The following is a 286,063-nucleotide window of genomic DNA, read 5'->3' as shown; positions in this document are numbered from 1 at the left end:
AAAAAAAGAAAATGACCAATATCCCTCATCAATATGGATGCAAAATATATAAAGAGACAGATACAAAGACATATAAAGAGAATTATATACCATGATCAAATGGTGTTTATTCCACTAATCCAAGGCTGCTTGAATAATCAAAACTCAATCAATACAATCCACGACATTAGCATTAAATCGTCTACATTAAAGAATACAAATCGGCCGGGTGTGGTGGCTCATGTCTGTAATCCCAGAACTTTGGGAGGGTGAGGTGGGCAGATCACCTGAGGTTGGGAGTTCTAGACCAGCCTAGCCAATATGGTGAAACCCCCACCTCTACTAAAAGTACAAAAATTAGCCGGGCGTGGTGGTGCACACTGGTAGCCCCCTGCTACTTGGGAGGCTGAGGTGGGAGAATTGCTTGAACCTGGGAGGTGGAGGTTGCAGTGAGCTGAGATTGCACCACTGCACTCCAGACTGGGTGACAGAGCAAGAATCAGTCTCAAAAAATAATAATAATAATAAATCACAAGATCATATCAATGCAGGAAAAACATTTGACAAAATTCAATATACATTCATAATTAAAACTATCAGAAAAAATATGAATACAGAGGAACTTCCTCAGCTTGATAAAGAGCATTTACAAAAAATCTACAGTTAACATTATACTTAATGATGAAAGACTAAGTGCTTCTACCCTTAGATCAGGAACAGGGCATAAGGCTATCCACTCTTACTTCTCTTATTCAATACGGTGTTAAAAGTTGTAGCTACTGTAATAAGGCAAGAAAAGGAAATAAAAGGCACACAGATTGGGAAGGATGAAATAACTTCCTATTTTCAGATGACATGACTGTCTATATAGAAAATCCTAAGGCATCTACAAAAAAAAAAAAAAAAAAAAAAATCCCTAGAATGAGTTCATCGGGATCTCAGAATGCAACATAAACACTAAAATCAATTATATTTCTATATACTACCAATGAATATGTGGACACCAACGTTAAAAAAGAAAATAATAGTTAAGTGTAAATATAACAAAACATATACACAATGTATATGCTGAAAACCATAAAAAGCTGATTAAAAAAATCAGTGATCCAAATAAATGAGGAGACATACTATGTGCATGGATTGGAAGACAACATGGTAAAAATGTATTTTCTCCCTAAATGGATCTATAGGTTTAAGCCAATTCCTATCAAAATGGCAGTAAGGTATATGTAGACATAGATATGCTTATCCTCAAATTTATATGGAGAAGGAAAAGGCCCTTGAATAGTTAAAACGATTTTGTAAATGAAAAATAAAGTTTAGTAGCTACAGTAATCAAGACACTGTGGTATCGATGGAAAAACAGACACACAAAGGAAAATAACTGAAAATCCAGATATAGACCCACACCAATAAGTCCAATTGATTTTTGGCAAAAGTACAAAAGCAATTCAATGAAGGAAAGACAGAGTTTTCAGCTAATGGCACCAGAACAACTGGACATCTACACACAAAAATATAAAATGAACAATAAAAGAATCTTGATCTAAATGTCTTATACAGAAATTTACTCAAAATGGATCATAGGTTTATATGTAAAACACAAAACTATAAAACCTTTAGAAAAATGCATAGGAGAACATTTTGGGGATCTAGGGCTAAGGAAAGAGTTCTTAGACTTCATACCAAAAGCACAATCCATAAAAGGAAAATTAATAAACTGGATGTCATCAAGCTTAAAAACTTAGGGCATAGAAGCTGAGGTAGGAAACGAGGGGGGAAAAAAGATTAAAAACTTCTGCTCTGCAAAAGATCCTATTAGCCAAAGAATGGAAACAATCCATTCCAATGAAGAGGTCCTTCAACAGGTGAATGGTTAAAAACAATCATAGTACATCCACACCATGGAATACTACTCAGCAATAAAAAGGAACAAACTATTGATTCACACCAACAACCTGCATGAATCTCTAAGAAAATTATGCTGATTGAAAAATGCCAATCCCCAAAGGTTACATACCGTGATTCTACATTTATAACATTCCTGAAATGACAATTTCAGAAATGGAGAACAAAATAGTGGTTGCCAGGGAATACAAGTAGTGGCTGGGATGGGAGGGAAGTAGATATGGTCATAAAAGGGCAACAGGAGGAATCCTCGTGGTGATGGATGTCTAGAGTCTTACTTTATCAATTTAGTGTAGTGGTGTGATGTTGTACTATAGCTTTTCAAGATGTTACCACTGGGGAAGCTGGCCAAAGGGCACAGAACTGTTATTTGTCACAAGTGCATATGAATCTATAATAATCTCAAAATTAAAAGTGTAATTAAAAAGTAGAGTTTCACAGATATTAGAAGAAGGAGAAAAAAGATAACTGCTTAGAGAAGCCAGAGTGTAAAGAAGAGACTGGCCACCAGGGTGGATGACAACAGGCTGATGATCCCCCAGCATTTCGACTCTGGATTCCTCAAATGTGTTTTGCCCAACCGAGGGTCACTAAGAGTTCTCAGTAAGTTTTTATTAATACTTCAGTTCGCCTTCAAACATAAAACATTTTGGAAATCTTGCCCAAAATGCCCAGGAAGCAGAATCTGGAAGAATCCAGAGTCCAGTCAAAGCCTCAGCACAGAATGTGGAGGACAGGACAAGCCACCATGCAGAGCTGAACATGGCTTCATGTGCCCAGCTGGCTATGGCAGCAGCTAAAGGTGAATTATGCTGAAGATGGAAGCTCACAGTGAAGCGATGAAGCACACGTGAAGATGAAAAGTGCTCTTTGAAACACAAATGAACAGAAACAAAACAATACCATATAAGTAGCTCTACTTATTGGTTAATAACTAAAGGAAGGGAAAAACACATTTCAGAACAATTAACAAACTTAAAAACACGTGACAGAAGTTGTGTCAACTTTCCCCATATAGCATGCTAGGAAAAGTTGCACATCCTATTCAAATGAAGTCCTCAACTCTGAAAAGGTGAAAGGCTCATTATTTTCATACCTCCTACTGTTAGCATTCGAAGTCGTTCCTTGAAAACTGCAAGATCTGAGAGGCAGAGTGGGGTATCATGGGTGAGCGCAGAAGGAAAAAGACAGGTGAGAGTTAGTTTAAAAAAGACCCAAACACCAAAACCCTACACCATTACCACAGTAACAGGTAGCACAGACACCATCACAGGGACACACACACACATCAAGGGAGAAGTGGGTGGGTTACATGGTCAGGGGGTCAATTTTGTTAAACATGGAAATGATTCATAGAACAGCTGGAATAAGGTGAATCAGAAGGAGGGGAGGTTAGCACCCTGACGATGGAAAGCCATCAGGCAGCGTCGTTTGAGAGCTCCTCATCTCCTTAGCTTCAAGAAGTGGCGGATAACAGCACTTTCCTGGGAAGTCACTACTTTGAGATGAAAATTGAGGAAAAGAAAATGAAAAAGCCTAATTTTTAGAGCAGATATTTCTCAGCACTAGATTCAGGTGGCAGACTACTCTAAACCATAAGATTTTGAAGAATTCTAAAGAATGGAAGGATTCCTTGATCTCCCATTTCAAGAAGGCAAACTAGGAAAGAAGTGCTTGCTAGCTGAAAACAACCCAAGAGCCACAGCTGCATCTCCACAGCTGTACACTTCCTTCTACCTGTAAACTTTTCATCGGATTTCTACTATACATAACAGCTTTCTGAGCCACTGGTGAAATCAAGGCATTTATTTGGATACACAAAACATGCTCCTGACCCTTACTGTCTGGGCTTGTGGGCCTGGGGGATGGGGTCAGGAAGGTAGGCAGTAACACAGGCACACAGAGAAGCTGATGGTTGAACACTCAGAGTGCTGTCACTGGGTATGCTCCCTGTACTGGGAGTGCAGAGAAAGGCCAGCAAGTGCTTCCTTTGAAGTCAGACTCAGACCCCAAGAAACAAGGGCTGGTCTCCAGTCCTGGGCAAGCCACACTGTCTCCTTCCCCCAGGGAACAACGACCACGGAAGAACTCAGAGCCAAGTGGCTCTTAAGACAACAGAATATCTAAATGTCGATATTTTGCTTAAGGCAAGGATGAAGAATCTTAAATTTTCTCCTTCAATCTTCAAAACCAAGACATGAGACCATGTCAAGATGCCATAAGTGAGGTGTATGTTAGCTACCCTGGAGACTCCAGGTAAGGATCTACACAGGGGAGGGCCTCAAAAGGAACCTTAAATACTCATACCCATTTTAAAAAATCTAAAGGCAATGTGGTAAAATGTTTACATTCTTAGTACTGAGTATGTGAATGCTCTTTTATCTGTACTTTTTTATATTTTTAAAATAAAAGGCAAACAAAAGACACAAACCAAAGAAGAGGAGAGTGAAGAGAACAATAGAAGATATTCTGGTTGTCACAATTTACAGAAAGCACACAGATTTTCCAACATCTGAGTGCTTTGAAGCATTGTAAATTACTTCTTGAAGAGTGCAGGTGCTGTGAGGGAGGAGAGAGGGAGCGGATGGAGATTTGGCCACAGTACTTGCAAGTGAAGCACAGAAGCAGGAATGTGACGCTGGGAACTAGGGGACTTGGTTTACCAGTTTCTGGGTATCTCCAGTCAAAGAATCTTCTCAAATGTCAGATGTCTGCTTGGCCAGCTTCATTCTCCTTGAGGGTGACCATATCGCCCATGGCTTCAACCACCCTGGTTATGTTCTTAGCTTGGCCCTGCCCTCCCGAGTCACTTAGGAAACCTCATCTCCAGCTCCTCGGTTATCTGTGGCACACAGCACGCTGCACATAGCAATCAATGCTTACTAAATGAACTGCTCTATATCACTCTGAAATTACAAAAGCTAATTAAACGTCAACTCTATTTTTAGCTTATTTTTCTCAGCCATCAAAGGAACAAACCGGAGAGCCCTGGAAGGTCAGGAGGACATGTGGAAACTTTGTCATGACTCGCTGTGCTGTTAATGACAGCAGGTTGTCAGAGAAAGGCAAGAGCTAAGTAGTTGACATTTTGCCACATTTTTCAACTTTTAAATTGACTTTTTAACTATTTAACTCAAATTCATTTCCTAAAATGGTATTAGCAATTTGTAAACATCAATGGTAAATGGGAGAGAAGTTTCACACTTTCTTCCCATTTATTTATACAATTGGTTTTTAATTCTCTTTTAATTATGTTTAAATCTCACATTAAAGTACATCTCACGGAGCACGGTGGCTCATGCCTATAATCCCAGCACTTTGGGAGACCAAAGCAGGTGGATCACTTGAGCTCAGGAGTTTGAGACCAGGCTGGACAACATGGTAAAACACCGTCTCTACTAAAAATACAAAAATTAACCGGGCATAGTGGCACATGCTTGTAATCCCAGTTATGTGGGAGGCTGAAGCAGGAGGATTGCTTGAACCTGGGAGGCAGAGGTTGCAGTGAGCTGAGATCCTGCCACTGCACTCCAGCCTGGGCAACAGAGCGAGACTCCGTCTCAAAAAAAAATAAAATAAAAATAAAAATTAAAAAAAACAAATTTAATTAGGCCAGGCACAGTGGCTCACGCCTGTAATCCCAGCACTTTGTGAGGCCTAGGCAGGTGGATTACATGAGGTCAGGAGTTCGAGACCAGCCTGGCCAACATGGTGAAACCCTGTCTCTACTAAAAATACAAAAATTAGCCTGGTGTGGTGGCGCACGCCTGTAGTCTCAGCTACTCAGGAGGCTGAGGCAGGAGAATTGGTTGAATCTGGAAGGAGAGGTTGCAGTGAGTCGAGATCGTGCCACTGCATTCCAGCCTGGGCTACAGAAAGAGACTGTCTCAAAAAACAAAACAACAACAACAAAAAACCCAGTAAAGTACATCTCAATCATTTTTGTCACTGTGAAAAGTTATACTCAGAATTTATACCGAAACCACAGACAGTGGCATTTTTAAGTGGGAAACTAATTCAAATGCTACACTTGAAAGATAAAATTGGGCCAGGCGCAGTGGCTCACCTCTGTAATCCCAACACTTTGTGAGTCCGAGACGGGCGACTCACTTGAGGCCAGGAGTTCAAGGCCAGCCTGACCAACACAGTGAAACCCCTTCTCTACTAAAAATACAAAAATTAGCCGGGCATGGTGGTGCACATCTGTAATCCTGGCTACTTGAGAGGCTGAGGCACGAGAATCACTTGAACCTGGGAGGCGGAGGTTGCAGTGAGCTGACATTGCACCACTGCACTCCAGCCTGGGCGACAGAGTAAGACCCTGTCTCAAAAAACAAAAATAATAATTAAAAAAAACCAAACAACAGCAAGAAAAAACTGAGGGCAAGAATTTCTAATTAAGCAGGAGTTTCTAACTGTTTCTAATTAGGCAAATGAGTGGGCCTCACTGTCTAGACCTTTCCATTGATAATACTCTGGTTCTAGTGTTTTGCAATATACACCCATATCTACCGTGGTACCCCAACTGATGACCCTTCTTCAAGAGCCAGTGGAAAAAGCCTCCCTAGGAGCCCTCCTACCAGAAGACGTTGGGCTGCCACTACCTCCCACTCTGACTGGATCCACTCAGGGATATTATAACATGAGGTTGGTGCCTCATTCTCCAGATCTGCAAATTTGCTGTCAAGGAACCTCACTATGGAATGTGAGTGAAGAGAAATGTGTATTTAATACATGTCAGCTGGGCGCGGTGGCTCACTGCTGTAATTCTAGCACTCTGAAAGGCCAAGGCAGGAGGGTTGCTTGAGCCCAGGAGTCTGAGACGAGCCTGGGCAACATAATAAGACCCTGTCTCTATTTTAAAAATAAAATAAAATAAAAAAATAAAGTATCTCATGTTGGAACTCTCAACCCTCTTTCCCCAGGGAAATGAGGTTTATAGTATAGCCTGGCACAAATTAAGATGGGCATCTGGAGATTTACCTGGAAACTGGCCCCTAACTTTAACACTTCATTAAAAAGTTATCTCTGGCCAGGTGCTGTAGCTCACACATGTAATCCCAGCACTTTGGGAGGCTGAGGCGAGTGGATCACCTGAGGTCGGGAGTTCAAGACCAGCCTGGCCAATATGGTGAAACCCGGTCTCTACTAAAAATACAAAAAATTAGCTGGGCATGGTGGTGGGCGCCTGTAATCCCAGCTACTTGGGAGGCTGAGGCAGGAGAATTGCTTGAACCCGGGAGGCGGAGATTGCAGTGAAATGAGGTTGTGCCATTGCACTCCAGCCTGGGCAACAAGAGCGAAACTCCATCACAAAAAAAAAAAACTTATCTCTGTTCCAGCCATCACCTGCACAATTACGGAACATAATCCACACATAATTGAGAAACTGTTCTAAAATTAATTTTAAAAATTGTTAATGAAAATAATTACTAGGCTGGGCACGGTGGCTCACTCCTGTAATCCCAGCACTTTGGGAGGCGGAGGCAGGTGGACTGCTTGAGCTCAGAGGAGTCTGATAACAGCCTGGGCAACGTGGTGAAACCCTGTCTCTACTTAAATTTTAGAAATTTAATTAGGCTGGGTGTGGTGGCTCATGCCTGTAATCCCAGCACTTTGGGAGGCCAAGGCAGGTGGATCACCTGAGGTCAGGCATACGAGATCAGCCTGGCCAACATGGTGAAACATGGTCCCTACTAAAAATACAAAAATTAGCTGGACATGATGATGGGTGCCTGTAATCCCAGCTACTCGGGAGGTTGAGGCAGGAGAATCACTTGAACCTGGGAGGCGGAGGGTGCAGTGAGCCGAGATGGTGCCATTGCACTCCAGCCTGGGCAAAAGAGCAAAATTCCATCTCAAATAATAATAATAATAAACCACTGGCCCTACCATCTCAACAATATTTTTTACTGTATTCATAACAAGTTCTGTCATGCTACACTTGAAAGATAAAACTGAGGGCAAGAGTGTGTCCATAACATCTGATGGTAAATCCTGACACTCTGGTGCTACTGAGGAGTTCTGTGTCTGTACAGTCTCTCCTAACTGGTAAGAGTCTACTTGTTAATTATCTTTCCTTATTACTTCAGGGACCAGGAGAATTTCTGAGAAGTGAAGACAGGTGCCCTAAGCCAGGATTTCCCAAACTTTTCAAAAATGGTCATCAAAGGTCAACTCAGTGGAAACTATAGCATATATTCCACTTTATTAAAAAACTCAGAGTGGACAGAATTCCCTGCTTGCACTGCAGACCAAACTGGCCAACCACCCAGGTGCTCAGCTGGCAGAGTGTTTTCAGGGCAGCATCATCAGTGCCCTTTGAGAATGAATGGCTTTGCCAACGGCTCCTGCCCTCCATCACTGCCCCCTACCTGGAGCTTTTCCAACAAAAGACAGAACAAGCTCTGACGGAAGCACCAAAAGCTATGTTCCAACATGGGTATGATCACTGCTGTGAGCCTGTTTCCCCAAGGAGAGGGAGAAACTGTGCCTGCATCCACAGGGAGGTGGGAAGGGCGGCTAAGCGGAGGCATGGCAAGAATCCTAGCTCTGGGGAAATAGTCATGTGACACAGGACACCACTACACAACAGTCCCTGACTCGTCTACACACTGGTCAGGTCACCAGGTTGCCATTCAGCCTATCCCCTTCTACTGCCTCATTCCTAAGCTGGCAAACAGTTCTCCTGGGCCCCAAACATCCCCCATACAGAGTCCTCACTTCTTAGTTTGCAAACTCCTGCACTAGATGCTACGCTGCTTCCTTATAATTTGGCTACAGGGCAGTCTTCACCACTAACTCCTGTGTGTTCCTGGTCTTTTTGCTTGACCTCTCAGTTTCTGAATTTATCTTATTATCAGAGAGTTTGGCAGCTACTCATCTCAAAAGATTGCTAGTAAGCCCACTTGGAGCATAGTTAAGGTCAAGGCACTACTTTAAGGAGTTTATTCAATTTTGAAACCACCTGAGGAGGTAGGTACCATCACCCCTGCCTTACAGATGAGGTGATGAGGCACAGAGAGGTTAAGCAACTAGCCCAAGGTCACACAGCTAGTAATAGTGGGCTGGGATTCCAATGCAGGGAGTGTGGCTCCAGAGTCCCGGCTCTCTGAGGTTCAAATGAGATGACGGGTCTTGAAGTGTTCTACAAACTGTCTAGCGGTCACATCTGACCTGCTGTTTTCTTGAAGACCTGCATACATCAAGGGTGAGAGTTCGAGACCAATTTTCCTACAGATACAAATGTTTTAACAAGTTTACGCGGTTTCCATTTTTTGTACCTGAAGACTAGTGGGATTTTTAGGTCACACTATTTCAAATCCACAGGATTAAAATGCACCTTCCTCTTGAAACGTGGAGACTACTCCCTGACTCTCTCTCTCAGTGGTTCCAAAGGGCTCCTGGCCAGAGATGTCAGAAGTTTTCCTCCTCAAAGGATTTCAGGAAGCTTTAGGGCCACTTCTGTATGTTTTAGTTTCTTGGTTTATAAAGTCCTCTTGTCCTCTCACCCTCACCATGATGTTGTTGCTGAATCTGGAACCACAAACCTCACAGAAATACTGAGGACACTATTCCAGAGTGAAATATACGGTAAGACCTTGTGATGGCCTGGGAAGAGATTCCCAGATTCTGGCCCTGCCTCGGCCACTAATGAGATGGGAAATTAGTGCGTATGTTGACAGTGCTTAGGGTTTCTCACCCTTAAAAGACTATGCTGGGTTGGGTTTACCTAGGTGTGGCCCCTCTTGATATTAGTCTGAAGGGGAAGAGAGGAGAGCTTTAGAGCTCCCCTGGTTATACTAACGTGCACAGTTGGGACAAAGAGCTGGGACAATGCAGGTTCTGGAAGGAGAGGGAGAAGTCAGTCACTTCATCTGCTCCTCTCCTGTTCGAATGTTTTGCTGCTTGTAAAAAATGAGCATTCCAGCCGGGCGCGGTGGCTCACACCAGTAATCTCAGCACTTTGGGAGGCTGAGGTGGGCGACATGGTGAAACCCCGTTTCTACTAAAAATACAAAAATTAGCTGGGTGTGGTGGTGCGCACCTGTAGTCCCAGCTACTCAGGAGGCTGAGGCAGGAGAACTGCTTGAACCTGGGAGGCAGAGGTTGCAGTGAGCCGAGATTATGCTGCTGCACTCCAGCCTGGGTGACAGAGCAAGACCCCATCTCAAAAAAAAAAAAAAAAAAAAAAAAAAACAACAGAAAATGAGCATTCCGCAGCTCTCCTACCCTGCCTAAATGCAGAGGGAGGTATTCCTCTGAAGAGGTGGCTTCCAGATGCAAGTCCCTGTGCTCTTCATCAGGGAGCAGCAAGTCTACCAGCTGGGGAGTTTGGCCTGCTCTGAGCACCTGAAGAGGATCCCAGAGGTCTAGAAGTCTCTGGGGGCTGGAGAGGCACAGGGCAGACAGGCTGTGATGGGACTGGGGGTGCCAGCAGGGAGGTTCGCTATACTAAGGGGTGAGCAGTAGGGAAGAGGCTCCAAGACCTCCTGGGACACTGCAAAGAGAGGCCCTCTTCTTGGGAGCACAAAGTTGTCACCACGGAATGAAAAAACAGGGTTCAACTCATGCCCAGTCTACCATCTGAACTGGCCTTAATCAATAAAATTCAAGAGGATTTCTCTAAACTCCCTTCCTAAATCCGCTAAAGGGCTGGTATTAAAAAAAAATTACAAACCATCAATGCCAATTCCAAAGTCAATGATGTTTGATGATTAATGCCTCATCCCCTAGACGTAACTTAGTAATGCCTATAAAGATATCCGGGCACTACAGAGCCTTAGAGACTGTCTGTACCATTCCCCAAAAGTGCCTGTGAGGAGGCTAATTTCGTACCCATCCCAAGAGCAGTATTAGGCAGGTAAGTGATCATCAATTTCATCAGCATGCACAGTGTCTATTGTGAACACCCTGGCCATTTAAAAATTAGTCACATCATCATTTCTTTAGTACAGGTTAGCAGCACAGTGACGTAAAGCAGACTAACTCTGCAAAGCAACTGCAGGTGAGAGCCCAGCCACAACACCCACCTCACTTCATGAGGAGGAGGGGGTGTAGGTGGGACTATCTTCTGGCAACCGTGACAAAACCCCAGTGTGCTCCATACATGCACCTCCCAAAGGCCCTGACCTCCTGACGCTGTGGGAATGCCTTCCAAAGTTTCCTCAGTGTGATCACCAGCAATTACAAATCAGGAGACCCAACTGCACAACTTGCTCTAGAATTCGTCCCCTAAGGGACATGGCCTCCAGTCAAGGGCAGGCCACACTGGGCTTCAGAAAAGGATGGCTGTGTCAGCAGTTCCTGAGCAAGGCCTCATGGACATGCCTCACTGAAGGCAGTGCTGCACTGACATTTGAAAACCTGAAGCCAAAAGAGCTATACTCTGAAGTGCTTCTGATCCACCTGCCCCAGGTGGACAAGCTTTTTCCCTGTGCCACAAACCTTTCTGTCCAAAATTTTATTTTCAAATTTTGAGACTTAAGACAATCTGGCTGAAAAAGTAAGATAAAAATAACTTGCCCAAAACACACTAAGGCTACAATACCGATAAATTTCAAGTGATCAGAATGAAAGGAAACTTAAGAGCCTTTCCCTCCTGCCTGGACATCCTGGCTACCACAGGTCGTGGCACAGCGAGAGGAGCTCAAGCAACGCAGCTGACTGCTCTCAGACCCTCACCAAGTTTGTCTGTGGATGAGATAATGTCAGCGGGCACGGAGGAGTCCAGATCAGCATCCAAAATCCCCAGGGGGTCCAGCTGTGCTACATGGTGCCCTCGTATCTATGAGTGGCCAACGATGAGAGGGAAGGACACACACAAAAGGACAGAAGAAAAAAAAAGAGGGAAGGGGTAAAAAAAAAGTAAAATTACATTAAAATTAGCATTTACAGCTTAATTCTCACCCACGTTTGAAGAAACAGTTACTGGAGCATCATCAAAATTTACACAACTAATTCCGAGAGGATCAAGTTTTGCAATGTGGTGACCCCTGACCTGGAAGCAATAACACAAGCAAGTCATTAAGCAGATCCAGTGAGCTGTGGGGAGGGTTAAAAGAGTCACAGGTTATGCAAACCTTTTCCAAAGAGGAACACAGCACCAATAAACCCATACGACAAAATTAGTTTTTAAGTCTTGGAATAACTTATTTTAAAAGCACTATTGTGCATAAATGTACTTTTATAAAAAAGAGATAAACTCAGGTTATGATAAACTTAGGAGTCTGAAAGGATCCATTTCTTGTGATCTTTATACGGTTTCCATGGATAAACAGAAATGAGATATGCTGGGCAATTCTTACTCCAATGTGAAGCCTGCCTCAGCTCAGAACATAAACATTTCCCTAAGGTGCTGGGTACAGTGGCACATGCCTGTAGTTCCAGCTACTTGGGAGGCTGAGGTAGGAGGATCTCTTGAGCCTAGGAGTTTGAGGCCAACCTGGGCAACACAGTGAGATCCCATCTCAATTTAAAATAAATCAAATTTAAAGAAAAATTTTTCTAAGTAGGAAAATGAAGGCTTAAGTGTTGGCCTTAATTGGGGAGGAGTGCAGATAAGAGGTCATCTTACTAAGAGAAGGTTTGCCTTTATTATATATCCCCGTGAGGAGTGAGGGCTCTGGTCCTTTGCTCCTGCTGAGTAGGTCAGCACACAGTAGTCAGAACAAAAAAACCCTGCTACACCACAGACTTAAAGCATCTGATTTGAACTATTTAAAAACCAAAAGGAGAAAGAAAATCCCTTCCAATTTAAGATTCTTTCACAATTTCTTGCTAGCAATTTGAGAAGGGAGCAGCTGCTGGTAAGTCACTGCAAGATCAGGCTGAAGTTGTTACTGAGGCCAACTGCGTGCAGGCAGTGATAAACACCACTGGGCTTCCTCCTTATGCAAATATCCACATGGATAGCACTTTAAAGCATATAGCATTTACAAAACTCCATGCATCTCCTTTCTAAGGCAGAATACACTTGCCCCAGGGAGAGAGCCTTACTTGCCAGGCCATGGCATGAAGGGCCAGAGACCCAGGACCTCCCCTATGTTGCCCCATTACAACACCTGCACTACTGCCCTGCTGGCACAGGAAATGGCCCATGCCACCAGAAACCAAAGCATGAGAGAAAAGACAGCCCAGGGACATGAGTCCCCTTGTTGCCACCAAAGCAGTTACACAAGAACAGGTGGCAGGGTCCTGGATGCCCATGGGAGCTTCCAGAAGGGAAGCACCAGGCTCACTTGTCTCTACCTGTCGTCCTTAGAACTATCACAGATGAAGTCTTAAGATCTGAACTCTAGGCTCTCCCCATGTATCAGGTGGACATCCTAGAAAAACTTTGGTTGTTGTGCTCTGGGAAAGGATGGGGGGAAAACCTTGTCCTGCTCAACACTTGCCTAATGAGACTGGCCACTAACTGCAATACTTTTGGAGAGTTCCCCTGCCCCTCATCACTCTCTGTAGGCTCAGCTGTACCCTCAGCTGCCTCTCCCTGCCTCCACATCCCCAAACTCTATAGTATGGTTTTCTTCTCTTATAGTATTCAGTTGTTAGCAACTGAGAAGGGGGCATCAACCACCCAAAAGCACCACCCCTCCCAGCCACTGCTCACTGGCAGATGGGCAGCACTTCTCCTTGATGCCCGGGTACTGACTTGTTTTCCCTGCCCACAAATATTTCTTGCCAAGTAAGGAAAAGAAATAAGGAGCCCTTGTATAAGGCAGGCATTAGTGGTGCTGGGAGATTTGCTCAAATAGGGCTAGCCTGGTTCTTTTTCTTGTGTATTTGTTTTTTAGCCTCCCAAAGCAGGGAGAAAGCACCTAGTATTTGAGGAGGTATAAGTAAAGTGACAACATACACTCAGAAAGGCCAATAGGGCCCATGAGGCATGACCTAAGGAACACTGCACCCTTTCCCGTGTGCGGGTAAAGCACCCGCCTTACCTGATATGCCCTGATGAGCGACTGCACTGCCAGGTGGTCCTCCACGAGCTTGTCCACGTTGGGCTGTGCTTCTACCAGGGACTGTGCATGGGCCACAGCAGCCAGGGAGCCTCGGCTCAGGGGAAGGGGACTCTGGTAGGCAGTGCCCGGTGGGGCTCCGGCATTCGTGTTGCGAAAAAAAATGTCCCATGACTAAAGACAAAGAAGGTACAGGGTTACCTCACTGCTCCCCTAAGTCCAGGATGCATCTGTGGCCACAGAGAACTGCTCTCTGCAGGCAAGGCAAGTCTACCATAGGCTGGCTGAGCCTGCTTCCTCCTGGACAGTGGGGTCTCTGTCTGTTCCCAAACGGTGGGTTTCTCTCAGCATTCAGGCTCCCTGCTTTCCACAACTTTTGTCTTCGGGATGCACTTTCTGACCCCCACAGCTATAACACAGATGCCCTGTGGCCGCCTTCCATCAACACACATAACCCAAAGGCCCAATGCCAACAGCTCTCCTCAGTTCCTATTCACTGGGCCTGGGGACAGACTCAGGATGTAGGTCAACAGAGACACTTACTGTCTCAGCCTTCTCCCCAGGCCCCAGCACCTGGGAGGTGATCTCTTGACCTTCTGTCTATAGGTCTGCAAACTCTACCAGTTTTTCTGTGGGATACCAGATGCTCACACCCCAACAAACACCTCCCTCAAGGCCCCAAGGGCTCAGCACAACCTGTGAAGAGCCCAGGGTCACCTTGCTCATGTCCTTTCACTTCCCTGGGAACAAAGTGGAACCTGATCCTTTGTAAGAGGCAGCACTAACCCCACAGAGAAATAATATCACTGCTACCTCAGGAGAAACTCAGGAGCTAAGAGCTCAAAGTGTGGGGTCAGAGATGGAAATTCAAATCTGATCTCTGTGTCAGGGATCAAAATTCAAATTCAAGAGGTAGGCTCTTAGTGAGTTACCTTTCTGTGCTGTTTTCTCGTCTATGAGGAGAGAAATATATACATTCTTCATAGGTATGCTGTAAAGACTACCCTAGTTAAAGGCATTAGCACACAGTCTAATACTTCACAAAGTCAGGTGTTAGTTATCAGTTTGAATTTCCTTAGAAAAACTATAAACTAATTTACTTATATTCCTACTATTTATTTTTGGCTATTCCATGTCTGAATTATTTGATTTACAATTTGCAGATACTGTGAACTGTAATGGTTTATTCATCTCATACAAAGATGCAAGTTTTTAAAATATTTAAGAGATCAGACATACTAAGACTTCACAAAAGTTCATTGTAAAAAGAAAAGAAAAGCACAATTAAACATCAGTTTATTTTAATTTTTTTGAGATGAAGTCTCGCTCTGTTGCCCAGGCAGTGTGGTGGCATGATCTTGGCTCACTGCAACCTCCACCTCCCGGGTTCAAGTGATTCTCCTGCCTCAGCCTCCTGAGCAGCTGGGATTACAGGAGCATGCCACCAGGCTTGTAATTTTTGTATTTTTAGTAGAGATGGGGTTTTATCATGTTGGCCAGGCTGGTCTCAAACTCTTGACCTCAAGTGATCCACTTGCTTTGGCCTCCCAAAGTGTTGGGATTACAGGCGTAAGCCATCGCGCCTGGCAAAACATCAGTTTAAAAAAAAAATAGAAACATTGTTTTTCTTTTCTGCAATACATTTTGCAGCCTCTAAAATTCTTCCATCAATAAACTCTGATAAGACTGTCTTGAAAAACTTGGAGAGGCAAGGCAAAACTTTATGAGATCTTTGCATTCTCCTTCTAACAAGATGCCACCCAGATGTGCTCCTTGTCTGGGACATGGCTGGATATCAAATGGGTCTGTCTGAGTCTGGAGACCAGAAGGTAGAGATGGCTACAGAATCCAGTATGCTGGTCCTTAAGGTCTTCTGTTTTTTTCAGACAGGTTCTTTTATAATGCTGGCTAGGGCACAGATGTACGTCACTCAGATGGTCCCACTACCAAGAGCACTGCTATATACTGCTGCTAGACACAAACTAGAAAAGACACAATGATAATGCACAGGCCTGGACCATCTGCCTCATGCAGGGGAGTCTGATCTCTCAGTGAAATCTGTTTTTGAGGGGAGTTTTGTGGAATACTTTTTTTTTCCTTCCCTTTTTCTTTTTTGTAGAATATTTAAAACATTCTATAATAAGCATGTATTTTTTGGTATTCAGAAAAAATAATTTAAAGAAAACAACCACCAGAGATGTGACTGCACAGTATTGTGAACATACTAAAAACCACTGTAGCTGGGTGTAGTAGCATGTGCCTGTAGTCCCAGTCACTTGGGAAGCAGAGGCAGGAGGATCACTTAAGCCTAGGAATTCAAGGCTGGCCTGGGCAATACAGCAAGATCCCATCTGTTAAAAACAAAACTCCACTGAATGGTACACTTAAAAATGACCTTTTTTTTTTTTTTTTTTTTAAAGAAACAGGGTCTTGCTCTGTTGCCCAAACTGGTCTCAAACTCCCAGCCTCAAGCAATCCTCCTGCCTCAGTCTCCCAAAGTGATGGGAATCCAGTTGTGAGTCACCAGGACCAGGCCAAATAATTACATTTATGTTATGTGAATTATATTTAAAAAAAATTTTTTTTTTTTTTTGAGACAGAGTCTAGCTCTCTTGCCCAGGCTGGAGTGCAGTAGTGCAATCTCGGCTCATTGCAACCTCTGCCTCCTGGGTTCAAGCGATTCTCCTGCCTCAGCCTCCCGAGTAGCTGGGATTACAGGCGCCTGCCACCACGCCCAGCTAATTTTTGTATTTTTAGTAGAGACAGGGTTTCACTGTGTTGGCCAGGCTGGTCTCGAACTCCTGACCTTGTGATCCACCCGCCTTGGCCTCCCAAAGTGCTGGGATTACATGCGTAAGCCACTGCACCTGGCCTTTAAAATGTTTTTACACATCAAACTATTTGAGGTTTTATGGTTTTTACCTTTCTGGTTAATTTCTGGTGTATTGTCTGATGTAGAAGACAGATTTGGGGTTCTCTTCTGGCACCTCCCACAAAACCTATTACAGAAGCATCTTATACAAATGTAACCCAACAATCAGGAACATGAAAAAAGGCTGCAAACTTTCCTTTTCTTTCTTTTTTATTTTTTGAGACAGGGTCTGGCTCTGCTGCCCAGGCTGGAGTAGACTGGCACGATCTTGGCTCAATGTAACCCCCACCTCCGGGGCTCAAGTGATTCTCCTGCTTCAGCCTCCTGAGTAGCTGGGACCACAGGCACGCACCACCACGCATGGCTAATTTTTTTACTAAATATTTTTTTGTGGAGATGAGGTTTCACCATGTTGCCCAAGTTGTTCTTGAACTTCTGAGCTCAACTGATCTGCCCGTCTCAGCCTCCCAAAGTGCTAGGATTATAGGCATGAGCCACCATGCTGGGCCTAAACTTTCCTTTTCAACAGATGCTATCAAAATGTTTGCTAAAGAAACCCAGGGTTTGGAATCTCCAAAGAGATTCTCACCTTCCTCCATTAAATCGGTTCTCATGAAAACTCAGTGTTCTCCTCCAACATGAGAAAAGGCAGTATTTCCACCAGAGGAAAAAACTGACTTACTCTTAGGAGAGAAAACAGAGGATGTCTCAGCATCAACTCCCTAGGCAAAGTAAAGGCTGCCTCCCACTCAGTCCATGACTGGTTCTGTCAAGGACACAGGGATCTAAAAGGTGGCTGTGCACAAATACACTGGACACCCTCAGGTACTTCTGACTTCATGGAGCTTTTCCAGCAGGACTGAGAGCTCCATACATTCTAGAAGCAGAGATGACTGGGGACCACATGCATTGGACATCCATCTTCATTGTGAAAGCAGGGATGACCAATGACTGCACTTCTTGGCCTCTACCCAGGCCTCCAATAACTGAGGATCTGACCTAAAAGGAGAAACCCCTTGAATACAGCAGGAAACTGAGCAGGAGTCAGTCTGGCTGTATCCCACCCCTGCACAGCAAGAACCAACAGCAAGCTACCACTGTCACGTAAAACCTAATCAGGCCGGGCGCAGTGGCTCATGCCTGTAATCCCAGCACTTTGGGAGGCCAAGGTGGGTGGGTCACCTGAGATCAGGAGTTCGAGACCAGCCTGGCCAACATAGTGAAACCCCGTCTCTACTAAAAATACAAAAATTAGCTGGGTGTGGTGGTGCAGGCCTGTAGTCCCAGCTACTTGGGAGGCTGGGGCATGAGAATCGCTTGAACCTGGGAGGCAGAGGTTGCAGTGAGCTGAGATCGCACCATTGTATTCCAGCCTGGGCGACAGAGTGAGACCCTGTTTCCAAAAAAAAAAAAAAAAAAAAAGAAAAAAAAAAAAAGAAGAAAAAGGCTGGGCTTGGTGGCTCATGCTTGTAATCCCAGCACTTTGGGAGGCTGAGGCGGGCGGATCACGAGGTTAGGAGATCGAGACCATCCTGGCTAACATGGTGAAACCCTGTCTCTACTAAAAAAAAAAAATACAAAAACTAGCTGGGGGTGGTGGTGTGTGCCTATAATCCCAGCTACTCAGGAGGCTGAGGCAGGACAATCACTTGAACCAGGGAGTCGGAGGTTGCAGTGAGCTGAGATCATGCCATTGCACTCCAGCTTGGCGACAGAGCGAGACTCTGTCTCAAAGAAAAGAAAAAAAACCCACAAAAAACCTAATCAAAATTTTTCTTTACCCCAAACTTGCTCCAGTGCTAGAATGTCTACCCTCACACCATGTGACCCGCACCCCAAGTCTAGCTGTAGACACTTACTTAGTTCCCTGGGGCCACAACAGGTTCATGGATAGGGCATGACCCTCAAACCCAGTAAGTACTGGAGAACAGCACAACCCAAACTTTATTAAACCCCTAAAACATATTTTCTTCTATTTCGTAAAACCCATTAAGTGTCCAGAAACACAGGGCAAAGTCACCCAAGAGCAAGACCTTAGATCAAGAGTCTCTCCAGCTGTACAGACAGCCTCCTTTATCCTAGGGGACAATATCCACTTTTGGATCCAGAGCCAAAAGTCATAGCAAAATCACAAGTTTACTTCTTTTCAATAAAATTAGCTTTGAATAACAATTAAAATAGTAAAACAAAACAAAACAAAAAAAACCCACCAATAGCAGCAGGGATAGGTATAGCTAACTTTTACTGAGGCTCTCTGTGGGCTTTTCCAACTTACTTAGAGCACCTGGAATGTCAATCATATTCCCACTGGAGAGATGTGGGCTCAGGCAGAATTTACACACAGCAGTCACCAGGCAGGGTATTAATAAGGTTAACTGAGTAATAGCAGAGCGACACTTAAAGAACTCTGGTCACTCTAGTAACAGTGCCTCTTACCCTAGCTTAACCTTGCCAAAGAGAGCTGGGAGCTTCTGGGCTCAACAATAAAATGAAAGGAATTTCCAGCCACTGATGCCTGGGATCACAAGGTCAGGGTCAAGGTCAGCTCTCTGGTCCTGAGCCACAAAGGCTGCAGGACTCCTTCCAGCCTAGGCCCTGGAGACAGGGCGATCATGATCATCGGGCCTCCACTCTCTGACCTTCTTTTGTGCTTGGAATACAACTCCAGGTGATTTTCAATTGGCTGAGGATAACTGCACAGACGGAAATTCAGCTCATGCTGGAGGCAGTCAGAAAAAAACTGGTTCATACCGGTACTGCTGAGCTGCTGGGAATCCCCGGGAAAGAAAATGCTGGGAATGCAACTTCTGCAGCCTTTCCCTTATTCATCTTACACCATGCATCCCACTTCACTCTCCAGTCGGCTCAGTTCCCACACCACTGGGGGAGCACCCTGCCCCACCTTCAGACAAAGAGCCCATTCTGTCTCCAGGACTGGGTGAGCCCCCACACCCAACAACAGCAAGCCCTCTTTGCGCCAAGACCTGGAGGTATACTAAAAGGTTTTTGAATTGAGTGATAGAATGTTTTGTATCGAGTGTAGTGACTGCACACATTTGGCAAAACCTACTGCACTAAACACTTAAAACAAGTGAATTTTAATATATGTAAGTTAAACCTCAAAAAAGTTTATTTATTCAAAAAGGCTTTGAAAATGAAGGTCATTATTTGGCCTGCAGGCTTCACCTCCCAACAGATGTGGCAGCAGGAAGCCAGACCTGCCCAAGTACCAGAGCTCCCAGCCACGCACTGGCCCCACCCCTCCCTGTATGAGTCACCAATGGGGCCACTTCCTTCCTGGTGGGGCCCAGATGCCACAGTCCATCCCCCACTCTCTTTCCACCTCCCTGTTGTCCTGCAACCCTGTATCTCTCTAACATCTTCCACTCCCCAAGGAGATACCTCTTCTCCAGCTCCTTAAACTACCCACCCCTGCCTCATCCTCTGAACACCTGAATCTGGATCTGCCTTCCATAACCCCTGGCTTTAGGTTCCAGGGGACCTGAAGAGCCCTCCCTGTCCACTTGCTCCCATGCCCCAGCATCATGCTCCTTCCTTCCCGCAGGCCTAGCAGCTACCCTTCTTTCCATGGGATGTTTGTCCTCTCCCTTCACATGGTCGCTTAGCTTTGTCACTATCTGGGAGAGGGTTTCCCCTTCTGATACTCCCAGCCCTTACTGTACACTCATCTCAACCTGAGATCTCTCACCTGCTGTCTGTCCCCATCCTGGGGGATAAATCAAGACTAGGCTGAGTCATTGACCACCCAGCGCAAACAGAAGCCCCTTCAAAAAGAAGAGAAAGCTTCTGGAAGAGAGAGTCAAAGCATGTCCCATCTAATTCCCATGGAGCACGAAGAGACACCTGGAAGGGATAGAAGCCCACTCACTGAAAGGTGGCACCTGGTGGCTGATGGCTCACTGAGAACCTGAGCTGAGTCAGGCAACCTCAGCTCTCTTACTGAGTGAGAAAAATAAGCCTGTTGGTTTAAGCTGCCTAAGCTGCATTTTCCCTTTCTTCCAGCCAAATTTATTCCTAATTATCCCTTGCTGTTGCCTGGATGTCCCGGAATTGCAGTCTGATGTAGGCAGGGGCAGTGACTTCTACTTCTAGAAACATTCCAAGTGACAAAGCAGAAGTGAAAAGGAGAAAGCACAGTAATGGGGAAAATCAGACTTGAGAATACACAATCTAATAGCATGCTACCATCAAACACACTGAAGACCTAAGTTTCCTATAATAGAAATAGTTTTTCACTCATGAGAAATGGAGGCAGTCAGACTTTGGCTTCTTTATGAAGTAAGTGTGGTATTTGGGCCTTACTTTAGTACTTGGCTCAGGGCGGTGACATGGACTTCTGAGTCACAATGACGTACACGGGTGTGCCCAGCTCCACACCCAAGTTGCAACCCATCACTAGGGTTATTCATCTCTCTAATCTCTTAATTGGCTTCTGCACAACTAATAATGTAAGGAAAATATCTGTCCCCTTGCCTTGCCTCAAATATACAGTTACACACAGTTAATTCTCTGACCACCAATGACAATGTCACTGATAAGGGGAAAAAGGTTAAAATGTTAAGGTAAGTGGGCAAGGTTGTAAATGACATTCAAGGGGCAGGAAGCTGCCAGAAGGAGTGAGGGGTCCTGGGCCAGGGGAGGGGTGCGGGAAAGCACTCACTCCCAGAAGGCCAACTTCTGAGCCCTGCAAGGGGCTATGGGATTCTGATGAAGTTCTTACCACACATAAACATTTTCCTAAGAGTGTCAGATGTGTGCAGGATGTACCATGTCAAAAAATGAATACCATTTTTTTTTTTTTGAGACAGAGTCTGGCTCTATCGCCCGGGCTGGAGTGCAGTGGCGTGATCTTGGCTCACTGCAACCACCCCCCAACCCCCATCCCAGTTTCAAGTGATTCTCCTGCCTCAGCCTCCCCAGTAGCTGGGATTACAGGCACCGCCATCGTGTCTGGTTAATTTTTGTATTTTTAGTAGAGACGGGATTTCACCATGGTGGCCAGGCTGGTCTCAAACTCCTGAACTCAGGTGATCCACCCACCTCAGCCTCCCAAAAGGGCTGGGATTACAGGTGTGAGGCACGATGCTGAGCCAATGAATACCATTATTTCTAAAAATCCAATAATTCTCATTCAATTCAACAAATATCTATTAACTATATGTGGCATACTGTAAGGTTTGTGAACAGGAAGATGACTAAAATGAGCTTCTTACTCTTAACAAGAATAAGAAAAACCAGTAAACGTGTAAATTCACAGAATGGATCCAAGTGCTGAGAAACGAAGAGTAAGACAAGTGGGATGGGAGAGGAAAGCAAGGATGCTCTGAGGAGGGGCCCACGGTCTGAGCCCTAAAGGCAAGGTAAGGCCTGCAGAGCCTGAGGAGGAGAGAGAAGACATTTGGCCAAAGAGAATAGACAACGGGAGCACCTGGCCAGTGCCTGTCCACCATGTGCTGAGACTCATGGTACTGCCACATGCAGGGTGTACAGATGGTTAAGAAACCAGGCTGGGCAGGTGAGCTGGGACCAGGCTGCAGGTGAGTGAAAAAGAATATGGGAGATTAAGGAGAAAACCACTAACCACCCCCAAGAGGAACAAGCACCTGACCAGGGTAATGGCTGACTTTTGCCACCAAATGGCATCAGAGGGAGGGGTGGTTCGCAGGCAGGGAGCTTGTGTGCCCCCCCACCCCACTCACAGCCAACTTCCCATGAGTGGGTTTTTAAGATCATCAACTTGTTGCTGAGATGACTTAAACATGATAGATTTCAGCGGTAAATAATTTTTACATTCTGGATGAAATGAAACCAGACCTCCTATTTAATTTTAGGTAACTAAAAGCACTTAGCTGTAATAAATGAAGCTCTGTTTTCCAAGTCAAAAGTCATTGCTCCCCAAGCTCCCACAAACTCAGAATTCTATGCAACCATAATGCACTTTCCTCACAGTGACCAGTGCTCTTTCTTCAAAGGAAGCTCTTGAAAGGCTGGAAACAGTATCCTCAGTGCTCTCTGCATGTGGCAGCTGCTCACCTAACCTTTACTGAATTAAATTCAGATGATATTCAGCCTCCTTTCTGAGGGAGCAGCCTGACAGGTATGGGGTTCCACCCTGGGAGAGTCTGAGTCCAGGGCTGCCCCTTACTGCAGCAGAGGCGTTGACCTTAGCAGGTGCCACTCCTAACCAAGGAGCACTTGTCTGTTCCCACATATCGGCAGCTACAGGCAGCAGACTCTGCCCTTCCTGAGTCAGCAGTTGGGAGTCTTGAGGGCCAAGCTCCCTGCCAGTCCTTGGTTGTGAGGTTTCCAATAGGTAGGGCTTCCTATTTCTGAGGGTGGCAAATATATCATCTGACATCCCTTCCCCCAGCAGTAGCTGACACCCATCGTCATGCAGGATGGTGCTCTACAGCCCCCCAGTGCCCACTCACAGACCAGTAGGACTGACTGTGGCCACCTCCTGGGTCCCCAGGTCCTAGGTCTGCCTCCCATGAACTGCATGAGGATTCGGGAAGTTGCTTCAGCTCTCTGGCCTGTTTTCTTGTCTGTAAAAGTCCCAAACACAGGCTATTTAAGATGATGGCCCTGCATCTGCAGCTTTTTAAAATTTATAAAGTCCGGCCAGGTGTAGTGGCTCACGCCTGCAATCCCAGCATTCTGGGAGGCTGAGGCGGGCGGATCATGAGGTCAGGAGATTGAGACCATCCTGGCCAACATGGTGAAACCCCATCTCTACTAAAAATACAAAAATTCGCTGGGCGTGGTGGTGCGTGCCCGTAATCCCCATTACTCAGGAGGCTGAGGCAGGAGAATAGCTTGAATCAGGGAGTCGGAGGTTGCAGTGGGCCGAGATCGTGCCACTGCACTCCAGCCTGGAGACAGAGCGAGACTCCATCTCGAAAAAAAAAAAAAAATTATAAAGTCCTTACACATATACTTGCATTTGTTCAAGAAGTTGATGAGGAACATGAGGAGAGTGTTACAACTTAGCCCAAGCTCTATGACTACGGGTGGCTCTGGACTGATGAGCCCACTTCCTCTCATCTATCCATAGCCCCTACGGACGCCACTCCAGCTGCCCTCCCTACTCCACCTCAGCCACAGAACAAGCCCAGCCCACCCACGTAGCTACCCTTGGTCACCACATTACTGCCACCTTGTCTAAATAATCCGGGGCGCGGGTGGGGCAGGCTCCGGTCTCCTTGCTGCATGGAGCCACACCCATGCTCAAAGGCCGTCGCACAGCTGATAAGTTGATGAGGCCCAGCACTATCCACACAACCTCACTTACTAAGTTCTGACACTGACAATGCTTTTTAATTGCTATAAATATGAACTACAGGGCACCATGTAACCAAGGAACACCGGCATATGGCTCTTCTTTCAGCTCATTCTAATCCAGCCAAGCTGATAAAAAGTCAGCTGCTGGGCACCATGTGACCAGCCAGCCTGGAGTTCAGCCGGCGCTGCTGTAAGGGGCAGGCCTCCCATCCCGGCCTCAGTGTAGACCAACAACTCATTCTTTTCCTGCACACAAGACAGGGCAGGCCTGCATGACCTCTACCACTCCTTCCAATGCTGCCCAGGAAATGGCCCTAAACGTGTGGGCCAGAGCTTTTCCTGAAAATATCCCAAGAACAAGATTTAAAACCCATATGTGTGACTACCCTGAATGTCCAAACAGGGTACTCCCTATTGGGGAGACTTGTGGATGGAATGCCCACCTCCAGAGCCTTCAGCAAATGATTCATGCTGTTGGGCTAAGCACAAGTCTCCAAAGAAAATGTGCAGATGGTAGAGCTGGACTCTGGACCCTCCATCAATGCAGGCCTTGCTCAGACCTTGCCCAGGCCAGAGTACCACCTACCACCATTCTGCCTATGAAGCAAAAACAAGGTAGGGCACTGTGATCCAGGCCTGGTGACCTGCCACTACAAACTGTTTATACTGAGGCCAGTTAAGAATGGGCTTCTATTTAGGTATTCTTCAATTAAGGAAACCACATGCTCCATTATAGCAATGCTTAGTCATTATAGGTGACAGAATATTTCTAAACAATCTCTATTATCTTCTCTCTGTACAGGTGTGTAAATAAAACATCAATAAACTTCCAAGATTAGCAAAGAACAGCTGCTTCAGCTCTGCCCTATGGAATCTACTGATATCAGAATGATATTTGCTGGGACTCTGCACTAGACTAAAGGTGGCTGCTCTATCAGGTCATTATGAAAAGGGCTGTGGAGGGCTGTCCAGTGGCCATGCCTTTTCCTCTCCCCAAATGGATGTCCCTAAGGGTTGTCTGTGACTTGCTCTAACCAAGGTAATGGGGTGGGGAGTAGCAGTGTACGGTCTGGACCTAGGCCTCAAAAGCCCCACAGCCTTTCTTTTCCCTGTCTGGAGCTACTCTGGGACTTTGTGCAGGAATCGCTCTGGCCTACTGGAGGATGGCAGGGCCCAGTGAACAGCCAGCACAAACTGCCAGACACATCAGAGGCCTTCACGGCTTCTAGCCTGGTGTGAGCCTCAGCTCCAAGGGAGCTGGCAGTGGGAGGAGTGGGGAAACCTAGCCAACCCACAGAGTCATGAGACATGCTACACTGGTGCCAAGTTTTGAGGTGGTTTGTTATACAAACATTCATGGAAACCAGACTTTTTACTGCATGAAAAGATGACATCCAAGATACTGTGACCCCTTTCTCACGCAGTCTTTCTGACATCCCTCAGGAAATGAGAACGCTTGAAACTACCCAGATCTGCACACAATGGCACATTTTATCAGCTCTCAGAATTGCAACTCTCAAGGAGGTGAGGAAGACCCACAGTCTGGGGTCACCTGTGGTCATCTGGTTGAGGCCTCATCTGTCCTCAATCATTATGCAACCCTATTTGGGGGAACCCCAGCCCAGCTACACAAAGCATCTGCTCCAGGGTTTCAGACGGAATACCACGTGACTGACCACTCAAAGAGAGGGTTCTAAAGGCTATCTCCTCACCTCACGATCCAATCATGGATGCGAAGAGATATGAGAATCCCAAAGTCCTCAAACCTCCCTCCAAGGGAGTCTTGGATGGGGAGGGGAGCCAGAGAACAGTAACCTAGAGACTAAACAGACTATTTTTTAATAACATGATGACTTCATCTAAAAAACTGGCACTAACCTTTTAGTAATTTCTCACCGCCACCCAGCTTCAGACTGTGCGGGGAAGCTGAGCCTGCCTCTGACTTACAAAGCATGGCTCTTTCATTTCCTCAAAGGCAAGCACCTGTGGCCACCTGTGCTACAGAATGGAACTCACTGGAACAATTTGCTCCTTTTTACTCTTGGAGTCTACTTTCCCATTGAGGTTTTTTTTTTTTTTTTTTTTTTTGACACAGAGTCTCGCTCTGTTGCCCAGGCTAGAGTGCAGTGGCTCAATCTTGGCTCACTACAAGCTCCGCCTCCCAGGTTCACGCCACTCTCCTGCCTCAGCTTCCCAAGTAGCTGGGACTACAGGGGTGCGCCACCATGCCCGGCTAATTTTTTGTATTTTTAGTACAGACAGGGTTTCACCATGTTAGCCAGGATGGTCTCGATCTCCTGACCTCGTGATCTGCCCACCTCAGCCTCCCAAAGTGCTGGGATTACAGGCGTGAGCCACTGTGCCTGGCCCCATTAAGGTATTTTTGATCTCTCTCCCCTTTCAATTTCTGACATTAAACAAAATTTTTTTTTTCTTAAAGTACAGTACAAAAGGATAATCATTAAAAACATCCACCAGGCGGATCATGAGGTCAGGAGATTGAGACCATCCTGGCTAACATGGCGAAACCCCGTCTCTACTAAAAATACAAAAAATTAGCCAGGCGTGGTGGCACGCGCCTATGGTCCCAGCTACTTGGGAGACTGAGGCAGGTGAATCACTTGAACCCGGGGAGGCGGAGGTTGCAGTGAGCCGAGATCGTGCCATTGCACTCTAGCCTGCGTGACAGAGCGAAAGTCCATCTCAAAACAACAATAACAACAACAAAAAAAACATCCACCAGGCACAGTGGCTCACGCCTGTAATCCCACCACTTTAGGAGGCAAGGCAGGAGGACGGCTTGAAGCCAGGAGTTTGAGACCAGCCTGGGCAAAAAAACAAGACCCTGTCTCTATAAAAAATATAAAATATTAGTCAGGCATGGTGGTGTGCACCTGTACTCCCAGCTACTCAGGAAGCTGAGGTGTGGGGGAGTGGCGGGGGAGTGGATTACTTGAGCCCAGAAGTTTGAGGCTACTATCATGGTGCCACTGCACTCCAGTATGGGTAATGGAGACCCTGTCTCAAAAAGAAGAGCTCCAAAAGATGCAGTGATCCTCATTTAGAGTAAGCCTCTCTCCTCCCACCAGCCTCAGTGACCTCATATGCCTGCTGTCCTGGCCTCAGTCCCTCCTGCTCCTGGGGATCCCAACTCCTCCTGCACCACATCCTCAAACTTGCTCTCCTTCTACCTGCTGAGGGGTCCATGCTCCCACAGCACGTAACAAAATCAACAAACACCTCTTGGTTTGATCTTGGAACCTCTCCATTTACTTCATAATCCAAATTTTTGGTTTTTTCTTGCTGCGTCTGGCTCCTGGCCCTGAAGCTTGCATCCATCATCCTGCTGAGTGACCGTGAGCCCCTGTTGGGCTCCTTCACAGCACAGCATAATGCACTTCCCTTCAGAAGCTCAGTGGGTTCTATTAGAATTCCAAATGTTTTTATTTATTTATTTTTCTTTTTAAGGGCCGGGGGAGAGAGGAGACAGAAAGGAAAGAGGGAAGGGGGCGGAGAGGGGGAGAGAGAGAGAGAAAAGAGAGCTAGAATTTTAACTGTTGTTTAAACTTATTTAATCATCCTGCTAGGATAACAGGGCAAGACTGCTTTTCCTCTTGCAGCCGCCACTCAGCACAAGCTTCGAACACAGCTGTCATGAGCTGCAAACTACCACACAAGTGAGGGTGTTGCTTCATGTTTCCTGTTGTTTCAAAGAGGTTATAATTTTATCACCCTAAATAAACCATAAATGCAAACTGCTTAAGAGTGAAATACTGTGCTAAAATTGGAGAAGGCGCACTCAGTCAGTTTAGCTGATTTAACACAAAAAGCCACAAGTGCTGAGATTACTCTTAACATGTGAAGTTAAAGATTATCAAGTGGCGGGGGGGAGGGTGGTAGGAGAGTGAGGGTTGAAAAATTACCTATTGGGTACAATGTTCATTATCTGGGTGATGGGTACACTAGAAACCCAATTCCCACCATTACTTAATGTACCCATGTTACAAACCCACACATGTACCTCCTGAATCTTCAAAAACAAAAAATCATCAAGGGGTAACTTCAAAGCTCATCGCTGAAACCCCATTTACGTAGACCATGCAGTTTATGTATACAGTCAGCCCTCCGTATCTGTGGGTTCTGCATCCATGGATTCAACCAAACGTGGATTGAAAATAGTTGGTTAAAAAACTGCCTGTACTGAACATGTACACTTTTTTTTTCCTGTTATTATTCTCTAAACCAGGGATCCCCAACCCCCGGGCCACAGACCAGTACTGGTCAGTGGCCTGTTTGGAACTGGGTTGCATAGCAGGAAGTGAGCGGCAAGCGAGCATTACCACCTGAGCTCCACCTCCTGTCACATCAGCGGGGGCATTAGATTCTCATGGGAGAGCCAACTGGATTGTGAGCTGTGCATGCAAGGGATCTAAGTTCACTCCTTATGAGAATCTAACTAATGCCTGATGTGAGGTGGAACAGTTTTACTGCAAAGCCATCCTCCCCTGATCCCTCAGTCCATGGAAAAATTGTCTTCCATGAAACTGGTCCCTGGTGCCAAAGGAGTTGGGGACTGCTGCCACAAACAATGAAGTATAACAACTATCTGCATAGCATTTACCTTGTATTAGGTATTACAAGTAATCTAGAGATGATTTAAAGTATATGGGAGAACGTACATAGTTTATATTTCATTTTATACAAGGGACATGAGCATCCTTGGATTTTAGTATCCTCAGTGTGCCCTGGAACCAATCCCCCACAGATACCAAGGAATGACTACATGTATTTCTGATAAGTCATTCATAAATCAAACATAAAAGATTAAAATACTCAAAATGCATTCCAACCACCCAACTGGCATTGCCTAAAGTGCCTTGTGAATTATTCCCAGAAATAAATAACTTGAGTGGCACCAAAGTGTTCTGCAGATTTTTCAACACAGCTGTTCCTTGTCACGTGAACATATCAGATCTTATGAGCACATCAGACTTCCACATACCCACTGTGGGAAGCCCCTTCACCGCACATGCAGCGGCTAGGAGGGTAACTTGGAGCAGGGCTCCTGCCATGGGAGGAGCCCCAGGCCAGGACACAACCATGGGTACCATAGTCCTATTTTTCAAAGTGAGGCCAAGGCAGTTTCAACACTGCAGAGTGAAAAGGCCCATAACACTACATAATGGGACAGTGTGTGTATCTGTGCTTTTCCTCCACTTAGTTTCACTCATAGAAAATACCAGTACTGTGTTTCATAAGCATGAAAGGAGGAAGCAGAACGGTGTTGACAGATGAGCAGCGATGCCAGACTTAGCAGCAGGCCAACAGCCTGCACCTGTAATCTGAACGCATAGAGACCCTCCCTCCTGCAGCGACCACATGTACACACTTTAGGAGCTGACACGTGAAAAGTGCAAGAAGAAAAAACCATCAAGAAACAGGCATCAGGCCGGGCATGATGGCTCACGCCCATAATCCCAGAACTTTGGGAGGCCGAGGCGGGCGGATCACCTGAGGTCGGGAGTTCAAGACCAGCCTGGCCAACATGGTGAAACCCCGTCTTTATTAAAAATACAAAAATTAATACATATGTAACTAACCTGCACAATGTGCACATGTACCCTAAAACTTAAAGTATAATAAAAAATAAAAATAAAAAAAAAAAAAAAAAAAATACAAAAATTAGCCAGGCATGATGGGGCACGTCTGTAATCCTAGCTAGCTGGGAGACTGAGGTACGAGAATTGCTTGAACCCAGGAAGCGGAAGTTGCAGAGAGCCGAAACTGCGCCACTGCACTCCAGACTTGGTGACAGAGCGAGACTCGTCTCAAAAAAAAAAAAAAAAAGAAAAAGAAAAAGAAAAGAAAAGAAATGGGCATCAGTTAACAAGAACAGGGAGGCAGGCTTTAGGCAGGTGGGCAAGGCAGAGGAAGGCACAGAGCAGAGGAAGAGCCCTGAGGTACAAAGCAAGCTGTGAGAAAGCCAAATGGCCAGGAGGGCCTAGAAGAAAAGCAGGGCCAATGATGGCACCCTCAAGGCAGCTGCTGAAGGCACTGTTGGGAGAAGAACAGGCCCCAGCTCCTTCCACTCCCTCAGGACCTAATCCTGGCTCTTCCTCAGCAGGGCCAGAACCTGGCAGATGCATCACAAGGAACTCAACACCATGCTACAGCTGTAGGTGGGCACCTGTCCCTACAAAACAAAATGAGATCAACACCCAGACTCATGGGGGCTTAGCAGTTCTCAATTACCTGTTTGTCTTAAACATTAACAAGGATAACTTAGCTCTGACTGTGTCTTAAAGACATAAATAAAGATGTCATCATTTGATGTGACCTCAAATATGGTGAGACCCTAATGAGGAGGGTTTCATAGGCTGACAGCCCAGGCCACCACTGAAGGCTCTTAAGAGGGGTCAGTGAGGAGCACAAATGCCAGACTAGAACAGAGACGAAAGTCTAGGACAGGACCAAAGGTAGGAACAAAAGGGAGATGGCAGATGGGCCCACCACAGAGACAGACCCAGGTCAGCTAGTTAACCGGATTCTGTTCTGGGGAGCGGACTTACAGTAAAAAAGGTACTTGCAGCTCTGATTTGCTAAAATATTTTACCACAAATATAATTTTCACATCAGTTAAGCATTTTAAGAATAGAAGTTTTTTTTAAGAGGCTGGGTGTGGTGGCTCACAACTGTAATCCCAGCACTTTGGGAGGCCAAGCTGGGAGGATTGCTTGAGCCCAGGAGTTCAAGACCAGTCTGGACAACATAAAGAGACTCCATCTCTATTTACATTTTTTTATTTTTTTAAAAAGCTTTCTATTTTATTTTTAATAGAGACAAGGTCTCGCCTTGTCCAGGCTGGTCCCAAACTCCTGGACTCAAGTAATCCTCCTGCCTCAGCCTCCCAAAGTATCAGGATTACAGGCATGGCTCCTACTTATATTAAAAAAAGTTTTTAATTAAAAAATAAATAAAATTAAAAATAAGGAATACAACAACCAATTATAAAGTGTAAAACCAAATGTAAAAAAAAGTAAAATAAAAATTAAAAAACAAAACAAAATGTAAAAGGGCAGCTTTAAGAGAAGAGTAAATATTTAAACATGGACTGAGAAAAAATTCTATTAGAGAATTAGCCTGTTAATTTTATTGGGTGTGGTTATGAAAACAATTACTTAACAGTTAGTTACACTGATGCATTTATGCCAGAAATGACACAGGTCTGGAATTTGCCTTAAAATACTCCAGTGTCTACTCCTCAAACCCCAAATAAACCAACAAATAAAAAAGTCACTGGGGTAGGGAATAGATTTTTAAGACAGCTGTTGAAGCTGCGTGACCAGTCTCCTCATTAGGTTTATCATCTACTCTTCTCTCTACTGTTATGTATGCTTGGAAACACTATAAAACACAGATTTAAAAATAACAATGGAGCTGGGTGCAGTGGCTCACACCTGTAATCCCAGCACTTTGGGAGGCTGAGGTGGGCAGACTGATTGAGGTCAGGAGTTTGAGACCAGCCTGGCCAACATGGTGAAACCCCGTCTCTACTAAAAATACAAAAATTAGCCGGGTGTGGTGGCGCGTATCCGTAATCCTGGCTACTCGGGAGGCTGAGGCACGAGAATCACTTGAACCAGGAGGTGGAGGTTGCAGTGAGCTGAGATCACCTCACTGCACTGCAGCCTGGGTGACAGAGTGAGACTCCATTTCAAAAAAATAAATAAAATAAATAAAAATAAAAACAACAATGGGAAAGTAGTGCCAAAGGGCAGGAGAGGAAGACGTTGAGTTTGTTCCTTTTCTGCTGTATGAGTTTAGTCCTTGCAGCCCCCCATAAGCTCTCTGAAAATAAGTACGGAATCTGACCTCAGGACATTTCTGATATTTAAACAGAAGATGAGATAGATGATCTATCTAAATCCTACAGCACTTCTAATTTTATTATCTCTATTTAAACTATTATTATCTCTATTTAAACTATGTGATCTAAAATAAGAGCACAAATAAAGTGAAATACCTCTAAGGCTATGGATCCTAAACTTTCATGGGTGACAGATGCTTTGAAATTTGGACAGAAGTTATGGATTATCTCCCTTGAAAAACATGCACATGGCCAGGCGCCATGGCTCACGCCTGTAATCCCAGCACTCTGGGAGGCCAAGGCAGGCGGATCACGAGGCCAGGAGTTCAAGATCAGCCCGACTAACATGGTGAAACCCCGTCTCTACTAAAAATACAAAAATTAGCCGGGCGTGTGGCACAGGCCTGTAATCCCAGCTACTCAGGAGGCTGAGGCAGGAGAATCGCTTGAGCCTCGGAGGTGGAGGTTGCAGTGAGCTGAGATCGCACCACTGCACTCCAGTCTGAGCGACAGAGTGAGACTCTGTCTCAAAAACAAAACAAAAAAACAAACAAACAAAAAAACATGCACACACCACATACTGGGCCCAATTCAACTTAAAGAGGACCCACCTTGCCATCTGGGATGGCAGAGGAGTGATGAAGTCCGTGCTGGATGACAACCGGGATTGCTGGAGGGCACGCCCACTTTTAACCATCCTGTCCCCTCCCCTCTACAAGCAGGGAGGGGCAGAGCATGCATGTGATTCCCACACTGTGCCCCCTGGAGACTCCCAGCAACAGAAGCAGGCATAAAGACATAAAGCCACCATGCCCCCACAAAAACCATCTTCAAAAGCTTCCAGCAGGAGCAGCTATGATGGCAACAGGCCCAGTGTCCACAGCACTGTGGCCACACTGCTCACAGAGTGCACCTTTTACCCATGAATCACTGAGGACCAAACCTTCACAAGGACATGCAGTCTCAGCCAGGTGCTCTTTACCTTTCAGACACTAGGCACTGTCATTTAGGAGCTACTGACTCCAAATCCTAACATCACTGAAAACAACTTGGTTGGTTCCAAGAAAAGGTTATGTTTGAGAAAAGGAAGGCAAAAGAATAGGCCTGGGCACATAATAGTCCTTGATTCTGAAACCTCAGGGCTCAGTTTTATTCTAGATATAATCTGCAGGTGTAGGGGTGTGTGTGTGTGTGTGTGTGTAGGGGTGTGTGTAGGGGTGTGTGTGTGTGTGTGTGTGTGTGTGTGTGTGTGTGTGTGTGTGTGTGTAGGGGTGTGTGTGTGTGAAATCTGCCACAATCTGCAACCACAGTCTTCAGTAACATCCATGACATCACATCAAAAGCAGGGGCCAGTTTCACAGAGCACTTCTTCTGGGCAATTTGTTTACAGACTAGGGAAATAAACTACAGATTTCTTACAGAAAACCAGGTCTCACCTTGCCCAGTAAGCAAGGCTGCTCCCAGGTTGCCATGGAAACAGGGAAGGACTGGGCTAGATCTGGGCAATAAGGCTGAGACAAAGTGGCATTCCTGAAAAAATGGGACCTGGTGGCCCAGCAGTCATGGGAATATACCCGCCCCCCACCTTCTTTTAAATTTTAGAGACAGGGTCTCCCTCTGTTGCCCAGGATGGAGTGCAGTGGCACCATCACAGCGCACTGTAACCTCGAATTCCTGGGCTTCAGCAATCCTCCCACTTCAGCCTGTGGAGTAGCTAGAACTGCAGGCATGTGCCACCACACCTAGCTAAATTAAAAAAAAAAATTCGTAAGTGTCACTAATACTTAAAGGGAAAGCTTGTTTACAGGAGCCCAGTGGAAGCAGACTTCCTTTTGGTGATAAGCCCCCAAGATTCAAGAGTAGGAAAAAAGCCAAATTCACAGTGAAGATAAGCAATGTTGGCTAGGCACTGCCTCCGAGCTGAGTGCCTTGCTCATGCTACCTCCTTTCATTCTCCCAACCACCTACAGATGAGGCACAGGAGCTTAGAAACGCTGGGACCTACCCTCTTATTACTATACTACACTGTCTTCCCAATTCCTTCAGGAGGCTGGCTGCTTTCCCTGAAAATCAAGGAATGGTTATCAAAACCTATAAATATTTATTGGCTCAAAACAGAATAAAGGAATTCTGTCACAAGGCATGACATGGCCAGGCGTGGTGGATCATACCTGTAATCCCAGCACTTTGGGAGGCCAAGGTGGGTGGATCACTTGAGGCCAGGGGTTCAAGACCAGCCTGGCCAACAAAGTAAAATCCCATCTCTACTAAAAATACAAAAACTAGTCAGGCGTGGTGACGTGCACCTGTAGTCCCAGTTACTCGGGAGGCTGAGGCATAAGAATCACTTGAACCCAGGAGTCGGAGGTTGCAGCAAGCCGAGATCCCGCCACTGCACTCCAGCCTGGACAACAGTGGGACTCTGTCTGAAACAAAACAAAACAAACAAAAACAAAAACAAACCAAAAAAAACAAGACATGACTTACATCAGTAATCATGTGGTGAAAAGTTTAGAAAATGCCCTTATATGTAATACAGAGAAGTTAGAAACAAACAGGAAAAAAATACGAACATAATGAGCTAAAAGGCCATTCATACAGAAATTACATGAGGTGACTAAGGCATGTTACAAATGAAAGTATCCTCTCCAGACAGTTAGAATTGAGGAGCTTCCTGAGGTTCTGCTCTTTTCCACACACTTTCTTTCTTTCTTCTTTCTTCAGCGGCTTCATCCTGAAGCAGCCCTTGCGGAGATGCTGGAGGGTCACACACATGCTTCTTCACATCCTCGCAGAGTTAAGCACAGTGTCTACTGCTGGACGCCAATCCAGGGACCATGGCTTCTGCTGGGGCTATGCTGGGTCCGATACAGATACGGTGGTTGGTATGGCGCTCCAGCTGCCTGTCTGCCCGCTGACTCCTCAGGACGCACACACTTACCTGGTGACCAGTCAGGAACAGGCCAACACACCAACATGAGGCAGACCCACAGCCCTGCGAGCCTTACCTTATGTACACTTTTGGGGTTTTCCAGCCAAGCACAGTACATCTCCTCCACATAGTTCGAACTAGTCCCACTGAGAAAGGGCTCAGCAGCAACAGGTGCAGAATAGCACCGAATCTGTTGAAATGTCCTAGCTGCTGCTGGTCTGTTTTGTGAAAATGTCTTAACAGTCTGGGAAGCCGTCAATGGCCTCAACTTAGCAGCACAAGTCCTTAAATGAAACATTTTTGTCCTGAAGGTTTTCACAACTGCCTGTACAAAAAAAAAAAAAAAAAACAAGAAAGAAACGTTTTAAAAATGAGTATTTAGGAGACAAGGCTACTAGATCCTGATGCTCTAGAGAAAGGATAATTTTTTTTAAAAGCTACTAGAAAAAAAACAAAAACAAAACATGTTCAACTCTAATTGTTGAGGAGAAAGACCCTGGCCTATAAATGTATTCACAAGAGTGCTACCTGCTCAGTGCCACCAGTTCATGTGCCTGAGAGCACAACAGAGCTGTGACTGTGTGAAACTGAAACACACTCTTGCACCTACTAACACAGGATGCCTGTGCGAGCCCAAGGAAGGTGAGTGCACAGTTGCAGATATTACCATCTTCACTTAAAAATTTAAATCTAGGCCAGACTCGGTGGCTCACACCTGTAATCTCAGCACTTTGGGAGGCCGAGGCGGGTGGATCACGAGGTCAGGAGATCGAGACCATCCTGGCCAACATGGTCTACTAAACCACATCTCTACCAAAAATACAAAAATTAGCTGGGTGTGGTGGTGCACGCCTGTAGACCCAGATACTTGGGAGGCTGAGGCAGGAGAATTGCTTGAACCTGGTAGGTGGAGGCTGCACTGAGCCGAGATTGCACCACTGCACTCCAGCCTAGCAACAGAGTGAGACTCTGTCTCAAAACAAAACAAAACAAAACAAAACAAAAAAACCATTAAATCTAGTTTAAGGGCTAAGATGATAAACATACGATGTTCTTTAAATTTACATATTACATATATATAAAACAATTAGAAGAAAGGCAACAAGGATTAATTAATTTAGAATTAGGATTAGGATTAATTGGAGAATAAGTAAAACATTTTCTAATCTGTCCAGAAACTACTGAGTACCTGCTGTACTTACAATATTATGGAAAATACAAAGAAATTAGAAAAATACTTTCCTTACTCTCAATTTACCCTTGAGCAGAGGAAAAACAACATAGAAAATATTGCAGAGGAAATATGAGTACTTGAGAGGTGCAGAATATGCCAGCAGACCCTGTGAGAGGATGGGCTCCTTCCAAGTGGGTGTGCCTCAAGACAAAAGGACATGGATGGGAAGGAGGGAAGACGAGGCACTGCATGTGGAAGGACCCATAGGCAGAAACACAGAGACAGGAAGAGCCAGAATCTCATGGTACTACGAAGGGTAAGGAAAAGCCACAGAGGGTTGTCCAGTGTCCTGCCTGCCACCTTCTGCACTCAGCCCCCTTTCATAAGCCATGGGGAGCCAGGTCTGAGCAAGGGAGATGTGGGTGGGGTCTGCAAAGATTGAAAAGAGCACATGGAGCAGTTGTTCAATAATGCCTGCCTACCCTGGGCCCTCCATGGTGAGCAACTCTACGCATCTGACTCATGCATAAACCCAGAGGCTCCCAATAAGGCAGGCGCCAGCTCTTTCACTTTACAGATAGCTTCAGTTTCCATTCCCTTACATTTCATCCAAGGTTATAGGCTACTAACAGCAGAGTCAGGATCCAAGCGGAAAGTTCACAAGGATGCTGCCTGTGGAAAAAAAGGTGCTTGCTGGCCTACATGGTTGCTCATGAATTTGTCTCAAAGCAGGTGCTCTGGTTGTAAAGTTGGAACTACACTCCATGTCCACACCTACCCGAAGAAAATCCAAGCTCTGAAACATAGTGTGAATTACCCAGAAATAACTGTTACATAAAAATATCTTCTATATTATTTATCAGAAACTTCCTCTTGGCCCAAATATGCTCAGAATACACTTAAGGGACACCAAGAGAGAGGGCTTAGAGTGTCCTGCATTCACCTCTGGCCTGCTCCACTGAGAAGAGATAGGTCAGCAAAAGTAAACAGCAGAACATATTCTTTAAAAACAAACTGAACAACAAACAAAAACTTGCTCCTTACAAATTAAAGGTAAACAAGCAATATATTCTGGATATAATTAGGGAATGCAATCTTTACCCCTGGGTTTTCACTTTAGAAATCAAAAGTTTTAAGTTAATTCGGTAGTTCTTCCTACCTCCAACTACACTCCAAGTTTTTCCACTGATATATTTAAGGAAGACAAACAGCCCTAACATTGACAGCAAAAATACTACTGTTGCTTCATTTTATGCTATTTTTTTTTAAATTTCTCAGGCTCAAAGGAAAATGTTCATTTTTTTTCCTTTAATGTCATTATTAAGGCAATATTAAATACCCAATTGCCTCTGAGTTGGGTTTTCTCCCAGAAAACAATAGCATCACCTCATTAACTATCAGTATTCAGTTGCTGCAATAGCTCAATTAACAGGCACTGAACTGACAATCGTAAAACACCAATTTCATCTGTTCTTCCCAAAGTGGCCCCTTCCACATGATCCTGTTTAAGTAAATCATGACATTTTGCTATCCGCAGTCACTGAATCTGACACATAGTTAAGTGCTGCCCAGCAGAGCTGCCACGACAGCTGGAGATTTTTTTTTTTGATACGGAGTCTTGCTCTGTAGTCCAGGCTGGAGTGCAGTGGTTTGATCTCGGCTCAGTGCAACCTCCCATCCCGGGTTCAAGCAATTCCCCTGCCTCAGCCTCCCGAGTAGCTAGGACTACAGGTGTGTGCCATCCCACCTGGCTAATTTTTGTATTTTTAGTAGAGACAGGGTTTCATTATGTTGGCCAGGTTGGTCTCAAACTCCTGACCTCGTGATCTGCCCGCCTCGGCCTCCCAAAGTGCTGGTATTACAGGCGTGAGCCACCACACCCAGCTGAGATTTTTAAACTTCCCTTAAGATGACTCATGGGAAGAGCTGCCCTTCAGCAGATGGCTCAACATCCCCAACTCCACCCAGGAATGGCCAGGACAGCTATTTGCTGTCCACACTTTGACAGAACGACAGAGCCAACACTAACGCACATTTCTAATTCTGGTAAATACCCATTCTTCACCTTTCTCTCTTACACAAAACGGCATAAGAAGATATTAAAAGCCAAGCACGGTGGCTCATGCCTATAATCCTAGCACTTTGGGGTGCCAAGGCTTAAGGATTGTTTGAGGCCAGGAGTTTGAGACCAGCCCGGGCAACATAGTGAAACCACATCTCCACAAAAAATTTAAAAGCTATCAGGGTGTGGTGGCACATGTCTGTAGTTCCAGCTACCCCGGAGGCTGAGGTGGAAGGATAGCCTGAGCCCAGGAGGTCAAGGCTTCAGTAAGCTATGATCGTGCCACTCCACTCCAGCCTGGGTGACAGAGCGAGACCCTATCTCTAAAAACAAACAAACAAACAAAATATATTAAATACAAAAAGAAGGAAAACTGCCAGCCAGTCAACATTAGGTCTTGAAATTCAACTTAGAATTCTGTAACTGACACTAAGTCAACTTTAAGAATAGTACGTTATTTGGTAGAGACATTCAATTGTTTAAACAATTTTTGTGAAAGCTCCTCTGAGCTGTCCAAAATATCCAAGTGTTTTGATTTTTGGTTTAAAACAGGGATGTCCAATATTTTGGCTTCCCTGGGCCACACTGGAAGAATTGTCTAGGGCCACACATAAAATACACTAACATTAACGACAGCTGATGAGCTTTAAAAAAAAAAAATCACAAAAACATCTCATAATGTTTTAACAAAGTTTACAAACTTGTGTTGGGCCACATTCAAAGCTGTCCTGGGCCACATGTGGCCCACGGGCTGGGAGTTGGACAAGCTTGGTTTAAAAGAATATTTCTATTTAAATGGGTGCCAACTCCATTCAGCAGGGAAAAGAACAGTCTTTTCAACTGAAGGTGCTGGGACAACTAGAGTTCCACGTCTAAAGAGGAATGAAGTTGCATAGTCATATACAAACAAAATGCAAAATGGATCAAAGACCTGAATGTAAGAGACAAAACTATAAGATAGTTAGAAGTTTTATAACTTCCATGAAGTAAATCTTTGTGACCCTGATTCAAGCAATGTATTCTTAGTTATGACACCACAACAAAATAAAAACCACAAATTGGATTTCATCAAAATAAAAAATCTGGCCAGGAGCGGTATCTCACGCCTGTAATCTCAGTGCTTTAGGAGGCTGAGGCAGGCGGATCACTTGAGGTCAGGAGTTCGAGACCAGCCTAGCTAACATGGCGAAACGCCGTTTCTACTAAAAATACAAAAATTATCTGGGCATGGTCATGCATGCCTGTAGTCCCAGCTGCTTGGGAGGCTGAGGCAGGAGAATCCCTTGAACCCAGGAGACAGAGGTTGCAGTGAGCTGAGATCGCACCACCGCACTCCAGCCTGAGTGACAGAGCGAGACTCTGTCTCAAAACAAAACAAAACAAAAAAATTTTTGTGCTTCAAAGAACTTATTAAGAAAGAAATGATATAGATGGGAGAAAATATTTGCAATTATCTGATAAGGAACTTATATACAGAATATATAAAGAACTCTCATAATGCAACAGTAAAAAGACAACCCAATCAAAAAATAGGCAAAGGATTTGAATAGATATTTGTCCAAAGAAGATATACTAACAGCCAATAAACACATAAAGTCACCATATAACACAGCAATTACACTCCTAGATATATAATCAAGAGAAATGAAAATGTATGTCCACAAAAAAACTTGTACACAAATGCTCATAGCAGCATTATTGTTGCTATGAGCAACAACAGTTGAAACAGTAGAAACAACAGTAGAAACAACTCAAATGTCCATCACTGACGAATGAATAAGCAAAACGTGTTATATCTATAGAATATAACAGCATTCTGCAATGAAACTAAGGAAGTGCTGGTGCATGCTCCAACCTGGAGGAACCTTGAAAACATTATGCTCAGTAAAAAGCAGCAGACGCAAAAGACATATTATGAGTCTATTCCTCTGCTCTCACACAACAACCAACACAGAAGATTTCTGTGACTAAATGTGTGGGGAATTCTCCCTACCAATAAACAATTCAATTCTGCTGCTACCTACCTGGAGACAGCATCAGATACCACAGGTCAAGGGCTCAATCCCACAAGGCTGCCTCCTACTTCAGATGTCAATCGCAAGCCCCCAGTTGTCTTACTTGTACTTCTGGCCAACCAGCTAGAAACTGGAGATCCCATGACCCCCTCCTTTGGTTCAATAAATTTCAGGAAACACTTACTTACATCTACTGTTTTTTTCAAAGAATATAACATAGGATGTGGATTAAGAGTTGCACAGGTCAAGGTGTAGGATGGGGTAAGGAGGCTTCCATACCCTCCCCAGGCATGCCACCCTCCAGGAATCTCCACATGTTCAGCTATCCAGAAGCTCTCCGTACCCCATCCTCTTGGGCCTTTTATGGAGACTTCATTGGATATGCATGACTGAAGCATAGATAACCATGTAGATAGGTGATCAGACAAAAAGGGTATGATCTAATACCAACAGACCGAGTGGGGAAACCCAGCCAGGCCTGTTTGTTCAGATTCTTCTTGGCCTCTCTGTGCAGGATTCCTTCCTGTGGGTGTGAGGCAGGACTCCTGAAGTGGGTGTCTTGTGACCTACAATCAGACAAGGTAGGTCAGAGAATTTCTTTATTGCTGGCTCCAAGACAGAACAGTGGAGGAATATTAGAGTATATTTTTAGTTTCTATGGCCTCCCTTGGGGAGAAAAAGCAGCAGGTGAAAGGAGTGCCACAGGCCTGTTTCTGGGGCCTAAAGCACCCCAACATTGTAACGAAAGACTTTCACCTTTATCATTCTGAAGCTGTTTGGAAGCTACTTCAGGAACCAAGGAGAAATACTTTAACAAAATACATGCTTATTTTAGTTACTTAGGAAATAACAAGAACTATGGAACCAGGAATCATGGACAAAAACCCATATATGATAATAATATCACATTCCAGAATAGGCAAATCTATACAGAGAGAAAGTAGATTAGTGGTTGCCTGGGGCTGGGGCAGAGAAATGAGGGAAGGATGAGGAGTAACTCAATGGACATAGGGCTTTCTTTTTGGGAGGAGAGGATGAAAATGCTCTAAAACTAGATTGTGCTGATGGTGTCACAACCCTCTAATATACTGAAAAACATTCACCTTACAATTTAAATGAGTGAATTGTATGGTATGTGAATTATGTCTCAATAAAGTTATTTTTTTAATGTGTAAGAAAAAATGTAACTGAACTTATCACTGTACACAAAAATGATACAAGTTGTAATCCATTAATTTCAAGATGCAAGAATAAACACATACATTTGGGAAAAATAAGTTGTACAAAGAAAAAAAGTAAAAACCAAAGGAAAATTAGTTTTTAGGTGTTAAACGCCCTGCCCTTAGGAAACGATATACTTAAATAGGGTTCTGTCTGAAATATGAAGCCTTCGAGGTCTATGCCTCGAATTTCCCCAGTTGGGTAGGAGGTACCCAAAGGGCACAAAGAATGAGGGAAATAAACCAACTACTGACGCCTATCAATATGACATTGGCTAGGTAGGGGGGTAATTAAAAAGGCAAGACCTAGCAAAAACAGTCTGCTGTTTCTCAGTAAATGAGTCTTTGAGGGAAAAAAACCCACACATCATTACATGATCCTTAAACCCTATGAGTGTTAGCTGGCAACCATTTTAAAGGACAACTCATCCACTTTCTTTTTTTCAGTTTCAGACTCAATTCTTCTGATGAATCATGAACACATTTGCTACAGACCTATGGCTGTTGTCTCATGCCTGCAATTATTTTTGTTTTAGTAGTAATACAAAGAACTCATGTACAGAGTACAGATATCAATTCTCCCTTATTGGCTGAGAATCTCAAAGAATTTATTATCTTTCACTAGTGACACCTCATTACACACAAGCTGAGGGAAGTAGTGAGGATTACTTTTAAACTGTAAAGTTTTTTTTCATTGCTAGATGGAAACAATTGTTGAGCCTGCAGGTACAGAGACCGTGTGACACCAAGTCACTGTGTGAGCTTTCCTGGGCCAACAGAGACCACGTGACACCAAGTCACTGTGTGAGCTTTCCTGGGCCATAAAGTGGAGACAGTAATTACTCCTAACCCCCTCATAATGTCTTTTTGTAATTGTAACACAAATATGAAAGCACTTTGAAAACTTGAAGGTATATCTATGACTAAAGAAATGGCTGGGTATGGTGGTTCATGCCTGTAATCCCAGCACTTTGGGAGGTCGAGGTGGGTGGATCACCTGAGATCAGGAGTTTGAGACCAGCCTGGCCAACATGCTGAGACCTCGCCTCTACTAAAACTACAAAAAAATTAGCTGTGCACTGTGGCGGGTGCCTGTAGTCCCAGCTACTTGGGAGGCTGAGGCAGGAGAATTGCTTGAACCCAGGAGGTGGTTACTGTGAGCCGAGATCGCGCCACTGCATTCCAGCCTGGACGACAGAGTGAGACTCCAGAGCTCCGAACGGAGTCTCGCTCTGTCGTCCAGGATGGAGTGCAGTGGCGCGATCTTGGCTCACATATATACACACATATATACGTATATATATACGTGTATATATATACGTATATATGTATATATGTGTGTATATATACACGTATATGTGTGTATATATACACGTATATGTGTGTATATATACACGTATATATACGTATATATGTATACATACATATATACGTATATATACACATATATACGTATATATGTGTATATACACATATATACGTATATATGTGTATATACACATATATACGTATGTATGTGTATATACACATAAACATATGTGTATATATATACATATATACACATACATACGTATATACGTATATCTGTATATACGTATATACATATATACACATATATACGTATATACGTATACATATACACATATACGTATGTATGTGTATATATACATAAACGTGTGTATATATGTATACATGTGTATATATACATATATGTGTATATATGTATACATGTGTATATATGTACGTATATACACATATATGTATATATGTGTATATGTACGTATATACACATATATGTGTATATATACATATGTACGTATATATATGTGTGTATATATACATAAACATATGTGTATATATATACATATATATGTAGCCTAGGAAAAAAGGCAAACTAGTGATATAAAAAGTTCAAGTTTCCAAGATATTTAAACCTAAACATTAGCTAATTTGGAGTGGCGGTCAACTGGTAATTTCCAAAACATTAGTAGGCTGTCTCCATCATTTAGCACAGAAGCCTATTTAGCTCACCAATCATGGGTGGTCACCACTGGTAGGGACTGACACCTCCCTGATCAGATCCCTGAGTATGCTTCAGTATATAGGTCTGAAGACTGTTCTGCCCTTTCCCTGAGACGTGGCCCCACAGCATCTGAGGTGCCCATGACTGATGTGGTATAAACAGGTTGACTGGGGAGGGTGTAGATAAATAGGCACTTTTAAAAGGTATTGATAGAGTGTAAATTATTAAATCTTTATGGAAAGCAGGACAATTTTTCAACATCTCATTAAAGCATATATAAAACGTGTTTCCTGCTAAATATAGCTAAAAACATGAGGCGTTACATTTAAGACAAAACAAGACTGTGAAAGGTGGAGAGAAGGAAGCAGACTGGCTAGGAACCAGAGGACCCAAAGAAAGAGCATTGAGGTTTTTTTTTTTTTTTCTTTCTTTCAGGGTCTTGCTCTGTTGCCCAGGCTGGAGTGCAGTGGTGTGATCTCGGCTCACTGCAGCCTGGACCTCCCAGGCTCAAGTGATTCTCCCACCTCAGTCCCCCAAGTAGCTGAGACTACTACAGGCGCACATCACCATGCCTGGCTAATTTTTGTATTTTTTATAGAGACAGTTTTGCCATGTTGGCCAGGGTGGCCTCGAACTCCTAACCTCAAGTGATCTGCCTGTCTCGGACTCCCAAAGTGCTAGGATTACAGGTATGAGCCACCACACCCAGCCGAGCACTGAGTTCTTGATTTTCTTTATGCTTCATGTGTTTCAGACCTAGGTACTCGAGAAGCCTACAATCCAGAAATGCCAACAGGTGTAGACAAAGAAAACTACAAACAGAAACCTGTTCTCTCTAGCCAAAGGACCAGGAAAAGAGCAGCAAGATGGAAAACTTTTAAAGTTTTAAACAACAATTGCTCTACTGCGGCCAAATTCCACAGGAAACATCCTCACTCCACTCAGCTGGTGTCAGAATAGGGACCAGGGACTTTCATCCCCACCTGGTGAATAATGAGCCCTTCCAACTCACTCCCTGATAAGTTAGTGGAGACCAGGTAGGGAGTCTGGATTTCAATCCCATCCAGCAGCAATGAAGCAGCACCCCTCCCTTCCCAGGCAGGGTGATATCACCAAGGCCTAACGGGGAACTCTTACAGTCATACAGCAATAACAAGGAATCCCTCCCCCCAGACACCCCACCAGCAACAATGAGGAAGCAGCCCCTCCCTGCCCCAGCAGAGGAAGCCTGCATTGCTTAGAGATTTAAACAAGATCAAGAGTCCATAACATAACACCCAGAATGTCCAGGTTGCAAGTCAAAGATCACTCTTTACACCAAGGGCCAGGATAATCTTGGCCGGGCATGGTGGCTCATACCTGTAATCCCAGCACTTTGGGAGGCTGAGGTGGGTGTTATCACTTGAGGTCAGGAATTCAAGACCAGCCTGGCCAACATGGTGAAGCCCTATCTTTACAAAAATACAAAAATTAGCCTGGCATGGTGGCACATGCCTGTAATCCCAGCTACTTGGGAGGCTGAGGCAGGAGAATCGCTTGAACCCAGGAGGTTGCAGTGAGCTGAGATCGCGCCACTGCACTCCAGCCTGGGCGACAGAGCGAGACTTCATCTCAAAAAAAAAAAAAAAAAAAAACCCAAAAGAACCGGGATAATTTCAAACAAAAAAAGACAATCTATAGACACCAATACCAAGATGACGTAGACTTACAATTATCTGAAAAAGATTCTAAAAGAGGCATCCTCAAAATGCTTCCACGAGCAACTATGAACATGCTTGAAACAAATGAAAAATAAAGTTTCAGCAAAGAGAAGATGTAGAGAACAAAACAGACATTTCAGAACTGAAAAACATACTAAGCAAAAGAAAAAAGCTTTAGCATGGGTTAAAGGGCAGAATAAAGACAGAGGAAATCAGTGAACTTGAAGAGAGAACAAGGCCTCAGGGAAATAACAAAAGATCTAATATTGATGTCATTGGAGTCCCTGATGAAGGCAGAAGGAGGGGCTGGAAAAGCATTCAAAAAAATAATGGCTACAAATCTCCCAAATCTGGCAAAAGGCATAAAGAACCCCATGAAGAATAAACCCAAATAAATGCACACCAAGACACATCATAAACAAATTCAGAAAACTCAATACAAAAAACAAAAACAAAAAACAAAAAAAAACAAAACCTTGAAGGCAGCCAGAGAGAAATGGTGCATTATACACAAGAAAAAAAAAAAAAAAAGGCCTGTAATCCCAGCACTTTGGGAGGCTGAGGTGAAAGGATAGCTTGCCTAGGGGTTTGAGACCAGCCTTGGCAACAGAGCAAGACCCTATATCTACAAAAAATAAAAATTTTAAAAAGACAGCTTGGCCAGGTGCCGTGGCTCATGCCTGTAATCCCAGCACTTTGGGAGGGCGAGGCGAGCGGATGGCCCGAGTTTGGGAGTTTCAGACCAGCCTGACCAACATGGAGAAACCCCGTCTCAACTAAAAATACAAAATTAGCTGGGAGTGGCAGCACATACCTGTAATCCCAGCTACTCGGGAGGCTGAGGCAGGAGAATCACTTGAACCTGGGAGGTGGAGGTTGCAGTGAGCTGAGATCACGCCATGGCACTCCAGCCTGCGCAACAACAGCAAAATGCCGTCTCCAAAAAAAAAAAAAAAAAAAAAAGCCAGGTGGCTGGGCCCAGTGGCTCACACCTGTTATCCCAGCACTTTGGGAGGCCGATGTGGGCAGATGACTTGAGGTCAGGAGTTTGAGAACGGCCTGGCCAACATGGTGAAACCCCATCTCGACTAAAAATATAAAAATTATAGCCGGGCGTGGTGGCTCACGCCAGTAATCCCAGCACTTTGGGAGGCTGAGACGGGCGGATCACGAGGCCAGATCGAGACCATCCTGGCTAACACGGTGAAACCCCATCTCTACTAAAAATACAAAAAATTAGCCAGGCATGGTGGTGGGCGCCTGTAGTCCCAGCTACTCGGGAGACTGAGCAGAAGAATGGCGTGAACCTGGGTGGCAGAGCTTGCGGTGAGCCGAGATCGCATCACTGCACTCCAGCCTGGGTGACAGAGCGAGACTCCATCTCAAAACAAACAAACAAACAAACAAACAAACAAAACAGCCAGGTGTGGTGGCGGGTGCTTATAGTCCCAGTTACTCAGGAGGCCGAGGTGAGAGAATAACATGAATCTGGGAGGCAGAGGTTGCAGTGAGCCGAGATCACAACACTGCATTCCAGCCTGGGCGACAAAGTGAGACTGTCACAAAAAACAAAAACAAAAACAAGCCAGGCGCAGTGGCTCATGCCTGTAATCTCAGCACTTTGGGAGGCTGAGGCAAGTGGATCACGAGGTCAGGAGATCGAGACCATCCTGGCTAACATGGTGAAACCCTGTCTCTACTAAAAATACAAAAAAATTAGCCAGGCGTTGGTGGCACGTGCCTGTAGTCCCAGCTACTCAGGAGGCTGAGGCAGGAGAATTGCTTGAACCCAGGAGGCGGAGGTTGCAGTGAGCCGAGATCGCGCCACTGCACTCCAGCCTGGGCGACAGAGTGACACTCCGTCTCAAAAAAAAAAAAAAGAAAAGAAAAGAAAAGAAAAAAACCAGCCAGGCGTGGTGGTATGTGCCTGCAGTCCCAGCTACTCAGGAGGCTGAAGTAGCAAAATTGCTGGAGCCTGGAAGGTAGAGGCTGCACTGAGCTGTGATAATGCCACTCTACTCCAGCCTGGGTGACAGGGTAAGACCCTGCCTCAAAAATAATAAATAAGTATAATGAAGAAAGGTGGCCAGGCGTGGTGGCTCACACCTGTAATCCTAGCACTTTGGGAGGCCGAGGCGAGTGGATCATGAGGTCAGGAGTTCAAGACCAGCCTGGCCAACATGGTGAAACCCCATCTCTACTAAAAATAAAAAAAATTAGCAGGGTGTGGTGGTACATGCCTGTAGTCCCACCTACTTGGGGGTCTGAGGCAGGAGAATCGCTTGAACCCAGGACGCAGAGGATGCAGTGAGCCGAGATCATGCCCATTGCACTCCAGCCTGGGCAACAGAGTAAGACTCCGTCTCAAGAAAAAAAAAAAGAAAGGCAAAAGAACTAGATTAGCTGAAACAATTTTGAAAAAGAAGTGAGAGAAATCAATCTATCCGATTTTGAGACTTCTTATGAGCTACAATAATAAAAACTCTCGGTATTGGTGATGGGATAGACACAAAGATCAATGGAATGCAACAGAGAATCAGAAACAGAGTCACACAAGTACAGCCAAGTGATTTCTGACGAAAGTGCAAAAGCAATTCAATGGAAGAAAAACAGTCTTCTCAAACAAATGGTGCTGGTTAGATATTCATAAGCAAAAAACCCCCACAAAAACCAAAAAACACTCAAACTTTAAACCACATACAGAAATTAACTCCAAATGGATATACCTAATGTAAATGACGAGTTAATGGGTGCAGCACACCAATATGGCACATGTATACATATGTAACAAACCTGCATGTTGTGCACAGGTACCCTAGAACTTAAAGCATAATAATAAAAAAAAACATTAAAACTTTTAGAATATCTATTTGATCTTGAGTCTTTAGGACTCAAAAAAAGCTGGCCACAAGACTAAATTTATATCAATTACATTAAAATTAAAAACTGTTCATCAAAAAGTACCATAAAGTGAAAACATAAAAAAAAAAGAAAAAAGAAATTAAGTCCAAATGAATCATAGATTTAAATGTAAAATTTAAAAGTTTTATAAAACTGGCCAGGCACAGTGGCTCACGCCTGTAATCCTGGCACTTCGGGAAGCCAAGGTGGGAGGATTGCTTGACCCCAGGAGTTTGAGACCAGTCTGGGCAACATGGCAAAACCCGTCCCTACAAAAAATACAAAAATTAGGCCAGGCACGGTGGCTCACGCCTGTAATCCCAGCACTTTGGGAGGCCGAGGCGGGGGGGATCACGAGGTCAGGAGATCGAGACCATCCTGGGTAACACAGTGAAACCCCGTCTCTACTAAAAAATACAAAAAAAAAAAAAATTAGCCGGGCATGGTGGCGGGCACCTGTAGTCCCAGCTACTTGGGAGGATGAGGTGGGAGAATGGCATGAACCCTGAAGGCGGAGGTTGCAGTGAGCCGAGATCGTGCCACTGCACTCCAGCACTCCAGCCTGGGCGACAGAGCAAGACTCCGTCTCGAAAAAACCAAAAAACAAAAAATACAAAAATTAGCCAGGCATGGTGCAGACTCCGGTAGTCTTAGCTACTGAGAAGGCTGAGGTGTGAGGATCACCGGATCACCTGAGCCCAGGAGGTTGAGGCTGCGGTGAGCTGTGATCATGCCACTGCACTCCAGCCTGGGGTGACAGAGTAAGACTGTGTCCCCCCCCAAAAAAAAAAATTTAGAAAAATACATATGATAAAATCTTCAGGAATTTGGGCTAGGCAAAGAGTTCTTCGACTCAACACCAAAAGTAATCTAACAAAAGATAAAATTGGTAAACCAGACCTCATCAAAAGTATAAACTTTTGCTTTGCAAAAGACCCTGTTAAGAAGATGAAAAGGGGCTAAGCGCGGTGGCTCACGCCTGTAATCCCAGCACTTTGGGAGGCCAAGGGGGTGTCGATCACGAGGTCAGGAGATCCAGACCATCCTGGCTAACACAGTAAAAGCCCGTCTCTACTAAAAATACAAAAGAATTAGCCAGGCGTGGTGGCACGCGGCTGTAGTCCCAGCTACTTGGGAGGCTGAGAAAGGCTTGAACCGGGGAGGCGGAGGTTGCAGTGAGCCAAGATTGCACCACTGCACTCCAGCCTGGGCAACAGAGCAAGACTCCGTCTCAAACAAACAAACAAACAAAAAGATGAAAAGGGCTAGGAGCAGTGGCTCACACCTGTAATCCCAGCACTCTGGGAGGCTGAGGTGGACGGATCGCAAGGTCAGGAGTTCGAGACCAGCCTGACCAACATGGTGAAACCCCGTCTCTACTAAAAATACAAAAATTAGCCAGGTGTGGTGGCAAGTGCCTGTAATCCCAGCTACTCAGGAGGCTGAGGCGGAAGAATCGCTTGAACCTGGGAGGCAGAGGTTGTAGAGATTATGCCACTGCACTCCAGCCTGGGGGACAGAACGAGACTCCATCTCAAAAACAAAAAACCAAAAAAAAAAAAAAAACCAAGATGAAAAGACATGCTGCTGACTAGGAGAAAATACCTGCAAACTACATATCCAACAAAGCAGTGGTATCTAGAATACATTAGGAATTCTCAAAGCTCAACAGTTAACAAAAACCGAACAATCTAATTACGAAATGAACAAAAGATATGAACAGACATTTCACCCGAGAGTATACAGGGGCCAGGCATGGTGGCTCATGCCTGAAATCCTAGCACTTTGGGAGGCTAAGACAGGAGGATCACTTGATCCCAGGAGTTCAAGACCAGCCTGGGCAACATAGCAAGATCCCATCTCTTCCAAAAAAAGAGAGAATAGACAGATGGCAAATAAGCACATGAAAAGATGTTCAACATCATTAGCCATCAGAAAAATGCAAATTACAACCACAAAGAGACATTACTACACATTTATTGGAATGGCTATAATAAAAAAAGTAACATCACCAAATGCTGGCAAGTATGTGGAGAAACAAGACCACACAGTGCCGGTGGGAATGTAAAATAGTACAATCACTCTGGAAAACAGTTTGGCTATTTGTTTAATAACTAAGCGCGCACTACGACTTAGTGATTGTATTCCTGGGCATTTATCTTGGAGAAATGTCAATTTATGTTCAAATAAAAATCTGTACATGAAGGTTTGTAGCAGCTTTATTTGTAATAGCCAAAGAATGGAAACAGTAAAGATGTCTTTTAATGGATGAATAAACCAACTGTGGTACATCCATAGCCCAATAGCCCGGCTTCAATAAAAAGGAATGAAGTACCTTTTTTTTTTTTTTTTTTGGAGACAGGGTCTCACTCTGTCACTCATGCTGGAGTGCAGTGGCGCGATCTCGGCTCACCGCAGCCACCACAGCCCAGGCTCAAGAGATCCTCCCACCTCAGCTTCCTGAGTAGCTGGGATTACAGGAACGCACCACTGCGCCTGGCTAATTTTTTTTTTTTTTTTTTTTGTAGAGACGAGGTCTCACTATGTTCCTCAGACTCGAACTCCTGGGGCTCAAGCGATCTGCCTGCCTCAGCCTCCAAAGTTGCTAGGATTACAGGCGTAAGCCACTGCGCCTGGCCAAGGAATGAACTACCGATAACACGCAACAACCTGGATGATTCTCCAGGGAATTAAGCTGACTGGAAAAAACCAATCCCAAAAGGCTCTATGAATCCTTTTATTTGGCATTCTTGACATGCCAAAATTAGGGAAATGAAGAACAGATTAGTGGTTGCCAGGAGTTGAAGGACTGGGAATGGGAGGAATGTGGGTGTGGCTATAAAAAAGCAATGGAAGGGATCCTTGTGATGACGGGAATATTCTGTATCTTGAATTTTATTAATGTCAATATCTGGCTGTGATATTTACTATAGTTTTGCACAATGTTAGAGAAGTGGGAAAGGAACACAGGATCTCTCTGTACTATTTATTATGACTGCATAGAATAAATTTTTATGTACAATTTCTTAAAATTTTACTGTTTTCAAAATGAATTTCTCAATAATTTGTACAATGATCTCAAAAATTACCTAAAAATCTAAAAAGCAGATGATACTGTAGTTTTTTCTTTCCTTTTTTTTTTTTTGAGATGGAGTCTTGCTCTGTCGCTCAGGCTGTAGTGCCGTGGCGCCATCTCGACTCGCTGCAACCTCTGCCTCCTGCGTTCAAGCGATTCTCCTGCCTCAGCCTCCTGCTGAGGCTGGAGGAGCTCAGCCTGTAGCTGAGACTACAGGCCCACGCCACCATGCCCTGCTAACTTTTGTATTTTTAGTAGAGACAGGGTTTCACCATGTTGGCCAGGCTGGTCTCAAACTCCCAACCTCAGGGGATCCACCTACCTCAGCCTCCCAAAGTGCTAGGATTACAGGCGTGAGCCACCGCGCCCGGCCTTTTTTTTTGAGACAGGATCTCACTGTGTCACCCAGGCTAGAGTGCAGTGGAGCAATAATGGCTCACTGCAGCTTGGACCTCCCCTGGCTCATGCCATCCTCCCGCCTCAGCCTCCTGAGTAGTTGCGACTACAAGTATATGTGGTATATGCCACCATATCCGGATAATTTTATTTTTTGTAGACGCCGGGTATCACTTTGGTTGCTCAGGCTGGTCTCCTTGAACTGAGCTCAAGGGATCTTCCTTTCACACTCCCAAAGTGCGGGGATTACAAACGTGAGCCACCACGACTGGCCGAAATTGTGCACGTCAAGTGGGTGAATCGTATGGTATGTGAATTTTATCTCAATAAAGATGTTATTTAAAGGGAAAAAGTAACTGAAATGTGAAAAGTGCGCTTAAAAAAAATAATGAGGGGCCGGGCGCAGTGGCTCACGCCTGTAATCCCAGCACTTTGGGAGGCCGAGGCGGGCGGATCACCTGAGGTCAGGAGTTCGAGAATAGCCTGGCCAAGGTGGTGAAAACCCGTCTCTACTAAAAATACAAAAATTAGCCGGGCGTGGTGGCGCGTGCCTGTAATATCAGCTACTTGGGAGGCTGAGGCAGGAGAATCACTTGAACCCAGGAAGGCAGAGGTTGCAGTGAGCCGAGATCGCGCCACAGCACTCCAGCCTGGGCGACAGAGACTCCATCTCAAACAAGACAACAACAACAAAAAATGAGCATACAGTGATCTTTATTCAACTTTCCAAGATCCAGTCCTCAGCTAATTTACAAAACTACAATAGTGTTACATACTATCCTAGGTCTACACGGCAAAGTACAGTTTGACTGTTGCAACTAGTGCTGCCTTACAAAAAAAGGCTTTATCCCATGCCACCCATCCTAAACCCAGCTGTTCAGAGCAGTGTACCTGGAAATCAGCCTCAAAGTACGGACTGCAAGACAAGGCACAAGGAAACCCTAACACGAAGTCCTATGTTCTGGGCAAAGGGATGGTGATGGCAGGTGGGACGCACCCAGGTCAGGGCGAGGGCGCGGCAAGTTTTCTATTAAATCTCAGTAGATTACAACTCATATCCAATGTCTGATACATTTTTGAGGGAAAATGGTGCTTGAAAGATGTTTCTACGAGAAATAAGCTTCATCTCGGTCAATCTGTTCGACCCAACTTCTGGCAGCAGGTGTGGGGGCGGCGCCAAGGTCTGCGCGGTAATCCCAACAGGCAGTCCCACCCAGGGCCACCCCAAGGCTAGATGCTCCGACGCAACTCGAGCAGGCCACACTGTCTTTCGGACAAAGCGACGCGGTCCTCACAGGCGGGAAGGAGAGTGCGTCCCGGTCGGGAAGGACGCCGTCGGAGAGCGGCCTAACCACGTGACGCCCGCGGCGACCTTGGGGGTCACCCTTGCGGACGCACCGCCCTCTCCCTCACATCCGCCGCCGCGCCCGCCCCCCGCTCGCCCACCGCCAATGGCGCGTCGCTCCGCGCCCCGCGCGACCTCGGAGCGCGCCCGTACCCGCCAATCTCCGCCCGCCGGGCAGGCCCCGCGGCTCCATTGGCTGCCACGGCCATCCATCAGGTCCCGTCCCTCCTACCACCCTCCGTGAGCCCCACTCCATCCAGCTCCACTCCCCTGTCACCGCGGCGCCCGCAGCACCAAGGGCGCGGCGGCCTCCCCCTTTACCGCGATCTCCAACCCCGGGCCGCCAAGCGCCGCGACACCCGGCACTGGGACGGGCGCGGCGACAGCGCACGGTTACCTGTCTCCGGCTCAGCTCCACCCGAATGAGGCGCCGACACCCCACTCCGGGGCTCCAAACTCTCGGCCCCGCCCCGGCGTATGGCGTCAACACGTAGCCCTCCCTGGAGAAGAATGCCCTCCCCTCTTACAGAGGACCGATTCGTGACGTCACAGAGCCGCGCCGGGCGTCACAGCGCCGACTGCGCAGTTGCAGAAGCCAGGGCCAGCTGGAGCCCAGCTGTTTGCTCCGCTAGAGAGATGAGGTTGTCTATGGACTTCCAGCGGCTTCTGCTATCATAAGTAATTTCTGAAAGTAAGATATCTCTAGCGCCTGGTAGGAACCTATCAACAGATAGTTGGGTTGATGTGAAACTTAGCGCACAAAAATAAACAATTTGAATAACAGAATCTCCGTTTTTGAGATTGTCCTGGGTCAGGCTTTGTGACAAGCGCTTCACCGGCGCTATTGTGTAACAATCTGTGAGACAGGTGTTCCTATCCCCGGTCTACAAATGACAGTTGGCAGTGCTGGGATCTTGCCCGGGATCTTGCCTGGGTTTTCTTGACTTTAGAGCTACCTATCAAAGATAAAACGCGGCTAATTAACCTGTCACAACCTGTTGATTGTAAGATGTTCCCTATTTTAAAGTATTAAAATTTGGGGAAAGGCCGGGCGCGGTGGCTCACGCCTGTAATCCCAGTACTTTGGGAGGCCGAAGCGGGCGGATCACTTGAGGTCAGGAGTTCGAGACCAGCTTGACCAACATGGGGAAACCCTGTCTCTACTAAAAATAAAAAAATTAGCTGGGCGTGGTGGCGATCCCAGCTACTCGGGAGGCTGAGGCAGGAGAGTCGCTAGAACCCGGGAGACGGAGGTTGCGGTGTGCCGAGAACGTGCCATTGCACTCCAGCCTGGGCAACAAGAGCGAAAATCCGTCTCAAAAAACAAACAAAAAAAGGGGGCGTATAAGTGCTTATTACAGAACAAAGTTAGGGTAATGTATGTGACAAGGATCTAGAGACTGGAAGAGGTGAAGAGACCAAGGAACAAACTTCTGTATTCTTTTTTCCTTTTTTTTTTTTTAAATAAATTACGGTAAAAATGTATGTACTAAACATTTGCAGCTGGGTGCAGTGGCTCACACTTGTAATCCCAGCACTTCGGGAGGTGGAGGCGGGAGGATCGCTTGAGCTCAGGAGTTCCAGATCAGCCTGGGGAACAGAGCAAGATCTCATTTCTACTAAAAAAATCAAGAAAATTAGCCAGGTGTAGTGGCACTCACCTGTAGTCTCAGCTAATTGGGAGGCTGAGGCAGGAGGATCTCTTGAGCCTGAGAGATTGAGGCTGCAGTGAGCTATGATTGTACCACTGCACTCCAGCCTGGGCCAGAGAGCAAGATACTGTCTTTTTTTTTTAATGCCATTTTAACCATTTTTAGGTGTATAACTCAGTGGCATTAATTACATTCACAATATTATGCAACCATCACCACTCAATTTCCAAAACTTTTTCATCACCTGAAACAGCAACTCTGTAACCATTAAGCAATAACTTCCTATTTCCCCTTCTCCTCCTGTCCTTCTCTCCTTTGGTAACCTCTATTATACGGTCTCTATACATTTGATTACTCAATTACTTTATGTGGGTGAAATCATACTGTATATGTCCTTTTGTGTCCACCTTATTTCATTGAGCATCAGGTTGTCAAGGTTTATCTGTGTTGTAGCATGGGTCAGAACTTCATTTCTTTTTTTTTTTTTGAGACAGGATCTCCCTCGGTTTCAGGCTGGAGGGCAGTGGTGCCATCTCAGCTCACTGCAATCTCTGCCACCCAGGTTCAAGTGATTCTGATGCCTCAGCCTCCCAAGTAGCTGGGACTACTGGCACGCTCCACCATGCCTGGCTAATATTTTTTTCTTTTTCTTTCTTTCTTTTTTTATTTTTGAAATGGTGTTTCGTTCTTGTTGCCCAGGCTGGAGTGCAGTGGTGTCATCTCGGCTCACTGCAACCTCTGCCTTGTAGATTCAAGCAATTCTCCTGCCTCAGCCTCTCAAGTAGCTGGGATTATAGGCACCCGCCACTACGCCCAGCTTATTTTTTGTATTTTTAGTAGCGATGGGGTTTCACCATGTTGGCCAGGCTGGTCTTGAACTCTTGACCTCAAGTGATCCACCCACCTCGACCTCCCAAAGTGCTGGGATTACAGGCATGAGCCCCCATGCCTGGCCAGAACTTCATTTCTTTTTATGGCTGAATAATATTCCATTGTATGTATATACCACATTTTGTTTATTCATTCATCTATTGATGGACACTTGGTTATTTCTGCTTTTTTGCTGTTTTGAATAATGTTGCAATGAACATTGGCTTATAAATGTTTGAGCCCATTGTGGTACCAAGCAGTGGGCTCACTGCTAGATGCACATAGAAGCCAATACTATGTCATCACCTTTTGAGAAAAGGCTTTATTGTAAGGTCGACCAGCAGGGAAACCAGAGGCAATACTCAAATTTGTCTCCCCAAGATGGAATCTGGGGGCAGGTTTTATAGGCAGAAAGCAACTATGAGGGAGATGGGAAAATACAACAAGGTGTGATCTGTTTGGGTCATGCAAAGGGGCAATGCTGGATCTTTGGCTTTTAAGTTCATATTGCAGCAAAACAGGGCGCCCCATGCTTCCTAATTTGGTGTCCATTCCTCCATTTGAGTGCTTAAGTCCTGCCTGTGGTTGACTTTTGTGTTCCCACTGACACCAGGGTCAGCTATCAGGCACACTTTGTTCATCTGGGCATACTTAGGTTACATGACTTGCAGCCTGGGGATCTATTGTAACTGAAAAACAACTCATCATTTTGTTACTGATAAAAGTTGAACCAGGCTGGGCACAATGGCTCACACCTGTAATCCCAGCACTGTGGGAGACTGAGGTGGGTGGATCACCCGAGGTCAGGAGTTCAAGACCAGTCTGGCCAGCAGGGCGAAACCCCCATCTCTACTAAAAATACAAACAAATTAGCCAGGCTGGTGGTGGGTGCCTGTAATCCCAGCTACTTGGGAGGCTGAGGCAGGAGAATCGTTTGAACTCGGGAGCCGGAGGTTGCAGTGAGCCAAAACCGCTCCTTTGCACTCCAACCTGGGCAAGAAGAACAAAACTGCATCTCAAAAAAAAAAAAACTGAACCAGATTCAACTGGTCCTGTGGTTACACCTGTTTATAATTCTTTTGCCTGTATACCTGGGAGTGTAATTTCAGAGTTATATGGGAATTCTGTCTAGCTTTTTCAGGAAGTGATAAATTCCCACAGTGACCGCACCTTTTTTGTTTGTTTGTTTTTGAGACAAGGTGTCAGGTTGGAGTGCAGTAGTGCGATCACAGCTCACTGCAGCCTCAACCTCCAGGGCTCAAGTGATCCTCTCAGCTCACGCTCCTGAGTAGCTGGGACAATGGGCATGCACAACCAGGCTAGGCTAATTTTTTCTATTTTTTGTAGAGACAGGATCTTGCTGTGTTGCCCAGGCTGGTCTCGAAGTCCTGGCCTCAAGCAATCCTGCTGCCTCAGCCTACCATAGTGTTGAGATTACAGGTCTGTCTCTATTTTTTTTTTTACTGTCTCTATTTTTAAAAAAATTACTTTCGGTCAGTCATGATGCCTCACTCCTGTAATCCCAGCACTTTCAGAGGCCAAAGTAGGAGGATTATCAGCCTGAGCAACATAGTGAGACTTTGTCTCTCCAGAAAAAAAAAAAAAAAAAAAAAAATAGGAGTGGTGATACATGCCTGTAGTCCTACCTATTTGGAACGCTGGGACAGTAGGATTGCTTGAGCCCAGGAGCTTGAGGTTGCAGTGAGCTGTGATCATGCCACAGAACTCTAGCCTGGGCACAGAGCAAGACCCTGTTCCCCCACCTCCCCACTCCCCCACCAAAAAAATTTGGTGAGGTGTAGTGGCTTATGCCTGTAATCCCACCACTTTGGGAGGCTGAGTCAGGAGGATTGCTTGAGGCTAGGAGTTCAAGATCAGCTAGGCAACATAGCAAGACCCCATATCTAAAAAAAATTTATTACAGCCAACTATAATAAATAGGTATGAGGTGGCATCTCATTGTGGTTTAGAAAGTATTATTATTTTTTAGAGGTAGAGTCTCACTCTGCCACCTAGTCTGGAGTGCATGAGCACAATCAGAGATCACTGCAGCCTTGAACTCCTGGGCTGGGACTGCAAGTGTGGGCCACCACGGCTCATTGTGGTTTTGATTTGCATTTCCCTAGTGGCTAATGATGTTGAGCATATTTTCATGTGGTGCTTGTCCATTTGTATATTTTCTTCAGAGAGCTGTCCATTTGAGTCATTTGCCCATTTTTAAATTGGGTTTTCTTGTTGTTATAGGAGTTCTTTATATATTCTGGATATTAAATCTAATCAGATATATGATTTGCAGGTATTTTCTCCCATTTTGTCGGTTTTCATTTCTTTTTTTTGTTTGTTTGCTTGTTTTGAGACAGGGTCTTACTCTGTTACCTAGGCTGGAGTGCAGTGGTGTGTGATCATGGCTCACCGCAGGCTTGATCTCCTAGGCTCAAGTGATCCTCTTGCCTCAGCCTCCTGAGTAGCTGGAACCATACCACAGGTGCACACCACCACGCCCAGCTAATATTGTTATTTTATTTATTTATGTTTTTTTGAGACAGAGTCTCGTTCTGTCACCAGGCTGGAGTGCAGTGGTGCGATCTTGGCTCACTGCAACCTCCGCCTCCTGGGTTAAAGCGATTCTCCTGCCTCAGGCTCCTGAGTAGCTGGGACTACAGGCATGTGCCACCACACCCAGCTAATTTTTGTATTTTTAGTAGAGACGGTGTTTCACCATGTTGGCCAGGATGGTCTCGATCTCTTCACCTCGTGATCAGCCCTCCTCGGCCTCCCAAAGTGTTGGGATTACAGGCGTGAGCCACCGCACCCGGCCAATATTGTTATTTTTTGTAGAGACAGGGTCTTGCTTTGTTGCCCTGGCTGGTCTTGCACTCCTGGCCTCAAGAGATCCTCCCACCTCAGCCTCTCAAATGTGCCGGGCCTCTCTTTATCTCTTGACAATGTCCTTTGATGAACAAAAGTTTTTAATTTTGTTGTTGTTGTTGTTCCTAAGGAGTTTATCTGGGCTGTCTTGGGGGTGGAGAGGACTCTGCACCTAGAGAAGGTATTGGGTCTCTTGTTAACAAAGTGTGGCTCATGCTGGCATGGCAGGACTGGTGGGGCAGAAAGAACTTGATAGTGAAGTGGTGGAATTGATCGCTGACTGGCAGCACTTTCTGATGCAGTCTCCTTCATCTTCCTCATCTGGATGGAATGCGCCTGGCACTCTGTCACCAGGTGGTGGTGTCCACCAGGTCAGGGCCCATGTTCCCAGTGCAGGTTTTGGGTGCCACTTGGAGGATAGTGCAGCCAGATGCCCAAACTCTTCACCTGAAGAGGGCAGGTTCTCCAACACCTGCCCAGTGGAGACAGTTTCCACTGAAGGCTTCTTCAGCTGAGATACAAAGTGCCAGAGGCTCAAAGATTCGCATGGGGTAGAGGGTTGGTGTGCAGCTTTTGGGGGTGGTCAGGCAACACCCCCACCACCTCGTGTTCTTGATGTGTGCCCCAGGCCTTCCTGGCTTCTCTTAGTGCTAGCCACCACTCACAAAAGGTTGAAAGTTTTTAATTTTGATGTTGCTTATGTCATATCTAAGAATCCATTGCCAAATCTAAGGTTATGAAGATTTACCCTTATGTTTCTTCTATGAGGTAATGATTTTAGCTCATATTTAGATTGTTTACCCATTTTGAGTTAATTTTTATAAGTGACTGTGCAGTAGGGATCTAACTTCATTTTTTTTTTTTTTTCTAAGACAGGGTCTCTCCCTGTCACCCAGGCTGGAGTACAGTGGCATGATCATAACTCACTGCAGCCTTGAACTGGGCTCAGGTGATCCTCCTACCTCAGCCTCCCAAGTAGCTAGTAATACAGATGCATGCCACCACACCTGGCTATTTTATTTTAGTCTATATTTTATTATTTTATTTTAAGTTTATTTTGAGACAAGAGTCTCATTATGTTGCCCAGGCTGGTCTCAAACTTCTGGGCTCAAGCAGTCCTCCTGCCTTAGCCTCCCAAAGCACTGGAATTACAGATGTGAACCACCGCATCCAGACCAACTTCATTCTTTTACACGTAGAACTCCAATTGTTCCAGCACCATTTGTTTAAAAGACTATTCTTTTTCCATTGAATGGACTTGCACCCTTTTTGAAAATCAGTTGACCATAGATGTTGGGTTTACTTCTGTATCATTCCACTTTTAGTATATGTGCTGCTGAAGCAAGCACTGGGTTTATTTCTGGACTCTCACTTCGATTCCATTGGTCTGTATGTCTGTCCTTATGCCAGTACCACACTGTTTGTTTTTAGGAAAACCTGTTCATTTTGAGTACCACACTGTTTTGATTACTGTACCTTTGTAGTAAGTTTTGAAATTGGGAAATGTCAGTTCTTCAGCTTGGTTCTTTTCCAAGATTGTTTCGTCTACTTAAGGCCCCTTACAATTTCATATGATTTTAATAATTTGCTTTTCCATTTCTGCAAAAAAGGCTGTTGGGTTTTTTGTTTGTTTTTAGAGACTAGGTTTCTCTCTGTCACCCAGGCTGGAGTACAGTAGCATGATCATAGGATCATAGCTCATTGCAGCCTTGAACTCCTGGGCTCAAGTGATCCTCCTGCCTCAGCCTCCCGAGTAGCTGGGACTACAGATATGTACCACCACACCCAGCTACTTTTAAATTTTTATATAGAGACAAGGTTTCAGTATGTTGCTTAGGCTGGTTTCAACCTCCTGTTAAGCAATACTGTTGCCTCAGCATTCTAGTGATGGGATTACAGGCGCGAGCTACCATGCCTGGCCAGCTGTTGAGACCTTTATAGGTAGGCATTGTATTGAATCTGTAGATCACTGGGTAGTACTGACATCTTAACAATACTAAATCTTCCAGTCCATGAATACAGGATGTCTTTCCATTTATTTAGATTGTCTTTAATTTCTTTCAGCAATGTTTCATAGTTATCAATGTATATGTCTTTCACCTCTTTGGTTAAATTGATTCCTAGATACTTTATATTTTCCAATGCATATGTAAGTGGAATTGTTGTCTTAATTTCCTTTTCTTTTTTTTTTTTTTTTTTTGAGACAGTGTCTTGTTCTGTGGCCCAGGCTGGAGTGCAATGGCCTGATGCAATCTCAGCTCACTGCAACCTCTGCATTCCGGGGTCAGGTGATCCTCCCACCTCAACCTCCTGAGTAGCTGGGATTATAGGTGCACACCACCACGACCAGCTATATTTTCTATTTTTAGTAGAGATGGGGTTTCTCCATGTTGCCCAGACTGTTCTTGAACTTCTGGGTTCAACCAATCCGTCTGCCTTGGCCTCCCAAAGTGCTGGGATTACAGGTGTGAGCCACCATGCCTGGCCTTAATTTCCTTTTCTGATTGTTCATTACTGATGTATAGATTTTTGGGTGTTGATATTGTGTCCTGTGACTTTGCTGATATTGTTAATTAGCTCTCGTAACCTTCTTGTGGATTCTTTGAGATTTTCTATATGTAGGATTTAGTCATCTGTCAATAGAAATAGTTTTCCTTCTTCCTTTCCTGTTAGGATGCCTTTGGTTTCTGTTTCTCATCTAATTGCCCTGGCCAGAGCAGCCAGTACAATTTGAATAGCAGTGGTGAAAGTGGGAGTCCTTGTCTTGTTCCTAATTGGTGGAACAATCAGGGGAAAGCTTTCAGTCTTTCACTGTTGAGTGTGATGTTTGCTCTGGGATTTTCATAGATGCTCTTTAACATGTTAAGGAAGTTTCCTCCTATTCCTAGTTTTCTGAATGTTTTCTTTGTGTCATGAAAGGGCATTGGATTTTGTCAAATGCTTTTTCTTTATCACTTGAGATAATCGTGTTTTTTCTCCCTTCTATTACTGTGATATATCACATTAATTGATTTTCTTTACAAAAATTTTTAAACATTTTATGTTTCTTTTTTTGAGATGGAGTCTCGCTCTGTCACCCAGGCTGGAATGCAGTGGCACAATCTCAGCTCACTGCCACCTCCACTTCCCAGGTTCAAGCAATTCTCCTGCCTCAGCTTCCTGAGTAGCTGGGATTACAGGCACCTGCCACCACAGCTGGTTAATTTTTTTTGTACTTGTAGTAGAGACAGGGTTTCACCGTGTTGGCCAGGCTGGTCTGGAACTCCTGACCTCAGGTGATCCACCTGTCTCGGCTTCCCAAAGTGCTGAGATTACAGGCGTGAGTCACCACGCCCAGCCTTAATTTATTTTAAGTTCCAGGATACATGTGCAGGACATGCAGGTTAGTTATATAGGTAAATGTGTGCCATGGTGGTTTGCTGCACCTATCAACCCATCACCTAGTTATTAAGCCCCACATGCATTGGCTATTTATCCTAATGCTGTGCCCTTCCCGGATTTTTTTTTTTTTTTTTGAGATGGAGTTTTGTTCTTGTCTCCCAGGCTGGAGTGCAATGGCATGGTCTTGGCTCACTGCAACCTCCGCGTCCCGGGTTCAAGCGATTCTTCTGCCTCAGCCTCCTGAGTTGCTGGGATTACAGGTGCCCACCACTATACCTGGCTAATTTTTGCATTTTTAGGAGAGGAGTTTCACCATGTTGGCCAGGCTGGTCTGGGACTCCTGACCTCAGGTGATCCACTCGCCTCAGCCTCCCAAAGTGCTGGGATTACAGGCATAAGCCACCGTGCCTGGCCTCTTTTTTTTTTTTTTTTTTTTTTTTTAATTTTAGGCTGGGCACGGTGGCTGATGCCTATAATTCTAACACTCTGGGTGACTGAGGTAGGTGGATCTCTTGAGCTCAGGAGTTTGAGATCAGCTTAGGCAACATGGTGAAACCCCATCTTTCCAAAAAAATACAAAAATTAGCCAGGCCTGGTAGCACGACCTGTAGTCCCAGCTGTTTGGGGTGCTGAAATGGGAGGATCACCAGAGCCTGGGGGTCGAGGCTGCAGTGAGCCGTGATCATGCCACTACACTCCATCCTGGAGGATGACACAGTGAGACACTGTCTCAAATTTTTTTTTTTTTTTTTTTTTTTTTTTTAGTAAACACAATATCTTGCTGTGTTGTCCAGGCTGGTTTTGAACTCCTGACTTGAAGTGATCCCCCCACTCCCTGCCTTGGCCTCCCAAAGTGCTGGAATCACAGGCATGCACCACCGCACCTGGCCAGCATGAATTGATTTTTTTTTTCTTTCTGAGACAGAGTCTTGCTCTGTTGCCCAGGCTGGAGTGCAATGGCATGATCTCGGCTCACTGCAACCTCTGCCTCCTAGGTTCAAGCGTTTTTCCTGCCTCAGCCTCCGTAGCTGGGATTACAGGCGCGTGCCACCACGTCCAGCTAATTTTTGTATTTCTATTAGAGACAGGGTTCCACCATGTTGGTCAGGTTGGCCTCAAACTCCTGACCTCAGGTGATCCCCCTGCCTCCCCTCCCCTCCCCCATTCCCTTCCCTCCCCTCCCCCTTCCCCTTCCCTCCCCTCCCCCTTCCCCTTTCCTCTCCCTCCTCTCCTTTTCCCTCCCCCTCCCCTCCCCTCTCCCCCCTCCTCCCTTCCCTCCCTCTCCTCTCCTTTTCCCTCCCCCTCCCCCTCCCCCTCTCCTCCCTTCCCTCCCTCTCCTCCCCTCCCTTCCCCTCCCCCCTCCTTTCCCCTCCTCTCTTCTCTCCCCTCCCGTCTGCTCCCCTTCCCCCTTCCCTTCCCCTTCCCTCCCTCCCCTCCCTTTCCCTCCCTCCCCTCTTTTCTTTCTCTCTCTCTCTTTCTCACCTCCCTCCCTCCCTTCTTTCTCTCTCTCTCTCTCTCTCTATTTTTGGACAGGGGTCTCACTGTGTCCTCCAGACTGGAGTGCAGTAGCATGATCATGGCTCACTGCAGCCTCCACCTCCCAGGCTCAGGTGATTCTCCCATCTCAGTCTCCTGAGTAGCTGAGACTATAGGCACACCCCACCACACCCGGCTAATTTTTAAAATATTTTTTGTAGAGATGGGGTCTTGCCATGTTGCCCAGGCTGGCCTCAAACTCCTGAGCTCAAGTGATCTGCCCGCCTTGGCCTCCCAAAATGTTGGGGTTATAGGCGTGAGCCACCATGCCTGGCCATGAATTGATTTTCTTACATTGAACCTGCAGGACAGTTCTCTGGGTGGCCTTGAACTGATCCAGTTCTCCCCCACTTTCTCACTTATAGTTTTCAAGAATAACTGTAGAATGGGCTGGTATTGCAACATCCTGAGATGGGGGGAATTGGCTGGAACAGCCTGGGCTCTATTCCAGTTTCTCCTTGAAACAGGGTGTCTTTCAGTGCTTTAGCCCAGTGTTTCATGTGGTCCCTGGGATAGAAAACCCTTGGCCGACTACTTTCTGTGGTCTCTCAACTGTGGTGCAAGTGGGGCAGGTACAGATGAGACTTCACTGCCTCAAGCAGCCTTCCTGAGCCTTGGGGTACTGGCTCAATCTGAATCCTAGGCTGCTGTTGTCCCTTGCTGCCTATCTATAAATAGTAAACCTGTTTCATGTGACTTATTGTGTATGTGAGGCAGTGTTCTGCCTCGCTGGATTCAGGAAAGTAGTAAAAGTGCAGCCCAAGAGGCAGTAGGCTGAAGTGGTAACCAGTGCACAGAGGACCTGCTTCACAGAGCCACTTGTGCATTCATGGCTAAAATCCACTGGGTCATGGTGTATAATCCTCTTGTTTTTTTTCTTGAGACAGGGCCTCGCTTTTGTCACCCAGGCTGGAGTGCAGTGGCACAATCTCGGCTGACTGCAACCTCTGCTTCCCAGCTCAAGCGATCCTCCAGTCTCAGCTTCCCAAGTAGCTGAGACCACAGGCACAAGCCAGCATGCCTGGCTCATTTTTGTATTTTCTGTAGAGATGTGGTTTCGCCATGTTGCCCAGGCCGGTTTTGAACTCCTGAGCTCAAAGAGATCTGCCTATTTTGGCATCCCAAAGTTCTAGGAATGCAGGCATGAGCCACCATGCCCCCGGCTATATATAATCCTCTTAATATGCTGTTGGATTTGGTTTGCTACTATTTTGTTAAGGACTTTTACATCTAGAATCATAACAGATATTGGTTTGTTTTCTTGTGATGTCTTTAAATGGCTTTAGTATTAGGTTAATGCTGGCTTCATAGAATGAGTTAGGAAATGTTCTCGCTCTTCAATTTGTTGGAGGAGTTTAAGAAGGATTGGTGTTGGCTGGGCAAGGTGATTCATGCCTGTAATCCCAGCACTTTGGGAGGCCAAGGAGGGTGGATCACCTGAGATCACGAGTTGGAGACCAGCCTGTAAATATGGTGAAACCCCATCGCTACCAAAAATACAAAAATAGCCAGGTGTGGTGGCGGGCACCTGTAATCCCAGCTATCGGGAGGCTGAGACAGGAGAATTGTTTGAACCCGGGAGGTGGAGGTCGCAGTGAGCTGAGATCGTGCCACTGCACTCCAGCCTGGGTGACAGAGCGAGACTTCGTCTCAAAAAAAAAAAAAAAAAAAAAGGATTGGGGATTGGTGTTAATTATTCTTTAGGTGTTTGATAGAATTTACCAGGGAAACTATTCCTGGACTTTATTTTGTCACTTTAGTAATTTGTGTGTTTCTAGGAATTTGTCCAGTTCATGTAAATTAATCAAACTTGTTGGTATGTAATTTTTTTTTTTTTTGAGATGGAGTCTTTCTCTGTTGCCCAGGCTGCAGCGCAGTGGCATGACCTTGGCTCACTGCAACCTCTGCTTGCCGGGTTCAAGAGATTCTCCTGGCTCAGCCTCCCAAGTAGCTGGGATTACGGGTGCCTGCCACCACACCCAGCTAATTTTTTAATTTTTATTTATTTATTTATTTTGAGATGGAGTCTCTGGCATCCAGGCTGGAGTGCAATGTCGCAGTCTTGGCTCACTGCCACCTCTACTTCCCAGGTTCAAGCTATCTTCCTGCCTCACCCTCCCAAGTAGCTGGGATTACAGGTACGTTCCACCACACTCAGCTAATTTTTGTATTTTTATTTATTTATTTATTTTTATTTTTACTTTGGAGACAGAGTCTCGCTCTGTCACCCAGGCTGGAGTACAGTGGCACGATCTCCTCTCACTGCAACATCTGCCTCCCAGGTTCAAGCAATTCTCCTGCCTCAGCCTCCCAAGTACCTGGGATTACAGGCGCCCGCCACCACGCCCGACTAGTTTTTGTATTTTTAGTAGAGATGTGATTTCACCATGTTGGCCAGGCTGGTCTCCGACACCTGACCTCTGGTGATCTGCCCACCTTGGCCTCCCAAAGTGCTGGGATTATAGGCGTGAGCCACCACACCCTGTGGTATGTAATTTTGTATAATATTCTCTTATCTTTTTTATTTCTATACGGTCGGTAATGCCTCCACTTTCATTTCTGATTTTAATTATTTGTGTCTTCTTTTTTCTGTGTTAGTGTAGGGAAAGGTTTGTTCATTTTGTTGATCTTTTCAAAGAACCAAGTTTTGCTATCATTGACTCTATTGTTTTTCTATCCTCTATTTTATTTATCCCTACTTTAATCTTTATTGTGTCCTTCCTTTTGCTAGTTTGGGGTTTAGTTGGCTCTTTTTCAAGTTCATCAAGGTATAAATTTGGTTATTGATTTGATATCTTTCTTCATTTCCACTATCACAAATTTTACACATGATCTTCTTTAAATGTAGACATTTACAACTATATTTCCCTTTGAACACTGCCTTTAACTACATCCCATAACTTTTGCTCAGTATGATTTTTCATTAAAGTATACATTCCATATTCATTCAACAAATATTTGTTTATTTGTTTGCTTTTAGAGACAGAGTTTCACTCTGTTGCCCAGGCTGGAGTGAAGTGGCACAATCTTGGCTCACTGCAACCTCCACCTCCTAGGTTCAAGCGATTCTTGCACCTCAGCCTCCCAAGTAGCTGGGATTACAGGCGCCCGCCACCATGCCCAGCTAATTTTTTGTATTTTTAGTAGAGATGGGGTTTCGCCATGTTGCCCAGGCTGGTCTCAAACTCCTGAGCTCAGGCAATCCACCGCTCCAGCCTCCCAAAGTGCCAGGATTACAGGCATGAGCCACCACAACCAGCCTCATTCAACAAATATTTATACTGGTTTGCTTCTAGGTGCTGGGGATACAGAGGTGAACACAACAGACAGGCGGGATCTATGTTATTACAGAGCTGACATTTTCAGGATGTACAAACAAGGTAGTAATTGATGGTTTGAAATCCATAGATAAAATGGTACCGTGATAGAGAGTGGCAATAGCACTTCTTTCCTTCTTTCTTTCTCTCTCTTTCTGCTCTCTCTCTCTTTCTTTCTTTCTTTTTTTGTTTTTTGACCAAGTTTCACTCAGAGTGGCAATAGCACTTCTTTCCTTCTTTCTTTCTTTCTTTCTTTCTTTTCTCTCTCTTTCTTTTTTTTTGTTTTTTGTTTTTTGACGGAGTTTCGCTCTTGTCGCCCAGGCTGGAGTGCAGTGGCATGATCTCTGCTCACTGCAACCTGCACCTCCTGGGTTCAAGCAATTCTCCTGCCTCAGTCTCCCGAGTAGCTTGGATTACAGGCTCCTGCCACCACACCTGGCTAATTTTTTGAATTTTTAGTAGAGATGAAGTTTCGCCATGTTGGGCAGGCTGGTCTTGAACTCCTCACCTCAGGTGATCTGCCCACCTGGGCCTCCCAAAGTGCTGGGATTACAGGTGTGAGACACCGCGCCCAGCCTCTTTCTTAATTTTTGAGACAGGGTCTCATTCTGTCACCCAGTCTGGAGTACAGTGGTGTGATCTCGGCTAACTGCAGCCTCTGCCTCCCAGGCTCAAACCATCCTCCCATTTCAGCCTCCTGAGTAGCTGGGACCACAGGCATGTGCTACCATACACAGGTAAGTTTTGTATTTTTGGTAGAGGCAGGGTTTCACCATGTTGCCCAGGCTGGTCTCAAACTCTTGAGCTCAGGTGATCCACCTTCCTCGGCCTCCCAAAGTGCTGGGATCACAGGCATGAGGCACTGCGCCTGGTCTCTAGCACTTAATTTTTAATTTTTATTTTATTAAATAAGCAACACATTATTTTCTGTTTTTTACTCTCAAACTCCTTTTGACTTTGATTTTTAATTTTTTATTTATTTATTTTTTTAGAGACAGGGTCTCACTTTGTCATCCAGGTTGGAGTGCAGTGGCATGATCATAGCTCATTACAGCCTCAAACTCCTGGCTTCAAGCATTCTCCTGCCTCAGCCTCCCAAAGTGCTGGGGTTATAGGCATAGGTCACTATACCTCGCCTCAAATTCCTTTTTACCAAGTGACATATTCATATGGCTCAGAAATAAAAAGTATATTTAAAAGTTTTGTTTGTAAAGTCTCCTACCCCATGACCATCTACCTCATTCTTTGTTGGCTTGCCAGACCCCTTCCCTGCTGGGGTTAACTCTTGTTGGATCATGGGGCAGTCATTTATCCTGGGGTGAGAGCAGAGGTGGAGGGAATTCAGGGGTTTGGTAGTGGCCATTTACCGACCAGGACAAGAATATTTCTATATTTTAACCAGTATAACCCTACTGGTGTATATGAGCTAAATCTTAGGTTACCTAATAACCACTTACATTAGTTTCTTAAATATTCTTCCAGTGTTTTTTCATGAAGGTACAAATACCAAAGAGAGTTTACTATGTATTCTCTTCCGCATCTGCTTTTCAAATTGATGGCCAGGTGCAGTGGCTCACACTTGTAATCCCAGCACTTTGGGAGGCCAAGGTGGGTGATCACCTGAGGTTGGGAGTTCGAGACCAGCCTGGCCAACATGGTGAAACCCCATGTCTACTAAAAATACAAAAATTAGCCAGGTGTGATGGTGCACATCTGTAATCCCAGCTACTTGGGAGGTTGAGGCATGAGAATCAGTTGAACCCAGGAGGCAGAAGTTGCAGTGAGCTGAGATGGCGCCACTGCACTCGGGCCTGGGCTGCAGAGTGAGACTCTGTCTCAAAAAAAAAAAAAAAAAAAAAAAAAAAAAGGCCGGGCGCGGTGGCTCACACCTGTAATCCCAGCACTTTGGGAGGCTGAGGCGGGCGGATCACAAGGTCAGGAGTCGAGACCATCCTGGCTAACACGGTGAAACCCCATCTCTACTAAAAATACAAAAAACTAGCCGGTCGTGGTGGCAGGTGCCTGTAGTCCCAGCTACTCGGGAGTTTGAGGCAGAAGAATGGTGCAAACCTGGGAGGCGGAGCTTGCAGTGAGCCGAGATTGCGCCACTGCACTCCAGCCTGGGTGACAGAGCAAGACTCCGTCTCAAAAAAAAAAAAAAAGAAAGAAAGAAAAACAAATTGAACAGTATATCCTGGAAATCTTTCTATTCGTATAAAGCTTTTCAGTTCATAGAGAGCTTCCTAACTTTTTCCAGTTGCATAACTGCATTGTGTGGTTTCAGTAGGGATAGCTCATCAGCGTTCCATTTGGTATTGGCTGGGGCAGCTCCACTGGGACTGCAGGATCCAAGATGGCTTCATTCCAATGACTGGTCCAATTGGGTGGGCTGGACCTCCTGTCAGCTGGGTTCCAAGGGAATGAAAATGGAAGCTGCAAGGTCTCTTATGGCCTAAGCCCCAGAAGTCATATAGCTTCTCTTCCACTGCATTGAATTGGTCAGAACAAACCACAGGGCCAGTTCAAATTCTAGTTGAGGGAAAATAGACTCCACCCCTCAATGGGAGGAACAGTATGTGTTTATAGGGATTGGAGGAATTGTCAGCAGTGGTCTTTGCAGACAGTAACACACGGAAGCCCGATCAAGGTTCACGTCTTTTTTGGTATTATGCATCTTTTTATTTATTTTTTTGAGATAGGGTCTCACTCTGTCACCCTGGCTGGGTGCAATGGCGCGATTTTGGTTCACTGCAACCTCCACCTCTTGGACTCAAGCAATCCTCCCACCTCAGCTTCTTGAGTAGCTGGGACTATAGTCACACAACACCACTCCTGGCTTAACTTTTGTATTTTTTGTAGAGGTGGGATTTAGCCATGTTGCCCAGGTTGGTCTTGAACTTCTGGGCTCAAGCGATCCACCCACCTGGGCCTCCCAAAGTGCTGGAATTATAGGTGTGAGCCACTGCGCCCAGCCTTGGTCTCTTTTAAACTAGTACATTTCCCCCACTTTCTTTATCTTCTCTCTCTTCTTGACTTTAGTTTTTGAAGGGCTGAGGCAAACTTTCCCATACTCTGGATGTGCCTTATTGTTTCCTCTAACTTTGCCCTCTGTCTCCCAAATTTCCTGTAAACTGCAAGATGGGATAAAAGACCTGCTTAGATCAGGTTAAATGCTATTAAGGACAGGTGCTCGCGCCTGTAATCCCAGCACTTTGGGAGGCCAAGGTGGGTGGATCACTTGAGCCCAGGAGTTTGAGACCAGTCTGGGCAACATAGTGAAATCGCATCTTTACAAAAAAAATACAAAAATTAGCTGGGCATGGTGGCACGTGCCTGTAGCCCTAGCTACTGGGGAGGCTAAGGTGGGAGGATTGCTTGAGAGGCCGAGTCTGCAGTGAGTGAAGATCACACTACTGCATTGCAGCCTGGGCAACTGAGTGAGACTCCGCCTCAAAAAAAACCCAAACCGGGCTGGTGCGGTGGCTCACACCTGTAATCCCAGCAGTTTGGGAGGGCAAGGCGGACAGATCACTTGAGGTCAGGAGTTTGAGACCAACCTGGCCAACATGTTGAAACACCATCTCTACTAAAAATACAAAATTTAATGGGGCATGGTGGTGCGCGCCTACTCTGGAGGCTGAAGCAGGAGAATTGCTTGAACCTTGGAGGCAGAGGTTTCACTGAACCGAGATCGTGCCACTGCACTTCAGCCTGGGCAACAGAGCGAGACTCTGTCTCAAAAAACAAAACAAAACAAAACAACAAAAACCAACCAAACAAAAAGATTTAATGCTATTTGCAAAAATTCTCTATACCCACTAATAATCCTTACATTAGGATGATTGTCTCTTGCCTGGACAGGATAATTCTGAAACCTACTTCAGATTGTCATTCCTCACTCAAAACCCCCTAAAGAGTTCTTGCTCAGGGTAAGAGCCAAAGTCCTTCAGATGTTCTAAAAGGCCAGCCCATCTGTGACTCTTTTCCTCTGACGTTCTCGCATGCTGTCCTCCTGCCCCGCTGGCTTCCTTGCCCTCCTAATTCACCAGACATGCATTAGCCTCCAGCCTTCACTCTCTTCCCAGGCATACACACGACTGCCCCTCCTGAGGGGCCTTTCATCTGGCACCTTCTTGGGGAGCCTTACTGCCACTCTGTCTAAAATTGTACCCACCCACACCTCCAACTAAACACTCCTTACATTTTAGTTTCCTGTGGCTGCCATAACAAATTACCAGAAACATGATAGATTAAAACAACAAGGCCACCTGCGGTGGCTCATGCCTGTAATCCCAGCACTTTGGGAGGCTGAGGTGGGCGGATCACGAGGTTAGGAGTTCGAGACCAGCCTGGCTGATATGGTGAAATGCCGTCTCTACTAAAAATACAAAAATCAGCTGGGCGTTATGGCAGGTGCCTGTAATCCTAGCTACTTGGGAGGCTGAGGCAGGAGAATTGTTTGAACCCAGGAGGCGGAGGTTACAGTGAGCCGAGATCACGCCATTGTACTCCAGCCTGGGCGACAAGAGTGAAACTCCCATCTCAAAAAAGAAAAAAAAAAAAAAGACATGTATTCTCTCTCTCAGTCACGGACGGCAGAAGTCCGAAGTGAGGAGTGGGCAGGGCTGCACTTCCTAGGCTCTCGGGGAGATTTTTTTTCCTGTCCCTTCCAGTTTCTGGTGGCTCCAGGCATGCCTTGGCTTATGGCAGCATTATTATTCCAGTGTCTGCCTCTGTGATCATAGTGCCTCCTTTTCTTTTTTTTTTTACTTTTTTTTTTTTTTTGTATTTAGAGAAAAAAACACTTAACATAAAATTTACCATCTTAACCTTTTTTTTTGAGACTCTGTTGCCCAGGCTGGAATGCAGTGTTATGATCACAGCTCACTGCAGCCTCAACCTCCTGGGCTCATGACATCCTCCCATCTGACTCTCCCAAGTAACTGGGGACCACTGGCACGTGCCACCACACTTGGCTAATTTTTACATTTTTTGTAGAGACAGGGTTTCTCTATGTTGCCTAGGCTGGTCTCAAACTCCTCAGCTCAAGCAATCCTCCTGCCTTGGCCTCCCAAAGTGCTGGGATTATAGGCGTGAGCCACCACGCCTGGCCATGTTAACCATTTTTAGGTGTGCAGTTCAGTATGTTAAATATATTCACATTGTTATGAAACAGATCTCCAGAACTTTTTCATTTTGCTAATCTGAAACTCTGTACCCATTAGACAACAGCTCCCCCCGCAGGTAACCATTCTACTTTTTGCTTCTATGATTTTGACTACTTTAGACACTTTATCTAAATGGAATCATATGGCAATTGTCTTTCTGTGATTGACTTATACTACTTAGCATAATGTTAAGTTTCATCCATGTTGTAGCATGAATCAGAATTTCATCCCTTTTTATGGCTTGATAATACTGCATTGTATGTATATACCACATTTTGCGGTAGGTACAATGTATATTTACATTGCTTCCACCTCTTGGCTATTGTGAATAATGCTGCTATGAAAATGGGCGTGTAGGTATCTTTTCCAGATCCTGACTTTACTTCCTTTGGATAAATACTTACAGGTGGGACTGCTGGAGTATATGATTGTTCTACTTTTAATTATTTAACACTCTTTTACAATTTATTTTCTGTTTTTGTTGTTCTAATAGTAGCTATTATTAGGTGAGGTATTTCTTATCTCTTATAAGGACACCTGTCATTGGATTTAGGGTCCACCTGGTTAATCCAGGATTATCAAGTCTCAAAGTCCTGAATTACATCTGCAAAGACTCTTTTTCCACATAAGGTCACATTCACAGGTTCCAGTGATTCAAACATGGACATGTCTTCTGGTCCCCCATTAAGTCCACTATACTCTTTTTTTTTTTTTTTTTTTTTTTTTTTGAGATGGAGTCTCGCTGTGTCACCCAGGCTGGAGCGCAGTGGCGCGATCTTGGCTTCCTGCAAGCCCACCTCCCAGGTTCACGCCATTCTCCTGCCTCAGCCTCCCGAGTAGCTGGGACTACAGACACCCACCACCACGCCCAGCTAATTTTTTTGTATTTTTTTAGTAGAGACGGGGTTTCACCATGTTATCTAGGATGGTCTCGATCTCCTGACCTCGTGATCCCCCTGCCTCAGCCTCCCAAAGTGTCGGGATTACAGGCGTTAGCCACTGCGCCTGGCCTAAGCCCACTATACTTTCTTCTTCCCTGCCTTATTTTTATTCTTGATACTTATCTCCATCTGACATGCTCTATATTTCTTTCTTTATCTTGTTTGGCAGACAACAATCAAGATAAAGCCATGGAGACAAGGATTTTTGTTGCTGTTGTTCTTGTTTTTTGAGACAGAGCCTCACTCTCACCCAGGCCTAGAGTGCAGTGGCACAATCTCGGTTCACTGCAACCTCTGCCTCCCAGGCTCAAGTGATCCTCCCACCTCAGCCTCCAGAGAAGCTGGGACTACAGGTGCTTGCCACCATGCCTGGCTAATTTTTTGTATTTTTGGTAGAGACGGGGTTTTGCCATGTTGTCCAGGCTAGTCTTGAACTTCTGAGTTCAGATGATCCACCCAAAGTGCTGGGATTACATGCGTGAGCCACTGCGCCTGGCCTAGACAAGGATTTTTGTTTTGGTCACCTGTGTTTTCCCATTAGAACAGTGGCTGGCACAAATGGCTGCACAGCACATACTGGTTGAACAAATGAAGGACGGGGTGGCTGGTCTAGACAAAGAGCCTAGACAAACATCGGCAGAAATTGCTTCATGGCTTCTGAGCAGAAAAATCTCTCATCTGGGGAATTAGACTCCCTAAGTTAAATTTTCTTTCTTTTTTGGAGATGGGGTCTCACTCTGTTGCCCAGGCTGGAGTGCAGCAGCACCATCACAGCTCACTGCAGCCTCAACCTCCTGGGGGTCAAGCAATCCTCCCACCTCAGCCTCCCGAGTAGTTGGGACTACAGGCCCATGCCACCATGCCCAGCTAATTTTTTTTTTGGTAGAGACAGGGTGTCACCATGTAGCCCAGACTGGTCTTGAACTTCTGGACTCAAGCGATCTTCCTGCCTCGGCCTCCCAAATGCTGGGATTACAGGCATGAGCCACAGTGCCTCACTTCCTAAGTTAAATTTTCTGCAGTGGAGAATACAATCTTTTTAATATTATCTCTCAGTTAAGACAAATTTCAGGATCCTTCTTAAAAAAAAAAAGAAAGAAAATAAGTTTGCCAATACAAATACCATTTCTCACTAAAGTGAATTAGGGTTCCTTGGAGAAATGGTTGGTTTTGTTTCTGCGCAGTAAATGTATAAAACGGAAAGCAAGGAAGTCCAGGGTGTCCAATCTTTTGGCTTTCCTGGGCCACACTGGAAGAAGAAGAATTGTCTTGGGCCACACATAAAATACACTAACAATAGCTGATGAGCTAAAAAAAAAAAAAATCTCATAATGTTTTTAGAAAGTTTACGAATTTGTGTTGGGCTGCATGGGCCACAGGTTGGACAAGCTTGACCTAAAGACTACTAGGATTGTGGATTACTAGGATTGTGCCAGAAGGACACAGCAGCAACTAAATATTTGATGAGACAATCTGAACATTTAAAAAAGGACAATGACTGTAATGGATTAAAGCACATCAAATATCTAAACATCCATCAATTCATGATAGCACTGCCCCTTCTCCCCAAAGAACCCAAAGTGGTCACAGTTAGAGGTTGCTGGGGCATCCATCCATCCATCTTTATTATTATTACTATTATTTGAGACAAGGTCTCACTCAGTCACCCATGCTAGAGTGCTGTGGTCCCATCACGGCTCACTGTATCCTCAACCTCCTGGGCTCCAACCATTTCCCTGCCTCAGCCTCCTAAGTAGCGGGAATTACAGGCATGCATCACCATGCCTGTCTAATTTTTACATATTTTGTAAAGATCTTGCCATTTCCTGGGCTCAAGCAGTCCTCCTGTCTTGGCCCCCCAAAGTGCTGGGATTATAGGCAGAGCCACTGTGCGTGGGAAGCATCAAGCATACATCCTGGCTATCCCGAATGGATTGTATTTCAAAGTAACCAGAGAGATGAGGGAATGCTCACCTTTGTAGAAGAATCTCATCGTATAAATGCAGGAGAAATGAGAGCATTTGAAATTACCACTTTGCACACCTAAGGAACATCATAAAACTACACTAGGGTTTCTCAACCTGGGTACTACTGACATTTTGAGCTGGATAATTCTTCGCTGTGGGGGGGAGGTGTGCTCTGTGAATTATACAATGTTTAGCAGTATTCCTTGCATTCATTTTCTAGATAACAGCAGTACCACCCGCCACCCCCCACCCAGTTGCAACAATCCAAAATATCTCCAGACATTGCCAAATTTCCCCTTGGTAGGACAGGGCAGAATCAACCCTCGTTGAGAACCAATGGTCTAATGATCATCAACGTTTGCTAGACTATTAGAAGAAAGGCTGATGGTAAACTTCATGGATAATCAGGATGACAACCCCCAAACTGAGAGATGAATTACAATATTACTAAGAGACAAACCCGCCTTGTGCCTCAGTAGAAGTACATAGTGCCAGCCATGAAGTGTTATTGCAAACAAAGCAAAACAAAAAAACCCGAACCTCAACATTACACCTAAACCTAATGAAGCCTCTAGCCAGGGGCAAATCCAAGCTTTGTGGGGCCTTAAACTATACAAATTTCACAGTCCTCTTTAAGAAAAAGACACAAAATTATAAATGTGAAATTAGGTACAGGGGTCTATGCAAGGGAGGGCCTGAAGATTAAGCTTCATTAGTTTCACTGTAAACCTCCCCTGACTCTAGAATTAACTGTGATTACAGGACATACCAGGGACAAAAAACGTTAAATGACACCTGAAGATACAATCAGCAAAACCCAGAAAGTGGAAAATTCTGTTGGTCAAATGACCCAGTTTCTTCAATAAGTAAATGCCATGAAAAACAACAAAAAGAGGGGAAATTTATATATATAATATATAATATATAATATATAATATATAATATATAAAATATATACTATATAATATATATAATATATACTATATAATATATATAATATATACTATATAATATATATAATATATAATATATACTATATACAATATATAATATATAATATAATATATAATATAATATATAATATAGTATATATAATATAATATATATAATATTATATATAATATATATGTTGTTATATGGTTTGTTTTTTTTTTTTGGACACGGAGTCTCTCTCTCACCCAGGCTGGAGTGCAGTGGCATGATCTCGGCTCACTGCAACCTCTGCCTCCTGGGTTCAAGCGATTCTTCTGCCTCAGTCTCCCAAGTAGCTGGGACTACAGGTGAGCACCATCACACCCGGCTAATTTTTGTATTTTTGGTAGAGGTAGGGTTTCACCATATTGGCCAGGCTGGTCTCGAACTCCTGACCTCGTGATCTGCCCACCTTGGCCTCCCAAAGTGCTGGGATTACAGGTGTGAGCCACTGCACCCGGCCCTGTTTTTGTTTGTTTTGAGATAGACTCTCACTCTGTTGCCTAGGCTGGAGTGCAGTGGCATCATCTCAGCCCACTGCAACCTCCACCTCCCTGATTCTAGCAATTCTCCTGCCTCAGCCTCCCAAGTAGCTGAGATTACAGGTGTGCACCACCACACCTGGCTAATTTTTGTATTTTTAGTAGAAACAGGGTTTCACCATGTTGGCCAGGCTGGTCTCAAACTCCTGACCTCAAGTGATCCTTCCACCTCAGCCTCCCAAAGTGCTGGGATTACAGGCATGAGCCACTGTGCCCAGCCAGAATTGTTACATATTAAGAGACATATATTTGTATGAAATGCAGTAAGTAAACCTTGTTTGGACCCTAAATATCTAATGTACAAAATTTTTTAAGGCAATGGGGAAAATTAAACACATACTAGGCATTAAGTGATGTTAAATAATTTTTAAAATTTTGGTGGGTGTGATAATAGTATAAAGTCCTTATCTGTTCGAGACACACACTGACGTATTTATAGGTGAAATGACATGATGTCCAGGATTTGCTTTAATATACAGCACTTCAAAAAAATGCAGAAAGGGATACATGAAATGAGAAAGGCAGCAAACTGTTGTTGAAGTTGGATGATGAGTACAGTCCTCCGTTATTATCCAAGGGGGATAATTCCTGGACCCCTACGGATACCAAAATCCAGGTATGCTCAAGTTCTTTATGAAAGTTCATTGTAATTATTCTACTTATATAAAATTTCGAAATTCTGTTGATAAAATGTATTTTTAGTAGAGACGGGGGTTTCACCTTGTTGGCCCAACTGGTCTCGAATTTCTAACCTCAGATGATCCACCAGCCTTGGCCGCCCAAAGTGCTGGCATTACAGGCGTGAGCCACCGCGCCCGCCTGGCCTTGATAAAAACAGTTTTAACCTTCCGTTGCTTCGATTCCATGCCCACTAAGTAACATTCCAGTTTGTTTTTCACTTTCAAAAGGATGTGCTGTAACTAGGGGATGTAAACAAGCTTCATGACCCTACTTATTCCAAGTTTTCGTTCCACTCTCCCACCTTTTTTTTAAGACAAGGTATCACCCTCGGTCGCCCAGGCTGGAGCGCGATCACTGCTTAATGCATCCTCGACCTCCTGGGTTCAAGCGATTCTCCTGCCTCAGCCTCCCAAGTAGCTGGGACTACATGCGCACACCACCACACCGGTTAATTTTTTGTAGAGACGGGGGTTTCACCATGTTGCCCAGGCTGGTCTCGAACTCCTCGGCTCAAGGGATCCGCCCGCCTCAGCCTCCCAGAGTGCTGGGATTACAGGTGCCAGCCACCGCGCCCGGCCTCAGCTTCTTAAAAGAATGATCCGAAACTATGGCAGCACTGGGCTTTTGGTCCCCACCCAAGAAATGCCTGCTCGCAGAGGCTCGCCGCGGCAGGCTCTCCCGACGTGACAGAGTGTGGGTCTGGATTCAGCCTCGGTTCTTACGAGTCAGATAGGTGGACACGCAAAGCAAAACATCACAGGGCTTTTTGTATTTAGCACAGAAAACACTTGTGAGCCCGAGCTGAGAACCCAAAAGGCACGCTTCAGGCCATCGTAGCCACCAAGCCTGGTCAGATTCCGTCCACTGTCTCCTTGGTGCTCCGAGACCCAAATCGCTAACTGGGGCCGAGGGCGGGCGTGACTGCGCAGGCGCGCCTCCCCTGCGAGATGCCGGAGGTAAGCTGTGGTGTAAGGGGCGAGAAATTAAGGGAGAACGTCATTGCGCATGCGCCGTCTACCCTCGTTGCGGGGGTAGGCGGGCGCCGGGCTGTGTGAGGGGGCGGGGCGCGGCAGTGTTCGGTACGGATGGAGTTGCAGGAGACGGCGAGTACATATCACTGCGCAGGCGTCCTCTTCCCCTAACTCTCAGGGTCGCTAGGGTGGCGCGCAGGCGCAGAGCGATGCGCAAATGTGCGCAGGCGCCTAGGGGCTGAGGCGCGATGGCAGGTGTCGGGGCTCGGCCTCTGCGGGCGATGGGGCGGCAGGCCCTGCTGCTTCTCGCGCTGTGCGCCACAGGCGCCCAGGGGCTCTACTTCCACATCGGCGAGACCGAGAAGCGCTGTTTCATCGAGGAAATCCCCGACGAGACCATGGTCATCGGTCAGGCGGGCTGAGGGTGGGGAGGCCCTTTGTACCCAGCTCAACCCTCGGCGGCGCTCCCTCCTCCCGAGCCCAGCCGGGTCGCTGGCTCCCCCAGTACCTAGCCTGAGGGTGCCCCGAGGATGCCAGGCCCCCTGCCTAGAGCTCCGGGCCGCACGTCGGAGGGGGCCGGGCGGAGAGGCGGCCCACTAGGGCCGGTCGTGACTATGTGTGTGCCCCGCAGGCAACTATCGTACCCAGATGTGGGATAAGCAGAAGGAGGTCTTCCTGCCCTCGACCCCTGGCCTGGGCATGCACGTGGAAGTGAAGGACCCCGACGGCAAGGTAAGGCTGGCGTTGGCCCACGCAGCCGTTCTTCAGTGGAGCTCCCGTGGGGTGTAAAGCACTGCCTGGAGGAGGCCTCAAGGGACAGGAGCTTGCACTTGGAGAGCCTGCGGTATAAAGGTGGGGCCTTCACTCACATATGTTGCAGGTGGTGCTGTCCCGGCAGTACGGCTCGGAGGGCCGCTTCACGTTCACCTCCCACACGCCCGGTGACCATCAAATCTGTCTGCACTCCAATTCTACCAGGATGGCTCTCTTCGCTGGTGGCAAACTGGTAAGAGGATTTTCTCTTTGGCTTCAGCTTAGAATCTCTCACTTGTTTCCAAATTTTGATTTATCAAGATTGTGAAACTTTGTAGCACAGTCAGAATTGGGGAGACAGATGTTGCCTTCTGCTCCACAGCCAGGGACAATAGTGGGTTCCATACCCTGGAACAGACAACTGGAGGCCCCACCACTCATACATTCCGTGTTTCCTTGTAGCGTGTGCATCTCGACATCCAGGTTGGGGAGCATGCCAACAACTACCCTGAGATTGCTGCAAAAGATAAGCTGACGGAGCTACAGCTCCGCGCCCGCCAGTTGCTTGATCAGGTGGAACAGATTCAGAAGGAGCAGGATTACCAAAGGGTAAGTGCATATCTCCTTGTAATTTGAGAGGGCAGTTGACCTTTATACCCACTATACCTACTCAAGTTTCTGCTTGGGAGATCAGCTCTGCAGAGAATGGAATGAGAGGTATTGGTTTAGATAGGTTGTTTGTTTGTTGTTTTTGAGACGGAGTTTCACTCTTGTTGCCCATGCTGGAGTGCAATGCCATGATCTTGGCTCACTGCAACCTCCGCCTCCCCAGGTTCAAGCGATTCTCCTGCTTCAGCCTCCTGAGTAGCTGGGATTACAGGCATGCGCCACCATGCCTGGCTAATTTTGTACTTTTAGTAGAGACGGGGTTTCTCCATGTTGGTCAGGCTGGTCTCGAACTCCCGACATCAAGTGATCCGCCCGCCTCAGCCTCCCAAAGTGCTGGGATTACAGGTGTGAGCTACCGCACCCTGCCTGTATTGCTTTTTTATCAAAACATTTTATTGTGGTAAAATATAACACCAAATGTGTCATTTTAACTGTCTATATAGTTCAGTGGTATTAAGTGCCTTCATAATGTTGTGCTACCAACACCATCATCCAGCTCCAGAACTTTTTCATCTTCTCAAACTAAAAATCTATACTTATTTTGTTTTGTTTTTGAGATGGAGTCTCGCTTTGTTGCCCAGGCTGGAGCGCAGTGGCGCCATCTCAGCTCACTGCACCCTCCGCCTCCCAGGTTCAAGCGATTCTCCTGCCTCAGCCTCCCAAGTAGCTGGGATTACAGGCAAGTGCCACCATGCCTGGCTCATTTTTGTGTTTTTAATAGAGACTGGGTTTCACCATGTTGGCCAGGCTGGTCTTGAACTCCTGGCCTCAGGCAATCCACTGCCGCAGCCTCCCAAAGTGTTGGGATTACAGGCGTGAGCCACTGCACCCAGCAAATCTGTACTTATTATAAACAATAACTTCCCGTTTCCTATTGTCCTGACACCCACCATTCTACTTTCTGTCTCTATGATCCTGACTACCCTACCTCATATAAGTGGAATCATTCAGTATTTGTCCTTTTGTGACTGGCTTATTTCACTGAGTATAATGTTCTCACAGTTCATCCATGTTATAGCATGTGTCAGAATTTCTTTCCTTAAGGCTAATATTCCATTGTATGCATGTGCCACATTTCGCTTTCAGTAGTCATTTTTAAGCTCTATAAAATAAAGTGAAGAAAGGACAGTTCACAATCTAGTAATAGCCATTGCCTACCTGTTTTTCTTGGACTCTTGTTGGAAATGGTAGGATCATGATTTCAGTCCCAACAGAGATGCTTGTGGAGGGACAGCCCGTCCCTTTCTTGGGGCAGCCTCACTGGGGAGACCATATCACTCCTAATGGAGTCACAGATAGTATTCCAAAAGGAGTTTGGTCCTGGAGTTGAGTAGTTACACGCAGGGAGGGACCTCACAACAGCCAGACTGTTTCTCCTGCTCACTTAACCCTGTGTTGCCCCACACAGTATCGTGAAGAGCGCTTCCGACTGACGAGCGAGAGCACCAACCAGAGGGTCCTATGGTGGTCCATTGCTCAGACTGTCATCCTCATCCTCACTGGCATCTGGCAGATGCGTCACCTCAAGAGCTTCTTTGAGGCCAAGAAGCTGGTGTAGTGCCCTCTTTGTATGACCCTTCCTTTTTACCTCATTTATTTGGTACTTTCCCCACACAGTCCTTTATCCACCTGGATTTTTAGGGAAAAAAATGAAAAAGAATAAGTCACATTGGTTCCATGGCCACAAACCATTCAGATCAGCCACTTGCTGACCCTGGTTCTTAAGGACACATGACATTAGTCCAATCTTTCAAAATCTTGTCTTAGGGCTTGTGAGGAATCAGAACTAACCCAGGACTCAGTCCTGCTTCTTTTGCCTCAAGTGATTTTCCTGTTTTTCACTAAATAAGCAAATGAAAACTCTCTTCATTACCTTCTGCTTTCTCTTTGTCCACTTACGCAGTAGGTGACTGGCATGTGCCACAGAGCAGGCCCTGCCTCACTGTCTGCTGGTCAGTTCTGGGTTCACTTAATGGCTTTGTGAATGTAAATAAGGGGCAGGTCTTGGCCCTAGAGGATTGAGATGTTTTTCTATATCTTAGAACTATTTTTGGATAAATTATATATTTTCCTTCCTAGTAGAAGTGTTACTGCCTGTAACTAGCTCAAAATACCAATGCAGTTTCTGCATTTTGGGTTTTGTTTTTCCTTTTTTTTTTTGAGTTTTGCTCTTGTCGCCCAGGCTGGAGTGCAATGGCGTGATCTCAGCTCACTGGCAACATCTGCCTCCCGGGTTCAAATGATTCTCCTGCCTCAGTCTCCTGAGTAGCTGGGATTACAGGTGCCCGCCACCACGCTCAGCTAATTTTTGTATTTTTAGTAGAGATGGGGTTTTACCATGTTGGCCAGGCTGGTCTTAGACTCCTGACCTCAGTTGATCCACCTGCCTCAGCCTCTGCATTCAGTTTATTCACATATTTTTGGTAACTCCCATGGCAGCTCCTAGGATTTCAGCGGTCTGTGGGCCAGAAAGCAGGCACCGGGGCTGACCTCAAGGCCGTATCAGAGGGCCAAGCAGAGTTCTTTTGGATACCTGCTTTTCATCCCACAGGGCCTTAGAGTCAGAGGTAAGGTAGCAACAGAGCTAGAATGGGGCAATGCACTCTTACCCTCCTTCTCAACTTTTATTTAAGCTGTGCTAAATGTTTTCTTCAAGGGAACCAGATTTAGTTCTTTACAGAATTTTCCAGTGAAATAAAACATGTTGTAATAGCTGTGTTTGAGATGAAATAAGAGGTTGTGGGCAGAGGGGAGGCACCTAAAGGAAAAGAGGAAAGGTGCCTGGGCTACCTATGCAGATAACCTGGAGTGGACTTCACTGTGGACTCGTGGTACTAAGGCTTGGCCTGGACAGGCAGTCTAGGGGGTATGGGAATACACGGTGTGGTTGTTCAACTGTTTGCAAAGGTCAACCAAATAGACCACATGTTCGCAAAGTATCATCTGAGGAAATTAAGTACCTTCTTAGCCCTCTCAGTCATAAATTTGAACAAATTTTAATACACTTTCCTCATGCCCTTCTATATAAAACTTAATACCATTAGTTCCCCATTCTTGACATTTTATTTCAGTTTTTATTATATATTTATTTGAAATATTTATTAAATTATCTGACCTACGGAACTAAATTCTTCTCCTTTTGTTATTTCTTATGTCCTATACCATATATATACCTATTTATATATATATTTATATATTTTTTAAATTTTTATTTATTTTTTGAGACAGTCTTGCTCTGTCGCCCAGGCTGGAGTGCAGTGGCATGATCTTGGCTCACTGCAACCTCTGCCTCCCGGGTTCAAGCAGTTCTGCCTCAGCTTCCTGAGTAGCTGGGATTACAGACACCCACCACTACACCCGGCTAATTTTTGTATTTTTATCTTATTCATTTATTTATTTTTGAGATGGAGTCTCACTCTGTCGCCCAGGCTGGAGTGCAGTGGTGCAATCTTGGCTCGCTGCAACCTCCACCTCCTGAGTTCAAGAGATTCTCTTGCCTCAGACTCCCGAGTAGCTGGGATTATAGGCGCCCGCCACCATGCCCAGCTAATTTTTGTATTTTTAGTAGAGACAGGGTTTCACCATGTTGACCAGGCTGGTCTTGAACTCCTGACCGCAGGTGACCCGTCTCGCCTCCCAAAGTGCTGGGATTACAGGTGTGAGCTGGCCGGGCACAGGTGATGGGGTCTTGCTCTGTCCCCAAGGCTGGAGTGCAGTGGTGCCATCACAGCTCAAAGCAACCTTGAGCTCCCAGGTTCAAGTGATCCTCCTACCTTACCCTCCCAAGTAGCTGGTACTACCGGTATACCCCACTGTGCCTGGCTATTTTTACTCTTAAAAATACATGTGGGCTGGGCACGGTGGCTCACGCCTGTAATCCTAGCACTTTGGGAAGCCAAGGTGGGTGGATCCCTATAGCCCAGGAGTTCGAGACCAGCCTGGGCAACATGGCGAAATCTTGTCTCTGCAAAAAATACAAAAAATTTAGCTAGTGGCACACGCCTATAGTCCCAGCTACTTGAGAGGCTGAGGTGGAAAGATCACTTGAGCCCGGGAGGTCAAGGCTGCGGTGAGCCATGATCGTGCCACTGCACTCCAGTCTGGGCAACAGAGTGATCCCATCTGAAAAAAAAAAAAAAACGCAATTTAGGGCCAGGTGGGGTGGCTCACGCCTATAATCCCAGCACTTTGGGAGGCCAAGGCAGGGGGATCGCCTGAGGTCAGCAGTTTGAGACCAGGCTGGCCAACATGGTGAAAACCCCTCTCTACTAAAAGTATAGAAATTAGCCAGGCATGGTAGTGTGTGCCTGTAATCCCAGCTATTCAGGAAGCTAAGGCAGGAGAATCGCTTGAACCCGGGAGGAGGTTGCAGTGAGCAGAAATCGAGCCACTGCACTTCAGCCTGGGGGGCAGAGGGAGACTCTGTCTCAGAAAAAAAAAAAAAAAAAAAAAGGCAATTTAGTTCTCTAGGCTTTTCCATTTAATAGTTTTATATCCTCCTATTTCTAAATCTGGATGACAGTGTAACACTCCAGTAAGGTGAATTGTGAATTGCTGAAATTCTTCAGATGTTTAAAAGAGTTTTCAGTATTCCTCATGTTAGAATTAATGCAGAGAAAAATTATGTCCTTTGAACTAGTTACATGTTGTGGACTTCTGGCCTGAGGCTCTTGGGGATTATGTGACATATTGGGAAGGGACACATTTCTGCTCTGTGGCTGTTACTAGAAATCAAGCCAGCAAATCAGACTACGTTTGTGAGAAGACAGGAAGGCACAGATTAGGGTTGAGCCGGCCTTCAACAGGTTTGGCTGGCAGTAGACACAGTGGAGCACATCTTAACTATTTTGGTAGGTCCTGGGTTTCTCTTGGTAGTTTTTGATAGAAAGGGGAATGGTGTGAGGAAAAAGTGGGCATACATTTCACCTTTCCACTGATAAGGCAGGTGGAATTGGGATAGTCAGTGGATGGGCCAATAGCTGGTGGCTGTGAGAAGAATAAGGATTTCCATACTGGTGTGTCATATTTACAGATAGGTTGTGACCTAAAAAGTTTTTTAAAAAACAGCAGTTAGGGGCTGGGCGCGGTGGCTCACGCCTGTAATCCCAGCACTTTGGGAGGCCGAGGCGGGCGGATCACAAGGTCAGGAGATCGAGACCATCCTGTCTAACAACAGTGAAACCCTGTCTCTACTAGAAATACAAAAAATTAGCCGGGCGTGGTGGCAGGTGCCTGTAGTCCCAGCTACTCGGGAGGCTGAGGCAAGAGAATGGCGTGAACTCGGGAGGTGGAGCTTGCAGTGAGCTGAGATCATGCCACTGCACTCCAGCCTGGGCGACAGTGTGAGACTCCTTCTAAAAAACAAAAACAAAACCAAAACAGTAGTTAGGGTACACACACACAAATTCTAGTGATTTTCCCCCCAATACTACCCTTGACTTTTGGAATTCTTGCTTTCTCAGAGTTTACAACATCCTTACCAAACAGCCTTCTCCCTCCTTACCACAAAAAAAGAAAAAAAAGTTCTGGGGTTGAGGGGACACTCCATTCTTAACATCCTCTATTATCCCAGCCCAATTCCCCAGCTCTCACTGGGACTAGTTGTACCTATCTTCATCATTTGGTCCCAGCATGACTACCTGTTGGTGCATGAGCTGATCTCTCCTAACCTAACAGCCAGATGCTAGTCTCTGGTACTCAGATGCTGGGCTGCATCAGATAGGATGCACAGGATCATCCTGGAAGCTTGTTGACATAGATTCCTGTGCAACACTCAGATATAGTCTTAATGTAGATTTGGGTTGGGTGGTATGGTAGGCAGAATAATGGCCTACCACTCTGAAACATATGAATATGTTACCTAACATGACAGAAGAGAATTAAATTGCTAATCAGATGACTGTAAAATAAATTATCCTGGATCATCTGGATAGGCCTAATGTAATCACAAAGGTTGTTTCCTTGCCTTTTCCAGCTTGGCTCTGGCTCCCTTCCTCCAGCAAGGGTGGGTTGAGCTCTCACATGGCACCACTTTGACCTCTTCTGCTTCCCTCTTCTACACTGAAAGACTTACGGGCCAGGAGCAGTGGCTCGCACCTGCAATCCCAGCACTTTGGGAGGCCGAGGAAGGCAGATCGCTTGGCCCCAGGAGTTCAAAACCGTCCTGGGCAACGTGGCGAAACCCCATCTAGAAAGAAAAGAAGAGAAGGGGAGGGGGGAGGGGAGAAGGAGATACAGATATACACATACACACACACACACACACACGTACGTACATACATACATACACGCTAACTGGACGTGGTGGTGCGTGCCTGTAGTCTTAGCTTTCCAGGAGACAGGTGGGAGGACCACTTGAGCCTGAGATCGCGCCAGCCTGGGTGACAGTCAAGACCATGTCTCAAAAAAAAAAAAAAAAAAAAAAAAAGATTTGTGATTAGGATTCTTAGTCCTCACCTGTATTATTTTCCTATTGCTACTGTAACAAATTACCACAAATTTACTGGCTTAAAACGACGCAAGTCTGTAGGTCAGAAGTCTGACACGGGTCTTAACTGGTGACCCGAGTCAGATTTGGGACACAAAGAACAGAAACCAAGCTGTGCAGGTGACTGACAGGCAGTCCGGTTAGGGAGCCCTACAGCAACCCGCCGGTCCTCTCTCTCAGGCAGTTGCTGCCATGGCTCATTATTCCAACCGGTTCTCCTCAGCCCAGTCTATCTCAGTGGCTCCATTCATAGGGTGATGTGCCCGGCGGGACACTAACCCTAACCAAGCAGAGAGACGGTCATGCCCGTCACGACCTCGGCCCTCGGCCCCGGCCGAGGCTTCTCCTGCAGGTCGCGAGAATCAGGTGTGTCAGCGGCGTCCGGGAACGCCGGAAGAGCCAGTGGAGCGGCTCTGTAGTCCAAAGTACCCCGTCGACCCCAGTACGGCCGCTCCACCGCCTCCTACTAGACCCAGTCCCAGGGACTGCGCAGTCGCAGAGCTCCGTCCGAGTACCGGAAGCCTAGGTGCCAGCACTTCCGGGAAGTGACTTCGTCTCCGAAGCCGATTGGTTGTTGCTTTGCTCCCCCTCGCGTCGGTGGCGTTTTTCCTGCAGTGCGTGCGTGCTGCGCTACTGAGCAGCGCCATGGAGGACTCTGAAGCACTGGGCTTCGAACACATGGGCCTCGATCCCCGGCTCCTTCAGGTACACGCGAGGGCTGGGAAGCCGGCTTACGGGCTCTGCGGGGCGCGCCATCACTCTTCACGCCGCTTAAACCGCACTCCTGGTCTCCTAGGCTGTCACCGATCTGGGCTGGTCGCGACCTACGCTGATCCAGGAGAAGGCCATCCCACTGGCCCTAGAAGGGAAGGACCTCCTGGCTCGGGCCCGCACGGGCTCCGGGAAGACGGCCGCTTATGCTATTCCGATGCTGCAGCTGTTGCTCCATAGGAAGGCGGTGGGTAACGAGAGAGCTGAGGGGAGGAAGGAGGCAAGCTCCAAAAGCCTGGGAAGGGCGGTTCCCGTTTGTCTGAGGTTTTCTCTTGGCCCTGTACCCGTGCAGGCCGGCCTGAGAACCTGGTGCTGTTGTGGCAAACACTCTGGGCTGGAGTTCAGGTTACCTGGATCCTTGTCCGGCCCTGCTACCACCAACCTTTGCGTAATCTTCGACACAGCACTTTCTTTTCTTTCTTACATAAAAAGGGAGCACATCTATCTTTTCTACTTACAGAATTATTGTGAGAATTTAGCTTCATAACTAGTATATTTAAAGTAGCTTCATAAACATCAGAGTACGTTATTCTTTTTGAGGGTCAGTGCCTGGGGAAAGAACTCTCCACTCTGCATTCTGAGGCGGGCAGAGTGATAGATGATCAAAGTACTGCTGAGTAGTGTTGCAGCAGATGGGTCAGGTAGGCTGGAAGGGGTAGAGACACGTGGACACAGTGATGTGCACTGCTGGCTAAAGTCTTTAATTCATATTTTTACAGACAGGTCCGGTGGTAGAACAGGCAGTGAGAGGCCTTGTTCTTGTTCCTACCAAGGAGCTGGCACGGCAAGCACAGTCCATGATTCAGCAGCTGGCTACCTACTGTGCTCGGGATGTCCGAGTGGCCAATGTCTCAGCTGCTGAAGACTCAGTCTCTCAGAGGTGGGTAAAAGCAGCAAAGCTGTACCTGAATGAAGCTACACAGTGTTGTGGGGTTGGGTTTGTGTGTGGCAAAAAAGAGAGCAAATCCAGGGTGAGATCCCAGCTGCTACATTCTGCCTCATACTGATGTCTTGTCCACCTGCAGAGCTGTGCTGATGGAGAAGCCAGATGTGGTAGTGGGGACCCCATCTCGCATATTAAGCCACTTGCAGCAAGACAGCCTGAAACTTCGTGACTCCCTGGAGCTTTTGGTGGTGGACGAAGCTGATCTTCTTTTTTCCTTTGGCTTTGAAGAAGAGCTCAAGAGTCTCCTCTGGTAAGGCAGAGGTGGGTGTGATTCCTAGTGGAAACATCTGTGAGTAGGAGTTGGGACGAGAGCGGGGTGGCTGGAAGCCAGTTACTACAATTAGCGGCCCTTAGAGCTGGAATCTGATTGGATTCTTTCATTTCAGTCACTTGCCCCGGATTTACCAGGCTTTTCTCATGTCAGCTACTTTTAACGAGGACGTACAAGCACTCAAGGAGCTGATATTACATAACCCGGTAAGAGGCACCATGGAAGTGTCTGGAGCTGCAGGCATGGGGGCACTCAAAGATCTTGATGCTCCTTCTTAGGGGATCCTTTGGTGTTTTGGGTGGGACAGTTGTCACTTAGTGTCTCATCCCTGGTCCTGAGGCACTAAAAGCCAGTGGTCTAAAATCACTATATATTTCCAAGTGTCCACAAGGGATGTCTCCCATTTCAGGCCATGCTTTGCCTAAAATCCTGAGCAAGGACCTCCCCTAAGGGGCAGCTTTGAGCAGCAGAGCCAAAATTCTAAGGCCAAGGTTCTCATCTTAAGTAAACTTTACCTTTCAGAAGGCCTGTTGCTGTAGGCCTTCCCTTCTCAATGTAGTCCTTTATTGATGTGTTTCTCTTTGTTCTGTGCTTGGAAGTATTTTATATATGGTTTATATGGTATACTCTGTATACCACAACAATAAGGGCATTTTGGGGTTTTAGGTTACAAAACTGGAGGAGACTTAGGGTGCCAGGAATCCTTAAATGCATCTCTGCCCTGCACTAAAATGTTGATGCTTTGGTTGGTGAGTAAGTGGCCATGCATCTCTGTGTTCTTTTCCTTTCTGACCACAGGCCTGTTTTCTCCCCAGGTTACCCTTAAGTTACAGGAGTCCCAGCTGCCTGGGCCAGACCAGTTACAGCAGTTTCAGGTGATCTGTGAGACTGAGGAAGACAAATTCCTCCTGCTGTATGCCCTGCTCAAGCTGTCATTGATTCGGGGCAAGTCTCTGCTCTTTGTCAACACTCTAGAACGGAGTTACCGGCTACGCCTGTTCTTGGAACAGTTCAGCATCCCCACCTGTGTGCTCAATGGAGAGCTTCCACTGCGCTCCAGGTCTGCCACAGCCAACATCTTGGTTGAAATAAGTTGAAGATAGAGATGGAAAGGGGGCCCAGTTAATGTTCTGTTTCTTAAGCACTTACTAGGGGCCAGGTTCTAGATGTGACTGATACTGACTTCTCCCAACTCCAAAATACCTATCATGGCCGGGCGCCGTGGCTTATGCCTGCTGTAATCCCAGCACTTTGGGAGGCCGAGGTGGGCGGATCGCCTGAGGTCAGGAGTTCGAGACCAGCCTGGCCAGCGTGGTGAAACCCCGTCTCTACTAAAAATACAAAAATTAGCTGGACATGGTGGCAGGCACCTGTAATCCCAGCTACTCAGGAAGCTGAGATAGGAGAATTGCTTGAACCCGGGAGGTGGAGGTTGCAGTGAGCCGAGATCGTGCCATTGCACTCCAGCCTGGGCAACATGAGTGAAACTCTGTCTCAAAAAAACAAAACCCTATAATTATTTCCAGCTGAGGAAACTGAGGCACAGTGATTAAGTAGCGAAAGAGATTAAGAAGAGGAAAAAGGAAAGGGTGATGGTTATTGTGATACTAGGGATGACAGAAGGGCCTTGAGCTTGCTCTGCTGAGCTGATTCTCTGTCCGCTCTTGGCTGCAGGTGCCACATCATCTCACAGTTCAACCAAGGCTTCTACGACTGTGTCATAGCAACTGATGCTGAAGTCCTGGGGGCCCCAGTCAAGGGCAAGCGTCGGGGCCGAGGGCCCAAAGGGGACAAGTGAGTCCATGCCTCTTTTTCCATCCCTCCCCAGAAATGCCTGTGTTTTTAGCTTTTTGGAAGACTAAAACCAGAGTGCACAGAGCAGGGAGCCAAACCTTCCAGGCCTGGCTGGTAGTGTAGCCCAGAGAGCCCCGCAGGTTCTTGCTCAGCTGCCTGGATATAGAGAAGGGAGTGGATGGTGCACATTGCACATGCACCACGAAGGGCAAAACTGCCGGGGTTGTTGGCATGCAGAGCCCTGCAGGGGAGATGGCCCATCCTGCATTGGTGGTATGGCTGTGACTTGCAGGGAGCATATTTCTGAAGGGAAAAGGAACCCCCCAACTCTCCAGTCTCTGTCCAGCTGAAGGCTTGACTAGCTCAGAGTTGGTTTTCAGATCACCATGTAGGGCAATGAGTTCTGCTGTCGTCCCAGAACAGAGGTCAGGCCGAGATTTGGCTACATGTCAAAGCTCCAGGCTGCCCCAGGAAACCCTGACTCCTGGAACGGTTCCATTGTTGAAGAGTCCTCTGTATGTCAGGGTCTTATGATCTACAGGCATTGTTTAGAGGAAGTTTTGCTGATTCAGCGTGTGAATACATGCCCAGAGGAGAGGAAGGGTCTGGCTGACATTGAGTTATCTCTGCAGGGCCTCCGATCTGGAGGCAGGTGTGGCCCGGGGCATAGACTTCCACCATGTGTCTGCTGTGCTCAACTTTGATCTTCCCCCAACCCCTGAGGCCTACATCCATCGAGCTGGCAGGTAGTAGTGTGACGGCCCAGGCATCTGCATGGTAGGCACGCTGAGGGACTTGGGGTGTGCTGGACAGAGCCTGCGGGTTGGAGATGCAAGCTGCACTGTCTTCCCTTGCAGGACAGCACGCGCTAACAACCCAGGCATAGTCTTAACCTTTGTGCTGCCCACGGAGCAGTTCCACTTAGGCAAGATTGAGGAGCTTCTCAGTGGAGGTAAGAGCCTGGCTCTTGTGGTCCTGGGCCAGGGTCAGGCTTCTCCCACAATGCTTTAAAACTCCATGATAATGATGACAGAGGTCACAACATAGTGTGACAGGCCACTTCCACCATCCATCCTTGTTCTGCCCTGAGTGGCAGGCACTGTCACCCTTGAGAGATAAACAAATTGAGGTAATTTGTCCAAAGTTGTGTTTACTGTCTGCCTCATGAGCGTTGAGTGACCTGACAGGCTGCTGTGACAGCTCAGGACAGCACCTGACCCCAGGGTGCTGGGTGGTCCTAGACTGCTCTCTGTGGCCATCGTCATGGGGTACCTTGACTCCCAAGGAATACCATGGGGTACTCCTTGGGAGAGGAGAAGAGAGTGGGTGACGGGTTCTTGGGCTTGGGGCCACACAGGCCACCCCCATCCACACACGGGGACAGATGGGTCATCACTGTAAGAGGCCCAGGTGCAGCTAAGCTGCATGTTCGGCATCCCAGGAAGGCGGTGGGTCCCCTGCTGCTTTCCCCCAAGGGGGAGGTGCAGGAGGCCTCCAATGAAGACCCTGTCCTAAGGCCTCAGCCTGTGGGACCCTCGCTGCTTTCTTCTCCACAGAGAACAGGGGCCCCATTCTGCTCCCCTACCAGTTCCGGATGGAGGAGATCGAGGGCTTCCGCTATCGCTGCAGGGTGAGCTGCTGTGGTGGGGAGGGGAATGAGAGGGAAGGGGCTGTGGCCCAGGGATTGCACCATCTTGCTGAGCATCCAGGTGTGAAGGGAGGATTTGGGGCAGCCTCACTGTCTTGACCTTCAGTGTCCACCCCCAGGATGCCATGCGCTCAGTGACTAAGCAGGCCATTCGGGAGGCAAGATTGAAGGAGATCAAGGAAGAGCTTCTGCATTCTGAGAAGCTTAAGGTGAGGGGATGGGAGGTGAGAAGGGGATAGATCTTAGACGGCTGCCCTTTTTGGAGACTGGCTGAGCTCCGAGTGGTGAGAAGCAGAGAACTGGGCAGTTTTCTGGCCTTTGGCACGGAAGGGGAGGAAATGGACCCAGAATCATGGAAGGAAGCCAGTCTGTTCTGCTTGGTGGTAAATTGGCACAACCTTATGGTGGACACTGTCCAGCAGAATTATGAGCTCATGTGTCCTTTCATCTGAAATTCCACTTCTGGAACTTAATCCTGGTCACACTTGTGAATGTGCACAGTCAAGCATGTGCCTGCATTCATCCATCCATGGCATTATCATGGAACCTAAAGATGGAAACAGCCTGGGGCCACCATAGGGGGCTTGCTAGGTAAACTCAGGTGCATCCAGAGCCGAAGGTTACATGGGAAGGAATGAGGTTGGTTGCGTGTCCATATGGAACAGTCTGTAAGATGATGCCCAGCAAAAAGGGGTACAGGGTACTGCCATGTGTGTCTGGAGAAGGGAAAATGGAAACATCCACTCCCGGGAGGTTCTGAGAAATGCACAGAAGCAGCTGCCTCATGCCTTTTGAAACACATGACTGTGTTATCCTTTGAAAAGCTAGGTCTGTGAAGTCACACAAGAAAGATGCTCACTCTGTGGCGCTCACTCTGTGGCTCTCCCTCTTGCCCCGGCAGACATACTTTGAAGACAACCCTAGGGACCTCCAGCTGCTGCGGCATGACCTACCTTTGCACCCCGCAGTGGTGAAGCCCCACCTGGGCCATGTTCCTGACTACCTGGGTGAGTGTGGCCTGACAGGGCAGGAGGCAGCAGTCTAGGGAAGTGGCATTAATTTCTCCGCTGCTGGGTCAGCCCCTGTGCTTGGTGCTGGGGATGCTCAGGCAGAATAGAACCTGGAGACCCTGGCAGCACGCAGGCATGTAAACAGGCACACCCCTGTGTTTCTAAACTTGTTTGCTTGGTCCCACGGGCTAGCTGTTGCTGACTCCATTTTAGAGATGAGGAAATTGAGGTAGTGCAGGGTGGGTGGCAGACCCAGCATTTCAGGCCAGGTCGTCTCCAGAGCTGGGCCAAATGGCCGTCCATGGGTCGAAGGGAGTGAATAGGTTTGGGAGAGAGTCACGGGCAGGAGGCAGAGAGAGCCACCTGTGCTGCAAAAGACTCAAGATTAGCAGCTGCTGAAGAGGCATCTGTGGAGTCTCTGGGTAAGAACAGTCAGCAGGGAGACAGACTCTGTAAGGCCTAAACCGACAAGGTAGCAAGAGAAGAGCCAGTGGTGGTGCGAGGGATGCAGGGGTTGGCAGGCATGAGGTCAGGACCCTGGGATTGGTTTCTGTAGTGCAGCCCAGGCTAGAGCTTTATGTGACCATTAAAACTGGGCACTTCTCCTCATCTTTGGCAGGCGCTGGGTAATGACTTCTTTCAGTGTCTCATAGGAGGTGTTTTTGGTAATGAGTATGTGTGACTTTTATGCCTAAAATGGATTGAAGGAGGAGAGTGGTGGAGAGGAGGCTGTGGGCAGCAAGTGCAGGACCCTTCCCAATGCCACAGGGTCTGCTCAGCCTGGACCTGCAGCCACCCAGCGGGTGTGGTGTTGCTGCTATGGAGGTGACAAAGGGTGGAGATGGAATGTTCCAGGGCAGGAAAAGCCTGGGCACTGGGAAAGGAAGGATCCAGAAGAGATGGGAACATGAAAATGCCAGAGAGAGAGCGGTGGGGGCCGGGTTCCCACGGGACAGTGAGCTGGAGGAGACCCCAGTCCAGGTCCTGGCCTGAGATGTGAGGAGGGGAGTTGGGAGGGTGGGTAGGGAGGGAGAAGGTAAGGCTAGAACTTTGGCCTCAGGAACCCAGTCTGCTCCTATAGCGGAGTCATTTGCCAAGGTGTGGCCAGGAGGTTTAGAAGGGCCAGGAGAAGGTGGAAAGGTGTCAGGATGTGGGATGTTTGACATTTGAAGGGGAGGGCCCAGGTGTGGTTGGCCTGGGGGAGTCCATGGGGTGGGCGAGGTGAAGATAGAGCCAAGATCAGGTGCAGCTGGGATGCGGGGCCCCCTGTATCTGTAGTAATGGGCCACAGGTGAAGAAACTACCTGTTGACTTTTATTTCAGCTGCATTTTCTTTCTTTAAGGATGTCTGTCTTTTTCTTTCTTGTTACATGTTTATTGTAACAAATCTAAACAATATAGGAGAGTGATTTAAATAGTGGAAGTCTAAGGTGCTCACATTCTCCTGGCCCTGTGCAGATGTGATAGTGAATAGATGTATGTCATAGGCTGCCAGTTGGGTCAGAATTGGAGAATTTGCTGCAGAATCAGTGGGAGGGCAGGGATGGGAGCAGTAGCGGTGAGCCCACTGCTCAGGCAAGCATCTCTTCCAGTTCCTCCTGCTCTCCGTGGCCTGGTGCGCCCTCACAAGAAGCGGAAGAAGCTGTCTTCCTCTTGTAGGAAGGCCAAGGTACGGCTCCTGGGGACTGCGGACAGCCCCAGGACTCCTCCCCACCTGCTCTTTTGTCATCACCAGAATGTGGAGGCGCCTTGCCCTAGGGAGGGGAAGAGAGGGTGCCCTAGGGAGGGGAAGAGGGGGCACCCTAGAACCGGGCCCCAAAAATCTGGTGTGGGATAGGGGTACTTTTGCAGCCGCCTGCAGGCCCTGCTTTTCTTTCCCCTGCTGCCTTTCCCCATTTCCTTATCTGCAGCACCTTCTGGTCGTGTTGGCCAGTTGCCGGCACGGCTCCCTTTGTGTCTTTCTCAGTTGGGTGGCTGGGTGGGTGGATTGTCTGTCGGCCTGATTCCCCCAACTAACCTGTGACTTTGCCTCCTTAGAGAGCGAAGTCCCAGAACCCACTGCGCAGCTTCAAGCACAAAGGAAAGAAATTCAGACCCACAGCCAAGCCCTCCTGAGGTTGTTGGGCCTCTCTGGAGCTGAGCACATTGTGGAGCACAGGCTTACACCCTTCGTGGACAGGCGAGGCTCTGGTGCTTACTGCACAGCCTGAACAGACAGTTCTGGGGCCGGCAGTGCTGGGCCCTTTAGCTCCTTGGCACTTCCAAGCTGGCATCTTGCCCCTTGACAACAGAATAAAAATTTTAGCTGCCCCAGTTTGTGCCTCCAGCATATGAAAAGGACTATTTGAATCCCCAAAACATCAGGAGTCAGGAAACTTCGGAAAACAGCTGTGCCTGGCTCTGTGGCTGCATGCAGTGCTTCACTTGGCCAGCAGAGGTCAGCTGTGCCGAGCTGCCCCAGCCATGAGAAGAGAAGCCTGCCCTTGCTGGCAGGTGGCTATGGCCGGCCCAGAGCCTTCCTGCCCAGCTCCTGCAGCCCTGCTGCCTGGGATCAGGCTGGGAGATGGGCCTTCCTGACTGCCAGCCTTCCTCTCCCCAAGCACATGCACATGTAGATTCGGGGGGAAGCTGCCTGCTCTTCCTTAGAGGAGCCAGGGCAGCTATCTGCTGGTCCCTTTCTGAACAACTGTTGATGTGTGAGCTGTGTCTGTGTGTTATGTGCATAAGCGGTGGTGTAACATACACACATGTGTACTGTTCCTTATGCCCTGGCCTGAGCTCTCCAGCTGCCTTCTCAGCCTGAAGGCTGGGCTTCTCTGCTGGCTTGGGGTCCTAGATTGCATGTCACCTGCTTACCAGGCGTCACAAGGCCATGCTGGGGGCATGAGGAGGTTGGGGCAGCAGGAGAGTGGGGAGAAACTAGGAGAGTGCCTGAGTATTTTAGAAAGAACCAAGTTTTTTCTCGGCAAAAGCTTATACAGAGACGAAGGAGTCTGGGTCTTTGGTCATGGTAGGACTGAAGCTAGCAGGACCCGAGATTTGGGGCCTCCATGATCCCTGCTCCTCTTCTGTTAACACCCAAGGATTTCCACGAAGCCAGTGTGTATGATGGGGGCAGGACAGTGGTATTTTCTGGGCAGGTGTGAACTAGAGCTGCTAAGGAGCTGCAGACGATATTCTTGCATTTTGGTGGTTAGCAGTATTCAGAAGGACAAAGAGTTAATGGAACTGGAGATAAAGAGCAACCATTTGAGCATCTGCTGGGAGACATCTGTCAACTGCACAGACCCTATCAGTGGGCATTGCTGCCACCTCTTGGAAGACAAGACAGGGCAGAGAGTGCCTGCAGTGCTGAGGCCTGGTCCTTGCCCTAGGTTGGCCTTCCTACCTGGCTTCATGGAGTGCTGAGGCTGGTCCTGGGGACAGTGAGTGCTCTGGATGTTTTAGCCAAGCTGTGTTCTAAAGTGATGCACAGTCTGTCTCCACTATGTTTATCTCTCTGACCCTGTCACTTCCAAGCACACCCTACCAAGAGCTTGTATCCCAGAGCCACCCTGATGGAGAGGAGATTGGTTTCCCCAGTGATTTCCTTCTTTGGGAGGTGGGGTAGAGGAACATGGAGCCAGCCTTATGCTGTATTCCTGCCCGGGGATAGCAGGGTCTGGGCCCGGAGCAGAGGAGCTTGGGTAAAGATATGGCGGCTGTTTGTTCAAAGTGTACATACCTTCCTCCTAACGGCATCCCTGGGGGAAGCTATTTCTATGTTTTAGGTGGGGAAGATGAGGCTTAGAAGTTGCCTGGTGAATGAGGTTCTTTGCAAGATTTGGGTTCTGGCCTGTCCACCCTGGTGGAGTAGCTGGTACCATGGGGGCTTTTGCTGTGGGGTTAGGCACCATGTGGGCGCTCTGGGGCCAGGGCATTGGAAAGAATGGGAGGATTGCTTGAGCCCAGAAGTTCAAGGCTGTATGATCACGCAACTGCACTCCATCCTGGGCAACATACTGAGACACTCTCTCTCTCTTTTTTTGAGACAGAGTCTCACTTTGTTGCCCAGGCTGGAGTATGGTGGTGCAATCTCAGCTCACTGCAACCTCTGCCTCCTGGGTTCAAGCAATTCTTCCTGCCTCAACCTCCTGAGTAGCTGGGATTACAGGTGGCCGCCACCACGCCTGGCTAAGTTTTTTATATTTTTAGTAGAGACAGTTTCACCATGTTGGTCAGGCTGGTCTTGAACTTCTGACCTCAGGTGATCCACCCACCTCGGCCTCCCAAAGTGCTGGGATTACAGGCGTGAGCCACCATGCCTGGCCGTGAGACTCTATCTTTAAAAAATAAAGAACAGGAAGGTCCATCTTCGTGTCCTGAGACTACAGAGAGAAAGTAAGTATAAATGGCTTGTTCAACACCCCACCTGGGAGGCAGGTACCACGTGCCCATTTACGTGTGAACAAACAGGCACTCAGGGTTGGCCTCTTGGACTTAGTCTGGCCAAAGCCTGTGCCCTTTGCACAAATGTGCAAATCAGGACTGGGGCAGGCCTTGGATGAGGGTATGTGTGCTATGAGCAAATGAACCTAGGGCTGTCCAGGGCCAAACAGCACAGAGGGCGTGTGGGCCTGGAAGGGAGGAAGGAGGTGTGGCACATGCTGCGTGGAAGCCTAAGGCTTCACTAAACAGCAGAGAAGCTTGGATGGTTTTCAGGCTGGTGACGTCCTGGGCTGAAGCAGGAAGGTCAGGAGAATGCAGTGGCCTCTCCACTCTGGGCTGGCACAGTTTTGCCCACATGTATACCTGAATGGGTGCCTGGCTGTGTGGACTGTGCTATGGTCTGGAATCAGATGGACAAGGCACAGTCTATGAGGCAAGGAGCAGAGATGGTCAGCCAATGCAGACTGCTCAATAGTCATATTGGGAGTTCAGGGTACTGGAGGGCTATAAGGGGCCCTCACCCAGTTGGAGAGAATGCTGCCTTCCTTGAGAAAGTGAGGTTTATGCTGAGATGGGAAGGGTGGGAGGGAACAGCAATCCTAGCAGGGGAGACAGCATGTGCAAATTCCCTGGGGTGGGAGGCATCCCTGCACATTTGAGGGTGAAAAGACCAGAGGGTTGTTACCAAAATATGCAATGGGGGCTGAAAATTTGATTTTTTAAAAAAATGTAATAGTCACATATTAAAAATTCAAAGGATACAGAAGATGGAGGGTTTTTGAAAACAAGGGCATTCTTTTTCTTTTTTCTTTTCTTTTTTTTTTTTTTTTTGACATGGAGTCTTGTTCTGTCACCCAGGCTAGAGTGCAGTGGCGCCATCTCGGCTCAGTACAACCTCCGCCTCCTGGGTTCAAGCGATTCTCCCGCCTCAGCCTCCCAAGTAGCTGGGATTACAGGCACCCACCATCATGCCTGGCTAATTTTTGTATCTTTGTGGAGATGGGATTTCACCATGTTGGCCAGGATGAACTCCTGACCTCGGGTAATCCACCCGCCTCGGCCTCCCAAAGTTCTGGGATTACAGGCGTGAGCCACCACACCCGGCCAACAGCATTCTGATGATATAGCTGGTGATAGCAGATGGGAGGACAGTGGTGTGCCCAGAAACCTCTGGACCTAGAGCACAAAAGGCTCAGGGTGCATTCCCAGCCCAGCGGATTCTCTGCCTGCATCTGCTAAGGATGAATGACTCAGCTTTGGGGGAATTAGTTGTGAGACTTTGGACTTCAGGGGCGGGGCCCCAAGAGGCAATGGTGATAAAGTTGAATTTGAGCAGGGAAGGTGCCCCTGTCAGCTGTCATCCTTTTCCCCAGGAACATCATTATGTAAGACTCCTGCCTTGTGGAACAGGCTGTGAGTTGCTGCTCTTCCATTCCTCACAGCCATGTTTACAAGGGTAAGGAAGGGAAGGAGTGGTTCATCATTGCAGAGGGGAAGGTGCCTTGGCCAAGCAGACCTGCTCTGTGCCAGGCATGACACTGGGCAAATGCACAGTATTTAGTTTATTTATCCTGAAATGCTTTCAGAACTCAATGCATCCAGTGTCTTGTTATCCCTCCAGCCTATCCGCAAACCTGCTGAGATGCAGTAGGTTTGGCGTAGAATGCACTGAGGGTATCTGTGGCACCAGTGGGCTAAAGAACAAGGCACATCAAGGGGGTCTTCCGATGAACACCCCAAGGGCTGCCTCCACCACGCAGCATCCTGCTGTGGCTCGCCTCAATGTCCCAGGTGCTCTGTGGGCACAGTGGCCAGGTCAGACCATGATGGCCACTTTCTGACTGTATGGTCTCATACAGGGAAGGCATGTCACTTTTCTTGGCCTTCTCTAGGTTCTCACCTGTAAGTGGGGGTAAAATGTCCCCTCCAAGGGTTCCTGTAGGGGCCGAAGTGGCTCAGGCACCTGGCACGCCTGTTTGCAGCCCAGCTCTGTGCTAGCACCTCCCAATGCCTGTTGAATCCACCATTGCCTTCTGGGACGTGTCTCCATACTTCCACGAGAATACGTCTAGGGCACAGCCTGGGGTTCTGCATTTGAGTTCTCACCTCCGTCCCAGGCGAGCCCAAAGGTGCTGGTCTCTAGTCCACATTTGAGAGGCAAGGCTTTAATATCCACCACACACATTTATTTTGCAGATTGGCAAAAGCTTAGATTAACTAGCCAGCCCAATGTCACTTGGCTAAGTGGTAGAGGGGAGGTGCTGTGTCTGTCAGACTCTAGTCTGGAATTGGAGGTGGGATACCTAGGTTCAAGTCCTGGATATGAAACTTCCCTGTCACATCCCTTCTCTGAGCCCAACACTTAATCCAAAAGTCATGGTGACGTGGGAGGCCAGGTAAGGTAGGAGATGTCTAGCTAGATTGGAATTTCAAATAATGAGGAATTTTACAGCATAACTGTGTCCTGTCCAATATTTGGGACATATGCTAAAACAGATATTCACTGTTTCTCTGAAATTCCAGTATAGCTGGGCATCCTGCTTTTTATTTGCTAAATGTGCAACCCTAGGTTGTGAGACCTCTCTGACCCATGCGTGGCCTCCTCCAGGAAGTCTTCCTGAGCGCCAGCCTGGGCTGGGCATCCTCCTCTGTGTGTCTGATGCTGCTCTGACCTCATGAAGCTCTAATTGCTGGGGCCTGTCCCCACCTTGATGTGGGAGCTCTTCGGAGGCAAGGACCATGCCAAGTTGCATATGTGTGTGTTCCTGAGTCCAGTGGTTCATTAAAAGCTTTTCCCTGAGAGTATCCTTAATGCCCTGGAGGTAATTCTCTTTTCACAACCTTTCTACTGCCTGAGGCTCTTGAGGACTAATTCCAGTTAAAAGCAGAGGGAAGGATGTGGTAGGAATAGCACCGCATGGAGCTAGACTCTGTGACCCCCGTGCAGCAGGCAGGACCCTCCCTCTGTGTCACCTCCATGACTCAGGGCTCAGACAGGAAGCCCTCATCCTCGTCCTCCACGGGTCTCATGTTTGTCAAGGCCAGGGGTATCAGGTGTAGGCAGGGGCCCATGCCTGCTCTCATCTGGGAGACCCTGCTTCAGGCCCCTCTAATGGCCCCTTTTGTTCCCCACAGCTCACTGTACAACTTGTTGGTTCAAGGTTAGAAAATGCAGTTTTGTGTTGAGGGGGACCATCACAGAAGACAAAGGGTCCAGGATGAAGGCTACCCATCAGCTTGCAGGGCTGGGACGAATGTGAGAAGCAACTGATGCTTGTACAGTAGAGAGTAAGCATGTAGGGCCAGTCCCCAGACCTTGCCTCCCCTCAGCCTTGACATGTGATCTCCATTTCTGGTGGCTAGCCCTGCTAGTGGTCTGGCTTCACCATCTTAGCCCTGCCCAGGCTAAGACCCTCTTCCATCAGAACCTGCAGCTGGGATGCTGGGAGCAACAGTCAGGGCAGAGCTGCCCATCCTCCCATTCAGGGAGCCCTCAGGAAGTACTTGGGACCCCCCGACCATTTATAGATTCAGCCTGCCTCATCCCCTCCATGGACCAACATGCCCTTCTCAGCAGTGGGCTGGGGGACCAGGCTCCTGAACTGCTTGTGGCTGTTCCAGCAGTGGGGAGATGGAGGGTCACACAGCCCTGAGTCTATGGCTTTGACAGCAACGGGTCCTGACTGCAGCTGTATTCGTGAAGCGAAGTACCTAATACAATCAGCGAAATGTACAAATTGGACCCCTATAGGTTCAAGGATTCTTGGTGTAGGAGGTATGGCCCCCGCCCCGGGAACCAGGACCTCAGCTTTCAGAAGCAAAATGCATGAATGCAGTGATGGTTAGGCCAAGTGCCAAGGGAGACAGCCAACCCCTGCTATCATGGCCAGAGGAGGGAGAGACCACTCAGGCCTGGGTGGTGGTAGAAATCCTCACTGCCAAGGAGATTGTATGCGCAGGCGTTGGGAAGGCCCGGAGAAGCCTGAGAGACAGGCTTGGCTTGGTTATAGCAGAGCTGGGTGGAGGGAGCAGATTAGTTGGCTTAGCATAGGCTTCCTGCAGGGTGGTGGTTCTCGGCCAGATTTGCCCCAGTGGGGCTTTTGGGAAAGTATGGAAATATTGTTGTTTTTTTTTTTTTGAGACAGAGTCTTGCTCCGTTGCCCAGGCTGGAGTGCAGTGGTGTGTTCTTGGCTCACTACAACCTCCATCCACCTCCCGGGTTCAAGTGATTCTCCTGCCTCAGCCTGCCAAGTAGCTGGGACTACAGGCATGTGCCACCACACCCAGCTAATTTTTGTATTTTTAGGAGATGGGGTTTCACCATGTTGGCCAGGCTGGTCATGAACTCCTAACCTCAAGTGATCTGCCCGCCTCAGCCTCCCAAAGTGCTGGGATTACAGGTGTGAGCCACTGTGCCAGCCAAGAAACATTTTAGGTTATCATATCTGGGCAATGGATGCTACTGGCTTTAGGTGGGAAGAGGCCGGGGATACTGTTAAAATCATGCAATGTACAAGGCAGCCCCCACGAGAGAGTTCTGTGGTTGAAAATGTCCATAGTGTTGAGGTTGAGGACTCTGCTGTGGGGCAACAGTAGGAAAAGGGGTGCTAATAGTCAGGTGGTGGACAGCAGGGAATTACAGGTACATCAGTTAGGAGTGTATACAGCTGCAAGTAAGAGACCACCAGATGGCAGGAACAGTGGGAACAGAATGGTTTATCTTTTTCATGTGTCGAGATAAGTGGTGCTAAAGTCAGGCATGGTGGCCCTCACTTATAATCCCAGTAATTCAGGAGGCTGAAGAGTGAGGATCACTTGAGGCCAGGAGTTCAAGACCACCCTGGGCAACACAGTGAAATGCCATCTCTAAAAATAAAAATTAAAAAAATTAGCCAGGGGCTGGGTGCAGTGGCTCATGCCTGTAATCCCAGCACTTTGGGAGGCTAAGGCAGGTGGATCACCTGAGGTCAGGAGTTCAAGACCAGCCTGGCCAACATGGTGAAACCCTGTCTCTACTAAAAATATAAAATTAGCTGGGCATGGTGGCACACCTGTAATTCTAGTTACTCGGGAGGCTGAGGCAAGGGAATCACTTAGAACTGGGGAGGCGTAAGTTGCAGTGAGCTGAGTCACGCCATTGCACTCCAGCCTGGGCGACAGATCAAGACCCTGTCAAGGAAAGGAAAGGAAAGGAGAGGGGAGGGGAGGGGAGGGGGGAGGGGGGGAGGAGAAGGAGGGAGGGGGAAGATTAGCCAGGCATGGTGATGAGCACCTGTAGTCCCTCCTAGCTACTCCGAAGGCTACGGTGGGAGAATTGCTTGAGCCTGGGAGATCAAGGCTGCAGTTAGTGATGATCGTGTCACTGCACTCCAGCCTGGGTGAAAAAGTGAGACCCTGTCTCAAAAAGAAAAAAGACAGATAGGAAGAAAGAAAGAAGAAAAGAAAGAAAAAGAAAGAGAGAGAGGGAGGGAGGGAGGGAAAGGAAAGGAAAGGAAGGAAGGAAATGCATCTGATTTTTGTGTATTGATTTTGTATCCTATAATTTTGCCAAGTTCATTTATTCTAGTAATTTTTTTATTAAAAAAAATTTTCAAGATAGGGTCTCACCCTGTTGTCTAGGCTGGAGCGCAGTGGCACGGTTATAGCTCACTGCAGTCTCCATTGCCAGGACTCAAACAGTCCTCCTGCCTCAGCCTCCTGAATAGCTGGGACTACAGGCATGCCAGCATGCCTGGCTAATTATTTTATTTTTTTGTGGAGATGGAGTCTCATGTTGTTGCCCAGGCTGGTCTTAAACTCCTGGGCTCAAGTGATTGTCCTGCCTCAGTCTCCCAAAGTGCTGGGATTATAGGCATGCTCCACCACACTCAGACAAGTTATAATACATTTTCAGTGGTGTATTTACTGTTTTAGAATATAAAATCTATCTGCAAATAGAGATAAGTTTAATTTTTTTCTAATTTGGACACTCTTTTCCTTCCTCCCTCCCCTTCCCCTTTCCCTTCCCCTTCCCTTTTCCCTCCCTCCCTCTCTCCCTCTCTTTCTCTCTCTCTCTCTTTCTCTCTCTTCTCTTTTCTTTTCATTTCATTTTTGCCAAATTGCTCTGGTTAGAACTTTTAACACTATGTTGAATAGAAGTGGTGACAGTATCTCATTCCTAGACACTTTTCAAAAGAAGACATACATGCAACCAACAAACATTTGAAAAAAAACTCAATATCACTGATCATTAAAGAAACAGAAATCAAAACCACAATGAGATACCATCTCACATCAGCCAGAATGGCTATTATTAAAAAGGAAAAAAAAGAAAAAATAACATGCTGGCAAGGTCATAGAGAAAAGGGAACACTTGTATAGTGTTGGTGGGAGTGTAAATTAGGTCAACCATTGTGGAAAGCAGCGTGGCAATTCCTCAGAGACCTAAAGGCAGAACTACAATTCGACCCAGCAATCCCATTACTGGTTATATACCCAAAGGAATGTAAGTTGTTCTACCATAAGGACACATGCACACGTCTGTTCATTGCAGCACTATTCACAATAGTAAAGACATGGAATCAACCTAAATGTCCATCAATGACAGATTGGATAAAGAAAATGTACATATATGTCATGGAATACTATTCAGACATAAAAAAAGACATGTGATTATGTCCTTTGCAGGAACATGGATGGAGCTGGAGGCCATTATCCTTAGCAAACTAACGCAGGAACAGAAAACCAAATACCACATATTCTCACTTATATTCTCTCACTAAATGATGAGAACTCATAGGCACTAAGAGGGGAACGACAGATGCTGGAACCCAGTGGAGGGTGGGAGGAGGGAGAGGAGCAGGAAAAATAACTATTGGGTACTAGACTTAGTACCTGGGCGAAAAAATAATCTGTACAACAAACCCCCGTGACACAAGTTTACCTATATAACAAACCTGCATATGTATAACTTAATGTAAAATAAAAGTTAAAAAACAAGGCCAGGCATGGTAGCTCATGCCTGTAATCCCAGCCTTTTGGGAGGCCGAGGTGGGCAGATCACTTGAGGTCAGGAGTTTGAGACCAGCCTGCCCAACTTGGTGAAACCCTGTCTCTACCAAAAAAAGAAAAAAAAAAAAAAGCCAGGTGTGGTGGTCCATGCCTGTAATCCCAGCTACTCAGGAGGCTGAGGCAGGAGAATTGCTTGAACTTGGGAGGCAGAGTTTGCAGTAGGCTGAGATCGCTCCACTGCACTCCAGTTTGGGTGACAAAGCGAGACTCTGTCTCAAAAAAAAAAAAAAAAAAAACAAAGTTAAAAAACAAAACATCGGACACCACACACCACATGGCAGGATCCAGGATCCAATCAGATCAAGCTCTGGCATCACCCCATGGCAGGATCCAGTCAGATATTACCTTCCAGCATCACCTCATTGTGAGATCCAATTAGATCATGCCTCATTATTACCCTGTGCTTATAAAACCCAACCCAACCCCTAGCTCAGGAAAAGAGATTGAGCATTCCCTCCTTCCTTGCCAGTTGACTTTAAATAAAGCTTTTCTTATCTCAAAATATAAAAAAGAAAGTATCTCCGCTGGGCATGATGGGCTCGTGCCTGTAATCCCAGCACTCTGAGAGGCAGAAGTGGGCAGATCAACTGAGGTCAGGAGTTCAAGACCAGCCTGGCCAACATAGCAAAACCCTGTCTCTACTAAAAATACAAAAATTAGCCAGGTGTGGTGCCTGGCTAATTTCCACGCCCGGCTAATTTTTGCATTTTTAGTAGAGACGGGGTTTTGCCATGTTGGTTAGGCTGGCCTTGAACTTCTGACCTTGTGATCCACCCACCTCACCTTCCCAAAGTGCTGGCATTACAGGCATGAGCCACCACCCCCAGCCCTCTTCTGCCTGATCTTAGAGGAAAAACCTTCAGTCTTTCATCATTAAAAAAAAAAATTATTTTTCGAGACAGAGTCTTCCTCTGTTTTCCAGGCTGGAGTGCAGTGATGTAATCGTGGTTCACAGCAGCCTCAAACTCCTGGGCTCAAGTGATCCTCCTGTCTGAGCCTCCTGAGTAACTAGGACTACAGGCATGCACCACCACACCAAGATTTTTTTTGGTAGGGTCTTGCTTTGACCTTCCTTTGACCTTGCTTTGACCCTTGATTTGACCTTGCTTTGACAGGGTCTTGTAATGTTGCCCAGGCTTCTCTTGAACTCCTGGGCTCCAGTGATTCTACCACGTTGGCCTCCCAAAGCAGTGGGATTATGAGCATGAATCATTGAGCCTGCCAGCCTTCTGTCACTGAGGATGATATAAACTGTGGGGTTTTTTGGTTGTTTTTGTTTTTGAGACGAAATCTCACTCTGTCGCCCAGGCTGGAGTGCAATGGCACAATCTCAGCTGACTGCAACCTCTGCCTCCTGAGTTCAAGTGATTCTCCTGTCTCAGCCTCCCGAGTAGATGGGATTACAGGCGTGTGCAACCACGCCTGGCTAATTTTTTGTATTTTTAGTAGAGATGGGGTATCACCATGTTGGCCAGGCTGGTCTCTTAACTCCTGACCTCAAGTGATCTACCCGCCTCAGCCTCCCAAAGTGCTGAGATTACAGGCATGAGCCACCACACCTGGACATTTTTTTTCATACATGGCCTTTATCATGTTGAGAGAGTTACCTGTATTCCTTGTTTTCTGAGTGGTTTTATTATGAAAGGATGTCGGATATTGTCAGATGTCTTTTCTGCATCGGTTGAGAGAATCATGTGATTTTTTCCCTTCATCCTGTTAATCTGGTATAGTTCATTAATTGATTTCCATATGTTGAACCATCCTTATATTCCAGGAATAAAGTCTACCTGGTCATGATGTATACTCTTTTTTTGTTTTGTTTTTTTTTGGAGAGGGAGTCTTGCTCTGTGGCCCAGGCTGGAGTCCAGTTGCATGATCTCAGCTCATTGCAACCTCTGCCTCCCAGGTCCAAGTGATTCTTCTGCCTCAGCCTCCTAAGTAGCTGGGACTACAGGCATGTACCACCACAGCCGGCTAGTTTTTGTATTTTTAGTAGAGACGAGGTTTTACCATGTTGGCCAGGCTGGTCTCGAACTCCTGACCTCAAGTGATCTGCCTGCCTCGGCCTCCCAAAGTACTGGGATTACAGGCTTGAGCCACTGCGCCTGGCCAATGTGTATAATCTTTTTAATACGATGTTCAGCTTGGTTCGCTAGTACTTTTACTCAGTATTCATGTATATTTTATTCAATATTTATGAGGTCTGTAGTTTTCTTGTAGTGCCTTTGGTTTTGATATCAGTATACCATAGGATCAGGATCAGGATACTATGAACATGCCCTCATAGAATAAGTTAGGAAGTGTTCTTTCCTCTTCAATTTAGGGAAGAATTTGAGGAGGATTGATATTATTTCTTTTTCTTTTTCTTTTTTTTTTTTTGAGATGGAGTTTTGCTCTTGTTACCCAGGCTGGAGTGCAATAGCGTGATCTTGGCTCACAGCAACCTCTGCTACCTGGGTTCAAGCGATTCTCCTGCCCCAGCTTCCTGAGTAGCTGGGATTACAGGCATGTGCCACCATGCCCAGCTAATTTTGTATTTTTAGTAGAGACGGGGTTTCTCCATGTTGGTCAGGCTGGTCTCGAATTCCGACCTCAGGTGATCCGCCTGCCTCAGCCTCCTAAAGTGCTGGGATTACAGGCGTTGAGCCACCATGCCCAGCTGATATTAATTCTGCTTTAAATGTTTGCTAGAATTCGCCAGTGAAGCCATCTGATCCTGGGCTTTTCTTTTGGGGGAGTTTAAAAATTACTGATTCAATTTCCTTACTAGTTATATGTCTATTTAGATTTTCTGCTTCTTCATGAATCAGTTTTGGTATGCAATGTCTAGCAATTTGTCCATTTCTTCTAGATTATCGTTTGTTATACAGTCATTTATAGTATTATATTGTATTTTTTATTTCTGTAAAATTGTAAAGTTCCCACTTTCATTTGTGATTTTGGTAATATGAGTCTTCTCTTTTTCTTAGTCACCTTACCTAAAGGTTTGTCAATTTTGTTGATTTTTTTCTTTTAAAATTTATTTTTCTGTATTATTTTATTTGTATTATAGATTGCTCCTTCAGAATATTTTTTTCAAGAAATCAACTTTTTGTTTCATAGCTGTTCTCTATAGTTTTCTATTCCCTATTTCACTTATCTCAGTTGTAGTCTTTATTATTTTTAAAAATTCTAGCTTTGAGTTTAGTTTTTCTTTTTCTAGCTCCTTAAGGTGTGCAGTTAGAAAATTTCAAATCTTTCTTCTTCTCTTCTCCTCCCCCTCCTCCTTCTTCCTCCTCCCCCTTCCTCCTCCTCCCCCTCCTCCTCCTCCCCCTCCTCCTGTTGGGGTGATCAGACCCAACACCAGGTCGTGGGGGTGACAAAGTCCGGTGGAGTCAAAGGATTGAGACAAAGACAGTTTGAGAGATAAAGGTGGGACACCAAGGGGCCATCGTGATCATGGAGGCTGCGAAAGCCCTGCGCTCTGGGAGCCCACGGTATTTATTGGTAATCCAACAAAGAAACAGGTGGTGAGGCATGTTCTCACTCATAGGTGGGAATTGAACAATGAGAACACTTGGACACAGGAAGGGGAACATCACACACCGGGGCCCGTTGTGGGGTGAGGGGAGGGATAGCATTAGGAGATATACTTAATGTAAATGACGAGTTAATGGGTGCAGCACACCAACATGGCACAGGTATACATATGTAACAAACCTGCACATTGTGCACATGTACCCTAGAACTTAAAGTATTAAAAAAAAAAAAAAAAGAAACAGGTGGTGAGAATGTGGAGGTCAAAAGGGCAGGCGCATGATCTACAGCTGTGACGGTTTAGCATTTATATGGAACATGTGCTGCTACTTGAGATAATGGGAATAGGAGCCTAGGAGGGCTAGAAGCAAGGAGCCAGCAAGTCTAGACACATTCCAGAGGACATTATGCAAGTCCTGCCTCAGTTTCCCTCCCAACACTCAGCTTTTTCCCAACATCCTCCTCCTCCTTCTTTTTTTCTTTCTCTTCCTCTTCCTCTCTTTCCTCCTTCTCTCTTTTTTGTAGAGATGGGGTTTTGCTATGTTAATCCAGGTTGGTCTTGAACTCCTGGCCTAATATGATTCTCCTGCCATGGACTCCCAAAGTGTTGAGATTACAGGCATGAGCCACCACACCTGGCCCTTTCTTTAAAAAAAAATTTTTTTTTTTAATTTTTAAAAATTTCTTTGAGACAAGGTCTTGCTCTGCTGCCCAAGCTGGAGTGCAGTGCTGTAATCTCAGCTCACCGTAGCCTCGACCTCTTGGGCTCAAGTGATTCTCATCCCTCAGCCTTCCAAGTTACTGGGACTACAGGCACGTGCCACCATGCCCGGCGAATTTTTCCTATCTTTCTTGTAGAGACAGGATTTAGCCATGTTGCCCGAGCTGGTCTCCCTCAATCCTGCCCCCTTGGCCTCCCAAAGCACTGGGACTACAGGCATGAGCCACCGCGCCAGGGTGCTTTCTTCTTTTTTGATTGTGCTTATGGCTAAAAATTTTCCTCTTAGCACAGCTTTGCTGCATCCCATAAGTTTTGGTATGTTGTGTTTTCATTTTCATTTGTCTCAAGGTATTTTTATATTTCCTTTGTGATTTTTGCTTCGATCCATTGGTTGTTAAGCATGTGTTGTTTAATTTCCAAATATCATGAATTTTCAGGGTTTTTTTCCTGTAATTTATTTACTTTTTTTTTTTTTTTGAGCCAGGATGGAGTGCAGTGGTGTGATCATGGCTCACTGAAGCACTGATCTCCTGGGTTCAAGTAGTTCTCTCGCCTCAGCCTTCTGAGTAGCTGGTACCACAGGTGTGTGCCACCATGCCTGGCTAATTTTTTTTTTTGAAACAGGGTCTCTGTGGCCCAGGCTGGAGTGCAGTGGTGTGATCATGGCTCACTGCAGCCTTGATCTCCTAGGTTCAGGTGATCCTCCCACCTCAGCCTCCTGGGAAGCTGGGACTACAGGTGCACACCACTACACCAGCTAATTTTTTGTATTTTTAGTAGGGATGGGATGTCACCATGTTGCCCAGGAAGTTCTGAACTCTTGGACTCAAGCAATTCATTTCCCTCAGCCTCCCAAAGTATTGGGATTACAGGTGTGAGCCACCACACCCAACTTATTTTTATTTTTAGAGATGGGGTTTCTCTATGTTTCCCAGGCTGATCTTGAACTCCTGGGCCCAAGAGATCCTCCCAACTTCTCCTCCCAAAGTGCTGTGATTACAGGTGTGAGTCACCGTGCTCAGCCCCTTCTATTATCGAGTTCTAGTTTCATTCCATTGTGACTGGAAAATATACTTTCTATGATTTTAATTATTTAAAATATAACAAGGCTTGTTTTGTTGCCTAACGTACTGTCTGTCCTGAGGAATATTCCATATGCACTTGAAAGAAATGTGTATCCTGCTGTTATGGAGTGGAATGTTGTATATATACAAGTGTCCAAGTGTTTTATAAATGTTCAAGACTTCTATTTCCTTACTGGTCTTGTGGCTAGTTGTTCCATCAATTATTGAAAATGGAGTATTGAAGTCTCCAACTACTTATTGTTGCATTGTCTATTTCTCCTTTCAATGATGTAATGTTTGCTTTACATATTTTAAGGTTACATTGTTTGGTGCATATATATTATTACTTATTCTTGATGAATTGACCCTTTTAGTAATGTATAATGTCATTTTTGTCTTTTGTAACAATTCTTTATTTAAATTCTATTTTGTGGTCAGGTGCAATGGCTCACGCCTGTAATCCCAGCACTTTGGGAAGCTGAGGTGGGCAGATCACTTGAGGTCAGGAGTTCAAGACCAGTCTGTCCAACATGGCAAAACCCCGTCTCTACTAAAAATACAAAAAATTAGCTGGGTGTGGTGGGACACGCCTGTAATCCCAGCTGCTTGGGAGGCTGAGGCACAAGAATAGCTTGAACCCGGGAGACAGGTTGCAGTGAGCCAAGATTGCGGCACTGCACTCCAGCCTGGACAACAGTGAGACCCTGTCTCCAAAAATAAATAAAATAAAAATTCTATTTTTTCAGATATTAGTGTAGCAACTCCAGCTCTCTTTTGGTGACTATTTGCATGGAATATCTTTTTCTATTCTTTTATTTTCAACCTATTTGTGTCCTCAGATCTAAAGTGAGTGTCTTAGACATCATATAGTTGGATCCTATCTCTAAAACAATGTATTCTGCATTCTCCAACTTTGACTACAGAGTTGAATCCATTTAAATTTGAAGTAATTACTGATAAGGATTTATGCCATTTTACCTTTTCTTTTCTGTATGTCTCATAGATTTTTGTCTTTCATTTTCTTCATTATTGACTTCTGTATTTATTTATTTATTTGCTTTTTGTTTTATTTTATTAATTTTTTGTACAGACAGAATCTCACTATGTTGCCCAGGCTGGTCTTGAACTCCTGGCCTCAAATGATCCTCCTGCCTCAGCCTCCCAAAGTGCTGGGATTATAGGCATGAGTCACCTTGCTTGGCTGAGTTTTAAAAATTGTTTTTGTAGTGACACATTTTGATTCTCTTTTCATTTCCTTTTGCATATATTCTATGCATTATTCTTCGTTGTTACCCTGGGGATTACAAATAAAATCCTAGAGTTATAAAAATCTAATTTGAATTGATACCAACTTAACAGCATACAAAACTCTACTCCTATACAGCTTTGTCCCTGCTTTAGGTTATTGGTGTCAAAAATTCCATCTTTACACATTGTTTGCTCAAAAATATAGAATTATGTTTTTTTGGCTGGGTGTGGTGGTTCACACATGCAATCTCAGTGCTTTGGAAGGTTGAGGTGGGAGGATTGCTCGAGGCCAGGAGTTTGAGACCAGCCTGGGCAACATAACAAGATCCCAGCTTTACAAAAAAGGGAAAAAGAAAGAGTGACTTGGCAGGCATGGTGGCTTAGACCTGTAACGCCAGTACTTTGAAAGTCTGAGGTGGGAGAATTGCTTGCCTCCAGGAGTTTGGGACCAGCCTGGGCAACACAGTGAGACCCCACCTCTACAAAAAATACAAAATTTTGCCAAGCGTGGTGGCATGTGCCTGTAATGGGATTCCAGCTATTTGGGAGGCTGAAATGGGAGGATCAATTGAGCCCAGAGGTCGAGGCTGCAGTGAGCTGTGATTGCACTAATGCGCTCCAGTCTGTCTCAAAACAAACAAAAAACAAACCCCAAAAAAACCCCAAAGTTAAAATAATTCTGGCTTTTATATTTACCCATGTAAATACCTTTATTGCGGATTTTTATTTCTTCAAACATCTTTGAGTTACTGTCTAGCATCCTTTAATTTCAACCTGAAAGAGTCCCCTTAGCATTTCTTGTAAGGCAGGTCTAGTGGTAATGAACTCTCTCAGCTATTATGTATCTGAAAATGTCTTAATTTCTCACTTATTTTTGAAGGATAGTTTTGCTGAAATAGGATTTTTGGTTGATAATTTTGTTTCAGCGCTTTAAATATATCATGCTCACTGCCTTTTGACCTTCAATGTTTCTTACGAGTAATCAGCTATAATCAGCTGATAATCTTATTGAGGACATCTTGTATGTGATGAGTCACTTTTCTCTTGTTTTCAATATTCTCTCTTAGTATTTGCCTTTCAACTGTTTGATTATAATATGGCTCAATATAAGTCTCTTTGTATTTATATTCCTCGGTGTTTATTGGACTTTTCAGATATTTAATATTCATGTCTTTCATCAAATTTGGAAAGTTTTAGGCCATTATTTCTTCAAATAATCTGTCTCATTCTCTCTTTCTTCTCCTTATTGAACTCCCATAACACCCACGTTATTTTGTTTCATGGTGTACCATAAGTAGCAGTCTCTGTTCACTTTTCCTCACTCTTTTTCATGTCTGTTCCTCAGACCTGATGATTTCAATTGTCCTACCTTCAGGTTCACAGATTCTTTCTTCTGCTTTCTCAAATCTGCTCTTGAGCCCCTCTAGTGAAGTTTTTTATTTCAGTTATTATCCTTTTCAGGTCCAGAATTTCTGTGTGGTTCTTTTTTATAATTTCTCTTTATTGATATCCTCATTTTGTTCATGCATAGTTTTCCTAATTTACTTTAGTCCTCATCCATTTTTGCTCTTAGCTCTTTAAGATAGCTATTTTAAAGTTTTTTGTCTAATAAGTGTAATGTTGGGCTGCCTTGGACACAGTTTTTGTCAACTTGTTTTTTTTTTCCTTTGAATAGGCCATCTTTTCCCGTTTGTCTGATTTGTGATTTTGCTGTTGCTGTTGAAAACTGGACATTTGACTATTATAATGTGGTAAGTCTGGAAATCAGATTCTCTCTCTTCCTCAGCATTTTTTTTAATTTCTGAAGACTGCAGTAATGTTTGTTTTTATACTTTCCCAAGCTATTTTTGCAAAGACTATTCATTGTTTTTTTGTGGTCATCAAAGTGTCTGTTTCTTCAGCTCGTGTTTAGCCAGTGTTTTGACAGAGATTTCCTTGAATGCCAGGAGCTAAAAAACAACACCAACACACACACACACACACACACACACACACACACACACGTACACACACAAGCATACCTCTCCCATCTTTTGCAAATTGGGGTTGGGACTCTTTTAACACTTAGCTAGGCTTGTTCTGAGCCTAGGATCAGCCTGCGACAAAAGTTTCAGGGCTTTTCTGAACATGTGTTTTGCCTTGTACATGCATGCGGCATTCTCAATTTCCTGTATACATAGCCGTTTTATTTTTGTTTGAGTTGGATCTCACTCTGTCGTCTAGGCTGGTGTGCAGTGACATGATCATGGCTCACTGCAGCCTTGAACTCCTGGGCTCAGGTGATCTTCTTGTTTCTGTTTCTCGAGTGGCTGGGACTACAGGAATGCACCACCATGCCCAGCTAAGTTTCCCTTCCCTTCCCCTTTCTCCTCTCCCCTTCCTTTCCCTTCCTCCTTTCTTTTCTCTTTTCTTTTCTCTCTCTTTCTTTCCTTTTCTTTCTTCTTTCTTTCTTTCCTTTCTTTTTCTTTCTTTCTTTCTTTCTCTCTCTCTCCTCCCTCCCTTCCTTCCTTCTTTCCTTCCTTTCCTTTTTTTCTTTTGCTTTTTTCTTTCCTCTTTCTTCTTTTCTTTCTTTCTTTCTTTCTCTTTCTCTCTCTCTGTCTCCTCCCTGCCACCCTCCCTTCCTTCCTTTCCTTTTTTCTTTTGCTTTTTTCTTTCCTCTTCTTTCTTTCTTTTTCTTTTTCTCTTTCTTTTTCTCTCTCTCTTTCCTTCTCTCCCTCCCTCCTTCCCTTCCCCCTCCCTCCCTTTCTTTCCCCCTTCCCTTCCCTTCCCTTCCCTCCCCTCCCCTCCCCTCCCCTCCCCTCTCCTCCCCTCCCCTCCCCATCCTGTCCTGTGTGAACATAGCTCACAGCAGCCTTAACCTTGAGGGCTCAAGTGATCTTCCTGTGTCTCTTCCAAGTAGCTGGGACAGCAGGTGCCTAACCTCCATCTAATTATTTATTTTTTTCTGCTCATCCTCTGTGGGTTGGACCCACTGCCTAACCAGTCCCAATGAGATGAACTGGGTACCTCAGTTGGAAATGCAGAAATCACCCACCTTCTGCACTGGTCTCACTGGAAGCTGCAGATGGGAACTGTTCCTATTCGGCCATCTTGGCCCCTTCCAATTATTTATTTTTTTGTAGAGACAGGGTCTCATCATGTTTCCCAGGCTGGTTTCAAACTCCTGGGATCAGGGCAGGATCTTCCCACCTCAACCTCCCAAATTGCTGAGATTACAGGTGTGAGCCACCATGCCCAGCCTGCTTTTCTATTTTGTTGTAGAGACAGGCTCTCACTACCTTGGCCAGGCTTGTCTTAAACTCCTGGCCTCAAGCAGTCTTCTTGCCTTGGTCTTCCAAACTGCTGTGATTACAGGCATGAGCCACTGCACCTGGCGGCTTCTTCTTCTTCTTCTTCTTCTTTTTTTTTTTTGAGTCAACGTCCAGCCTGGAGTGCAATGGTGCGGTATGGCTCACTGCAGCCTCAAACCCCTAAACTCAGATGATCCTCCCACCTCAGCCTCCCAAATAGCTGGGACTACAGGTACATGCCACCATGCCAGCTAACTTTTTTTACATTTTATTTTTTGTAGAGATGGGGGTCTTGCAATTATTGCCCAGGCTGGTCTCAAACTCCTGGCCTCAAGTGATCCTCCCACCTTGGCCTCCAAAAGCATTGGGATTACAGGCATGAGCCACTGTGCTTGGCTCAAAGCTGCTTTAAAAATTTATGTACATATATATATTTTAAGACAGAGACTTGCTCTACTGCACTTGCTGTAGTGCAGTGGCACAATCATGGCTCACTGCAGTCTCAAACTTCTGGGCTAAAGCAATACTCCCGCTTCAGCCTCCCAAGTAGCTGGGACTACAGTTGCATGCCACCACCCCCAGCTAATTTTTAAATTTTTTGTAGAGACAGGGTCTTGCTATATTGTCCAGACTGGTCTCAAACTCCTGGGCTCAAGCAATCTGCCTGCTTCAGCATCCGCAAGTGTTGGGGTTACAGATGTAAGCCACTGCGCCCACGAGTTGCTGCTGAATATCCAAATTGTCTAAGCTTCTCCTCTGGGTTTAAAATGGTCTATGGCATGTCTCTACCTATAACCTCTTGCCCCAGCCATCTTTTCTGAGCAATGTCCTGATTTTAGGTAAGAGATACAGCATCTTGCATCAGTTCTTCCAGGATCCCCCAGACAAGAACAGATGCACGTAATAGTTTGCAAATAAGGCCTGCTCTCTTTGGAGGAGGGAGCTGAGAACTGTACTACTGTTGTCTCAATTCCAAAACTGTTGGCTGAGTGCAGTGGCTCACGCCTGTAATCCCAACACTTTGGGAGGCCAAGGCAGGAGGATCACTTGAGGCCAGGAGTTTGAGACCAGCCCAGACAACATAGTGAGGCCCTATCTCTACAAACAATTTAAAACACTAGCTGGGTGTGGTGGCACATACATGTAATTCTAGCTTCTCAGGAGACTGAGGTTGGAGGATTGCTTGAGCCCAGGAGTTTGAGGCTGCAGTAAGCCATGATTGTACCAATACACTCCAGCCTGGGCTACAGAATGAGACCCTGCTTCAAAAAAAAAAAAAAAAAAAAAAAAAAAAGACCAAGACTGCTGCCATGCTGGGGAAGGGGTGGGGCAAGACTAAGTAAAAACACTGCAAAACTTTGCTACTGTTTTGAAGATGGCCTTTTTTAAATTGAGTGTTTGCCTGGTTGCTGTAGGCCTCTGTTTTCTAGAGTGACAACAAAGTTGGTTCTGACAGTTTGGCTTGTTTATTCATTGTTTCAGTTTGGAAATGAGAGCTTGGAGCTTCCTAGGCCACCATTTTGCTGATGTCATTTCCAATGGCATTTTTTGCATCTCGACTTTTTCCTCGCGTTCAATGCTTCAGGACCACAAGATGGTTGCTACAGCTCTAGACCTTCCATCTGTCTAGTGTGGCGAAAAGTGGGGAAGGCTAGAATATCATGCCAGCTGCATACCTCCCCTTTCATGAGGGAAGAAAAAGCCTTCCCACGGGGATCACAGGGCCCTGCTGGCTGCAAAGGGGTCTGGGAGAACAGGGAGAGCCTCTCTCACCTGAGCAGTGGACACAATCCTTCACCAAATGGAGGGCAGGTTCTGATGGCAAGAAAGACAAAGGGGCCACCAGCAGGCTGGTTACCCCAAAGAGCCAGAAGTAGGAGATGTGATTACTTACATCTGTACCAGTTAGAGTGTTGTACACATATCCAGCCAAGGTACCTGTGGCCCAGGTCAGGTGACTGGCTTAGCAATTTCACCTACCTTCCTCTCAGCCCAGATCCCCAAACTCTTTGAATGCTGTTGGGATGCAGAAGAGCAAGTCAGCGAGTGATTTTTTTTAATTTAATTTTTATGAGTACACAGTAGATTATATATTTATGGGGTACATCAGATATTTTGATACAGATATACAATGTGTCATAATCACATCAGGTTGTAAATGGAGTGACCGTCACCTCAAGCATTTGTCACTTCTCTGTTACAAACATTTTAATTACACCCTTTTAGTTATTTTAAAATGTACTGCTGATTGTAATTACCCTGTTATGCTATCAAATACCAGCTCTTATTCATTCTATCTAATTATATTTTTGTACCCATCAACCATCTCTGCTTTCCCCTACCTCCCCACTACTCTTCCCAGCCTCTGGTAACCATCGTTCTACCTACTGTCTATTGCCATGCATTTGTTTTAATTTTTAGCTCCTATAAATGAGTGAAAACACATGAAGTTTGTCTTTCTGTGCCTGGCTTATTTCAGTGAGTGATCCTCATGTCTCCAGGGCTTGTCTGCACATGACTCACCTGGGGCAGCCTCTGCCAGGTGTCACCCCGGAGCCAGCAACAAAGGGCTGCTCTGCTGATGGCTGCCTCACCCCCGGCTGCTCCCTCAGTGAACTGGCACAGCTCTGGGCCCCTCTCGGGACCTTCTCAGAGTAGCCACATTTCAGGCCTGTCTTATGATTCTAACATCAAACTTATAATATCAATCTTACTAATACCAATAGAAAGTGGAAAATGAGGTATTATCTGGCAGTCATTAAATTAGTAAGTTCTAATGACAAACATAATACACGATGAAGGTGAGACTGTGGGAAGATGGTGCCTTTGCGAGTTGCCCATGTCAGTGGTAAGAGTCACGGCCCTCGGGAAATCACCGAGTCTTCATTACCCAAGACTGGCATCAACCCTTCACCAAATTCCAATAACTGAGAATCTGATAATTACCCAATAAATCCTAGATTAGCCTGAGGAAAGAAATGAGCTGTCCACGTAAGAGTCGTAAACATTGGGCCGGGGCTGGTGGCTCATGCCTGTAATCCCAGCACTTTGGGAGGCCGAGGCAGGCGGATCACGAGATCAGGAGATCGAGACCATCCTGGCTAACATGGTCAAACCCTGTCTCTACTAAAAATACAAAAATGAACCAGGCATGGTGGCACATGCCTGTAGTCCCAGCTACTCGGGAAGCTGAGGCAGGAGAATCATTTGAACCCAAGAGGCAGAAGTTGCAGTGAACCGAGATTGCGCCACTGCACTCCAGCCTGGCAACAGAGTGAGACTCTGTCTCAAAAAAAAAAAAAAAAAAGAATGGTAAACATTGTACTCTGACTCACAAATCTCATCTAGGGGAACTTGTTTTAAGGAAATAAATTCAAAGAAGGAGGAAACATTGTTAGGTGCAAAGAAGTCAACCAGAAACTTATTTATCAAAAATGAACTATTGGGAACCGGCTCGACAGTCAGCACCAGAAGAGGAGAAGATCCACGCGTTCTGTGGACCATAACCTAGTCACAGACGTGCTGATCAGAGATTGAAGGCAACAGGGAGGATTTATGTGAAAAGTCAAGAGAAAAAGCAGGATGCATGTACATATCATATGGTTACAGCTCGGCACGTGTGTCCAGAGGCACCGGCAGCTGGGTTGGGAGATCGGGTGTGAAATTTTCACTGTCATTCCGAGCCGGATTGTGCCGCTGTTATGCTGCGTGTGTTTCACAAATGACCCCAGGAGACCACATAGCTGGACTCTATCTCTCTGTGGTGCTAGACTGGGCACAGCTGGGCTCCAGGGGCTTAGCCTAGACAGCCCCCATGGGAAGAAACATATGAAAGGCAGGGTGGGCCTTTCATATGTTTGTTCTGACACTCACAGCCCTGTGCATGCCAACAGTGACTTCTTGCCGCAAGTGCCCATGGCCCTGCCTAAGGCCCTTTGACACTGAATGTGCCCGCCACGTGCTGGGGCTAAATCTTCCAGGAATGTCCTCTACCAGTGACAGATGAATGTGGTGGAAAGCTGTCTGTGTCCTTATTCCTTGGAGGGGACCTTCTTGGGCACGTCCCCACCAGCTCCCGGAGGTCCCTGGGGGCAGGAGCAAGCTCTTGGATGCATTCTGGTCAGCTTTCTTCCATCCCCTGGCTCATTCCCCATTCACCGACTGCTGTCATCTGGGGTCATCTCCCCAATAAACTCTTTGCACTGGGATCCTTGTTTCAGGATCTGTTTCTGGAGGAACTAGATGACAACACCGGGAACAGAGGACCTAGAGAGGCAGCTTCATGGGTGGTGGGGTGTCCGCCTCTGCCGGCCAGGGACTTGGGAGCAGTGCTGGGAAGGTGCTGGATGGAGCTGTCACTCACAGGGGCAGGCCCTTGGCTGCTGACTGTCTTCCTCTCCACTATGGCTGTCTTGAGGACTTAGGGGTCAGCCTGACCCTGCCTTGGCCCCCTTCCTCTCAGCCTCTGTCTTCTCCTGCATGAGGCTGGGTGGCTCCCCTGTGAATCAGGCAGGGGTCCACAGAACACTAGAGACAGGTCCCTTCCTGCAGCTGTCTCCAGTAGGTGGCCACGCAGGAGATGTTCCCAACAAGCTGCCCTTATCGGCAGCTCAGCTTTGGTAATGGGGGCCAAGGTCATGGCCCATCCTGGTGATAGTGAGAACCCAAGGTAGGCCTTGAAGATTCCTATCAGGAGGGAGCAGAAAGTGTGTACCACACCCCTGGGCCCAGGTGGAGCAGGGCTGCTGCTCAAGGCTCCCGGCCACGCTCTGTCCCTTGCTAGGGGTGACTGGTGGGACAGGCCTGGGCAAGGGACAAGAGGGAGAAGGTCGGGGGGAAGAGGGGATGAAGAGCAAAGTGAGCAAAGGAGAGTCTTCCACTATCTGGGGTCTCTGTCAACTGTCAGGCCCTAGAGTGAGCTGTTCTTTCCCTTTGCTTCCTGGAGGAGGGGACTTTTGTCACTGCGTCACTCCACCCTGCCTGCCCCTCCGTTATCAGGCTGTTAATATTAATTAACAACAGTTGCTAGGGATGACAGTGCAGAGGGTGCCTCTGAGCCCATTGCTGGCCCTGGTCCCAAGAGGGGGTAGGGCAGAGCTGGGGTCTGAGGCTGAGCCAGGGAGGGTGCGGAGGTTCCTCGGCCATGCTGAGCTCCTGAGGCCGGATCCCAGCCAGTGCCTGGTCCCATCTGTGCCTCCAGGCCCTGGCACCAACTCCAGCAGTGTTAGGGGCTAATAGCGTGGTCTCTCCCCTAGCTGACTCAGCCCTCTGGCTTCGGTCGCTTTGGGAAGTGAGTGGAGACCCTAGCACCTGCGTGATGAGGCTCATCTAAAGCGGGGGCCTGTGGACTGGGGCCAAACAGTGGGAGTGGTGGATCATTAACCAGCAGGGCTCAGCCTCATTGGTCCCTAACCCAGTCAGGCCAGGGTTGTCATCAAAGGGGAGGAGGCTGCCTTAATGTGTGTTCAGCCTTTGGCTGTTCCTGAGGCCTGGCCTGGCTCCCCGCTGACCCCTTCCCAGACCTGGGATGGCGGAGGCCGGCCTGAGGGGCTGGCTGCTGTGGGCCCTGCTCCTGCGCTTGGTGAGTCCCAGGGCTTGGCTCCACCTCCCCTGCGGCCTCCAGTTAGGGACCCTGGGGCCAGCCATGTACCAGGCGAGCGTTACTGGGTGACAGCAAGGGAGCCTCAGGGCCTGCGGGCTGGGCAAGTCTCTGGACACATGAGGGATGCCAGGCCCCACAGAGGAGGGGTGCAGGTGGAGGGTTTCCGGGTTACAGGGTTGAATGCACACAGGGGTGAAAGAGGCTGCTGGACTGGGGTGCTCCAAGTCCCTCCTGTCACTGGCCCTACTGTGGGGTCCAGGCCTGCAGTTGAGGGAGGTCTGAGGCAAGGAGGTGCTGGGATGGGGTTACCTGGTGAGCATCACCTAGGGAGGACTGAGCACTCTGGAGGCTGGGAGAAAATCCAGCGCTGGCGCCTCTTAAGTTCCTCGCTCACTTTGTGTCTGGGAGGTGGGTGACAGCTTTTGGCCTCAAGCAGGTGGTGGTAGTGGTGGTGGGAGTCGGGGGGCCTCCTGAACAGACTCTCCATGAGAGACCCTGGCCTCTGGATGTGGTGTACAGTGTGGGGACTCAGGCTGACTTTGCCGTGGGCAGAGCCCGGGACCTTGGAGTCAGCTTTGCCTCCTTACCCATCTCTGGCCTCTCCAGCATGACTTTCCTAAGCTGCAGGTCTATCAGGCCACCCCCAGGAAGAAAGGCCAGTGTTGTCACTCCAACACTGGCTGGCTGGCACATGCCTCCAGGAGGCTTCCTACTCCCCACACTCCCCGCTTCCCTGCCCCTGCTCCATGTCCTTCTTACCCTCACACCCTCCCTGGCTGCCTGCTGCCTGGATGGCACCCAGCTGTGTCAGGGCCCACGCGTGATGTTGCTGTGCTCTGCAGGCCCAGAGTGAGCCTTACACACCCATCCACCAGCCTGGCTACTGCGCCTTCTATGACGAATGTGGGAAGAACCCAGAGCTGTCTGGAAGCCTCATGACACTCTCCAACGTGTCCTGCCTGTCCAACACGCCGGCCCGCAAGATCACAGGTGATCACCTGATCCTATTACAGAAGATCTGCCCCCGCCTCTACACCGGCCCCAACACCCAAGCCTGCTGCTCCGCCAAGCAGCTGGTATCACTGGAAGCGAGTCTGTCGATCACCAAGGCCCTCCTCACCCGCTGCCCAGCCTGCTCTGACAATTTTGTGAACCTGCACTGCCACAACACGTGCAGCCCCAACCAGAGCCTCTTCATCAATGTGACCCGCGTGGCCCAGCTAGGGGCTGGACAACTCCCAGCTGTGGTGGCCTATGAGGCCTTCTACCAGCATAGCTTTGCCGAGCAGAGCTATGACTCCTGCAGCCGTGTGCGCGTCCCTGCAGCTGCCACGCTGGCTGTGGGCACCATGTGTGGCGTGTATGGCTCTGCCCTTTGCAATGCCCAGCGCTGGCTCAACTTCCAGGGAGACACAGGCAATGGTCTGGCCCCACTGGACATCACCTTCCACCTCTTGGAGCCCGGCCAGGCCGTGGGGAGTGGGATTCAGCCTCTGAATGAGGGGGTTGCACGTTGCAATGAGTCCCAAGGTGACGACGTGGTGGCCTGCTCCTGCCAGGACTGTGCTGCATCCTGTCCTGCCATAGCCCGCCCCCAGGCCCTGGACTCCACCTTCTACCTGGGCCAGATGCCGGGCAGTCTGGTCCTCATCATCATCCTCTGCTCTGTCTTCGCTGTGGTCACCATCCTGCTTGTGGGATTCCGTGTGGCCCCCGCCAGGGACAAAAGCAAGATGGTGGACCCCAAGAAGGGCACCAGCCTCTCTGACAAGCTCAGCTTCTCCACCCACACCCTCCTTGGCCAGTTCTTCCAAGGCTGGGGCACGTGGGTGGCTTCGTGGCCTCTGACCATCTTGGTGCTATCTGTCATCCCGGTGGTGGCCTTGGCAGCGGGCCTGGTCTTTACAGAACTCACTACGGACCCCGTGGAGCTGTGGTCGGCCCCCAACAGCCAAGCCCGGAGTGAGAAAGCTTTCCATGACCAGCATTTTGGCCCCTTCTTCCGAACCAACCAGGTGATCCTGACGGCTCCTAACCGGTCCAGCTACAGGTATGACTCTCTGCTGCTGGGGCCCAAGAACTTCAGCGGAATCCTGGACCTGGACTTGCTGCTGGAGCTGCTAGAGCTGCAGGAGAGGCTGCGGCACCTCCAGGTATGGTCGCCCGAAGCACAGCGCAACATCTCCCTGCAGGACATCTGCTACGCCCCCCTCAATCCGGACAATACCAGTCTCTACGACTGCTGCATCAACAGCCTCCTGCAGTATTTCCAGAACAACCGCACACTCCTGCTGCTCACAGCCAACCAGACACTGATGGGGCAGACCTCCCAAGTCGACTGGAAGGACCATTTTCTGTACTGTGCCAAGTGAGTCCATGGTGGGGCCCAAGCGAGGAGTGGGCTGGGGCTGGGCTGCCATGGCCTCCTGGGAACCTGGCCGGGCATACAGCTGGTCCTGAAGGACCAGAGGTAGCTATTCCTACGGCTCTGGCCTGGGGCCGCCCAGATGATTATCTCTGCCCCTCGTCTGGCCGCCATTTCCTTTGGTCAGAGTTCCTGCTCATGGCTGCAGGTTTGTGCGTGGCCATCGCTGGCCCTTCAACCCCGAGTCCACTCTGTCTTTCTGCAGATTTCTTGACATGTGGGAGCTCCCTGCCACACTCTTGCTTTAAGTCTGACAGAGGAGCCCGATTGGCAGAGTACATATTTATATTTGCTATGTTTTGCTTCTTGTTTCTGTGCCAGGGGCCGTAGGGCCATCAGTAACCCATGAGGTACCATGGTATGCATTGGAAAAGGTGCCCTCAGGCCAGAGGTCGTGGCTGGTCTCAGGCACCTGGGCCGGGTGTCCTGGGGTAGGCCACAGCCACACACAGTTCTATTGATTGGGGTTCGGTCTTTGGTTCTGTCCACTCTGGTGTGCTGCCAACAAGATGCCAACAAGGCTGCTGGGCCAAGGGGGCCAAGAGCCAAGGGCAGCAGCAGGGCCTTGGCAGTGGAGGCTCCTTGAGGTTGGAGTAGAGCAGAGGTCCTCAAAATGAACGTTTAGTACTCCATACTCCAGAGCAAATGAGAGTTAAAAGGGGCAAATAGCATCTTAGTGTTATTATGAAAACAGTTCTGACCTTACAGACCCTGGAAAGGGTCTCCAGGACGCCTAAGGGCCCCAGGCCACACTTTGAGAACCACTGGATTGGAAGAGAGTGCCGACACTTTCTGTCCCCTGCTACCTGGCTCTGCATCCCTCAGCTGGGCCCCAAGTTTGGGCTGCTTCCCAGAGTGTCTGTGCCAGGAACCCAAGGGCTCTCTCTTGGAAATAGCAGGAACGAGAGGAGCCATTGTTTGCTCTGGGGAGGCATCATGGTCTGACCTCAGACTCATGTCTGATGGTAGCTTTATAGTCCATTATAGGGTATTATCTTTATTTTGACTTCGGATGCTCACAACAACTCTTGGGTGGTCCAATTATCTCCATTTTACAGACAGGAAAACTGAGGTTCAGAGGGGTGTGGTAAGCTGCTCAAGGTCACACAGCAACCAGCACTCGCTTGCTGAGATCTGAGAGAGGGGGGTAGAGAGCTTTGCTCAGGTGTCCCACTGCATCTTCACAATGACGGGCTTTGCAGAAAGGGCTAAGCTGAAGGACCTACAGACTTGCCTGAGGGCACCAGTCTAGTAAACTGTGAAAACATTGGCTCCTGGGCTCCAGGGTTCCAAATCTAACCTCAATACCTAAAGGGTTTCGGGGGCCCTAGGCAGGAGAAGGAGGCTGAGAGGGCAACGTTTGAGACAGCCCATGCCAGACCCCATGGCTCAAATCCCAGCTCTTCCACCCTCATGGGACTTCAGGTGTGACGCTCAATCCAGAGTCAGATAATGTCAGAGCCAGGAAGGTCAGGCCAGTGTGTGGAGACATGAGAGGCTCAGAGGGACAGGTCCCGGAGCAGCCCCTGCCTGCCACAGAGAAGGCACTCAGGGCAGCTCCAACTCACTCCGTGGGTGGGGGCCTGCAGGAGATCTTGCTGGATGGGAGCCATTTAGGACCCACTCGGCTGGGTCCTAAATAGCTAAATGGCCTAAATGCAGATAGCTGGGCTATCTGCAGCCAGTGTCCCCCACCCCACCAGCTCACCCTCCATAGTGCTGTGGGTCTGGGGTGGGAGGGGAAGGGAGGGGCCATAGGGACTGGGCAGGGCCAGGAAAGGCCCTTTCCCTTTGCGGTCATCTCCCTCCAGTGCCCCGCTCACCTTCAAGGATGGCACAGCCCTGGCCCTGAGCTGCATGGCTGACTACGGGGCCCCTGTCTTCCCCTTCCTTGCCATTGGGGGGTACAAAGGTAAGCTAAGTGGGCCCTGAGAGGAAGCCAAGGAAGATGCAGTATTGGGGCAGGAACCATAGACGGGAGGGTGGGAGTGGTGCTGGGGATTCTCGCGGCCTGGGGGTAGCCTGGCTTCTGGAAGCTGTAGGCCAACCCTGTCCTGTTTCCTCTCTCTGCCATCTCCTTTATCTTCTAGTAGTGTTACTCAGGCACTGTGGTTTTTCTGCCTGGGCCCAAAGGTCTCGCCTTTGGCTGAGAGAAGCGGGGTGTAGGAGGTAAGGCCATGTATCAGATGAGGAAGGAGTGGGGGAGAAGGAGCAAGGGGTGATGGGAGGGGTGCAGCTAGATAGGGGGAGGGAATATAGGGGTGCAGCTGGAGGGGGAGGGAGGCACGGGTGCAGCAGGAAGGGTCTGAGTATTTCTTATCCCAGGAAAGGACTATTCTGAGGCAGAGGCCCTGATCATGACGTTCTCCCTCAACAATTACCCTGCCGGGGACCCCCGTCTGGCCCAGGCCAAGCTGTGGGAGGAGGCCTTCTTGGAGGAAATGCGAGCCTTCCGGCGTCGGGCGGCTGGCGTGTTCCAGGTCACGTTCATGGCTGAGGTAGGGGCTGCAGGGTCCCTGGCTCTGGGGTTGCAACCCAGGTGGTCTTGGGTCAGTTCCTGTGTCCCCATCCTGGCCCTGGCCCTTCCTAAGTGACCCTGGGCAGTGGCTGCCTGCTCAGAACGGGGTGATTGTGATGGCTGTTCTTATAGCCTCACCTGCGATTATAGGGGGCCATCAGGCCCTATGACACAACACACAATTAGTGCCCAGTGACCGAGCTATTGAGAGCTGGCCTGGCTGAAGCAGGCACGGTCAGTGGGGGCTGGTCGGGTGTGTGTCCACAGCGCTCTCTGGAAGACGAGATCAATCGCACCACAGCTGAAGACCTGCCCATCTTTGCCACCAGCTACATTGTCATATTCCTGTACATCTCTCTGGCCCTGGGCAGCTATTCCAGCTGGAGCCGAGTGATGGTGAGAAGCGGGAGGGACACAGCTAAGTGGGCTAGCCCAGGACCCCAGGCATCTTCAGCAGTTCTTCTACAACTTTCCTAACCACAGCACCTCAGAACAGCAAAGTGGACACACCCAAGTGGCTGCCCCAAAGGGTAATACCTCTTGCAAGTGTTCTGTGCTGAAAGGTCAAGAACAATTTTCTTTTCTTTTCCTTTCTTTTTCTTCTCTTTTCTTTGCTTTTCTTTTCTCTTCTCTTTTCCCTCCTACCCTCTCTTTCTCTTTCTTTTCTTTCTCTCTCTGTTTCTCTTTTTCTCTCTTTCTTTCTTTTGAGACAGGGTCTTGCTCTGTTGCCCAGGCTGGAGTGCAGTGGCATGATCTTAGCTCACTGCAACCTCAAAACTCCTGGGCACAAGTGATCCTCCTGCTTCAGCCTCCCAAGTAGTTGGGACTATAGGCACTTGCCATTGTGCCCAGCTATTTTTTTTTTTTTGAGACAGAGTTTTGCTCTTGTTGCCCAGGCTGGAGTGTAACGGCGCAATCTCGGCTCACTGCAACCTCCGCCTCCTGGGTTCAAGCAATTCTCCTGCCTCAGCCTCCCGAGTAGCTGGCATTACAGGCATGTGCCACCACGCCCAGCTAATTTTGTGTTTTTAGTAGAGATGGGGTTTCTCCATGTTGGTCAGACTGGTCTTGAACTCCTGGCCTCAGGTGGTCCGCCCACCCAAAGTGCTGGGATTACATGCGTGAGCTACCACGTCCGGCCATTTTTTTTGTTTTTTATTTTTTGTAGAGATGGGGTCTCGCTTTTTGCCTAGGCTGCTCTCAAACTCCTGGGCTCAAGTGATTCTTCCTCATCAGCCTCCCAAAATGTTGAGATTACAGGTGTGAGCCAGCACACCTGGCCTAAGAGCAGTTTTCTGTCTGTTACATGCCATTCCCTCACTTGCCCAAATGCAAAGCTAAGACTTAAAATCTCTTGCAATGCATGCTCAAGGAAGATGGAATAGGCTCACCCATGCCTTTGGGTTTCCTGGACCTCCCCTTGGGAGGATGGCTCTGCAGAGGGGCTTTAATGTGAGATGTGAGCTCCTCACCACTGGGGGCAGTATCGGGCACCTGCAGGCACTGAGGGTGCCTGCCGGCTACTTTGTCTCGCCTAGCTGAGGCTGGTGGGCATACTGGGTAGGTGCTAGGTGGCTAGGGGGCTGAGCCTGTTTGCATTGCAGGTGGACTCCAAGGCCACGCTGGGCCTCGGCGGGGTGGCCGTGGTCCTGGGAGCAGTCATGGCTGCCATGGGCTTCTTCTCCTACTTGGGTATCCGCTCCTCCCTGGTCATCCTGCAAGTGGTTCCTTTCCTGGTGCTGTCCGTGGGGGCTGATAACATCTTCATCTTTGTTCTCGAGTACCAGGTAAGAAGGGAGGAGCTCTCCACACCCCCAACTGCCCACTCTTCTCCCAACCTCACCTCCTGGCCAGATGGGACTCTGGCGTGAATTTGCTGGGTCTCCCTGCAGACTCTTTCTGTTCATCGACACTCACGTTTACAATATCTGTAGAAACTAGAGTGTGTTGACATAAATGACTTCATCCTGCCTCTACCATCTGGAATTAGCTTTCTGTTAACCCCTTGCAATGTCTAGTAAAACCTCTCCATGTTAGTACATTACAGCCTCCTCCTGTCTTTATGCTGCTACGTAGCGTTCCATGGTAAGGATAAATCAGAGTCGATTTCACCTCTCCCTGTTGGTGAACAATTAGGGTTCCAACAGTGCTTGGAACAGGGATGCTATAGACATCTCAAATGCACCAACCACTTCTCCCAGCCAGACCCTGGAAGAAGAATATTGGCCATGGAGAGTATGAGAGTCTCTGATGATTCAGGAAGGTCAGAGCAGCTGCTCAGGCCTGGCTGCAGCTCTGGGCACTTGCCAACTCCCTGCTGGCCTTTGAGGGGCGGTGCCCTTGGAGGGCCCTGGCTCTTATCCCTGCTGTTCCCACACAGAGGCTGCCCCGGAGGCCTGGGGAGCCACGAGAGGTCCACATTGGGCGAGCCCTAGGCAGGGTGGCTCCCAGCATGCTGTTGTGCAGCCTCTCTGAGGCCATCTGCTTCTTCCTAGGTGAGCCTGGGTGAGACCTCCCCACTCGGCATTAGGCCTGCTGGGTTAGTGCCAGGGCCTAGGAGTTCCCAGAGGGCAGTGGGTATAGTGCAGACCCCCTTCCCCCTGCACCCTGTCAATGTCGGCTACCACTCTGCCCTTGAAGCCAGGGTGCCCTGACAGCCCTCTGCTCCCTCACAGGGGCCCTGACCCCCATGCCAGCTGTGCGGACCTTTGCCCTGACCTCTGGCCTTGCAGTGATCCTTGACTTCCTCCTGCAGATGTCAGCCTTTGTGGCCCTGCTCTCCCTGGACAGCAAGAGGCAGGAGGTAGGGGCAGCTGGGCCAGTACTGAGGGACCTGCCCCTGGGTTCCCACCATGGCAGGGAGATGGGGTGGCTTTACCACCACAGAGATGGCCCAGAGAATGGGGTGGGGGACAGGGGCATTGTGCCAGGAGAGTAATATTTAGGCCATGTATTCTCCAATTTCCTACAGAAAAATAAATTTGTTTTGACAATTTTTTAAATATAATCAAACCTCCTAAAGTGCATGAGGTTGAGAAATAAAATACAGTTGACCCTTGAACAATGTGGAGATTAGGGCACCGACTGTCTAAGCAGTTGAAAATCTGCATGTAACTTTTTTTTTTTTTTTTTGAGACGGAGTTTCACTCTGTCACCCAGGCTGGAGTGCAATGGCGCGATATCAGCTCACCACAACCTCTGCCTCCCGGGTTCAAGCGATTCTCCTGCCTCAGCCTCCCGATTACTGGGATTACAGGCCCCCTCCTCCCGCACGCCTGGCTAATTTTTGCGTTTTTAATAGAGATGGGGTTTCACCATGTTGGTCAGGTTGGTCTCGAACTCCTGACCTCAGGTGATCCGCCCACCTTGGCCTCCCAAAGTGCTGGCGTGAGCCACCATGCCTGGTCTGCATGTAACATTTGACCCTTCTAAACTTAATTCCTACTAGCCTACTATTGACTGGAAGCCTTAATGATAACATAAATAGTCGATAACACATCTTTTGAATGTTATATGTATTATAAACTGTATTCTTACAATAAAGGAAGCAAGAAAAAAGAAAATGTTAGTAAGAAAATCATAAGGAAGAGAAAATCTATTTACTATTCACGAAGTGAAAGTGGATCATCATGAGGGTCTTCATCCTCGTTGTCTTCAGGTTGAGTAGGCTGAGGAAGAGAAGGAAGAGGAGGAAGAGGAGGGCTTGATCTTGCTGTTTCAGGGGCGGCAGAGGTGGAAGAAAATCCAGGGATAAGTGAGCCCAGGCAGTTCAAACTCGTGTTGTTCAAGGGTCAGCTGTATAAATGAGAGGTCGACAGGAGTTGATCTGTTGGTTCCCATGATGGTGTAAAATTTAAAGATATTTTATCAAGATTAAAATAAAAGCAAAGAAAACAGCACACTGGTATGTCTCCATGAGGGCACTGGCACGGGCCACCCACAGAAGGTGACACTCCCTGGGGGCAAGAAGGTGGTCCCCGGGGCCTTGTCTGCTCTGGGACTACCTTGAGGGGGTGCCTCCCACTCCAGGCCTCCCGGTTGGACGTCTGCTGCTGCGTCAAGCCCCGGGAGCTGCCCCCGCCTGGCCAGGGAGAGGGGCTCCTGCTTGGCTTCTTCCAAAAGGCCTATGCCCCCTTCCTGCTGCACTGGATCACTCGAGGTGTTGTGGTGAGTGGGCCTTGAACCACACGAGAGCAGGGGCACTAGGTGGGGACCTCGCCTCAGGGAGAGCAGGGTTGGAGGAGGGGAGGTTGCCTAGGCCCAAATGCTGATACTTGGGGCTGGCACGCAAGTCTGCTCAACTCCAGAATGTTGCCCATGACACCCTGACTGACTTAAATTTGTGGGGAGATGGGGGACGGCTGTTGGGCAGGGTGGTCTCATGCAGCAGGTCCCTTCTCAGCTGCTGCTGTTTCTCGCCCTGTTCGGAGTGAGCCTCTACTCCATGTGCCACATCAGCGTGGGACTGGACCAGGAGCTGGCCCTGCCCAAGGTGAGCCCAGGCCCTTCTCAACCCTTAGGCCCCTGGGATTTGGGGAGGGGCAGTAGCAACCAGCAGGGATGGGTTGGGGGGTCTCCGGCCAGGGGCTTGGCCAGAGGTGCAGAATTGTTCATTGCTTTGGAGGCACCTCCAGCAGTCCTGGGGAGTGAAGCCACATTCGTGTATGAACAGCACAACAGCCAGGTGCCAGCCCCAGGCCACAGTAAGAGAGATGGCCCAGGCATCGGAGGGCTGTCCATGTGAGACGGCAGGCCACAAAGAATGACTGCCACTTTGCTGAGTGCCTGCCCAGTGTCCAGCCCTGCGAATTCTCTGGGCCTAAAGCCCGGGGAGGGCAGGGGTTCAGGGGAAGGAAAGCCTCGTGGTTGGAGGGGACCTCCAAGGTCACATAGGATTTGCAGAGGGAAGTGATGACAGACTCGCCAGTGGGAGGCTAGGGTGAGCCCAGGTGTGTTTCCTGGGCGTGGCAGCGACTGTGGGGGTGGGATGAGCTGGAGGCCAAGGGCATGGTGGGGGAGAGTGCTGATTGCCCAGCCTGGACCAGTAAGTGTGTGGGCCAACAGGCACAATGCATCAGCCAAGGCTGGGGACCCGGCTCCTCTGGATATGCATCAGCGGTGGCCATGGGCTGGTGGCCAAGAGGAAGCAGCCACAGACAACAAAGTCTGAGACACATGGTCAGACTGCATGAGCAAGCTCTAGGGAGAGGGAAGGCATCAAGGGGACTCGATGTCTAGGTCCCATCTGGGGAACTGTGATGGAGGTTTGGGCAAGGGTCTGGGTACTGGCAGGAGCCCCAGTGGAAGCAGCCAGGCCTGAGCCCACAACAAGGCTGAGTGGGGTGCGGCTGGGGTAGGTGTGTTAGGCAGTACTGGCCTGGGGTCCTGGAAGCCAGGTGAGGGAGGACAAGAGCAGATGGCTCAGGACTGTACTTTGGGTGACTTTATGGAGGGAGAGCAGGTGAGGAGTCACAGAATGAACCTGCCACCTGCAGAAGCCCTGGGGGCTATGCCACAGGGCTGAGGTGAAGAGGGTCTCTAGTGCCCCAAGAGCAAGAAGGAAGGACGTGATGGGCTGCCAGACCCTGCTGAGGTTTTATGTTGATGTCTTTTGTTTATTTTTCTGTTGGGGACATTTGTTTCTTACTGCTTTTAAAAATTTTATCATTTTTTTCCTGTTTTTTATTGTGGTAAAATACACATAATAGAAAATTACCATTGTAACCATTTTTAAGTGTACAGTTCAGTGATATTAAGTACACTCATACTATTCAACTATCACCACCATCCATCTCCAAAACTCTTTCCTTTTTGCAAAATTGAAACTTTACCCAACAAACAGTGACTCCCCATTCTCCCCTCCCCTCAGCCCCTGACACAACCACCATTTATTTATTTATTTTGAAACAGAGTTTCACTCTTGTTGCCCAGGCTGGAGTGCAATGGTGTGATCTCGGCTCACCGCAATCTCCGCCTCCCGGGTTCAAGTGATTCTCCTGCCTCAGCCTCCCAAGTAACTGGGATTACAGGTGGCCGCCACCACGCCCAGCTAATTTTTGTATTTTTAGTAGAGACAGGGTTTCACCATGTTGGCCTGGCTGGTCTTGAACTTCTGACCTCAGGTGATCCACCAGCCTTGGCCTCCCAAAGTGCTGGGATTACAGGTGTGAGCCACCGCACCTGGCCTCTACTTTTTCTTTTTTTTTTTTGAGATGGAGTCTTGCTCTGTCACCCAGGCTGGAGTGCAATGATGCAGACTCGGCTTACTGCAGCCTCCACCTCCCAGGTTCAAGCGATTCTCCTGCCTCAACATCCTGAGTAGCTGGGACTACAGCCGTGTGCCACCACGTCCAACTAATTTTTGTACTTTTAGTAGAGACAGGGTTTCGCCATGTTGGCCAGGCTGGTCTCGAACTCCGGACCTTGTGATCTGCCTGCTTTGGCCTCCCAAAGTGCTGGGATTACAGGCATGAACCACTGTGCCCGGCCCATTTACTTTCTGTTCTATGAGTTTGACCACTCTAGGCACCTCAGGTAAGTGAACTCATACAATATTTATTTTTTTGGCTGGGAGTGGTGGCTCACTCCTGTAATCCCAGCACTTTGGGAGGCTGAGGCAGGCAGATCACCTGAGGTCAGGAGTTTGAGACCAGCTTGACCAACATGGAGAAACCCCATCTCTACTAAAAATACAAAGTTAACTGGGCATGGTGGCACATGCCTGTAATCCCAGCTACTCAGGAGGCTGAGGCAGGAGAATCACTTGAACCTGGGAGGCAGAGGTTGTGGTAAACTGAGATCACGCCATTGCACTCCAGCCTGGGTAACAGAGTCAGGATTCGTCTCAAAAAAAAAAAAAGTCTATTTTGTCTGATATTAGTATAGCTACCCCTATTCTCTTTTGGTTACTATTTACATGGAATATCTTTTTTCTGTTCTTCCACTTTCAATCTATTTGTGTTTTTGGATCTAAGGTGAGTCTCTTGGAGACAGCATATAGTTAGATCACGTTTTGCTGTTTTTTAGCAGATGGGGGCTGCCTAGGGCACAGTATGCTGACTCTCACAATCTCGATCGTGTGTGTGTGTGTGTGTGTGTGTGTTTAATTCATTCTACCACTCTTTTTTTTCTTTTTTTTTGAGATGGAGCCTCAGTCTGTCACCCAGGCTGGAGTGCAGTGGAGCGATCTCAGCTCACTGCAACTTACACCTCCCAGGTTCAAGCAATTCTCCTGCCTCAGCCTCCTGAGTAGCTGGGATTATAGGTGCATGCCACAATGCCTGGCTAATTTTTTTGTATTTTTTGTAGAGACAGGGTTTCACCATGTTGGCCAGGCTGGTCTCAAACTCCTGACTTTGAGTAATCCACCCACCTCGGCTTCCCAAAGTGCTGGGATTACAGGCGTGAGCCACCATGCCTGGTCCTACTACTCTCTTTTGATTGGAGAGTTTAATCCATTTACATTTACAGTAATTATTGATAAGGAGGGATTTACTTCTGTCATTTTGCTATTTGTTTTCTATATGCCTTGTAGATTTTTTGTTTCTCATTTCCTGCATTACTGACTTATTTTGTGCTTAGTTGATTGCTACTAGTGAAATTTTACATTTTCCTTCTCATTTTCTTTTGTGCATAGTCTACAGCTAATTTTATTTGTGATTACCATGGGGATTATCTTAAATGTGCTGAAGTTATAACACTCTAAATTTATGCCAACTTTGTTTCCATAGCATATAAAAACTCTGCCCTATAACAACTCCATCTTACCTCCCTTTCAGTTATTGATGTCACAAAATTATATCTTGAGCTAGCCATGGTGGCTTATGCCTGAAATCCCAATGCTTTGAGAGGTGGAGGCAAGAGGATTGCTTGAGGCCAGGAATTTGAGGCCAGCCTGGCCAACACAGTGAGATCCCATCTCTAGAAAAAATTTAAAATTTAGCTGGGCAAGATGGCACGTGCCTGTAGTCCCAGCTATGTGGGAGGCTTGCTTGAGTCCAGGAATTCAAGTATGCAGTCAGCTATGATCATGCCACTGCACTCCCGCCTGAGCAACAGAGAGACACCTTGTCTCAAAAAATTTTATTTTTCAGCTGGGTGCAGTGGCTCATGGCTGCAATCCCAGCACTTTGTGAGGTGGTTGGATCACTTGAGGCCAGGAGTTCAAGATTAGCCTGGCCAACGTGACAAAACCCCATCTCTACTAAAAATACAAAAATTAGCCAGGCATGGTGGCACACAACTGTAAACCTAGCTACTTGGGAGGCTGAGACATGAGAATTGCTTGAATCTAGGAGGTAGAGGTTGCAGTGAGCTGGGATCGTACCACTGTACTCCAGCTTGGGCGACAGAGTGAGACTATGTCTCAAAAACTTTTGTATTTTTATGCATTATGTATCCAAAATCATAGGCTAATGATTTTTTTTGCATGAGTCTCTTAAATCATGTACAAAAAGGTGGAGTTATAAATCATAACATTTATAACTGCCCATTTATTTACCTTTGCCAGGGATTTATTTATTTATTTAAAGAGGCAGAGTCTTGCTCTGTTGCCCAGGCTGAAATGCAGTGGTGTGATCATAGCTCACTATAACCTCAAACTCCCGGCCTCAAAAGATCCTCTCACCTCAGCCACCTGAAGTACTGGGATTACAGGTGTAAGCCACTATGCCTAGCCAAGGGATTTTTATTTCTTCATACATCTTTGAGTTACTGCTGATGTCTCTTTTTTTTTTTTTTGAGAAGTTGTTTTGCTCTTGTTGCCCACCCAGGCTGGAGTGCAGTGGCATGATCTCAGCTCACCGCAACCTCTGCCTCCCGGGTTCAAGTGATTCTCCTGCCTCAGCCCCCAGAGTACTGGGATTACAGGCATGTGCCACCACGCCAGGCTAATTTTGTATTTTTAGTAGAGATGGGGTTTCTCCATGTTGGTCAGGCTGGTCTCGAACTCCCAACCTCAGGTGATCTGCCCGCCTTGGCCTCCCAAAGTGCTGGGATTACAGGCATGAGCCACCATGCCTGGCCTGTCTAATGTCTTTTTATTTCAACCTACAGGATTCCTTTTAGCATTTCTTTCAGGGAAGGTCTAGTGATAACGAACTCCTTCAGCTTTTGTTTATCTGAGAATGTCTTAATTTCACCCTCATTTTAATTTTTAAAAATTTTTTATTTATTTTGAGATGGAGTTTCACTCTTGTCGCCCAGGCTGGAGTACAATGGTGTGATCTCACCTCACTGCAACCTCCGCCTCCTGGGTTCAAGTGATTCTCCTGCCTCGGCCTCCTGAGTAGCTGAGATTACAGGTGCATGCCACCATGCCAGGCTAATTTTTGTATTTTTAATAGAGACGGGGTTTTACCATGTTGGCCAGGCTGGTCATGAACTCCTGACCTCAGGTGATCCACCCGCCTTGGCCTCCCAAAGTGCTGGGATTACAGGCGTGAGCCACTGTGCCCGGCCCATTTTTATTTTTTAATTAAAACTTTTTTTTGAGATGGGGGTCTCACTATGTTACTCAGGCTGGTCTCGAACTTTTGGGCTCAGGTGATCCTCGTGTCTCAGCCTCCCAAAGTATTGGGATTATAGGACGAATCACCTCATCTGGCATCTCCCTCATTTTTATTTTTAATTTTTAGTTTTTTTTTTGTTTTTTGTTTTTTTTGAGATGGAGTCTCACTCTGTCGCCCAGATTGGAGTGCAGTGGTGTGATCTCGGCTCACTGCGACCTCCACCTCCCAGGTTCAAGAGATTCTACTACCTCAGCCTCCAAAGTAGCTGGGATTACAGGTGCATGCCTCCACGCCTGGCTAATTTTTGTATTTTTAGCAGAGATGGGGTCTCACCATGTTAGTCAAGCTGGTCTCAAACTCCTGGCCTCAAATAATCTGTCTGCCTCGGCCTCCCAAAGTGCTGGGATTACAGGCATGAGCCACCATGCCTGGCCTTCTCCCTCATTTTTAAGTGACAGTTTTGCTGGAATTAGGATTCTTCATTGACAATTGTTTTTTCTTCAGCACTTGTTTTTTGTTGTTGTTGTTTGTTTTTGAGACAGAGTCTCACTCTGTCATCCAGGCTGGAGTGCAGTGGCACGATCTCAGCTCACTGCAACCTCTGCTTCTCAGGTTCAAGTGATTCTCCTGCTTCATCCTCCTGAGTAGCTGGGATTACAGGTTTGTGCCACCATGCCTGGCTAATTTTTGTATTTTCAGTAGAGATGGGGTTTTGCCATGTTGGCCAGGCTGGTCTCAAACTCCTGACCTCAGGTGATCCACCTGCCTCAGCCTCCTGAAGTGCTGGGATTACAGGCATGAGCCACCATGCCCAGCATTCTTCAGCACTTTCAATTTACAAACCCACTGCCATCTGGGCTTCAAGGTTTCTGATGAGAAATATGCTGATAATCTTTTTGAGGATCTTTTGTATATGCCAAGTCACTTCTTTTTTTTCAATATTTTCTATTTTTTAAAAAACTTATTTTATTTTACTTTTTATTTTTATTTTTTAGAGACAGGGTCTTGCTATGTTGCCTAGAATGGACTTGAAACCCTGGGCTCAAGCAATCCTCCCACCTCAGCCTCTTGAGTAGCTGGGACTACAGGTATATGCCACCATGCCTGGCTTGTCTTTGGTTTTTGACAGCTAAATTATAATATCCAGCTGGGTGCAGTGGCTTATGCCTGTAATCCCAGCACTTTGGGAGGCCAAGGTGGGTGGATCACAAGGTCAAGAGATCAAGACCATCCTGGCCAACATGATGAAACCCCATCTCTACTAAAAATACAAAAATTAGCTGGGCATGGTTGTGCGCACTTGTAGTCCAAGATACTTGGGAGGCTGAGGCAGGAGAATCACTTGAACCCAGGAGGCAGAGGTTGCAGTGAGCTGAGATCGTGCCACTGCACTCCAGCCTGGCAACAGAGCAAGACTCCATCTCAAAAAAAAAAATTATAATATCCGTTGGTGTGGGTTTCTTTAGTTTATCCTACTGGAGTTTATTGAGTTTCTTGAATGTTTATATTCATGTCTTTCATCAAATTTGGGGAGTTCTGGCCATAATTTTTTCAAATAATCTCGCTTCCCCTTTCTCTTTTCTTCTGGAATTCTTACAATGCATATTTTGGTCTATTTGATGATGATGATGTCTGACAGGTCCCTTAGGCTCTGCTCTGTTCACTTTCGTTATTTTTTTTCCTTTCTCTTCTTCAGACTCAGTAATTTCAATGGTCTTATCTTCAGTTTGCTAATTCTTTCTTCTGACTGCTTTTGAATCCCTCTAGTGAATTTTTCATTTAAGTTACTGTACTTTTTAGCTCCAGAGTTTTTTTGCTCTTTTTTATGTTTCCTCCTCATTGATATTTCCATTTTGTTCATAAATTATTTCCTTGACTTTGTTTTCTTTTAGCTCTTTGAGCAACTTTAAGGCAATTGTTTTATTCATTTATTTTATTATTTATTTATTTATTTTTTGAGACAGAGTCTTGATCTATCACCCAGGCTGGAGTGCAATGGTGTGATCTCGGGTCACTGCAACCTCTGCCTCCTGGGGTTAAGCCTCAGCCTCCCAAGTAGCTGGGATTACAGGTGCCTGCCACCATGCTCGGCTAATTTTTGTATTTTTAGTAGAGACAGGGTTTCACCATATTAGCCAGGCTGGTCTCGAACTCCTGGCCTCATGTGATCTGCCTGCCTTGGCCTTCTGATGTTGTGGGATTACAGGCATCAGCCACTGTGCCTGGCTGAGACAATTGTTTTGAAGTCTTTGTCTAGTAAGTCTGCTGTCTGGTCTTACCCAGGAACAGTTTCTGTTGGTTAATATTTTCCCTTTGAATGGGCCATGTTTTTCTTTTTCTTGGTGTGTTTTTGGTTGAAAAATGGACATTTGATTCTTATAATGTGGTAGCTCTGGAGATCAGATTCTCCTTCTTTCCCAGGGCTTGCTTTATTTTATTTATTGCTGTTGGTGTTTCTGTGCTGGGGATCAGCCAAAGGCACAGAGTTAATGTCTTCTCAGGTATTTTTGAGACTGCATTTTTCTCTGAGCATTTATGCAGTGTGGTGACTGTCTAAATATCCCTATATTTATGGTTGCTTTTGAATGTCCTTGTCCTTATATGTATGGTTCCCAAAAGGAGAAAAAGGGAAAAATGAAGGGGTCGGGGATAGGTGCTTACTCTTTAAATCTCCTGGAAGTCACTTTAGTAAGATGTGGAGGTGGTTGCAACAATGGTGGTGGGAGTTGCAATAGTGGCTGCCTGCCTGTGTATCTGTACCACCAATATCAGAAGTAATGATCAACGATCAGAACTCAGATCCTTGATATTTGAATTTATTTATTTATTTATTAGAGACAGGGTCTGGCTCTCTTGCTGAGGCTGAAGTGCAGTGGTGCAATCATAGGTCACTGCAGCAGCAAACTTCCAGGCTCAAATGATTCTCCTATCTCAGCCTCCTGAGTAGCTAGGACTACAGGCATGTGCCACCACACCCAGCTAACTTTTGTATTTTTTTTTGTAGAGACAGGGTGTCGCTATATGCCCAGATCGGTCTCCCACTCTTGGGCTCAAGTGACCCTCCTGCTTGCCCTCCCAAAGTTCTGAAATTACAAGTGTAAGCCATCATGCCCAGCTGATATTTGGTGGATGGTGTCCTTGCCTACCTGGCTCCTGCAAGCTGCGTACAAGCTGCTTCTGGAAAGCATACACAGCTGCATGCCTTGAGGCTGGGAGTGGCAAATGGGTAGCTGCTACTGTACTAAAGCTAAGATTGCCTGAAATTAACCACAATTTACTGTCCAAGCCTTATCCTGGAAGCTTCCAGCCCTCAATAGACTCCAGAGTTCCAAAATAGTTACACTAGGGCCGTCGTGGTGGCTCATGCCTGTAATCCCAGCCATTTGGGAGGTCAGGAGTTTGAGACCAGCCTGGCCAACATGGTGAAACCCCATCTCTTTTAAAAATACAAAAATCAGCTGGGAGCGGTGGCACGTGCCTGTAATCCCAGCTACTCAGGAGGCTGAGGCACAAGAATCGCTTGAACCCAGGAGGCGGAGGTTGCAGTGAGCAGAGATCGCGCCACTGCACTCCAGCCCAGAAGACTCCGTCCATCTCAAAACAAAACAAAACAAAACAAAACAAAAACAAAATAGTTATACCAGACAAATTGTTGTCTAGGTGGGGAGAGGGATTCCTGACACTTCCTACTGTGCCATTTTCCCTAATGTCACTCTGAGCCTTTATGTTATAGAAGGGAGCAGACCATGAGGATACCTGGTGCATGGCTTTGAGGGTGTGCACACTGACATTTATATGTGCACACAAATATGGGCCGTTGTCACAGGCCAGCTTGTTAGACTGTGGCTGTGCCATATTGGGGGTGATAGGAAGGGGTACAATTATGTGTCTGTGCATGTTTGTGTGTGTCAGCGTGTGTTCATGTGAGGTGATAGGTGTTGCTCTGTGTTTGTACCTGCATAAGTGTACTTCTGTTTGCACCTGTGATTATACCTATTCTGTGAACCTTGGAGTATGTTCATCTGTGGGTACACCTAAAACTGTGTTCCGGTGTAACTGTACAGTGCACATACATCTTGAGGGTACCCCTGAGTGTGTGTGTCTGTGCTTGTCCTTCTCTATATGTACCTTGTGTGTGACCTCTGAGCATGTACATCTCTGTGTATATTTTGTGTACTTGTGTGCATGTACCTCTGTGTACCTCTAAGCATGTATCTGCGTGTATATCTCTGAGTGTCCCACTGAGCACATCCCTTTGAGTGTGTAACTGTATGTGTATCTCTGAACATGTTCCTCTGTGTGTTCCTCTGATCATGGACCTCTGAACATGTGCCTTTTAGCATGTACCTCTGTGTGTACCTTCGAGAGTGTGAGCTGGAGTGAGCCCTTTAGGGGTGTGCATAGCGAACCAAAGCTCACTGACCCTCCTCCACTCCTAGGACTCGTACCTGCTTGACTATTTCCTCTTTCTGAACCGCTACTTCGAGGTGGGGGCCCCGGTGTACTTTGTTACCACCTTGGGCTACAACTTCTCCAGCGAGGCTGGGATGAATGCCATCTGCTCCAGTGCAGGCTGCAACAACTTCTCCTTCACCCAGAAGATCCAGTATGCCACAGAGTTCCCTGAGCAGTGAGTTCCTGGCCCGCCCCAAACCCCAGCCTACTCCCTGTTTGAGTCCCCCCAGTCCTCTCCAGTCCCCTCTTCCTGCCTGTTCTATCCCTGTCCTGCTGCCCTGCTGCCTTGCTGCCGTATGCCTGGGGAGGGCTGCGTGGGGGTTGGGCCACGAGAAGGACCCACCACCCTGCCCAGCTGGCCTTTTCACCCTTCCTCCCACCTGCCCCTTAGGTCTTACCTGGCCATCCCTGCCTCCTCCTGGGTGGATGACTTCATTGACTGGCTGACCCCGTCCTCCTGCTGCCGCCTTTATATATCTGGCCCCAATAAGGACAAGTTCTGCCCCTCGACCGTCAGTGAGTGTGGGGCCATGGGGGCTCACTGTCCACCACAGCTCGGGCAAACTGAGGCAACAGAAAGGAGAGGACTGGAGAGGCTCCCTCAACCTCTCCCACGCATCCTGCAGGGTCTGTCGGGGGCATGGGTGCAGACGTGGCCTGAGGGACAGGCACTCTGTGAGAAGCACCTGTGTGGGTGACCGTGCTGGCCCGTGGGCATCACACATGTATACTGCTGTGTACTGTGCCCCCATTTTCAGAGCACATGGTGCTACCGGGTGGCAGGGCAGTGGGGAGTCAGGAGGGGAGAGCTGCTGAGGTTAGCACATGGCCCTGCCGCCCAAAGCAGTGGCATTCAGGAGGGGAGAGCTGCTGAGGTTAGCACATGGCCCTGCCGCCCAAAGTAGTGGCATTTGTAGGTGGAGAGGCCTTTGTGGGGCCTGTTTTTCTGCCCCAAACTTCCTTTCCCCTTCTGCCTGTAGGTGCCCACAGTTTCTATAGCCAAGAGGAGAACTTCTCCCACAAATGACAAATGCAAATCCCCCTAGAAGCGACTGGTTGAGGCTGGAGTGCCCAGGACCTTTGATGGGATTGTTGGGGAAGGAGGGGCACAAAGCAGGAGCTGCTGGCCCTGGGGTGTCACTGCCCAGACCCCTGCTTTCTCTGTAGACTCTCTGAACTGCCTAAAGAACTGCATGAGCATCACGATGGGCTCTGTGAGGCCCTCGGTGGAGCAGTTCCATAAGTATCTTCCCTGGTTCCTGAACGACCGGCCCAACATCAAATGTCCCAAAGGGTAAGCTTGGGAGGGCCTTCTGCTGGGGAGGACAGACATGTGGGACCCAGGATGGGGTTGAATATAGAGAGGCAGGAGGAGGCTATCAGGGGCCTCTCTGGGGTGGCTGTGGGCTGGGCAGATGAAAGAAGCTTCGTCCCTGGCTAAGCCTTTGCCCTGACCTTCTTGCAGCGGCCTGGCAGCATACAGCACCTCTGTGAACTTGACTTCAGATGGCCAGGTTTTAGGTAAGCATGGCCTTGCCTGGAGGGGAGGACATAAATCGGTTGCTCTGGAGGGCCCCCGAAAACCCCAGGGAACAGCCTGTCACATGTTGTCTCCCTCCTTTGTCAGGAGGTTCTCACTGCGCTGGCCCTGTCAGCAGGGGTCTTGTTTCCCAACTCCACATCTCAGACTTCACCCCTTCTCTCACTCCCAAGTCCATGGTCAATGCTAAGTTTGTGGAATTCATTCAGCAGTTGATACCATACTTGGGAGTTCTCCACACCCTGGCTAAGCACCTTTCTTACCAGCACAAATTACACCCAAAGGGCAGCTGGTTAAATGAATTAGGATGCTTGGCACAGCACAATCCTAGCAGTCATTTAAAGTAACAAGAGGCTGGGCGCCTGTAATCTTAGCACTCTAGGAGGCCAAGGTGAGAGGATCTCTTGAATCCAGGAGTTTGAGACCAGCCCAGGCAACAGTAGGGAGACCCTCTTTTTTTTTTTTTCGAGACAGAGTCTTGCTTTGTTGCCCAGGCTGGAGTGCAGTGGTGCAATCTCGGCTCACTGCAACCTCCACTTTCCGGGTTCAAGCGATTCTCCTGCCTCAGCCTCCTGAGTAGCTGGGACTATAGGAGCATACCATCATGTCTGGGTAATTTTTGTATTTTCAGCAGAGATGGAATTGCACCACGTTGGCCAAGCTGGTCTCAAACTCCTGACCTCAGGTGATATGCCTGCCTTGGCCTCCCAAAGTGCTAGTATTACAGGCATGAGCCACTGTGCCCGGCCTCCTCTACAAAGTAAAATTTAAAAAATTGCCCGGGTGTGGTGGCGTGTGCCTGTAGTTCCAGCTATTCAGAAGGCTGGGCGGGAAGAATGCCTGAGTCTGGGAGGTTGAGGCTGTAGTGAACTGTGATCGCAACACTGCACTCCAGCCTGGGCAACAAAGTGAGACCCTCTCTCAAAAAAAAAAAAAAAAGAAAAAAGTAACAAGAGAGATGCAGTTGGACTGACAGGAAAAGGACCCACAACATGCTGTCAGCTCATACAGCAGATGGCAGAACAAGACAGCCATCTGTGTAAAGGAGCTGGCCATAGCTCCGTGCAGACATGCTCGGTGTAGGGGCCCTAAGGGAGCTCGTGCTGGAGACGGACATGGGGGTCGTCGGTGGGTGGGGGAGTTTTTGAAGGATGATCTCACTTTGTACTGAAATAATTCACAGTTTGAACTGCTGGCTGAAAGCTGCCTCAAGTTCGCTCACCCCACCCTTCCAGCTATGAAGTTCCCATGTTTCCAGAAGGGCAATGCACCCTGCCCGGCCCTGGTCGCTGAGCACAACAGGCTCTGTGAGGCCAGTGTGGTGGGGCTGGTGTGGACAGATGGGAGTGGGTGTGTCAGTCAGGGAACGAGGAGCAGGGCCTGGAAGGAGCACACAGTAGAGCCAAGCCCCCATAACCGGGGGCAAGTCTGCACCATCTCTGACCTTTGTCTTCTTGTGTGTGCACTAGGTTAGTCTAGAGCAGCACTTCCCAAAATGAGGTCCACCAGCCAGCAGCATCAGCATAACCTGGAAATTGTTCAAAATGAAGTTCCAGCTAGGTGCTGCAGCTCATGCCTATAATCCCAGTACGTTGGGAGGCCAAGGTGGGAGGATCACTTGAGCCCAGGAGTCTAGTCTGTCTGAGACCAGCCTGGGCAAAAAAGCCAGATATTGAAAGAAAAGAAGAGAAAAGAAAAGGAAAGAAGAGAAAAGAAAAGGAAAGAAAAGAAAAGAAAAGAAAGAAAGGGAGAAAGAGAGAGAAAGGGAAAGAAAGAAAGAAGGAAGGAAGGAAGAAAGAAAAAGAAAGAAAGAAAGAAAGAAAAAAGAAATGCAAGTTCTCAGCCCTCACCCAAGACTTTGCAGACCCCGAATTGCTGGGCTGGGCTGGGCATTTGTGTGTGAACTACCCTCCAGGTGGTCAGAGGCCTGGTGGGAAGTTCTCTAGGCACCTCCCCTGCTCTGAGATTGTATGTATCCAAGACCATTTCTCTTCTTTTTTCTCCACACCTATGTAGCACTATTGTTTCTTTTTCAGATACACATGCTCACTGTACACAATAAAGAAATAACTTTTTTTTTTTTTTGAGACACAATTGCCATTCTGTCACCCAGGCTGGAGTACAGTGGCACAATCTCGGCTCACTGCAACCTCTACCTCCTGGATTCAAGTAATTCTCCTGCATCAGCCTCCCTAGTAGCTGGGATTACAGGCACATGCCACTATGCCCAGCTAATTTTTGTATTATTAATAGAGGCAGAGTGTCGCCAAGAAATAACCTTTTTGGGCCAGGTGTGGTGGCTCACACCTGTAATCCCAGCAGTTTGGGAGACCGAGGCCGGCGAATCACTTGGGGTCAGGAGTTTGAGACCAGCCTGGCCAACATGGTGAAACCCTGTCTCTACTAAAAATACAAAAATTAGCCAGGCATGGTGGCATGCACCTGTAATCCCAGCTACTCGGGAGGCTGAGGCGGGACAATCACTTGAACCCGGGAAGCAGAAGTTGCAGTGAGCCAAGATCGCACCACTGCACTCCAGCTGCGGTGACAGTGAGACTCTGTCTCGAAAACAAAAACAAGAACAAAAAACCCTTTATTGTATAAAGGTCTTAATAACCTTAATTTCTTCTTTTTTTTTTTTTTGAGATGGGATCTTGCTCTGTTGCCCAGCTGGAGTGCAGTAGCATGATCTCAGCTCACTGCAGCCTCTGCCTCCTGAGTTCAAGAATTCTCCTGCCTCAGCCCCCCAAGTAGCTGGGATTACAGGGGTGTGCCACCACGCCTGGCTAATTTTTGCATTTTTAGTAGAGACAGGGTTTCACCATGTTGGGCAGGCTGGTCTTGAACTCCTGACCTCAGGTGATCGACCTGCCTTAGCCTTCCAAAGTGCTGGGATTACAGGCGTGAGCCACCACACCCGGCCAATAACCTTAATTTCTTAAAAGTCATTAAGAAATAACCTTTATCTGGCAGGAGCCCTAAGCCACAGCTCTAATAATCCAACCGTTCTCATTTTTCTGTCTTTCTTTCTAGTCCTTTCCTATAGGAATATGCAAATTAAAAACCAATTAAGTTAATTTTAAAAATCCAATGCATATCTTGAAAGCATACAGAGAAGAATCTCGGTTCACTAGGGAGATCTCTGTAGGCTTCACTCATCAAAGGTCAGGCCTGGGTCTCTCACAGCAGTGGGGCCAGCTATGGAGTTTGCAGGGCTGGTGCAAAACAAAAATATGGGCCTCTTGCACAAAATTTACTAAGAATTTCAAATGGTGGTGGCAGAGCCCTGAACCCAGCTTGATCACATGCCTGTGCCACTGCGTCTGCGGTGTTCTGAAGTTGTCCTGGAAAGGGCTCTGACCTTTGCCCTTCCATCTTCTGTGTGCCATGGCTGTCCAGCCTCCAGGTTCATGGCCTATCACAAGCCCCTGAAAAACTCACAGGATTACACAGAAGCTCTGCGGGCAGCTCGAGAGCTGGCAGCCAACATCACTGCTGACCTGCGGAAAGTGCCTGGGACAGACCCGGCTTTTGAGGTCTTCCCCTACACGTGAGGACCTGAGTGGCTGGGCTGGAGGGAGGTGGGGGATGGTTGCTGGAGACTGGAGGTTAGGGTGGAGGGCTTGCAAGGAGTTGCATGAGATGAAGACCAGTTTTAGGTCAGGAGGCTCTGGCTGCAGCCTTGGGCCTATTTCTTAGGCTGGTTTGCACCCCAATATAAGCCTGCCTGACCCTCAGCATTCTCCTTCTGAAGTGGGGTGTCCCACCCACCTTGAGGGCCCCAGAGGCCTGAGCTTGTGACCATGCTCTGCGCTCTGGCAGGATCACCAATGTGTTTTATGAGCAGTACCTGACCATCCTCCCTGAGGGGCTCTTCATGCTCAGCCTCTGCCTTGTGCCCACCTTCGCTGTCTCCTGCCTCCTGCTGGGCCTGGACCTGCACTCCGGCCTCCTCAACCTGCTCTCCATTGTCATGATCCTCGTGGACACCGTCGGCTTCATGGCCCTGTGGGGCATCAGTTACAACGCTGTGTCCCTCATCAACCTGGTCTCGGTAACCCAGCAGACACAGGCACCAGGGGGCCTCTGGAGGGGTGGTTGGGGATCCAGCCTCATAGAATACTCCTAGTTCTTTTTTTTTCTTTTTTTAGAGGCAGGGTCTTGCTCTGTTGCTCAGGCTTGAGGGCAGTGACATGATCATAGCTCACTGTAGCCTCGAACCCTTGGGCTCAAGCGATCCTCCTACCTCGGCCTCCAAAGTAGCCAGGACTACAGGCACGTGCCACTGCGTCCAGCTAATATTTTAATTTTTGTTGTAGAGACAGGGTCTCACTTTGTTGCCCAGGCTAGTCTCAAACTCCTGGGCTCAAGTGATCCTCTCACCTCGGCCTCCCAAAGTTTTGGGATTATAGGCATGAGCCACTGCACCCGGCCAAATACTCCCAGTTCTGTCTAGAATCTAGATGCCTGCCCTGTGCTGGTCCTGGTGGAGGCCTCATCTCCCTAGTTCCTTCCCCACCTCTACCTTTCTTGGCTTATGCCCCCTCTCTGCCCATAGGCGGTGGGCATGTCTGTGGAGTTTGTGTCCCACATTACCCGCTCCTTTGCCATCAGCACCAAGCCCACCTGGCTGGAGAGGGCCAAAGAGGCCACCATCTCTATGGGAAGTGCGGTGAGTGGAGAGGAGTGGGCCACCCTGTGCCCCACTCGACACCCTGTGCCCTGCTTGATGCCCTGTGCCCTGCCTGATGCCCTGTGCCCTGCCTGACACCTGGCTCTGACCCCCCCAGGTGTTTGCAGGTGTGGCCATGACCAACCTGCCTGGCATCCTTGTCCTGGGCCTCGCCAAGGCCCAGCTCATTCAGATCTTCTTCTTCCGCCTCAACCTCCTGATCACTCTGCTGGGCCTGCTGCATGGCTTGGTCTTCCTGCCCGTCATCCTCAGCTACGTGGGTGAGTGCCCAGGCCTGTTCCTACCAGACTGTCATGATTATGCTGACGACAACAGTAACAGTGCATGCTCACCACAAAAGCTCAGGAAGTGCAACGAGCCATGGGCAGATGTCAGAAGCCAGGACTATGACCATGTGGCAATTCTGTCTTGGAAGCTACTATTATTCATTTAATGTGCTGTGAACATCTTTTTTTGTCAGTGATGTATGTCTCAAACAACGTTTCTGTGGCCCTGTACACTGTGGATCCTCACTGCACTGCTGTTGGACTTTTAAGCATGCCCTTCAGCAAGAAATATATTTTACACAGAGAGGTGACACGCACGGGCACACATAGACATGCCTGCCTAAAACAAATGCTTCACTAAATAATATTAATACTTCCTTTATACATGTGAAGCATTCTGATATTGCTGGTTCCATTCTATTATTATTATTAATATTTTTTGGAGACAGGGTCTTGCTCTGACACCCAGGCTGGAGTGCAGTAGCATGATCACAGCTCACTGCCGCCTTGACTTCCCAGGCTCAAGTGATCCTCCCACCTCAGCCTCCCGAGTAGCTGGGACCACAGGTGCACACCACCATGCCCAGCTAATTTTTTATTTTTTGTAGAGATGGGGTCTCCCTATGTTGCCCAGGCTGGTCTCAAACTCCTGAGCTCAAGTGATCCACCATGGCCTTCCACAGTGCTAGGATTATAGGTGTGAGCCACTGCGCTTGGCTTTTATTTTACTTTAAATTTATTATTTATTTTATTTTACTTTACATTATTTTATTTTTATTTTTTGAGATGGAGTCTCGCTGTGTTGCCCAGGCTGGAGTGCAGTGGTATGATCTCAGCTCCCTGCAACCTCTGCCTCCCAAGTTCAAGCCATTCTCCTGCTTTAGCCTCCCAAGTAGCTGGGATTACAGGTGCGCACCACCACGCCTGGCTAATTTATTTATTTATTTTTTATTTTTAGTAGAGACGGGGTTTCACCATGTTGGGCAGGCTGGTCTCGAACTCCTGACCTCAGGTGATCCGACTGCCAAGGCCTCCCAAAGTGCTGGGATTACAGGCGTGAGCCACTGTGCCCAGCCCTATTATTAATTTGTTTTTAATTCTTTTAATTATTTTTATTTTTATTATTTTTAGACAGAGTCTCTCTCTGTTGCCCAGGCTGGAGTGCAGTGGCGCAATCTCAGCTCACTGCAACCTCTGCCTCCTGGGTTCAAGCGATTCTCCTGTCTCAGCCTCTCAAGTAGCTGGGATATCGGTGCATGCCACCATACCTTGCTAATTTTTGTATTTTTATTGGAGACAGGTTTCACCATGTTGGTCAGGCTGGTCTCGAACTCCTGACCTCAGGTGATCCATCTGCCTTGGCCTCCCAAAGTGCGGGGATTACAGGCGTGGGCCACCGCACCTGGTCTCATTAATATTTTGAAATGCTGGCCAGGAGTGGTGGCTCATGTTTGTAATCCTAGCACTTTGGGAGGCTGAGGCACATGGAAGCTCAAATTGAGCCTCCCAGGATGAAGGTGTTTCTGGCTCTCAGGGTGGGCAAGCTGGGAGGAGTTCAATTTTACCCCCCACCAGATGGTAATAATATTATTAGAGGACATTTATAGAGGGGTGTGTTTGTGCATCAACATATGTGTCTGTAATTCTCTTACTACCCCCGAGGCAGGTATTATTATCCTTCCCATTTTACAGATGAGGGAACTGAGACACCTGCCCCAGGTTACAGACTTGGTCAAAGGTAGTAGGGGTTGGAGCCCACACAGCTCTGTGGTTCCTAACCATGTCTCTTGTGGGGACTCCCTGACCCTCTTGGAAGGAGTAGAGTGTGTGCGCTGGGGGTGGTGGGTGAGACATAAAAGAGGGGCAAGGAGGAGCAGTTGTGGGGTGTGCTTGGACGAAGGATATCCAGGGCCTTGGAGCTGCAGGTGGTGGCTATTCCTTGGAGGTTCCCAAAATGCTTGGGGGATGGAGGGACCAGGACATCCCTGAAGCTTGGGCTGTGAACATAGTGACCATGGAAGGCACATGGCACAGATCCCCCCTGGGACCCTTCCTGCCCTGGGTTTGTTGTACAGAACCAGGAATAGCTTCTCACCTGTGTCCCCTGCCCACCTCTCTGACTGTGGTTCTCTGTCTCTCCGCAGGGCCTGACGTCAACCCGGCTCTGGCACTGGAGCAGAAGCGGGCTGAGGAGGCGGCGGCAGCAGTCATGGTGGCCTCCTGCCCAAATCACCCCTCCCGAGTCTCCACAGCTGACAACATCTATGTCAACCACAGCTTTGAAGGTTCTATCAAAGGTGCTGGTGCCATCAGCAACTTCTTGCCCAACAATGGGCGGCAGTTCTGATACAGCCAGAGGCCCTGTCTAGGCTCTATGGCCCTGAACCAAAGGGTTATGGGGGTCTTCCTTGTGACTGCCCCTTGACATACGCCCTCCTCAAATCCTAGGGGAGGCCATTCCCATGAGACTGCCTGTCACTGGAGGATGGCCTGCTCTTGAGGTATCCAGGCAGCACCACTGATGGCTCCTCTGCTCCCATAGTGGGTCCCCAGTTTCCAAGTCACCTAGGCCTTGGGCAGTGCCTCCTCCTGGGCCTGGGTCTGGAAGTTGGCAGGAACAGACACACTCCATGTTTGTCCCACACTCACTCACTTTCCTAGGAGCCCACTTCTCATCCAACTTTTCCCTTCTCAGTTCCTCTCTTGAAAGTCTTAATTCTGTGTCAGTAAGTCTTTAACACGTAGCAGTGTCCCTGAGAACACAGACAATGACCACTACCCTGGGTGTGATATCACAGGAGGCCAGGAAGAGGCAAAGGCTCAGGCCAAGAGCCAACGCTGTGGGAGGCAGGTCGGCAGCCACTCCCTCCAGGGCGCACCTGCAGGTCTGCCATCCACGGCCTTTTCTGGCAAGAGAAGGGCCCAGGAAGGATGCTCTCATAAGGCCCAGGAAGGATGCTCTCATAAGCACCTTGGTCATGGATTAGCCCCTCCTGGGTGTTGGGTTTGGTCTCCAGCTCCAATTCTTATTAAGGCTGTTGCTGCCAGTCAAGGCCACCCAGGAGTCTGAAGGCTGGGAGCTCTTGGGGCTAGGCTGGTCCGCCCATCTTCACCTCGGGCTTGGATCCCAGGCCTCAAACCAGCCCAACCCGAGCTTTTGGACAGCTCTCCAGAAGCATGAACTACAGTGGAGATGAAGATCCTGGCTCTGTGCTGTGCACATAGGTGTTTAATAAACATTTGTTGGCAGAAATGGTGTTTTATGTCACATGTCCTACCCTGGCTTCCTCTCAGTTTAAGATAATTTTTGTGAATGACACAAATAATACATGTGTGGGAGAGTGATTTGTGGAGATACTAGTCTGTGTTTTGTTCTGTTTCTCCTCCCTCTTTTCAAGAAAGTAGCCAGGCCATTGTGTGCTCATGCCTTACAAGGGCCTTTGAGGAGTGGGAGTAATTTCCCTTCAAACTGGGAGGGCACAGAGCCTGAGAGTCAGTCAGGAGTAAGATGTGCAGCCCCTCCTTTTCTGGAAGAGCCTGTGAAGTAGGCAACACCTGGAGGAGCTACAGGAGAACCACGGTGCATTCAAGGAGGGAAGAACCCACCGTACAAACAACCAGCTCCCAGGAGGGCCCCAGGCCAGGGCAGTGGGTGGAAATGTCAAGGAACATTCCAGATCCCCTCGAGTCTTTCTGCCCCATGCTGGGTCCAGCCTTTGTTTGGCTGAGGGGCTGCTGTTGCTTTGAGGCTCAGAGGGACTGTCAGCATGTAAATGGAAGACAAGCAAAAAGGGGTGGAAAGGAGCTGGCGTTTCTGGAGCCTACTATCTACTTTTGGGTCCTCATAAGAGCCCCATGTGCCAGCATCATTAGCCCACCTTTGGGAGGGTTGCTGGCTGACCATGATGGACAGGAGGTTTGGTGAAGGGACAGCTACGAGGGAATAGAGGCTGAGGAGAAATCGCACAATTCACCCTGTTAAAAACTCCACAGGTGCAGAATAAACAGATTTGAGGAACAAAATAGCTTTTGACAGCAGACATTTCAAATCAGAGGAAAGGGTAGATCCTTCAGCAAATGGCGTGAGAGTAGTGAGCACATTATTTGGATCAAAATAAAGTTATATCTATACTTCACACAATACACAAAATAAAAGTACAGACAGATAAAAGCACTAAACACAAAAATGAAACTATACAACTATCGGAAGGAAACACAGAAGAGTATGTTATAATCTTGGAGGGGGGAAAGTTTCCTAAGCACAAAGTCCAGAAGCCATAAAGGTAAACACTAAGGTATGACCATATAATAATGGAAAACATCTGAAAACACACAAAAAATTAAAGAAAGTTGAAAGACACATATGAGCTTAGAAAAATAGTTGCAACGTATTTAACAGCAAATAAAATCAAGAAAATACAAAGAGTGCCAATAGTGCTCCTGCAAACATGGTGAACACTCCTAAAACCCACTGGACTTTCTGTAAGAAGTGTGGGAAGCACCAGCCCCACAGAGTGACACAGGACACATTTCCCTGTATGCCTAGGGAAAGCCATGTTATGACAGGAAGCAGAGGGGCTATGGTGGGGAGACTAAGCCAATTTTCCAGAAAAAGGCTAAAACTACAAAGAAGATTGTGCTAAGTTTTGAGTGCATGAAGCCCAACTGCAGATCTAAGAGAATGCTGGCTATTAAGAGATACAAGCATTTTGAACTGGGAGGAGGTAAGAAGAGCAAGGGCCAAGCGATCCAGTTCTAAGTGTCATCTTTTGTTTTATTATGAAGACAATAAAATCTTGAGTTTATGTTTAAAAAAAAAAAGAATATACAAAGAAAGTCCAGGTACGGTGGCTCATGCCTGTAATCCCAGCACTTTGGGAGGCTGAGGCAGGAGAATTGCTTGAGGTCAGGAGTTCAAGACCAGCCTAGGCAACATAGCGAGATACTGTCTCTACAAAAAGTTTAAAAGTTAGCCAGGCTAGCTACTTGGAAGGCTGAGGTGGGAGGATTGTTTCAGCTCGAGTTTGAGGCTGCAGTGAGCTATTATGGCACCACTGTACTTCAGCCTGAGTGAAAGAGTGAGCTTCTGTCTCAAAAAAAAAAAAAAAAAAAAAAAAAAAGAATATACAAAGAGAGGAAGGAGTGCAGGGGGGAGGTCTGGGTTATGTGGCTAACCCTCCCATTAGAAACAAGACATTCTAGCTAAAATAAATCTTAGCCGTGTGTGTGTGTGTGTGTGTGTGTGTCTGCGTGTGTGTATGATGCATACAAGTTTAGGGTGTTTTAACCTTCTTGATAAATTGAGACTTTTATAGTTTGAAATGACTATAAAAATATCCCTTTTTATCTCTAGTATTTATTTTTTTCTGTTTAAGAGATGGGGTTCTCACTTTGTTGCCCAGGCTGGTCTTGAATACTTAGCATCAAGGGATCCTCCTACCTCAGCCTTCCAAGTACCTAGAATTACAGGTATGAGCCACCATGCCAGTCCTATCTGTAGTATTTGTTCAACTGTATAACGTTATTATACACACACACACACACACATATAAAATAACATACGGTTGAACAAATTTTATACTTAATAGTCAAACATTGAAACCCTTTCCCCTGAGATTGGGAATGAGACAAAGTTGCCCACTTTTACCCAACATTGTACTGGAGGTCTTAGCCATTGTAATAAGGCAAGAAAAAGAAACTAAGTTTATAAGGATTAGAAATAAATAAAATTGACATCATTCACAGATAACATAAATATGTATAAAAAAGATTCAGGCTGGGTGCAGTGGCTCATGCCTGTAACCCCAGCAATTTCTGAGGCCAAGGCAGGAGGATCACTTGAGGCCAGGAGTTCAAAACATAGCAAGACCCCACCTCTACAAAAAAAAATTTTTTTTAAAGATCCAAAAGAATCTATATATAAACTATTGGAATTACTCTAACAAAAGGTGGCCAAGAAAACTATGAAAAATAATAACTTTGTAATTTAATTTGTATAATATTGAGAGAAATTAACTGTCAAAAGAAATGGAGGAATATACCATGAATTGAGGGCTCTATACTACAGAGATGTCAATTCTCTTCAAATTAATTACTAGTTTCACTGTAATTTCAATCATAACCCCAGAAAATTTTTTGTGGAAACTGATAAGCTGATTCAAAAATTCATATAGAACCACAAAAGATGAAAATTCACAAAAGCAATCTTGAAGAAAAACAAAGTCAGAGAACTTACACTACTAGAAATCAAGATAATATAAATATATAGAAATAAAGATAGTGAGATTTTGGCACAAGGAAGAACAAATAGAAAAATGGAAAGAATAGAAAGTCCAGAAACAGATGATACCCACAAGGACACATGATTTATGATGGAGGAGGCATGCAGAGCATTGGGTAAAGGAGGTTTTTCAATGTATGATGCTGACCTAGTTGGGTATCCACACAGAAAGAAATGAATCATGACCCTCTTCCCCAAGATACACAAAAATCAGTTCCTGATAGATTGTCAATCTAAACGTGAAAGATAAAATGATAGAGTTCTAAAAGGTAACATAAAAGAGTATCCCCAAGACTGAAATAGGAAAAACTTTTCTTAGGAAACAAAAGCCTTACTTATAGAGAAAAAGATTGATAAATTGAACTGTATTGAAATAAAAAAAAAACTTCTGTTCTTCAAAAGACATCCTTAGGAAAGATAAAATTCAAACCATAGAGAGGAAAAGATATTTGCACATATCTGAAATACACACATATCTGAGAAAGGGCTTGTGCTTAGAATGCATAAAAAATCTCCTACAACTCAGCAAGAAAAAGACAGACAACCAAAAGAAAAGCTAGGCTGGCTACTCAAATAAGCAAATGGCCAATACAAGTTCCTCAATTTTGTCAGTCACCAGAGCAAGGCTGAGTAAAAGCACAGTGAGAGTTCTTCCTCTTCTCTTCCCTCACAATTTGGCCTACAGGCCATGGGGTAAGGTGGGGCCAGGCAGTACATGTGGGGTGTCAGAATCCAGGTGGTGTGGGGAGCGTTTCCACATTGGATCTGAGGGAGGAGAGGAGGGCATTCCACACAGAATAGGAACTACATAGGCCCAGTGTGGGGCTAAGATGTCAGAACTGAGCTCTGATGTGCCTTTCTCCATGAGCAGAGGGACTGGATGCTGGAGATGGAGGGTGGAGGAAAGGTTCAGAGCCATCTAGAGATGGCAATTCAGAGGAAATGGGAGGGCAGATAGTCTCACTCTTCACAGTGAGGCAGAGTTTCCAAGCTGGTTTTGTCACTCCTTTGCTGGGCCTCTTTGGGTAACATATTTGACTTATCTGGGCTTTAGTTTCTTTTTTGCTTTTTTTTTTTTTTGAGACAGAGTCTCGCTCTGTTGGCCAGGCTGGAGTGCACTGGTGTGATCTTAGCTCACTGCAACCTCTGCCTCCCGGGTTTGAGTGATTCTCCTGCCTCAGCCTCCCGAGTAGCTGCAACTACAGGCGCCTGCCACCATGCCTGGCTAATTTTTGTATACAGACAGAGTTTTGCCATGTTGACCAGGCTGGTCTTGAACTCCTGACCCGAGGTGATATGCCTGCCTCAGCCTCCCAAATTGCTAGGATTACAGGTGTGAGCCACCACACCCGGCATGGGTTTGGTTTCTTTACCTGTAAAAACTGGGATAGTTTAGCTGGGCACAGTGATGCTAATTGTCATCCCAGCTACTTGAGAGGCTGAGATGGGAGGATCACTTGAGCCTAAGAATCGCAGGTCAGCCTGGGCAACATAGCAATACCCCATCTGTGAAAAAAAAAATTAGTGGCTGAGCACAGTGGCTCACTCCAGCAATCCCAGAACTTTGGGAGGCCAAGGTGGGAAGATTACTTGAGCCCAGGAGTTTGAAACCGGCCTGGGAAACACACAGAGACCACAATCTCTGCATTAAAAAAAAAATTAGCTGGGTTGGTGGCACTCATCTGTGGTCCCAGCTACTTGGGAGGGTGAGGTGGGAGGATCACTTGATCCCAGGAAGTGGAGGCTGCAGAGAGCTGTGATCATGCCACTGCACTCCAGCCTGGGTCACAGAGTGAGACCCTGTCTCAAAAAAAAAAAAAAAAAATTAGGAAAATTTGCCCTGACTCCCCACGTTTTTTTTAAAGGATGAAATGAGATATTATATGTGAAAGCATCTAGTACTTGTGACATAGTAGGTGCTTAAAAAGTGTTTCCACTTCACTTCTGCCTAAAACCCAGTTCAGTTCCTGAGTTCCAGATATCTAACTGTGATGAGAAGAGACGCAGCCAGAGGTACCTCAAAGATAGCAATACCCCCCTCCACCCCGATACCTGATGTACTAAAGTCAGAAAATTTTAAAAAAAACCTTGTTCTTCCTTCAGTTTTAAGTTCAGTATACTGATGAACTATCAGTCACATTTGACGATTTACTTTAAAAATAAACAGGCTTCCAAATTAACCTACTTATGTGGTTTGGCTGTGTCGCCACCCAAATCTCATCTTGAATTCCCACCCGTTGTGGGAGGGACCTGGTGGGAGGTAATTAAATCATGGGGGCAAGTCTTTCCTGTGCTGTTCTCGTGATAGTGAATAAGTCTCAAGAGATCTGATGGTTTTAAAAAGAGGAGTTCCCTTGCACAAGCTCTCTCTCTTTGCCTGCTGCCATCCATGTAGGATGTGACTTGCTCTTCCTTGCCTTCCACCATGATTGTGAGGCTTCCCCAGCCACATGGAACTATAACTCCAATTAAACCTCTTTCTCTTGTAAATTGCCCAGTCTAGGCTATGTCTTTATCAGCAGTGTGAAAACAGACTAATATACTTACCTTGGAAAGGCCTTGTGATCCATGGTGACATCTTGTCCCTAAGGAAAGCATCTTACCATGAGCTCCTAAAATTGTTGATGTACTGATTAATATGTAACCCTCTGACACTGGGAAGAACACTGATTTATTTCTGAATCATAAAGTTTTATTGATTGTCTTGCATGTAGACATTTTAGCTTGTATGTTGCAATCTGTATCCAACAATTGTAACCTCTGTATTGTACCCTCAAATGAAAGAGGAAAAAACTCTTGTATGAGGAGTCCCCTCCCTTCTCCTAAACTTTCCTATAAAAGCCTTCTACCTTGTAATAGACTGGAACATTCCTAACATTGTTGGTGTGTTTCCTAAGCGGATTCTCACATTTGGCTTCAAATAAACCTTGATCAAATTAGTGCTGCCTCAACAGCCTTAATTTCAATCAATAGTACAAGCCTCTGTTTTTCTATTTAATCACTACTTTAAAGGTAACCTTTAGAAAATATTTAGCCTCTTTACAAATTTAATTAATTGAACATATTTTAACTGCATTTATAAAGGTAATAGTCTCCATTTTCTTCCTAAATACTCTGCATAAGAAACAAAATCTTCCCATATACTTAACTCTTTTAAACCTAATAAATTAAATTTATGGAATATCATTAATATAAAGTTTTTATAGATGTTGTAACACTGCACATAGATTTAGCAACATTTCAATTTACAATCTTAAGCTTATATGAAATACCATTTTAAATTGGAATTATACAATTCTGACACTAATAGACCAAATACTTTAAATGTTACAAGCATATAAAACACGAAATATACAAAAATTTCCCCCCATCACACAAATATTCTTACTAAGGTTTTGCTTCTTTGAAACCTTTCTATACACATTGTATTAGTCTGTTTTCATGCTGCTAATAAAGACATACCCCAGACTGGGTAATTTATAAAGGAAAGAGTTTTAGGCTGGGCGCGGTGGCTCACGCCTGTAATCCCAGCACTTTGGGAGGCCGAGGCGGGCGGATCACGGGGTCAGGAGATCGAGACCATCCTGGCTAAAACGGTGAAACCCCGTCTCTACTAAAAATACAAAAAATTAGCCGGGCGTGGTAGCGGGCGCCTGTAGTCCCAGCTACTCGGGAGGCTGAGGCAGGAGAATGGCGTGAACTCGGGAGGCGGAGCTTGCAGTGAGCCGAGATAGCGCCACTGCACTCCAGCCTGGGCGACTGAGCGAGACTCCGTCTCAAAAAAAAAAAAAAAAAAAAAAAGAGTTTTAATTGACTTATAGTTCAGCATGGCTGGGGAGGCCTCAGGAAACTTACAATCATGGCAGAGGGGGAAGCAAACATGCCCTTCTTCATATGGCACCAGTGGAGAGAAGAATCAGTGCCCAGTGAAAGGGGAAGCCCCTTATAAAACCAGCAGATCTCGTGAGAACTAAATCACTACCACAAGAACAGGATGGGGGAAACCGCTCTCATGATTCAATGATCTCCACCTGGTCCCTCCCACAACACATGGGGATTATGCAAACTGCAAGTCAAGATGAGATTTGGGTGGGGACACAGCCAAAACCTATCAACCTAACATCCTTTTTCTCTCCCCTTCCTTCCTTCCTCCCTCCCTCCCTTCCTTCCTTCCTTCTTTCCTTCCCTCCCTCCCTCCCTCCCCCTCTCTCTCTTTTTTTCTTTTTCTTTTCTTTCTTTCTCTCTCTCTCTCTCCCTCCCTCCCTCCCAGGCTGGAATGCAGTGGTGCAATCTCGGCTCACTGCAACCTCTGCCTCCCAGGGTTAAGCTATCCTCCCACCTCAGCCTCCTGAGTAACTGGTGGGACTACAGGCGTGTGACACCACACCCAGCTGATGTTTTTGTATTTTTAGTGGAGATGGGGTTTCACTATGTTGTCCAGGCTGTCCATACCCATTTTTAAGTGAGTTATAAATGGGGTTCAAAGGTCATACTCCCCTTGAGGAAGACAATCATCATCTCAGATAACCAAGGTTGCCTATGCAGTAAGGAAGAAGTAAGTCATCATTCCGGGTAACTAAATTTACCTAAGACCAAAGACATCAGCTGAGAGTGAGACCTGGAGTCTCAAGCATCTGGAGTAGTTATCTCACTGCTAACTAAGTTTACATGGTGAGTCAAAAGACCCAGAATACCCAACACAATATTGAAGGAAAACAAAGTCAGAGGACTAACACTATCTGACTTCTAGACTTACTATAAAGTTATAGTAATGAAGACAGTGAAAGAACTGGTAAAGAACAGATAAATAAATCACTGTAACAGAATACAGAGTCTAGAAATAGACCCAAATAAATATAGTGAAGCAAAGGTAGACTTTTTTTTTTTTTTTTTTTTTTTTTTGAGACAGAGTCTCTCTCTGTCACCCAGGCTGGAGTGCACTGGTATGATCTTGGTTCAATGGGACCTATACCTTTACCATGAGAATCACTGGGTTCAAGTGATTCTCATGCCTCAGTGTCCTGCATAGCTGGGACTAAAGGCCTGCAAACATGCCTGGCTAATTTTTGCATTTTTAGTAGAGATGGGGTTTCACCATGTTGGCTAGGCTGGTCTCAAAGTCCTGACCTCAGGTGATCCACCCGCCTTGGCTTCCCAAAGTGCTGGGATTACAGGTGTGAGCCACCATACCCAGCCAAAGGGCAGTCTTTCTAACAAATGATACAGATACAACTGGACATCTATGTGCAAAAACATAAATCTAGACACAGACTTTGCACCCTTCACAAAAACTAACTGAAAATGGATCATAGACCTCAATGTAAAATTCAAAACTATAAAACTCCTAAAAGACAACATAGGGTAAAACCTAGATGACCTTGGGTATAGTGACCTTTTGATACAACACCAAAGGCATAATCCATGAAATAAATAACTGATAAACTGTAATTAATAAATTTTTTTAGCAGTAATAGAATGATGAGTGTTATTTCATTAAAATTTAAAACTTCTGCTCTGCAAAAGACAATGTCAAGAAGAAGAAGACAATGGCCAAGTGCGGTGGCTTATGCCTTTAATCCTAGCACTTTGGAAGGCCGAGGCGGGTGGATCACTTGAGGCCAGGAGTTTGAGACCAGCCTGGCTAACATGGTGAAAACCTGTCTCTACTAAAAATAGAAAAATTAGCTGGGCGCAGTGGTGCACACCTGTAATCCCAGCTACTTGACAGGCTGATGCACAAGAATCGCTTGAACCCAGGAGGCAGAGGTTGCAGTGAGCTGAAATTGTGCCACTGTACTCCAGCTTGGGCAACACAGCGAGACTCTGTCTCAAAAAATATATAAATAAATAAAATTTAAAAAGGATGAGAAGACAAGCCACTGCCTGGGAGAAGATATCAGCGAAAGACACATCTGTGCTGGCTTCAGCAGCACACATACTAAAATTACAATGGTACAGAGAAGATTACCATGGCCTGTGCACAAGGATGACATGCACATTTGTGAAGTGCTTCAGAATATAAAAAAGAAAAAGATCTATCCGATAAAGAACTTTTATTTAAAATCTAAATGGACTCTCCAATACAATAATAAGAAAACAAATAACTCAATTAAAAACTTAGCCTTACCAAAGAAGATGTACAGATGGCAAACAAGCATATGAAAAGATGCTACATGTCATATATCATCAGGGAAATGATAATTAAAACAACAATGTGATACTGCTACACATCTATTAGAATGTCCAAAATCTGGAACACTGACAACATCAAATGCTGGTAGGGATGTGGAGAAGCAGCAACTCTCCTTCATTACTGATAGGAATGCAAAATGGTACAGCCACTTTGGAAGACAGCTCTTCAGTTTCTTCTAAAACTAAATATATCTTACCATATGATCCAGCAATCACATTTCTTGGTATGTACCCAATGGAGTTGAAAACTTATGTCTACACAAAAACCAACACATGGGTGTTCATGGCAGCCTTATTCATAATTGTCAAAACTTGGAAGTAACCAAGATGTCCTTCAGTAGGTGAATGGGTTAATCCCCACAATGGAATATTATTCAGCATTAAAAACAAATGAGCTATCAAGCTAAGCTATGAAAAGACATGGAGGGGCCGGGCACGGTGGCTCAAGTCTGAAATCCCAGCACTTTGGGAGGCCGAGGTGGGAAGATCACAAGGTCAGGAGTTTGAGACCAGCCTGGCCAATATGGTGAAACCCTGTCTCTACTAAAAATACAAAAATTCGCCGGGTGTGGTGGCAGGCGCCTGTAGTCCCAGCTACTCGGATGGCCGAGGTAGGAGAGGAGATTCACTTGAATCTGGGAGGCAGAGATTGCAGTGAGCCGAGATCACGCCATTGCACTCCAGCCTGGGCAACAAGAGCGAAACTCCATCTCAAAAAAAAAAAAAAAAAAAAAAAGAAAAAAAGAAAAAGAAAAAGAAAGAAAAGAAAAGACGTGGAGGAACTTCAAATGTATACTACTAAGTGAAAAAAGCTAATCTAAAAAGTCTACATCTGTCTGATTCCAACTATATGACATTCTGTAAAAGGCAAAGCTATAAACACAATAAAATGATCGGTAGTTTCTAGGGTTTGGGGTTAGGGGAGTTGAATGGGCAGAGCACAAAAGATTTTTAGGCCAGGGAAACCACTCTATATGATATTATAATCATGGATGCATGTCATTATACATTTGTCCAAATCCATAGAATGTACAACACCAGAGTGAGCCCTAATGTAAACTAAGGATTCTGGGTGATATTGTAACAAATGCACCATTCGTTGTAACAAATGTATCATTTTGTACCTTCTGATGGGGAATGTTGAGAATGAGAGAGGCTATGCATGTGTGGAGGCAGGAGTGGGTATATGGGATATCTCTGTATCTTCCTCTCAATTTTGCTGTGAACCTATAACTACCTAAAAAAGTCTTTTAGAAAGCCCAGTAGTTTTTTGCTTCTCTTTATGGGTTGGTTTCCTTCTCTCAAGTAAAAAATGGGCTTCCTCCATGTAGCAGATGATATGGCTTCTCTCATCCCAGAGAAGAGAGTTCTTTCTTGTCAATTGCAGCCAGAAAAATCTCCAAGAAGGATTTAGATGGTCCTAGTTTGCTCCCTCCCATCCCTCTTCCTTTGGATCTCAGATCAGAAGTGACTTCTACTGGGATACTGCCCTGTTACCCCAGTCTTGGTCGGGTCCCTGTTATGTGCTCCCACTATACCATATCCTTCTCCTTCCTAGTCTTCATCACAGTTTGAAGATGAAAATTCATTGGTGGGGTTACATGGCTCCCCCATGTCTGATTCCTCCACTAAACTGTAAGCTATAGGAGGCAATGACTTTATTTTTTTGCTTACCATTGTGTTTCTAGCACCTAGCATCTGGCACATAGGCACACAATAAATATCCATTAAATAAATGACTGAAATAAACAGAGGGCTCTTTTGCTCTGATTACTCTGAAGAGCAATTATTACATAGCAGTGACAGCTTAGTGTATTCTCAGAAAATATTCTTTTGTTTTAAAACCACTTATTTTTCTGGCCAGGCATGGTGGCTCACGCCTGTTATCTCAGCACTTTGGGAGGCCGAGGTGGGCGGATCACAAGGTCAGGAGATCGAGACCATCCTGGATAACATGGTGAAACCCTGTCTCTACTAAAAATACAAAAAAATGAGCCAGGCTTGGTGGCAGGCGCCTGTAGTCCCAGCTACTAGGGAGGCTGAGGCAGGAGAATGGCGTGAACCCAGGAGGTGGAGGTTGCCATGAGCCAAGATCGCACCGCTGAACTTCAGCCTGGGCGACAGAGCGAGACTCCATCTCAAAAAAAAAAAATTTTTTTTTCTGATAATAAACACAACAGACTGGGCACAGTGACTCATACCTGTAATCCTGGTACATTGGGAGGCCAAGGTGGGAGGATCACTTGAGTCCAGGAGTTCAAGACCAGCCTGGGCAACATTGTGAGACATCACCTCTATTTAAAAACAAACAAACAAACAAACAAACAAACAAACAAACAAACACTCCTTAAATCCCCACACACTTATGACAGAATAATTGTAAGACAAAGAAAAGTACAGTTAAGAAAACAAAAAACAAAAATTACTTATATCTGTAATCCAGAGATAACCACTGTGTGTTTGTGTGTACAATCTTTTTAGCCTTTCAAAATATACATTCTGTCACATATAGTTAACATTTTATTTTGATTGGTTTAAACATAGTATACCTTTTGCCACTTAGTTTAGTTTTTTTTTTTGTTTTTTTCTTGAAGACTGGGCCTTGCTATTTTGCCCAGGTTGTCTTGAACTCCTGGCCTCAAATGATCCTCTCGCCTTGGCCTCCCAAAGTGCTGGGATTACAAGTGTGAACCACTGTGCCCAGCCTAGTTTTAATGTATTTCACTTTACATTTAAAGTGGGTTTCATTTAAGCAGCATACAGTTGGGTCTTGCTTTTTTAGTCAATCAGAAAATCTCTTCCTTCTAATTGAAATGTTTATTGACATTTAATGTTACTGTTATTTTAAATATATTTTCCATATTCAGAAGCAGCACTGTCATAATCTGGCTTCCATTAAAAAAAAGTTTTCAGGTATTTCTTTGCTTTGACAAGGTGCTCCAGTCCCTTGTTTGTCTTCTGGGCCACCATCTCCACAGTCCAGTCTCTGATGTGGAGGGTGAGAGTGCCTTTTCCTTTTGACCCCAAAAGAGCTTTTCTGAGTAGGCTATGATTATCAATATAGCTTTAAATCTGTAATTGGGTTATTGTTCTGCTTTTTCTGCCTGCTTTTGAATTTATTGAGTAGTTTGTATGATTCTACTTTATAACCTTTGTTGGCTTATGTGACCACTCTGTTTTTTTAATTTTTATTTTTAGAGCTTTCTTTACAGTTTATAGATAATCTCTAACTTACCACAGTCTATCTTCAAATAAATTATATAACTTCACATGCAGTATAAAAATCTTACAACTGTATCCTCTCACTTCGTCCCTCTTGGCCTCTGTATTATGGTTATAATACACTTTACTTCTACACATTATAAACCTTAGGATGTCATGTTATTAATTCTTTTGCTTTAAGCAGTCAAGTATATTTTAAAGAGATTTTCAAATTAATAAAAATAGTATTTTATATTTGCTCACTTAAAAAAACTTTCCAGTGCTCTTTATTTCTTTGTGTAGATCAGAATTTTCATCTGATGTAATTTTCCTTCTCCCTGAAAGACATTTAACTTTTTTTTTCTGTAGTTCAGGTCTACTAGTGATGACTTATTTCAACTTTTGTATGTCTGAGAAAGTCTATTTTTCATTCATTTTGGTAATATATTTTTGCTCAGGGCAGAATTCTAGGTTGACATTTTCTTTAAACATTTTACAGATGTTTCTACATTATCTTTTGACTCACATTGGTTTGAGAGGTCTGCCGTTATTCTTATATAATCCTGTGTACATAATTTACCTTTTTTCTCTGGCTACTTTTAAGATTTATCTTTATCAGTGCTTTTAAGCAATTTGACTATTATGTTCCTCGGTGTAGTTTTATTTATGTTTCTTATTATTGGGGGTTCACTGAGCATCTTGGCTCATGGGTTTTTAGTTTTAATAATTTGGAAAATGTTCAGCCACTGATTCTTCAAATATTTTTTCTGTTCCCCACCCTAGCCTTTAGGAACTCAACTACATGTAAATTAGACAAGATGAAGTTGTCCCACAACTCACTGATGCTCTATTTTTTTTTAAGTCTTTTTTTCTCTCTTTTTCAATTTAGGTGGTTTCTATTGCTATTTTGTCAAGTTCAATAATATTTTATCTATTTCTTTCTCCCTCTCTCCCTTCCTTCCTTCCTTTCTTTTTTTTGAGATGGAGTTTTGCTCTTATTGCCCAGGCTGGAATGCAATGGCACGATCTCAGCTCACTGCAACCTCTGCCTCAGGTTCAAGCGATTCTCCTGCCTCTGCCTCCCGGATAGCTGGTACTAGAGGGATGTGCCACCACGCGTGGCTAATTTTTGTATTTTTAGTAGAGACGGGGTTTCACCATGTTGGTCAGGCTGGTCTTTAACTCCTGACCTCAAATGATCCACCCACCTTGGCCTCCCAAAGTGCTTGGATTACAGCTGTGAGCCACCGCTCCTGGCTGTACTTCTAATCTGTGGTACATCTCATCTGGTGTATTTTTCAGGTAATACATCATATTTTCACTCCTAAATAATTGATTTCTTTTTTTTTATGTCTTCTCTTTAGTTAACATGCTTGCTATGGTTGAAATGTGTCTCCCAAATTCATGTGCTGGAAATGTAATCCCTGATGAAACAATGTTGGGAGCTAGGGCCTAATAAAAGGTGATTGGATCATGTGGGTAGAGCCCTCACGAATGAATTAATGTTGTTATTACTACAGTGAGTTAGTTACCATAAAAGTGGGTTGTTATAAAGTCAGGCTGGCCCCTGGTGCCTCTATCTTGTGTACTCACTTGCCCTTCTGCCTTTTGCTTTCTGCCAAGGGATGACTAAACAAGAAGGCCCTCAACAGATGCTGGCATCAAGTTCCTGAACTTTCCAGCCTCCAGAACCATGAGCTAAATAAACGCCTGTTATTTATAGATTACCTGGTCTGTGGTATTGTTATGGCAGCAGAAAACGGACTATGATAGAAAATTGGCACTGAGAAGTGGGTGTGTTGCTATAACAAATATCTGAAAATGTAAAAGTAGCTTTGGAACTGGGTAATGGGTAGAGACTGGAAGAATTTTGAGGAGCATGTTAGAAAGAGTCTGGTATAATGCCATAAATGGAACATTAAGGGTGAGGTCTCAGAAGAGAAGAGATACAGGGAAAGTCAGAATCTTCTTAAAGACTACTTCAGTGGTCATGACTGTTGACAGAGATATGGACACAGTCTCTGATGTGGACAGTAAATGGCCTTTACTGTCTATATTTCTACGAACATTAATAGTAAATGGCCTTTACTGTCTATATCTCTACCACCATTAACAGTAAATGGCCTTTACTGGCTATATTTTCTACCAACATTATATTTAATATTGGTAGAGGCCATTCTGATGAGGTCTCAGGTGGAAATGAGAAACAAGGTATTGGAAAATTGAATAAAGAGCATCTTTGTTATAAAGTAGTAATGGTGGAACTGTGTCCATGCCTGAGAGCTTCATGGAAAGTGGAATTTGAATGACAAACTAGGATATCTGGTGGAAGAAATACCTAAGCAGTTAAGCATTCAGACTGCTGCATGGCTATTTTAAATCACATATAGTGAGATACAAGAACAAAGGAATGACTTAAAGACAGAATTTATAATTTAAAAAGAAGCAGAGTGAAAGATTTGGAAAATTTATAGCCTGGCCATGTGAAGTATAAAAAGGTACATTTAGGAGAGTGAACTCAGGGTGTGGCCCAGAGACTGCTTGCTGAAGAGATTAGCATGAATAGAAAGGAGCCAGATGCTATTCACCAGTAAGCCTTGGCAATGTCTACATGGTGCTAACTCTGCAGGGATGGGTGCATAGGTGGTGGGGTCACAGTAGCTTCCACTTGGTTTTCAAAAGATATATCAAACAGCTTGAGGCCCAGGAAGAGACTTATTGCAGGGGAAGAGCCACCATAGAGAGTCCCTACTAAGGCAATGCTTAGCAGGAATGTGTGGTCAGAGTTGTTACAGAGAGTTCCCACCAAGGCGATACCTAGTAGAGCCCAGAACTGTAGAGCTACCCTTGCGTAACCCCAGCCTGGGAGAGCTGCAGTCATGAGACTCCAAACCAAGAGAAAGCCATGGAGACCTGGCTGCCTGAGGCCTTGGAGGCCCAATCCCCAAACCAGTGTGCCCAGGAACATTACTGGAGAAACAGCTAAAAGCATCTGCCCTCCTGAACCCCATGTGAGAGTCTCAGCTGGGCCAGAAGGGGCCCAGCCCTACACTATCTCCTCTTACTCAGTTTTATGTCTGACCTCTAGAGCTCAGGCAGGCACTTTGCCCTAACATGTCCACTTACTTTTTAGGGGAGGGAACAGGATTGTGGATGATTATCACTTTTTAAAATACATTTTTGGCCAGCGCAGTAGCTCACGCCTGTAATCCTAGCACTTTGGGAGGCCGAGGCGGGCAGATTGCCTGAGCTCGGAGTTTGAGACCAGCCTGGGCAACACGGTGAAACCTCGTCTCTACTAAAATACAAAAGAAATTAGCCAGGCAAGGCAGCGTGCACCTGTAATCCCAGTTACTCAGGAGGCTGAGGCAGAATTGCTTGAATCTGGGAGGCAGAGGTTGCAGTGAGCCGAAATCGCGCCACTGCACTCCAGCCTGGGCGACAGAGGGAGACTCTGTCTCTAAAAAAATAATAATAAATAAAATACAATTTTTCAGAGTACATTTTAAAATAAGTTTTAGATTTCCAAAATAAATTGCAAAGAGACTACAGAGTTCCTGTATAGCTCACATCCAGTTTACCCTATTATTAACTTATTACATTAGTATGGTTCATTTTTCACAATTAATAAATACTGATAATTACTACTAACTAAAGTGCCTACTTTATTTTGACTTCCTTAATTTTTACCTAATGTCCTTTTTCTGTTCCAGGATCCTACCCAGGACCCCACATGATATTTAGTTGTCAGGTCACCTTAGGCTCTTCTTGGTTGTGACAGTTTCTCAGGCTTTCATTGTTTTTGATGACCTTGACAGTTTTGAGGAGTACTTGTTAGGTATTTTGTAGAATGTTCCTCAAATGGGGCTTGTCCAACATTCTTCCCATGATTAGACTAGGGTTATGGGTTTTTGAGAGGAAGACCACAGAGGTAAGGTGTCATTCATAGCATATTAAAGGTGTATACTATCAACATGACTTATCATTGTTGATGTTGACCTCGATCACCTGGCTGAGGTCATCCTCGTCAGGTTTCTCCCCTTTCCACGCTCTACCATTAGGAAGAGTCACTACACGTATCCTAGACACAAGAAGTAGGGAGTCATGCTCCACCTCCTTGAGGGCAGACTAGCTACATAAATAACTGGGAATTCTTCTGAACAGAAAATGTGTCTATTTTCTTCCATTTCTTTATTCAGTATGAGAAATATCTCTATATATCATATAGGTATGTATATATCAATATATTTATATGTATATCGGTATGGACTCACAGGTATTTGTTTTATATTTTGGGTTCTAATATAATAATACCTTATTTTGCTGCTCAAATTGTTCCAGCTTTGGCCATTGGAAGCGCTTTCCTTTGTCATACCCCCATCATTGTGTGGTTTTTTTTTTCTTTGCACTTCCTTTACTTTGAGACACCACCCACAAGATGCTCCAGGCGCATCTTGTATATTTTCTGTGCCAGTCCTAGAATCAGCCATTTCTCCAAGAAGCCCTGGTTCCTTCTATTGGAGAATATCAGAAACCAAGATCTGGGTGGAAGGTATGCTCATTGCTACTGAAGCATTGTTGCTTCTAGACCTTCTCAGCTGAGAGCAAGTAAATACATGTATGTACACTCACCTGCATATATACACATTTCTGTAAACAGTTCTACACATAGCCATCTGTATCTATAAGGATGAATTTCTAACTCTGATCTATTACCACATGGATCATTCTAGCCTCCTTCCCCGCTTATTTATAACCCTCTCACTCCACCAGTGAGAAACCTGGATCCCACCACCCTCAACCATTTACTTAATTGCTCATTTCCACTATACATATCTAGCGGTTTCAGAATTGATAACCCATACCCCTGTTAGGAATAATTGTATCAACTAGATTTCAGTGTTTATATACAGTTCCTTTTGTCTTTAGTCTTACAGACTCTGCTCATTTCCAAAGTTACTTAGGACAGCATCTCCTTCTATCATCCCTTCAGTGAGGTTGTTTCATACATCTGTGACACACTTAGATTGTTTTGTCACATTCTGCAACCCATTCTGGGATCCCCCAATCTCCTAAGTGATTTTTTAAAAGACTGCCTATATTAAGATTTACTCTTGGTGCTATAAATTTCTATGGGTTTTGACAAATGTGTAGTGTCACGTATCTATCATTATTACTATTAATTATTATTATTAATAATTATCACTATTAATAATTGTTACTATTAGTTACTAATTATTACTATTAATTACTAATTACTAATTATTACTATTATTACTAATAATTACTATTAAGAATTATTACTAGTAATAATTCTTAATAATTATTACTAGTAATAATTCTTAATAATTATTACTATCATTATTCTATGATAGTAATTACTATCATATAGAATAATTTTACATCCTAAAAAATTCCCTGTGCATCAGTCAACCTTTTTTTCACACCCAGACCCTGACAACCACTGATCTTTTACTGTTTCTACATTTTGCATTTTTCAGAATGTCATATAATTGGGTGGTAGCATTTTTTGAGTGGTTTCTATCTCTTAGCAATATGCATTTAAGATTAAGCCATATCTTTTTATTGATTGACAGCTTATTCCTTCTTACTGCTGAAAACAGTACTTCATTCTATGAATGTACTACCATTCGTTTATCCAGTACCTGTTGACGGCACCTGGTTGCTTCCCATTTTCGGCAATTTTGAGTAAAGCTGCAATAAACATTTGCATGTGGATTTCTGTATGGACATAGTTTTCAAATAAGCTGGGTAAATACATAAGAGCATGATTGCTGGACTGTGTTATGACATTATGTTTAGCTTTGCATTCAATTTAAAAGATATTTTGGCCGGGCACGGTGGCTCATGCCTGTAATCCCAGCACTTTGGGAGGCTGAGGCGGGTGGATCACAAGGTCAGGAGATCGAGACCATCCTGTGAATGGTGAAACCCCGTCTCTACTAAAAATTCAAAAAATTAGCCGGGCGTGGTGGCGGGCACCTGTAGTCCCAGCTACTCAGGAGGCTGAGGCGGGAGAATGGCGTGAACCCAGGAGGCGGAGCTTGCAGTGAGCCGAGCCGAGACTGTGCCACTACACCCCAGCCTGGGCGACAGAGCGAGACTCTGTTTCAAAAAAAAAAGATATTTTATTTACTTTTTGAATAGGTAATGCATGTATATGGTATCAAATACAAAAGTAAGTTTTTCTCCTATTTTATAGTGTTTCCCTCAATTTCCCTTCTCCAGATGCAGCGTCTGTTCCATTTCTTTCTTTAGGTGCTAAAGAAAATTATTCAAAACTTTGAATATAGCAAGAAGATGACTGCATGTGCTTCCAGTTATACTGAGGAATTATATAACAGGCTCACCAGAGATTCATTAATTCTCTAGGGCAGTGATTCTCAGAGTGTAGTATGTGGCCCTGGGGGGCCTCCAAGGTAAAAATAACAATACTATGATGTTATTTGCTTTTTTACTATGTTGACATTTGCAATGACGGGGCAAAAGCAATGGCAGGTAAAACTGCAAGTGTCTCAGCCGGAATCAAGGCAGGCCACTGTCCTAGCTTGCTGCTGTCACAAAGTATCATAGACTGGGTGGCTTAAACAACACATGTTTATTCTCTCACAGTCTTGGAGGCCAGAAATCCAAGACCAAGGTGTTGGTATCTGGTGAGAGTTCTCTTCCTAGCTTGAAGCAATCTCACTGTGTCCTCACACGGCCTTTCTTCTGCATGTCTGCAGAGTGAGATCTCTAGTGTCTCCTTCTCCTCTTATGAGGATACCAGTTCCATTGGGTTAAGGTCCCACCCTTATAACCTCATTTAACCTTTAAGTATCTTTTAAAGGCCCTTCTAATCACCAATGTGACTCCAAATATAGTCCCATTGAGGACTGGGGCTTCAACATATGAATCTGGTGGGGGGCAGGCACATTCAGTCCATAACAGCACCAAACTCGACTAGTATGCACTGCCTTACACTTACAGGTTAAAAATGTTCAGTTTCACTTAAGAATGCTCCTGATAGCATTTAATTATTAATTTTATTAAAAGTTGTTTTATTAAAAGTTCTCCACTTGAGAACAAGTCTTTTTAATAGTGCATGATTAAAAGAGAAGTACACATAAGACATGTCTGCCTCATACTGAAGCAAAATGGTTGCACTGATGCAAAGCACTTGTGTGATTGAGTTGCCAATTGAACAAGTCACAGAGCATCATTTTTACTTGAATGACAGAATGAAGTGAGCCTGTCTCTTCAAGGAAAATAATTGATTGTATCTACTTCCAATAATAAAGTTCAAGTTTTTAAGCTAAAATTAGAATTCAAAAAACCCATATCCTGCTTCCATGAGCTTGAGTGCTTGTCAATAAAGACAGACTTCTCTGATGAGTTTAGTGGTAATTCTAACAAATGTTATTTTTTGATATTATATAATGAAATGATATTAGAAACCGAGATCTGGGGGCAAGATATGCTCGTTGCATAAAACGAGTGAACATTTGGAAGAGCTGCATAACACAGTGGACCAACATTTTCAAATGACTAATTAATACATGATGGTATAAAATCATGCATTTATTAACGATCCATTCAAAGTGAAAGACCAATCGATATTAATGTAACAGAGTATGAAAAGTCTATAGATACAGTTTTAGATTCCATATGGCAAGTAACCTTTAAGAAACTACCAGTTACAGGGCTGGGTGCAGTGGCTCACACCTATAATTCCAGCACTTTGGGAGGCTGAGAGCGGAGGATCGCTTGAGCCCATGAGTTTCAGACCAGCCTGAACAATGTAGGCCCAACCTCGTCTCTATAAAAATAATTTAAAAATTAGCCAGGCAGAGTGGCATGTGCTTGTAGTTCCAGCTACTCAGAAGGCTGAGGCAGGAGGATTGCTTGAGTTCAAGACTTCAAGGCTACAGTTAGTTATGATCACATCGTTACATTCCAGCCTGGGTGACAGAGGGAGACCCTGCCTCTTAAAAATAAAAAAAATAGAAACTATCGCTTGTAGAAGAATTTTGATGTCATTTTAAAGACAAATAGCCACATTTATTTGAAAAGACAAAATATTCCTCTCATTTGCAACTGTCTGTGTGAGGTTGCATGTTTTCATATACTTCAATGAAAACAACATAATGCAAATTATGTTGCAGTGAATGCAGATGTGAGAATCTTGCGGTCTTCTTTTTTTTTGTGGAGACGGAGTCTAGCTCTGTCGCCCAGGCTGGAATGCAGTGGTGTGATCTCGGCTCACCGCAACCTCTGCCTCCTGGGTTCAAGCGATTCTCCTGCCTCAACCTCCCGAGGAGCTGGGATTACAGGCACCCGCCATCACGCCTAGCTAATTTTCGTATTTTTAGTAGAGACAGGGTTTCACTGTGTTGGCCAGGCTGGTCTCGAACTCCTGATCCTCCCGCCTCGGCCTCCCAAAGTGCTGGGATTACAAGCATGAGCTACCGTGCCGGCCAAATCTTGCTGTCTTCTAGTAAGCTCATTAAAGAGATTTGCAAAAATGTAAAACTATGTCACTCCTCTCACTGAACTTTTATTGCTTTGAAGAACATTATTTTTTGCATAAAAGTATGTTAACATGTAATGTGTTTTATGGTCATTTAAAAATGATTAAATATTTAAACATTTTATGTTTTAATTTCTAATGTGGTAAATATTGATAAGCATAACCCATATCAACAAATGTTCTTTGGAATGTTCAACAAATTTTAAGAGGATTAATGGTCCCTAAATCAAGAGTTTCAGAACCACTGTTCTAGGGCAATTTACCTGAGTTGGATTTTATTTACAATTCATTAAAGCTTATACACTATGAAGACATGTTAACTTGCATGTTTTAATCTAGAAGAGGTGCAAATCATTTCTATCCACTAGAAATGATAACCTATAGTTTTATCATCTTGTAGAACACCAGCCAGCTTTGTATCCAACCTAATCTTACTCTAATGCTTTGTCAAAATGTTTAATCTCCACTTCCTCAAAATGCTTTTGAACCGGCTTTACCATATCATTGTTAATTTGCTGAAATCTTGGATATGCGTTCATGATATATTTGTATGAGTGTCATGCTTTTTACTTTTTTAAGATTATACTTTGACAGACACTAACAACATATGTATATATGACGTATATATGTATATACATACTATACACACACATACACGTACATATTTCACAACGATGGCATACGGATTCTCTATTCTGAATCTAGCTCTTTCCACTTAATATACGTTGAATGCACTCTTTATTTTCTTCGTCATCTTGACTTTCTTCTGATGCAACGCCCTGAGTTTAACTCACAGATCTGTTAATAAGAAACCCATACATCCCACATATACGCATTTTCCCGTATCTGGCTCACTAACAAAAAGCTTACCCTAGCCCCATCTTTAACCATAGGTTCCGAATACCCAGGCTGGAATTCAACACAGAAATAAGAAAGGATCCACAGACAACGTGACAAAAATCCGAACAGTCACGTGACATTGCACGCCCCATAATTTTTTTCCGCCCGCTTCAAACATGGCGGTCAAGCCCCCGCACCGCAGCAGAAGCCACGGGCCTCCTTCCGCGTAGGAACCTCCTTGCTGCCCTTGTCGGGCTCTTTTGTCTAAGACCACCTCAAGGCAAAGCCCGTGGGGCAGCTGGGTCTGGGGAAAACAGCCCGGGGCCGCGGGGGCCGAACGAGCACGGACCGGAAGTTCCGCAGCCGCGCCGTCCGGCGGAGCCGTTGGCTGCGGACGCCGGAAGTGGCCAGTCGGCAGGTCTGAGGCGGCGCTGTGTGCGTGAAGCGTACGAAGGGCGGGAGGCGACATGGAGCCAGGGGCGGCCGAGCTGTATGACCAGGCCCTTCTGGGCATCCTGCAGCACGTGGGCAACGTCCAGGATTTCCTGCGCGTTCTCTTTGGCTTCCTCTACCGCAAGACAGACTTCTATCGCTTGCTGCGCCACCCATCGGACCGCATGGGCTTCCCGCCCGGGGCCGCGCAGGCCCTGGTGCTGCAGGTGAGGCGGGCGGGCCTGCGGTCTGGGGAGCCGCCGCCCCCGGCCTGCCCTGACTCCTGGCGCCCGCTCCTCCAAGCTCTCCCAGCCTGTTTCCTCCTTTTCCTGGTGTCCTGGGGTTGAGCTTGTGAGAATGGCTTCAGTAATTTGAAGCGCGGATTGGATGTCAGTTTATTCCGCTGAGGTGTTCGCTCCGGACGTCCTGAGGTTTCAGAAGTAGTAAGCCGACTGTTAAGAGCCCTACTCAGCACCCGCCAGCGCGTACCCCTCACGGTGCTGGGGGCTGCTAGTCAGGGAGCGAAATCCATGCAGGCCAGACAGAAGGAAGGACATTTACAGCAACAGAAACGTGCATGCCCCAGAACTACCGAAGACTTGATCTGGCGGGGATGACGGAGGCATTGTGTTGATCAATGGGTGTGGTCGCTTGTTTGAAATGTGACTTCCCAGGTCAAAGACTGTCAATGTAGTGCTTATTAAAATTTCTATTTGAGCTTAATTCCGTACCCTCCAGGTTAAGTTTATTGTATGTTGGAAACGCTGTCAATACTCATTCAGTGAAGTTGACTGGGCACTTTTGAATGTAGTGGTAAGCAACCTTTTGCTGAATGTAGTTTACACTCTTAGTTGCCGCAGGTGAGGGTGATACGGGTGTTTAAGTAATGGTTTCTCTCTCCTTGTGACACTTACAGTTAAAGAGAGAAAACCCAGAAAGTAATAGAAAACTTTTTAAGGGCAATTATTTGATGGAGCCCATTGTAAAGAAAGGAAATAGAAATGATGGTTGAGAAGTGAAGGTTTTATAAGAGAGGTGAGACTTCTGATGAGATTAAAAGAAACTATTCAGCCAAGCATTAAGCCTATTTGTAGAAACCCAAGAAGATAGAAATGCTGATGATACCTCCCTCAGTTCTCTAGATGTTACAGTTTATAAAATGCTTCAGATGTTTCCTCCTGAAGTCTTAATGCATGCTGCAGGTTGGTAAGATGTTACTTTGCTCAGCAGAAGCCAAAGCTTTGAATGTCTTGGTAGCTACCAGGGTAATAGGGCCAAACGAGGAATGGGGTTCCATTAGGATTCAATTTCAGAACTTAAGGCTATTCCTCGTCCTTGTCAGTGGCATAAGTGCCATCTTAGTGATGAGAGAGCTGTTGGAGGTGGCCTTTAGCAGGATCTTATGGCAGGTTAATGAAGTCTTGCCATTTGATCTTCAGTGTCTCTGTGAAACAGATAAGTTTCAAGTTTACGTACCAATTCAGCAAGGTTAAGTGATTTGACCAAGAACACACAGCCAGTTCACTGTAGAGCTGAAACTAAAAATTTCATTTTGTGGATTCCAAATCTTTCTGTTCTGTTGTTTAACCATTCCATAGTAGGATGAGAACACTTTTGTCTAGATTGATTGTAGTTTGCAGAAAGATGTGGAGAAAGGAGTATATACTGAGTAATATGTATAGTATCAGATGTTTTATATTCTGGGGTCGTTATCTTATAACATAACCTGAGAGGTTGGTCTTTGTTTCACAGATGAACTGACAGAGCACTCATTTACCTGGTAACTCATTTACCTGGTAACACCTCTTACAAGACACTTCCATAGGTTAGGATTTGGTGACCAGTCTAATGAAGTAGTGGAGATGGGGAGCAGGGATGGAGGAAGGGGAGGGATGGGTCAAAGATGATCCAAGGTTTCAAATTGGGTGACTGGAATAGTGATAATGCATTAACTGAACTGTCACCTGGGTTTAGGGGGAAAAGTTCAGTTTTAGACAGGTTGAACTTGAAGTTGCAGGTAGGAGTCCCTGCCCATAGGCTATTGGAATTACTGGACTAGATCTTTTGGGAGCTAGAGCAACTGGAGTGGTCCGAGGGAGAGAGAAGAGCCAAAGGTGAAGAACAGGCCTTGGGGAATAATCTTGGTGGAGAGCAATAAGTTTCACAGAAACCAAGGGGACAACAGTCTCCAGCAGATGCTTAAGAGAGGTGTCATGTTTTCTGGAAGTGGTTCTCAACCATCAGCATCGCTTAAGGAACTTTTTTCTTTCTTTTTTTTTTTTTTTTTTTTCCTGGAGATGGAGTCTCACTCTGTCGTCCAGGCTGGAGTGCAGTGGCATGATCTCAGCTCACTGCAACCTCCGCCTCCTGGGTTCAAGCAATTCTCCTGCCTCAGCCTCTCGAGTAGCTGGGATTGCAGGTGTGCGCCACCACGCCCGGCTGATTTTTGTATTTTTAGTAGAGATGGGGTTTCATCATGTTGGTGAGACTGGTCTCAAACTCCTGACCTTGTGTTCTGCCTGCCTCGGCCTCCTAAAGTGCTGGGATTACAGGTGTGAGCCACTGCGCCTGGCCAAGGAACTTTTAAAAGCACATATTCCTGCATATTTTGGTTGGGTAGATCAGGGTGAATCCTGGGAACCTGTTCTTTTTTTTATTTTTTTATTTTTTATTTTTGAGATGGAGTCTCATTCTGTTGCCCAGGCTGGAGTGCAGTGGCGCAATCTTGGCTCACTGCACCTCCTCCTCCCAGGTTCAAGTGATTCTCCTGCCTCAGCCTCCCGAGTAGCTGGGTTTACAGGCATGTACCACCATGCCTGGAGAATTTTTGTATTTTTAGTAGTAGAGATGGGGTTTCACCGTGTTGGCCAGGCTGGTCTTGAACTCCTGACCTCAGGTGATCACCCACCTCAGCCTCCCAAAGTGCTGGGATTACAGACATGAGCTACTGCGCCTGGCTGGAACCTGTTCTTTTATCCACAAAAGCTCATTTGACAGGAGGTTTGTAAAGGTGATTTCAGTATTGACAAGGGTTTTATTGTGGGGTGGGACAACACTGAATGAGACTGAGTGACTTGGTACCAGCATAACATTATTTCTTCGTGGTAGTAGGTGATCTCCTGACCTCCCCACTCCTACTCATCTGCCTCTTAGGGTTTTTTTTTTTTCTGTCCCTAACTTGATGGCATAAGACTCCTTCCTGGGGTCTGCCTCTCCACCCCCACCAGATGTGGGATGCTTGGTGTCTCTGCTGAATATAGGCAGAGAAGAATTTGGATGGGAGTGCTGGGCTGCATCATTGTGGAACTTCAAAGCGTTCCCTTAATATTTTGGGGAGTACAGTGTTGGTGTAGAGTTAGGCAGCTCATACGTTTCCTTCTAAAAGTTTGCATAGCCTGGATACACAGCTTGAAGAACCTCAGCAGGAATGATGTATGTGAAAATTGCATTCCATTTTATAATACATTAGTATGTTTTAAGACAAAAATCGTTTAGACTGACAAGCCATTCATTATAATCGATAATGCTGTTTTTTTTTGGAGTCCACTTTGAGAAGTGCTCCTTTGTAGAAGTCCTCGAAACTAGAATCAGGAAAGCTAGCTACATCCTGTTCCTTACATAAATTGTTGAGAAATCTTGGGAGAGTCACTTCACCTCTTGTCAGCTGAGAAGATTGATTGGAGGTTACAGATTAGAGTTCTCTTCCAGCCCTATGTTCTGTGACTCTAGAATGAGTACTGAGAACATGTGATGGTTGGGAGGTTGGCAGTGGTAGCACTTCCTGGTGGTGTGAATGGGTAGGTCAGAGAAGGCTGGATGTACTGAGTGAGCAGAGGCAGCTGCATGGTGAGGACTATCAAGTCTGGGGGTTCTGTGTTAGAAGTCTCAGGTGTTAGGAGAGAGAGATCTTGTTGCTTTGCTTTTGTGGAGTTAAGATGAAGATCTGGAGTATCAGCAGGATGAGCAACTCTGAAAGCATGGACTCAAAGCGGTAGAGACCCTAATGTTAGAATGAAGTCAGGGCTTCAGGTTATCTGCAGAAGTAAAAATGGTTCTGGTGTTGTTTCCAGTTTTTAACCTTTTAGGATTTTATTGATTTTTTTTTCCCCTCTGCCTACATCATCATCTCCCCGCACTGTTTGGTGTGTGCTGCGTAATTTTTTACTTCTTTTGCCAGCAGGAGCTGGGGCAAGTTACGTAACCTTTCCAAGCCTTATTTTTTTCTCATTTTTGAAATGTTGATGCTGTCTTCTTCACAGTATTTTTGTGAGGGTTTTGAGAGAATGTTTGTAAAATAATTTGACACAGTTAGTCTGTTAGCACCCTTTTGACTGCCCGCGCAGTGCACAGAACATTGTTATTTAATACCTGTCCGCATTCTAGCCCTTTGGAATCTGACTCCCACCCATGTCCCAGGTTGCTCTCTCAGCCTTTCCTCCCTCCAGTTATTGCAAGAGCTTTTGCCCTTCCTTGACAAGCCTATTCTTGGAGCTATGGCATTTCCTCCAGTGGTTCCCTGTGGAAGATGTGCCTCTCATTCAGGATCTAACTGGGATCCTCCTTGTTCCAAGAAGTCTCCCTAGATTTCTTTCGCCAGACATGCTCATTCCCACCCATACTCTGACAGGGAATTGAGGGCCTTGTCATGCCCCCTCTTGTATCAGAGTTTTCATGTGTGGCTATGTCTTGACTGTACTTTTTTGGTAGAGAGGTCCCAGCACCTTCATGGGTGTGACTGTTTCCCAGAAAATGTTAAGAACTTGTTTACACACCAGAATTTTGAGTTCTTAGGAGGCAGCAGAAATCATTTTGATGTTTTTTGTGCGTGTGTGTTTCTTGCATACTGTAGGCACATAGTAGATGTTTGTTGAATTGAATGTCCATGCAGTGTGGTGAAAAACAGCAGCAGTCCTGTAAACCTGGTTCCATTTTGGGAATTGAAGTTCAGCCATATTTTCATGTTTCATTTGTGAGTCTGAATTTTGGTGCCTTTATAACCCACAGTTGTACCAGGACCGTGTATTCTTTGCATTGTGAACAAGACTGGGGTCTGTAAAATAATGACAACAAAGACCATCTAACTGTACATCTTTTAGGTATGTAAATATTGTTAGCCTTGGCTTGTAAGTTTCTGATTTTGTTGATTTTGGAATCCTCCTGTTAAACACTGTTTACCTGTCAGCTTTTGGTGAAGTGGCAGTGCATTTCCATTTTGCCAGTGGGAAAACTTGTCAGTTTCTGACTTTTAGTTCTCTCCTTCACAGATTTTACCACATTTCTACAAGATATGTGGTACAGTATTGGGCAGATGAACTGATTGCTGGATTGGTGTTTGATTTTAGGTATTCAAAACCTTTGACCACATGGCCCGTCAGGATGATGAGAAGAGAAGGCAGGAACTTGAAGAGAAAATCAGAAGAAAGGAAGAGGAAGAGGCCAAGACTGTGTCAGCTGCTGCAGCTGAGAAGGAGCCAGTCCCAGTTCCAGTCCAGGAAATAGAGATTGACTCCACCACAGAATTGGATGGGCATCAGGAAGTAGAGAAAGTGCAGCCTCCAGGCCCTGTGAAGGAAATGGCCCATGGCTCACAGGAGGCAGAAGCTCCAGGAGCAGTTGCTGGTGCTGCTGAAGTCCCTAGGGAACCACCAATTCTTCCCAGGTGGGAATTTCTACTTTGCAGCTTCCTTCTTTCTTGCGTAACATCTGGTGTTTGGGTTTGTCCATAATTTATTCTTACTTTGTAACACATTAATTCTTGATCTCAGTATTTATTTAGCTCTTCATGTTTGTAAACTGCTGCATTACAGTCTTTCAGTTATGTAGGATGGGAGGTCAGTTGGCTTAAGGTCAGTTCCCTCATTTGGTAAGGTCAGTAGTCATACAACCATTTGAGATCCAGAGCCAAAATTAGAGCACTTGACTCCTCTCACAAAGACCTAACTTTATCTGTGGTTAGAGGCTTAGCCTCAGCAGCTCGATTGTTTGTGTTTTTCTCTCTGCAGGAGCACTGCTAGGATTTGCTCATCATGCCTGAGGTATAATGGACACCTGAAATGACAGTCTGTTTTAGGTGACTGGATTCACATCCTCGCTATGCCGCTTCCTGAATGTATTACCTTGAACAAGCAGTATAACCTTTCTGTGTCTCAGTTTTCTTCTCTATAAAATGTAGGTGATAATAATAGTACCTGTCTCATAGAGCTGTTGTGAATTTTAAATGAGCCGATAGTCAAGCAGCTAATGAGCAGTAGAGCTTGAATATGACATGAGGTTTCCCTGAATCAAGCCTCTTGCTGTATGTACTTGTACTCACTTTTTAGGAGTTATGTTTCGTGGGTGCTCTAAACTTAGTTATACAGTCCTTCCTTACAGTCTGAGTGAGATGAGCTGATCCCTTCTTGTGTGGGAGTTGTATTAGTGTCTGCAAGACAGCCACGAGCCTCCTGGCCTGCTTTGTTTTTTTGGAAAATTCACTCTCTTCCCTCCTTGATAGGATGGGTCACCTGTGTGCCCCCAAATCCCTGCCACCTTGAGTTCTCTTCTGTTTTTCTCACTCCTTTACTCTCTTTCTGACCTGTTTTGGGGGAGATTGTGTGTGTGCGTGCACACTTTTTAATAGAGACCGGATCTTACTCTGTTGGCCAGGCTGGAGTGCAGTGGTGTGATCATAGCGCAATATATGAATTGAACTCTTGGGCTCCAGCAATCCTCTCGCCTCAGCCTCCTGAGTAGCTGGGACCATAGGCATGCACCACCACATCTGGTTAATTTTGTAATTTTTTGTAGAGATGTCTGCCACTATACCTGGCTAAATTTTAAAAATATTTTCTTGCTGTATTGCCTAGGCTGTGGGGGAGTTTTTGATTTTTTTTTCCAGTTAATGAAGCAAAGTGAACAACTTGGAATGGCTTATAAAATATGGAGTAAGAGAAAATAAGTTTTGTAAAGACAGGAGGGGCAAGATTGCAGAGTCTTAAAGTCCAGGCTAACTAATGGAGTTCGAAGAAAACAATTGTTTGATGGCAGAACCAAGCTGATGGAGAAGGGGAGCAGCTCTTGAATATGGAGCTCTGGATGAGAAGGGGTGAAATAAGGATTTAGAGATTGGAAGTGGGGAGTATAGGGTGGAAGGCAGACATCTGATATTTCCTTGCAGATCTTTTTAAAATATTTTTTATAGTGCAGATCTGCTGATAGTGAATTCTTTCAGCTTTTTTGTCTGAAAATGCCTTTATTTCATCTTCCATTTCTGAGGATATTTTTGCTGGATATAGAACTGCAGGTTGACACTTTTTTTTTGTTTTTGTTTTTCTTCAAACATTTTAAAGACTATCATTCCATTGTCTTCTAGCTTGCACTGTCTCTGATGAGAAGTGAGTAGACATTCTTTGTTCCCCTGTGTGTGAAATATCCCCATTCTCTTGTTATATCAGTTCCTTGAAGTTATTATCATTAGTTTGAGCAATTTGATTAAGATTTACTCATGCATGATAGTCCTTGTGTTTATACTATTGAGAGACTTTTGAGCACACACACACACATACACACACACACACACACTTAGGAGGTCTGTTTTCTCTTTGTCCTTCCTTTGGAATATTTTCTGTTGACCTGTCTTCAACTTTACTGTCTTTTCTCCTTTGGTGTCTAATCTGTAGTTAAACTCATCTAGTAACTTCTTAATTTCAGATAGTTTATTTTTTAGCCCTGCAGGTTCCCTTTGATTTTTTTTTTTTTGTTTGTTTTTTCCTTTTTCTGGAGAACGGGGTCTCGCTATATTGCCCAGGCAGGTCTCGAACTCCTGGGCTCAAGCTATCCTCCCGCCTCTTAGCCTCCCTGAGAGCTGGGATTACAGGCGTGAGCCACCGCGCCCGGCCCCTTTGATTGTTTTTTATGGCTTCAATTTCTACCTTGGTTTTCCTTTAAATCCTTCAATATACTTACAATAGTTTAAAGTCTTTATCTGCTAATTCCATTATCTCTGTGATTTCTTGGTTTATTTCTATGGATTGAGTTTTCTCCTGATTTTGGGTTACATTTTCTTTTTCTTTCAAATGTCTGATAATTTTTTATTGGATGCTAGACATTAATGAATGTTATGCTGTCGAGTCTCTGGGTTTTGATTTCTTCTGTTGAGTGTTGAGTTTTGTTCTTGCAGGCAATTAATTTATTTGCTGATCAGAATGATCTTTTTGAAGCTTGTTTTTTATTTGTATTGATTGATCAATTGATTGTAGAGATGGAGTCTTAATATGTTACCCAGGCTAATCTCGAACTCCTGGTCCCAAATGATCTTCCCACCTTTGCTTACCAAAGTGCTGGGATTATAGGTGTGCACCAATGTGTCTGGCCTTGTTTTTCAGCTTTGTTAAGCTGTATCTAGGGTACTTTTATTTTAAAGCTAGCTTAGTCTTCTAAGACATGCCTTTTTGGGGCTTCTGAGTGCTCCAGCTGTTAGTGAGGTCTTTCCATTCTGACTGGTTGAGGCTTGAGCGTCTCCCAGCTCTAGGGATTGTCCATGTCAGTTACCCAGGTTTCCTACTTGTCTCATGGAGTTGCACTTTACACATGTGCAGTTTTGTATTCAGCCAAAGACTCAAGGGGATCCTATGAGGTTTTTTGGAGTTCTTTCTATGCGCAGCCTCCTTACTAGTAGTCTTTCTGTAAAATAATCAGATGTAAGAATGAAGATTTAATATACAAAGTTGTTTGTCATAGTCCACTTAGGCTGCTATAACAAAATAATATAGCCTGGGTGGCTTATAGACTACATAAATTTATTGCTCACAGTTCTGGATACTGGAAGTCTAAGGTCAAGGTACTGGCAGATTCAGTGTCTGGTGAGGGCCCACATTCTGATTCGTAGTTACCTTGCTGTGTCCTCAAATGGTGGAAGAGGTGAGAGAACTCTCTCAAGTCTTTTATGAGGGCACTAATTCCAGTCATGAAGGCAGAGCCCTAATCACCTCCCAAAGTACTCATCCCAATATCTTGGGATTAAGATTTACCGTAGGAATTTTGGGACACAAACATTCAGTCTATAGCATTGTTCACTTCAGTTCTATTTATTCCAACATTACTTATATTAGCAAAATTTTGGAAGAATGCTGAATTTCTATAGTAAGGGAATGGATAAATACATTTATAAAATGCTTTTAAAGACTACTGACATGGTTATTGTGATGGTCAGTTTCATTTGTCAGTTTGGCTAAGTTACAGTCCTGGTTATTCAGTCAAACACTCATCTTGGCATGGCTGTCAAGGTATTTTGTGGATGTGATGCAAGTTAGTAATTGGTTGACTTTAAGTAAGGGTGATTGTCCTAGGTGATCTGAGCGGGCCTGATCTATCAGCTGAAAGCCTGAAGAGCGCAGCAGAGCTCCCCTGAAGTAGAAGAAATTTCTCCGATGGACAGCAGCTGCACTCAGTTTCTGGAGAGTTCCACATTGGCCTGCTATGTGGATTTCAGACTGGCCTAGCCAGCCCCCACAATCATGTAAGCCAATTTCTTGCAGTAACTCTCTTCATAAATACACTTATCCCTTGGTATCTGCAGGGGATTGGTTCCTGGTCCCTCGTGGATACCAAAATTCATGGATGTCTAGGTCTCTTATATAAAACAGTATAATATTTGTGTATAACCTATGCACATTCTCCCATATACTTTAAATTATGTCTAGATTACTTACAATCCCTAATACAATGTAAATGCTATGTAAATAGTTGTTACACTGTATTATTTGGGGAATAATGACAAGAAGTTTGTACATGTTCAGCACAGACAAAACAATCCATTTTTTTTTTTTCAAATTTTTGGATTTTTTTTTTTTTTTTTTTTGATACTGGGTCTTGCTCTGTTGCCCATACTGGAATGCAGTGACATGATCTTGGCTCACTGCAGCCTCTGCCTTCTGAGCTCAAGCATTCCTCCCACCTCAGCCTCCCAAGTAGCTGGGACTACAGGCGTGCACCACCTTGCCCAGCTGATTTTTGTATTTTTTGTAGAGATAGGGTCTTACCATGTTGCCCAGGCTGGTGTCGAACTGGTGAGCTCAAGTGATCCACTCGCCTCAGCCTCGTAAAGTGCTGGGATTATAGGTGTGAGGCACCATGCCTGGCCTTTTTTGGGAATATTTTTGATCCGCAGCAAATATTTTGGTAAATATTTTTTGGGAATATTTTGATTTGGGCTATGGAACCCATGGATAGCGAGGGCTGACTATATCTGCTGCTTCTGTTTCTTTGGTGGAACCTTGACTTATACAGATATTTTCATGATATAATGTTAAGTGAGAAGGGGAGAATTCAAACTATATAGTCTAATATCAAATTTGAAAACTTTAAAAATTATGTATGTAGAAAAAAAGCTGGAAGAAAATAGGAGTAGTAATCACAGAGTGGTGGAATTGTGAGTGTTCTTCATTTTTATCTTTGTCTCTTACTATATTTTCTAATTTTTCTGTAATGAGCATTTATTTTGTTTTATTAATTTTTTTGTATTCCTTTTATGATCTCTAAAAAATGAAAGGAGGGTATTGGTTTTGATTTCTGAGTAATAGACTAGAATAGCTACTTTGTTGTTTTGTAGAGACCCTATTTTAAAATTCTTGAACCAATGAATTTTGTTCTGGGTTAGAATTAGAGTGAGTTTTGTGAGTTCTACCTTAAAAATAAGTATAGAGTGAAGACTTGGATATGTTTCAGGAAAGCTAACTTTTCTACTTGGTAGCTCTTTGTTCAGAATAGACTGGTACCGCAAGAATCCTAATCAAACCTTTCCAAGGACTGGAACATTCTCAGCTTCAGTTACTTGTTTTCCTTGAACAAAACAGGAAGTTGTGGCACCGATCTCTAGTTATACCTGAAATGTAGTGTTTTAGCAGATTTGAAAATAGAATGTGAAAGACCATCCTTTTCCTTGTTCTACCTTTAGCTGCACCCCAAGTCCTCCCACCAGTGTTCAGGATGGTTTATCCTATAAACTATAGATCTGCAGTTCTTTTAATTGAGTAATTTAAGGTAGTTATTCTGTAGAAGACCACACAGAAGCACCATCTTTTGTGAGCACTCTGTCTAAAATCTGAGAATCTAAGTCTTAGATTGCTGATATCTGATGACTCTTACTTGACATGTTTTTCGGTTCTAACCAGTATTAGGCAAAAACTCCCTTTTTGTATACTACAGTAAAGTCACATCACATGCTTATTTAATTTAAATAAATTCAGTGTAAGCTGGGAAAGAAAGGAACAAGATTAAAAATAATGTATTTATATTTTGTATATATGTATTTTGAATTTTATTTTTTTAGAGACAGAATCTTGCTGTGTTTTTCAGGCTGAACTCGAACTTCTGGGCTCAAGTACTCCTCCTGCCTCTATATATGCATTTTTATTGTAAGGTGTTCATTACTGTATACAGACAATTGTTTTGTGTTTTAGTAAAGTATAATTTATGTAACAATACAATTCATTCCTTTTAGAATACAGTTTATGACTTTGGACAAATGTAGTCTTGTAACCACCATAGTCAAGATAGATGACCAGTATGGTTTGGCTGTGTCCCCACCCAAATCTCATCTTGAATTGCAGTTCCCATAATCCCCACATGTCATGGGAGGGACCCGGTGGGAGGCAGTGAATCATGGGGGCAGTTATATCCATGTGGTTCTCGTGATAGTGAGTTCTCATGAGACGGTTTTATAAGGGACTTTTCCCCCTTTGCTTGGCACTTCTTCCTGCTAGTATGTGAAGAAGGATGTGTTTACTTCCCCTTCTGTCATGATTGTAAGTTTTCTGAGGCCTCCCCAGCCGTGCTGAACTGTGAGTCAATTAAACCTCTTTTCTTTATAAATTACCCCATCTTGGGTATGTCCTTATAGCAGCATGAGAATGGACTAATACAATGACATTTCCATTGGTGCCAGACTCCCAGATCCTGGCAACCTTGTGCCCGTGTTCTGCCCTAAAGCTGTTGCAGCATACATTGTTATTTATACATAATAATGTACAGGTTTCATTTATAGTATTTTTGGGGTGATTTGGGGGAAATTTTATTTTGACCTAATTTTACCATCACTCTGATTTTAGCATCTCCCTGACTAATAACCTGCAATTGGTCTGAATTTCATTCTTGTTTCTGCCCTACTGTTGCTTCCAGGGCATGTCAAATGAAGATCAGAAATGCCCCCACCCCAGGGCTTAAAGGAACCTATCTTTTTCTTGTTTTAGACAGAGTTTTGCTCTTGTTGCCCAGGCTGGAGTGCAATGGCATGATCTCGGCTTACTGCAACTTCCACCTCCCAGGTTCAAGCAATTCTCCTGCCTCAGCCTTGCAAGTAGCTGGGAGTGCAGGTGCCTGCCACCATGCCTGGCTAATTTTTGTATTTTTTTAGTAGAGACAGGGTTTCACCATGTTGGCCATACTGGTCCGAAACTCCTGACCTTGGGTGATCCACCCATCTCGGTCTCCCAAAATGCCGGAATTACAGGCGTGAGCCACCGCGCCCGGCCCAAAGTAAATAACCCATCTTATTCCTCAGAGAAGAGAGAGAATTTGCACACAGATATTTCCCTATTTGCACAAGATAGCATCAGAGAATGTGCTTATATTCTGTAAGGATACTTTACAATTTTAATAGTTGTTCAGGCTGGGTGTGGTGGCTCATGCCTGTAATCTCAGCACTGTTAGAGGCCGAGGCCGGCTGATCATTTGAAGTCAGGAGTTTGAGACAAAGCCTCACCAACATGGTGAAACTCTGTCTCTATAAAAATACAAAAAATTAACCAGGTGTGGTGGTGCGTGTCTGTAATCTCAGCTACACAGGAGGCTGAGGCAGCAGAATTGCATGAACCCGGGAGGTGGAGGTTGCAGTGAGTTGAGATTGTGCCACTGCGCTCCAGCCTGGGCGACAGAGCAGAGCGAGGCTCCATCTAAAAAAAAAAAAAAAAAAGAATTGTTCATAGTAAAGACTTTGTAAAAAGTGAAAAAGTGCCATTTGAGCCTCAGTGTTTATGTAATACTAGACTGGGTGACCAGTGCCTGCAGACATGATTAGCACTGTGGAAGAGAGGGGCGCAAAGTCTGCAGCATCTTATGACGTAGTCACTAATCAGGCATTTCTCAAGAGCTGCCTGTTAGGGTTTGCCTCTTGGAAGACCTCACGGTAGGGTTTGGTGTTGGTTTCCTGGGCATGGGCCGTCAGTGTCAACTTTCATAGCACCTGCAGTTCAGGCTCTTGACCTGCAGGTGTTGCTGTAGACAGTGGGATGGTGACTTTGCCTTTGCTTGTGCTGGGATGCTGACAAAAATCTCTGAAAGGCTGTGTCAGTCCTGGGCTTTTCCTTTTAAAAATCACGAGCAGAATTCTTTAACAGAGAAGAAGGAAAATATGGTAGCACTAAGAATGTCAGTTACTGCCTAGAAACTGTTGTCTTTGTCCTGTGTGCTTGGACTGGGTATCTTTTTGTCCTTTGGATGAGGAACAGAGTGCTCCAACACTGTTGGTGTGCATTGGGCAGTGACAGGGCCCTGGGTCCAACTAGGCCATTCCTCCTGCCCTGGGCAGGGAAGCAGAGTAGTGACAGTGTACAAAGAGGGTGTCATGGAACAATCTGACATATTAACCCCTTCTAGGACAAGCCCGTTAGAACATAATACCTGAGAAAACTGTTCAGTACTTTCTCTTGCTTTGGGTAGTGTGGCCTTTGTGCGCAGTTACAGGGACCTCGGTGCTTCTTGGGAAGGGAATGGCATCATTTGGAAGATAAATTTCAGGTTTCCTAATAGTGTCCTTGGCAGATACTTCATCATCATCATCAGGCTGCTCCCTCCTGACTTGGTCTCCGTAGGTATGGGTAGTCTTCACTCTTCTCATCAGCAAAGTCTTTTCCAGTAGTTCATCCCTCCGCTTTCCCCAGCAGGTAACCGTGCCTCCTTGGAGTTTGCACTTCATTTTACGTTATTCCTTTATGGCTGGCTGTGCCCACATTTTCAGTGATTAGGGGCAGAGACTTACTCAGCCTTTCTCACTTCCTGGTGCTGTGTGAGATGACCCCCCCAGTGCATGCCGAATTCCATTTCTTAGTACCTCTTCTTTGGTTTTGCTTACTGTTTTCGCTCAGTCTGTTATAACAAAAATACTGTAGCCTGGGTGGCTTATAAACAACAGACATTTATTGCTAACAGCCTCTAAAGGAGGCTGGAAGTCCAAGATCAAGGTGCCAGCAGGTTCAGTGGTGAGGGCCCACTTCCTGGTTTATAGACCTCTGTCTTCTCATCGAGCTGTCACATGGTGAAAGGGGCAAATGAACTCCCTTAGGCCTGTTTTATAAGGCCACTACTCATATTCACGAGGGCTCTGCCCTTATGACCTAATCGTCTCCCAAAGGCCCCACCTCCAAATAACATTACTTTGGAGGTTAGGTCTTTAACATGAATTTTGGAGGGACACAAACATTCCTTCTATAGCACTCACACACCTATCATGACATCTGTGGCTCTTGATGTCCCTCGGGTGGGCTGTCAGGAGAATAGAAAGGTGCCTGTGCTCCAGGCCTGAGACTTCTTTCCGTGTGTAGGCTCACACTGCCTGAGAAATTTGGGTTCCTTGTTTCGTCTTTAAACAGCTTCTTCCTTTACTAGTCGAGGCTTTTTCAGGTGCCCATTGCAGGAGACCCCTTTGTAGAGTCACGGGGGCTTAATCAGAATCCCCTTCTCTCCATATACCCAACCCCGTAGACTGTGGTGAGGATTGAATGAGACCTGCTTAGCATGATTCCTGACAGAGTGTGCACTCAAGTAGATACTAGCTATTATCGTTACTATTATTTCTCTTAAAAAAGAAAAAGCTTTTCATTTTTCTTTCTGATTATACTCAATGTACAATATTTGGAAAATACAGATGAGTATATAAAGAAAATCCCTTCACTTCCTATTAACTTTTTGGGATATTTTCTATGGCTTTTCTTTTCTTTCCTTCTTTCTTTTCCTCTTCCCTTTTCTTTTTTGAGACATAGTCTTACTCTGTTGCCCAGGCTGGAATATAGTGGAGCACGGCGCAATTGTAGCTCAGTGCAACCTCGACTTCCTGGGCTCAAGCTGTCTTCCTACCTCAGCCTTCTGAGTAGCTGAGATCACGGATGTGTACCACCACGCCTGGCTAATTTTTAAAAAATTTTTTGTTGAGACGAGACTCCCTGTGTTGCCCAGGCTGGTCTCAAACTCCTGGGCTTAAGAGATCCTCCTGCCTCAGCCTCCCAAAGTGCTGGAATTACAGGCATGAGTGTCTGTGTCCAGCCTGTTTTTTTCTTATGCATGTAAACATATACATAAATACATGTATGTATATTTATAAAATTTTATTACACTTTATCTTCTTTTATGCTGAACAGAGTATCCTTAGCATTTCCTGCATTCCTTTTGCTGATTTTGAATTTGTGATGTAGACCAGCCTGGCCAGTATGGTGACAGCCTGTCTCTGCTAAAAATACAAAAATTAGCTGAGTGTGGTGGTGCATGCCTGTAGTCCCAGCTACTCGGGAAGCTGAGGCAGAAGAATTGCTTGAACCCAGGAGGCGGGGGTTGCAGTGAGCTGAGATCATGCCACTGCACTCCAGCTGGAGTGACAGAGCGAGACTTCGTCTCAAAAAAAAAAAAAAAAAAGAAATGAATTCGTGATGTACACTGTTGAGTGTTGTCTACCTGAAGTGGCTCTTGTCCTTGGATGAGGGCATATGCTGCATAGTATGCACTGAGAGAGAATAATGAATAGAAAGCCAGGGGTTGAGGGATGTCTGTCTGTTTCCCCTCAGATTCAGCTATCTGTGGACCCCACCTGGGGATTGAGCCTTAGGCCACCTGGCTCAGTGTCATCTTGTGTCATAGCTGCTATTTCACCTTTCCAGTGATTCACCCTGAAACTGCACCTTCTTAAAGAAAGCTCAGGCATAAGAAGCCTCCAAGCGATTTGACTTAAATCACAAGTCAGGAAAACCTGATTTAAGTTGTTAGGAGGACTTTTAAAAAATTCTCACAAGAAACATTGCATTTTTATTTTTTATTTTGCAGTTTATTTTTATTTTGCAGTGAAGGTTATATGCTTCATTTTTAGAAAGCAGTGTTGAGTTTGCTGGATATTGAAGTTATATCAGAAAATAACCTGGTATCTTAACGTTTTCAGAGTTGGATGGGTTCGGGGAGCATGTGGTCAGGGAGGAGGAAGAGGAGTGTTAGAATCATCTGTGGAGTTTTTCCCCTGGAAAAATGTGTATTTCCAAAAATTGAGAACCAATGATCTGCTTCCTTTTTACAGGTGAAGAAATTAAGATGTACAATGGTCAAGTGCTTTGCTTAAAATCATACATTTAGAAGGTAGGGCCAGAGAGTTATTGGGAATTGAAGCAGAACTACCTCGTGGACTAACTGAGGATTTATTTGCATTGATGTGTTAGAAAAAAGCAACTAATTACCCTACTATCTGAGAGATACTTTTTAAAAACTAGCCAATTTCTTTTAAAATAACCAACTTCTATTTGAATATTTTTCTATAATAATAGTTCTTCTTTTTATGCTAGCTTGGTTTTTTTTTTTTTTTGATGTTGGAAAGGTAATATATGTACTTAACAAAATGTTTATTAGGTAGAATTTGAAATACAAAAGACAGTAGACAGAAGAACATGACTCCTCATGTGCTCATTGCCCAGTTCCAACAGCAGCCTGCTTTTCTCCCTCCTGGTTTATTTTGAAACAAATTCTGCCTTGTATCATTTCATCTGTAAATATTTTCAGCCACTGTTTAAACTTCCAGTTTTCTTATAGTGTCCTAATTAAAAGAAAGTTTTGTTTGAATCAGGCTACTAATAAGGCTCCAAACACCAATGCCTCATAGTCAACCCTCCATTTTTCTCTCTTTTTTTTTTCCCTCAAAATTTATTTGGTAAAGTAAATCAAGTTGTTTGTTTGTATTTCCCACTAGCTGGATTTTGCTGATTATTACCCACATGTGGTTTAGCATGTCCTTTGTCCTATTTCCTATAAGTTGGAGTTGGATTTAGGGTAACATTTTTGAAAGTTAGGAGAGTATGTAATAGAAGCATGTTCTTCCTAAAGATGACTGTTGTTCAATATCATCTTTTGCAAAATTTTAATATTTTATATGTATGTATATATTTTCCCTACTATATATAGTACACATGCACAGACAAAAGCACATCAGTGAGTGTTGCGTTTGTCATATCCCTGGAATGTGCTGTGAACCCTTGCACTAGATAAGCAGCTGACACTGACTGAATACTTCCTGTTGCCAGGTAGCTTCTCCTTAGTGTACGCATAGGTTTTTCACTGTCCTCACAACTCTTTGAGGCCGTTCTGTTGCCTTCCCATTTTGTAGTTTAGGAAACTGACCCAGGCTCATGTTGTTGAGCAGTGGAACCTAGTTTGCCTTTGGGTGGTTTGCCCTGAGATTCTCCGCTACGTTAAAATGCTGATGTTCATATTGTTTGGTCCATAAAACATAAAATAAAATAAAATGCTTGGGTCCTTGCTCTAGAGATCTGATTTAATTGGTCTGAGTGTGGCCTCTTCTGTGTCATGTCTGGATTTTCAGAAACTTTCCAGGTGACTCTGATGTGTGGCCAAGATGTTTACTAACTGCCGTGTAGTATTCTGCTGTGTAGATCTTATTATTTAATGAGTCCCCAAGGAGTGTGTACTTAAGTTGTTTCCCGTGTGCCAGCATCACAAATGATGTTGCAGTGAATATGCATTTAAGTGTCTCTTGGAACATGTGTATGAATATCAGCTAAATGAATTCCCAGAACAGGAATTACTGGGTCAAAGGGTATGGCGTTTGTAATTTTGATGGATGTTGCTAAATTGGCCTCAGGGAGTTTGTGTCTATTCTCTCACTGCTAGGTTGCTAGGTTGTCTCAGAGTACCCGACCCCATCCTAGGTGTTAGCCAGAGTCCCTAACTCCTTTCTGGGCTACTGTTACCTTTTCTTCTTTGGTTTTCTTTGAAATGTCGTTCACTTTTGAAATATCTTGGATTTAACTTTGTATATGTTTCTGTATTTTTTTCCATTCTGTGTATTTACAAATACTAAACCATTTGTTCATTTTGTTTGTTAGCACCACGCTATTTTGTTTCATAGCTTTATAATACATTTTAGCACTTGGTAGAACTAGTGTTTAATCTTTTTACCCCCAGACTTTTCTCAAATATTCCCGTAAATTAATTTTTGTGTATGAAAATTCTGTTGAAATATTCATTGAGAATACATTAAATTTATGTTTTAGATTAGGGAGAATTGACATCTTTACATTATTGAGTCTTTTGGTCTAAGAAAAGGTTATGTCTTATTTACTCAAGTCTTGCTTTATGTTCTTTTGTAGAATTTTAATCTTTTTATTCAGTAAGTCCTATACACCAATATCGAATTCTCTTACTGGTTTCTAATAGTTTCTCAGTTGATTTTCTTGGATTTTCTAGGAGTGCAGACTATTTCTTATTTATAGTAGTATTTTAGTAACAACTATATTTAGTAATACGTCATATATGTATTTGTCACATTTAGAATTCTAAATGTAATTGTATTTTTTTCCTCCTCCTCAAAATTTGTTGCTGAGCAACTGGAAGGATGGAACTGGCAGCCACTAAAGCACTGGAGGGGAAGTTTCTCAGGGTTGATTGGGGTTGGTCACGGCTTCCATCAATCTGAGAAGCTGACCAGTGGTTGAGGTGGCATTACTAATTAGGCAATAGACACATGAGTCTGGAGTTCTGAGAAGAGTAGGGACTGGGATGGGCATTTGGAAAACATTAGCATTTAGATGCATTTAACCATAGACTGGGTAAGATCACCAAGGCAGTGAGGGTGGATGGAGGAGACAAACCTGAGAGCATTCCAGGAGCCCTTGTGACCGGTGCAGTAACCCCTCGATTAGACCTGTTGCTTCATCTCTGGTTTGTTCATGGAGTCCGGATGAGCACCTAAAATCCTGTGTCATTTTGTGAGTCTTTGTCACCCCTTGCTTCTAAGAGGTATATCTAAGGTCTGTGTGTCACTTCTACTCTGTAGTGGCCTCAGTGTGTCCCTGAGTAGGTGATTCTGTGTTCTCTATCCTATGAGTGGTGGCTGTAAACACTTCTATGTGTTTACACAGTCCTATGTGTTTACAAAAAACCTCTATGTGCCTTTCCTGTGCAAACTGTCCTTTGTGTGTCTTTTCTTGTGGCCACTCATGCTTGCCCTGCTCATTCTGTCAGCAGAGAAGTCAGGAGGAGGGGAGTGGGACTGACCTAGATCACCTAGCTCTGAGCTGGTTGTTACCATGTACAGTTGGCCCTCTGTATCCTTCGGTTCCACATCTGCAGATCCAACCAACCTTGGATTGAAAATACTAAAAAAGCCAAAACCATAAAAAATAACAATACAACAATAAAGATAATACAAATAAAAAATATTTAACAACTATTTACATAGCATTTTCATTGTATTAACTATTATAAAGCTAAAGATGATTTAAAGTATACATGAGGACGTGCATATGCAAATACTATACCATTTGATATCAGGATATCAGGGACTTGAGCATCGTTGGATTTTGGTATCCTTAGGGTTCTTGGAACCAGCGCTCTGTGAATACCAAGGGACAACTGCATATCTACTTGTTGGGTATTATTTGTTGTCACCATGCAAGGCAGGAACTTTGTTCATTGTGGATTCTACTGCCTGGCACGTAGTTGGTACTCAGTAAACAGCTGAACAAATAATGATTGAAGTTAAAAGTCACATTGAAGATGATCAACCTTTGAATTTTAACATATCTCATGAATGCCACTCTTCAGTAACATTTAGTTTTTCTCATATTTTCACATTTGTGTATGTTCTCTGTCTTCTTAGGGCAACTCAGAGTTGTACTTTGAACTTGGTAGTAGTTTGAACTCTTGTTTTGGTTTGGTCAAAGTAAAGATAAATAAAAATAGTTAAACTTGCTAGTAGAGTCCTGAGGCCACTTCTCTGTCTTCCAGCCATTGTGCTGAGCCGTCAGGCTGTCAGCTGCCCCTTCTGGTTTTGTTGTTTGTGCTCTTGCCCTTCTTTCCCTTCCCTCATGGGTTGCTTCCCTTGCAGCCCCTGAGTTACAGATGCCCAGGACTATGCAGAGCCCGGTCCACGCAGGCCTTGTGCTCTCTGAGCCACGCTGTGAGGGAGTTGGAGTGACCTGAGTTTTTGTATCTCCTTTAATTAAGCCAAGGAATTTGCTGTGGAAGCAGCATCTGAGTGAGAGGCTAACATTGGGGGGACCTTAAGCCGAGCCTGGGCGTGTAGGCAGCTCTGTCCTATAGAATTTGCTTTGAGACCCTCTGGAATAAGTCATCTCAAATGACTTGGCTGTGAGTTCTGTGAGCTGAGAAATCAGATTTGGAGCCTGTTATCTGGTCTTTAAAATAGCAGCTGTGGGATTCTGAAGAGTGAGGGTCAGATCTGTGGTCTGGCTGCTGGCTGCTGTGGTATGGAGTCAGTGTTCTTAGCTAACCAAAGACTAGCATATTCTCTCTCTCATATAACTGTTAATGTCTGTTTATTTTTTGGTCTTTTAAAAAAATCTTTGAATTTTAGATAATTCATATCTACCAAAAAAAATTGCAGAAGTCATGCAAAGAATTCTCAAATATGCTCTTCACCCAGCTTCACCAAATGTTAGAGTCTTTTATAATGAGGGATTACCATTAGCTCATCTGTAGACCTTGTTTAAATTCTGCCTGTTGAATCATGTCCTTTATCCTTGGCTCAGGGTTCAATTTGTTATTGTCATTGTATTCGTGGTTGTGTCTCTCTTCAGTCTCCTTTATCTGGGACAGTGACAGTTTCTTAGTCTTTTCACGACCTTGACAGTTAAAGAGAACTGGTCCTTTTTTTTTTCCTTCATTGCCATTTTTTTTTCGTGGAATGTCCCTCATTATAGTTTTGTCTGATGCTTCCTTGTGACTGTATTCGTGTTATATGTTTTTGGCAAGAATGCCACAGAAGAATACCATGGTGGGCCTTTAGTGTGTCATGCCAGGATTTGTCCCATTCCTTCTGATGTTAATTGTGATCATAACTGTGATCATTTGGCTGAATGGATGGCTGCACATTTCTTCCACTGTGGAGTTACTGTGTTCCTTTTTGTAATTAGTAAGTATCTTGTGGGGAGATAACTTTGAGACTAGATAAATATCTTGTTTCTCAGCATACTTTTACCATTAATCTTAGCAACCACTGATTATTCTTGCCTGAAACAATTATTACTGTACTGTTTGCTAAATGATTTTCTATTTTTATCATTCTTTCTCCATTTATTATTTAGAATTATACTTGTCAAAAGACAAAATTATAACAAATTTAGTTTAAAGATCTAGTTGGCTTTTGTGTTTCTAGAATTGGGCAACATCTCATTCTGTAAAATAGAATGAGTATTCCCATGAGCTGACCAAAGGAGGTAGGTTTTATAGGCAGAAAAGGGCTGAGAAAAGCAGACACAGAGAACAAAAAGCAGATGGGTCGTTTCAAAGTCACTTCCTCATAGGGTTGAAACAGGTAAGGGGTCTTCCTTACCTGCTGACTCAAGTTGACTGAAATCTCCTGGTTTTTTTTTTTTTTTTTTTTTTTGGTTTGTTTGTTGGAAAACTGGCCCTTTTTAAAGTTCATTTTGATTGTCTCTATTCTGGTTTGGTCTGGTGTGCTGGGGCCTTATGCAGGAGCTCAGTCCAAAACAAATGGACTGTAAGGACTGTAAGTTTCACATGCTGTAAGGAAGAGCTTTTCTTTTTCCTCTACTTATTTATTAGTTCTTGGTGTATGTCAGTGTGTATTCATGGATAGTTATTCCATAGGTTATGGTCCATTACTATTGTTTAATTGCTCAAGTGGCCTCTTGCAGTTGACTTTTCCTGTTAACATGTTTGCATCATTTTTCGAGCACTTCTTTATTTTCTTGTACACTACAGGAAGTTCCAGGTTTGAGTTCTTTTCCTGCCCTGGCTGTGGAATGGACCCTTTCTCCAAGAAGTCCTTGGGTTTTGATAAGAGATTGAGATTACAAGCCAAGAGCTGGGCCTGCTGTGTTAGTTGGTGCTGTGGTGTCAGGCTTCTAGACTCTCCCAGTGGATGAGCAAGGAGGATACCTGTCTCTTGCCTTGTGGTTTGCTCCTTTAATCTCTGAAACTGTTACATTTATCTTTTTACTTCCTGACTCTAGTCTTTTTCCCCCTTTTAAAAAAATTATGTTATGGAATAAGAGTATGAATCTTGGAGTCTAGAGACCGTGCATTCAGTTGCTAGCTCTGACACTGATAAGCTGTCTGGCATTGAACAAATTCTTTCGTCTCCCTGGGCCTTAGTTTTCTTTTCTTTTTTTTTTTTTTTTGCAGTTTTTACATTTATTTAAACAGAAAACGTGCACACAAGCTGTCTACTCATTTTCTTCACTGCACAGCCTGGCATTGGGGTTGGTGACTCTGATGGCCAGTTGGGCAGCTGTTTCCACGATGGCTTTGCGGTTCTTGGAGGAAACATTGTGAGCGATCTCGGCACAGTAAGATTTGTTGCACATCAGCAGCACTTCCAGCTCCTTGATGTTGTGGACCAGGAACTTCCGGCAGCCACTGGGCAGCATGTGCTTTGTTTTTTTGTTGCTCCCATAACCAATGTTGGGCATCAAGATCTGGCCCTTGAATCTTCTACGAACCCTGTTGTCAATGCCTCTGGGTTTCCGGCAGTTACGCTTAATTTTGACATATTGGTCTGACTGGTGCCAGATGAACTTCTTGGTTCTCTTTTTGACGATCTTGGGCTTCACAAGGGGTCTGAGGGCGGCCATGATGCCGAGGAGGAGATGGCTGCCACCTCCGTAGGCAGCGCCGAGGAAGAGAGCCTTTTCTTTTTTTTTTTTTTTTTACTGAGGTCTTAGTTTTTTTCTTATATACAATAGGGTGATAACAATTAAAGGGCTGTTGTAAGGATTAAATGAGATAGTATAATTAAAGCTTTCAGTATAAGCTAAGTACTAGGTTTGGTTCTTGGATTCAGCAAGTATTTATGGAATACTTTTTTTTTTTAGGGGCTTGGGGCAAATGGGGTTTTAGATTGCCAGCCTGCCCCAGTCTTTTGCCTCGTCCCTGCCGGGCCTCAATGGGGACCTTGATCTCTGACCTGCCCCTTGATCAAAGAGCTCCACCTCTGACTTGTCCCTTGATCTGGGAGCTTGGGTTCTAACTTGGCAGCCTGGATCAGGGTGATCGGCCTCTGGCTGATGCAGAGGAACCTCTGGCTTCTCTTTCTTCCTTTGAGCAGTTGTACAATTTGAGTCAGGAAGGGAGAGAGGATGGCTTCTTTGTGGCCACCCACTAGCAGAAGTCTTGGAGTGGGCGCTTCGCCGTTCCCATGTTAAATGAGCAGTTCTGATTCTGTCTGGGCACATTCTACTTCTGAAAGCAAAATTTCACACCGATCTCTGTGGGTGGTATTATTGTGAGGACCATTGGAAGGGACTCTCCTTCCTTCCCTCCTTTTCTGTCATAACTTTTCTATCTTTATTGACCCATTCTTCAGTAGGGGTGAGATGCTGGTTCAGCAGGCCCTGTAATAGCAGCACACTCTGCCCTGCAGAGGTTGGAGGAAGTGACACCCAACCTTCTTCACCACGGGGGGCTGGTGAGGGTGAATGTGGGGAAAGAAACCAGTCAGTGCCTCTCAATCTTCACTGCTGATAGCTGAGCCACACCATAGATTTGGACCAGAATCTTCTCCCAAGGAGGGCCAGTGCTCTCTTCCCATGACCCTCATAGCAGAGTCTGAAACAGCAGTCTGAGTGGGTCACACCTTCCCTCACCCGGTGGGGCTTTGTGACCTAGCGATTCATGGGAAGCAGGGGTGTTTGCACACTTTCTCCCTCCTGCCCACTAGCATGCCTCCTGCTTTGCAGGCTCACCCAGAGCTTTCTATTCTGCTGCTGCTAGAGCTTCCCAATAAGTGGGTAGGTAGGACTAGCTGTGACCTAGAAAACACTTAGCATTATCCAAGTGTCCCTAGTGAAAAGCTGAATAAAGCAGGAGAAATGTCACTTTGGATGCTCAAGTTCTCCTAGGAGAACAAACTTCCAGACCTTTTGTTTCCCCTAATTTTTGAAGGCAGCATGGCTGAGCCCAGAACCACATGGCTGAGCCTGGTACCAGAGTGGCTGGCAGGATGAGCACTTCACAGATTGGTGTGGTGACTAGCAGCCTCCTTCCTGAGGCCTTTGGGGCCCTGCTCACTGTACTGGGTCTTAAGTAAGAAAAACAGAAAACTGTTTCTCTCTCCAAGGAAAACAAGCAATAAACCCCATGTACATACCTCCCTGAGTTCTGAATAAGAAAGGAAACCAGGCATGGTGGCCCCAGAAGTGTTCAGGGCATATGGGTATGATCCCTTGCCCGAGTGGGTTGGCAGTGTCCTCTTGAGAGGCTTTTTGTGTCTGCTGAGTATTTTCCAATTTAGGGTGGCTCAGGGGATGGGATGAGGATTCTTCAACTTTTTCCTTGTTTTTTAGCTTTTTTCCTTCTCAAGTTGGCCCTGGGTGGCTGTCCCTGCTTCTAGGGGGCATTGTGAGCTTTACATTGGTGCAGTGCTGGCTCCTGGCAGCAAGCATCTGGCTTATACCACTGAGATGTCTCATGTTGGGTGGCTGTGCCACCCAGGCTTCCATGGTCCTGGGTTCACTGGTCATTTCTTTCCCAAAAGTATGCATTCACGAGGTCAGCTTTGTATCTTTGGGGCCAAGCATCTGTGATTTTGCTGCTCTAGCTTTTATTTAGATTTGACTCTCTTGCACCCCTTTTACCCTGGAACTTCCTATTTTTCCGTAAAAGTTTTTCTTTATTTTTTTTAACTGGTGTTTTGAAAAATGCTGTATGCATATATCAAAAACAATTTGAGAAGTACGGGGGGGTGTATAGTAGAACTTTGGTGGTCTTCTCACTCACGGCCCTGTCTGTGGCTCTGTTCTGCTCTACACAGTGAGGTGACTGTGTTTATCCACTCTACCCTAAGTGGCTGCTGTTACCAGTGTCTGGTGTACGGGTCAGGAGATAGTCTATGAAAATACAAGCATACTTATCTATGCCTGTCTTCTTACTTTTTTCTTTTTTGGTTAATACAGTTTATTTTTAGACTGACTTTAGGTTCACAGCAAAATTGAGCAGGAAGTGCAGAGAGTTCTCCCTGTGCCCATGGCCTCCACGATTAATGTCCCACATTCTCTACTTTTTCAGTTTTAACCTTTCCACAGATGATAGTGGCTGTATACACTGCTCATCCACATCAGTCTCAGTGGGTGTCTGCTGTGTTCTCTAACGGCTGTTCAGAAGTTTCCCACTTCATGTGGACAGGCCTTAAGGTGTTGATGTTTTACTGTGTGAACTGTGCTGTGGCTGTCTGTGTATTCTCTCAGCCTCATTTCTGGTGGAATTACGGGAGAATGATGTGAGATGACTGTGAGATTTTTAAAATCACTAAAAGTTTCTTTATAGTAATATAGAGGAAAATTAGAAAATACATGTAAAAAACATTAAGATTAAGGAAATTTAAAATGCTCTCTGGAAATGTCCTGGGGATGTCCCATGCTCGTGTGGGGTCTAGGGCATAGGGCGGAGAGCAAAGCATATGTGTTTGAACTGGTGCTGCTGAGGTGGAGCAGAGCACATGTGTCAGCTTCTGTTTCCACCTTCGTTTGGGCCCTTCTGCTCCCCTGCCACTTCCTGAGCCCTGCCCTTGGCTCGGCCCCTGGGATGGATGTGGGTTATTGTTTTTGGCACTGTAAGAGGAGGGAATTTAGAATAAGGAAAAGAGGGTTGAGATTCTGTACTAAATGCCAGTGTTGTTGGGTGTCTTAATCTAAAAGCCGGAATGGGGATAACGCTCCTTCTAAAAGGGTATTGGTCCATAGAATAAGAAAAAATTGAAGCTTATGTAAAGATTTGGTGGGCCGGGCATGGTGGCTCACACCTGTAATCCTAGCCCTTTGGGAGGCCAAGGCGGGCAGATTACTTGAGGCCAAGAGCTCGAGACCAGCCTGGCCAATGTGGTGAAACGCTGTCTCTACTAAAAATACAAAAATTAGCTGGGTTTGGTGGTACATGCCTGTAATCCCAGTTACTCGGGAGGCTGAGGTGGGAGGATTGCTTGAGTCTGAGAGGTGGAGGTTGCAATGAGCCGAGATTGTGCCATTGCACTGGGTGACACAGCAAGACTCCACCAAAAAAAAAAAATTGTTGATCTAGTCAAGGTACATTTCTCTGCCTGATGTTTTCTGAGACATGGGTGTATGATTTGTCTGTGCTATATTGTGTTCTAACCCAGAGGCCGTGAAATGAAAAAAACGTAATTTAACTCAAATTAATGGGACTGTGGCGCTCTTTTTCTTTCTAGTTGGCCTGCTGTCACTTTGAGGGACTGTTATTTGGAGGAAGTTAATTTGGGAAACGATTCTTGCTTTGTTTTCTTTTTTTTTTTTTTTTTTTTTTGAGATGGGGTCTTGCTCTTTAACCCAGGCTGGAGTGCAGTGGCATGATCTTGGCTCACTGCAACCTCTTCCTCTCGGGTTCAAGCAATTCTCCTGTCTCAGCCTCCCAAGTAGCTGGGACTACAGGCGTGCACCACCACGCCTGGCTAATTTTTGTATTTTTAATAGAGACGGGGTTTCACCATATTGGTCAGGCTGGTCTCGAACTCCTAACCTCAAATGATCCACCTGCCACAGCCTCCCAAAGTGCTGGGATCACAGGCGTGAGCCACTGTGCCGGCCAGGAAATGATTCTTTTGGTCCCTCATACTGCTTGTGAAGTTGTAGAAGTACTAAATTCCCATTTCATCCAGAAAATATATTTCTTTGAAAATGTCTGTTGATTTTTTTTTTATTTAGTAAAAATACATTCCTTTTGTAAATAGATAAAACTCAAGACCCCTTTGATCATCCCTCAAGCCCAGTATTCTCCCAGAGATAACAATTGTTCTTGGGCTCACCTTTTATTTATTTATTTTAATTTAGTGATTCCAGTTTTTAATGTTTAAGATTGCTGGTTGATTCTTATGAGTGTAATATCCTCTCACACCACTTGGAGGCTGTTGATTGTGCCTGTTTTTAAGTCTTGTGTCTTTACTAACTCTGTGTTCTGCAGCATCACTTCTTTAGGTGTAGAATTTGTTGCCCTTTTCTCAGGGTTTGGGGATACTCAGCTGTGTATTAACTTTTAAATTTGAGGTTCCTGTTAGCCTGTCTGGATGCTGCATCAGTTTTCCAAAGTTGGTCTCTAGACATTGTTGGTGGCTTGGCTGGGCATGGACTATGTCAGCTGCTAGTTCTCAGGGATGGCAGGCTCCGTGCCCTCTGTGGGTGTCACCAGCTTGTCCTCCCAAACCAAGTATCCAACTCTCCTTCTCTCCGGGTTCAATGCCACTTAGGTTCAAGTGAGTGGAGTTACATATGTGTTTTTGGGGAGGGGCAGGAGGTCATTCCATTGTTATACCCTAACCACATTGTCCCTTGATACTCACAAAGACAAACTAGAGCAGGCTAGGGTTTCTGGGCATCTCTGCCTCCTGACCCTATCGGGGTCAAGACACACCCAGGCTGCACGTGTAGCCTTCGCTTAGTGTCATATATTCAGTGCCAGCAGCTATCTCATGAGGGCCATGGACACTCATACAATGCAAAAGATACTATAAATCTTTTGTATCTTTGTGTATACACACACACACACACACACACACAGCCTGGGTGTGTCTTGATTGGTAACCCAGAATACACAGGCAGTGTTGCTTTGGTGATGAGTATTTTCAAAAAGGCAATTACATTTTAGTAAAGGCCAGAATCAGACATGTTGTATTCCTGGAAAATTCACGATATAATAAAAGCATGCAAAAAATTATTTGGGTTCCTATCTAAAATCGAGTTAGGTTACAGGCTCAGAAGAATGTTAAACAGCTTCTGTCTACCTGCATGTCTAATGGGATGTGTGAAGGTAGTGCAGGGCAGGGGACAGTGCCCATTGACTGCCCCAAGGACACCTAACGCTGCCCACACACTCCCAAACTCCCAGGAGGCAGGGCCTACCCTCCCTTTGAGAGCTACTGATCAAGTAGGAGTTTTCTGTTTTCATTCATATTTGAAAAGTTGGAATAATCTGCTTTATGATGTCTTTATTCCCTGAAAAGTTAAGCTAATAATATTGGTCAGTGTTTTCCTATTTAGGAACATTTTCTGAACATGTGGTTATTAGGGGATTTTAGAGTATAAGTTATGTATCTGTTAATTTTTTCTGGGTAATTATGTGGTTGAGATGCTAGTGGCACACATTATGGTTACATTTGTTCAGTAACTGTAACTCGAGCCCTGGAAATTAGGCTTCTATAAAATTTCATAGCAATTCATGAAATGTTGTTTGTAAGCAAAATGTACCTAGCTCCTTGACTAAAGTTACCTTAAATATTCTTAAAGATAGAGAGGTAATACACATTTCTTTTTCTCTTTCTGTATGCGTGTATATATGAGAGAGAGAGTGTGTGTGTGCACATGTCCCTGATAATTCCTATCTCAGAGCAGTGGAAGTCCTCTGAGTTTGATAATATGCTTTGCATGTGCTATATTTGTGGACTGCCTCAGAACATCTCTTGGGGAGACTACCTGGGTTCAGGGACCACCTGCCTATGCACCTGAATCATGTGAGCCCTGATTTTGTTTACCATGGAGCCAGGCACTTGAACACTGTCCCATCCCAACTGTGTCCATCCCAACTGTGGACAGCTTTTACATGGTCCACCTCCTTGCCTTCCAGGACCCCTTCCTCCCTTCTCCTTGGCTTCTGTGGCCCTGCACCCATGAAGGCCAGCACAGGCACCACCTTCTCTAGGAAGCATTTCTGGCATTCGAGAAAATGAGCTTTCACACAGTCTGGGTTAGGGCCCGGATCCCAAACTTTCTGTTTCTTTGTTTCCTCCCCCTTTCAACCATTATGGCTGAGGTGTGGCCATTCTGCATGTCACATGGCTGGTGAAAGACTCCTTTCTCTCTCTCTTTGGTGCTTCTTCAAAGGCTCCTTCACTTTCAATGGTATAGGTCAGATTGTACCATGTGTCTGCGGCTGACTCAATCATGGTAGCTTTTCTGTCCTTCCCATAGCATCCCTAACGGGCAGGAAATGATTTAGTCTTTATGAGTGTGCCTCCCCCCACAGGGAGACAGCCTTTTCCTGTTGCAGATCACACTGATTTTAAGAGAAGGCTTCTCTTCATATGCAGCTTGCCCTTCTATCCTCCCATCCCATGTATATGTGGCATACCTTCTATGATGTTTCAGGCTGTGTTGTAGCAGTCAGACATATAGAGTGGGAGGGAGATGCTCAAGGGGCTCACAGTTTAGGGGGAGCTTGGACAAACTGTTGCAATCCCATGTGATGAATGCAGAGGAAGGGTCCAGACCCATTTTCTGGAATGTCAGAAATACTTCCTGGAGAAGGTGATGCCTGTGCTGGCCTTCATGGGTGCAGGGCCGAAGAAGCCAGGAGAAGGGAGGAAGGGATTCCTGGAAGGCAAGGAGATAGAAGAAAGCATTTGAGTTGTGTCCAGAGAATCCCCTTGGGAGGGGTATAGTCTTGAAGGAGCGTTTTGAGATAAGCAGAGTTGAACCCGTCGGGTTTTTAGGCCTGTTGTCTAGGACCACCTAGGATATGTGGTAGGAGAAAAGAATTATCACACCGTTCAAATACATTTTTAAAAATAATGAAAGATTTTCCAATGGAGGAAAACTAAAATCCTTTAATGCAGATTTTGCAAAAAAGTGTTTTTGCCAAGTGTTGACTAGTGTAGAGTTAATTCATTTGGAGTAATGTTTTATAGTATTTGTGAAATTTAGTATAGGTTAGAGTTAGTGCTGGATCCAGGGTTTAAACTTTTGTTTTCTCTTTCTTTCCCCCCAAATTAAAGCATCCTATCCTTTTCATTTTAATTTCATTCATATCTTCATATTACGTTTTTGAGATAGCTGTTTATTTTTTTGAGGGGGAAATAGTGACATAAATAGGTTTAGAACCTCAGGTGGCTTAAAACCCCAGATGTAGTCAGTGGTAAATTTTTTTTTTCTTGGTTAGTCTAGTTTTGGTGTTGGTAAGTATTATATATGCTGGTGGGTTTTTAAAAAGGGCACGTGGTAGAGTCTGGCATACTATTTGGAGTCTTGTGGTAGCTGCCCACTTCCTGCTAATGCAGTAGAGCATGTTCATAATGGCCTTATATGCTTTCCTTCCTAGGGCAGGCCGTACTTAGTCATACCAGGTAAGAAATATGTTTTAAAATTTTAGTTAAACAGTTAATGATGATAGCTTATAGTTTACTTTGCATTTCTTTATTTATAGAAAGAATTACATTTTCTACACAGTGATTTACTGTTGTTATTTCCTACTTTGTTAACTCATTAACTCCACTTACTCATTGATGGGAGTCTGGATGTTATCCTTCTGTAGTTTTACAAATCCTCACATTTTCTTATTCACTGCTTTTCTTCTATCAGTTGATTCACTGAATTTAGTGTGGGGATTTTACCACATCGATACTGCCTTCAGTGATTTTCTTTATGTTAGATTTTAGAAATTTCTCTCTGCTTTAATGTTGTAGGCTAAATATACCATTCCATTGTCTACTAAAGGGCTCAAGACTGTTCTTTAATATTGTTTGATTTCTTTAAAATGAATTCCACTGTGACTTGATCAAGTTTTGTATTATACCACTTGGGGACTTTAATTGATATTATGTTAAAACTCCATATTAACTTGAAGAGTATGATCAGTTTTGTTCTCGTTAAATTTTCCTGTTAAAAGGAAGCATATCATTCTATTGTTGGTGGCTTCCTTTTTTCTCTCATTAAATTCAGTTACAGAAAGTTGCCCTCAAGAATTATATACAAATCTCATGTGTCCTCAGATCCATTAGTAGCCATACAGTTAATGTTTGTGTTGCTTTTAGCAATGGTATCTTCTTCTCCACCATATGTTATAGATGTGTGACAGTTAGGAAAGCAGTTGTTTAATTAATTACAAAAGTAATTTGGAAAATTTGGAAAATAGAATTGTCCAGTTCTATCACTATTATTACCTTGTTCAGTTTTCTTCTGATTAAAACAATTATATTTGCTAGTTCTTTATTAGACAATTATAATATTAGAAAATACATGACCACAGGGCTAGGCGTGGTGGCTTATTCCTGTAATCCCAACACTTCAAGAGGCCGAGGCAAAAGGATTGCATGAGCCCAGGAGTTCCAGACCAGCCTGGGCAACATAGTGAGATCCCGTCTTGAAAAATTAGCCAGGCATGGTGGTGCGTGCCTATAGTCCCAGCTATTCAGGGGGCCGAGGTGGGAGAATTTCTTGAGCCCTGTAGGTCAAGGCTACAGTGGGCCATGATCGTGCCACTGCACTCAGCCTGGGCAACCAAGTGAGGCCCTGTCTCAAAAAAAAAAAAAAAGAAAAAATTAAGAAAAATCCATCTACAATAGAATATATATAAAAAAATACTTAGGAATAAATTTTTAAAACTCCAAAACTAATAATACTCCCAAAACAACACAACATTGTTGAAAGGAATTTCTTCTTTATAATCCTGCAGCCATTGTCAATATACTGTGAGATGTCCTTGCACACCTTTCTCCAGGCTCATACACATGCTTGTATGTATGCATACACATCACCACACACACACACACACACACACACACACACACACAGCACTCCCCGTCTAATCCTGCAGCCAGTGTCAGTATACTGAGATGTGTCCTTGCACACCTTTCTCCAGGCTCATACACATGCTTGTATGCGTGCACACACATCACACCAAGTGCACATGGCATACCATACCAGACACATGTACGGTTTTAAAAACTTGAGATATAGTTCACGTATCTTAAAATTTATACTTTAACATGTACAATTCAGTGTTTTTCACATATTTACAAGGTTGTATAACTACCGCTATCTAATTCCAGAACTTTTTTTTTTTTCCCCCGAGACAGAGTTTTGCTCTTGTTGCGCAGGCTGGAGTGCAATTTCACAATCTCAGCTCACTGCAACCTCCGCCTCCCAGGTTCAAGTGATTCTCCTGCCTCAGCCTCCCAAGTAGCTGGAATTACAGGCATGCTCACCATGCCTGGCTAATTTTTTGTATTTAGTAGAGACGGGGTTTCACCATGTTGGTCAGGCTAGTCACAAACTTCTGACCTCAGGTGATCCACCTGCCTCAGCCTCCCAAAGTGCCGAGTTTACAGGTGTGAGCCACCATGTCTGGCCCCAGAACATTTTTATTACCTGAAAAAGAACTTTGTATGCATTAGCATTCACTCCTCATTTTCTCTCAAACCTCCCAGCCCTAGGCAATTACCAGTCTACTTTGCCTTTGTAGATTTGCCAATTCTGACATTTCATATAAATGGAATAATACATTATGTGGCCCTTGTGTCTGGCTTTTCTCACTTAATGGAGTGTTTTCAGGATTCATCCATGTTGTAGCATGTATCAGTACTTCATTCCTTTTACTGACAGAATAATATTGTATTGTATGGACATACTTCATTTTGTTTATTCATCGGTTGGTGGACAGTTGGATTGCTATTATGAGGAATAGTGCTATGAACATTTGTATACAAGCTTTTGTGTAGACATATATGTTCATTTGTCTTAGGTATATACCTAGGAGTATAAATGCTGGGTCCTGTTAAACTGTATGTTTAACCTTTTGAGGAAGTGCCAGGCTGTTTTCCAAAGCAGTTCCACCATTGTACACCAGCAATCTATGGGGATTCCAATTCCTTCACATCCCTGCCAAAACTTATCTATTTTTTTTGATTGTGGCTATTCTAGTGGGCATGAAGTGGGATCTCATTGTAGTTTCCATTTGCATTTTCTAGTAACTAAAAATGTGTATTTTTTCATGTGCGTTATTGGCTATTTGTATATCTTTGGAGAAATAACTATTCAAACTCTTTAACCATCTTTATATAGTCTAGATACAAGTCCTATATTACATATATAATTTACAAATATGTTTTCCCATTAGTTTCGTAGTTTAAAACATGTATTCCTAAGTATTTTATTCTTTTTTGAGTCTATTGTAGATGGAATATTTCTTAATTTCATTTTCAGATTGTTCATTGCTAGTTTATAGGAATACAATAGATTTTTGTATAGTGATCTTGTAACCTGCAGCTTTGCTAAATTTGTTTATTAATGCATAATTTTTAGTGGATTCCTTAGGATTTATCTATATACAAGATCTTTTCATTTGCAAACAGATAATTTTACTTTTTTCTTCTCATCTGGATACTATTTATTTTCTTGCTTAACTCCCCTGGCTAGAACTTCTAGTACAATGTTGAATAGAAATAGTGAGAGTAGGCACCCTTGTCTTATTCCATTCATCAGGGAAAATGTCTAGTGTTTCACCATTGAGGATGATGTGAGCTGCAGTCCTTACTTTTTGTTAAATCTCATGATTCAGTTGACAGAATCCTCTAGTAACCTCGCTAGAAAATGACCATGACACAGAAAGTTTTTGAGACCTCATCAAGGGTCACCAACTTCCTTGATTTGCCTGGGATTGAGAGATTATTGAGACATGTGAATTTTAGGTTTGTTTTTTTTTAACCAGGTTATATCTGGGTAAATAGTTTACCTAGGACTGAGGATTCTTCCCAGGATGTGGGACTAATGCTGCTGAAGCCAGGAAAATCCTGGACAAACCAGGATGAGCTTGTTACCCTGCCACATGCCTGAAAATGCTTTTTTTCTATCTTTATGTTTGATCGATAGTTTGAATCTGTAGAACTTAAGGTTGGAAATATTCCCTGCATTCCTCCATTTTCTTCTAGCTTACAGTTTGACCCTTAGGAAGTTGATGTAAATTTTTTTTTTTTTTTTTTAAGACTGGTCTTGCTCTATCACGCAGGCTGTATTGCAGTGGTGCAATCATGGCTCACTGTAGCCTCGACCTCCTGGGCTCAAGCAATCCTCTCACCTCAGTCCCCTGAGGAGCTGGGACCATAGGCATGTGCCACCATGCCTAGCTAAAGTAGAGATGAGGCCTTGATATGTTGCCTAGGCTGGTCTTGAACTCCTGGGTTCAAGCCGTCCTCCCATCTTGGCCTCTTAAAGTGTTCAGATTATAGATGTGGGCACCATGCCTGACCCTGATTGTGCTTTTGATATGACAAGTCGAGTGCAATAGTGAGAAGTGGGGAAAGAGTAGAACAAGGAGTTTGCTCGAGTTTAACCTTGTGCTGGTGCTTGCTCGGCCTTTAAAGCTGAAGATTCATGTCTTTCATATCAGAATTTAAGAAATTTCCTTAAATTCTTTCTGGTTATCTGCTTTCCTTTATTTTCTTTGTTCTCTAGTTCTTCAGTTATTCAGATATTTGATCACTAGTTTCATTTTTCTAATTTTTTTTTTCCTATATCCTGTGTCTCTGACTTTTTATTCTTTTTGTGGGGAAAACCCACACATGACTTCCTCGGCTACGTTCTCTAATCCTAGTGTTGAGGTTTTTTTTCTTTGCTATCATTATTAGTTTCTAAAAGCTCTTTTCTTGTTTTCTGGAAGTGATTGTTATTGTTGTTTTTTAAGCAATATTCTTTACTTGTTTCAAGGCTGCAAAGTTGTGTCATTGTTCTGAGCAGGTAGACACATGCTCTCATGTGCTCTTACACATGTGTTCTTACACTCACATTTACCTGCACTAATGCACACTCACATGCACTCACACACACACTTGCGCTGTCATGCACACTCCCAATGCATACTCACATGAGCTGTCACACATATGTACACACACAATTTCTCACACACATGCCTGAAGGATTGGGCTTGGAGGGAAAGAGGGAAAGGTTTTGTGTGAGGAGCTTGTGGAAGAGGTAGCAGTCCTGGGCCAGACTGGCTGGGAGGATGCAGTGAGCTGGGAGATGTGCAGTGATGGGAAGAAGTGAGGACTACAGGCCTTGCAGGAAAACAAGCCTGATCCCCAATAAGACATGGTGACAGATGAGCGTGTGAACTGTGGATGAGAAAGGACCCCGTGCAGTGCCATACACACGCCAAGTATTGTTGCTCTTTATGCACATAAGAAGCATGCGATTGACTTCAGCTACGAGATAACTGAGATGTAAGTGCAAGTGACCAGCAGACAGTTGGAAATGTAGTCTGAAATTTGGGGAAGAGAAGCAGAAGTTGGAACTTGATTTGGGAGTCAGCATCTTACAAGTGGTAGTTACTGTCTCTGAAGGGAGAAGGATAGAAGTCAATGCTCAGATGGGAGAGGTCCATAATTATGGGGCAATTAAGAAGAGGAGCTTGTAAAGAAGGACAAGATAAAGAAGAAAGCAAGTCTGAGTATTCCAAATCAAAGATTTAAAAGAAAGGGTGTGTGTGTGTGTGTGTGTGTGTTTTGAGACAGGGTCCTGTTCTGTCACCCAGGCTAGAGTGCAATGGCATGATCTTGGCTCACTGCAGCCTCGACCTCCTGGGCTTAAGCAATCCTCCTACCCTCAGCCTCTGGAGTAGTTGGGATCACAGGTGCATGCCAGTGTGCCTGGCTAATTAAAAAAAAATTTTTTTTTGGTAGAGATAGGGTCTCATTATGTTGCCCAGGCTGGTTTTGAACTCCTGGGCTCAAGTGATCCTCCCGCCTTGGCCTCCCAAAGTGCTGGGATTATAGGCATGAGCCACTGTGCCCAGCCTAAAAGAAAGTTTTGAGAAGGACTCAGTCTAACCTGAGCTGAAAAACAGTTGAAAGGATCAGTTTGCCAGTTCACAGTTGCCAGGTCACAGAGGCAGCTGGCATAGCTCACGGAGGTGGTTGAGGTTAGCCTCAGTGGTTATATGCTATGAATGAAGAGCAGATGAAAGGATTTTAATTCAGTCATTTAACAATAATTTGACCAAACTTGATATTGGTAGGAAGGTAGACCAGGAGATCATTCTATTCTTGTGCTCTTTGCCAACTATTTTGACATGGGAGTTTTTATTTTTTTATTTTTATTTTTGAGACAGAGTCTCACTCCGTCGCCCAGGCTGGAGTGCAGTGGCTCGATCTCAGCTCACTGCAAGCTCCGCCTCATGGGTTCATGCCATTCTCCTGCCTCAGCCTCCCCAGTAGCTGGGACTACAGGCGCCCGCCACCATGCCCAGCTAATTTTTTGTATTTTTAGTAGAGACAGTGTTTCACCGTGTTAGCCAGGATGGTCTTGATCTCCTGACCTCGTGATCTGCCTGCCTCGGCCTCCCAAAGTTCTGGGATTACAGGCGTGAGCCACCATGCCCGGCCTTTTTTTTTTTTTTTTTTTGAAACAAGGCCTTGCTCTGTCGCCCAGGTTGGAGCACAATGGCACAACCACAGCTCACTGCAGCCTTGACTTCCCAGGCTCAAGCCGTCCTCCCATCTTAGCCTCCCAAGTAGCTGGAAGCACAGACATGCACCACCACCCCCAGCTAATGTTTTTATTTTTGTCGAGATGGGGCCTCCCTATGTTGCTCAGGCTGGTCTTGAACTCCTGGGCTCAAGCAATCCTACTCCCTTGGCCTCCCAAAGTACTGGGATTACAGGTGTGAGCCACCACGCCTGGCCAAGCTTTTATTATTTACATTTAAAGATGTTTTAAAATCCCAGCATGTTGGCTTGTGACGTTCACCTTTCCTGTGTGCCTACCTTTCCTGCAGCTTACTGTGTTGTTTGTGTCAGATATTACCTGGATCTGTGATTGCTGAGTAGAAGTGCTGCTATTCAAAGCCATGGAGGTCCTGCCAAGTCTTAACACCGTTTTAACCTTCATCTTGGGGTTAGATGTACAGAGTTATAGGAGCAGGAAATTAAAGTCCAGAAAAAAATTCTTAAAAATGATTTAGTGCTTTCTCCTTTGGGTTGGAATCCTGTTTCTAGCAATAGTGAGCTTATCTTCCAAAGAAACCACTATGGGATTCTAGGGACATTGTTTATTTATTATTATTATTATTATTTATTTATTTTTTTTTTTTGAGATGAAGTCTCACTCTGTCGCCTAGGCTGGAGTGCAGTGGCGCAATCTTGGCTCACTGCAACCTCTGCTTCCCGAGTTCAAGTGATTCTCCTGCCTCAGCCTCCTGAGTAGCCGGGATTACAGGCGCACGCCACCATGCCCCGCTAATTTTTGTATTTTTAGTAGAGATGGGGTTTCACCATGTTGGCCAGGCTCGTCTCAAACTCCTGACCTCAGGTGATCCACCCCCCTCAGCTTCCCAAAGTGCTGGGATTACAGGCGTGAGCCGCCGCACCCGGCCAACATTGTTTATTTTTAAAGTCACTTCTTCCCAGCCGTCTGAACTGTTATGTGGAACTGTCCTGTGCCTCCATAACAGTAATTGGGTTTTTGGGCTGGGAACAGAATGTCCCTGAAATCCAATGCTGACTTTTCCTCAGAATTGCCCAGAACAGCAAAGATGGAGGAAGTCAATGTGCAAAGGACTTTTAAAGCATAATAGCAAAGGAGCTACAGTTTAGTGAATTTACATTTATGGCCCAAGTGATATCAACCTTTTGTGTGTGTGAGTTCTGTCTTAATTGAGTCACAGAGCAGCCACATGGCTGGTTCTTGTCACCTGGCGAGGCCAGTCCCTCACTCCGATGGCCTTTCCTGGCTTCTGACTTGATTATATTTTAAATCAAACCACTCATCACAAATGAGTGATCTTATGACCATTTTTTCCTCTCCCAAAAACATTTAGAAGGAGGTACGGAGTCAGAATCCTGAGCTCCTGTTTGCCTGCAGCCAGCTCCTGTGCTTTGTCGGCTTCCTGGGATTCATGCCCATCCCAGGAAGAAGCTCCTGTGAGATAGTCCTGGTGGAGGGCCTGTGTCTTCAGCGTGTCCACACCCTGGCCTTGCCTGCTTAAATGAGTAAAGGAGTCCCTTCTCTTTTGTCTCTGAGACTCTTGGGCTCTGTTGCCAGGCTGGAGTGCAATGGCACGATCTCAGCTCACTGAAGCCTGCTGGCCTCAAGCAGTCCTCTTACCTCAGCCTCCCAAGTAGCTGGGGATGTGCGCCCCCATCCCCAGCTAACTTTTATATTTTTGTAGAGGTGGGTTTTCGCCATGTTGGCTAGACTGGTTTTGAACTTCTGAGCTCAAGCGATCATCCTGCCTTGGCCTCCCAAAGTGCTGGGATTACAGGTGTGAGCCACTGTGTCTGGCCATCCCTGGGACTCTAACTCCTGTTGGCTTGTCCCTGGGACTTGGGATGGGCTGTCTCCCTCCTGGGCTGCCCTTGACTCTGGTTTGTATTTAGTTTTGAATCAAGGCAGCCACCATCCTTGTAGCACAGGGAGGACATTTTTGCCCTCATCAGTGGTACTTTCTCTTGACTGTGCTTTTTTTTCCTTCTCTATAGATGACTTTTCTCCACAAATGGCCTTTGATTTTATTCATGAGATCATTCCAAACATAGTGAATACTTTGTTTTGTTTTTTCTCTCAGGTGACTCTGTCAGCCACCAAATACTAACTCTGGCTTCCTTTCCTCTTTTTATCCTTCCTCTTTGCCCACCTTCTTTTCAACTTAGTCCATTTTGTTTTCTTGTGTACTAAACTGCATGTATTTAAAGTACACAGTTTAATAAGTTTTGATGTATGTACACCCCTATGAAACCATCACCACAATCAAGCTAATGAACAGTCATCACCCCCAGAAGTTTCTTCGGACCCCCTCCTGCTGCCCATCCTTCCACCTCCATTCCCATCCTTAGGCAACCATGGCTCTGTTTTCTGTCACGATAGATTATATTTCCTAGAATTGTATAAATGGAATCATATAGTATGTACATTAAAAATTTATTTAGTTTCTGAAAATTGCAGTACAATACATATAAAATTTACCATCGTAACCATTTTCAAGCGTGCAGCTATGTGACATTAAGTACGTTCACATTGTCATGCAACCATCATCGCCATTGAGATCCAGGACTTTTAAAAGTCTGTTCTCAAACTGAAACTCTGTACCCATGAAACAGTGACTCCCCTTCCCCGTGCTCCCAGTCTTTGGAAACCACCATTCTACTTTCTGTCTCTATGAATCTGACTCTCTGGGTACCTCATGTAAATGGAATCATATAGTAATTTTTGCTTGTGTGCCTGGCTTATTTCACTTAGCATAATGCCTTCAAGGTTCATCCATGTTGTAGCATGTGTAGAATGTCCTTCCTTTTTAAGTTTGAATAATCCATCGTATGGATATACTACATTTTGTTTATCCATTCATCCATTGATGGACATTTGAGTTCCTTCCACCTTTCAGCTATTGTAAACAGTGCTGCTGTGAACATGAATGTACAAATATTCAGAGTATATACTCTTTTTAGTCTGATTTCTTTCAGGATAATTATTTTTAGGTTCAACCGTGTTATGTATATGAATAATCAATTTCTTTTTTATTTTTTGTCTATTCATCTATTGATTAATATTGGGTTGTGTCTGCCTTTTGGCAGAACACAAATGGTCAACAAATATGACCATTTGTGCTATGACCATTTGTGTACAAGTCTTTGTGTGGATGGACACTTCATTTCTCTGGGTGAATAACCTAGGAGTAGAATAGCTATTCCATATGTCAGGTGCCAGATTGTTTTCCAGAGTACTGTATGCTTTACATCCCCACTAGCATGTGTCAGTTCCAGTTGCTCTTCATCCTAACATTTAGTGTTTTATTATTTTTTTAATTAACATTTTTGTTTTAAGATGGGGTCTTGCTATTTTGCCCAGGCTGGTCTCAAACTCCTGGGCTCAAGTGATCCTCCTGCCTCAGCCTCCCAGAGTGCTAGGATTACAGGTGTGAGCCAGTATGCATGGCCAGCATTTGGTGTTTTAAATTTAGACATTTCTTGGCCGGGCGCGGTGGCTCACACCTGTCATCCCAGCACTTTGGGAGGCCGAGTTAGGTGGATCATGTGAGGTCAGGAGTTTGAGACCAGTCTTGCCAACATGGTGAAACCCCACCTCTACTAAACATACAAAAATTAGCTGGGTGTGGTAGCACATTGCCTATGAGCCTGCTACTGGGGAGGCTGAGGCACGAGAATCTCTTGACCCCAGGAGGTAGAGGTTGCAGTGAGCTGAGATCGCATCACTGCACTCCAGCCTGGGCGATAAAGCGAGACTCTGTGTCAAAAAAAAAAAAAAAATTAGACATTCTTATAGGTTCAGTGTGGTATTTCACTGTGGTTTGAATTTGCAGTTCCCTAATAAGCAATAATGTTGCCCTTTATATTTTCTTTGATGAAGTGTCAGTGGAAATATTTTGTCCATTTAAAAAAATTGGGTTGTTTTCTTATTATTGAATTTTGAGAGCTTTCTGCATATTCTGGATCTGAGTACTTTATCAAATATATAATTTGCAAATATTTTCTCCCAGTCTTTGGATTGTCTTTTCATTTTCTTCACATTGCATTTTGAGTAGCAGAAGTTCTTTATTTTGATGAAGTGCAGTGTATCAGTTTTTTTTTTTTTATGGATCATGTTTTTGGTGTCATATCTAGGAAATCTTGGCCTAACTCAAAGTCACAAAGATTTTCTCATATGTTTTCTATTAAAAGTTTTATAGTTTTAGGTTTTATATTTAGGTCTGTGATTCATTTTAAGTTATTTTTAGTATATGATGCAAGATACGGCTTGAAGTTCCTTTTTTGTGTGTGTATGGATGTCTGGTTACACCAGCATCATTTGTTGAAAGTACTACACTTTCTTCACTAAACTTTTATATGTTTCTGCCCCTTTCCTTCTGCTTCTTTGCATAGTAAGCCTCCTGTATCCAATAATCTTCTCCTGCTTTGTTACCTGTCAAGAACATTATTCCCTTTCATTTTGCCCTGTGCCTTCCTTCTTTGTCTTCAGTTCCACCCAGTCCTTGTCTTCTACTCTTGAGCTGACATCAGCAGTTTGATTTCTGCCTTTATGAATACAGTGGCTTTCTCACAAGCTATGGACAACTTCCTTGGGGTTAGAGTGAGTGGTTTGTCTTTAGGTTTCCCTTTATTGATCTCCTCTGATATTTGATGCCATCAACTGTCCCTTTTCGTTGAAACACATGTGTTTGGCTTCTGTACTTTCCTGATTCTCTTCCTCCCCAACGATTAGTCTTTCAGCCTCTTTCTTAGACTCGTCTTGTTTCCACCCCTTAAACGTGGGTGTTCTCAAGATTATATCTATAATCAGCCCTTTCTTCTTTCTGCAGTTTTCTCCCTTGGAGAGCTCATCCATTCCCAGAGCCTGAAGCCATACATCTGTGATTCACTCTGACCTCTGTTCCATGCTCTCTACCACTCCCTGTGTTTGGTCCTAGTTTAATTTGGAGTTTAGTTGTCCTAATGTTCTGTAGATCTACCAGCTTCCTGACCTCCTTTCTCTAGGAAGAGTTCTACCATTCTCCTCATTGCCCAAGCTCAGGGCACCTTCTTCCCTTCTTGCTTGTCCAACATGCTCTAAATCATGCTATCACTGTGATTTCCCTTGATATTCTGAACAAAATGAGCACATCCTTAGGAAGCAAGACCTATGAAGTAGTTTTTTTCTCTCTCTCTCTCTCTCTTTCTGTATTCTTTTGGAGTGGGAGTGGGAGAGTGGAGGCGGCAGGTGGTCCATGTCCAACTTCCTGCCTGAGCTGGAGCAGGGGTCTGGAGGTAGGTTCTTGTGGCTACTGATGCAGAACAGCGACTCAGGAAGTTGTCACTCAGCCTAGACTAAATCATTCTTTGGAGACAGTTCCCACATCTAAGTGGAGTTTTATTTCACCCTGATGTTAACATTAACTGTGGCTCTGGGTGATGATCAGGAAAGCTGAAGAAGCTTCTGTCAGTGCCAGCAACTTGAGAAGTATACCATCATCATTTGTGAATTAAGTGTAAGACAGAATTACATCACAGTTACTATCTCTCCAGCGCCTCGGGCAGGTGTTCTGGGGGCTCTGTGGAAAGCCTCTAGTTGGGTCAGTAGTCACTCTCCACATCTCCTCTGTGGTCCTCAGGAGTGACCACAGACAGACTGATGGAAAGGCTGCCCTGGCTGTTAGAGGACTTGCTGCTGTTCGTGTTCACTGTGTGCTGCACAGACCAGGAATTAATTTCACCTTCTGCCTCCTAGACTGTTGAAATTGGGACAGGCAGGCAGCTGTGCAGCAAAGGAAATGAGAGAAGCCTATTAAGGCCAAGGAGAGTGGAGGCTGAAGGCACATGGGAGTAGACTACAGTCATGCCAGTGAGTATCAGGAAGCTGAGTACTCTGTGGGGAAGCCTATGTTCAGCTACCAAGTGTGGTGGGTGCAGGCAGCGGCCTGACAGGTGCATTACAGCCTGAAGAACTGGGGTGAGGCCAGAATTTGGCTCAGCCACTTAGGGTATGTGACTATCGACCATTCCTTTAGCCTCTGGGAGCCTCCATTTCCCAGAGATGACAATTTCCAAGGGTGTGGTCAATTCTGTGTGCAATCCTGTGTGGCCAGACAGAGGTGCCCCTTGCTGATGGCCTGTCCCTTTTTCTTATTCCCTTCTAATTGATGTCATATGTCTCTTGTCTTCCATGTGAACTTGATATCACCTAAGATCCATGGCTTTGAGGAAGGCTAATGCAAGGATGGTGTTTCAGTTCATTTGGGCTGCTGTAACAGAATACCTGAGAGCAGGTGTTTATACAAAATTTTATTTTCCTACAGTTCTGGAGGCTGGAAAATCCAAGATCAAGGCTCTGGCAGGTTCAGTTGTCAAGTGAGGGCTGCTCTCTGCTTCTAAGATGGGCCTGATGCTGTGTCCTTTGGAGGGGTGGAATGCTGTGTCCTCACGTGGTGACAGGGACAGAAGGGGAAGAGAGCTGGATGCTGCGTGAAGCCTTTTAAATAAATGCCTTAATCTAGTCATAGGGGAGGAGCCCTCATAACCTAATCACTTCTTAATACCATCACATTGGCCATTAAGTTTCCACACCTGAATTTTGGAGGAGACACATTCAAACCATAGTAGATGGGAAACATACAGAAACTTTCTACAGAAGACCTTCGTTACAGTGTTTGTTGGCCTGGGGCAGGCTACTCAGGCTCATCACTTAAAGAATTATTTTTATTGTCTTCCTCTGGAGACTTTTGGTTTTGTCAGGTGAACGTTGTGGCTGTCAAACTTGCACGGACCATCCCATGCTGAGGTGGGACTTCAATAAGTGCGTTAACAGATAGGTATCAGGTCTTCTTCTCCTACCAGGCCTGCCCCTAGGGAATGAAATGGCCTCATGGCGAAGCATCTCTTGGTTAAGGCTCTTCTAAGGCAAGAACTAATTGCTTTTCCTTGGCAGCCCAAGTAAATGTTCTCTGTGAGAAATGACTTTCTGACATTTGTTTCATTGTGGCTGTACTTACCAAAAAACTTTTATATAATTCACTACAGAGAATTCTCAAATGAATGTAATGAACATTGCCAGAAACTGGGCTGGATTTCTGAGGCATTGTTTTACTTACTTATTTTTTGGATTTTCAGTCAAATCATATAATCATGTTTGATGGAGTATCTAGTTCTGCCAGTTAAAAGGGTAATAGTATGGGGATTGCTAATTTACACATTAGTCAAAAATACTCCTTTGAAACACTTTTTAAGGGAGGCAATAAGAAGTGACTATTATGGCTTGAAGTGAGATACGCAGACAGCCCCCTACCCAAATGTCAGATGTAAACTAACAAAGCATGGTCACACCCTGGGCATTGGAAGGACCTGGTTGGCCAGCCTGGGGCCTAGGTTTTGGGGCATCCCTGCCAGCCATACAGCCACCCTCAGAGCAGGCGTGCCTGGAGGATCTTGGCCCATTTATATGCAGAAGAGGATCAAATTGGCTAACACCAAGGCTTTATAAATAGTAGGACTGTTTCTCCAGCCTGTCTTCATTCTGTTCACAGCTAAAATTTCCTGGCAGCTTGTAACTAATGAGAACGGAAAAGTACTGTTTGCAGAGATTTCAGCTAGCTGACTTGAATGCTCCCATGATGCTTTGTCACTGATTGTTGTACTTACTGCTCTGTGGGGTGGCCATTCCCTTCCAAGTTGAGCTGGGTCTCAGGTAATGAAAACAGCAACGCTTTGACCAAGACCCTAAGATGGTCACAAGGAAAGCTCATTTTGTCCTCATGAGAGTATGACTACACACAGGCTCTCTGGCTGAGAGCTGTGACACCCAGAGGTCACAGGCTTGGCTAAGGATGTCTATAGGACTTGAATAGTCCAGCCTCATGTGTCAATTGGGGATAATGTTTGGACTGGCATAGACCCATAGGTAAGTGTGCAGTAATGTCAGCTACAGCTAATAGGTTGTCTCACCTGAGCTCTGCACTACTTCTGCAATGGAAGTGTTGTTTCCCTGACTTTACTGATGAGCAAAGCGGAGGCTTAGAGACACAAGGTTGTATCACCAACTAGTGGCTGGGCAGGGATTTTTGACTCCAGAGTCTGTGTCCTTAAGTACTGGTTTCGGTTCTCCTTTATCTGGAATTCTTGAAAGATGTACCTTGCATTAATCAAATCAGACACGTAAAACCTCTTTGCCTTGGTTTTTCACTTTCTCATTAGAGAACTCATTGCTTCATAGAGCTTTACATCAGCTGAAAGTTGTCGTAACGGATTTCCATGCAGTGTGTGTGACTGTTTGTGTTGTGTTCATTTCTGTCTAGATACACCTTCCACTGTGCACACCTGTGTGCACACACACAACCCACCCCTCCTCCCCTCCAAAAACAAAACAAACAGGAAAAAGACCAAAAACAGTCATTGCGGATGTGGAGCAACCTGCAGAGACCTTGTGAAGCAGATGACATTGGAGGTCAGCAGTTGAGAAGGGGCAAGCACCTGGTCAGAGGGAGTAACCTGTGCAAAGAAATGATACCATTAAAGGGATGCTGATATTCCTGTGTTCCTAGGGGAAGGGAGTGAACAGGGATGGGGCTGGCAGGGACCACACTGTGCATGTCTCTGCCCTGCCAAGACCCTGATTCATGCTAAAGAATTGGGGCTTATCTTTAGAAACTGGGGCAACTTATCTAACTCAAGAGTGTTTGCTCAGATTTGTCAGAAAGTTAACAGGCAGCAGTCAGGGTGGACAAGGTAGGGGATGTAGAAAGGATACATACCAGCCAGCTGTTGCAGTTCAGGGGTGCATGTGCGGAAGATATAGAGATAGCGCTGTGTTCTTTGGAGTGTAAGGGGCAGGCAGCAGGAAGGGTCAGCCAAAGGAAACCAGTGAGTTGGAGGAGAGGGAGAACAGGTGGAGGTGGAGCAGAGGGAGAGCCTGGGTAGTCCAAGGGTGGGACATTCATGTCAGATGTTGTGGAGGTATCAGATGGACAGAAATTCAGAAAGGCAAGTTTGGTTATGATACTTGGAAGTCACTTGTGATTGGCAGAGATTTCACAGTGGGGCATATTGGAAGGTAAGGTGGGAAGAAACTGACTCAAGATGTTTCACTGGGAATAAAAGGAAGAAGGCAGCAGCCTGAACAGAAGTCTGGTTGAAAGAAGAGTTGTGAGTCCTTGTGTTTGACTGATTTTAAGGAAGAGTGAGGCATGAGGCAAGGTATCAGTGGGTAAGAAGGGCTTGGGGATCCAAGAGACCAAGTGATACTTATGGCACAGGGTCTCACAGAGGGGAGTGGGAGCTTTTCCCAGGCCTACAGGACTCAGCATTACTGATAGTGGGTGCGTGCTAATTAATGTTAAAGTTGGGGTGTTATGTAAGTATTCAATTTGTAGAGGAGTTTTGCTCTGTCAAAGTAATTCTTTGCTTTACCAAAAGGACTTACTGTAAGATTCTATTAAATAGCAAACTCGAGTTTGTTGAGGTTTTCTCTTTGTGAATGTATATAAATGCTGCACTTGTGTGAGGCTCCTCAGGGATTGGGCCCTGTCTCCCAGCCAGAAAAGCTTTCTGTTCTTTACATCCACCTTCCCCTGTCCCCAGGCCTGGGACACCTCGGACAAGTCTTGGAGGGAGCAAACCTTTGTGATTATCTGGATGCTTTCTCAGAAAGAAGAGGGGCAGAGGGGCTGCTTTACTTTTTCTGGCTTTCTCTTTTTAGATTTACAGGCCAAGGAACAGGTGATAGGATGCCTCCTATCCTATCATCTGTTGATAACCTATGAGATGAGAAGGTTAAAGTGACGGGCAGGGACCCTGAGTGTGTAGCCCTCCTTGCACTGGCCTGAGCCTTCTCATTCCAGAAATTCTGTTCTTAATACAGCAAACCTTCGGTTTTGCTCATAGAAAAAGCTCTAGCCTTTTCACATGATAGCGTCTTTTGAAGCTGAGAGGTATCCAAATGCATTAGTCTTAGATGAACACACCTGGAATCTCACTTTTATGAGAATTTCATAGACTATACTCTTGAATTCCAGTTGTACATTTTTGCTTGCAAACACAGGCATTTCAGAGTATAATGAGAGGAGGCTGGTGCTCATAAAGAAGACTGACTTTACAGTAAACCACCTCCCAGGAGAACTGAAGATGGGGCTTGAGCTGAGGTGGGGTCTCTTCTCCACTATCCCGAGCAGCACCTGGGCCCCAGGTCTTCACCTAGACAGTCAAGGACCTCAGCCTAAACAGCATCCAGCTCTTAGAAGTCTTGTGAAATTGGGCCGGGCATGGTGGGTCACGCCTATAATCCCAGCATTTAGAAGGAGGCTGCGGCAGGTGGATCACTTGAGGCCAGGAGTTCGAGACCAGCCTGGCCAACATGGCGAAACCCCGTCTCTACTAAAAATACAAAAATTAGCTGGGTGTGATGGTGCATGCCCGTAATCCCAGCTATTGAGGAGACTGAGGCAGGAGAATTGCTTGAACCCGGGAGGTGGAGGTAGCAGTGAGCCAAGATGGCGCCACTGCACTCCAGCCTGGGCGACAGAGCGAGACCCCATCTCAAAAAAAGAAAAAAGAAAAGAAAAAAGAAAAGAAAAAAAAGATTTCTTGTAAAATTGAAAACAAAATTCAGACTTTGGCTCCTTGAATCTCGTTTAATGTAATAGGAAAGCTGATAATTTAAAGGTAACAAGTTGTGGAATGTCTTCTTTAAGATTAGCATGCAGTCTCATTGTACCTGTTACCTGTTCTGTTTTTTTTTAATATTGAATGTGTTCAAAGCTCATCCCACCTGTATGCAGAGTGTGTTAGAAACTGTGCTGGATGTGGTTGTTCTCTTTCTAGAAGGTAGGGCTCCCATGACAGCCATATAGGTTCTCTTGGTTGCATAAGTAAACATAAATAAACCAGTAAACAAAATGCCTGCTTTCTGTGTGAATACGTTGTCATTTGATGTCATGGTGTTAAGTATGAAGGTGCTATAAAGAAAAGGGGAGGCCAGGTGCGGTGGCTCACCCCTGTAATCCCAGCACTTTGGGAGGCCAAGGTGGGTGGATCACGAGGTCAGGAGATCGAGACCATCCTGGCTCGATCGGTGAAACCCCTTCTCTACTAAAAATAGAAAGAAAAAAAATTTAGCTAGGCGCGGTGGTGGGCGCCTGTAGTCCCAGCTACTCGGGAGGCTGAGGCAGGAGAATGGCGTGAACCCGGGAGGCGGAGCTTGCAGTGAGCCGCGATAGCGCCACTGCAGTCCGGCCTGGGCCAAAGAGTGAGACTCTGTCTCAAAAAAAAAAAAAGAAAGAAAAGGGGAGAGTCCGCCCCTCTTGTAGTTAGGGAGGAAGTTCAATTTTGTAAAAGAGACTTGAGGGTAAGAGGAAAGTAATTGAATGAGTGAGCTGAGACAGAAGATGAATGAGGCGAGGTGAGCCTCCATCTTGTCACTTGTCCCCTCCCATCTTCAGCCCTCCTGGGGCTGAAGTGATTCAGCCCGAGTGTCCTTGGCACTGCCCTGGGTCCCCCAGGTGCATACTCTCCTGCATGTGCTTACACCCTCAGGCTTGCCTGCAGTCTCCATGCTGGTGCCCCCAGACAGCCCCTGGAACTACTTCTTTTGGCATTCTGCAGTCTACTCTCCATGTGGCAGCTGTGCATTGACCTTTTAAAACAACCAAATAACATTGTTCCCTGTCCCAACCTTGCAGTGATTTGCAATCACTTTTTAATTAAATTCTGAACTCTGTTTTAAAAAGCCCTATGCTGATCTTGGCTAGTAAGATAGCTTCTCCTCTTTGATGATAACAATATTATTTGTATTAATAATCTACATCAGTAAAAATATTAATGATGGTGACAGTGATGACTGCAGCTAACACTTACTCTGAGTCGTACACTGTTCTGAGCATTGTATCTATTCACTCATTAACCCCAGGAACATCTTTGAGGAAGGTACTCATGTGCCCCCATTTTGTAAATTTTATAAATGTGAAAATGGAGATATGAACCCAAGGGCACAGTGAGTTGGAGGCAAAGATGAGCCCTGAGCCAGTGCTGTGGCTGTGGATCAAGGAGTTTGTGTGGGACACTGTCTAGGCTGCTCATCTCTGTGGTCTTCATAGCTGGCCCTGTCTTGCCATTTATCAGAGTTCTGTGTGAATGTCCAGCTCCTCCCAGGGGCCTTCTCTGTTGACCAGAGGCTCTGAGAGCCACTTAATCACTTTTGATTAACTCCAAGTTTGTAAGTCCCACGTTGTTCCCATCTGTGTCCTGGGACCTACAACAGTAAGGGTACCTGGGCCAGTACTCTTTGAGTGGCAGGTGGGGCCGGCTCTGATGTGTGGGCTAGTTATGGAGCCCTGACCTGAAGCCTGGGATCCAAGTGTGGGTAGTCCTAGCTGCGAGGGTGGCACAGAGAGTCCAGAGACTGAACAGAGGCTGGGCAGGGCAGGTAGACATGGCGAGTCTTTGACTGGGCTGTATGTAGGGTTTCTGATGCTTCCATAATCCAGGCAGAATAAATTGGTGCTATTGTTGGCGGGAGCAAAATTGGACAATGTGGAATTCATTTCTCCCTGGAAGACTGGGTGGTTCTTGGTACTGAAAGTCCTCCCAGGATATAATATCTTCAAGAAAACAAAAGATAACCTCACTAGTCATATCAAAGTAGTTTAGTCTAAGAATCCCTAAAAATCCAGTGTTGTCATGCTATGAGTAAAGCTAAGAAACCAACATGACAGTGCCCTCCACATACTGACTGTTGTGAAAACACGTCTTGTTATTTTTGGAAAGTCCTCTTGGTAGACCACTAACATTTTCGCCCCCAAAACAGCAGGAGCAGTAAATAACAACCTTCTAGATAAATCAAATGGGAAAGCATTGCCAGAATTTGCTATATCAAGTGCTGTGAACAGTGGCACCCAGCAGGGAAATTATGCAGAGAAAAGTGCTTTTATTTGCTTTTCAAAGTTGGTGGGACTGTGGGAATATGGGAGATGGGAAGAAAAGGAGGAAAAAGAGAAAAATACTGTCATCTTGAGTTGAAAATGGGTGCTAAACCTTTTTGCTTAGGACTGTGATTCAGTATCAAGGGAAGGAAACTGTTAACTCAGGTATTACTAATAGCCTCATGTTGGTGAGAGAGAGAGCTCACATGCAAGAAGACTAGGTAAGAGCTTATAAGTCTCACAACAGGCTAAGAATTGGGATCATTATTGTTCCCATTTTATAGATGAGGAAATTGAGGCTTTAATGAGATTGAGGAATTTGCTCAGATAACACACCTAGTATGAGCTGAAGCCCAGGATTCAAACTATGGGCTGGCTTGAACCCCATGGTCTGAATTGTCACAGCTGCAGACTTAAACCTCCTCCCCTTTCCCTCTCTTTGAATGTTAGTTGGCATGATATATTTGTGAAAACTAACTAAAACCAGAAAAATCGAAAAAAAAAAAAAAATCCTGTGTCAAGTTAGTAATAATGATCACAGGCTTTTTTTTTTTTTTTTTTTTTCAATTTTTCTGGTTTTCTCACTAGTTAGTGTCCCTTTTCTATTCCAGAATTAGATCCAGGAGTCACCTTGCATTTAGGCATTATGTTCTTGTCACCTTCAGTCTGTGGCAATTTCCATCTTCTTTTGATTTTCATGGACGTTCACACTTTTGAAGAGGCCAGGTATGTTGTAGAATGTTCCCAATTTGGGTCTATGTAGTGTTTTCTTATGATTAGACTCAGGGCTATGGATTTGGAGAGGAATACCACAGAGGTGTCTTTCTCATCATGTCACATTGGAGGTACATGATGTTAACATGAATTATTACTGTGACGTTTGCTTGGATCATGTGGCTGAGGCTGGTTGGCCAGGTTCCTCCAATGTCATGTGCCCGTTGTCCCCTCTCTGTACCCTGTTCATGAGAGCCACTAAGTCCAGCCCCACTGAAGGGCGGGGCATTAATCCTGCTTCCTAGGAGGATGGAGGAGTTTCAAATTATTTGTTAAATTCTTAGCATATGTTAAAACCACTACAAGGAATTGATAAATATTTTGGGGGAAGATACTGACTTAGAGATTATGCAAATATCCTGTTTCCTTAAGGTCCTACTGATGTTAGCATCATCAGTGGCTCTTGGCAATTATGTTTTAATGGCAATTTCCTATTTCCCTCATTCCTTCTACACTTTTAATTGGACTTCCATTAGGAAGATTTGTCCCCTTCCCTCATTTGTTCATTATAATTTATTCAGTTACTTATATCAGTATGGACTCATGGGTGGTTCTTTTATTCTTTGCTACTGTATTATTTATTTTGCCCCCCACACTGTTCCAGCTCTGGCCATTGTGGCTTCTGAGTTCTTTGACATCTTTGCATCCCCCTACCCCCTCCCCAACTGTTTTTTTTTTTTTTTTTTTAAGCACTTCCTTACTTTCTGGCACTACAGGATTCTCTGGGTTTATCTTGTATTTTCTCTGTTCCAGTCCTAGAATCAGCCATTGTCCAAAGGAATTGTCCAGGGAGCCCAATTCCCTTTATTGAATGGTATTTAGAAACCAAGATCTGGGCACTCAGAGGGCACGTGGCTCCTGCTTCTAGGCCCTGTCAGCAGACCAAGCCAGGACATGGATGTGTGTTTACTACCCCACTGTGACACATGCCTCTTTTTTACCTCTCTACCTGGATGTATAGGAACTAAACATGAGCTGTCACCTGCATTTAACAATCTCTTTTAATAGGTGAGTTCTTTGTCATGGAGTAGATGTGTCCCTGACAAATTGTTGGCCAACAGAATCCTGTGTCCTCACTTCTGTTGTTGCTGTGGTTATGAGCCCCCAGTTTTTCACCTTCTTCCAATGATGATTGGTATGTCCTTCTTTCCCCCAGGCCACCCGCTCTCACTGCTCAGTGCTCACTCGCTACTCCTCCTCCTGCTGTATGTTTTTGAGTTAGTCATCCTAATGCACTGCTTGTAATTGCTGTTGTGGGCCCCTCTGTTAGTTCATTGCCTCACTGGCCTCCTCTTCACCGAGGTGTAGCAACAACTTCTGTTCTTACCTCCTTTTCTATGAATGTGATAGGTTTTTATGGCCAGTGGCTTTTAAACTTTGGCTGCAACCTGTAGTTATAGTGAGAAATACATGTTAACAAGGCTTCCAGGTATGCACGTACCTGCATAGTGGCAGTTTCACAAAACAGAGCTTGCTCTTTTTCTGGCAGTGTATCTTGCGTATTTCATTCCATTTTATTCTGTTCTGCTCTGCTAAGGAGATTTTATACCTCCCCTTTGAAAAATACTGTTCTGGGGACTAAATCCTCCAGCTGTGTATACAAGTCTACAGTCCCCTTCTCTTAGCACTCTCTTGATATGAGGGTGGGGTGTGGATTAGCACTGGGTATAGGGTGGGGTCAGAATTAGCACTGGGTGTGGGGTGGGGTGGGGGGGGTCTTGATTAGGGCTGGTTGAGGACAGTCTAGGATTGGTGCAACGTCTACAAGGCTATGATTTTGAGGAAAGGGATTCAGAATCTAGGGTGTAAGCTGTGGATGAATTAGAAAGCTTCCAAGTTTTCTCTACTTCTGAAAAGGACATTTCTGAGAAATAATTGTGTCATTGGTATGCATCTTTTTTGATACTATAGGTACTATAGGTTTGAGTGTTAGGAGTTTTCTTTGGCCTAATTTTTTCTCACATGGGAAGTCTTTTGAGAATTTAAATAGTAAAGCTGGTCTTAATTTTTCTGATTTTGAATGAACAGGAAAATAAAATTGGGTAAAGACTAAGGTAAGATACTTACATAATTCTGAATTTTTTTTAAGAGATGGGGGGGTCTCTCACTATGTTGCTTAGGCTGATCTCGAACTCCTGCCCTCAAGCAGTCCTCCTGCCTCAGCTTCCTGAGTAGCTGGGATTGCAGGCGTAAGTCACTACACCCAGCTTAGTTCAGAATTCTTATATTGACATATTTATGGCGTAGATTATCTAATTTTGTTTTAAAATATATATTTCACACTTAAATACTGCTAAAAAATTAGGAAGCCTCTTTCCCTCATTAAAATAACACAATTTAAGAAAAAACTCACTGTACAAACTTCCATTTTTACTAAGTTAAAGTAGTTTTATAGTAAATATACTGATTTTTGTTGATGTTGGCTGACCATCTGTCACAGATTGTCAAAAGTATTCCCTAAATTTGCATTTAAATCTATCAGAGTATTAGTGGGCATATTATCAGTGACTCCAAGTATCTTGCCTTATTTATTTTCAGTAAATATAGAATCATCTAGTTCTTTTTAACTGTAGCTACAAAGTTAATTTTAAAATGTGAAACACATTTTCAAATATACTTCTTAAAAGAATTTTTTATTAAAGGGAGCCTTCCTGACTAATCAAACAGTATCAGTGGGGCTGCCCCAACCCCTGTGGCCCCCACACAGGCCAGAGTCAGGTCAGTGACAGGGTAGTCCCTGGGGTCTCTCTCCTCTGTGTTCCTCAGCTGGACTTTAAATGGCAAATACAGAAGATCAGCAAAAGGCAAAAATTGGTTCTTTGAAGGAAAAAAAACATCAACGTAGACGAACTTCTGGTACAACTTATTGAGAGAAGAAAAGAGAATTTACAAAGAAACAAAGGTCGAATGGTAATGGCCAGGTGTGGTGGCTCACGCCTGTAATCCCAGCACTTTGGGAGGCCAAGGTGGGCAGATCATGAGGTCAGAAGTTTGAGACCAGCCTGACCAACATGGTAAAACCCCATCTCTACTAAAAATACAAAAATTAGCCAGGTGTGGTGGCACACACCTGTAATCCCAGCTACTTGGGAGGCTGAGGCAAGAGAATTGCTTGAACCCAGGAGTCAGAGGTTGCAGTGAGCCGAGATCGCACCATTGCACTCCAGCCTGGATGACAGAGCAAGTCTCCGTCTCAAAAAAAAAAAAAAAAAAAGAAAAGAAAAGAAAAAGGGGTAATAACAAGTAGAGAATAAAAAAAAATTATGAGAGCATATTGGTAGAAAAATGACGTAACTCTCTTTTAGACTTTAAGGAAGGAAGGAGTTCTGAGTATATAAAAATGTTAATGTGAAAAAAGATTGGTGCGTTTGACTATATTAAAATGAAGAATTTGTGTTGACCAGATAGACGTCCTTAAAGTATGAAAACAACTTATAACTAGAAAGAATTTGTAAACTGTAAACCAACAAATAATTCTTATCCACATATATAAAGAACTTCTACACATCAAAGAAATTACAGACAAAAATAGTGAAAGACATGAACTGGAATTTCACAGGTGATGAGACATATATGACCAATAAGTGTATGAAGAGCTGTTCAGCCCCATTAATAAGCAGAGAAATGTGAGTTAAAGCTATATTGAGAACTATTTTTATATATATGTAATTGGCAAGATTGTATAAAGTCTGACAGTACAAAGCATGGATCCTGTAGTTCTGTAGCATGACCCACTTTGCTGGTGAGAGTAAATTGGGGCAATCCCTCTGGAAAACAGTTTGGCATTATCTCTTAAAGTTGAATATGTATATATCCTTTGACCTAGAAGTTCTGCTCCTAGTTGTATAGCCAAGACAAACTCTTTAGATTTTCAGAAGTACACAAAAAGGAGGGAATAGCATAATGAACGCCCACGAAACTTTCACCCTGCTTCATCACTTAGCAACACGACATGGTTGTTGTTTCATCTTTCTCCCTACTCTCAGACTTTTGGTTTTGTTTTTGATAGAACAAATCCCAGACATCATGGAATTTCACCCGTAAATACTTCAATAAGAAATAAGGACTTAAATTTAATATAATTATCTTATCTTACAAATTTGTAATTCCTTAAAATCATCTAATACCCAATCTATATTCACATTTTCCTGATTGTCTCCAAAAATTTTTTTTTCTTCAAATTAGCATCCCAGCAAAGGTCTAAACATTGAATTTGTTTGATAGATCTTATGATTCTTAATTTAGGGTAGTTCCCCTTCTCATTTTTTGTCCCATGCCACTTATTTGTCCAAAAAACTTAGAACTTAGCCTGTTATAATTTCCCTGATTCTAGATCTGGCTGACTGTGTGCTCCTGGTTTTGATGGCCATGCTTCTCTGCCCCTCGTCTTTACTGTAAAGTGGTATTCAGACCTGTAGGTTGGAATGGATTCGAGGTCCTGTGTTGGGGGCAGGGGTACCCAATAGGCAGGCCCTCTCAGGAGGTACATGGCATGTGTGTCACAGATATTTGGGGTGTTCTGGATCCTTCTGTCACAGATTCCTCCTCAGCTTTTCACCTGGTGCCCACCAGGAATGAATGAAAGTTGCCAGACTCATTGCCTTCATTACAGAAGATGGTGCAAGATAGTGATGTTCTCATTGTGTTTTACATTCTTTGCTTATTATCTGGAATTCTTATTTAGGGGAATGGCCTTTCTGAAATTACAGTTCCTATGGAACCATTTTATTGATGACTTTTCAAGTTGAGCTGTTCTCTGATCACCAAAGTGACCCCTGGAGATTTCGTTTTATGAACTCATGGATTTTTAATATGCTACGTGCTTCAGTCCATTGTGGACTTTATTTATTTATTTCTGATTGTCCCGTCTTTGGCCAGCAGGGAGCCTTCTGAAATTGGCTCATGTGTCCTTTCAGCATGACCCTCCTGGTCTTTGACAGTTCCCCACTTGTAAGGAAGATGGCTAGGCTTACCGTGTGTGTTCTGGTCCCAGGTTGGGGACTAGCTACATCTCCAGGAACTCTGGCTCTCCTCTTGGTGAGTTAGCATTGTCTTTAAAGTAGGCAGGCTACTGTCATTGCAAGACCAAAGTGTGGTAGATGCTAAACAGGTAACAATCAGGTATTGATAAAATTATTGATACTAGATTTTTAGAAAAATCTAAAAAAAGTGTAGAATTATTAGGCAATAAAGAAGTGTAAAATTACTAGGCAAAAGATATAACTTCTCTCTCCAAATGTCTCAGAGGGTTCAAGAATCATCCCATAGTCATAAAAGCTGCTCAGTGAGTTCTTTCCATAGCCAAAGACTTTCTAAAGGGAAAGCAGTGAGTGAGAAAGCAATACTGAGTGTCACGAGACCTTGTTTTAGTCATTTTAAATGGTTTGTTCCTCACAGCTACCTTTTGGGAGAGATGCTATTAGTGTTCCCATTTTATAGGTCAGGAGACCAAGGCACAGAGAGGCTGAGTGACCTAGTCACCATTACCTGGTTGCTGTGCAGGGAAGCTGGGCTTGACCTCAGGTTGGACACCACGGACACACAGAGCATTCAGGGAAACTGCTTGACTGCTAGGGGACTGGCTTGGAGACATTGATTTGTAGGACATACTTGAGACCAGAGCCCGTGGCCTGGGGTGGCTGCTTGCTGCATTGGCATCGAACCTTTTGTGTGGCTGGCTGAGGTGGCAGGGTATCCACAGTTGGCCTGATATTGCGGGGGGGGGGGGGGGGTCACATCCCTGCTAGTAAAGAAGCATGAACTTAGAAATAATGCATGCACAACAATGAAAGGAGCCTGGCGGGTAGGGGAACCTCAGTGAGAGCTGGGCAGCAGGCAGGGAGGCACCACCCTCTAGACAGACGAATCTGGCAAGAGTTGCAGGAAGGCTGGTTAGTGTGAGGTGCTTGTCTGTGTGGAAGCCTGGGAGTAGTGACTGGCTCCAGCCTGTCCCTTTGTAAGTGAGAAGGTTGAAGGCTGCAGAGGCCAAGACCAAGGCCCAGGCTACGTCTGGGTTGCTGGAGTTGGGGCAGACCTGGCAGCTGGGGGCCCAGGGCTGGGGTCCAGGCATCGAGTCATTTTTGAGCACTGAAATCAGCATGAGTGGACGAGCTCTCAGGAGTGAACACTCCTAGGAAGATAAAACCGAGAAGTAGGAAGTGGGCCTGGCAGACCATGAGTTTTAGGCTTCAGAAGCAGGGCAGTGGGCCTCAAGGATGGGTCATTTTTATAATAATGCTTATTTTGTAAAGCTTTGAAAATGAAGAAACCCAGAAGAAAATTCACCGTATTTCCATCAGGTGGAAGAAATCTTGAGTTGAGATTGAGCATAGGCAGAGAAGAGTTGACAGATGAGGAGGAGGATTCATTTGTGGGAGCAGGAGGAAAAAGGGAGGAAGGAGTCATGACGACTCAATCATGGGCTACCTCGAGTGCCTTGCTGAGGCCCTGGCCTTGTCTCCTGGGCCGTGGGGAGCCATATGAGGTTGTTGAGAATAATGTAATCACAGTGGCATGTGAAGAAACTGAGAAGAGACGCAGCCATGGCTGCCATCCAGGTCTGGGATGTGCCAGGTCAGTGAGATGAGAAGAAAATTGATAAGAGACAGGTGAGAATTTCAAGGGAGGGAGTGAGCCACGTCTGCTGGTTGCCTCATACCCATGGCACGTACATCACACACATATATACTGCGTGCCCGTACTATACCTTATGCACGCATATGCACACTGTGTGCATACATGCATACCACACACATGCACATAGCACACACACACTGCATGCCCACATGCACCACACATGCCACACACACATTGCATGCACATGTGCACCACACACATGCACCACACACACAAACTGCACACACAGTACATGTGCCCACATGCACATGCAGGTACACATGCACCAGCCACATGCATGTGGCACACACACATTGTATGCACACACGTACCCCACACACACATATAGTGCACACATACTTTTACCACACAGTGCACTGCACACATGCCACACACATGTACTACACACACACACACACACGTTGGCCTAGTCCATTTGGGCTACTATAACAAAATAGCATAGCCTGGGTAGCTTGTAGACCACAGAAATTTACTTCTCACAGTTCTGGATGTTGGAAGTCCAAGATGAAGGCACCAGAAGATTCAGTGTCTGGGGAGGCCCTGCTTCCTGATTCATGGATCTCTGTTTTCTTGTGGTGTCCTCCCATAGTGGAAGGGATGAGGAAGCTCTTTGAGGCCTCCATGTAAGGGCACTAATCCCACTCAGAGCCTCCACCCTCATGACCTAATCACCTTCTAAAGGCCTTACCTCCTACTGCCATCACCTTCGGGGTTAGGATTTCAAGATACACGTTTTAGGGGAACACAAACATTTCAGACCCTAGCACATATATATACATTGCACCCAGATGTTGTGGGACCTCTCCTGAGGGGACAGTGAGGTCAACAGGTGGTGAGGTGTGACAGCTCTTACACCTGGGATAATGGAAGGAGATGAGGGTGACAGGGATGTTGTCATCTTTGCACAGAGTAGTGGCTTTTGCGCAATGTAGTTAAGGGCAATGTAGTTAAGAGTGTGAACATTTAAAGGGTAGACAGGATTGATTGCAAGAAACATGAAAGAACAGCTGTATTTGGGGTGGTGGAGAGGGGGTTGACAAACCGGGCCTCAATCACTGAGCCCCAGGGGGCGGGAAGTGGGGAGCAGCAAGCTTGACATTTCTGTGCAAACACCTCCGCTTTGGAATCACTGGCTGTGACTTGGGGAGCCAAACCTTGCCTTTAGTCAGGCAGTCAGTGCCTATCATAGGCATTCTCTCTCCGGAGAAGAGCTTGAGGTCAGCCCTTGTCTCGTTGAATTATAAATCTATTATAGGTTTGGGGCTCTAGCTTCCTAGACAAAACTCTTCAGGTTAGGTCTTTGACCTCCTTTTACTCTTCATTTTACATACTTGCCACTAGCTTTTTGAAAATCAGAATTGTCTGATCCTGTTTTGTTTTAGAGACAGGGTCTCATTCTGTCATCTAGGCTGGAGTGCAGTGGTACAATCATAGTTCATTATAACCTTGAACTCCTGGGCTCAAGCTATTCTCCCACCTCAACCCTCCGAGTAGCCAGCACTACAGGTGTGTGCCACTATGTGTGGCTAATTTTAAAATTTTTTGTAGAGATGGGTCTTCCTACGTTGCCCAGACTGGTCTCAAACTCCTGGCCTCAAGTAATCCTCCTGTTTTGGCCTCCCAAATCGCTGAGATTGATTGCAAGTGTGAGCCTAGCCTAATCCTGTGGTTTTTAAAAACAAATGGAAGGAGGCTGGGCACGGTGGCCCACGCACGTAATCCCAGCACTATGGGAGGCTGAGGCAGGCGGATCACTTCAGGTCAGGATTTCGAGACCAGCCCGGCCAACATGGTGAAACCCCATCTCTACTAAAATATGAAAATTAGCTGGGAGTGGTGGTGCGCACCTGTAATCCCAGCTACTCTGGAGATTGAGGCAGTAGAATCATGTGAACTTGGGAGGCGAATGTTGCAGTGAGCCGAGATCGTGGCACTGCACTCCAGCCTGGGTGACAGAGTGAGACTCCATCTCAAAAAAAAAAAAAAAAAGGAAGGAGAGAGGACCTTTTTGTTTCTAGTGGCAGCACTCAAACAGGCAGATTGGGTAGGTCAGGTTCCTGACCATGAGTCTCAGGAACCCGGTCAGAAACCTCACCTACTCAGGAACTGCTTGTCTGCATGACAGTGACTCCTGGTGGCAGTGCTGCTAGCTCTCCCTGTGCAGGTGACCCTGGTGCCTGGCTTGCCACACTCAGGAGCGCCTAGGCCTGCAGTCTGCCAGGAAGGGTCTGGCCTATCCCCAAGGAGACAGAGGGCCCTGCTACCCACAGCACCCAACAGAGCCTGTTCTGTGTTTTTCCTTTAACACATTTAGAACCTTGTTATCCCAGCTCATCAGGAGTGGGAGCTGCAGGGAGACCTACTCCATAATCTTCAACCTGACTGCTGACTCACTTTCCTACTCCCACCCTTGGTGCTGAAGCATGGATGCTCCCTCCCCTGCCTCCTACCATGTGCCCAGGCCTGCAGCTGCAGGGGTGACCAACAGTGGCACAGTGGGGGCCAGAGACACCTGCACTTGACAGGATGCTTATTTTTACATACTGTTGGCTGGAAATAATCAACCTTATTTAAATAGAATGTGCATTCAGAGCACTATAAAAAGCACCCAACAACTTGCAAGGGCTGTTTTAGGAGTGATTCTCCTGCTTCCTTTGGAGGGAATCTGCAGGTTCCATGCAAGAGGAGCCAGGCCAGGGCTACTGAGGACACGGCAGGAGGATGGGGTTAGGCAGGTTCTGTGTGATCAGAGCCCTTTCCAAAAGCATACAGCTTTACTGCAGCGTGTAGTGGCAAGGGTGTCAGATGTCCCCCCTCACTCGAAGGCAGAGACTGACAGCCTTTTGCCCTGGAGGAGGCAGAACCCATGTGGGCATCACTGGTGGTATAGGCCGAGTGACTGCACTGTTGCTGGCGGCAGCGTCCCCAAGGATATCCCCCGGCATTATACTCATTCTCCTTTCTTGAGAGAGCCGTTTCTTTTTCCCAACTTTTGAGGAGTCTTCATGTTTACTCCCTGATCTCTGCCAAGTGCTGGGGCCATGTTGGTCTTGTGTGTGTGTGTGTGTGTGTGTGTGTGTGTGTATGTGTGTATTTTATTTATATATTTTCACAATTTTGACTTTTTTCAAATGGTAATGTATGTACAAAAGTGTCAATGAAAAGAAGTCTCCAGTTTCCAGCCATAAAGGTAGCTGCTGCTACCCTATTGTTCTTTTGGAGATATTCTCTGCATGTTTAAGCATATTTATGTCAGATATGAGTCTTAAAGCTGCTGTCAGTGCTCACCTAGAAGGATCCTGTGGAAACTTGGGGTCTGAGTGAGTCCCCCTTTCTGTGTCTGACTCCTTCGTACCCTGCTCCAAGGGTCAGGCTAGTGCTGCTGCCGTGGCCGTGGGACCGCAACTGGGTACAGGGGCTGCAGGGTGCATCACTGTCTCCTGTTAGCATTTTTTAAAGAGAACCATTTTTTCTCTTGGCTATAAAAATGTCTACATATTCTAGGGAGTTTGGATAATACCTAGGTACAAAGAAGAAAGATTCCTGTTACTCTACTATCAGAGATAACCACAAAGATTTAATGTGCTTCCTTTCAGTCTTTTTCATATATATGTGCACACTTGTGTGTATATTATATATTTCTTCTTAAAAATTAAAGTCATACCATACTTAAAAGTAATAATACCCCCTTTTCAGTTTTATGGTATATTGAAAGCTTTCTTCATATTACTAAATAGTCTTTGAAAATATGTTTATTGGTTGCATCTAAATCTTTCTTTTGCTGTCCATTTTCAACCTATTGAGCATTGTTTAGTTTCCTTCCCCCCTCCCTGTTTTCTCATGTCATTCAGTCAGGAATCCTATGTAACTCCTGGTTTCTGTATGTCATCTCTCTGTCCCACAGTGGCCCGCCTGTGTGAGTAGTTTAAGGCTGACATCTCTTCTGATTGGTTAGTGCCTAGTCCTGCCAATATTCAGTGCTGAATTTTGAATATCACCTCTGATTGAAATTAGTTTCCTTAGCCACTGTGTTTGCTCAGGCTACCACAATAACGTACCACAAAATGGCCGGCTTAAACGAAAAATGTTGATTCTTTCACAGTTCCTAGAGGGGAAGTCTGAGATCAAGGTGTCAGCAGGGCCATGTTCCCTCTGAAGGTCTTAGGGGAAGATCTTCCCTCTCCTCTTCCAGCTTTAGGTGGTGGCCTGCGGTCCTTGACGTTTTTTGGCCTATAGGCACATCACCCCATTGTCTCCACATGGCCTTCACGTCATCTCTCCAAAGTCCCCCTTTTAAGGACATCAGTCATAGTGGATTAGGGCCCACCCTAATGACCTTGTTGTAACTGCATCACCTGTGTAAAGACCCTGTTTTTATTAAGGTCACATTCTGAGGTCCTGGGGATTAAGATTCCAACATAGCATTTTAGGGGACCCAATTCAGTTCTTAACAGCCACTATTGCCCAGCCCAGAGGACTCAGGCCGTGGTGGAGGCCCAGCTTCATGCATAGACAGTGTGCAGGGCATACCCACAGTAGGTAAATATGTTCTTGTCTTAGAACTCTGGCCAGAGAAAGCCTGCCCTCTTGAACCACCCCTTCCCAACCCTTGTCTTGTATGTGCATCTATATAGATGTAGATACATGTAGTTTTGTGTTTTCCTGTGTGAACCAGATCATAGTGCACACATTGTTTACAAGCCCATGGGGCCGTCTCCCTGCCAGGTTTTGTCTGCTAATCTCTGAGCAGGCCCTGGAGAAGTTGACTGAGATGCACCTACTGTTGGAATGTTCTGTGTTCATAGCTGCTGCCTTCTCCATGACTAGGCTTTTGTCTGTAATTTAGATCTTCAGTTCACTATAATGGACTTGTGAGTCTAAACTTACATAGTGTTTATATTATTAGCATTGTTACATTTTATGGAAAATATTATATTTTATTTTTAACACCAGCTTCTTCTTGGTAGGCCTATCTGTATTTAGTGCTGTGTTTATAACAGGCCTATACAGTAAGATTTGCTTGATTGAGTTTTTTAGGCTGTCTCATTAAACATACTGCTTATGTCTTAACAATGATGCATACAATTTTAATGCAGTCCTTTTAGCTGTTATTTATTTACTATGAAAAAATAGAGGCTAGGGGTTGGATTAGGATTGAAGTTTAGCAGCTGCAGGATGAAGTGGTTTTGCCTTTTTTTTTTTTGAGACAGAGTTTTGCTCTTGTTGCCCAGGCTGGAGTGCAATGGTGTGATCTTGGCTCACTGCAACCTGCAACCTCCGCCTCCCAGGTTCAAGCGATTCTCCTGCCCAAGCCTCCCAAGTAGCTGGGATTACAGGCATGTGCTCCCATGCTCAGCTAATTTTTGTATTTTTAGTAGAGACAGGGTTTCACCATGTTAGCCAGGTTGGTTTCGAACTCCATACCTCAGGTGATTCACCCGCCCTTGGCCTCCCAAAGTGCTGGGATTACAGGTGTGAGTCACCACGCCTGGCCTCTTTTTTTTTTTTTTTTTTTTTTTAAAGATTGACCCTGCCAAGCAGTTTATAAGAAACCAAGGACTCATGAGCCTAAGGATTGTATTAATAAGAGCCCTCTGGTGAATTAACAGGCCTGGATCTCAGTACTGTGAAGGCTGGCAGCACCAGCTATGGTTTGACTGTGGTCACAGACACTTTTCCTAAACTGTAGGATGCTGCACTGGGGTTTCTTTTCTGTAGCTTTGCCCTTGTCCTGTGATTTCCATGGGTACCATGTAGGAGGGTCAGAAAGGAAATCACCTGAAAAGAAGAGGAGTTTGCAGATGCCAGAGCAAGTGAACTTGAGATGAAACTTGAGTTGGTCACGTCTCCAGGATGTAGGAGTGGCATGGGCTAGGCTGCCCATGGGGTCCTCTGCTCAGGCATGGCTGACTGGGATCACATTTTTTATTCTTTCTCAGGATTCAGGAGCAGTTCCAGAAAAATCCCGACAGTTACAATGGTGCTGTCCGAGAGAACTACACCTGGTCACAGGACTATACTGACCTGGAGGTCAGGGTGCCAGTACCCAAGCACGTGGTGAAGGGAAAGCAGGTAATGGCCTTGGCGGGTAGGGGTGGGTGGCTTCACCCAAGCCAGTCAAAGCTGTTGCAGGGAAGACCCACCAGCATCCTTGAGGGAGTGTTGAGATCGGCTTTAGGATGTGAGGTGTGTTCCTTCTCCTGCCCTCGGAATGAGCTGAGCACACCATCCTTGCTCCCCTTATTCTGTTTGTGAGGTTCTCCCAGCTCTTCTGCAGAAACCTCCCTTTGGGGATGGTGAACCCTGTTCACACTGCTTCCTGAGAGAGAAGCCCACACATCTGATGTCTTCACCTCTTTTATAAACACAGCCATAGACTCTCCTTAGGTTCCTATTGTAGATGGCCAGCTTCTCAGTTTTCAAGGGAATACTCAAACATTATTACCTTGGTGAATTCTCTTTTTTCCTAAAGATTAAATCTGCCTTCAGTTTCCCTAAGAAAAGTCCAGTCTACTAAACGCACAGTGATAGCTAACATACATTCACATAGCATCTGTCATGTGAGTTTCCTGGGCTTTGCCAGCCCAGGGTCTAATAAACTCAAATTAGACAAAGTGACACAGTGGGTAGCACCTCCCCGTGTATGGTGATGAGCCATGCATCACAGAGATGAAAGGTTTATGATTTAATTCTCCACAACCTTTAATCACAGGAGAGAGCTCTAAGACTCTGCAGTTCTCTCAGGGCAACAACATGGCTGCACAGGAGGGACGGAGGGAGGGACAGGCCCACCTCATCCCAGCGTCCCCACTTGCTTCCCTTGCTATTTTTTTATTTCCTCCATTCACATAGGTGGCATGCATGTGCCGAGGATAAGCTTCCTGATCCCCACACCCTCTTTTCTAAGGTTGACTTGGAGTCCTCTAAGGGCATCCCATCCCTGCCGGGGCCAGCCACCTGGTGTCACTCCCTGTGCCTCTGTTACTGCTTAGCGGTGTGATGGGTAGGTCTGTAGTTTGTGCACTGATACCAACCATTCTCCTTTCCCCAGGTTTCTTTTATGCCTCCTCAGGGAACAGGTGTCAGGCTGTGGGCCTTTGCTCCCCTCAGCAACAAACACAAAATTTATTTTTCTTCAGCTACAAACACCCAGTCACCCCCCTTTAAACTACATCAGGTCATAGGTGAGACCCATTGAAGCCCCATCCAGTCCTGAGAGGCAAAGCAAAGAACCCAGGTCACAGCGATGAAGTGGACGGCCAGGCCTGTGTGCTGTGGGGCTCTTCCATGGAGCAGGGAGCCATGTCCTATAAGTACCGCATGCTAACCGATTGCGCCACTGGAGCCACACCATGTCATGATGTACCTGTAACATTTGTAACTTGAGTTTCAAACACTAAAGTTTCTGAAACCTCCATCTAACGAGTTTAAGTGAGTAGACGTTTAATCTTTCTTAATTTTTTGATAGAGATGACCTCATTCTGTCACTCAGGCTGGAGTGCAATGGCATGATTGCAGCTCACTGTAGCCTTGAACTCCTGGGTTCAAGCTATTCTCCCACCTCAGCCTCCTGAGTAACTGGGACTTCAGGTGCTTGCTATCATGCCTGGTTAAGTTTAAAAAAAAATTTTTGTAGAGATAGGGTCCTGCTGTTTCCCAGGCTGGTCTTGAACTCCTGGCCTCAAGTGATCTTCCCACTTCAGCCTTCTGAGTAGCTGGGATTGCAGGTGTGAGCCATTGTTCCCAGTGGAAGTTTAATCTTTTAGTGGGAGAGAGATGTCTACTCAAGGAATTGTGATAAGAATAACATTATCATAGGTTGTTGTAAATAGATAATTTCCACTTTAAAAAATCTCAAGTAACAATGCAAAATGGGACATTACATAATTTAAATCCATAATATAAAAAAATTTGATATATGCCAGAAACTGTATCCATGTTTCCGTCTTCATGAGAACCTGCAACCTGTGAAGTAAGTAATTTCATTCTATTTTGTTGTAAATTTCTTTTTTAAAATTTTTATTTTACTTTAAGTTCTGGGATACATGTGCTGAACATGCAGGTTTGTTACATAGGTATACATGTGCCATGGTGGTTTGCTGTGCCTATCAACCCGTCATCTAGGTTTTAAGCCCCGCATGCATTAGGTATTTGTCCTAATGCTCTCCCTCCCCTTTCCCCCGACCCCTTGGCAGGCGCTGGTGTATGATGTTCCCCTCCCTGTGTCCATGTGTTTTCATTGTTCAACTCCCACTTATGAGTGAGAACATACGGTGTTTGGTTTTCTGTTCCTGTGTTAATTTGCTCAGGATGATGGTTTCCAGCTTCATCCATGTACCTGCAAAGGACATGAACTCATTCTTTTTTATGGCTGCATAGTATTCCATGGTGTATATATGCTACATTTTCTTTATCCAGTCTATCATTGATGGGCATTTGGGTTGGTTCCAAGTCTTTGCTATTGTAAATAGTGCTGCAGTAAACATACATGTGCATGTATCTTTATAGTAGAATGATTTATAATCCTTTGGGTATATATATACCCAGTAATGGGATTGTTGGGTCAAATGGTATTTCTGGCTCTAGATCCTTGAGGAATCACCACACTGTCTTCCACAATGGTTGAACTAATTTACACTCCCACCAACAGTGTAAAAGTGTTCCTATTTCTCCACATTCTCGCCAGCATCTGTTGTTTCCTGACTTTTTAATGATCGCCATTCTAACTGGCATGAGATGGTATCTCGTTGTGGTTTTTATTTGCATTTCTCTAATGACCAGTGATGATGAGCTTTTTTTCATGTTTGTTGGCCACATAAATGTCTTCTTTTGAGAAGTGTCTCTTCATATCCTTTGCCCACCTTTTGATGGGATTGTTTTTTTTCTTGTAAATTTGTTTAAGTTTCTTGTAGATTCTGGATATTAGACCTTTGTCAGATGGATAGATTGCAAAAATTTTCTCCCATTCTGTGGGTTGCCTGTTCACTCTGACGATAGTTTCTTTTGCTGAGCAGAAGCTCTTTAGTTTAATTAGATCCCATTTGTCAATTATGGCTTTTGTTGCAGTTGCTTTTGGTGTTTTAGTCATGAAGTCTTTGCCCATGCCTGTTCCTGAATGCTATTGCCTAGGTTTTCTTCTAGGGTTTTTATGGTTTTAGGTTTTATGTTTAAGTCTTTAATCCATCTTGAGTTAATTTTTGTATCAGGTGTAAGGAAGGGGCCTAGTTTCTGTTTTCTGCACATGGCTAGCCAGTTTTCCCAGCACTGTTTATTAAATAGGGAGTCCTTTCCCCATTGCTTGTTTTTGTTAGGTTTGTCGAAGATCAGATGGTTGTAGATGTGTGGTGGTATTTCTGAGGCCTCTGTTCTGTTCCATTGGTTTATATATCTGTTTTGGTACCAGTACTGTGCCGTTTTGGTTATTGTAGCCTTGTAGTATAGTTTGAAGTCAGGTAGCATGATGCCTTCAGCCTTGTTCTTTTTGCTTAGGATTGTCTTGGCTATGTGGGCTGTTCTTTGGTTCCACATGAAATTTAAAGTAGTTTTTTTCTAGTTCTGTGAAGAAAGTCAATGGTAGGTTGGTGGGAATAGCATTGCGTCTATAAATTACTTTGGGCAGTATGGCCATTTTCACAATATTGATTCTTCCTATCCATGAGCATGGATTTTTTTTCCATTTGTTTGTGTCCTCTCTTATTTCCTTGAGCAGTGGTTTGTAGTTCTCCTTGAAGAGGTCCTTCATGTCCCTTGTAAGTTGTATTTCTAGGTATTTTATTTTCTTTGTAGCAATTGCGAATGGGAGTTCACTCATGACTTGGCTCTCTGCTTGTCTATTATTGGTATATAGGATTGCTTGTGATTTTTGCACATTGATTTTGTATCCTGAGACTTTGCCGAAGTTGCTTATCAGCTTAAGGAGTTTTGGGGCTGAAACAATGGGGTTTTCTAAATGTACGATCATGTCATCTGCAAACAGAGACAATTTGACTTCCTCCCTTCCTATTTGAATACGCTTTATTTCTTTCTCTTGCCTGATTGCCCTGGCCAGAACTTCCAATACTGTGTTGAATAGGAGTGGTGAGAGAGGGCATCCTTGTCTTGTGCCGCTTTTCAAAGGCAATGCTTCCAGCTTTTGCCCATTCAGTATGATATTGGCTATGGGTTTGTCATAAATAGCTCTTATTATTTTGAGATATGTTCCATTAGTACCTAGTTTATTGAGAGTTTTTAGCATGAAGGGGTGTTGAATTTTATTGAAGGCCTTTTCTGCATCTTTTGAGATGATCATGTGGTTTTTGTCACTGGTCCTGTTTATGTGATGGATTACATTTATTGATTTTCATATGTTGAACCAGCCTTACATCCCAGGGATGAAGCCGACTTGATCGTAGTAGATAAGCTTTTTGATGTGCTTCTGGATTCAGTTTGCCAGTATTTTGAGGATTTTCACATGGACGTTCATCAGGGATATTGGCCTGAAATTTTCTTTTTTTGTTGTGTCTCTGCCAGGTTTTGGAATCAGGATGATGCTGGCCTCATAAAATGAGTTAGGGAGGTAGGGAGGAGTCTGTCTTTTTCTATTGTTTGGAATAGTTTCAGAAGGAATGGTACCAGCTCCTCTTTGTACCTCTGGTAGAATTCAGCTGTGAATCCGTCTGGCCCTGAGCTTTTTTGGTTGGTAGGCTGTTAATTATTGCCTCAATTTCAGAACTTGTTATTGGTCTTTTCAGGGATTTGACTTCTTCCTGGTTTAGTCTTGGGAGGGTGTGTATGTCTGGGAATTTATCCATTTCTTCTAGATTTTCTAGTTTATTTGCATAGAGGTGTTTATAGTATTCTCTGATGGTAGCTTTTATTTCTGTGGGATCAGTGGTGATCTCTCCTTTATCATTTTTTATTGTGTATATTTGATTCTTATCTTCTTTCTTCTTTATTATTCTGGTTAGTGGTCTATTTTGTTAATCTTTTAAAAAAACCAGCTCCTGGATTCATTGATTTTTTTCTAAGAGTTTTTCATGTCTCTATCACCTTCAGTTCTGCTCTGATCTTAGTTGTTTCTTATCTTCTGCTAGCTTTTGAATTTGTTTACTCTTGCTTGTCTAGTTCTTTTAATTGCGATGTTAGGGTGTCAATTTTAGATCTTTCCCACTTTCTGATGTGGGCATTTAGTGCTATAAATTTCCCTGTTAACACCGTTTTAGCTGTGTCCCAGAGATTCTGGTATGTTGTCTCTTTGTTCTCATTGGTTTCAGAGAACTTCGTTATTTCTGCCTTAATTTCATTATTTACTCAGTAGTCATTCAGGAGCAAGTTGTTCAGTTTTCATGTAGTTGTGTGGTTTTGAGTGAGTTTCTTAATCCTGAGTTCTAATTTGATTGCCCTGTGGTCTGAGAGACTGTTTGTTATGATTTCCGTTCTTTTGCATTTGCTGAGGAGTGTTTTACTTCCAATTGTGTGGTCGATTTTAGAATAAGTGCTATGTGGTGCTGAGAAGAATGTATATTTTGTGGATTAGGTCAGCTTGGTCCAGAGCTGAGTTCAAGTCCTGGATATCCTTGTTAATTTTCTGTCTCGTTGATCTAATATTGACAGTGGGGTGTTAAAGTCTCCCACTATTATTGTTTGGGAGTCTTAAGTCTCTTTGTAGGTCTCTAAGAACTTGTTTTATGAATCTGGGTGCTCCTGTATTGGGTGCATATATATTTAGGATAGTTAGCTCTTCTAGTTTCATTGATCCCTTTACCATTATGTAATGCCCTTCTTTGTCTTTTTTGATCTTTGTTGGTTTAAAGTCTGTTTTATCAGAGATTAGAATTGCAACCCCTGCTTTTTTTTTTTTTTTGCTTTCCATTTGCTTGGTAAATATTCCTCTATCCCTTTATTTTGAGCCTATGTGTGTCTTTGCACATGAGATGGGTCTCCTGAATACAGCACACTGATGGATTTTGACTCTTTATGCAATTTGCCAGTCTGTGTGTGGTTTTTTTTTTTTTTTTTTTAGACGGAGTCTTGCTCTGTTGCCCATGCTGGAGTCAGTGGCGCGATCTTGGCTCACTGCAACCTCCGCCTCCCAGGTTCAAGTGATTCTCCTGCCTCAGCCTCCCATGTAGCTGGGACTACAGGTGCACGCCACCATGCCCAGCTAATTTTTGTATTTTTAGTAGAGACCCCTGTCTTCACCATATTGGCCAGACTGGTCTCGAACTCCTGACCTCGTGATCCACCCACCTTGGCCTCCCAAAGCTCTGGGATTACAGGTGTGAGCCACCACTCCTGGCCCATCTGTGTCTTTTAATTGGGGCATTTAGCCCATTTATATTTAAGGTTAATATTGTTATGTGCGAATTTGATTCTGTCATCATGATGCTACCTGGTTATTTTGCACATTAGTTGATGCAGTTTCTTCATAGTGTTGTTGGTCTTTATATTTTGGTATGTTTTTGCAGTGGCTGGTACCGGTTTTTCCTTTCCATATTTAGTGCCTCCTTCAGGAGCTCTTGTAAGGCAGGCCTGGTGGTGACAGAATCTCTTAGCATTTGCTTGTCTGTAAAGGATTTTATTTCACCTTCACTTACGAAGCTTAGTTTGGCTGGATATGAAATTCTGTGTTTAAAATTCTTTTCTTTAAGAATATTGAATATTGACCTTCACTGTCTTCTGGCTTGTAGAGTTTCTGCAGAGAGATCTGCTGTTAGTCTGTGGGCTTCCCTTTGTAGATAACCTGAGCTTTCTCTCTGGCTGCCCTTAACATTTTTTCCCTCGTTTCAACCTTGGAGAATCTGACGATTATGTGTCTTGGGGTTGCTCTTCTCAAGGAGTATCTTAGTGGTGTTCTCTATATTTCCTGAATTTGCATGTTGGCCTGTCTTGCTAGGTTGGGGAAGTTCTCCTGGATAATATCATGAAGTGTGTTTTCCAACTTGGTTCCATTCTCCTGTCACTTTCAGGGACACTCAGTCAATCGTAGGTTTGGTCTTTTCACAGAGTCCCATATTTCTTAGAGGCTTTGTTCGTTCCTTTTCATTCTTTTTTCTCTAATCTTGTCTTCACACCTTATTTCAGTAAGTTGATCTTCAATCTCAGATATTCTTTCTTCTGCTTGATTGATTTGGCTATTGATACTTGTGTATGCTTCACGAAGTTCTCATCCTGTGTTTTTCAGCTCCATCAGGTCATTTGTGTTCTTCTCTAAACTGGTTATTCTAGTTAGCAGTTCCTGTAACCTTTTGTCAAGGTTCTTAGCTTTTTTGCATTGGGTTAGAACATACTCCTTTAGCTCAGAGGAATTTGTTATTATCCACCTTCTGAAGCCTATTTCTGCCAATTTGTCAAACTCATTCTCCGTCCAGTTTTGTGCCCTTGCTGGAGAGGAGTTGCGATCATTTGGAGGAGAAGAGGCATTCTGGTTTTTGGAATTTTCAGCATTTTTGTGCTGGTTTTTTCCTCATCTTCGTGGATTTATTTACCTTTGATCTTTGAGGCTGATGACCTTTGTATAGGGTTTTTGTGTGGGGGTCCTTTTTTTTTGATGTTGATGTTGTTGCTTTCTGTTTGTTAGTTTTTCTTCTAACAGGCCCCTCTTCTGCAGGTCTGCTGCAGTTGGCTGAGGTCCACTCCAGACCCTATTTGCCTGGGTATCACCAGTGGAGGCTGCAGAACAGCAAAGATTGCCGCCTCCTCCTTCCTCTGGAAGCTTCGTCCCAGAGGGGCACTGGGCTAATGCCAGCTGGAGCTCTTTTGTATGAGGTGTCTGTCAACCCCTGTTGGGAGATCTTTCCCACTCAGGAGGTGTGGGGGTCAGGGGCCCACTTGAGGAGGCAGTCTGTCCCTTAGCAGAGCTCGAGCACTGTGCTGGGAGAATCCTCCTTGTCAGGATCCGTTGCTCTCTTCAAAGCTGACAGGCAAGAATGTTTAAGTCTGCTGAAGCTGCGTCCACAGCCGTCCCTTCTCCCAGGTGCTCTGTCCCAGGGAGATGGGAGTTTTATCTATAAGCCCCTGACTGGGGCTGCTGCCTTTCTTTCAGAGATGCCCTGCCCAGTGAGAAGGAATCTGTAGAGGCAGTCTGGCCACAGCCACTTTGCCACGCTATGTTGAGTTCCACCCAGTCCGAGCTTCCAGGCCTCTTTAGCACTGTTAGGGGAAAACCACCTACTCAAGCCTCAGTAATGGCAGGCGCCCTTCCCCCCACCAAGCTCGATTGTCCCTTGGCTCCCTGGCTTCAGCCTCCTTTCCAGGGGAGTGAACGGTTCTGTCTTGCTGGGGTTCCAGGTGCCACTGGGGTATGAAAACAAAAACAAAAACCAAACAAAAAAAAAACTCCTGCAGCCAGCTCAGTGTCTGCCCAAACAGCCTCCCAGTTTTGTGCTTGAAACCCAGGGCCCTGGTGGTGTAGGCACACGAGGGAATCTCCTGATCTGCAGATTGCAAGAACCTTGGGAAAAGCTTAGTATCTGGGCCGGATAACACAGTTCTTCACAGCTTCCCTTGGCTGGGAAAGGGAGGCCCCCTGCTCCTTGCACTTCCCAGGTGAGGTGACGTCCCACCCTGCTTCTGCTCACCCTCTGTGGGCTGCACCTGCTGCCTAACTAGTCCCAATGAGATGAACAGGGTACCTCAGTTGGAAATGCAGAAATCACCCACCTTCTGCGTTGGTCTCACTGGGAGCTGCAGACCAGAGCTATTCCTATTCAGCTGTCTTGCCAGATCCCCCCATATCATTCATTCTATTTCATAGATGAGAAATTGAGGCTGAGAGAAGTTACTGAATCATCCAAGTTAACTTGGAAAATCCACAGTGTCATCTCCCTTGTTGTTATGCCTGGAACAGTGAGCACTCTGGATAAGTTTTTGAATGAATGAATAGCTGCATGAATGAAGTAGCAAAGCTGTGGTTTGAGTCAGGTGTGTCTGCTTCTAAACCTTATGCTTTTCCCTCTGTGCCACCCTCCTTACTGTATACATACAAGTGGTGCTGGCTTCTTAGAAGGAGAGACTGTCCTGGAACACGTCTCATGTGCATTTATAGGAAATGAACCTCTCTGTATGGTGGGGGCAACTTGGCTTGCACCTTGCATCCCACATGGTGACAGTAAGGTGACTAGGCTTAGTCCCATTCCTGCCTGGGCTGGGTAGGTGTGAAGTCCAGGCTGGCCTGGAGCTGAGTCCCTCTGGCCCTCCTGTCCTGTGCCTTCTGACTCCATGACCACTCCCTCTGCAGTCTCTCCTTCATTCTCCAGGGGCCACTTGAAATAGGTAGACATGTCCTAAACCTGCCCTGTGTGTAGGAGTTTGGGTGGGGTCCATGGCATCCCTAAGAAGACTGAGACTTTTGCAAGTGCCCTGTGCCTTTAAGGTGCCACAGGCACAGATCAGTGAGTTGCTGGTGGCCTGGCTTCGGCAGCAAGTAGCTGTGTGCTCAATTTTCCCTTCTTCCCACCCCACATCCCCAGTATATCTCTTACCAGCAACTGGTGACCTCTAGAATCATAGACTTCAGTATAATTTTAAGATCAAAGTCAGACCAGATCACTAGGGATCATTCACACGGAATTCTAGCTTCAAATGACTACTTCCTGTCTGTTTTTAATAGGCCAGGAGCAGGAGCTAACAGCTCTTCCCAAGTAGTTTATCCAGAATTTTGGGGTTTTAGTGGGTTAGGTGTTGATTTCCATTTCATTTTTTGTTAGTATTGCCGTGTATGTAGTTGAATAAATTAGGAAAAGCATCGATTGCCATGCTTCATTCACTTGGCTAAAAAAAAAATTAGTTTCCTGGTCCTTTATCTGTCTTCTGAACTGCTCTATGAACCCCTGGGGCTTTCTCTGAAAGGGTTTGTATTAGGCCCAAGCTAAAACTGGTTATTTTCTCTTTTTTTGACTCAAGAGACCCAGGTTAGCTAACAGCTTTCACCATACTTTGCACAGCTACCTGGGACAACTCCCCACTGGAAATGGTGTCTCAGATATGCTTGCTGACTATCTGGGATGTTGATGCCATGATTCTTCCCTGTGGTCGGCACCGTGTTATGAGGGTCCTGCCCTATGTCTTGTCTGAATTCAGATTTACACCTCTCTCAAATGCACTTGTCATGACCTCTAAGATGATGTGGCTCTACTATCACCAAGGATAACCCTGGATTTGGCTCATTCTACATTAGACGTTTTCTAAACGTGTGGGCTGTGCTTTGTCCCAGGAGCTGGGCATGTGGGAGTCACCAAGACAGACAAGATTGCTGGTTTGGAGCTTATATCCCAGTGGGGTACAGCAGTAAAAGTCAGTAAATAAATGAGCAAGATGGAGGCAGGTGCCGTATAGAACCTAAAAGTGGGTGGTTTGTGTATTTAACCAGCACTCGTGTGGTGCCCTCTCTGTGTCTTGAAATAGTGAGTTGTCCCCCCCAGTCCTCCTATCATGCAGGCAGTCGCTGTGCACCCATGAGGGCTACTGAGAGCTGTGTGTGCATGGTCTCAGCCAATAAGAGCCAGGTCACAATCAAGGCTTGCTCTGGAGCTAGTGCTCTCTCTCACCTCAGAGAAGGGTCGAAGGTGAAGTTTGGTTATAAGTATCAGGATAGAAGGATGGAAGGAAGGGACTTCTTTTTTCAGCAGCTTATTTAGTAGTGGCTTGCCTTATTTATTTATTAACACGGTATATCTATGTGACAATAGGCCTTTTGTGATGCCCGCTGACCTAATTTGTACTGGTGACCTGCCTTGGTGGCATGCTTCATCTCCTATGGGGTTGGAAAAACTTTTTTCTCCTTCAATAGTATTTTTTTTTCCCATGTCATTCTTACAACACTGCAGACCTCTTGTTTTTTTTATTTTTTATTTTTTATTTTTTTTTTATTTGGAGTCTCGCTGTGTCGCCCAGGCTAGAGTGCGGTGGCGCCATCTTGGCTCACTGCAACCTCCGACTTCCTAACTGCAGACCTCTTTTAAAAATTCTTGGCTTGGCATGGTGGCTCAAGCCTGTAATCCCAGCACTTTGGGAGGCTGAGGTGGGCAGATCGCTTGAGCCCAGGAATTTGAGACCAGCCTGGGCATCATGGTGAAAGCCCATCTCTACAAAACAACACAAAAAAAATCTAGCTGGGGATGGTGGCACGCTGCTGTAGTCCTAGCTACTTGGGAGGTAGAGGTGGGAGGATTACCTGAGCCCAGGAGGTCAAGGCTTCTGCGAACTGTGATTGTGCCACTGCACTCCACCTTGGGCAACAGAGTAAGACCCTATCTCAAAAAATAAATAAAATAAAGTAAAAATAAAAATTCTTGGTCTCTTAATTGCTGAATGATTTTTTTTTTAGTCGTACCTCACTTAAAACTTTGGAAAAAGTTTATTTTGTATCTCTTGGATTTTGCTTGTCTAAGTGTTTTTCTTCAGAGCTGTACTTTCTTTCTGGCCTGGCCAGTTATTCCCTAAGTGTACCTGTCACGGTTGCCTGTCAGCAGTGTTTATTTTTGTTTTTTGTCTGTGGCACCTATGGGACATTGTCACGATGGTAACCCCGGCTGCAACAACTCAACTGATAAAATCAGAATCTGTTCTGGGTTGGTGATTCAGGGGCTTTGCTCAGGCAGCCCAGTGTTTGTGTTGGGGCTGTGGATAGAGCTTCACAGGAGAGCCAGATCCTCTACTCTCCAGCTGTAGCTTGATGCAGGCATTATCAGAGCTTTGCCTCTCCTGGAGTTTCTCATTGATCCCTTTTCTGTAGAATGGGTATGATGAGTTCACACTTGCCTCTCAAGGGTAGTAGGAGACAAATAAGAGTGTATGCATAATGCTTTATGTTCTTTAGAAGAAAAATAGAAAGTGTTCCTATTTTACGTCGTAACATTTTTAAAAAATCATCTTGCTAGTGAATCTGAAAGAAAACTTCTCAAAATGAAGCTTTTAATTTCATACATTAGTAAAATGTGGTTAGGTCTTTTCCATCACATGTTCTTTGCTCAATCTACTCTGCTCTGTTTAGGAAAAGCAGCTGACTCCCTCTCTCTCTCTCTTCAGTGTACCCACAGAATAGAGACAAGGAACTTTGAGTTAATGACAGATGTTTTTGTGATTGCTCATGTCAGACCTGGGTGATTATAAACCTGGCATTTCATTGAATCACAGAATTGGAATGCTTTTGAAAATTAAACTCCAGAGATTTTTAGTTTAACCTCTCATTTTGCAGATGAGAAAACTCTCATGGTGGGTTGATGGTAGATCATAGACCAGAACCAAGGTCCCGTCACCTCCACCCTGTTTTATGGCCTTATTGCAAATGAAGTCATGATTGGATGTTATTGAGTGACAAGTGAATCTGTTTCCCTTGAGTCTTCTTCCTCTCATAGATTGTGAGTGGTCCTGCAGGCTGGTGCAGTCACTGTTGTGACCTGCCATCTTTGTCCTCACCTTGGGTACCTTTTGGAACACCACCTTAGCCACTAGGTGTGTCATTTATGGCTCTAACTGATCCCCAGGCTTAGATTCGTAGTGAGGCCTTGCCTGTGAGCTTGATGTAAGTGCCGGAATTTGTGTTAAAAGCTCCATAACGTGTTCTTAGAAGTTGCTTAGGAAAAAATGCAGGAAAATGTTTTATTATAGGAAACTTCCATAACAGAAAAGACTAATAGACTGCATTATTTTTGTATTTACATAATTTTTGAGTGCATAACACATTTATATGTTCAAAAGCAAAAACTTGTATAACAACACAAAAATCCCTGTCCTGCCTCTGTGTCTTTTCTGTCTTGTCCTGACCCCTCCCCAGCCAGCCCTAACCTAAGTCATCACATAACTGGTTTTGGGGATATTTCAACAGCTATTTTTATGCATGTGTAATCAAGTATGAACATGTATTGCTCTGTCCCCACCTTTAGCACAGATGGTGCATTCCACTTTTTAAGATGATCTTACTGCCCCTGCCCAGTGTCATTTTGGCCGCACCAAAGTGACTCCCATCTCTTTTTACCTCCATGTCCCCAAGTGCCTGAGGGGTGCCCAGTAAATTCTAGGTAGACTTTGCTTTCCCTGGTCATCTGGCTCAAGTGCCCCAAACCCACCATCCCTCACACCTGGGACTCCTGTTCTTTGCTTTTGCCCCCTTCAAACTATAGGCTGATTATTAAACCACCCTCTTGTTAATGGACATTTAGGTTGTTTCCAATCTTTCCTGTTGTAAACAATAAAACAATGCCCTTTAATAAACTTCATTTTGCGTATATGCATTTTCATATAGAAAAAATTCCATGAAGTGTAGTTGCTATATTGAAAGGTATATGTATTTCTAATTTCTTTCTTTCTTTTTTTTTTTTTTTGAGACAGGGTTTTGTTCTGTTACCCATCATGGCCCACTGCAGCCTTGTCCTCCCTAGGCTTAAGCAATCTTCCCAACTCAGTCTCCTGAGCAGCTGGGACTACAAGCGTGCACCACCATGCCCAGCTGATTTTTTGTATTTTGTAGAGATGGGGTTTTCCTTTGTTGCTCAAGAAGCTGGTCTTGTACTCCTGGGCACAAGCAGTCCATTTACCTTGGTCTCCCAAAGTGCTGGGATTACAGGCGTGAGCCACCACACCCGGCCTGTACTTCTAATTTCTGTAAGTGTTGCTAAACTATCTTCCATATGGGGTTATACTAACTTACATATCCATCAACAATGTACAAGAGCCCTTGGTTTTTCACAAATTTGCTGACAATAGTATGTTATCAAATTTTGGGGTTTCGTAAGTTGAATAGATGAAAAATAGTATCTATGTGTAGTATGAATTTGTATTTCTCTTAGAGTGAGATGGAGCATCTTTCTACATGTGCCTATCCTTTGAACTAGTTATATCTTTTGCCCATTTTCTATTAGGTTGCTGTACTTTTTCTTACTGATTTCTAGGAGTTCTGTATATATTAGAGAGATCAGTCCTTTGTAGGTGATATGTATTGCAGATCTGTTGTCCCATTTTGTTATTAACCTTTTGAGTTGATTTATATTGATTCTCCCGTCTCAGCCTCCCAGGTAGCTGAGACCACAGGCACGAACTGCCATGCCCAATTAAAAATTTTTTTTTTGTAGAAATGGAGTCTCCCTATGTTGTTCAGGCTAGTCTTAAACTCCTAGGCTCAAGTAATCCCCCTGCCTCAGACTCCCAAAGTGCTGGAATTACAGGTATGAGCTGCCATGCCCAGCCTCACCTTACTAATGTTTATGTATTCAAGTTAATTGGTTCTTTGTTTTTTCATGGCTTCTGAAATTTGAATCAGATTAGATAGGAGCAGATTGCGTTTGGTAGAGTTTCTTTGGTCAGTTATTTGAACTCTTGCTGCCTTATAATCCACTTTGATCTTTTTACCCCATTAGAATAGTTTTGTCTGAATTCTGCCAATGGTTTCTTTTTTTTTTTTTTGAGACGGAGTCTCGCTCTGTCGCCCAGGCTGGAGTGCAGTGGCGTGATCTCAGCTCACTGCAAGCTCCGCCCCCTGGGTTCACGCCATTCTCCTGCCTCAGCCTCCTGAGTAGCTGGGAATACAGGCGCCTGCCACTACGCCCAGCTAATTTTTTGTATATTTAGTAGAGACGGGGCTACACCGTGTTAGCCAGGATGGCCTCGATCTCCTGACCTCATGATCCACCTGCCTCGGCCTCCCAAAGTGCTGGGATTATAGGCGTGAGCCACCGCGCCCGGCCCTGCCAATGGTTTCTAATTTAATTGTTGCAGAAATGAAATGATTTGTTTTCTTCATAGAAGACTTCTAAGTGGCAATTTGGGCCCCATCTCATTTGTTCATAACCAACAGCCTAACATAGTATGAATTGTATCACTTACAGTTGATCTTCCCATTGTATTTGATTAGATACAGGCGTTCTAAAATGCAAATGTTTAAAAAATACAGATAGAACTTGAAATTGAACAAAATTAGATACAACTGAAGCTGAAAATGGACACTTGATTTTTAAAAATTGTAATAAAATGATCTAGATTGTATACACCATCTGTTACAAGTTGTACGTGAATAAGGATTTTGTGCCATGTTGGTTGTGAGTACTCTGGGTTTTAAACCAGTTTTTGCATCGAATATAACTTTAATTATGCTCAGTACACGTGGATGTGTTTTTTGGATATATCCACACACAGTGCACTTGCATGCGTATCTTCATCTTATTTATTGTTTGGTAAGGGACACATTGCTCAGCTTCCTGGATATCTTCCTAGTCTTAGAGGGGCCTCAGTGGTAGAGTTCTCATCAGAACCTAAGGGTGATGACCTCTGGCCTGTGACATGGCATCTGCCTGAACATGAGTGTGCCACAAGATTGTATCTAAGGTGGTCTCAATCTCTTTTCTTCCTTCAGACTGCCTTGCTTGTCCTTTGCTGGCATCTGAGGACTTGTCCTGTGGAATGAGGCTAGAAAGAGGCGTCTCTGTATTTCCCCACTGTGCATCTACTTGTACCTCCAGTCTTTCCCTTTACCACCCATACATGGACATATGCTTCCAGTTCTCTGGACATATGTTTTCTGTCTTCACCACTAGGGTATATACCTATGGGTGGAATTGCTGGGTCATGTGGTACCTCTATAATTAACTTTTTGAGGAACTGTCAAACAGTTTTCCAAAGTGGTTGTACCATTTTATATTTTACATATCCACCAGAAATGTATGAGGGTGCTTATTTCTCCGTATCCTCATCAACCCTTGTTATTGTCTGTTTTGGTTTTGTTTTTTAATTGTAGCTATCCTACTGGGTATGAAGTAGGATTTCATTGTTTTGATTTGCATTTCCCTCATGACTAATAACATTGAGCATCTTTTTATGTCCTTATTTTCCACTTGTGTATCTTCTTTGGCGAAATGCCTATTCAAGTCCATATGCATGTTTTAATTGGGTTGTTTGCCTTTTTATTGTGGAGTAGTAAGACTTCTTTACGTATTCTGGATACTACACCCTTGTCAGATACATTATTTGCAGATATTTTCTCCCATTTTATGGGTTGTCTTCACTTTCTTGATACTACTCTTTGAAGCATAAAAGTTTTAAATTTTGATGAAGTCAATATTTTTTTTTTGCTTTGGCTGCTTGTGGTGTTATATCTAAAACCCATTGCCTAACCCAAGATCACAGATTTTAACTCTTGCATTTAGGTTTTTGATCCATTTTGAGTTTAAAAAAATTATTATATGCTATGAAATAGTTGTCCAACTTCATTTTGAATTATTAGATCAGTTTCATTCTTTTGCATGTGAATACTCAGTTCTCATGGTACAATTACTTGAAAATACTATTCTTTTCCCATTGAATTGTCTTGGTACTCTTGTCTAAAATCAATTGATCATAAATATATGAGTTTGTTACTAGACTTTATTTTGAGATAGAGTCTCGCTCTGTTGCCAGGCTGGAGTGCAGTGACGCGATCTTGGCTCACTGCAACTTCTGCCTCCTGGGTTCAAGCGATTTCCTGCCTCAGCCTCCCGAGTAGCTGGAACTACAGGCATGCACCACCATACCTAGCTAACTTCTGTATTTTTAGTAGAAATATGGTTACCCCCTGTTGGCCAGGATAATATCAATCTCTTGACCTCATGATCTGCCTGCCTCGGCCTCCCAGAGTGCTGGGATTACAGGTGTGAGCCACCACGCCTGGCCTGTTACTAGACTTTTTTTTTTTGAGACAGAGTCTTGCTCTGTCCCCCAGGCTGGAGTGCAGTGGCAGGATCTCCACTCACTGCAAGCTCCACCTCCTGGGTTCACACCATTCTCCTGCCTCAGCCTCCCAAGTAGCTGGGACTACAGGCACCCACCACCACACCCGGATAATTTTTTTTGTATTTTTAGTAGAGACGGGGTTTCACCATGTTAGCCAGGATGGTCTTGATCTTCTGACCTCGTGATCCACCCACCTCGGCCTCCCAAAGTGCTGGGATTACAGGCGTGAGCCACTGTGCCTGGCTGTTTTTAGACTTTTAATTCTGTTCCATTGATCTGTATAGATGCCTGTCCTTATGCCAGTACCACACTGTTTTGATTACTGTAGCTTTATAGTAAGTTCTGAAGATTTTATTCCTTGTTTTTGTTCTGTTCCTTCATTATTGACTTGGCTTTTTTGACAGTTTGATTATGACATCTAGGTGAGGCTGGCTCCCTTTTAGTTTATTTTACTTGGAATTCATTGAGCTTCTTGGGTGTAATTTTTTTCATGTCAAATTTGGAAAGTTTTTAGCCATTATTCTTTCAAATATTCTTTCTTCTTTTCTCTTCTGTATGTTGGTATGCTTAATAGTGTCCCTCAGGTTCTGTGACTCTGTTTATTTTTCTTCACTGTTTTTTTCCTCCTGTTTCTCAGTTTGGGTAATCTCAATTGACCTGTCTTCAGGTTTGCTTGTTCTTTCTTCTAAATGCTAAAAAGTGGTTTTGAGCCCCTTTCATGAACTCTTATCTTTTCCCCCTTTTACTTTTGAACTCCAGAATTTGTATTTGATTCTTTAAAAAATGGTAATAATAATTTCTATCTCGTTATCAGTATCAGTAGTGATACTGATATTTACTGATATTCTCTACTTAAAAGACTTTATTCCCATACTTTCCTTTAGTAATTTTTGCATAGTTTTCTTAGCTCTTTGAGCATATTTAAAATAGGTGATTTAGAGACTGTTTTCTGCTAAGTTCTTCATATGTGGGCTTCCTCAGGGACAGATTTTATTGATTGCTTTCTTTTTCCTATGTATGGGCCATACTTTGTTGTTTCTTTGTCTAATTTTTTTTTTTTTTTTTGCTGTTATTGAGAAATGGATTTTTAAATAACACAACGGGGTGACTCAGGAAATCAGATGCTCCTTTCTTCCCATGGTTGCTATTGGTACGTGATATAGTTGTTCTTGTTTAATGACTTTTCTGAACTAATTCTGTAAAGTTTGTATTCTTAATTGTGTCTGACCAGTGAAATCTCTGCTTGGTGAACTTAGTGGCCAAGTAATTATTGAATGGCGATTTCCTTGAACTCCTGGGATCAGTAAACACCTGTTTTTGTCGAGGGGCTTCATCTACCTGTTGGAGCATACCTTCATTGCTTGGCCTAACAGTTAAAAACTGCCTTAGCCTTTATTTCCTGCTGATGTTGAGTCAAAGTCAGCCAGAGGTGAGAGCTTAAGGCCTTCTTAGGTTTTTCCTGAGTGTGCACTGAAGCTCTGTACATTCATGTGTCCTTCTAGATTCCTGGGAAAATGTCAAAGCTTTTCAAAGCCCCCACGGACATTTTATTTCCCACCTTTGCCTTTGGTTTGCCTCAGTTGTTATCTGCCACCTCAGGAGGCTGCAAAGTTAAAACACTTGCCATATTTTCAACAGACACTCCTGGGTTGGGAGGAAGGCTTTTCTGAGTTTAGCCAGAAACAGTCAGTCAGTCTTGCAAATGAGGTCTTACAGGGAACCATCAGACAGGTCAAATGATGACAGTTCTTTGAGAATGAAGCTTTGAAAGAGCTCTAAGAGCACTGTTTTCTCCAGCGATGGCTGCTACGCTGTACCAGGAATGCGGCCTGCTGAGAGCCTGGAGAGTGGGGATGGGTCTAGGCCAAATTAAAATATCACAGAGCTCACTGTTCTTACTGAGATGTGGTTGTTTTCCTTGAATTAATGCTCCCTGGGTTCCTGCAAACCTTTGGTTAGTTTCCAAAATCCATAAGAAGTTGATACTGACAATTTTTGCCAACTTTTTGGTTGCTTTTATGGAGGAGAGCTTTTTGGAGGCCTGTAGTAACCACCATTTTCACTGACATCCTTTGGATCAGGAATCTCTTAAATCTTTTTTGTTTTCCTGAGGGTTCTTGCTGCCCTTCTTTTTTATCTTATTATCAAAAATAGTATACTTCATCATAACCTCAGAATTACCCAGATTCATTAATACTGAGTATTGTCTAGAAATCTCTTTCTGCCTGAACTCCACTCTAGACTGGTTATTTCCTGTTCTGCTGTATAGCTACACTCCTGGTATTTTCTTCCTGCGTTTATAGATTAAATGCACTGTTTTTGGACTTGAGTTGGATATTCCTCTTTTTCAGTTTTCATCCTCATTTTGTTTTTCTCAAAGTGATATATAATGTAGAATTGTTGTATATCTTAAAATGCATTTATTTTAACTTTTCACTTATTTCTCAGTTTGGGTGTATGTAGAATTCTAGCTTAAAAATAATTTTCCCTTGTTAGGATTGAAAGGGATATCTTCTTACACTCTGTGTAATTGATTCTGGAAGTCTATTCCATCTCTTTGTGAGTAAGCTTTTTCTCCTCCTTGGAACTTTCAGGACCTTTTTAAAAACACCCAGTGTCATAAAATTTCATGAGTCTTTCATTCATTCTGCTTAGCTCTTGGTGGGACTTTTCAATCTGGAGGCATATTTTCCTTTGGCTCTGGAAAATTATCTTATTACTGTTATAATTTCTGGAATGCCAAATTGATTGCCTGAATTGATCTGTGTTTCTACCTTGATTTCTTTGACTTTATCTTCCAGCCTCTTTATTGAAGTTTAATTTTAGCTACTGTATTTTAAACTCTTGTGTTCTTTCTTTTTGGCCTAATTGTTCTATTTTCATATTTTATTCTGGTTATATGGATATAGTGTCTTCTCAGATCTCTGTGAAGACATAAAATAGAAATATTTTTGGATATCTTTTTTCCAAATTAGCTCTGTTTTTTTTTTTTTTTAACTTGTTTTCATCTGCCTGTTTTTTCTCACAAGATGCAGTCTTCAGTTCTCTAGGTTTTTTTTTTTTTTTTTTTTTGAGACAGAATTTCACTCCTGTTGCTCAGGCTGTAGTGCAATGGTGCAGTCTCGGCTCACCGCAACCTCTGCCTCCCAGGTTCAAGCGATTCTCCTGCCTCAGCCTCTGGAGTAGCTGGGGTTACAGGCATACAACACCACGCCTGGCTAATTTTGTATTTTTGGTAGAGACGGGGTTTCTCCATGTTGGTCAGGCTGGTCTCGAACTCCCAACCTTAGGTGATCTGCCTGCCTCGGCCTCCTAAAGTGCTGGGATTACAGGTGTGAGCCACCATGCCCGGTCTTTTTTTTTTTTTTTTTTAATACAAAAATATTTTTCTCCCGTTCTCTTGAGTGTGGGACCATATTGATGGGTTTGTCTACTGTGTGTCTGAAACCTGCTCGTCCCACCACCACCGACAGCTGAGTGGATTGACCAGTCAGCTTTGCTTTATAGGACATAGGGTCTTGGCCATCCTAATGCTTGAGTGAGTAGGACTTCACTTGACACACAGGCATCCACACTAGGTCCTCAGACTGCTGGTCAGTGTCTTTGGAGCAAGGTCCTCCATTCTTCTGTGGCAAACAGAGGGATTCCTGTCCCTTTCAGTGGGGCGTCCAGGGCCACAGCAGTTCCCACATGTGCCCCTGGCCTTGCTCCTGCTCTGCATACCTGCCGACTCCCAACTGGAGCCTATGTAGCTGTGGCTTCTGGATGTCTCCTACCCTATAGGATTTGTCTCCTGTGCCCCTCCTCCTTTTGTCTTCTGCAGATTTGTTGACATCTCATCTGTTCCTGGCCTCCCTCTTCCCCCATTTTCACTGTCTGGGGTTTTTCTCTTCATGCCTATTATGCCTGCAGTTCACAAGAGGTCAGAGAGATGGCTGTCTGTTCCCAGTGTGACATCTTCACCTGGGACCTCTGGAAGCATTTCTTGTCTGGTTTTCTCCCTTGATGATTTGGTTCATTCCCCTGGGTAGGCAGTGTGAGAAGCTTCCCCAAATTTGGAAATTATTATGTTATATAGAGCTGGGTGGGAGAATTATATTTGTTAAGTGAGCTTGTTCTTGTGAAGGCAGGAGTGAGGAGCCTTGGGCCCTCTGTGTCGTGTTTCCATTGCACACAAGTTCATGGTTAGACATGATTTGCCCAACATGTGTCTGGATCATTTCAGGAGTGAGTGGATCTGTTGTTCCATTTGCTCACGTTCTTCATGGTGTTAGAAGGTAGGGAGTGAAGCTCAGTTGCCTATTGTTCAATAGGACTAGTCAAGTAAATACCCTTTTCCGTGGTAAATTCCCCTATGAAAGGTCATGCAAGTGGAACTGCGATCTCATGAGAGGAGGCTTCCTTGGAGTCTGCATGTGAACCTGGCAGAGCCGCTTGTGGTTAGCAGAATATCTTTGCTGTGTCCCCCAGTGGGCAGCCTTCTGCCACCTTCTCCCCTCACTGCATGGCTCAGGAACTATCTTTCATTTAGTAACTATCTGATGGGCTGGATGTGGTGGCTCACATGTGTCATCCCAGCACTTTGGGAGGCTGAGGCAGTAGGATCACTTGGGGCCAGGAGTTCGAGACCAGCCTGGGCAACAGCAAGACCCCTGTCTCTACAAAAAATAAAAATAAAATTAGCCAGGCATGGTGGCACATGCCTGTAGTCCCAGTTACTCGGGAGGCTGAGATGGAGGGATTGCTTCAGCCCAGGAGTTCGATGCAGCAGTGAGCTGGGATCACGCCACTGCACTCCAGCCTGGGCAATGCAGTGAGGCCGTGTCTCTTAAAGAAAAAGAAGAAAAACTGACAGCGGTGACTCCTGCACATCATTTCTCCCATTTCCATTTTTTATTTACGAATATTTAAACTACAGTTAGGTTATGGTATTGTATTTCATTGGAAATACTAAACTCCAGTTTGGAAAATCTATCAGTTTGGGTTGTCTTTTTTTCCAATCATTTTATAAGCGTTTAATGAGCCATCTACCAAATGACATGGAGAGTAGCTTCCAAATTATTTTTATTCCACATACCTATTAGAAAAAAGTTTTAAGTACTTGATCCCAGTGTCTTCTTAATGCATACATTATACAGATACAAAATGTAAATGGAAGTTCTGTTTTATTTCCTCTTCTAATTACTGACCTGTGAACCTCCTGGGGTATGCATACCCTGCTTTGGAGACTGCTGGCTGGAATACATGATATGAAGTAAAAGGAACCCTACTCCCAGCAGCTGCCAGTCCAGTTCTGGAGACGGACAAGTGGTGGGGCAGGGATAGGTGTTCCTAGGGCGGTGGGGAAGGCCATGGGGCCAGTCTCTGCCTAGGACAGGCTCAGAGGGAGGAGGGTGAGCTGAGGCTTTTAGAGGCTTGGTTTTGTAAAGAACCAAGACAAAATGCAAAACCATGTGCGAGTGTTGGTGGTATATTGGTGAGCATAGCTGCCTTCCAAAACCAAAGGAGTTGGTCTCATACTCTTGGATGAAGACCAGGCTATAGTCAACCAGGCAGTGCAGTGGCTCATGGAAGGAAGAGGTGGTGCTTGTCTCTTGTACAGCAGTCCTGGGGTGAGCAATTCAGGGTGTGCAGCCCCCTCAGCTTTCTTGGTTGCTGTGGTCCAGGGCTGGGCTCCTGCGTCTCCCAGGTAGCCACAAGGGGAGGCAAGGAAGAAATACCACTTGTCTCCTCTGCTCACTTTTTGCTGTGACAATTGGTCTCCGTTAACTGGAGAAGGGAGAAGAAGATTGGGTCACAGCAGCTTCCACCACAGCATTTTACGTTACCAGTTATGCTGAGAAAGATTTTCTGGTGGATTTACCTAAATGAGCTGACATCTTCAGGTTGCTCTAGGTATAAATTAGGCTGGTATGGTTTTCTTCACTGAGATGCCTGGTGAGCCTGATGACAGCGCTGTAGTGTGCAGTCAGGTACCTTGGAAACCATCACCACTCCCACTGTACAGCACACCAGTGGTCACCCTGATAGGAGAGATGATTTTCTTCTGCTGTGTCCCCAGGTCTCAGTGGCCCTTAGCAGCAGCTCCATTCGTGTGGCCATGCTGGAGGAAAATGGGGAGCGCGTCCTCATGGAAGGGAAGCTCACCCACAAGATCAACACCGAGAGTTCTCTCTGGAGTCTCGAGCCCGGGAAGTGCGTTTTGGTAAGTTTGGGCACCTGTGTGTAGGGCTCCCAGGTGGACTTCAAACCTGCAGTGATGCCCCTTTTGACCAACAAGCCTATTTACACTTAAGCAGTGAGGTTGTTAATTTCAGCTGCTGGGGCAGATGGGTTTTCCTGAGCATTTTCCATACTGCTCAGAGATCGTCTCTGTGGGCACTTGAGCTTTGGCGCTTTGAGGTCTTGGTCATTCCCAAGAGCTCCACTGTTCTTACATCTAAGGCAAAAACAAGTACATTGAAAATGAAAAGGTAGGTTGAATTTTTACAGATGCTACTCTGGAGGGTACAGAGTTAATAAATTCAGAGAATCAGGCTCATTGACCAACTGGCTGTCCTTACCCAGCTGCTGGTTAGGCATAGCTAAGAGTTCAGGACAGTGAGATTAAGGTGTGAATCCAAATGAACAGCTCACATGTTACCAGTTAGCAGATTCGCTCACAAATTGGGCTGCACGCCTGGGCCAGATCTGTTGGCGGCTCAGCTCCTTCTCCCCTGTGAAAGCTTTGAACTTTGTCAGTGGTGGCTCTGTGCTGGTGCCCAAGTGGAGGTCACCTACAGATAAATTGAGGCACAACATGTTCTGAACTAACTTGTTTCCTTTTTTTCTCCTACTGGGGTGTTTACAGGGCATGGTAAAAGGAATAAAGGTGAAAAGAAAAATATAATGTCTGGACAAAAGTCTTTAGAATTTTATACAGATATATTCTTCATATGTGCAAAGTATGCAATAAAGGTATCTGTTTTGGTTTCTATAAGACATGCTTGGCAGGCTTCTGCCTGGGCTTCCCTGGCCAGTGCTGACTGGCAGGGACAAACTATCTCTCAGGCTCACAGTGACTCTGTCCTGGCTGTCCTCATGCTCGGAGGGACATGGGGGCCAGGTACTGAAAGGAGTGTATTCTGTCAGTGCTGCAGAAACCTGGACCAACCTTGACTCTGGTCTTGATATCAAACCTGGACAATGGAGCTCACTCTGGCTACACAGAGGTGGGGCCAACCTGGGCACAGACAACATGCTCCTTGGTGCTGCCGTGGCCTCAACTGCTCACTCTCCTAGTGAGTGTTTCATCCTAAGCAGGGCCTCCTATTTAGGCCCTACATGAGGCCCTATGTGTGATGTGTAGAGTTTCCAGCAACGGGGCTTGGACTGGCCCATCCCAGTTCTGACTCTCCTGGCCACCCAGGGCCTACCTCTGCTGATGGCCAGTGGTAGATGGCAGTGGTTCTTTTTCTAAATCTCACCCTGTGTGCTCCCCTGCCCATGGCATTCAGCAGCCAAAGACCAGAGAAGTGCTCTTCTCCTGCCTGCAAATACTGTGAAGATCACCCCATCACCCAGCAGTTCAGTTCCTCATCCTCTGACCCCAGACATATAAAGCCTGTGCATTATTACACAGCCTGGAGCCTTTTCCCAAGCTATGGGCTCCTGTGACTACTACCAGTTCCTTTCCTTTATGTCATACTTGACTTTGCAGATGCCATTACGGCCTCTCCGTCACTTGAGCTTCACGTGGTTGTGGAGGTATGAGAGCATGAGTGATGCACTAGTAGTACTGGGGCCGGCTAGCTTGCCCTCTGAAGGTGCAGCCCTGGCCGCCTGTATTGCACTAGTGAGCCCGTGATCCTGGGGTTGCCATCTCCATGGACTGAGAGGTTGTGATAGCCCTGCCTTAAAACACTGGCCTTGACTCTCCTGCCTTCCGTTGGGTGAACTCAGTGCAGAGCATGGAGCAGGTCACGATGCTCTCAAGTTGGTTCCCTCTGAGTGAGGAGCTCTTGGTGAGCCTTCCCCGTGTGGTCCGGTTGCACTTTTTAGATACTTCATGCAGAAGCCCAAAGCCTTAGTCCCTGGTCTCTGAGCCCATAGCCACCGTATTTGGAATCTTTTGGGATTACAATCAGGGTACCAATGATTCCTTTTACTTTACACTATTTGCATAAATATGTGATTATTAATACATAGCTCAACTCTTAAGGGTTTTGTTGACAGAAGTAACTCTAACTTCTTCGTGGATATTTCAAAGCCATGTTTCTTTTTTGTGTGCGTTTTGTACACTTGTGTGTATAATACAAGTGGAATAGGGTTGTGACTAGTGGCCAAAACATTAACTTCTTTTAATAATGGCCGCCATTCAATGAACACAGTCTTTGGGCCAGGCTCTTTGTGAGGTGCCTTACAATCTGTTTAATTCTCTGCAAACTTATTTTACGTATTGGGACATTGAGGCTATGAGAAGGTAAGTAGCTTGCGAAGCGGGTAGAGCTAGACCTCAAACCCATGCCTGCCTTGTCCCAGAAGGCTTTTTCCAGTGCTGTGAGAAACGGGAGTCTCTGGAGAAGGCTCAGACCTGTCGGGGCTGGGAAGCATTGCTCCGTTTCAGCTGAAAGGCTCTGTGGAGCAGAACATGAGGGAGGAGTGTGGGTCCCCATTGTGGGTTTCAGAGTCTTCCCTGTGTTAGGTAAATGTGTGAGATGCAGCCACCAGGCAGGAGGTTGGGGGAGCTGTGCCTTAAGAGGATAGCTGGATGTTCAACTTTCATGCCAGGGCCCCCGGGGCCATAGCACAATCCCGGCAGGCCTGTCTCCACCTGTGTGTTCTGCTTGAGTCCAGGCTTCATTTGTGCCCTGGCTGCCTTTAGTTTTTTTAGTTAGCTTTCATGAAACACCTGCTACTCAAAGAGCTTGTAGAAATTCAGCAGAACCATTGCAGACTGAGGGGCACCTGTCACTGCCCGTGAACACGGCTCCTAAATATTCTCTGCTAAAAATTCCTCTACAATTGAAACACTGCATGAGTTCTTTCCCATGGTTCCTTAAAGTGCCTTTATTATCGATAGATGGCATTGCGTTCCTAATGCACCTTCACCTGTGAGAAATCAAGCACCTGAATAAAGAGGAGTTATGGAGAGCATTTAAACTCTTCCCATAGTGCTCCCGTGCAGGGCTCTGCCTGCCTCCACCTCTTTCTGGACCACGTAGCCTCTACTGCAGTAAACACAGAGTATATCACAGAAACTTTGCTGTTTACAGGAGCTAAGGCGTTTGTTGTCTTCTTGATATAATTATTTATTTATGTGTGACGTTTTAAGCCCACATTGTTTCCTCTGATTACATATCTGAGATAATATTGTGAATTAATGAGCCGATTGCTTTGATTCACGAAGGTCCTGTTTGCCTCCCGCTTGCTGCATCACGTCTGCTGTGTGGAGCTTGGCACACTGCTTTGAGCGTGTGGATGCAGAGAGGGACTGCAAGTGAATCAGAGGGGCTGGCTTTGGGTTGCAGCTCCCTGTCAAGCAGCTGCCAGGTTTTGGGTCATCTCTTTAGCCTTGCTGTACTTCCATTTCTCACCCTTCAAACAAAGTTGAGCACTGTAGTCTCGTTGATCTCCAGTGTTTGTTGGTTTCTTAAGTACCCAACCCTGTGCAGGCACTGGGAATGGCTAAAGAAAGTGAGTTGAGGGCTTTGCTGTAAAGGGTTGGAGATATCCTGTGAATGTGGCCTTATTTGGGAAAAGGGTCTTTGTAGATATGATTAAGTTAAGGATCTCTCAAGATGGAATCACCCTGGATTATCCAGTGACACCTGTCTTTATAAGAAACAGGAGAAGACAGAGATAGACACAGAGAAGGCCATGAGAAGATAGGGCAGAGATGAATGATATAACCACCAAGCCCAGGAACACCTGGAGCCACCAGAAGCTGGAAATGGCAGGAAGGATCCTCCCCTAGAGTCTCTGCAGGAGCATGGCCCTACTGACACCTTGATTTCAGAGTTCTGGCCCGTGGGGCTGGGAGATAATAAATTTGTATTGCCTTGTATCGCCTGGTCTGTTGTTCCCTGTTAGGGCAGCCCCAGACACCAGTGCAGGTCTCCCATCACAGCACTGCTGTGAGGCTGCATGAGATGAGAAGGATACAAAGGGATGGCGTCCAGAGCTGCGCTGCTGCCATCACCCTCAGCTCCTTGGTTAGATATTCTGACCTTCTGACCTCCCGGCAGCCCAGTGCAGACATGGCCTTCGCTTCCCAGCTGCCTTCCACATAACCTGCTCCTCCCTGTGCCGTGGATCCCACATCAGCCAGCCAGGGCAGGCAGGGGTGGCTGCTAAAACCGTATGACAGTTCTTGCCTCCCTCCCTCCCTCCCACACTTCAGAATGTTAAATGAGACTTCTTGACTCAGGCAAGCTCCTTTCTTGGTTACGAAGATGTAAAATCAGCCGTGGCAACGGCACCAGCTCTTTTTTCCGATAGCTCGTTCAGTCCCCAAAGCTAGGCAGTTGGCATGCGCACCGTCCTCCTTTCTTCCTGCAGTCGGGGGAGCTGACAGGCTGTCCTCCATGCTGCCGTGGGTGGCTGCTCTGCTGCGGGGGCTCTTGGACATGGCTATGCTTGAGATGGTCCTTGTAGCTGTATGTGAGGTGAATGCCGTTCCATATACACTTCTTCATGTATTGACGTGGTGCACACACAAGTCATTTAAAATCAGTGAAATTGCTCTGGAGTATTCTTTGAGGAGTTAGACCTTGAAGCTGAGGCTTTAAAACTCATCGTAATATATTTGTTTATTATTTTTGAACCCTGTGAGTGTTTTTGTGCAAGCTGTATCCACCTCCTCCCCCCAATTTAGATTATTTCTCAAAAGTGGAATTCTAGTGTAACTGCAGCCTCTGAGCTGTTGCTGTGGTTCTCCCTGGTGGATGAGTTGTTTCTGGAGTGTCGCCGATGACATTAGCCCTATATCCCCACATCCCCACCAACAGTGGGCTTTTCATCTTCGCTTATCTTTGCTAATTTACCCAGATACTTCCAGTGTCACTTCTTAGAACAATTGTGAGGATAAAACGAAGATGGGTGGTTTATTGTCTACTTGTCCTCATTGGCGAGCCACTTTCCTGAGTCCCCACAACTTTCCTGGCTCATTGAGGCTGTCCCATGGATTACTTAACATACTTCTTCATAAACTCAGAGTGGGAACTACAGATTAAATTACCTTAGCATTTTGGCAAGAGCCCAGAGCCTGGAAATTAGTATGTGAATGTAATGTGAGCCCTTAAGCCTTCAGTGCAAGTGATGTCTCTAGGGAGAGCCCTCAGCGTTTTTCAGGGGAAATCAGAATCCTTCATCAGTTCCAGTAGGGAAGAGCTGAAGCTTACAGATTTAACAGAAGGCGGTAGCCCAAGGAAACCTGTTCCAGTGTGAGTGGAAGGAATGTGCTGAGCAGAGCCGGCTAATGGTGCCTCTTGGTGGCACCATGGACAGGGTGCTGGGCACCCTCGTTTCATGGGGTTGGAGGAGAGGAAGGGAACGCAGCTCGGCATTGCTTTGTCGGCCCCATCCCTGGAATACATGGGCCTTCCAGCCACACTCAGACCATAGCTGGGTCCTCTCTGGCCTATACAGTGTCTTAATTTTGTTTCTAATTTTCAAGCTTAAAAAAATATTTGACAGCATTGAAAATCAGGAGATTGCTCATAACAGTGCTGACTTGTGGTGTGTCCTGAGAAGCCGGATCTGCTCCATTGTGGCCCACATTCCCCCAGCAGCAGGTGCTGAGCAGGTGCCCTGGACCTCTGCCACGCTGTCGTCTCACCCCGTTATCTGCCCTCGCTCTGAGGTGCCTTCCCGGAAGGAACGTCCCACAACATTCCCATAAGTCTCATTGGCCCAGTCTCGATCACGCGGGCAGCTGTGAGGAGTAAAGTCGTCCTCGCTGGGCACATTGCTTCCCTGAATAGAAATGAGGTTCCGTTACTAAGGAAGGAAAGGGATATAAATGCTGGTGAGTCATCAGCACAGATTGGGGGATGCTGAGGTAAGTTTATTCATGTTGAGGTGGAAGTTTCTGTGAGGACATTTTGGGAACACTGTTCAGCCTGCAGTCTGGGGTCCCTCAGAAATGGACTGATAAGAGGTCTGGGACTGGGTAGATAAAAGAGGAACCTGGAGCATTTTGTTATGCTGGAAAATGAGAATGTGCCAGGGAAATGATTGAGCACCATCAAAGTCAAGCAACCTCCACCAACCTTGTCTGGGATCGTTTCACACCAACATAATTAAGCATGGTAATGAGTTATAAGCCATTGAGAGACCAGAGAGGCCAGGAATCCAGGGGTCAGTACTGACAGCAATAGATAGATAATTTCATTGCAGAAGAGAAGGTGCTTGCTTCAATAAGATGCATAAGCCACCAGTCAGTGTGGAGGGACTAGGGCAAGAAAGTCAGCATTTCCCAGCCTTCGTGGGACAGATGGGACTGGCAGATGCTACGCGGGGCAGGGTGGAGCAGGGATGCAGGGGTTCTGGAGAGGAGCGTTTGCAAGTCAATAACTACAGTGGAGAAGTCAGACCTCCCTTTGGCCAGGTAACCTGAGTGAACACCCCACCCACTGAGGGCTGTGGATGTTGTGTGCCTGCAGGTGGAACACATGTGTGTCCAGCTGGGTGTGCACACATGAGTTAATCAGGAGATGTCAGGGGAGGAAAAAGGCTGTGGAAATGTCCCAGATTAAAGAGGACAGGACCCCCAAGATGCAGGGGGGACTCTGGACTGGACCCTGTTCCGTAAATCATCATAAGTTATTTCCTTGTCCTTAGGAAATAACTCAGGACAAAGGGCCAAGATGAATGCAACCTATTCTTAAATGATTCAGAGAAAATATTATGTTATTATATATTATACATACAGCATACATATAGAGTGAGAGAGCTGTGTACAGACACACAGCTGCTAAACACTTGTATGAGTGTCTTTGTACTTATTCTAGTAACTTTAAGCTTAAAATTCTTTACAAATAAAATGTTAAAAAAAATGAGAAGGCTAATAAGCACATGAGAAGCTCAACGTCATGAGTCATTAGGGGAATGCAAGGCAAAACCATGATGAGATGCCCCTAGACACCTCTTAGAAGAGCTGCTAAGAAGGCAGACAGCACCAAGCGCTAAATGAGATGGGGCACCTGGTGCTCTTCTGTGCTACTGGTAGGGGTGCAGCGGAGTGGTCAGTCTGGACAGTAGCTGACATCACGTGACCCAACACACGCATTCCTGGCTACTTACCAAGGAGAATAGAAAGCAGGCAGATCTCTACAGCAGCTCTCTACCTGATTGCAAAAACAATGGAAATGCCCACATGTCCACAAACAAGTGTGTGGTCTGCCTGTGCCATGAAGCACATTGTGGCTGAACGTCAAGAGTCCCCACACTCAAAGGAGGCAGCAGATACAGGGCTGCACACTGTGTGATTCCACACATGTGACATTCTGGACACGGACATGCTGGATGGCAAAACGAGCATCGGGCTGAGAGGACTGCTGAGAAGGGGAACGGGGCTGCTGGGATGTGGGTTGATTGTAGCAGTAGCTCATGGAGATGTGACCTCAAAAGAGTGATTTTTACTATGTGCATACTATACCTCTACAAACTTGACTTTAAAAAAATAAAATATTCACAGAAAAAAACAAAAACAAATGTAAAACCATCAGACTACTTTATCAGAGGTGTTATTTTTAGATAGAGGTCTTTGAACTCCATCCTAGGAACATTGTACCCATGTCCTCCTAGAACTGCATCTTGCACTGGGTGTCGGAAGACAGCCCTGCAAGACCTGTATGCTCTGTACCATTCAGTGGTTTTTAAGGTTAGCTACCAGAAGTCATATCTGAGGCCTCCCAGAAGCATTACTCTAAGGAAAGTAGTTAAATGTGGACAGTGACAGCAGAAACATTTACACATTAAACCAGTTTATAGAACATGAGAATGTTCAGAGCATAAAGAAGCTTGTCAGCTCAATGACTTACGAGGCGTGGGCCATTAAAAAAAAAGGTCTGGAGTTTGGGAAGGAGAAAGGAATGGGGATCTGCAGCTCAGAGTGAGAGATGGAATTCTGTAAAGGAACAGTGTGGAGAGGGACTCCAGGCAAGTCAATAACGATGTTAGAATGCCCTTGTTTAGAATAATTATCATGCTAATAATATTGTTCATATTGTTTTTACTAATATGCTCATCCTTAGAAAATAGAAGATATTCTAAGGGTACTAAATAAATAAATAATTAAAATTTTGCAACTGAGACCTTCGTCTTCCAGAGCCTTTACAAGAACCTTTATAGACAACACCTCAGGTCCTGTTTGCTGCCCCAGCATGGAGGGCAGCCCACTTGGTTACAGTGATGACAGATGGAAACTTGACTGGAGCAGGTCTGGAAGGCAGAGGAGGCAGGCCTGTGTGTATATGGTCAGGACAAAGGACCAGTGGTGCTAGCCACACCTGTGGGGTGGCTGTAATTAAAAACACACACACACACACACACAAACACACACACAAAACAGAAGATAACAAGTGTTGGTGAGGGTATGGAGAAACTGGAGCCATTGTATGCCGCTGGTGGGAATGTAAAGTGGTGCAGCTGCTTTCGAAAATAGTATGGTAGTTCCTCAAAAAGTTAACTGTAGAATTACCATATGACCCAGCATTTCTGGGTAAATATACAGAAGAATTGAAAACAGGGACTCAAACAGATGTATGTACATCAGTGTTCATAGCAGCATTATTCACAACAGCCAAAAAGTGGGGGCACCTGAAATGTCCATCAGTTGATGAATAGATAAACAAAATGTGGTTTATCCATACAGTGGAATATTATTCAACCTTAAAAAGGAATGGAGTTCTGATTCATGCTACAACATAGATGAACATTGAGGAGGACATTATGCCAAATGAAATAAGCCAGACAAAAACAAACAGATAACTGTATTATTCCATTTGTGTGAAATGTCCAGAACCGGCAAATCTGTAGAGGCAGAATCATTAGTAGTTGCCAGTGGCTTGGTGGGGTTGAGGGAACAATTTAGAGGAAGGGTTAGAGCAAATGGGGAGTGACTGATAATTGGCACAGGGCTTCTTTGTGAGGTAATAAAAGTGTTTTGAAACTAGATAAAGGTGATGGTTGTGCACCATTGTGGATATACTACATGCCATTGGTTCACTTTTGAATGGTAAGTTTTGTGTTAAGTGGATTTTGCCTCCATTAGAAATTGTTCAATATAAAGTCGGCTCACATCTCCTCATAAAATACCTCACTGATGCACATGCGTGACGTCTGTGAGTGAGGATGGCCCCCTTGGAGAGCTGCACTGCCCAGCACAGTAGCTGCTAGCCACATGTGGCAGCTGAGTAAACACTTGACAGGTGGCTCACGTGGCTGGAGAACTGAATTATTTTATTTTAATTAACTTAAATTTAAAACCTACTTGATTTTGTTACTGGAAAACCTTGAATATTTTTGAAACAACTTGGGCATGTGAATATACCCTTTCAATTGTAAATATTATGAAATCTGAACACAGATCAAGTATTTCTGATGAAAAGTGCAGTGCTCATCTTAATTTTTGTTGGGTTCAAGTGTACTTCTGTGTCCAAAGTACACTTGTGGACACAGAAGATTTGGGGATGTTCCCCTCCTTCCTGTTGGGCAGGTGGCTCATTGTCTTCAGGTCCATCTCCCACTGTGCCCAGGAGCCCTCCACTCTGGGTGTGTGTTTGGACCTGGCCAGTGAAACCCTGTGTTGGGGTCTGTGGAGTGCCAAAAGGCCTGAGAGCACCAGCACCGTCCCCTGGATGGTGTGTAGGCCGACCCCCTGCCCACATGGTGCTGACGGTGGGCTGTCAGCCCCAGTGTAGCTCTGCTTTGCGTCTTCATGCTGGGCAATCTGGAAAAGGCCCTTACTTCCAAGGGTTTGTCCTCATTTTTAAATACAAAAAATGGTATGTATGGTAAATGGTAATGGTATGTGTTTTACAGGACTTGTGAACGCTAATAAAATAAGTTACATAGATCACAGTAATAACTACTGGTGAAGATAAAAAATTCGTAAAGGATCTCTTCTTTCCAGAGATTTACAGTTCTGTGAGTTCCTCTGAAGTCTTCCCTGGAATAGAGAAAACAATGCATTTCCCTCTTGGAAGGTTTTCATTGCATCAGCTTGGTAAAGACGAGGTAGAGTTCGTAGTGTTGGGGTCTCTGAGGGTGAGTCAGGTCCCCGTCACACAAACTGTAAAGTCAACGACAAACCAGCTTAGCAGAGTATCTGGAAATGGAAGATTCATCCCAAATTTAAATTGCACACTGGCAGAGCAGCGTCATTTACTGGGTAGAGCTGGCGTGTAGGGGAGCCACCCACTCCCCCTGTTCACCACTCCCCCTATCTGCATTGGGAATGTCAGACAAGATTTCTGGGATGCTGGCTTCAGATCATGATTGCAGGTTTTTGTCTTGCTCTTCCCAGTTCTGGAAAATCTCCACTGTGTGCTCTCCCGCACCACATCGGTGCCCACCCTCTTCATTAGTAGAGCACATTCTCGGACTTGATCCCTGGGCTCTGCAGAGTCTGGTGCTGAGTACCTTCTTTGGTGTGGGTAGGTTTTGGCAGCAGGGGCTTGGAGGTGGGAAGGTGGAAGGTGCAGTGTTAGGACACTGCTCTCTCAAGCCCGTGTATACTGGTGAGTCTCCAGTGCTCCCTCTTGGGGGGACGTGGTGTCCTGTGGACTCACTGTGACCTCTTGAGTGTCACAGTTACCCTGAGTGTGGCTTGGTAGGTTTTGCCCACCTGGTCAGTAAGTGTCCTGGTGGCTGCACCTCCATGGATGAGAGCTGCTCTCACTTGCGGGCCCTTTGCTACCTTTTCTCCCTTTCTGTGAGCACCTAGTGGTTTAATCCCATCAGAGAGTCCCATCACACTTGGGCATGTGAATGTACCTCTTTCAATTGTAAATATTATGAAATCTAAACACAGATCAAGTATTTCTGTTGAAAAAGTGCAGTGCTCATCTAGGGCAAAGTAGACAAACCCACTCTGTTGCTTCTTGGCCACTCTGGTAAGAATTTTGAGCCCAGTCACTGACCACAGCAGATGCAGCCAGTTTTCTTGTTTTCTGTGTCCCCATGACCACTGATAACAGGGCATGGTGTGGCCAGGGCCCTCCTCTGTGTCCCCGGGACAGGCCAAGCAGCCAGGGTCACCTAGGTACATACAGCACCCCTCACGTTTGCTCTCATACTGCAGTTCCAGTTGTCTTTTAAGTTTTTATGGTAATGACATGAGTCTCACAGACCCCAACACTGAGGGCTGGATCTTAAATGCTGGGTGCTGCTTCCTTTGACCAAGGGATGTCTGTGCCATCCCCACAGAGGTGCCCAAGGAGGCCTCTTTTGGGGTTGTTTCTTGATGGTCGTTTCTCCTTCCCAAGCCATCAGAGAACTTTAGGGAATGGGGCTGGAGGGCCCCCTCATGCAGCAAGCTTGGCCCCAGTGAGGAAGAAGTGGGGACAGGGCATGGTGCCCTGTCATGGGGTGAGGACTCCCCAGGAGATTCTGTCATGCATTAGGCTGAGCCCTAAGTCTCATAGGTCCCAGCTTACCCCTAAGACAGCAGAATGTTGGGTGTTGCTCTTGGAAGCAAGAGAGATCACTGGAGAGGTAGTTGGTTGGTAAGAGCTAAGCAGAGCCTTCCATGGCAAGCATGGGGGCAGGCTGGGCTGGCCCAGGACAGGTCCTGGTGTGGGGGGTGTCATGGGTCTTGGAAAACAGCCTTTCTTCATGAGAGTGGGCAAGGTGTGCACATGGAACAGGCACTGTCCTGAGTATCCAGGACCTGCTGAAGAAGGATAAAGGCATCTTCCAGAATGTCAGTCCCTTCAGGTATGTGCCTCCTAGCTCTTCCCTGGGATATGTTAGCACAGGCAGCAAATGCATTCCCAGGCACAGAGGGTCCTGCCTTGGGTTCTGGCACCCCCTCTTGTCTGTCACCTCCCTTTGTGTAGTTGGTCCTGAGCTTATCCTGGACACCCATCCCTCAGTGGGCTGTGCTCTGTCCCCAGCCCTGGACACCTGTCTCAGGTCTCTGACTCAGGTCTCTGTCCTGCTTGTCCCCAGGTGAACCTGAGCAAGGTGGGCGAGTATTGGTGGAACGCCATCCTGGAGGGAGAAGAGCCCATCGACATTGACAAGATCAACAAGGAGCGCTCCATGGCCACCGTGGATGAGGAGGAACAGGCGGTGTTGGACAGGCTTACCTTTGACTACCACCAGAAGCTGCAGGGCAAGCCACAGAGCCATGAGCTGGTACGAGCATGGCAGTCCTGGATAGTCCACCCTTTAGGCCCTTGTGCTGGTGACAAGGCCGATAGTGGCAGAGGGGTTGGTGATGACGGTGGGGAAGAAGGTTGTGTGGACCAGCTTCCTGCCATGTCCTAGCCTAGCAAGGAACCTGTCTTACCTGCTCTTGTCTCCAATCACTGCCTCACAGGTGCACTCTGGTCTTTCAGCTATGTTCTCATACCTGGGCTGAGAGCCCAGTTAACAGGACCTCGAAGGGTGTCATGAGATGTGCCCTTCCTGCACCAGAGCCTAGTAACATCAAGTGTGTTGATGGCTTTTGTTTGTGCCTCATCTGCACATATCTTCCCATGAAGAGTCGCTTGGTGGGACCTTTGGTAGAGGAGGGGAGGGAGCCAGATTGCAGAGCCAGTTTCTGGATGTTGGAGGCCAGCATGTGAAGACTCTGTGATGTCAGCAGTGGGTTAGGGAGGAGGAAGAGAAAGGTTCCTGTCTGACCAGCGTAGTGCCCAGTGTAGAGTTTGCTCATGGCCAAAGAGAATGATTAATTAGATGTATACACTCTTTCTTCCTATTTTAATAACTCCAAGAGTAGCTATTTAGGGAAAAAAGGGTTGCTTTCCTCAGATTATTTTTAACTTCCCGTGTCCCATATACCCAGCACGTGGGTTTGGGCCACAGTACAGCAGGGCACGCGGACCCAGTGCAGCCTTGAGTCAGTGGGGAGGGGTCATCTGCTGGGCACAGTCTCCTTATTTTTGTTCTGTAAACACGGACCGCCTCCTCCCCCTGAAGATTGCTGATCGGTATTTTCTTCTCATTTTGTCTCTTGGAGGAACCTTACCTTGTGGTGTATCTGGATTGTCTTAGTCTTACCTTCCGGTACAGCACATATTAATACATCGTAGGTGGTTCTGCAAGCCCTATTGCTGTGTCTCGTCCGTTCTTGCCTATTTTCACAGACAAGTGCATCCTGCTCTTATGAGGTGAAGGAGCCTGCGGAGAGGAGTGTCAACATGTTCTCCTCACCTGGCCCTGCCACACCAGGGGCATGTCCTGAGCACTTAGTACACACAGTTAAGGTGGGGTTGACTGGCTGCACAGTACCCCTGAAAATACAGTTTGTTTGTTTTTTGTTTTTGTTTTTGTTTTTTTCCCCCCACAATAGAGAGATTGAATTTCTGAGGTTGTGACTCAGTAGCTTAAGCAGCAGGGATGGGGTTTGACCTCTGATTTGATTTCACACCTGTCTGTCCTCGCAGCCCTGTCCACCCTGGCCCTTGTCTCTATGGAAGAGAATGTTCCTCTAGGTTTGGCCCCCTTTTCCACCCGGGGCATGGCAAGCTTAAAGGACATCTTTGCTTGGCCTACGTCCATGCAGAGTTTGAAGCCTCAGGTAGTATTGCAGCACGTGCTCAGCTGAGCTCAGCTCAGGTGCTTAGACAGCCAGACCTGCCTGGTTATGGCTCATTCCAGTTATGCTGCATTTGCCTGTGGCCACTAGATGAAAGGCCAGCCTTTGAACCTTTGCCCTGTGGGTGGGGCTTCTCATGGTAGTGTTTGCGGATGGTGTATGTGAGGGTCTGCCCACTCTGTGCCCATATTCAGCATTGGGTCCACAAAAGGGCTGAGATGTATTCATGAGTTGACCTTCAGGAGAAAGAGTCTGTTTTGACTGGAGAACATGAACCCAGATGCCTTTTGTTCCAGGCAGATAAGAAGGCAGTCTTACCATGTACCCCTTAGAAGTGTCTTTTTGTGCCACAGGATGGAGGGACTAAGGTCAGGTGGTTTCTCACATCTTCCCCAGACACTGACACTGAGTCTTTGTTACAGAGAGATGATAAAAATTATTGTAGTTTGAATGGTATTTGTGCGTTTGTCAAAGCCTTGATGAAGTTTTTGTAGACTTTATTTTATTTTATTTTTTTAATTTTTTGAGACAGAGCCTCGCTCTGTCACCCAGGCTGGAATGCAGTGGTGTGATCTCAGCTCACTGAAACCTCTGCTTCCCAGGTTCAAGCGGTTCTCCTGCCTCAGCCTCCTGAGTAGCTGGGACTACAGGCGCACACCACCACACCCAGCTGATTTTGTATTTTTAGTAGAGACGGGATTTCACCATGTTGGCCAGGCTGGTCTTGAACTCCTGACCTCAGATGATCCACCTGCTTTAGCCTCCCAAAGTGCTGGTATTACAGACATGAGCCACCATGCCTGGCCAGTTTTCTGTAGACTTTAGCTGTTGAGGCATGAGAGAAGCTAGGATGCTCTGGCTGTTTTTATCTGTGAGCCCTCATGTTTCCTGTGATTGTATCTCTTACAGAACCTTATATTCAAAAACAAAATAGCAGGAATACCTGCTCATCATTGGAGTTGCCAGTAGTGCCAAAGACACGCATGGAGGTGTCAGGGGCTCCACCAGCCTTTTCTTCTCTACATCCTTGCCCCTCCCCTTCCCTCCTTTCTTTCTGTTTCCCTTTTCTTTCCCTTACATCCTCCCCTCTCCTTGACCTTCCTCTCAGTCTCTTTCCCCCATCCTTTGTGTTCTGTGCCAACACCTTGTAACATTGCATAGTCTCACCCCTCTATTGGGGCACGTCGGTGAGGAAGACAGACACAGATCTGCCTTTGTGGTGCTAGGATTCCAGCCATTTTAATCTTACCTTCTCCAAAGAGTATTTCAGTCCTGCTTTGCAGTTTCATTGATAATCCTCCCCAGGAAGCAGCTGCTCTTGTCTCTCCATTTCTGGAGGCCTAAGGCCTCCTTATTTTGATGGCTTGTTGCCAAGCCCATTGCCCAGGACCAGGAGTGGGGAGGTCTGTTCATTCCAGGTAAGCCGAGGCAACTTCCAGGCAGTTCTGGACCTCAAACCCCTACCTGGATCCTCACTGTCAGTTCGGGACAGGCCAACCTCAAGGGGTGAAAGATGGCAGCACTACACATTGTATGTATGCACCATGCACATACATGCTTGCACACATGCAGCATCACAGGGTGCAACTGGCATCCCCCTTCATGCCCTGCTGCCCTGCTCTGAGGGCAATTCAATGGGGTCATCCTGTTGGTGTCCTCTTGGCAAGCTGTTTTTTTGGCCCCTAGGGCACTGCATAGCCCAGGCGTGGAACAGAAAGTCCCCGTGCCTGCAAACAGCTTCTTGTGACCTAGCATGGGGGAGCCCGTAGACTGGGCAGCGACCCAGTTAGGAAGGATTCAAAGAACCTTGAAGATGCTGTGGTCCAGTGGAAAGAGCTCTGTGTGTTGAATCTAAATCTATTCTGCTGTAGACTTGCCATGGGGCAGCATCCTGACCTTTGAGAGGATGTGTGTCCCTCCCCAGAGTAAAGTGCCCTGGGAGATCTTCAGCGACATGCAGGAGCCCAGGGCTGGTGGCGCGGGGGTAGGTCCCAGAGTGACCCTCTCCCTGAGATTGACCTGCTCCTCAACAGCCAGGGAGCCTCCAGCTCTCAGGTGACAGCTATAGACCGTAATGAACTGACCTCTCAGGGCTATGGTCGTTCATTGTGTGTGTCCAGGCACCTGCCTGGTGCTGATGCTAAAGTCTCAACTCCTTCCTGGGCATGACAGTGTCTGGGGCAGGGTCTGCAGCATATGGAGGCTTGCAACACACAGAGGTTTCATGTAAAATGTCCTTAGTGACTGTAGCCTTTTTTTAGAAAATCAAACGAGGAAACAGACCTAGAAGGTAGGTGCGTGCCCTCATGTGGCCTCATGTAGCAGGTTAGCCACATTTTATTCAGGCGTCCTGAGGGATACCTCACAGGCAGAGAGACTATCATGAGAGTTAGGGGGCCGGAGTTGCTTCACTGGGATCACCAGGCTTCGCTAAGGAGAGAGAGTGGAAAACGGGCCAGGTTCTCCTGTCAGCCTCCATCTGCCGTTCACGTCGGCATAGTCACAGTTACCAGCGTGCTCTGGCATTGATGCCCATTTATGGTGTGAACTCAGAGTTTTCTAAATTTGCCAAGATTTCAAATTGTGCTTCTAATGCCACAGATGCTGTGTATTTTGAAGCAATTTTATTTTGAAATGACAATACTTTTATTGTTTTAAATTCTTTGGTGTCACTAACCTTTTTCCAAAGTCAACAAATTTAAAACCCTTCATCTTTTCCCTAATTTAATTTTTTATGAGCAGGATTCCCCCATCTAGAAAGAGAATGTGGAATGTACAGGTGCCATTGCTCTGTCTGCGCTCAGATGTGTCTGTGTCTAGGATCTCTTCAGCCTGGTAGGATTCACCCTAACAGTAATTGTGACATCTCATAGGCAGATAGCATTAGCATGGTCTCTGGTCATAAGAGTGAATTTGGTGACACACAGGAATGCCTGCTCTCCACTTTTGCCTCAGGAAAGGTCTGAGTGCTGATCTTGGCACCCTAGGATCCCTCTGTTGTAAGATCAAGTCTACTAATCTGCCCTTTGCACTCTGGGCATCCTACATCGGGCCCCCATGCAGCAACCCGGGTTCCCAGGGTAAGACTGTGGTGGCTGCAGGGCTCCACAGGTGTCATTTGCCCTACAGCTGGCTGGGGTTCTGTTGAAAGGTTCAGAGGCTTCATGCAGCTGCCTGCTGAAGTCATCCATTCTTGTGTTTTGTTGAGGCTGTGCAGAGGGGGCTTCATGTAGTCTTCTCTGCACCCACAGCCACTCCATGTGAGCTGCAGCACTTGTTCTCAAAATGGTCTTTCCAAAGTCTCTGATGTGAGTTGCCTGTAAGAAATTGATAGTAATGTCAATTAATCCCTAGTATATAGTATCTGTCTTTGATATGCTTGTTGTTGCATCACTTAGGTCTTAAAAAAAGAAAATGAAGCTGGGTATGGTGGACTGCACCCATAGTTTTAAGTACTCAGGAGGCTGAGGTGGGAGGATCGCTTGAGCCCAGGAGTTTGAAGCTGCACTGAGCTATGACCACACACTGCACTGTAGCCTTGGAAACAGAGTGAGACCCTATCTGTAAAAAATAAAAACAGGAAAAAGAAAACCCTCTTGTTAGGAAGATTATGTTTTATTTAAGGAGAAGCTCTGGTGCTGAGAATCCCACAGCCTCGTTTTCTGGGCCTATGCTACAGGGTTTTGTGCAACAGGGACTGTGGATCATATTGGTAGAATAACTACTGGCCCTACATAGTCTCTTTTGTCTCTTGTGGTCAGAAGGTTAGAAGGAAGGAGAGATCATCCCTAGCCCTCAGTGTACTCATGGTGGCCAGGTGAGGAGGGCAGATATAGAGTCCCTTTGAGGAGAAGAGGGCCTGCCAGCCCAGGTACAGATGCTTCCCTCAGGGTCCAATCTTCCTGATGTCCCCTGCCATGGCCACACACTGAGCCTTGCTTCTGATCCTTGGAGGCTAGATAGTTCCAGAATGGCCACACGTTGGCGAGGGCTTAGTCAACCAGCTCTGACTGCATCTGCAAGGATGCAGTGGGGAATTCTTAACTGACGGGTCTACCACTGGACATTCTGAGGTTTCTTCCTCCGTGCCACATCCTGGGTCAACCCTGGATTGTCTGATGATATAGTTCTTGATGCTGATAACTGGGGTGCTAGGGTATCTCCTCTGCACACCTTAGTCATGACTCAGGTGGGGCTTGAGCACTTTCTCTACGCACCTTCTCTACAACCCTGGTGGGCTGGGACACTCCCTCTTAATGCCTTAGTCAGTGCCTGGTGGGACCATAGATGTTGCAGGGTATTTGGAATTTGGACAGAGATCCTGGTGGAAAAGGGACAAGATGAACCATAAAGAGGAGCCAGTGCTTGCTGGGGACAGAAGATGGAGGGTTAGAAATTCAGTCTGTGGAGCACAGTCTTGGAGAGAAATTGGCAGGCACCCAGTACCTCCCTTGGTCGAAGGCTGCTCCAGGGTAGTACGGTTCTCTGGCCAGCCGGTCTTGCCAGGCAAGTGCCTGAGCCCTGAGGAAGCAAGAAGGCTCTCTACCTGCAGTCAGAGTCTGCTCTGGGAGAAAGTACACAGTGCGTTGTGATCCCCTTTAATCTCTCTATTTTCTGTTTGTAGAAAGTCCATGAGATGCTGAAGAAGGGGTGGGATGCTGAAGGTTCTCCCTTCCGAGGCCAGCGATTCGACCCTGCCATGTTCAACATCTCCCCGGGGGCTGTGCAGTTTTAATGACCAGAAGGAAAGGAAACCCTCGCCGGTGGGGAGGCAGAGCCTTATCCTCGGCTGCCCTTCTTGGCTCCCTGCATTCCAGGGACTTGCTCGTCTTGTTTACCCCTAGCCATCCTTTCTTTCAAGGGTGAACCAGGCCTTCCACCTTGACCTTGCATCTCCAGACTGTTCCAGAGAAGGTGCGGGGCCAGCTGCTATGTGGTGGCCGCTGTGGCTGACACTGAGTGAAGGTGTTTGAAATGCAGGAGAGGATATCCCAGCAAATTGGGATCACATGCTTTTGTCTCCACAGCAACCAGCCACTGCAGGCAGCATGTCTTTCCTCCCCTGCTCTCTGCTTGCTGTTGTTTTGACGCTATTCTGCTTGCATGTCTTCTGGTTGGGATGTGGAGTTGTTGCTGGACTCTCAGGCGAAGCTGAAGTCATTGAAGTGTGTGAAGCTCTGTGCTTGCATGAGGGCGAGCAAGGAATGGCTGTGCCTGGGGCTGCTCTGGGAAACTCCTTGCCCCTTGACCTCTTTTGAGAGCATTCACGTGGTCTTCTTGCTCATCCCCTTATAAATGTGCTTTGCCTGCCTCAGCCTCATGGTCAGAGCAGTGGAGACTGGAGCCCTGTTTGCACGTTCTAGTTGTTCAGAGAAAGCCTAGGTTCTGGGCTCAGGTCCAGATGCAGCGGGGATTCTGTTCTCTGACTGTGGCGACCTTGCTTTGGTTCTTGTTGAAGTGAACCAAGCCCGGCCACCACGCATGGCATGCTGTGCTTGGCTCCCCATAAGACGTCCTCTTTGGGTGCACGATGTCAAAGTGTGGGCAGGAGTGGAGAGCTGGTGCCCTCAGGAGGAGACCACAGCATGTCCATCAGCTCAGCAGAGCTCGACAGCCACAAGTCCTGAGAAGCTTTGACCTTGAAGGGCTTCTGGGAGAGGAGGAATTTCTGCATGGGGCGTGAAGGCACACTGTCCCACCACAACTGAACCAGAAGAGAGTGAAGACTCCCCTCTTCCCATCCTCTGTGCCAGGTGCCAGACTGCTCCTTGGAACTTATGGCCCAATCTTACCTGTTCTCCAGGGACTGGTCACTGCCTCAGGACCCCCAAGCCTATGCCCTGAGCCATGGCTGCTGACTGACTCCAGCCAAGGTGCAAAGACGAGATTATGAGACAGGTCCTCAGGCCTGTGTTCCAAGTACTCACAGAGGCTCTGGGTGCCCATCGCCGGGAGTATGGTTCAGCTGCCACCGGCACTGTCCATTTGCCTGTCTGTCAAGCTCAGAGCATGGATAAGCCACACAGCAGGGCAGTGCACCCTGGCACCATGCACGGCCAGCAAGAATCAAGGCCCGCAGATGCTAAGAGAGCCTATTGTCAGGGGAAGGTCCCCGCTCCTGCACACTCTCTGTGGATACTTGGGTTGTGGGGGCTCTCTTGGAGAGTAAGTTTGTGGTTTGTTTCTGGTTTACAGTGGTGGCTGACACCCCTTGTAAGAAAGCATTCCTGGGAAGTCTTCTGTGGGTCCAAACATGTTGCTCCGATCATCACAGGAGAGCAAAAGGCCCTAGATACCCCCTTTGGAATGTGAGAGTCTTGTTGTCTGATATTTGCCACTGAGCTGGTGAAGCCCCTCTAAAGAGATCTCGACCCTGGGGAGCAGAATTCTTGTCATCTATGAGGGGTCCTGAGAAAGACTTTGTCATTTTTTTTCCTGGAGTTCTTCCCATTGAGGTCCTAGGATTTGCACACCACTGTCCCACAAGAGCTTTCCTGCCTAATGAAAGGAGGTCTTGCGGTGTGTGTCTCCTCTCTTCTCTATAGTTCCCGAGTTGGCCCCCATTGCAGCCCCCACCCTGTGGGTAGTCTTCCAGAAGTGATGCAGTGGTGTGAGATGCCCTACACCTTGTTATTTGGGAGACTTTGAGAGTCATTCACTTCCATGGTGACTAGTGTTTGTTTTGCCTGATTTTATATTCTGTGTTGCATTTCTCCCCACTCCCTGCCCTGCTTTAATAAACGGCAAACCAATATCTAGGAAGAATGACTGAGGGATAGTATTGGGTATTGGCCCCATGGCAGGAACAGCCACTTGCATCTGGTCCCGGTGCCACACTGCGGTGCTTGGTGTGGTTGTGGAGCCTGTCCCTGCGCGCCTTGCTCCCGTTGAGCCACGCTGTCTGTTGGGTGATTCTCTGCCCTGAGCCACCATCCTGGACTGGCCCAGTCTCCAGAGCTGGCACACCCTGCCTGTTTTCTCTTTTTAGACACAACAGCCGCAGTTTGGCCAGCCACTAAGTCCCACCAGCTGAGGTCCGAGGAAAGCAGGGTGACTCATTTCCCTTGTCCAGGGCCCGAGGAGAGTGAGGTGTCCAGCCTGCAAAGCTATTCCAGCTCCTTGGTGTTGGTTTGCAATAAATTGGTATTTAAGCAGTTCTGGGTCTGCGTGTGACATTTGCTGCTGAGACAGTTCTGTCTGTGCATGGTCATTATTGTTGCATTCTAGCCTTGAGGTCCCAGGCCAACGTACACAGCAAACACCAGCATGGGGAATTCTTAGGGGTTGTTTCCCACTGTTGTTGCCCAGTGTTTGAATGCACTGGGCAAGATCTCAATACAGCTTTAGAAATCCTGTAAGATTTTGACCAGTGGGGAGAAAAAGAATGTAGCTATAGATCTTACATCCTTTCAAACAGGTTCTGGAATTCTGTAGTTACTGGAAAGCTTAGGGTGAGTGCAGAGTTGGGAATGATTCCACTGAAGGGCCACCTTTGCCCACCAGGCTCCAAGGCCCTCCTTGGTCTCCAGGTGCATACCTGCTGTTAACTTTGCTGAGCCCTCGCAATGGGCTTCCTCCAGGACATAACGCCGTGTTGACACAGAAGTCTCCCAGGTGGCTGGCCACCTGCTTCTTCCTCAGTCAGATCTTTGACTCTCCTTCTCTGTGCCCATCCCATCTCCAGCCTCCTCTGACCCTGCTCACCCCTGGGGACAGGACCTAGGGGTGTGAGAAGTACTTGGCTGAATAAAGACTGTTGCAAAGGCAATCCTTAGAATTGCCTAGCATACTCCCAGGGCCAGAAATAACCCACCAGAAAGGAGAGGCGTATTTGCCCCTGAAGAGTGCAGGAGGGAGAACAGTTGAGAAGTGTTTTGTGTGGAAATGTGTCCAAGAGGCGTCAGCTGCTGCACAGAGAACTCACTGCCCAGAACACTGCGCTTGGGGAACAGACCTCACCCCCACCTCAAATCTGCTCCCCACTGGGCCTGTTGGCAGCCAGCTCAGCTGGGGAAGGGACAGCATGACTCACTTTGTCGATGAAAAGCACGAAGTTGTCAGCACAGAACCTGGCCAGTCCTTGAGAAACTCCCTCCTTGGTGGTCAGAGGTCAAGCAGCCCATGTGGCCCACGGTCCTGAAGAACTGGGCTATGTCCCTGAGGCTCCTCTCTTAACGTCTGACTGTGGGGTCTGGGGAACAGGCATTTAAACCAGGCTGCTGCCCTGGGGAGTGCCCACTGGACGCCAGGGTGCCCCATAGGGACAGGGTCACAAAGCCCTGGGGCTTCCCCTGCCAGTCCTGGTGAGGACAGTGTGGTCACTATCTCAGAGAGACGAAAAATGAATATTCTGTCATTTCAGACTAAACTACTCACCCAGCTCACACTAATATGGATTTGTTAATTTTACCTTTTCTTTTTTTTTTTTCTTTCCAACTTTTAGGTTCAAGGGTTGTTACATGGGTAAATTGGATCATAGGAGTTTGGTGTACAGATAATTTTGTCACCCAGGTAATCAGCATGATACCTGATATGTAGTTTTTCAGTCCTCACCTTCCTCCCACTCGGTTTTATTTTTTAGTACTGAAAGTTTAACAGATTGGTCTTACCTCAGAGGGAGGGAAGAAACCCCCCCCCCCATCACTGGGCTCCTTGGTGTGACAGGGGTCTGGTAGGGGTTTTCAATCCCACCACCCATTCCTCCACACCAAATGCCTGAAGTCCCCACTTTGCACAGGGAGACAGCATTGTGCCAGGGAAGAGAGGTCAGGCCCGGCTACCCCTCACAACTTCCTGCTTCCCCCTCAGAGGGTGTTGGGGAGACCAGAGCCCATGGCAGGATGAACTGTCACTGAACCCAGCTGGCACAGGTCTGCCAGAACACTCTGGGGTATGTGCTGGGCTTTCTGGGTAAACCCCTGGCAAGCTGGCGTTTGCTGTCTTCTCAGTGCTGATGGAGATAGGCACACATGGGGTGTGGGAATGTGGCCACCCTCAGGCAGGTTCACGAGGGTACTGTCAGGCACTCAGGTGTATGCCACCTCCTGCCAGGCAGGGCTGAGGCTATTCTCCCTGGAGAAGGACAGCTTAGGAAACACTTGCAGGAAAGCTGCCTGGACCTGGGAGGTGACCCTGGCCAGCCTCCCTGCTGCCTCTCTCAGTCCTAGGCCTTCTTCCCCAGAGCTGGTCAGGGCCTGAGGGACTTTGTAGTCTAACCCCTCATTGTGCTACAATCACAGGAGTAAGTAACACTCCCAAGGCTATGTGGCTGGTGACTCGGGGGGCCCAGGTCCAGGATCCTGCCCCATCTGCAGGCCAGTGGTTCCTTGTCTCCTACTTGCTTCTTGGAGCAGCCTCCTCATAAGCCAACAGCTCCTTCACCTGAGCCCAGTCACTTTGCGCTCCTCCCCAGAACCAAAGAGCAAGACCATCTGCCCCAGGTACAGTCCTGGCCATGCCACACTCTGTGTGGCATCATGACCAAGGTGAGTGGCAGATACTGAAATCATCCAGGACCACTGCAGACCCCATTCCCAGTGGACCGTTCATCAAGGGACCCTGTCTCAGGCCATCTCAGCCAACCTTGTTGCCCAGCACAGGTCTGGCACATTGAAGATGATCTGTGTTGGATGGGGAAGGCAGAGGGAGGATCCTCCAGCATTGATCACCCATCAAAACCCTCAACAACCCAGACATTGCCGCTGCACTGACCCCATGCTATGAGGAGGTCACTCAGGCTGTTAGGAGCCTGCTGACTCAGGCATTGGGCTGGGGCCTGCCTGCCTTGTCTGCCTGCCAGCGGAGCACTGCCCCAAGCCCTTCTTACTGCAGAGACAGGCTCTTGCCTCCCAGTGTGCACTTTGTGCAAGACACAGGCAGGTAAGGGTCTACCAGAGGACAGGAAGTGTTGTTGGGGCACTGTGGGGTTTGGAGGAGGCCCCTCTGGCAGGGAAAGCGAGCCCTCACCTCTGCTGGACTAGGGAGTTTAGGAAGCTGCTCTGGTCCAGGGAACTGGGGATCCAGATAACTGGGGATCAAGGCCATCTTGTGACCCCAGTGGTGGTCCCTAGTGGGACTGCTGAGCTCCAGCCTGAGAGTTCAGGAACTCAACAGTGATTGCTTGTGGGCACTAATGACCCAGTGTGTGGAGACCTCATTTACCAGGTGTGCCTAGCCTGCAGGCAAATCCCAAGGCAGTGACCCTTAGGGAAGAGACAGGGTTTGGGGTCATCAAAGGCTGGGAAACCCAGGTACCTGTCAGGGAATGGGCTACAGACTGGAGCTAAGCCTTAAGGTGGGGAAGATTCCAGCACCCCTGAGTGACCACCTCTTTTGGTAATGCAAAGAAGGGATTTTGTGACTCCAGGGTGACATTTCTAAGCTTGGCATCATGCAGGGTGGGCTTGGGCTCAATATGGGTGACTGTTAGTCTAGGGCTGTCTCAATGAGGCTGTCCAGGCAGAAAGGCTTACACACCTGGCAGGCAGAGGGTCTAGAGAGGAAGGGGCAACAGGCCTGAGGAGGGGACAGCCAGGCAAGGAGGTAGAATAGGCCTTGTCTGGACAGTGGTCACCTGTTAGGTCCACAGCTTGTCCTCCCTGGCCTGACCAGCCAGGTGAGGAGAGATCCAAACCATCCACCTGAAAGCATTCAGGGTGCCTGATGACAAGACCCCAGCCACTGTGGGCTCTCATGTCCTGGTAGGAAGGTATACCTAAAGCAGGTGGACCTGGTAGTGGTGGACGCTGTCTGCCTCCCCGGGGCTTGTCTGTTTATGCCAGACCGTTTTCCCATTTGCTTCCACCTCCAGCTCAGAGAGGAATCACCTTCACACCTCTGCTAAAACTAACCCAGCTCTGCACCCACCATTCCCCACTGTGCAACACCTGCTACTGGAGAACCCTGCCCCCTCAAATACACGTCATCCTCAGGGCCCTGCGATGTGCTGTGGTCTCCCTGCCACCATTCAAGGGGCCACAGCCAGGTCCAGCCGGTCTTCCCTGGCACCAGGCTCTCTCTATGCAGTGGGGGAAACTCGGGCACCCCTAAACTATTCTCCAGTGTTCTCACCAGAGGTGGTCAGCCATGTGATGGCAAGAGTCACTTCTGAAGCTTTTGCTATCCCCAGAAACTTAAAGCAACACCAACCACACCCAAAAGTCAAGTGATATCCAGACAGCAACAGTAGAGCATTAACTGAGCGCAGGGCAGTGGTGACTCCTCGACACCCCAGGCTCTCCTGCTGGTAACCTCCCATTGGCAGAGCCAGGCACTCTGCAAAGCCCTGGACAGTCAGCAGCCTCCTGAACAGGCTCTGCTGTCCCCACTCACAACTTCAGAGCAGCTAGGACTCCTGTGACCACCCCTGTCCCCCGTTCCCCCCCACCCCACCCCGCCCCACCAACTGCCTCATCTCTGTCCCAAGATAACTGCTCTCCAGAATTTTCCATGATATGGTCATTTAAAAAAAATTTTTTTTTTTGAGACAGAGTTTTTCCTGTGTTGCCCAGACTGAACTCAAACCTCTGGGCTCAAGTGATCCTCCTGCTTCAGCCTCCCAAGTAGCTGGGACTGTAAGTGTGCACCACTGTGCCTGGCTTGATGATGTCATTTTTCACTGTACGTGTATTTGTAAACTGTATAAATCAGTATCTTTGTCAGTTGCTTTTCTTTCTCCCTTACCTTCATGAGCTGTCTGTGTCCATACACAGTCTCCTCTGCTACCCTAGGTGGGGTGTGATATTCCATTGAGTAGATATCACAGTTTATTTAACAACATCCTGTTGGTGAGTACTTAGGTTGGCCCCAATTTCTCAATATTACAACAATGCAGCAGTCATTCTCAAGTGTGAGAGATTCCCTAGGCATTTCCTGTGAGTGGAGTTGCGGGGTCACAGGGCATCCTCTGTACCCCTCCTGCGAGTGGGTCTTGTTGCTCAGCTCCTCACCATTTTAATGGACTCTGTAATGTTTGCAGTCATGCTGAGTGTAAAGTTGGATTGCCCATGCATTTCCCTTGTCATGGTGAGGTTGAACTCCCATTTATATATTTATTAGGCATTCAGGTTCCTTCTGTGAATTTTGTTTCTATTTTTCACCATTTATTCTACTAAGCTGTTTGTCTTTTATTGTTGACTTGTAGGAATGTTCTGAATACAACCCTTTGCAAGTTGTATTTATTCCAGAACTCCCAGCCTGGAGCCTGTGTTTGCACTTTAAACTCCCCTTCCACCCTCCTGGTCCTCCAAGGTGGGGGGCATACTTGAGGATCACTCCTTACTCTCTGCTCAGGCCACCATGAGTCCCTAGACGCAGGCTGCATTTCCCCTACATTTCCCATCTGGGTGGGACTGTAGGGCAGGCACATTTCCCAGAGGCAGGGCAGGGCTGTAGGGCATGCATTTGGGATAGAAGCTGCCTCTACTCCCAGGATAGAGCCCAGATTCCCCAGTAAGTCTGCCTGTGCCCAAGGCCTGTTCCCTCAGGTTTAGAGACCTGCTCTCCTGGCTGTGGCTGGTGGCAGCACCCAAGCCACCTGTGTTGTAGGTGGGCCCATTCCTGACCTGTCAGACAACCAAATGAGCAGTCTATCCCACTGCCCACTTCCTCATCGCAGGGCTTTGGGGGAAGAAAGCACTAAGCAGTTGAGATGGTCTGAGTTTCTTGTCTCACATCCGGCTTGCATGGAGAACAGAAAGTGAGTGCCATGAGCAAGACTGGGCCTGCAGCCCTTGGAGAGAATCCCAGCACCATGGGCCCAGCAGGAAGGACTGATCCCACCAAAAGCATCTCTGGCCCCTCCTGGCTCTCAGCCTGGGTAGTGCCTACCCCTCACAGAAGTCTGGCCACCTGGCACTCTACCTGGGAGCTCTCTGCTGCTGACTCTGGGAGAATACCCAGGTGGAGATACAACCTAACCCTCCACATCCCACCTGCCTTCTCCCCCTTCCCAGGAACCTTCAGGACAGGGTCACCCAAGTCCAGAGCCTGGGAGCCCCTGGCTGCTTCCCCAGCTAGCATTGACATCTCCAGCCTCCACCACGTCTGGGAGGAGCCCCTGACAGTCGGGAGCATGGAAGGGATTCCCATCTGAACAACGAAACCGCTGAGCGCAGAATCCACATTTCTCAGATGCATCAGAGAATCACAGTCACACAGCACACGCTGCCCCCAAACCAGAGAGACAGGCAGGTGGACACTGAGAACCACAGCTGACTGGAGCAGAGGCTGCTGCTGGAGACCCATGGGAAGGAACATGGAAAGGGGAATGATGTGGGGACAGAGAGAAACTCATTTTCACCCAGCTCAGTGGAATCCTCTACTGAAGTCCTGAGAAGCATGCACTCAACTGTGAGGAAGACACCAGCTGGGGGTCAGCTAGGCCCATCTCTTCTCTGAGAACTGACCCCCCTCACAAGGATTGCCCTGTCCTTCGCCCCAAGGAAGCAGAACATCAGTCTTGGGATGTAAGACCAGCACCCAAAGCTGCCAGCCAGGGCTGAGTGGGCACCTAGGGAGCAGGGTGGGGACAGAGTGGACAGACCAGAGACATTGGCTGCAGTGTGAGAGGCCAGTAGAGATCCAAAGAGGTCAGAGACAGGGAGGAAGAGGGACACTCAGAGAGGGACCCAGGAGGGACAAGGAGGGAGAGGGACACTCAGGGACACAGGAGGCACAAGGAGGGAGAGGGACTTAGAGATGGACACAGGAGGGACAGGGAGGGAGGGAGACACAGAGATGGACACGGGAGGGACAGGGAGGGAGGGACACAGAGGGACGTGGAAGGGACAGGGAGGGAGAGGGACACTCGGACACAGGAGGGAAAGGGAGGGAGAGGGACACTCAGATGGGACAGGGAGGGAGAGGGACACTCTGAGGGGACAGGGAGGGAGAGGGACACTCAGATGGGACAGGGAGGGAGAGGGACACTCAGAGGTGAACATGGGAGGGTCAGGGAGGGAGAGGGACACTCAGAGATGGACATGGGAGGGTCAGGGGGGGAGAGGGACACTCAGAGATGGACACAGGAGGGAAAGGGAGGGAGAGGGACTCAGGGTCTTAGAGATGGACACTGGAGGGACAGGGAGGGAGAGAGACTGACAGGTGCACTCGGAAAAGACATGGAGGAAGTGTACTTTGGGTGCTCAAGGCAGGCCTGCAGGGTTTCAGGGTCCTCTCTGTGTTCAAGATAAATATTCCCGTTTCTAAAGGTTAGTCATTTTTGTGTCTTGGAGAAAAAAAAAAGAGCCCTAACTTAAGGCCACCGTCATGTCTGCTTTGCAGGGTTTGCTGATTCCCTGGGAATGTCACCTGCCGCTGGCACTGGAGCATGTAGCAGTGGGTTTAGTCTTCAGAGGTGGTCTCACGTTGGGGTTCCAGTGGAAGCCACCAACACCTGAGTAGATCAGAGGTGCAATTTCCCATCTTCCCCTCCCCAACAGGATCAGAACCCCTCGGGGGGGGGGGTTGGGGGTGGAGGCTTTGGGGGTGAGTTTGAGAAGCACTGCCCTGAACAATGCCTGAGGTGCATCCTACCCATACCCCACATGACAGCTGAGGAAACCAAGGCAGGTGGAAGGTGCCAGAACCTGAAGGTGAGCATCTCCGCAGCGCCATGTCTGACTTTTGGTTAGCGATGGGTTAGGCATTACAGAAATGTGGGCTGATGGGCCCACGCATGAAGGAGGAGGCAACACCACCCACTCTCTGCGGGAAGACGCGGCCGTAGGTTCACCCCAGGACACAGAGCCCTGCTGAGCGGGTAGGCAGGACAGCATGGAGCCCACGCGATCTACACCAGGGCGGCTGGTGTGGGAGAGTCCCCGCTCCCTCAGAACAGGAGGACAAGAAGAGCTTCCTGCGGATGCACAAGCTGTTGTGATTTGGGAATTTCAGCATTAGAGACCATGGGTTCCAGGACTAGGGTAAGGAAGGGAAAAGAGAAAAAGGACCCCCAGCCATTGGGGTTCAGTTCAAGGAGCTGTCCATCCTCCTGCCAAGAGGTAGGGTGCAGGGGTCCCTGGGGGTGTGATCAGAGACCCCCTGCCCCTGGCTTGGGAGGGCCCCCTCATGTCACTCCTCACCCCATCCCACCTCGCTCCACCTGCCATGAAGCCCTCCCAGGCCCCCACCCTTCCTTCAGGCTCAGAGCCTGGGTTCAGCTTTCCGAGAGGGACACCTGTCCAGAGGGCACCACCCAGTGGTGGGCACAGTAGTGCAGGCTCCAGACCCCAGGCCTGGTCAACAGGTCACTGTTGTTGCCAAACACAAGCCTGTGGACTTAGAGGTGGTGATGGACACTGTGTTGAACCTCTGCTAAGTGGAAGGCAGGCAGTGTGTCTGGTGGCCGGGAGGCATCGGGGCAGAAAGTGGACGGCCGCCTCTGCTTCAGCCTGGATCTACCTGCCACAGGCAGCCACTCCCGTGTTCAGGACCTTTGTGAGCAACACAGGCCACTGACACCCCACATTTCCCGTGTAGTGACAAAAGATAAAGGACTCTGCCATCATGACTCAGGGAGGACTGGGCTCTGGTGGACTCCACAGGGCCCGGGGAGCAGGCTGGGCTTAGGTTGGGTCCCTGGGAGGGTCCCCTCAGAGGGGAGAGGGCCCTGGAGACATGGATGAGAAAGGAGAGTGGGGACCCTGGGGGCTAGATCTTAAAGGCCATGGTCTGCTGTTTGGAGTTTATCCCAAATGTCTGAAGGCAGAAGAGAGAAGCAGGGCAGGAGCCAGACCCCAAGGGAGGGCACTGGGAGATAGGGATACCACAACCCTACTTGGCCCTTGAGAGTGGGGCCACCCTCAGTCCCACCACTGCAGCTCTGTGCAGACCCAGGCCACCTCTCCCCTCCCCTGACCCTAACCCCCTTCTCCCCTGCTCCTCTTCCATCTTCTTCCTTTTCTCCTTTTCATAGGCAGGTGGCTTGGCTCACCACGTGTGATCCCCAAGGATCCCCAGGCAGGATCTCGTGCTCCACATGTGAAGGCAGGTGCCAGAGGCAAGGTGGAGGCGTGGGCACAGCTGTACATGGGGTGGCAGGCCCCACAAAAGTACCCCTTGGCCACTAGATAAAGGGGCTGTGACCCCAGGAGCTAAGAACTTCCTTACGACCTGTTCTCAAAGGGGTGCGTGTGATCCTTGCCATCCCCCGCTCATCTCGCCCAGCCCTCACTGTCACCTCCACACTGAGCAAGGTGGAGCACAGCTGGGGTCTCCCTGACTGCTTGCCCAGAGCCAAGGCTACCACAGGAAGTTTAGGGAGGGGGCCTGGTCTCCCTATGCCTCAGTTTCTTCAGCTGCAAAATGACCAACATAGAGTGGGAAGAACCCCAGCATTGAGCATCCAAAGGCACTGGCAGGCTTCCTGGGGGTCCCACCGCATGAGGGCATCAGCACCCTCGAGAGCACCACCTGTCTCTGGCCTCCAGTGAATGGCCTCCTGCCACCTGGGGCCTGCAGACCGGAGGTGAGCGACTGAACCCAGGATCACCTGCCCTCAACCCCCACCCCTCGACCACCCCCTGAGCCCACTGCTCTGCTGAATGATCACACTCTCCCTTTCCCCCACACAATGCAGCATACAGACCTGGACACACGTCAATGGCCCCTCCTTCAGGACCCCTGCTACCCATGGGCAAGACCCGGCCTGGCCCTAACCCAACCCCTGTCCTCCCCTACCCTTTCTGATCCCCTGCCCTACCCATCGTAACTGTTTACTACACTGCCCTCACCTGAGGAGGGGTGTTGGGAAACCCCCACACACTTTAAATTATTTTAAGTGTAATAAAATATACATAACATAAAATGCATCCTTTTAACAATTTCAAGTGTGCAAGCTCTGTGGCATTAAGTACATTCACATGGTTGTGCAACCATCACCACCATCCAGCTCCAGAGCTTTTTCATCTTCCCAAACTGAAACTCCATAGCCATTACAATTTTGAGTTGTTGCTGGCATTGAAAAAAACAAGAGATTTTATATAAAGATCTGGTTTCTGAGCTCTTTTGAAAAAGTAAAGAGTCCAGGCAGTGCTGGGTGGGATCCTTCTAGGGACAGCCTCAGCTGTAGCAGGTAGGCAGGGCTGAGC

At 45.8% G+C, this 286,063-nt stretch overlaps 6 protein-coding genes, 1 long non-coding RNA gene, 1 other non-coding gene and 1 pseudogene across 20 annotated transcripts in view; 7 read left to right on the top strand and 2 right to left on the bottom strand.

Annotated features, from left to right (window-relative positions):
- OGDH (oxoglutarate dehydrogenase) overlaps positions 1-53,377 on the bottom strand; it is a 102,818-nt gene extending 49,441 nt beyond the window's left edge. The window contains exons 1-5 of one of the 8 annotated variants that reach the window (XM_034964034.2): positions 53,130-53,297; positions 34,897-35,145; positions 13,830-14,021; positions 11,797-11,887; positions 2,984-3,028 (exon numbers count right to left, since the gene is read on the bottom strand). In XM_034964034.2, coding sequence (XP_034819925.1) covers positions 2,984-3,028; positions 11,797-11,887; positions 13,830-14,021; positions 34,897-35,118 — 550 coding nt within the window. In that variant the 5' untranslated portion in view covers positions 35,119-35,145; positions 53,130-53,297. Of the gene's footprint in view, positions 1-2,983; positions 3,029-11,571; positions 11,675-11,796; positions 11,888-13,829; positions 14,022-34,896; positions 35,146-40,526; positions 40,634-53,129 lie in introns of those variants that run through there. The other 7 variants (XM_034964033.2, XM_055115898.1, XM_034964036.2 and 4 more) reach the window with 7 other exon arrangements.
- On the top strand, positions 53,309-77,583 carry LOC134730672 (uncharacterized). Its single transcript, XR_010112583.1, has 4 exons — positions 53,309-53,423; positions 65,060-65,177; positions 66,336-66,419; positions 77,404-77,583. It is a non-coding gene; the product is annotated as an uncharacterized LOC134730672 (long non-coding RNA).
- A 148-nt stretch (positions 77,584-77,731) lies between these two features.
- TMED4 (transmembrane p24 trafficking protein 4) lies at positions 77,732-85,131 on the top strand. Of its 4 annotated transcripts, none has more exons than XM_003805225.5 (5): positions 77,732-78,006; positions 78,230-78,330; positions 78,479-78,604; positions 78,814-78,960; positions 80,429-81,732. In XM_003805225.5, exons 1-5 carry the CDS (start codon positions 77,847-77,849, stop codon positions 80,576-80,578), a joined length of 684 nt encoding a protein of 227 aa, XP_003805273.1. In that variant the 5' UTR covers positions 77,732-77,846; the 3' UTR covers positions 80,579-81,732. The 4 variants fall into 4 exon arrangements, with proteins under 4 accessions (XP_003805273.1, XP_014201136.1, XP_008967161.1 ...); XM_014345650.4 differs by having other exon boundaries at positions 77,801-78,022; XM_008968913.5 differs by lacking the exon at positions 80,429-81,732 and adding an exon at positions 84,995-85,131 and having other exon boundaries at positions 77,807-78,006.
- A 948-nt stretch (positions 85,132-86,079) lies between these two features.
- Positions 86,080-94,260, top strand: DDX56 (DEAD-box helicase 56). The gene is made up of 14 exons (XM_003846093.6): positions 86,080-86,212; positions 86,304-86,465; positions 86,998-87,158; positions 87,304-87,474; positions 87,611-87,701; positions 88,311-88,555; positions 89,170-89,289; positions 89,922-90,035; positions 90,147-90,241; positions 90,846-90,919; positions 91,057-91,146; positions 91,839-91,944; positions 93,540-93,616; positions 93,985-94,260. The coding sequence occupies exons 1-14, from the start codon at positions 86,153-86,155 to the stop codon at positions 94,060-94,062; spliced, it is 1,644 nt and encodes a 547-aa protein (XP_003846141.2). The 5' UTR covers positions 86,080-86,152; the 3' UTR covers positions 94,063-94,260.
- Positions 94,261-118,791: 24,531 nt separating this feature from the next.
- Positions 118,792-147,544, top strand: NPC1L1 (NPC1 like intracellular cholesterol transporter 1). Of its 2 annotated transcripts, XM_034964032.2 has the most exons (20): positions 118,792-118,845; positions 119,709-121,234; positions 123,103-123,203; positions 123,617-123,789; positions 124,077-124,205; positions 125,414-125,596; positions 126,190-126,304; positions 126,485-126,612; positions 127,839-127,976; positions 128,212-128,301; positions 137,758-137,948; positions 138,165-138,289; positions 138,941-139,067; positions 139,239-139,294; positions 141,402-141,482; positions 142,713-142,863; positions 143,136-143,367; positions 143,872-143,985; positions 144,104-144,266; positions 146,417-147,544. In XM_034964032.2, the coding sequence occupies exons 1-20, from the start codon at positions 118,792-118,794 to the stop codon at positions 146,617-146,619; spliced, it is 4,080 nt and encodes a 1,359-aa protein (XP_034819923.2). In that variant the 3' UTR covers positions 146,620-147,544. The 2 variants fall into 2 exon arrangements, with proteins under 2 accessions (XP_034819923.2, XP_054971872.1); XM_055115897.1 differs by lacking the exon at positions 141,402-141,482.
- Positions 147,545-148,720: 1,176 nt separating this feature from the next.
- Positions 148,721-149,996, top strand: LOC106634959 (large ribosomal subunit protein eL42-like; annotated as a pseudogene).
- A 6,470-nt stretch (positions 149,997-156,466) lies between these two features.
- Positions 156,467-156,573, top strand: LOC112440528 (U6 spliceosomal RNA). The gene has a single exon (XR_003028569.1). It is a non-coding gene; the product is annotated as a U6 spliceosomal RNA (small nuclear RNA).
- Positions 156,574-169,458: 12,885 nt separating this feature from the next.
- On the top strand, positions 169,459-276,127 carry NUDCD3 (NudC domain containing 3). Of its 2 annotated transcripts, XM_003805229.5 has the most exons (6): positions 169,459-169,974; positions 175,090-175,406; positions 232,483-232,615; positions 255,282-255,425; positions 267,377-267,565; positions 273,598-276,127. In XM_003805229.5, exons 1-6 carry the CDS (start codon positions 169,783-169,785, stop codon positions 273,706-273,708), a joined length of 1,086 nt encoding a protein of 361 aa, XP_003805277.1. In that variant the 5' UTR covers positions 169,459-169,782; the 3' UTR covers positions 273,709-276,127. The 2 variants fall into 2 exon arrangements, with proteins under 2 accessions (XP_003805277.1, XP_063461779.1); XM_063605709.1 differs by lacking the exon at positions 273,598-276,127 and having other exon boundaries at positions 267,377-272,388.
- Positions 191,244-196,016, bottom strand: LOC117980945 (large ribosomal subunit protein eL32-like). Its single transcript, XM_034964031.3, has one exon. It carries the CDS (start codon positions 192,604-192,606, stop codon positions 192,199-192,201), a length of 408 nt encoding a protein of 135 aa, XP_034819922.1. The 5' UTR covers positions 192,607-196,016; the 3' UTR covers positions 191,244-192,198.
- Positions 276,128-286,063: the final 9,936 nt, after the last annotated feature.

The sequence above is a fragment of the Pan paniscus genome, chromosome 6 (genome assembly GCF_029289425.2).
Source record: "Pan paniscus chromosome 6, NHGRI_mPanPan1-v2.0_pri, whole genome shotgun sequence".
Lineage (NCBI taxonomy): Eukaryota > Metazoa > Chordata > Mammalia > Primates > Hominidae > Pan > Pan paniscus.
The sequence above is the reverse complement of the archived record's forward strand: the minus strand, read 5'-3'. Positions and strand labels throughout refer to the sequence as shown.

What these genes read in the sequence shown, in the direction of transcription:
- TMED4 (XM_003805225.5), top strand. Translation starts at nt 77,847, where the DNA reads ATGGCAGGTGTCGGGGCTCGGCCTCTGCGGGCGATGGGGCGGCAGGCC. An exon ending in TGAAGGACCCCGACGGCAAG is followed by an intron (nt 78,331 to 78,478) that starts GTAAGGCTGGCG and finishes CATATGTTGCAG; the next exon opens with GTGGTGCTGTCCCGGCAGTA. An exon ending in AGGAGCAGGATTACCAAAGG is followed by an intron (nt 78,961 to 80,428) that starts GTAAGTGCATAT and finishes TGCCCCACACAG; the next exon opens with TATCGTGAAGAGCGCTTCCG.
- DDX56 (XM_003846093.6), top strand. Translation starts at nt 86,153, where the DNA reads ATGGAGGACTCTGAAGCACTGGGCTTCGAACACATGGGCCTCGATCCC. An exon ending in AGCTGATATTACATAACCCG is followed by an intron (nt 87,702 to 88,310) that starts GTAAGAGGCACC and finishes TTTTCTCCCCAG; the next exon opens with GTTACCCTTAAGTTACAGGA. An exon ending in TACATCCATCGAGCTGGCAG is followed by an intron (nt 90,036 to 90,146) that starts GTAGTAGTGTGA and finishes CTTCCCTTGCAG; the next exon opens with GACAGCACGCGCTAACAACC.
- NPC1L1 (XM_034964032.2), top strand. Translation starts at nt 118,792, where the DNA reads ATGGCGGAGGCCGGCCTGAGGGGCTGGCTGCTGTGGGCCCTGCTCCTG. An exon ending in CCAGCTGGAGCCGAGTGATG is followed by an intron (nt 124,206 to 125,413) that starts GTGAGAAGCGGG and finishes TTTGCATTGCAG; the next exon opens with GTGGACTCCAAGGCCACGCT. An exon ending in CGTCATCCTCAGCTACGTGG is followed by an intron (nt 144,267 to 146,416) that starts GTGAGTGCCCAG and finishes GTCTCTCCGCAG; the next exon opens with GGCCTGACGTCAACCCGGCT.
- NUDCD3 (XM_063605709.1), top strand. Translation starts at nt 169,783, where the DNA reads ATGGAGCCAGGGGCGGCCGAGCTGTATGACCAGGCCCTTCTGGGCATC. An exon ending in CGCAGGCCCTGGTGCTGCAG is followed by an intron (nt 169,975 to 175,089) that starts GTGAGGCGGGCG and finishes GTTTGATTTTAG; the next exon opens with GTATTCAAAACCTTTGACCA. An exon ending in AGCCCGGGAAGTGCGTTTTG is followed by an intron (nt 255,426 to 267,376) that starts GTAAGTTTGGGC and finishes GCTTGTCCCCAG; the next exon opens with GTGAACCTGAGCAAGGTGGG.
- LOC117980945 (XM_034964031.3), bottom strand. Translation starts at nt 192,606, where the DNA reads ATGGCCGCCCTCAGACCCCTTGTGAAGCCCAAGATCGTCAAAAAGAGA.